The sequence below is a fragment of the Acomys russatus genome, chromosome 8 (genome assembly GCF_903995435.1).
Source record: "Acomys russatus chromosome 8, mAcoRus1.1, whole genome shotgun sequence".
NCBI classification, from domain to species: Eukaryota; Metazoa; Chordata; class Mammalia; order Rodentia; family Muridae; genus Acomys; species Acomys russatus.
The window spans coordinates 42,924,273-43,212,630 of NC_067144.1; the positions used below are offsets into that span (position 1 = coordinate 42,924,273).

General features: G+C 36.0%; 1 protein-coding gene and 1 non-coding gene across 2 annotated transcripts; one reads left to right on the top strand and one right to left on the bottom strand.

Annotated features, from left to right (window-relative positions):
- The first annotated feature begins 172,304 nt into the window (after positions 1–172,304).
- LOC127193465 (small nucleolar RNA SNORA48) lies at positions 172,305–172,448 on the top strand. Its single transcript, XR_007831119.1, has one exon. It is a non-coding gene; the product is annotated as a small nucleolar RNA SNORA48 (small nucleolar RNA).
- A 74,440-nt stretch (positions 172,449–246,888) lies between these two features.
- Positions 246,889–248,883, bottom strand: LOC127193130 (tetratricopeptide repeat protein 30A2-like). Its single transcript, XM_051150463.1, has one exon. It carries the CDS (start codon positions 248,881–248,883, stop codon positions 246,889–246,891), a length of 1,995 nt encoding a protein of 664 aa, XP_051006420.1.
- Between the last annotated feature and the right edge of the window lie 39,475 nt (positions 248,884–288,358).

Sequence of the window (288,358 nt, forward strand, 5' to 3'; positions counted from 1 at the left end):
GAACAGAAACAACAGAAAGCCTTAAAACTCATGGAACCTGAACAACTACTTACTCAATGACCACTGGGTGAGGGAGAAAGTAATAAAGAGTTTAAGACTCTCTAGAATTCAATGAAAATGAAGGCATAACATACCCAAACTTATGAGACATGACTAAAACAGCGCTAAATGGAAATTACATAATACTAAGTGCCTTCATAAAAAAAATTTAGTGAGATAACATACTAGCACACCTGAAAGATCTTGGACAAAAAGAAGCAACGACAGAAAAGAAGAATAGAAAGCAGGAAATAATAAAGCTCAGAGCTGGTATCAATGAATTAGAAAAAAAGAGATCATTACAAATAATAAAACAACTAAAAGTTGGATCATTGAGAAAATCAATAGCATAACCAAAGTAGCTAAAATGAAGAGAAAACAACCCAAATTAACAATAATAGTAATTAAAGTGGGGATATAAAAATAGACACCAGGGAAATCCAAAGAATCATTAGGTCTTACTTGAAAAATTATATTCCACAAAATTTAAAAATATATAACTTAAATGGATTATTTTCTTGTGAAATACCACTTATCAATGCTAAATTAAAATCAGAAAGGAATCTAAATATACCTACAAAACCTAAGGAAATAGAAACAATCATTAAATATCACCTATTCAAAAAAGGCAAGAAAGAAGAAAACAAAAAACAAAAAAACAAAAACATTTAAAGAAATGTTTAACATGGTTAATCATCTGGGAAATTCAAGTCAAAATGAGTCTGAGATTCCATCTTAAACCAATCAGAATGGGTAAGATATAAAACCACAAGCCGCAGCTCATGCTGTCAAGGATACGGAGCAAGGGGAACACTCCTCCATTGCATGAGGGAGGGCAAACTTGTACAACGACTTTAGAAATCAAATTGGTCACTCCTCAGAAGACTGAAAATAGTTGTACCTCAAGACTCTGCTATACCGCTCCTGAGTATATACACAAAAGATGTCCCACCATACAATAAGAATAATTGTTTAAATATATACATATATATATATATATATATATATATATATATATATATATATATATATATATATATGGAGAGGCCTGGGTAGAGAGATGGATAAACGGAGACTGGCTGAGAATGGGAACATGAGGGATCAAATTGGGGGAAGATAGAAGGAGAGAGGAATGGTAGCACAGTGGGGAGCATCTCTGGAATGAGCTAATAGCCTGGGACAATGAACCTATGGAAGTGATCCTATAGCTCACCATGACCAGGGAAGATTCCATAACTAGGAAGATTCTCAAAAAAGAATTTTCTTAGATCTGAGAAAAACAATTTACCATGTGTGTAGATTATGCAGTGAGAGAAATATATATATATATATATATATAATTTTAAGAGAAATACAAATCTATAGCTCAAAGAAGTATTTGGATGTGGGCATGGCCAGGTCAGCATGGCATTTTTGTCACCATCATGAAGATTTGAGTTTGGATCTATAGTATCCAAATAAAGAGCCAGATGGTTGGCAAACACTGGGGTGACAGAAACAAGTGCATGTCTGTGTCACATTAATAAGTAAATATAAAACAATTATTGAGCTCTAGGTTCAATAAGATAATCTGTCTGTAAAAAATTAATGCACAATATCATTAAGAAAGTCAGCCAGTGTTGACCTCCGGTTTTAGCATGCATGTGCATATGGTCCTACAAGCACCAATACAACAAATACATACATACATACATACATACATACATACATAAATATGTACATACATACACATGCTGACTAAATCATATAAGAAAATATGAGATCCAAGGTGGTGACGCCTAACACACACCTTGGTTGTTTAGCAGGATAGCAATGACTATTTAATAACCCAAAAACCGATCTGAGAACCATAAAATATCAACACTGGTGACCCACAAGTGAGACGGATCCAAATTTTATGGAGCATGGTTGTGTCTAGCCTCAGACCACCTGGAATAACCACAAAGCCTCCAGTCCTGACAATTACTGGCACATAGTCTCCAAAGGCTAGCACCATACACCCAGCTGGTAGGCAGCTCTGTGAACTCCCTAGTGCATAGAACTAGCTGGAGACTCCAGAGTCTGTGGGTCTTAGCACCGAGCAGACCCCATAGTCAGGATTACAAGCTTATCTGATCTCAGGTCACACAGAAAACCACACAGAGAGCTCCTGGGTTCCTAAGCAGCCACCTAGTGTCAGTGCACCCAGCACAAGCCGGGCTAGTGGGCAGCTAATGAACTTCTTAGTGCCCAGTGCTAGCACTGAGCAGACCCCATAGGTGGGATCACAAGTGGATCAGATCTCAAGTCGCCAAGAAAAAACACAGAAAGTTCCAAGGTCCAAACAGGCACTGGGCATACCTTCCAACCAGAGACATCACAATGGGAAGAGGTCAGCCTAAGAACCCAAGCGACAGTCCCCAGGACCATCTGATACCACCAGAAACAAAAACTAGCAATCCCATCACCACAACAAACCCTGGAGATATTATCTCAGCTGAAGCACAGGAGAGGATTTTAAATCTAAGGTTATGAAAATGATAGAGGCCTTAAAGGAAGAAACTAACCCCTCAAACTAGAACTGGAATACACAAAGAAAGAATTAAACAATTCAATTGAAGAAACTAAGTGAATAAAAGGTTTCGTGACCTAAAACAGGAGATCCAAGCTATGAAGGAAAGACAATCTGAGATAATCCAGGAAATGGAAACCTGAGAGAAGAGGACAGGATCTACAGACACAAGTATGACCAATAGAATTCAAGAGATGGAACAAAGAATATCAGAGATAGAAGATATTAATGAAGAAATGGATACAGCAATCAAAGAAAATGCTAAGTCTAAAAAGCTCTTGACACAGAACATCCAAGAAATCTGGGACACTAAGAAAAGACAAAACCTAAAAGTCATAGAAATAGAAGTAAAAGAAAAATCCCAACTGTAAGGATCAGAAAATATTTTCAACAAAATCATGGAAGAAAAATTCCCTAACCTAAAGAAAGAAATTCCCATAAATATACAAGAAGCCTAAAGAACACCAAGTGGAATGGGCCAGAAAAAAATTCTTCCACCACATAATAGTCAAAGCACTAAGCATACAGAACAAAGAAAGAATAGTAGAAGCTGTAAGAGAAAAAGGCCAAGTCACATATAAAGGCAAACCTATCAGAATTACACCTGACTTCTCAACAGAGACTAATGAAAGCCAGAGGGCCTGTATGGGAATAATGCAGACATTAAGAGACCACAGATGCCAACCCAGAATACCCAGCAAAGCTCTCAATCACTATAGATGGATAAAACATGATATTGCCTGACAAAATTAATTTCAAACTACCTAGCCACACACCAAGCTCTACAGAAGATATTAGAAGGAAAACTCCAAGCCAGGAAGGGTAATTTTACTCAGCAAAACAAAGGAAATGAATAACTCCAGACTCCCCAAAAAACAAACAAACAAAAAAAAAAAAAAGAAAGAAAGGAAGCTCACACACACACACACACACACACACACACACACACACACACACACGCTATCACTATCAACATCAAAATAATAAGAACCATTAACCATTGATCATAAATATCACTCAGCATCAATGGCCTCAACTCCCCCATGAAGAGACACAGGCTAAAGGAATGAATGCAAAAACAGGACCTATCACTCTGCTGCATACAAGAAACACACCTCAACAATAAAGATAAACATTACCTTAGAGTTATGGGCTGGAAAAAGTTATTCCAAACAAATGAACCAAAGAAACAAACTGGAGTATCCATTTTAGAATATAATAAAATAGACTTTTAACCAAAACTAATCAAAAGAGATGCCGAAGGACACTTCATATTCATCAAAAGAAAAATACACCAAGATGATGTCTCTGTTCTGAAGATCTGTCCTCCAAATACAGGAGCATGCACATTCATAAGAGAAACATTACTAAAGCTTAAATAGCACATTGAATCCCACACTTTAGTAGTGAGAGACTTCAACACCCCACTCTCACCAATAGATACATCATCGCATTAGTACTAAATGGAGAAACAATGAAACTAGTATATGTCTTGAAACAAATAAGCTTAACTGATATGTACAGAGCTTTTCAACCAAAGGCAAAAGAATTCACCTTTTCCTCAGCACCCTACCGAACCATCTCCAAAATCTACCATACAATTGGCCACAAAGCAAACCCCAACAAAAACAAAAAGTGTGAAATAATTCCTGGCATCCTACCATGAATTAAAGCTGGATCTCAATAACGACAAAAACCACAGAATGTCTACAAACTCATGGAAACTGAACAACTCCCTACTCAGTGATATCTGGGTAAGGAATGAAATAAAGAAAAGAAAAGAAAAATTTCTACAATTCAGTGAATCCAAAGGCACAACACATACCCAAAATATGGGACACAATGAAAGCAGTGTTAAAAAGAAAACTGATAGCACTAAGTGCCTTTATAAAGAAATATGAGAGATACCATATTACCAATTTAACAACACACCTGAAAGCTCTAGAAGAAAAAGAAGCACACTCACCGAAGAGGACCAGATAGTTTAGTCTTTCATTTAAGCTTAGTAGGTTAGGGGTTAAGATGTTTTTAGGTCATGATAGATGTTTTAAGTTAATAGAGATGAGGTATGATAGATATTGATTTTCATTCAGAAATTTACACCCAATAAGATAGGAAAGATGTTTATTTCAAGTATGCCAAACACAAATAGCCAAATCACTACAAATGTAACATTTATATAACTCCTGATTGTCTGTAGTTCTTCCTGCTGTATGTACTTTATTTTATTTATGTGTAACAATATAAATGTATATGTTTTAAAAGAAACATAATAAAATAAAAAGAAAATATAAAATTGTTAATAATATATCACATTAAAATACTTGAAATTATTATCTAAGAAAATATTATTTTCACAAAACAAAAAGAAACATAAAATAACTAGAAATTTTCATTAAAGTTATATACATTAAGAGATAAAAGATATACACACATCTTATATAGAACTGTTTAAAATAATTTTGTGAAAAAATAATAATTTTGTGATAAATAAGATTGTATAAAGACATTTTCAAGTAAAACATGTCTTGCATTTTTAACAAATTTCAATTTTTCTTTAAAGTAAAATACATAAATTTAAGAAGGAGAAGTGAAGTGTAGTTCACTACTCTTTCTTTGGGTTTGTTTTGTTGTTTTTAGTTAACCACTGTAATGAAAAATTTGATTTTATTAGGATCTCTACTGAGATTGCTAGTCATCAAATTCATGGATTTAGCATTTTTGTATTAGTAATCAGTAAACATATTTTATTATGACTTCATGTCCATTCACTTTCTAATGCCTCACATAGACTTAATTAAGAACTCATTGTTATTCTCTGCATTCTCATAACAAATAATGGAATGTTCTGTTATTATTAATCATTTCATACTGTTTTTAATTATCCTATATGGATGAACATTAACTAGAAATAACACTGTTATCATGACAATAATGTCAAGCGCTTATTGCTTCAGTAAGAATTGCATAAAAAAAGAAACCTCTGATTATTTTCTAATTAAACTCATGCCTTTTGTTAAGTAATGTAGGTTGTAATGTAATGTGACAAAAGTATTTTGTCACACATTACTGAAATGATTGAATATATTACAAATCTACAGGTAAAACAAACTATTATATTTTTTAAATCATACAATATAGTTTCAGTAGACATACATTTTTCTAAGCAACATAAATACTACTCTAATTTTCAAATATATAGGAAATTAGATATTTTATAGTGAAGTACTGAGTAAAACAATTCCCAATGTCTAGATCTATTCTCGGGCATGTTTTTGAATATGATAAAAAGCTCTGACTTTAGATACATGTTTCTAATTGTGAGTTTATTTGATGAGAAAGAAATATGAAGGGTTTTTTTTGTTTGTTTGTTTGTTTTTTTGCCAGAACAAAAATATACTGGTATGTCTGTAAGCCTAAATATTATAAATAACATTGCATTCTGGGTCCCCCCCCCAAAAAAACTTGGTTTTTTGAAAGTGATTTTCAAACAAGAATAACAAACATTCAAAGTAACTTTCATATGTAATTTTTAATTGTCCACACTTTTAAATGTTTTTGGACATATGTGTGTACTTCTTTTTAAATGTTTTTAATTAAAATGGAACTACATCACTCCCTTGCCATTCCTTACTCTAACACCTCCCTACTAAGCTAACTTAAACTTTCCCCATGCATCTAGTACTCTCCAATAAATGGCCTCTGTGATTTTATTGTATGTTTTACACACACGTGTGTGTGTGTGTGTGTGTGTGTGTGTGTGTGTGTGTGTGTGTGTGTGCCAGTTAACCATTTTGGCTACAATTGAAAACCATGCACACACATATGTGACATGCTATTATGATTATACGGTGTTGAATCAACTCACTATTCTAGAGTTCTTTGGCTATATCTCAAAATGTATTATTTGTCATAAAACCATTTTGGTATTTGTAATTGTTAAACATTATTAAAAGTAAATCTACCAAATAAATTTCATATGAATTCAGAGAGACTGAAGCAGTAAGCACAGGAACAGAATCAGTCTACACCAGGTCCTCTCTGAATATATTATGGCTTTTAGTTTAGGGTTTTTATGAGGTTCATAAATATGTGAGCAAGTGGTTCTCTGATTTTTGTGCATTCTCTTGGTATTTTTTCCTTCTCTTGGTTTCCCTTATTCAACTTTGATATGATATTTTCCATTTTATCACATTATACTTTATTTTATGAATTTTTGCTTAAAAATAAAATCTGTTTTAAATGTGAGATAATCTGAAAAACTTAAATATCTATAATTTTCTCCAAATGTGTATGAACTTGTAGTTTATTATATCAGTACTTTGGAGTCTGAAGAAGTAGCTCAAGCTTATATACATACAAATACACCCATATGTCTAAAGCATATGCTTAATATGGCTTATGGGGCAGGAAACAAATCACAGAGACTATTAGTCTTGAGGTAAGAGGGAAACTGAACAATCTCCAGATTGCTTTTATGTAGAATTTAAAACTAAATTAACAAAGTTAAGCCCAGAGTCAAGTTTTCTCAAAATTCTTTCCTTCAAACCCAGCAAGACATGAAGATCCTTCTACCTTCCAGAAACTGGGATCCTTACTGATGCACTCAAAAAAATGAAGCAAGTTGGAAAGGAGGAGGCTGAGACATTAAATAATCTTCACTTCTTCACATCCTGTTAGTCCCTTACTCTTAATTACAACTGGAAAGCAGAAGCAACCTAGCCTCACGACTTCACCACACAGATTAGCCTAGCGAAGAGTCACCCCTTAAAGACCAAGATATCAGGAAGACCCGAAAGTCTTATGTTTTATCCTAGGCGGACCCCAGAAGATAATTTACACTGTCTGGTAAGTGTAGGCATGAGGCTATTGTGTAGTTTAGAATCTGATTTCCTGTCTACCTTAGGAAAGTCTGACCTTCAGACTCTTGCTTGTTTTAAATAGGCACCTCTCTCTCTCTCTCTCTCTCTCTCTCTCTTCTCTCTTCCCTCTCCCTCTCTCTCTCTCTCTCTCTCTCTCTCTCCTCTCTCTCATCTCTCTCTCTCTCTCTCTCTCTCTCTCTCTCTCTCTCTCTCTCTCTCTCTCTCTCTCTCTCTCTCTGTCTCTGTCTCTGTCTCTCTGTCTCTCTCTTGATTTTGCTTTGCCTCTCTGGCGTTTGTATGCAACAGTTTTGTTCCTTATTTTATTTTGTTTTGGTTTTAGGCACCCAGTTGAAGGCCTTGGTGGGGGATTGGGGGGGGCAGTCGGTCTAGTCAGGAACCTGGGAGCTCCTGCCTTAGAAACTAAGGTTCCTCTCTTTTAAAACAGAACTAAGAAACTGCTCTGTAGTTTTATGTTTTACATAAATTCTTGATAGATTACTGAAAATCCTGCCCCTCACCGAGCACCAATTGTTGACATTTTATATATATAATATATATATATATATATATATATAATATATATATATATATATATATATATATATCAGTGTGTGTTTCTTTTAGTTTAATTTTTAACCCGGCTATCACACAGGTAATTGAGACTCTTTTCTACTACATAGCTTCACAACACAATCTGAGCAGTTTAAGTCTGTTCTTGACCCTTTATGCTATTCTGTCTTACCCCTAGCAAACATTCCAGGGATCCTTGGAGTTCGGTAGCTTTCCTCAATTCCAGCTCCTTCCTCCTCTTCCTTGGACCTCTGCTGGTGACCCACTCCTCTCTGGCTTCTCCCCATGACTCCTTCTCCCCTGACTGGCAGGGAGCCCAGCCCTATTCTCTCCCCTGCTTATTGTTTGGGGGAGGGGAGAAATGGAAGAGGAGGGGGACAATTTGAGAGCAGAGTTTACACAACATTAGCTAGGAAATCAGAATTAAACTACACTATAACCTTATGCCTACAGATAAATGTCAACCCAAACTGCTTTATTTAAATATATTCTAGTCTTCATTTTCATTACTCTTCCTATTTTGAGAGTGACAGAAGAGTAGCTAAATCATGCAATACAAATGATGATAAGGGATTGGAAACCATGCCATTATTTTTTGTTGATGGTTTTCTATTTGTTGTTGCATATTGAAGCAAGTATTCATCTACTGGAAGAGACATAACCTGGTGTTTGTGAGGTAGGCAGCCATCTATCTTAGCACACTTTACAGCACTTGCTACCATTTTGTAAGTAACTCCATATGGACTGAGACTGAAGGACTGAATCAATATGTCTTCTTCATGCAAAGCCCTGATTCATTGCAGTGTCTAATGCTGCAACTCGTTGCTACTGGATTTTAGAAAACATACTTGTTTTCCTCAATCACAGCAAAACCTTCAATTCGTTCTCTCCCTGAGGATAATGGGCTTCGTAGTTCAGTGTTGCCACATTAGAAAGCTGTTTTTAATCAGATATCTCCTTATGATCATAACAGAGTGTAAAGGGACTTTAAAGGTCATGTAATCTCACTTTTCACCACATTCTCACCATCCCCAAATGATAGTCATATATCTGGGCTCTGCTTCAGTAGTTCCAATGACAAGAAGCTGACTATTTGAGATGCAGCCTTTTCTATGCTTGGATAGTTTCATTGCTGGAAGTCCTTCCTTATGTTGAGTGGAAATTTATTAACTCTATTTTCCACATCTTGGTTCTAGTTCTTCTTCCATCTAGCACAATCAGTTTGATTTTATATCCTTTTATTAACCCTCTCTACTCCAATAATTTAATGATGGACATGGATAGAATTTTAAGCTTGTATTTTATAAGCATATAAAATCAATTTCCTGTGTTGTTTTTTGTATGAAGCAGTTGATTTATTTAGCCTGTAATTTTGATGGAAATCAAAATTTTAAATTGAACTATAATCTTAAAATCAAAGACCTATTCGAAAGTATTTACTAGTGTAGTGACTCTCCTTTGACTCCATGTCAGATACTACTTCAAAGTAGAAATTTCTGAGAAAACCAAGTTTCATTTATGTATAAGGGGCATTGTTCATGCATTTTTAAACTGAACTCAAACTTAAATAAGATACTTGAACGACATTTGTATTACTAATGATTCTTTTTTCCTATCTACATTTGAAAAGGAAAAACTGAACACAGTATAAAAGATGCCAAAAGTATAATGATTGTCTATTGATCACTTACTAAACATTTAATCTATGAACACAGATATTCACAATGCAGCTTATAGCAAGAGAACTGCCTCTTTTGGAACATCAACCTCCATGAGCCCATCATACACAATTCACTCTCCTGGCTCTAATGCATTTCATCTTCTAAGCTTTCCTCAAATATAGTTACCAATAGTCACACATTTTTGTATCTGACCAACTACTCCTACTATTGATTTAAGGATTTGTTCCCCACTATAAAATATATAATCTTAATAGACAGAGTTCTTATTTTTTAAATGGCACAGGATTCAACCTACACTATGAAAATACCTTCAACTACCAGGTTTAATCTTATACTTTATACTGCCTTCAAGCCTCCTTTTGTAAATGGCAATATCTTATGTATGTTTTCCAATAGCTCACACTCATGTAATGTTATGTTATTTCATTATTCACCTGAATTTCTGCATATATTCAGATTTGAGAAGTGGTTCTGATGTGTGTATGTGAATGTAATTAAAATAAGAATTACTATCAAAATCATACCCTCAAGTCTTTTAAAATATGTACTATTTCTTTAGCATTCATGTATATTCCATAGTTCTAAAGTTGTTAACAATATTTTTTCTGATTAATGGTCTTAAATAGAAATTTTCATAGAATGTCAAACAAAAAATACCAATCAATTCATGTATAACTGTAAGAAAGCAGTGTTATATGAATCACAGAAAATCAAATGGATTACTATTATAGGATATTTTGTGCACTAGTAAGTGAATCCAGTGAAATATATTTAAAGAATGTATTTAATGATGATAGGAATTATTGACCTTCACAAAACGTTCATTTTACTTTCACTCATTTGAATCTAGAATTAGAGCTTCTTGATAAAATACCAAAAAGCATAGACCAGTGATAATCATAATGGTAAAATAGCATAATAGATTCCTCATGATAAGCAATACTTACCATACATACAATATTTAGAGATCACTTCATATAGAGACCAGTATCAAAGTTACCTTGCAGTTCTTTCCTCAACTATGAGGTCTTAAAATTAATGTACCTTCCTCTACAATCACTCAAGCCGTATTGTGAAATGAGGTTTTGGATAAGAAGTGAAATTCCTCCCTTGGAACAGAGCAGCTGTTTACTCTAGGTGAGGTCAATATATTTATAGCCCTATTACATCATTGTCTATAGTGCTCTGAATGCTGCATCACATCCATGAGGTGCAAACAGCAGGATATTATTTATGCTGTACTATGACTTTGAAAGTGACACCAAAATCCTCTTAAAGTTATTATTTGGAAATGCAAATGTAAATTGTGTTCTGCTTTTATTCTGGCCACATTTATGTTATTGCCTGTTAAAGGAGAAAGAGATAATATCCTGTTTATATGAAATGTTATTTAAATTATTTTCTTGAATTTTGTAACATATAAACATGGTAAAGGAAAACTATACCTTTCTTTCAGGATTCTAGGTTGAGACTGATAGATTGTCATGTTTCAAAACATAATAAAGGTATGTGATTCCTTCTATCAAAAACTTAATTGAGGTTTGAGGAAAATGGCTCAATAATAAACCACTTGCTATTCAAGTGAACATAAAAGATTTTAAATCCCTAGCAACTACATTAAAAAGCCTGTGTGTGAAGAGTTGCCTGTTTCCCCAGCCATAGGTGAAGGAACATTAGAATAAGGTAGATCTCAGAAGCTTTCTGGGTAGCTAGTTTATCCAAAATTGTGAAGTTCTGATTCCGTGAAAGAAGGTGTCTCAAAATATTATTGATAACAATAGAAGATATTTACTAAATTTGACATCTTCAGAGTCAGGGGCATGCACAGAAAGCACATACATAGACACAAACACAGAAACCCAACACACACAACATGAGTGGCAGAGAGAAAGAGAGAGAGAGAAAGAGAGAGAGAGAGAGAGAGAGAGAGAGAGAGAGAGAAGGAGGGTCGGAAGGAGCGAGGGAGGGAGAGAGGGACAAAGAGAAAGAGAGAGAAGGAAGGAGAGAGAGAGAAGAACTGGAGAGCATGAGCATAACTAAGGGGTTAAAAGGAAGCAAGGATTCTAGAACCCTGTCTAGGATACATTCTTAAGGGAGACCTTTTGGGATTCTGGCCCCTGTGATCACTTAGCCAATTCTCAAAATCTTAAAATGCTTTCACTTTTCCCATGTCTGCATGCCACTGTTAATCTCCTGGTTTAACAACACTGTTGCAGGGAACAAGAGTAGATCCCAAGTTTGGTTACCTAAAACATCAAAAGCAACAATGGCGTTTCCTTGTGTCCCAGTGGACACTCACGCTACCATCCTCTTTCTCAGTGTACATGGCATGATGACTAAGCACAAGTAGGTTGGGGAGAAATGGAACAACTACTTATTGCACCACTGATTAGGACTATGCTTCTTGTTTTTCAATTTATTTTCTTCCTTCATTACTCTGCATTTGGCCTGCACCAGGGGTTCCTCTGCAGAGCTGAGAGAAGTGTGCAACTGGTGTTTTTCCTCACTATCATTCTTCCAGCTTTGTTTTCTTCTACTTTCCAGCTTAGGAAACATGACTTTTATTATTAATTTATCCTGCTTATATTTATTTTGAAAGTGGAAGCTATTGCTCAAATAATTTCATTGACTATCCTTTCTCTTGCTTTCATTTTTTTCTATTTGGGAAACTCAAAAGCTAAAGGGGCTTTAAGTGTCCTGTCTTTTCACTGTGAATTGACAGATGATAGCAATTTGATCCTTGTCTTCTTTGACATACAGCTAAATCCTGCTTCCATCTTATAAAAAAAAAGAATAAAAGTTGGCAATATGCCACAACTGGGGATATTGGGAAAACTTACAGAAATGGCTTATCCTGAGAGAAAATCTGTTACTCAATGTAATGTCTTACAGACTTACTTGGCAGAGTCAAGAACTTGCCTATATATGAAAATTTAGGTGGAGCAGAGGCTAAGTAAGGATTTCCACTTAAATTATTTAGGTAAATAAAACTGACTCTTATTCAATTGTGGTGTTTCTTACTTCTGACATTATAACAGCAAAACATGACCCAGCATCTCTTTAATGATCACATAATGAACTTTGCATTTTTACTTATGCTGGAGAAGCACAACAACAATGACAATTTATCTGTTTTTCATATTTTTTCGTATTTGCGAGAGTATAAAACTAGTAAACTTTATACTTTGTGTGTTTTATATATTATAGTCAATATATGAACTACAATCACAAATCTGATTTAAAATTTTAAATTATGCAAGTGTAATTTTTAATAATATTAATTTCAAGATCATAGTTTATTTTTTTCAGAAATATGTTCACCTATATATTTGCCACAAATCTAAATGATTTCTTTTTATTATTATTTTCTTTTATTGAAAATAGCTTTTCTGACAAAAACCAGGTTATCAGAATAAAAAACAAAAGAAAAAAATACCTCAAGAAAAGACACAAAATAGATACAGAAACAAAGATCCACTCATTTTCAGACTCAGGAAATCCAAAAAGTACAAAACCACAATCCATATTATCTAAGCAAAGATCTTATAGGCTAAATGGAAAGTAGAAATAAAATAAAATAAAATTTAGAATAAAAGACATGAGGAGAAAGCCTTGATTTGACATCATGAGACAAGCAACCTCCAATGATGTCATCGAGTTTATTTTCTGTTGTCCATCTACTGCTGGACATGCAGTCTACCCTTAAGAGTAGTTCTTTCCCCAGTGAGACTCCATCATAGAAAACTAATTTCTCATTTGCATGTGTTTATTAGTTGGAGACAGCTTCTATGTTAGGGGTGGGAACATAGGTCTATTTCTCCTTTCTGCTATAGGACCCTACCTGGTTCAGACCTCCTCAGACTCTGTGGATGCTGCTTCAGCCTCTGGGAATTCATACATGTATTGGTCCTCTTGTATTTATAAGCCCTTGTTTCTTTGATACACTTCATCCCCTCTGGCTTTTACATTCTTTCTGTATACTTATGTTAAATGATAAATATGTTTACCTAAAGCTCATTTCAAGAAAACAAGGTTACTGTATGAAATGCAAAAGACAGTTTAAATTAAATCTTAAACGATCTGATTGCTTTTGCTATTCACTGCTTTCAAACCTCTTGTGCATAATTCTCCCATTAAATTCAGTGAGGTAATGCTACTAGGAAGGATGTCAGGAATACAATGGGACAGGAAAACAATGTAGATGAAGGGATGGCAGCTCTTCAGAGACAGGGAGTAGCGTTGGCAAGAGTTTAATAGCTACATGAAAGTCCTCTGGAAAGTCCTAGGAAGTACAGAATATGAAAGGCAGAACTTTTTCTACTTTGTATTTTTTTTCTTTTTCTTTTTCTTTTTCTTTTTGTTTTTGTTTTTGTTTTTGTTTTTTGAGACAAGGTTTCTCTGTGTAGCCTTGGCTGTCCTGGATTAACTTTGTAGACCAGGCTGGCCTTGAATTTACAGCGATCCGCCTGCCTCTGCCTCCAGAGTGCTATTAAAGGCATGCGCCACCACTGCCCGGCTTCTACTCTGTATTTTTAAGGGACATGCAAAGACATTTTTGATGCTTGTTAATAAGGGAGTGATCCAAAGTGTTATACACAAATACAGTGAAATTTACAGCTATTTTAAAACAGTAATTTAAAGGCATACATGTTGATATCCAGAAATGTCTGTAAAATGTTCTTGAATCCAAAAAAACAAAATGCAGAAAGGAATGTTACATGATCAAAGGTTAAAAATGATCAGTGCAACCTACACAGTTCATACCTCCTTACTCATTTGTAATTCTGTTATTCGTCCTCTGAATCATCTTGTCACGACTTCATTACCTAGCTGTATGAGTTAAGCATCTACACTGATGTCCTAAATCTACCTGGAGACCTCCAGTGCTGCTGTTGCCTAGCCATCATATTTGTAATGGACACTTCAAGTTCTTCATACTTTGCTGTGGCCAGCAGAGGGGAAGGGAGAGGGCTGTGATCAGGATATAAAGCTAATAATTAATAAAAATAAAAAAGAAGATAATAAGAATTCTTCATACCAGCAGCTATCTGTACTCCAAAGTTTGTTCCCTAAATGTAGTGACAGAGTTAGCATTTCCTCTTATTATGACAATCAGCTTCTCTACACAGATGCCATTGCTAAGCATCACCCAGGAGTATGCTCCCTTCTCTGCTACTTAGCCTCCTAACCAATTTAGCAATTTATCAACTGTTACTAATTCTCTATTTAAATTCTTTCAGAACCAATCCATCCTCTCCTATTAGCACATTGCTACAATCTCATCACAGAGCTCAGTTATCTCTGTGTTGTTAGAAAAATAATATAATGGCCCTCAAAGCCTCTGCTTGTTTACCACTGATATTCTTTATTATCTATAAACTTTACAATAGACACCTGAACGTATTAATATTTTATTTGAATTAATGGAGTACACTTGATAGAATATGTAATACATTTTTTTAAAGAAAACATTTTATTTTTATTTTGTACCTATGTAAGTTTTCATAACATACTAAATTAAATTTCCTACATATAAATAAACAAACAGAATTGGCTCACATATATAGTTATAATCCTGACTTTATCAAATTTTACATCAATATTATTGTTTTCTTCTGATAATTATAATTCTAGATTCTATTTTTCACCCTACTTTTAAGCGTTTCAATATCCCCATTTAATGCTCTGAAGGAACAAAAGAGGTACCAATGTGTTCTTTTCTGAATCTGGTCATGTTTCTCAGAATATGAAAAATATGTTTTAGCAAACATAAAAATCAATTTTAAGAAAAAAATATTTTTATTGATATCTTAATACACATGTGTTCTCTTCGTTGTGAAGATGAACTCCTACATATATTTTTAAAAATTCCTGAGCAACCAGTGCTCAAGAAACATGTGTATAAATAATTATAATAAAATAACATCATGTTGAGTTGAGTAGTAGCTAGTATAAAGAAATAATGAAAAGAAAACATAATATAACATCAATAAGCATACTCAGATTTCTAATATATTTTGGAATATGGAGAGATTCCTGGTGTCAGTCTGCTTTTTAATATTTGCCACTATAAAAAGAATAGCTAAAGAATTTTGGACTTGTACTTAGGATGAAAATATAAAGCCCTTGGATAGCAATAAACAGTTAACTGAGTGATCAAAATATACTGAGTCATTTTGTGGTTGGACACCAGCTGTAAAAAATAACTATTTGAGTCACTGTTGAGGCAGCAAATATAATGTAACATCAGGGACAAGGTGACAGTTTGATGTGAAAAAAAAATCCATCAACCTACATGGTATATGTGACATTGATTCTATGGAGTGGCTCTAACCCATCCATCTAGTGGAAATTTTATGAACTCAGACAACCAATGCTTTCAACTTTATAGGTAGAATGGTACAGATGAAAAATATAGTTTGTATTTATTCAATCATGTATCAATCTTAAACTTCTATGATTAATTAATGTAACAAAGAAGTGCAATAAAATACCAATTATGTTCCTACTATTCTGAGGAAGAAACATCAGCTTTAGTATTTTTTCAAAGTAATACCAGGGCCACAGTATGAGACAAATACAGAAATCATTCATCACACAAAAGCATCATCTCTGTAAGATCTTTACTACATCTATTTCTCTACAATTTAAACTGCTGAACAGAGTTTTCATTTAAAGTTTCACTAATTTATTTTAAAAAACAATCTGTATTAATGGTGTAAATATGAGAGACATAATTGTATTTTCATGAGGCAGCTGGTCATTATAATAAAAGAGGGAAATCGTGATGTCTTCTGATTGGCAGAGCCTGGATACATTAACTTTAATAACATTCTGAAAGAATAATGCATACACTGCCATGATTGTTCTATGTCCTAGAGCCTAAAGTGCATGCTTAATATGTGTACATTCTTTCTTACACAAATATAATGTCAAAGAAAATAATAACTGGAGTCTTAGTATATTTAGATTAACTAAGGGGCTGGAATGATAGCTCAAATGGTGAAGAGTGATTGTTACTCTTGCAGAAAACCCAGATTCATTTACTACCATCTATATAATGGCTCATAGACATTTCTCACTTCAGTTTCAGAGATCCAATAATCTCTTTTAGAATTCACAGGTACCAGGCACATATCTGACACACACACATATGGGAATACACTCATACATGTACAATATGACTAAATATTTTTAAAAGATTAAATAAATGAGCATTTGTAAATGCTCACATATAGAATGATTAATATTTCTTTGTAGAAAATCAATACTTGTTCAAAATGGGAGATCTGAGAACTTGAGTGCAGGGTTGCCTGACTCTCTTTAGAGAAAAATAATTTTAAAATAGAGTAATTATTTCTTCTGAAAATTTGAATACTGAGTAACATTTGCCTAGAATGATAGGTGCATCACCATTTCAGCAACAAGGTAAGGTAACATTAGAAAAATGTCACTGAGACTTGTCATCTTCAATAAATAATCAGGAGAATTTGTGTAGCGTTGTTACTTGGGATTACAGATAACTCTCACTAAGATGAGGACTCACACAATACTGTGCACTAATGACTAGATACCGCACGCTTTAGTGTATAAACACATAGTTTTCTCTTCATGTCAATTACTCCCTCAAAAATACGGATGTTTCTTCATCATTTTATGCTACTTAAAATTGTTATAATGAATATAAAATTAATTTAACACACAAAAATCTATAAAGTGAGAAGAATATAAATGGATGTTATTATAAATGATTCATAAATATCTTGCAATGATATGACACTTATTACTGTAAAAAAGGGTATATGAAAGCATAGTCATAATCATTAACATGCATATATATGAAAAGAAAATATTCATCATGTCTATTCCTTGTATAAAGCCAAGTAGAAAAAACAAGATTATAATGAAAATTTTAGACCCCATGAATATCAAAAGTAAACCAGAGTAACATTAATAAGGGACAATTGGCACTACCATTTGGTAGTGAAATGCTGATATTTTTACTGTTGTGATATTAGTGCAATGTCACTGCAATAACTAATTATGAGTATGAACTCAATATCAATTTAAGGATTTTTGTTGTAACCGGGTTTAGGTAGGCTAAGTGATTTGAAATGTGACTATTTAAAATTTGTTGCAAATTTTTAAAAAAAGGAAAGAAAGAAAGAAAGAACCTAGGTCATAAAATGAAATGCTACTCAGTCTATTCTGAATGTACTAACCAAAACTTTATAAACAGAATAACTCACAAATTATAATGAGGCTAATTACACATATTATTATTGATAGGCAGAATTCTTTACCAGTTTGCAGTAACCATATTTGTCATAGCCATTCATTATTTCCAAAGAATAACATCGTATTAATGTTTCAGAAGTAAAACACAAAATTTTGGCATATAGGACCCCATGAGCCTTACCTTGGAGTTATGATCCTTCACATACTCAAAATTCAACTACACATCCTGCAATATTACATGTTTCATGACATCTGGACTTAGTCTATTGTGTTTACATTTCCCCATAGTCTTGGTAGAATGCTTCTAGTAAGTCACACTGTAGGACAATTCCTTGGCTTTTAGTTAAAGAAAGAAAGAAATGAGAAAAAAAAAGAAAGAAAGAAATGAAAACCTTATATCAACAGTTACTGACAATTCTTAAACACAGCACATTGTCTTTCAGGGAAATTCCTCGGATGCTCAGCAATGTTGGGTGGAAAGCTAAATAGAACATTTAGAAGTACATGCTTATGAGATTCTTCTTTTGAAACAATTTTCATTATGAAAATATAAAGACTTGTTCCATTTTCTTTAATTCTATTTAGGATATAAATTACCCCCACTTGTTTATATGACAATGATTTCTTTGTAATGCCAACTAAAAGCCTTCCTCTGAAGCATCTTTCTGTGCTCACCAAATTTTTCATATCCCAGGTCCATGAATTTGTTCATACACTGTGTTCAAGATCTATCTACATGTATCTTTTATTGGTCAAGATCTTACCCACTTCCTTCCTTTTCTTCTGATTTTGTTGTAAACACTGCCTTTATCTTTCTCTTTTTTTCAGTCTATGTGGTTTTTAGTATCATAATTTCAGCAGAACTCAAAAGTGGCTTAAGCTTCTAAAGTGTCAGAGTAATTTATTAAGACAAAACAGAATGAAAATAATTATAATAGTAGTCATACAAGTCCATGAACATGAGACTGTCTTTAAATCTTTTGCTGTCCTCTTCAATTTTTTTCTTTATTGTCTTAAAGATTTTAATATACTTAATGAAATAAATATCAAGAAAATTCCATAAACTAATCTTAACACCAACAAAGACAACATGCCCCTGGTTGTATGAACAACATCCAGGTTTTTTATACATAACAAACACTTAGTGATTTGATGTTCCTCTTAGAACTGCCTTCATTGTGTCACATAGATTAAGTTTCCATATTCTTTGAATTTTAAGACATTTTACATTTTCTTCTTGGTTCATGCTTTGGTATTCAGTAGTGAGTTGTTGAGCTTTCCTGAAGTTTTCTGGCTCTTGACTCACATATACCCAAATGAAAAATATACACAGAAAAGTATTCTGTCCTGTATATTGCAAATTTTAAGGCAAGGCTTTGGGGGTAAATAGAAACTTTTATGCACAAAATACTGTTTCGTAACTGGACATGAAAGGAGATTGACAATGTAGAGATTACAAATGTAATTACCAGATGTGATACAAAGATAAATTAAGTAAATATTACAGGTTATTTTTATATCAGGCAGAACACTTTTATTTAATTTTATAGAAATTTGGTACATAAATGATGTTTTAATGTAGAATACGCAGTGCATTTTGTGTGGAAAACAAGGCCTCTTATGTTAAAACACATATAAATTCTGATGGTATTATAGACATAATTTTATGGTTTTCTTAAACATAAGAGTTACTGATATACATTTTCTAGTTTGTAACTATAAATTATCAATCAAACACTATAATTCCATATTAAGAGCCTAACAAATAAGGTTTATTGTACATTAGAAAAAGTAAATATAAAAAAGCAAGCATATGCTATATATCTCCTGAGAAAAAGAAAATCACACCAATTCTTCAAACATAGATCTTTGAGTATTTTTTCAAAATATTTTTTAATTCATAGAATCTGCTTTCCTGTTAAATAACTTTGTTCTCACTTTTTCAGTAAAGGTGCTCTATGTAGTGCAGGACCAACAAAGCCTACCAATAAATTGTGACTTCAGATTGACCAACTTTATCTTTCCTTTGGATATTAATAAAAGGACAAACATAGTGATTCTGTTTTTCTTGTTTTCAGTAAGAGTAAAAATAGCCAAAGGGGAGAAAATTTACAAGAGGCACAAAAGTCAAAACATAATCCTGTTCTAAATTTGTGATGACCTGGTTGTAAAATCTGTAACTCAAGTCCCAGAAGAAGTGTCCAGGCAGTTTCTTATAAACCCTCATGCCTTGCATTCAGCATATCCAGTAAGCAAAACCAATAAAGGACGGGGGTTGTTTACTCAAGATCCCTTTGGCACTGTTTTTCAAATATTTTTGTGCATAAGAATTACCAAGAAAACTTCTTAAATGATCCATCTCTTTAATTTATGTTATACTTGTCATTGCTGTTGACCAAGACATGCATTTTAACAAGTTCCCTAGTGATTTTTATTTGATACCAGACCCAGTGTTAAGAAACACTCTAAGAGCCAAACAAGTAATCAGAACGTCAACCTGTTCTCCCACCTTTCCTTCTTTAAATTGCCTATGATATTGGATGCAAAACTATTCTGCAAATTCAGTGAAATTCTTGAAATTAGAGATAGTTGCAAACTATTTATAATATATTTCATACATTTTAGAACATTTAATGTATAAATTGCATGCTATAAGGAATTGGCAATACTTAAAAATTAAGTAGAAAAAACATAGCAATATATTCGGAAGGTTATATGAATATATCCCCCAATTTATTGATGTGTATGCATACTCATGTTTTTATGATGGTGTGAGGTCATATTATAATATCTCTATGGTGAGATTGAGGAGAGGATATGAGGTGAAAGCTATAACATTATTCTATATTATAAGGATTACTTAGTAGTTGGGATGTGATAATTGATACAGTAATTAGAAGGCTAATAAGTTATTAACAGGCAAGTAGTATAAAAAGAGTGGATACAGTGAAAATAAAAATGATTTATATACCAAGTGGGACAGAAGTCGATAACATAGGATACCTCAGATATTATGTTCCCTAAAAACAGTAGCTTGAATTTTATACTTCATGATTTTTAAAAATTTATGAAGTTTCCCTTTTAGTATTTTTAGATTGTGCTTGAATATGGGTTACTAGAGCTATAGCAAGTGAACCACATGTGAAGGGAATCTAATGTGTATGTGTGTTTGTGTGTGTGTGTGTGAGTGAGAGAGAGAGAGAGAGAGAGAGAGAGAGAGACAGACAGACAGACAGACAGACAGACAGACAGACACGGTGTGTTTGCATGTTCTTTTAGGGGGCCCATGTGTGCATATTCACATGAGGAGGCACAGGTAATAGGTGGATACTGTCCTCAAGTACTCTCCACCTCATTGAAACAAGGGTTTGCTTGTTAATGTAGATTATCCTTCAGTGAAGACAGTACATCAAATAATATACCGGGAAATGGACTGGACTTGATGGGTTAAAAAGAGGAGAACACATTAGTGTGGGTTGTGAAAGGGCACAGATGTAGGAGGAGTCTAGTTATGGATGAACATAGCCAAGATATAATGCAGAAAATTCTCAAATAACTAATAAATATTAAGAAACCAGGAAGAAAATTTTGAGTGATATATACGTTAAAAATTCCATTGTAATAAAAATGCATATGATTATTAGGCTTTAATTTTTGCCAACTAATAATTAGATCATGATGCTGCAATGATGGGTAGAACATAAATGATTGGAATGGTGGCTAGAGTAATAAATAAATATACACATACTTTGATCTCATTGACAAGACTTCTAAGAATAAACATGGAATGAAATAATATATTTCCATGAAATGATGGCATGAAAACTAGAAAGCCAAAAGCTAGACTGAAGCTAGCTAGGCCTTTGACTATACACACTAAACTCAGGATTGATGGACATAAAGAAATTGTACCCCTTGCATACTGTTGATGGAAATGCATAATAATCTGGCCACTGTGAAAAATAGTGCAAAGTTTCTTCAAATATTTACAAACACAATACAATATGTGTGCTGATAATTCTAGTGTTTGTTTAAAATGTAAGTAGAAAAATAATGTTTGCTATATAAATCAGTTATATGCAACCCAATTAAAGTAATTATTTTTCTCTAACGTTGAGTGTTATCAAATATGGCAAGAATTCTATGCAAAATGAAATGTATACATAGCTCCAAATTGATTTAAAAAATGATTATATGAGTTTAAATTCTCACCAGCAATAGACGAGTATAACAGTAATTTTTTTTTCCTCGTGGCTCAATTGTTGCCTGGGAGGCTTACTGCTTCCTTCTGCTAACCTAGGCTTAGTCCTGGAAGCTTCTAGCCTCTAAACAATCTAACCTAGACCTAGAGTGTTCTTCAATGTCTGAGACTTACTGCTTAAGATGCTCACCTTTAGTTGTTCTTTCTGAGTTCTGGGCTGGCTGGTTCAACGCAGCTGTTCTCGCTCAGACTTCTCCCAGCTGATTTATTTAATCTCCTGTCTCTCTCGGCCTGGTATTGCTCTGTTTGGCTTCAAACTAAGTCAGTAATCTGCTCTAATCTCCTGGCTTCTCATTTTCTCATTCATTTCATCTTTACCTGAGTTCTCTCTCTGCAACTCACCTCTCCATTACGTTAAAAATTGCCTCCTACCTCTGAAAAACTGCCTTTTAAGTAGCACTTAAGAGCCCTTCCCTTTCCATTCTCTTCTGGGGAATTTTGGGTGTAACCTATTCTATCAAATCTCTGATTTATCACCTTTTCTGGCACTCATATAAACATCACTTTCAAGAATGCGTGCTTCCTTCTACCAACTAACTTTACCTTTGGTTCGGATTAAAGGCATGTATCACCACATCTGGATATAAGCTTTTCTTTACCTTAGACTTGTTCTTTACCATGCTGGCCTGGAACTCAGATCTGTTAGCCTCTGTCTGCTGGATTAAAGGCATGTTTTTATTCCATCCAGATCACACAGACCTAGAAGATCTTTGAATGTGATTTCTTCCCCAAACAGCCATGTTCTGAATTAACAGTCTCCTAAAAAGGAATGTTCACCTTGACCAACATCCTCTCCAGCATGACCTGTCACTTGAGATTTTTATCTTAGCTATTCTTTTCATGTAAGATAGAATCTCAGAGCCACTGTGCTTTGCATGTCCCTGATGACTAAGGATGTTGAAGATTTTTTTAGTGCTTCTTGGTCATTACAGAGTCCTCTGTCGAGATTCTACTTCAAGACCCATTCCTGGGCATTAGCACAAAACATGCTCCACCATACCACAAAGACTCTTGCTCAACTATGTTCATTTCAGCTTTTCTCATAATAGCCAGAAACTGGAAACAACTGCAATTCCCTCAACAAAATAATAAGTAAAGAAAATGTGGTACATTTACACACTGGAATATTACTCAGCCCTAAAAACACTGACATCAAGAAATTTGTATTTCTGCTTCTGGGTTAACTCACTCATTATGATCATTTCTAGCTCGATCCATTTGTCAACAAATTTTGGGAATTCCTTGTTGTTAATAGCTTAGTAGTATCCATAGTGTATATGTACCCAGAAGCAGAAAGACTCAAATGGTATATACTCATTTATATCTGCATATTAGCCCAAGGGGCATGTCCCACGAAAGCCTTCACTTACCAGGAAACTGTGACAGAGGGAAGGACATCCTACTGGGACTCTAGATGAGAGAAGCATGGGAGAATATCAAAGTAGAAGGATCCAGAGGGTCCTAGAAACCTACAAGTAGAACATTATGATAGGCAGATTTGGGCCCAGGGGTCCCGCTCAAACTAAGGCACCAGCCAAGAACAATACAGGTGGTAAACTTTAAACCCCTTCCCAGATCTATCCAATGGTCAGATCATTCTCCACAGTTGAGTGGAGAGTGGGGTATGACTTCCACGCGTACTCTGGTGCCTCATATTTGACCATGTCCCCGGGAGGGGGAGACCTGGTGGCACTCAGAGGAATGATAGCAGGTTACCAAGAAGAGGCTTGATACTCTATGAGCATATACAGAGGGAGGAAATCTCCCTCAGGAACAGTCATAGAGGAGGGGAATAAGGGGAAAATGGGAGGGAGGGAAGAATGGGAGGAAACAAGGGATGGGATAACCATTGAGATGTAACAAGAATAAATTAATAAAAAATTTAAAAAAAAAAAGAAATTTGTAGGTAAATAGATGGAACTGAGAAAGATCATTCTGAGTGAGATAACTCAGTCCCAAAATTGCAAACATGATATGTATTCAAAAGTGGATATTAGCCAGAAAATACAGGACAAACTTATTACAATCCACAGATCCAGACACTATGTAACAAGGAAGTCATAAGGGGAGGGAATTGAATCTCAATGAGAAGGGAAAATAGAATTGACATTAGGGGTGGATGGAGAGAGAGGACTTGGTGGGCATGTGATGGGAGGACAGGGTGGAGCAAGTAGAGAGAGAGTATTGAGAGAGAGCTCTGGAATAGTAGGGTGGGTATCTCTGGGAAAAGCTAGAACCTAAGACAATGGATGCTCCCAAGGATCTATGAGGGTGACCTTAGCTAAGACTTCTAAAAATGGAGTATATACAGCCTGAACTGCCCATCTCCTGTAACCTGGAAAGATTTCCAATGGAGGGTTTAGGTCATCAACCAGCCCTAAAACTTTAGACCCACAATTTTTCCTGTCTGCAAGACATCCAGGGATAAATATGGAGCAGAAATAGAGGGAATAGCCAACTAATGACTGACCCAGCATGAGACCCATGCAATAAGAGAAATCCCATCCCTGTCACTATTAATGATATTCTACTATACTTACAGACAAGTTCCTAGCATAACAGTCATTGAGAAGCTTCACCCAAGAACTCATGGATACAGGCACAGAGAGCCACAGCCAAGCATTAGGCAGAGCTTTTGAAATCCTGTTTAAGAGTGGGAGGAAGGATTGAAGAAGCCAGAGACGTCAAGGACACCACAAGAAGACCTACAGAATCAACTAATCTGGGCTCATTAGCTCACAGAGAGTCTGAATTGCTTACCAGAGAGCATTCATGGCATGGATCTAACCCCTCTGCACATATGTAACTGTTGTACAGCGTGATGTTCATGTGAGAATCATAACAGCAGGAGCAAGGGCTATCACTGACTCTGTTGCATGCCTTTGGATCCATTTCCCTTAACGGGACTGCTTTGCCATCAATAAGAGATGGATGGATTGGGTCCCAGGGAGTTCTGCTCAAACTATTGCACTAACCAAGGACAATACAAATAGTAAACACTGAACCCCTACTCTAATCTAGCCAATGGACAAGACATTCTCCACAGTTAAGTGGATAATGGGGACTGACTCTTACATGAACTCTGGTTCTCCATATTTGACCACCTCCCTTTGGTGGGGAGACCTGATGACACTCAAAAAAAGAATAAGCATGATACCAGATGAGACTTGATAGCCTATGACTATATAGTGGGGGAGGAGGTCCCCCTCAGTGTTAGACCTAAAGGAGGGGAAAAGGGTAAAAGCAGGAGGGGGAAAGGAATGGGAGGATACAAGTGATGGGATAAAAATTGAGTTATAATCTGAAAAAGTTAATAAAATTAAAAATTAAAAAAATAAAACCACATAAAATCAAAAAATAAAAATAAAATAAAAGATGTGCCTAGTCTTACTTCAACTTGATATGCCAAGGTACCTTGATATCTCTTGGAGACCTCTCCTTTTTGAAGGAGAAAGGGAGGAGGAGTGAATAGGGGAAGGGAATGTGAGAGGTAGGGACTGGGAGGAGAGAGGAAGTAGAAGCTGCTATCAGGAAGTAAAGTAAGTAAATAAAAGAGTAAAAAGAAAATGTGTAAATATTGCTAATTCTAAATTAGTCTACTTTTCTGTCTTTGCATAAACTATATATAATATTCAAAACTATTAAAAACATTTGGTCGCTTTTCATTGTTTTCCTTCACTCAAATTGTTATTCAAATGTATAATTGTCTATTATTATTAAACAAGTAAGTATGCAATAAAAGAGAATACATTTGGTACTGAAAAGAATTTAAAGAATAATTATGGTGAAAGATTTATTTTTTGGCAGCAAAATATGAGGAACATCATAGATTCTAAACAATGTTCAAAAGATGTCAAAGAAAATATAGGTTTCTCATTACAAGTGTATTTTATAATACATATTATTCCTTTGAATCCTATAAAATCAGCATCAAACAAATGGAAATATATGTTATTTTAAAATAAATTAGGGAATTGGTAATTATTACATCCTTTAAAACACAAATGCATCATTTTATAGATTACCACTTTCGTGTTTTAGTCCTATTTTCAGTAAATACTTTTCCTATCTTGTTCACAAGGCACTATGGTCAAGTTATGAAAGGTGCACATTAATCTGTAGTGGAAACATGTATCAATATTATTTGAGTTGCTTTAAAAGCAAATAATTGGCTCATTTCATGGAGTTTCTCTTGTAAAACTGACCATTTCAAAATGTTCAGTCAACCTGGAAGCATTTAATACTATAATTTACAGTTATTCAGATTTAATCTTACAATCACAATATTCCATTAATGATAAATTTCCTATTATCCACTCTCTTGAGAAATGGCAAAATGGATTAGAGATGTCATAAAAATCTGCTATATATAACTACAAAATGGTTGGCATTATTCCTCTCACTGATTTTTCTTGAACACTCTAACCAAATAGAAGGTTATGTTAGCTCTTACTTTAAGTAATATCTATTTCTGTAACCTAAAACTTCTAATAGCATTCAGTAGAAGTGATGTATTAGCTCTGGATCTTAAGAAATCTGGGTATTTAGATTTTCACACAATTTTGTTTCTGTCTATCTAACAAGCTTAGAAGAAATCATAGAATAAGAATCATATATCTTGGGTAACCATATCCCTATGTCTGGTTACTAAAATCTCTAGAAACAGGAGGGAAACTACATTGGGAGAACTAAGGCCTGATACCTTGTCATCTAACTGAAGATCAATGACGGAATGGAACTGGCAATGTATGGTTTGTATTTACTGAATGTCTGCTTGACTGAAATTCAAAAATTGTATTTCAGTTGTAATTTGAAGCCATTAAACTGTCTTAGGGTTTGTAATGCAACCATAGCAAGCTGACTCAGCCCATTAGAAAGCTCTATAATCTCTGCCATGGTTCAGTCAGAGAACCATAAACCAATATAGATTCTGTGCCATGATCTACTTGCGGTAAAATTGCTAAGTGCGTGTAAGTTTGTCAGAGAATTATAAATGTGTTCACATACTTGAGAATACTCCTAATATTGGTACAATTTTAATGAAAAGCAAGAATATAGATAGTTGTATTGTTTTCCAAATTAGGTAGCAAAATATATGAAAAAAATATATTGACAGATCGCAGAATACTGTATATAATGAACATTTGTTGAAGTTTATTGGAGTTAATTTGAGCAGGAATAGAAATTAATTCAATAATGGACTACATATACTAGAAAACTATTACTATATCAAAAGTAGGTACAAACACAAAATTAGATATGTTATTGCTGTGTTTTAATACTTTTTACAATATGTACCATTTAAAAAACAAATCAAATTTTAATATTAAATTATCAATTTATTATTATTTTATGTTGATGGGAGTTTTGCCTGTGTATAAGCCTGTGTACCATAGACGTGCCTAGTGCCCATAAAATTCAAAGAGGTCTTCATATCTTCTGTAACTGAAGCTACAGGTAATTCCAAACCACATAGTATGTGCCAAGTACCTCTGTCCTTTAAAAGTGTAATTAGTGTTGTTAAGCATGGAGACAACATTCCAGGCTTCAAAAAGCAAACATTTATGTTTTTATCTAACATCAGCATTTTTATCTTCACTATTGATTTTCTAGCAGACAAATATGGTACTAAAATGGGAAAGTAATATTCATCTGGGTAGATAATATTTTAATAATTATTAATATGTTGTACTTATAATAAATATTAATGGTATATTATAAACAATATTATTATATGGAGTTTATGAGCATATGTATGCATGTGTTAAATCACACACATAACTACACATTCTATATGGATGCATATTATATACACAAATATTGCAAATGTTTTGTCATAGATGAAATACATATCTTAAGAGCACTATCTTTATTTTTTATTGAAAATGAAATCATTCATATCACATCTCATTTGCTATCCCAGCCCATGCATCCTCCCATTCCTCCCTCCATTCCACTTTCACCCCAATCCCCTTCCCTATGACTGAAGAACACCATCTTTAGCAGTGTGAAAAGCACACATTTTTTTGACAGAATTCCTATCTTCTAGAAAGGTGAAATAAAAAGTCTACTTTTAGAAGCCACAAAAGTTATAGTATTTGGCATAGGAAACAAAATGAGCAGACAAAGACAAGAAGTGAAATCATGCCTTCACAAAGCATGATGGGCACAATTGGAAAGGGAATTGCCTGTCTATGACATAGCATCAAAAGTGAACTCCATGAAGGCTAATATATAATATTATTCAGCACCCAAATGATAGATAAATCTAGTAATATGTTCTAGCTTTATAGCTACAGTGTTACATTTTTAGTATTGATATCCTCATATCTTTGGTATAAAAGATTTAAAATTTTGATTTTATCAACAGAATTTACTAAAATTATCCATGTTTACAAGATCAGAGGCATTTTTTGTTTCAATTCATCTCCCTTTCCAAGATTATTTTCATTCATTTTTTCAAAAAAAAAAACTTTAATTTATAAATAAGCGATAAGCATATTCAGAAATTATAAGAAAATCAGAATTTTTTCATAATTATTGTTTCTGAATAAGGTTACGTGGATTTCTGACTCCAACATGAGAACTTTTGATGTTGATGTTTCTTAAGTAGGTGATTTGGAATGCTATCAAATATGTGTAAGGCACAGAATGCCTGTGGCTTTCCTCACTATCTCGAGAATATTTAGGAAAAATCAAATCTTCAAGCCTCAGACATTTTTCTCAAAAAAACAAAACCAAAAAAAGCTTATGTGCTTTTTATAACCTTGAACATACTGGTCTTTGAATCAAGCATCTTCACTGAACTGTAAACTTGTAACTCCATGATCAAAGCAGTTCTAATAATAACAAAAGACCTTATGGTGCAGTTTGTACATTTGTACTCATGTGCCTTGAGTACCCTAGTTTTCTACTGAAGTTCTTCACCATCAATTGGGAGAGGTGATTTGGTTGCCCTATCATAATTATACTTAAGAGTATTTCATTGGCAGTTACATTAGACTAGTGCAAATACCATGTATGTGTCTTACTGTATGAATTAAGTGCTAGTTAGAGAAAGGTATTTGAAGACTATAACAAGGAAATAGAAAATGCATATTGATAGAAATCCTTATGCTCAACTGGTCTCCATTTAAAAAAATTCATAGCAATGTTCCAAGAATCACAAATTATAGGCTGCAAAATATTGAGACCTGATGCCACAGTTCTGTAGGACAGTGTTCTGTGACAAGAGCTTTTGACTAGACTAACTTTGATGAATCCTATGAATGCTGTTGACCCTGTATTTTCAAAACATGTTCTTCCTATGGCTTGGAGCTTGACAGTCTATCCGAGCAGACGAACAAGCTCCGGTGATGTATGGCCATTGCACTGGAATTGCAAGCATGCACCACTAAATCTGACTCATGTTTAACATGGGTTCTGGGAAATCAAACTCAGATTTTCCTATTGGCAAGGCAAGATATCCCCTTTACCTTCTCTAGTTAGTCTTCTGAGGAAACTTATTTTAAGTAACATATGATGTAATTAATAAAAATTGTGATGATAAAATGTTCAACAAAATACTGGGTACATAAATCAACATCTAAGTGTATGTGTCCATACATGGGTTTTTTTTTCCCCTCTATACTTTTGTAGCTGGATAGCATCAACTTCTGTAATGGCAATTTGTAGTATCAGAGTAAGCTGCTAAAAGAGCAGCCTAAGTATTCTCCTCAATTTCTGTCATTGCATGTTGCTAGATGCCTTTAATTGTGAAGGACAAATTGATAATAAAAAACGGCATTTGTTAAACAGTCTCTCCAACCTCAAAACATAAAGAGATAACAACCAACATTCACACACACACACACACACACACACACACACACACACACACACACACACACACAAAGAGACACATTTCAAAGCATAGCTATTTTTCTGTCCATTCACCTCTCTAACCCCAATTTTATTGAAACACAGAAGCTTCCTTTCTTATTCTTAAATGTCAGAGACCTTCTTTATTACATTAGAACAAGAATATAGATTGGATTTTTTCAGATATGTTAAAGGGCTGGACTTTTAACTCTCAGGGCACATTTTGAAATATAAAAATGCATTTAAAAATAAAATTTAGACTATTATCAATGAATTCAAAATTATGAAATTGCTACTGAACTCTAAAAAAGGAATGGAGTTAAAAGGAAGAGAATGGCCAAACACTGTCATAATGAGAAGAAGATGCAATCTGTATGAGTCAGGATAGTCCACTGGCCATCCACAGGAAGAATCTCATTTAATCAAAGGAATAGAAACCATATGCCAATCCATCACAAGGTATATTTTAGAATTGATTGAAAATTTCATAGAATTAAAAGTATCTTCAATATTTTAACAGATTTACAAGTGCTTTTGTTTTTTGACTATGTCACAAATGAGACTCTGACTTACCACAATTATAATGCATATGTTTATTTTAAACATAAAAATTGTATTAGAAAAATAGTCAATAGAGTAAAGCCATGTATACTGTTATATTGGAACTGAAATCAGATACAACAGAGAAAGAATACGATTTTGCTTTTTAGATTTTTTAACCTCTGTTTATTGTTTCTAGTTTCAAAATTATAGTAAAGGGGTCACTCCCAAGAGTTAATTATGGTAAAATTAAAATATTTTTAATATTTTCTGCAGAAAAATAGAAATAGTAAGGGAGATAGGGAGAATTGCAAAGAAGGAGTAGGGTGTTATGTTATCTTAAGGTGTGAAAAACAAATATATAGGGATTAAAATGTACTTAGTAGTTTACTTCTTAAGATATTAACAGAAGACCAAATTATTTCCGAAAAAAATTCAAATATCCCTTCCATTCATACACACTGTACCAGTGTTTAGCTAAACTTTCAGTACTTGCTTAATAACCATATTGATTGGCTGACTTAACAAAATTTTAAAAACTAGCAATAATAAGAAAAAGCCTATAAGAAAGGAGGTTTTATCATTTATTTTCTTATTGTTGAAACTTATCTTCCTAGAGGAATGAATGCCTCTGAGATTCTGAGAAGAATTTTGAAATAAAAATTCTACTCAGCTATCAAAAACAAGGAATTCCCAAAATTTGTGGATAAATGGATTGAGCTAGAAATGATCATAATGAGTGAGTTAACCCAGAAGCAGAAAGACTCAAATGGTATATACTCACTTATATCTGCATACTAGCCCAAGGGCCATGTCCCACGAAAGCCTTCACTTACCAGGAAACTGGGACAGAGGGGAGCACATCCTATTGGGACTCCAAATGAGAGAAGCATGGGAGAATAGCAAAGTAGAAGGATCCAGAGGGTCCTAGAAACCTACAAGTAGAACATTATGATAGGCAGATTTGGGCCCAGGGGTCCCGCTCAAACTAAGGCACCAGCCAAGGAAAATACAGGCGGTAAACTTTAAGCCCCTACCCAGATCTAGCCAATGGTCAGAACATTCTCCACAGTTGAGTGGAGAGTGGGATATGACTTTCTCACGTACTCTGGTGCCTCGTATTTGACCATGTCCCCTGGAGGAGACCTGGTGGCACTCAGAGAAAGGCAACAGGTTGCCAAGAAGAGACTTGATACCCTATGAGCATATACAGGGGGAAGTAATCCCCCTCAGGAACAGTCATAGGGGAGGGGAATAATGGGAAAATGGGAGGGAGGGAAGAATGGGAGGATGCAAGGGATGGGATAACCATTGAGATGTAACAAGAATAAATTAATTTAAAAAAATTTTAAAAAAGTTCCCAGGCTCTGTGTGATAACTGAAATTCTTTAGACAATTCAGTACATTTCAGGATAGGTGTGTGTGTGTGTGTGTGTGTGTGTGTGTGTGTGAGCGTAAGACAAAATGTCGGGGTTGATGTATTCTGTACAAATGGAGCTTAATTGCCTCATCTTCTAGCACTAAGCGCCTGCTGGATAATTTCTGCAGGTCTTCCTTTTTACTGTATTCAATGGCATGATCTTTGGGCTTTCTAGTCTACTTTTACTATCATTCATCTCTAGGAAAAGCTTGAAGTGACAGGAAAATCAGCTCTCCTCTGCTTTTCTCCATCGTTGTATTTACTGATTCACGGCTTTTCTTTCCATGCCATCCATCTATAGTCAAAGCAGAATTGAATGCCTCTCATCTTGCTCAGAACAGGGACTTTCCATCACATTGCCTCTGTATTTAGTGAATCCCACTAGGTCAGAATAAAGCAGGAAATTGATTTTTAAGATCTTGATGTTAACTCTCAGGATGCATGCCACATCATTCTCTCTCTCTCTCTCTCTCTCTCTCTCTCTCTCTCTCTCTCTCTCTCTCTCTCTCTCTCTCTCTCTCATCTCTCTCTCTCTCTCTCTCTCTCTCTCTCTCTCTCTCTCTCTCTCTCTCTCTCTCTCTCTCTCTCTCTCTCTCCTTTCTTTACTCTGTTTAGTCTTCTTTGCACCAATATTAGGATTTACTTGCTTTCTGCAGAATCTTTTCTGGAACTAACCTAGCTTTCCTGAGCTGCAGAGTGGGCTAAAAGCAGGAATAATGTCTTTCTTTGCATTTGTAACCTAATGACAAGCAAGGCAGAGTCTGCTTACCCCATTTAGACAGATCAATTCCCCTTGTGTAATTCTGAAATCATAAAGAGTGATCAACGAATATGGGGAACATATTGTGAGGCAGAGATCCGGTTCCCAAAGCCACTCCAACAACAAAATGAGCTTGTTTTCATTCCGACTCTGAGCCTTCCTAGGAAGGAGTTGGAACCGTCCAGATTGCTAGATGGTGTGACCAGGTAAGTTGTACTTTACTCATGATAATCAAGCAGTTAGGTAGGGCAAGCCTTCTCAATATTTACCACTTAGGCCTGGCCTGAGAAATGTCTGTAGAACCAGAGAATGTTAAGTATATAAAGTAAATATCGAATCAAACATTGATAATGATTCATAAATAAATTCATTTTAGAATACATATTTAGTATATGCATAGTTTTACTATGTATTAAAGGTATAAGCAAATATGTGTACAATGAGATGATATGCTTGCTTTTACATGATAAATAAATGCCACCTGAATATTTGATACTTCAAAATACAGAGACACTTTAATGTTTTTCAGGGTTGATCCATAATTTGATTATATAATAGCTGGTGGTGACCAGCCTGTTTCACATAAATACAGAATAAAAGTGGAAGAAATATGTTTGAGGTCATCTCCAAAATTGCAAAGCGTATCCTCATCCCACGCTAAAATTCATTTATTGGTACTTTTTTTTTCTATTTTGAAACAGCAACTTAAACTGCAATTTTTGAAATCCAACATTCTAACAATTCCATTTAAATATAGAGTACATTTGTATTTGCATGTGGATAGATGTTCTGTAACAGTCATCCCAGTCTGTAGTAAGTAAGGTTTGGTATTGTTTTATCAGTAGAGGCAAAAGCACCATTTCTCCCTCCGGCAGCAATTGTTCTTCATTTCAAGCCCATTGTCCTTCTTCTCTATGACTTCTACACTGATAGAATTAATTATGAAAATGAATTACTCTTCTTCCAGTTTTTTTCTTTATTTATTCTTGTTACATCTCAATGTTTATCTCATCCCTTGTATCCTCCCATTCCTCCCTCCCCCCACCCCCATTTTCCCATTATTCCCCTCCCCTATGACTGTTCCTGAGGGGGATTACCTCCCCCTGTATATGCTCATAGGGTATCAAGTCTCTTCTTGGCTACCTGCTGTCCTTCCTCTGAGTGCCACCAGGTCTCCCCCTCCAGGGGACATGGTCAAATGTGAGGCACCAGAGTATGTGAGAAAGTCATATCACACTCTCCACTCAACTGTGGAGAATATTCTGACCATTGGCTAGATCTGGGAAGGGGTTTAAAGTTTACCTCCTGTATTGTCCTTGGCTGGTGCCTTAGTTTGAGCGGGACCCCTGGGCCCACATCTGCCTATCATATTGTTCTACTTGTAGGTTTCTAGGACCCTCTGTATCCTTTTATTTTGCTATTCTCCCATGCGTCTCTCATTTAGAGTCCCAATAGGATGCCCTCCCCTCTGTCCCATTCTCAACAGAGGAGTATCAAATGGCTGAGAAACACTTAAAGAAATGCTCAACCTTCTTAGACATCAGGAAAATGCAAATCAAAACAACTCTGAGATTCCATCTTACACCCATCAGAATGGCTAAGATCAAAAACACAGTCTTCTTCCAGTTTTTATGACAAAGTTCTGTGTTTGAATATCTAATTTGTTGTTAGTAATTAGGGAATAATATAAATGTCTTTATCATTGTTTTGCTCTTATATTCCCAAAATTGATCCTAGTTTATTTCATTTGTATAATGAGAGTAACTGCCCTCATTTCTTGATAGCTATTCACATGTAAGTCAATATAAATTCATACAACATAGATACAAAGATATAAATGTACTACGTATATGTCACCACATTTCTTATCAAAATCATATTATTCTACATAAAAACACCTACTTAGAACTTAGAAGAACTCAAAACTATTGAATTATCAAATAAAATTATGAGCCAAACATCTCTGTAAGTGTGAAGCTTCTGTGTTAATTTGAAATATATGGACATTCTACAAAGCAGGAAAGCATCTGGGATATTAAAAAAATAGCTTCATAGAAGTGTTCTATATATGCCGAAATAGATGGGCTGACCAAGTGTGCTTATGTGAGGCTGTGTGAATTGATGTTATTTGTGCCCCCAGATACTTCTACATCAGACTTTAACTTCGTCAGACATTCAGGACTTGTGGTCAATGGATCTGGTATCTCTTATAGGCAGTTCCTAACAGAAAGCATTCTGTTAACAGCATTTAAGACATAAGTGCTCTATACTCTTAACAAATGCCAATTTTATGCTACAATTCCAACTGACAAAAGGAGGAGGTCTTCTCATCCGTCTTCTTTGCTTCCTTGGTAGAAAACCATGTGGAGGAAATAGTATTATGTGAGACAAGCTGCTATTACCCTCCATCATCACATTTGCAAAAACCTTACTCTAAACCATAAAAGTACATTTGCAAGAGCTTGATGGATTTACAGCTTCATTTGGACAGAAGACTTTTTTATTTATTTATTATCTTCACATCCTGGTCATAGTTTCATCCCTCCTCACCTCTCAGTCCCAACCTCCCTCCTTCTCCCTCATACCACTTCTCCTACTCCTCAGAAAAGGTGGAGCCCCCCTTCACATCCACCACAGATCATCAGTCATGTCAGGACTGAGTTTGTCTTCTTCCTTTGTGGCCTGGCAAGGCAGTGCCTCCAGGGAAAAGTGATCAAAAAAGTGTCAACAGAGCCCATGTTTGAAACAGGCCCCACTTTCCTTACTAGAGGTACCACATGAAGCCAGAGCTGCACAGACTCTATTTTTGTTGAGGGCCTAGGTCCAATTCATTCATGGTCCTTGGTTGGTTCTTCACTCTCAGCAGGCCTCTCTGAGCCCTGGTCTGTGGGTCTGCTAGGCTTCTTGTGAAGCTCATGTCACCTCCAAGACCTTTTGCCTTCCTCCCACTTTTCCACAAGGCTTCTTACATATTGCCCAATGTTAGTCTTAGCATCTATTTCAAGATGCTGCTGGATGGAGCCTTTCAGAGGACAATTTTTTCTTAATAGGTCAGGAGTTGAGCCAGGCATTGATTGGTAGGACCTTCCCTCAATCTCTACTCTATGTGCTCCATCTTTTTCCCTGCCCATCTAGTAGGCAGGTGAATTTGGGCTCGAAATTTTTGTCAGTGAGTTATTGTTCCCTCCTTCTACTAGAAGACCTGTGCAGTTAAAGGTTATCTTCAGTCTCTGTGGCCCCCTGGTACTAGATCTCTCTGCTAGAATTCCTCCTGTATCCTCCCAGGAGCCTACCCTGACTTAGGTCTCCAGCCTGTCACAGAGATGCCCCCTCCCACAGCTTCTCTTTGCTCTACAGGCCTTCTGTTCTCCTGCCCCTCCCCCTCACTCTCCACAGGTCTGCTCTCCACCCTCATATCTCTCTGTGCTGCCTGTTTTACCTTTTCCCTCTCTTCAAGCACTACCTACGTCTAATCTATTTCTCCTTCTTAATGAGATTTAAGCATCCTGTGTTGGATCTCGCTGTTGCTTAACTTCTTTAGGTCTGTGCATTGTAGTATGTTTATTCTGTAATAAAATCTGCTTATGAGTGAACACATACCATGTGTGACTCTCTGAGTTACTTCACTTAGAATGACCTTTTCTAGTTCCATCCATTTAACATGAAAAAAACCAGGAATGTGCTGCTGGAGAGACTAGGAGAGTGTTCATCTGAGGCTTCATGTTTTCAGTAAGACATAAAAAACCATGGATCTCCCACCTCATTATGTTTACATACAATCTTAACATTTTCCCCCAAGCAGCTTTCAAGGCCACTGCACTATATCCACAGGCTCAGATTCTCTCAAGTTTCTGTGGTACTAACCCTTAATAGACACTTCAGTTCACCGCATGAACTTTTGCTGATTCTAGTTTTCATACAACATGATACACTAATGAGTATTTTTGCTTTTTTCCAACTGGGTTTTAAATGAAGACAAGAAAACTTTTTATGTCATCAAAGAAAATAATTATCAAAACTGTTTATATGAACCTGATGTTCCTATTTAATGGATTTTCACCATGACAAAAGGTATCAATTTCCACATATAAAAAGTCAGAAATGTAAATATTATTTTTATTTTCTATATCTTGCTTGCATTTATGTTAACATCACCCTGAGTCTCAAGTCTTAAAGAAAAACTGAGGAATAGAATATTAGAAGGGTGTATGAAGCATGTTCAAGGGTGCCTAGAGGTTACATTGTGAAACAGAAAACACCCAAAGGGTTCCAGGAGCTGACAGAGATCAACGCCAAAACATGAATTAGTTTAAACTATACTTCGGATTTTGGTTCTGAATGTTAATCACTTTATCTTTTAACTTTGTGATTTGAAATAGTAGGATCCTGATACAAAAAGTGTAAGAGTTTTATAGCTTTTAAAAAACAAGATGTTATAGTATAGTCGTCTTTATAATACTGTAAATGGTATTAAAAACGATTATTGATGTTATTTGAGAAATCATCAAACAAGGAGTTGGATATAAAAGCAAGAAAATGTGAGTGTGAATGAGAGAACAATAGAGATTGTACTTAATCATAAGAAAATATTGGAGAACACAATAAGAAAGTATTTTCCTAAAAGAAAGTATTATTTTATAGTCAATATTATCTATAGTGATTCATGATTAGAAAAATTTTCCCTATTGGATTTTTGATGTTTCACAAGTTTTATAAAAATGTAGATCACTACTTGCTCTTTTACATATTAACATATTTGTTTCCACTCAAAAAAGAATATGGGGTTAATTTGGCAGCACATTAAAAATATATAACTAAATCAAATCAAATAATAATAACAGTCCAAACAAGAAGTGTATTAACCATGTAAAATGATATAACCACCTTATAATGTCAGGGAACTAAGAATTTTTATCAGTGTGAAATGAAGTTTATTCAGTGCGAAGCACAAGACATAATTTCAGTCATATATATGTGTGGATTCAGTTTTCAGTCATAATTTTAATAAGAATATATTTATTCTCCCAACATCATTTTTAGTACTTTTGGTATTCATCTGGTGGTTGTAGGTGCATAGATTATTTTCTGGATCTTGAGTTTATTTTGATTATTTCTATGACTGATCTCAGAAAAGGAAATCATTTTCTCTTTCCTTGGATTTCCAAGGTAATCTGAAAATTGAGCCCAAAATTGCTTACCAAAGCTCCAGCAATGTGAGGGCTGTGGTTTCGTATATGGATACTACAGTTTCTACAGGATCTGCCTTTTGCCAGTACTGCTATAAAAACAGTACATACCATACCATTTATTAGCTATAGAGTATCAAATTTCACAATGTAAATTGTGATTAAGCTATGTATGTCCAAAGAGTAGGGTTCTGTTCACTCTGAGAGAGGAAAGAAACCCTCCCTGGTGCCCATTGGTAATATTTTTTAGTTTATTTACCTATTTCAGGTAATTGGCGTTTCTTAATTATTTCATAAGTCTTAACCCAGCATGTTTCTCATCATATCTTTACTGTTATCATAAGAATGCACAATGAGTTTGCTTCGGTCATACTCTTCATATTTATAAAACTGTACAATTTCCAGGATTATGTTCATCTTTTCTTGATTTGTAAATGAATATTTAGGTCCACAAGATAAAGTTTTTTTTAACAATAAATAGAATGCACTATGCACAGAAAGGTGTAAATTTTCTTCATATCCACTGAAAGCATTGCTTTCAGATGAAATACATTTTATCTGAAACACACAGAATGTCATTTTCTTGTTGTTGTTCAGATCTTAACACAAGTGTGAATGAAAGCTTCCTCCTGTTCATATAATTTAATAAGTCAAACTGTCACATAAGGACTGTAAAATGCCAATTCTGGACAAATAAATATCAGAGGCTGTGGAATTTGTAATGTCAGGCCAATAGACTTAAGTTCTAACAATTTTTTTTCAGTTTTTATTTATTTATTTTTTATTAATTTATTCTTGTTACATCTCAATGGTTATCCCATCCCTTGTATCCTCCCATTCCTCCCCCCCCCCATTTTCCCATTATTCCCCTCCCCTATGACTGTTCCTGAGGGGGATTTCCTCCCCCTGTATATGCTCATAGGGTATCAAGTCTCTTCTTGGTAATCTGCTGTCCTTCCTCTGAGTGCCACCAGGTCTCCCCCTCCAGGTTTTAAACACCAACTCTTTGGTCTGGAATTTACATGTGAATATATTACAGAAGAGGTTAAATATATATTTTTAGTGTGAAAACCCATAAAACTTTTAGATTGATAAAACAATTTTAAAATCACTATGGTATCGTCTAATGTATAATAGTCAAAATTATTTGTGTTTCTCTATGTGCAATACCGCTGGTTTGTAAGATGCATAAACACACAATAACATTAAAATTTACAATATATAAACACACACACCCCCAGGGCATATGAGGAACATTTTTTAAATGCCACGTAAAATGTTTTTATTATTTAATTATTAGGTATATGACATTGTATTGAGTACAGCACCTCAGTTATCTCAGTACAGTAAATCTCTAAGACTAATGCCTGTTTAACAAATGAGGCAGCTGTTTACTGTTAATACTACCCAGAGTAAATGGTACAACTGAAAACTAAGCACTTTATTGCTTCAAAGTAAGATCTTATAAGAGCATTTCTTAAACTTCAGGCTCAATATTGTTTTATTATTAATTTCTACACAAAGATATCTTGAAGTCATTTATTTTGGTGTTGATATCCTGGTATTGCCCTCTGAGTTGAAAAACAATATTAGAGGAAACACGAGACTATGCCAACCCGATCAACAGTGTGGCAATAGTGTCTGCATTCAGCTAGGAAGATCTTTTTTTATATATTAATTTATTCATATTACATCTCGAGTATTAGCCCTTCCCTTGTTTCCTTCTATTCCTCCCTCCCTCCCCACTTCCCCCCTTCTCCCCTCCCCTATGTCTGTGATTGAGGGAGACCTCCTCCCCCTATATATGCTCTTAGAGTATCGAGTCATATGAGGAACATTTTATTCTGGTTTATTAAATAAAAAATACTTTTCTCAGACTTGAATAGTATGTTTTCATTTTTAGATTATATATATTAAGGAGTATGTAAAATTGGAGAAATGTTAATAATGTTTCCAGAAAAACAATCAATATAGTTAAATTGCAATGCCTTTAGCACTGATATGTACTGTTTTGTATTGTTGATTGTCATAAAGTTATTTTAATCTATGTTGTGAAAAATAACTTTGAAATTTAGCATTTTCACTGCTTATTCCAGGACCAAAGTCAAAGGAGACAATGAGCCTACACCTCCCTGAGTTACTTTCAAAGGCCTTATATTAAAAAAGTATGGGGAAAATCTCTTTTCTTCTCCTTTCCCACTTTGTTCCTATACTGGGACAAAGAACTTCATTCAAAGAAACCTACAGGGCACCAGATCTGATGAAAGCAAATCGATCCAGCTTTTCTTTTTTCCTCCAAATCCCATAAAGCATGAACTTGTTGTTAACAACATCATTATTTGGGGTCAGCTCTGTACAAATTTGAAGCTCATGTTGGGCCGAATATGACTTCAAATATAGAAATCATCTTTATTGCTTGTGCTTTAAAGAGAAGTGAGATCTTAAATTTTAAAGTCTCCCAAATATATGTTCAATACACCCTCTGTTGTTTTTACTTTGCCTTTGAGTAATAAAAAATAAATACTACAATTAACATCGAGCCAATAGTTATATGGAATAAAATAATCCTTTATATACTTTATGTTGTCATTAATTGTAAAAAAAAAAATGGGACAGGATCACTTATATCAAACATAATTACAGCAATTACTATCTGTGGCAATGATAAAACTAACAGCTACTAATAGACCCCAAATGGTTACTTCAGTATTTTTCTTATGGTAGAAGACTTGTAGCTATGGGCAAAGGTTAATTTATTTCTATTATCTCATTGATATAATTATATAACCAAATAAGTTAGATACTTTGGTATATTCTTTTTCCATTATGGATAAATACACACACACACACACACACACACACACACACACACACTTGTATATTTAACATAAATAAAATGACAGTCTTAGTGAATAACTTCAACAACTACCTACTGAAGACATAACATTAAGAGCTTAGGCAAGCCTCACTAGCATGTTCAGAATGAAGAAAAGAATGCTTTCTGAAGCAGATATAACATGTAAAAATAAATTTTTAATTCTATAGTTCAAAATTATCATAAAATAATTCTACCTTTTAATAGCTGAATAGAGATGACTTAAATGAAAAAAAAAAAAAACTCAAGAGTCATGAAAAGAAATACCCAAACTAAAAGACCAACATAAAGAACTATATTCACTCACTGAGAAAGGGAAGTCGAATGGACATCATGATGTACAGAGATACAGAACTGGGTGTGGGAGGATCTGGGGAGGGGAGCCAAGGGGGTCAGGTAAGGGAAGGACTGAGGGAGAGAGTACTGGGAAGGAGAGCTAGAATGGCTGGAAGAGCATCTCTTGGAAGAGCTAGATGCCTGGCAAAATGAAGGTTCCCAGGTATCTGTGAGGGTGACACAGCTAAGGCTTCTTCTACCAGTAGGGGATATGTAGCCTGAAATGACCATCTTTCATAACCAGAAGAAACTTCCAATGAAGGTATTGGGACACTAGCCTATAATTTATCCTGCCTGCAGGATGGTGGGCATGTGTAAGGGTGAAGCAGAGACTGAGCAAACGCCCAACCAATGACTGGCCCAGCTTGAGCCCCACACCATGGCACGGAGCCAACCCTGACACTATTAATCTGACTTACAGATGGGCATCGAACCATATATCTGGCATCTGGGAGTCTTTACTGATGGAAACAAATGCAGAGACCCACAGCCAAACTTAGGCAGAGTTTGGGGAATCCTGTGGAAGAGGGGGAGGGAGGATTAAAGGAGTCTGAAAGGTCAAGGACACCATGGGAAAATCTGAAGAAACAACTAACCTGGGCCCACGGGAGCCCTCAGAGAATGAACCGTCAAACAGAAATCATACTGGAATGAAATTGGACCCTCTACATATGTAAACAGTTGTGCAGATTGGCCTTCATGTGGGACTGCTTGTGGGGGTCAGGGAAGGGGCTGCCTCTAACTCTGATGCCTTCCTGTGAACTGGGCCTTATTTGGTCACAGTAGGAGAGAATGACCCTGATATTTCTGCAGCTTAATATGCTAAGATGGGTTGGTGTCCATGGGAGGTACCATGTTCTTGAGGAGTAGGGAAGGACTGGGAGAATGGGAGGGGTTGGGGTGAGAGGGAGGGACTGGGGGAAGATGAGGGAAGGGAGCCTACAATCAGGATATAAAGTAAATAAATACATTGATTAATTTTTAAAGGAGCTATATTCAAAGAAGAATATATATCCTTACATGTGGAACATTAGCAGAGGACTGATATTTTGATAATAAACGGTCCAGAAATGAAAGATACAAAGAGAAAGATAAATAAAATTCAACAAGCCATATACACTACATTTTTCTCTATGAAGTGATTCTTAAGGTAATTTCTAATAATGTTCATTTTGTACATTGTACATCATACAATAATTGAATAATAAATAAAACAAGAAGTACTGAATGAACAATAATCAGATGTATTAGCTACAAAAGATATTGCGGTTCCAAATTTAGATTCATGTTTATTTCTCTAACAGCAATGATTTTTGTTATGTTTAAGAAGGTTGACTTGGGGGACAAGTGAGTTTTAATATCAAAACAATGTCATGCTCTCTCAGACAGATTTACATACACGCTAAGAGATTATGCAAGTTAAAATATATGCCTCTAGTTTCAGCCTGAGAAAACCAAGGAAAGGAGAAAATTAGAAATAATTAGAAAATTAGAAATAATTCTTGACTAAATACAGAGTCTCTATCAGAACCACAAGCTCACGATCTTACCATGGATCAAATATTTTTCCTTGTTCTCCAGGAATTAGAGGGATATATGACTATACAAACAACCCATAGCTTTTGTTTAGGACATATCAAATAATGACCACAGTAGCTTCATCAACATAAATTTGGAAATAAACATCCATTGTTCCAAGCACAGTATAATGGTATTTGAAAGCAATGCATAACTAAAGCAAAATAGCATAATAGTAACCTGATACTTAAACTCAAAGTTCATTAGCTTGTACTGATCACAGTTCAACTTCAAACAGAGTATTTATAAAAACAAAATTCTATGTCTCACAAAACTTTAAAAGTTAGAAACTTTTTAATTACATCCCAAGAGAATGAAATTAATTCAGAACAAAAATTTCCAGGTGATTGGGTAATTCTATTGTTTCACAAACAATGATAGAGTGCCTTTAAATTTCATTTTACTTTTTGTTGATTAATGTAAACCTAATAAAAACTTCATTACACTTGAAGGTTATTAGTTTTCATATCCTTAGGAAGAATTTTATCATTACAGAAAAGACAAGTTTCATAACTTTTGCTAGAGTACATAAATAATTGATGCTTTATTATGTAAAATCCAAAGTCCCATGTCTAAAGACAGTATGAGGAAATGCTTTTGTGCACATACACTCTGATATTTTAAAGAGTTAAATTTTAATAGCTTTGGGTTACATTTTCAAGTTATTTCATCAAAATATAAAGGTTGACAATTTTGCTTCATCTTATCTTTCATCTGTTCATTGTTGTAATGCTCACAAATTTGAAATTATTTTTTCAATGGCACAATGAATGAATGATTTTGTCAAACATAAATTTAAATTTCTTTATGTAAAGGTATATTATACAGTTAATGAATGTATGATAAGTTGACTTACAGCAGTGTGTGTAATTACTTCAGTAACTGATGAGATTAAAGTCATGTTCTTTATGAAACATGTCTACAACATTTTAATTTGGTAATTGTTTTTAGGGATGGGACCACATAAACTTTTCCCCTTTCCACATTAACTTCTCCATTGATACTGCCATTTCTCCAGTCTTACTTATGTAGCCATTTCTAGGAAATACAGTTTTGCATTAGATGTTTTGGTATGATGACTCATATTTCCTCACCTCTCTTTCCAAGATGTTTCCTAAACAGTAGACAGTAAATATATTCGCTGGTGATACTCCCCCAGTGTCCCCTGATCTGTAGCTTGTATCTAGTTGTGGTTTTCTGTGATAGTCTACATGAGAGGCTTCTTCAATGACAGGTGATAGCTTTACTTCTCTGCAGGCATAAGAATAAGATTTAGAATATAATAAGAATTTACACTGATCTAACAAAGTGGCAGCAGTAGATTCTTCTGTCTAAGATCCTTGACCTCAGTAACTATAGGAAGCAGGATAGGTTTCAGTTTCCAGTAACAGGAATAAGTCCATTCTTTTTGACTGAGCCATAATTTCAATTAGATAGCTCACTGGTCATCCAATATAGAGTCAGCCTTTAAATCATTTAAGTACAACAAAATTGGGCTTGGCAAAAGATACATACACACATATGATCAAATAAAAGGATACTAAAAAGTGAGGGGGTCTTTGGTTGTGGATAGGAAGACAATAATTGGAGGATACTGGAGGGAAGAAAGAGAAAGAGGAAAATGGTGTAATTCTATTTCAATTAATAAGACACAGGGAAAATCCAAATTTCACATGCAGCTAAGACAATGACTCAATTAATATGGGACACTTTCATCTGTATTTACTAATAACCATTTCAGGGAGGTACATTTGCTTCCTTCATTCATCACAATTAGTCATTGAGTGTAAATAATTTGTTTACCATGATATGTGCTTCTTTATTAAAAGTCTGAAAAAGTATGCTGTAAGTTTCTGATTATAGCCTGGCTTGCTTGTGTTAATGGGTTGATGAATTCACTCTATTATAAGATTTGGCTATGCAATGCCTCACTTTTTTGAAGCAATACAACAGTGCTAAGTATGTCTCTTCTTGTTGAAAAAAATGAGCAGGCAACAAAATCTATCACATTATCACTTCACTGCACCTGCCTTAACATAACATGACTGGACAGAGGAACACATAGTCATGGACACTGAAGAGAAAAAAAAAGCACATTTTCAAATCATTGATTAAAGACAGTGATAATAGTATAGATTTTGGTACAATTCAGACATCTTCAAATCCAGCCATACAGAAAATCCTAGAAGAAAAGCTCCAACTCAAGGAGGTCAACTACACCCAAGAAAATACATGAAATAAATAATTTGCCAAAAACAAAACCAACACACATACACACACACACACACAAAAAAAAACATAATACCACCAACAATATCAAAATAACAGGAATCATTTGTCCTCAATATCTCTCAATATCAATAGACTCAATTCTCTAAAAAAGAAGAAGAAAAAGAAGACACAGGCTACCAGAATGGGTGTAAAAATATGATCATTCTGCTGCATACAAGAAACATACTCAGCAGAAAAGATATATATATAACCTCAGAGTAAAGTGCTGGAAAAAGACTTTCCAAGAAACAAGAGAAACAATAGAAAGCCTACAAACTCATGGAAACTGAATAACTCTCTACTCTATGACCATTGAGTCATGAAAGAAATAAGAAAGAGATTAAAGAATTTCTGGAATTCAAAAAACAAAGGCACAAAATATCTAAACTTATGAGATACAATGAAAGCAGTGCTAAAAGAAAAGTTCATAGCACTAAGTGCCTTTATAAGGAAACTAGAGAGATCCCTACTAACAACCTAATAGCATACCTGAAAGCTCTAGGACAAAAAGAAGAAAGCACACCCAAGATGAGTAGATGGCAGAGAATAACCAAATACAGGGCAGATATCAATGAATTATAAACAAATAAAACAATACAAAGAATCAAACAAAGAAAGAGGTGGTTCTTTATTAATATCAACAACCACATAAGGCAGGGCATAAATATGAGGAAAAAGTAATTATTAAAAAGAGGCATTATTTAAAAGTCTACAAGTATAAATCATAACACATTAAGCACAAAAGCAATTTGCTTAGTATGACAGCAAGGTTCCATAAACATATATTACATGTGGTGATTTGAATGAAAATGCCCCTCACTGGCTCATAGAAAGTAGGAGTTGTGACCTTCTTGGAGTATGTGTGGCCTTGTTGGAGGAAGTGAAGTGAGAATCATGTCATTCTCTCTTTCTGCTGCCTAACTATGAAGATGTGGAAATCTTGGCTTTCTTTTCAGTACCATGTCTTTTTGCACACTGCCAGACTTTTTTGCCATCAATATAATGGACTATATATCTGTAAGTGTGGGTGGCCTTGTTAGGGAAAGTGTGTTACTAGTGGTTGATTTTGAGGTTTCAGAAACTCAAGCCAGACCCAGTGGCTCACTGTCTCCTTATGGTGCCTGCCGATTCAGATATAGACCTCTTGGCTCTTCCTCCATCACCATGCCGTCGCGAATGTTGCTATGTTTTGTGTCATGATGATAACGGACTAAATCTCTGAACCAGAAGCCAGCTGTCATTAAGTACTTTTCTTTATAAAAGAATTGATATGTTCATGGTCTCTCTTCACCTCACTAGAAATCTTAAACAAGACACTATACTGCATTCTCACACTTTTTGACATGATAAACAGTGATTATTGAAAAATATTTGGGGGGGGGTGTTACATTACTCACCTCTTCATTTGGCTAGTAAAGAAGTGCACTTGGCTGTTTAAGACAGATTAAATACTTTTACTTTCTCTAATTTTTCTGTAGCGTTGATTTAAGATATGCCACTATGGATTAAAAGTCTAGAAAAATTAAAAATGATGCTTCTTTAAACAATTTTAAAACTCACTGGAATTAAGTAAAACATTTATTATAGTGTTAAGCATATGTTGGTATTAGAAATAACTTGAAATTTAATGTTAAATATAAAATGAAATCCCACTTCATTTATAACAACAATCCATATGTGTATCATGAAAATGATCTAAATAAATATTTTGTCAGATCTTATTTTAACCAAAATAGCTATAATATATTTAATTTCTCAAAACTCCATTAAACAAATTAGAAATCAATTGGATATATCTGAGCAGACAGTCTAGGTTTACTGCATGCATTATCCTTGCTTGGTGCAAATGTTTGTGCAGTCCAGGTCTAGATCAGTCATTCTTGATGGTCTCCTTGTGGGGCTCCTGAAATCTCTCAGTCCTTCCATCCCCCATTCTTCCATACCACTCTCAGTGCTCCACACAGAGTCCAGCAGCAAGTCCCAGCATGTGTCCTGATCCCCCACTGAGTGGAGTCTCTCAGAGGACATCTATGTTGGGCTAATATCCACTTATAAGTGAGTATATACCATGCATGTTTTTCTGGGTCTGGGTTACCTTACTCAGGATGATCATTTCTAGCTCCATTTGCCTGCAAATTTCAAGATTTCCTTGTTTTTAATAGCTAAAAAGTATTCCTTTGTGTAAATGTGCCACAGTTTCTTTATCCATTATTTGGCTGAGGGACATCTATGTTGTTTCCAGTTTCCGGCTGTTACAAATAAAGCTGCTAAAAACATAGTGAGCAAAAGCTCAGGTTATATGGTGGAGCATCTTTCAGGTATATGTCCAGGAGTGATATGGCTGAGTCTTGTAGTAGAACTATTCCAATTTTTTTTTTTTTGAGAAAGCACCAGATTGATTTCCAAAGTGTTTGTAGAAGTTTGTACTCCTACCAGTAAAGCACAAGTCTTCCCCTTTATCCACATTATCACTACCATGTGCTGTCACTTGAATTTTTGATCTTAGCTATTCTGGCATGTGTAAGACAGAATCTCAGATTTGTTTTGATTTGCATTTCCCTGCTAACTAAGGACATTGTGCATTTCTCAGCCATTTGATGTTCCTGTGTGGAAAATTCTCTATTTATCTCCATTTTTAAATTGGATTGTTTGGTTTGGTGGTGTTTAATTTCTTGAGTTCTTTTATATATTTTGGATATTAGCCACTTGTCAGATGTAGGGTTGGTGAAACTATTTTCCCAGTCTCTAGGCTGTCATTTTGTTCTGTTGACAGTGTCCTTTGCCTTACCGAAGCTTTTCAGTTTCATGAGGTCTCATTTGTTAATTGTTGATTTAAGAGCCTGAGAACAGGGACTGCCTCTGACATGAACTCTGGTGCCCCTGATCTGATGACTTCCCCTTGGTGGGGAGGCCAAGCAGGCATACAGCAGAAGGGATAGCAAGCTATCTAGATGAGACCCGATAGGTTGTAGTCATATGTTGAAGGAGGAGATTCCCTTCTGTCAGAGGTCTAGGAGAGGGAAATAGTGCAGAAGAGGAAGGAAGAGTGGAACAGGAAGATACAAGTCAGAGAATAACAATCAGAGTGTAATCTGAAAAAATTATAATAAATTAAAAAATTTAAATATTTTTAAAAAACAAATTAGAAATCTGAGGAAAACATTGAAATGTATCTGCAACAGATTTGCTTTCCACAAAGCCATAAAATTAATTAGTGATAAGATAAAATGCAATTTGCTACCCAGTAACTGTTAGATTGCGTAGGTATACACGAGCCTTTCATGGAAGTGTGTGTGTGTTTATATATTATATAATGTTGATATAATAAAAATGGACAAATATGTAGTCATACCTAATAAATGATGGGCAATTCTTCATAAATAAATTTGTGTATTTTTCTTTAATGATTTTAATGAGAGATTGCTTCTCACAATGATGATTTAAGTAACACTTGGAAGTTCAGTGCCATATCAAAAATAGCTTTGCTGATAGGCAGAAGTCAGATATCTCCAGAGGAATAAAACAATTTAAAGCCTTAGCAATTTAATTCCTTCCTAAATACATAAAAACGTTAGAAAAATACATAAAGTTTAGATCAAATCTCAAAACTGAAACAAGGAATAAATAAATTATCTGAGAAAATGAGTCCAGTTGCAGTCATACGGAGAGGAACACCATTAGAAGCTAGCCAAGAAGCCAACTCCCTAATTCCAGGCTTTTGTGCTTTCAGCAAAGTCACCCTAAGCTCAGAAGAAAGGATACTTGTCCTAGGAAATACAGGTCAGTTCCTAATGCTTTGGGCTTTGAATCTGAAAGAATGTGGAGGTGGAGATTTATGTCACAATTGAATGCACTAATCTTACAAGATGTATGTATCCCTTTGTCTCCTGTGAATCAGATACAGAGAACACATGATACTAACTACTGCAGCTTGACTGTCAGAGTGTGTTGGGCACCCAAGGTTGTCACTCCCTCAAAATAGCATAGCTGTCAAAACATGTTGCCTTCCTCTGTAATTACTGAGATGTCCTTTATAAACCACTTGAATGCCTAATGGTCAAATGAAAGTTTTACATCAAAGTACCTGAAGCAAAAAATGAATACCCAATAAAGTTAGATTTAAATTCCAAAAACTATGCTTAATAGGCAGAGAGCATCTTTTTGCATCACAATTAAGAAAGGGCTGCTTTGATAGAGGTAACCTTCAGTTTAAGTAAGCTCTACATTGCCTAGGTCTCAGAAAAACAAGGCACCTGATTCATGTAACTGCACTTATACTCAATTAAAATTTATTAGTTCAGTGTCTGGTTATTTAATCAAATATATATTCTGTCATTGAATATGAAATTTTACTTTCCTACCACAAATGTGTTATACTCTTATTTCAAAGTATACAAACATACAATGAAAATAAAAACACCTGTGATACGGCAGATGTTAACATTTTGTCTCACATCTTTCCAAGAGTTTTCCTGACGGGAACACGGTGCCTACTTTCCTGCATTCTGAGTACTTGATTATATCCTAAGTTATGCACTGTCACTTGTTTCTCAAAAACAAGTTTGTTGTGTTCATATGACAAATTATTGAAAACTAGATGTATAATTTCTTCTTAACTTTTCTGTAAGTAGAGATCTAAAGAAATACTGTGTGTATTTTCTGTTTTTATTTGATGGTTATACTAGTAATTACTGCACTGAACTTAAAGTCACAGCTTGGTAATAATATATAAGCTTGATGTATAAAATTTGAATCGTTATATTATCTGTATATCCCTTCTATATTAAAGAAATGAGAAAAATTTACTTTCCTCTCTCCTAGCTTTGGTGATAGAAGTAAGTTAATGAGAATTTTTATCCAGTCCTCATCTCAAATTTGGTTCCTTAAGGATAATGTATTATGTACATATACATATTTTAATATTTTCTATCCTTGAGTGAGATATTGATAATTAAGGTTGATAAAGTCTCCTACACTACTGTTATTTTTGTGCATTTATTGTGTTAACCATAAATATAGATAGATAGATAGATAGATAGATAGATAGATAGATAGGTAGATGATGTCTTAGACAATATTGATCATTTATTTTTTCATTCCAATTCTTTATTTGTTTCTGGAAATTTGATGTTCTGTTGATAGACATGTTAATCTTTAAACTTGTATCTGTTTATAATTCTTGAAATGTGTTTCCTGTTCTGGTCATAGTCCTTGTTCTGAAATTAGTTTTGTTTGACTACTGAAGTCTCATCTTCTGGTTGAGTAGTATTAGCTAGATGCTTTTTGGGAGATTATTTTACTTTTATGCAATTTCTGTTTTAATATTTTAACTGGATTTCTGAGAGGAAGTATGCAGTTGGGTCTTGCTGTTTTAAATCCAACTTGCTTAGTTTATCTATGCTTGGTGCTATTATTCATATGGCTATCTTGAAATGGGTCTCTTCCAAACAAACATAGAGAAAGATGATTCCACTAATAAAGAAATGAAGCTTCTGCCATCAGCACAAGTTAACACTACAACACTACAGAGACTGTGAATCTAGTTAGAAGCCAAACATTCTGCCTGAAAAAGTAGGATTGATCAGCAATTGTGTATTGCTGTTCTCATTAAATTACATGAGTGTTCAGAGACCAAAGCTTTCTCAGGAGACTATCAGGTTAAAGCTTTTCTTAATCATGGATCCTAAATCTCAAAAGCTTATTGTTTATTTGAGGGTGAAAATGTATCATGGGATCCAAGATGGCGGCGAGCAGTGTGGACCGCGTTTGGAGGCTCCAGTGAACAATTCAGGGAATTGCACAGATTTCTGAGCCAGGAACACCGAGGTCCGAACATCACGGCAGCGGGAGTGCTCCACGGTTCGGAGGGACCAGGGTGCGGAGGACCTGCGTGCCCCTGCACACGGGAGGAGCGTGGTTTTTCTCTGATCGGAGCGGCAGCGGTAGAGGCGGCAGCACCAGCGGCACCAGCAGCGGCGGCTGAGGTTTGCAGCTCATAGCCTTCCGGTGGAGGCGATTGGTGGGTGGCTGGTGGGAATTGCTGCGGGAGAGGGGACTCGGGGCAGGATTTGGGTCGCGTGGAGCCTTTGGACCCAGATTGGACTCGGCGGACAGTTCGGCCCCAGAGTCCCGGTATTGGCCCGGCCCAGCAAACAATTGCCTGAGGCACTAACTCAGCGTGGCCATAGCTCCCCTGCTGTGGCGCAGGCTTAGTTGAGCACGCTGCTCCACACTAGGCACTACCTCAGCTCAGTGGCAGCTCCCCTGCGGTGACACAGTCTGGGCGGAGCACTTGGTTTCACCACAGGCGCTAACTCAGAGCAGCCGCAGTTCTCCTGCTGTGGCGCAGGCTTGGTGACGTGCTCGGTTCCATCCTAGGCACCACCTCAGCTCAGCGGCAGCTCCCCTGCGGGGACACAGTCCGGGCGGAGCACTTGTTCCACCACTGGCGCTAACTCAGAGCAGCCACAGTTCTCCTGCTGTGGCGCAGGCTTGGTGACGTGCTCGGTTCCATCCTAGGCACCACCTCAGCTCAGCGGCAGCTCCCCTGCGGGGACACAGTCTGGGCGGAGCACTTGTCCCACCACTGGCGCTAACTCAGAGCAGCCAGCAGTTCTCCTGCTGTGGCGCAGGCTTGGTGACGTGCTCGGTTCCATCCTAGGCACCACCTCAGCTCAGCGGCAGCTCCCCTGCGGGGACACAGTCCGGGCGGAGCACTTGTTCCACCACTGGCGCTAACTCAGAGCAGCTGCAGTTCTCCTGCTGTGGCACAGGCTGGACAGAGCTCTCGGTTCCACCAGCTCTAAGACTCTGGTTGGACACAGTGTACAGTTTGAATCCAGAATTCCTGGCTGAGATTGGTGGTCAGTTCGGGCCCTGAGTCAATAACTGACCACAGCACGCACTTTGGGCCAAAAGGCCCTAGTGGAGCTGGTGCGTAGTCCCAGCCCAAAAATTCTGGCTGGGCCCTGTGTGCATTTTGGGCCCAAAATCCCTAGCTGAGCTTGGCAGACGGTTCTGGCCCTGAGAATCTAGCTGAGTTCTGCCCGTGGTTCGGTCCCAGTGCTCCTGGCTGGACTTGGCAGGGAACACAGAAGGCTGTGGATACCTTGGCCTGACCCAACGCTCATTCAGAGACCCAGAACAATTGCAGGATCCACAGCAGAGAGGGACTGAGGATCACTGGCTGTGAGAGACCAGAACAACAGGGCTAACCTCCTAACATCCACACCAGTGAAGCTTTGAGCTCGCAGCCTAGGGAAATCGTAAGAAAACAAGTGAATCTATCATCAGACACCCTCCATTCAACTCTGGAAGCTACCCAACAAAAACAAAGACGGCAAGATGTCTAAAGGACAACGAAAAAGCATACGCAAAAAAACCCAAAACAACATGGCTTCTCCAGTTTCCAGCTATCCAAAGAAAACCACCCAGAGAACTCAAATACAACGGAAATACAAGAAAATGACCTCAAATCCTTAGTAATGAGGATGATAATGGAGGAAACAAATAAAATTCGTAATCAAATGCAGGAAGACGCAGACAAACAGGTGAGAGACATAAAGAAGCACATAGAGTGGAACTGGAAAAATTGCAGGAAAATGCAAACAACCAGATGAAAGAAATAACTAAAACGGTTCAAGCTCTGAAGACCTATAAAGAGGCAATGGAAGAAACTCAGGAATATACAAAAAATCAGATGAAAGAAATCAAAAAATCAGTTCAAGATCTGAAAATGAAAATGGATTCAATGATAAACACACAGACAGAAGAAAAACGAGAACGTGAGACCTCAGAGAAGAAGGCGAGCAACACAGAGGTGAGCTTTTCTAACAGAATCCAAGAGATGGAAGAACGAATCTCAGGGCTAGAAGATACAATCACAGATATTGAATCAACCATTAAAGAAAATGCCAAATCTGGAAAACTCCTGACACAAAACATCCAAGAAATTAAGGACACCATGAAAAGAAGAAATTTGCGGATAATAGGCATTGAAGAAAGAGAAGACATCAGACTCCAGGGCCCAGAAACTATTCTCAACAAAATCATAGAAGAAAATTTCCCCAATCTAAAGAAAGAGATGCCTATAAACATACAAGAGGCCTACAGAACACCAAATAGAATTGACCAGAAAAGAAAAACTGCCCGCCACATAATAATCAAAACACAAAACTTGCAGAACAAAGAAAAATTTAAAAGCTGCAAGGGAAAAAGGGCCAAATAACATTTAATGTAAACCTATCAGAATTACACCTGACTTTCTCAGCAGAGACCATAAAAGCCAGAAGGTCCTGGACAGAGATCCTGCAAACCCTAAGAGAACACAGATGCCAGGCCAGACTACTTTACCCAGCAAAATTATCAATAACCATTGATGGAGAAAACAAAATATTCCATGACAAAAACAAATTCAAACAGTACCTATCCACAAACCCAGCTTTACAGAAGGTACTAGAAGGAAAACTCCATCCCAAAGGGTCAAGCTACAACCAAAACTACCCAGGAAATAGATAACTATCCCATGGCAAAAACACAACTACACAAACGCTCGACTGGAAACAACATCAAAATTAAGACTCTTAACAGTCACTGGTCATTAATATCTCTCAACATCAATGGCCTCAATTCTCCAATAAAAAGACACAGACTAACCGAATGGGTACATAAACAAGACCCAACATTCTTCTGCATCCAAGAAACACATCTCACCCATAATGAAAGGCATTACCTCAGGGTAAAGGTTGGAAAAAAATTCCAAGCAAATGGTCACAAGAAGCAAGCAGGTGTAGCCATTTAGTATCGAACAAAATAGACTTTCAACCAAAATTAATCAAAAGGATGAGGAAGGACACTTCATACTCATCAAAGGTAAAGTCAACCAAGATGACATCACAATTCTGAACATCTATGCTCCCAATACAAGGGCACCCACATATGTAAAAGATCTCCTAAAAAAGCTTAAACCACACATCGATCCCCACACAATAATAGTGGGAGACTTCAACACCCCACTCTCACTGAAGGATAAGTCATTGAAACAGAAACTAAGCCGAGAAATAACCATTAACCAATGCCATGGGTCAAATGGATCTAACAGATATCTATAGAACCTTTCACCCAAACAAGAAAGAATACACCTTCTTCTCTGCACCCCATGGAACCTTCTCCAAAATTGATCACATCGTAGGTCACAAAGCAAGCCTCAACAGATACAAGAGGATTGAAATAATACCTTGTATCCTATCAGATCACCATGCTCTTAGGCTGCAATTCAACAACAACAGAAATAACAAAAAGCCTACACGTTTGTGGAAACTAAACAACTCTCTGCTAAATGACACCTGGGTCAGGGAAGAAATTAAGAAAGAAATCAAGGAGTTTCTGAAATTCAATGAAAATGAAGAAACAACATACCCAAATTTGTGGGATACATTGAAAGCAGTGCTAAGAGGAAAATTCATAGCACTAAGTGTCTTTAAAAAGAAATTGGAAACATTGCACATAAGCATCTTAACAACACAACTGGAAGCCCTAGAAAAAAAGAAGCAGAAGAAACACCCAAGAGGAGTAGACGCCTGGAAATTATCAAACTCAGGGCTGAAATTAACCAAAATTAGAAACTATAGAAAACAGTCCAAAGAATCAACAAAACCAAAAGCTGGTTCTTTGAGAAAATCAACAAGAATAGACAGACCATTAGCCAAACTAAACTAAAAGGCAGAGAGACAGTATTGAATGAACAAACATCAGACATGAAAAGGGAGACATAACACAAACAGACACTGAAGAAATTCAAAAGAATCATAAGATCCTACTTTGAAGGCATTATCGCCACAAATTTGAAAATCTAAGGGAAATGGACGATTTTCTTGATCAAGTTCACTTGCCAAAGTTGAGTGAAGAACAGATAAACAAGTTAAATAGTCCCATTTCCCCCTACAGAAATAGAAGCAATCATCGATGGTCTCCCAACCAAAAAAGCCCAGGCCAGATGTTTTCAGTGCAGAATTCTACCAGACCTTTAAGGGCGAGCTAATACCGATACTCTTCAAGCTACTCCAAAAGATAGAATGGATGGAAAATTACCAAATTCATTCTATGAGGCCATAGTCTCATTGATACCTAAACCTCACAAAGACTCAACAAAGAAAGAGAATTCAGACCAATTTCTCTTATGAACATAGATGCAAAAATACTAAATAAAATACTTGCAAAACGAATACAGGAGCACATCAAAGATATCATTCATCATGACCAAGTAGGCTTCATTCCAGGCATGCAGGGATGGTTTAATATACGGAAATCCATCAATGTAATCCATCATATAAACAAACTGAAAATAAAAAACCACATGATTATCTCCTTGGATGCAGAGAAAGCATTTGATAAAATTCAACACCCATTCATGTTTAAAGTTTTAGAGAGATCGGGGATACAAGGCACTTTCCTCAACATAATAAGGCTATATACAGCAAGCCATAGCCAAAATCAAAGTAAATGGTGAGATACTCAAGGAAATTCCTCTCAAATCGGGAACAAGGCAAGGCTGCCCATCTCTCCATATCTCTCAATAGAGTACTCGAAGTTCTAGCCAGAGCAATAAGACAACAAAGGAGATCAAGGGGATCCAAATGGGAAAGGAGGAAGTCAAATTATCCCTCTTTGCAGATGATATGATAGTGTACATAAGTGACCCTCAAAACTCCCCAGAGAACTCCTAAAGCTGATAAACACCGTCAAGCAAATTGGCTGGATACAAAATGAACTCAAAAAAGTCTGTAGCCTTCCTATACACAAATGACAAGCTTCGCAGAGGAAAGAATTAGGAAATACCACACCCTTCACATTAGCCACAAGCAATATAAAATAATCTAGGAGTTACCCTAACTAAGCAAGTGAAGGACTTGTATGAAAAAAATTTCAAAACTCTGAAGAAAGAGATTGAAGATGACCTGAGAAGATGGCGTGATCTTCCTTGCTCATGGATCGGGAGAATTAACATAGTAAAAATGGCCATCCTACCAAAAGCAATCTACAGATTCAATGCAATCCCTATCAAATAACTACACAATTTTTTTAAAGACATTGAAGTTCACTTCTGAAACTTCATATGGAAAAACAAAAAACCCAGAATAGCTAAACAATCTTGTACAATAAAAGATGCTCCGGAGGAATCTCCATACCTGATCTCAAACTGTACTATAAAGCAATAGTACTTAAAACAGCATGGTACTGGACAAGCAACAGGCTGGTTGATCAGTGGAATCGAATCGAAGACCCAGATATGAATCACACACATATGGTCACTTGATTTTTGACAAAGAAGCCAAATCATTCAATGGAAAAAGGATAGCATCTTCAACAAATGGTGCTGGTCTAACTGGAGGTTCTATGTGTAAAAAAATGAAACTGGACCCATATTTGTCACCTTGCACAAAACTCAAATCCAAGTGGATTAAAGACCTCAACATAAAAACCAGAGACACTAACTCACTTAGAAGAAAAAGTGGGAAAGAGCCTGGAACATATTGGCACAGGAGACAACTTTCCTGAACAGAAACCAACGGCCCAGGCCTTAATGTCAACCATTAATAAATGGGACCTCATGAGGCTTGAGAAGCTTCTGTAAGGCAGGAGACACTGTCAAGAGAACAAGCGACAGCCTACAGACTGGGAAAAAATCTTCACCAACCCTACATCTGACAAGGTCTAATATCCAAACTATATAAAGAACTCAAGAAATTAAACACCACCAACCGAATAACCCAATAGAGAAATGGGGGCTTGGAACTAAACAGAGAATTCTTCAACAGAGGAGTATCAAATGGCTGAGAAACACTTAAAGAAATGCTCAACCTCCTTAGTCATCAGGGAAATGCAAATCAAAACAACTCTGAGATTCCATCTTACACCCATCAGAATGCTAAGATCAAAATTCAAGCGACACCACCATGCTGGCGAGGATGTGGGGAGAAGAGGAACACTTCTTCATTGCTGGTGGGAATGCAAACTATGTACAGCCACTTTGGAAATCTATCTGGTGCTATCTCAGAAAAATGGGAATAGGGCTTCCTCAAGACCCAGCTATTCCACTCCCTTGGAATATACCCAGAAGATGCTCCAGCACACAACAAGAAAATTTGCTCAACCATGTTATAGCAGCCTTATCATAATAGCCAGAACATGGAAACAGCCTAAGTGTCCCTCAGTAGAAGAGTGGATAAAGAAACTGTGGTACATATACACTATGGAATACTACTCAGCTATTAAAAACAAGGAATCCCGAAATTTGTGGATAAATGGATTGAGCTAGAAATGCTCATAATGAGTGAGTTAACCCAGAAGCAGAAAGAATCAAATGGTATATACTCACTTATATCTGCATACTAGCCCAAGGGGCATGTCCCACGAAAGCCTTCACTTACCAGGAAACTGGGACAGAGGGGAAGGCATCCTATTGGGACCTCTAACTGAGAGACGCATGGGGAGACCAGCAAAATAAAAGGATCCAGAGGGTCCTAGAAATCTACAAGTAGAACAATATGATAGGCAGATTTGGGCCCAGGGGTTCCCGCTCAAACTAAGGCACCAGCCAAGGACAATACAGGAGGTATAAACTTTAAACCCCTTCCCAGATCTAGCCAATGGTCAGAATATTCTCCACAGTTGAGTGGAGAGTGTGATAAGACTTTCTCACATACTCTGGTGCCTCACATTTGACCATGTCCCCTGGAGGGGAGACCTGGTGGCACTCAGAGGAAGGACAGCAAGTAGCCAAGAAGAGACTTGATACCCTATGAGAATATATAGGGGGACGTAATCCCCCTCAGGAACAGTCATAGTGGAGGGGAATAATGGGAAATGGGGGGGGGGGGGGGAGGAATGGGAGGATACAAGGGATGGGGATAAACATTGAGATGTAAACAAGAAAAATTAATAAAAAAAAAAAAAAAAAAAAGAGGCAAGGGGACAACAATGGAAGTAATGTAATAAATTACAACAATAAAATTTTTTAATTATACAAATAAAAAAAAAAAAAAAAAAAAAAAAAAAAAAAAAAAAAAAAAAAAAAAAAAAAAAAAAAAAAAAAAGAAAATGTATCATGGTTCTTTGGAACTAAAGTTTCAGTATAAGCCCGAACTAAATGTAATAGGGGATTAGTTCACACTGCCTTTCTCAGTATTCATTGTTGAAAGAAGCCAGTCATGCCCAGGATGCTAAGCATTTATGAAAGCAAGGCTGCCTTGGAGATTTGGGGTAATCCTCACTCAGTAAGAAGGCAGGCATTGCTGTCCTACAGAGCTGTTTTCTCCTAAGTAAAGATTCCAGGATAAACATAATTTTTCTAATTTGTTAAAAGGTGCTACCTTTCTACGCTCAAAGTAAAATATAATTAGGAATTCCCTTGGTAAAATAGCATCAGTAAACAAAAAAATCAGATGTAATATCTTGTATACATGGTCTTAAAGTAGTGAGAATTATGAGAAAGCTAAAGGGAATTTTCAATGTATTCCTATAGAATTCACCGTAATTAACAATAACATTAAAAAGTGTAATAATCAATTAAAATATCAATTCATATAGAAAATAAGGAAGTATGTAATGTTACTATTTAGTTGAAATTGATGTCACATAAATATGTAGCATCACATTAAGAGAAAGAAATTTTACCATGATTATTATATCATATCCGGTATCATTCCATGTTTCATAAATGAAATATTTTCCTTTTTATTTTTTATGCAGCAGGATTTTGGGTAAATTTGAGAATGTATCTTAGTAAAATTCATTATTAACTTAACTGGAAGAATAAATATGAAGATATGTGTTGGGAAAGAAAATACATGATGAAGAAAAAAGGCCTGGTTATGTAGAAAGTTCAGAGTTTGTACATCAGATGAAAAATATTCACCTAGCATTTTTATTAAGAAAAGAATTGCAATAGTCACTCTGAGGTAAAATAAATAAAGCACCTGAACTCTGAAAAGATGTTTCATTATATTAGTTAATACAGAAGTGATGCTTCACTTGACTGTTGATCTAAAATAGATTTTCTTACCCCTTCCCAAGAAAACAAAGCAAAACAAGAACACAGAAAAGAATTCTAAGAATGGCTGTGGTGGAACCAAGGTGACATTTATTAGATCAGAATCATGATTATGAGAGAGCTGTTCAATGTAGATTATTTTTAGAATGCTGTATGCATAAAGGTATGGAGAATTTGATTCAGAGTCTTCAATTGGACATACATTGTAGTAGGCTTGCTCTGCACACTACTAAAGGGAAACTACACGGGCTGTGCATTTTGAGAATTGTTGCAACATCTCTTAGTGGTTGGATAAGACCTTAGAAAGGGCTTCTCAATATAAAGTATTGAGGCCATTTTTCTCACCAGCTCTTCCTTTCCAGAAATTACCACGTCACTGTATAAGAGACACTTGAAGCTCCTCTCCATTTACAACACATGTTACTCTGTACTCCTTTCTCCATGTGATCTCCGTTCATTTCCTAAGGTTTAAAGCTTTGATTTGCAAAATGCTGGGTTCACATGTAGAAAGTTATCTCATCTTTTTATGGCAGTTTTCTTAAATATAGTTTAGCCACTTTATGAGGTTTAGTTAATAGTTTCGTCTTTCATACTGTACATATATTCACAAATTTCTTCAATATTTGCAGAACAAAAAGAACCAATAATAATTCCAAAATGGTTTCAGAGATAATTTCTGTAACATTACTTATGGGAAACCTCTTTTCTATATTTACTTCTTTTCTTTATTTTTCCAGATATCAAGTGACACTGTCCTCAGGCTGCTCAGTAGACAACAATTTTCAAGGCTGTCTGTCAGTGGCCTTGTCAAAACCCAGTATATACTACAACTCTATGAGGGTTGATTTTCCCTATAATTGATGTCATGAACTAACCAGGACGCTACCACTATATGTATAAGTTGGTGGATATCTTCCTGGATATTACTGTATAATATTGCTATAAAATACTTTTAAATTGGAATAAATTTCCCTCAAAATTGTTAGTATCTTCAGGGTAGGGATTCTTTTACAGAATTTCTGAGCTCATTTGGCTCTTCAAGATATAAAAGCAGTTCCAGCAATGTATTTTCTGCTTTTAGAAGGCACATTAGCCTACTGCATGTCCGATTTTTATCTGAATAAAGATACTTATAGATTAAAATACACAGCATACTATTATATTTTTACTAAATATTGAAGCTTTGTCTTGCCGTTATTTTTTAAATATGTTTGAATACTATTTTCACAGAATTCTCATATTAGATATCAAGTAATCTGTGGATGACTTAAAATTCATAAGGGAATATCTTCAGTTTTATTTGCAAATGATGTGTGTGTGTGTGTGTGCGTGCGTGCGTGCGTGTGTGTGTGTGTGTGTGTGTGTGTGTGTGTATGTGTGTTAGAGATCAAAGTCAAGCCATGTAAATTGTGGACAAGTAAAAGTTGAGCTATCGAGCTAATCCTCAGCCTCTGAAATTTTGAGGCAATGTCACATTGGCCTCAAACTGATCAACCTTGCCCTCATTTAGGCTGGATGTAGTGATAGGATTAAAAGTATATATTTACTGTCATGGCATATTATGACATGACGTGAGTATCCACACATTTCAGCATTCATGGAGGTCCTATAATTAACTCACAGTAGAGAGAGAAAAATTGCTACACTTATATGAGATTAGTGCTTGAGAGTTCTAGCAATGCACTTGTCTTTAAATTGTAGCTAGCTGTTAAAGCAACAGTTATATAAATCGAAAGGATAGAAAAACTACACCGCTATCTTAGTTAGAATTCTTATTGCTGTGAAGAGACATGATCAGAGCAACTCTTACAAGGGAAGGCTTTCAATTGAGGCTGGGTTACAATTCCAGAGAATTTGTCCATTAGAATCATGGCAAGAAACATAACAGCATGCAGGCAGGCTTGGTGCTGGAGGAGAATCCAAGAAATCTGCATCAGGATCAGCAGATGTCAGGAAGAATGAGTGATCCACTGGGCCTGGATTCAGCTTCTGAAAACTCCAAGCCCATCCTTAGTGACACATTTCCTTCAACAAGGCCACTCACACTTACCTCAACAAGGACATACCTCCTAATAGTGATGCTCCCTAGTGACCACGCGTTCAAACATATAAGCTTATAGCAACAGTGTTGCCTAGTATATGCCAGCCTGACACACAAGCAAGAGTTATCTGAAAGAAAGGAATCTTAATTGAGAAAATGCCTTCATATGATTTGGTTATAAGACAGTTTTTAAATTATTGATTGATTTGGGAGGGCCCAGCCCATTATGGCTGGTCCTAGGCTCTATAAGAAAGCAGACTGAGCAAGTCATGGGAAGCAAACCAGCAAGCAGCATGCAGCCATGGCCACTGCATTAGATCCAGCCTCTGGGAACCTGTCTTGTTTTAATTCCTGTCCTGAATTCCTTTGGTGATGAACAGAAACATGGAAGTGTAAACTGAATAAATAATTTCCTTACCAACTTGCTTTTTGGTCATGCTATTCTGTTGCAGCACTAGAAACACTAAGACAGGGGCCCATTTCTATTCCAACCATCGCATTTTACTCCCCAGCTCCACAAGCTTATGGCCATATCATAATATAAAGATGCACTCAACCCAACTTCAAAAGTCCCCATAGTCTATTAAAGTCTCAGCATTGTTTACTGGTCCTACGCTCAGTGTCTTTTCTAAAATTTATGCAATCTCTTAACTACAACCTTTGAAATCTAAATGAACAAGCAGATCACATCCTTCTCACATAGAATGACACAGGATATGCATATCATCCTAAAAGGAGGAAAATAAAGGCAGCATAGCAAGGAAAGGCTAGACCAAAGCAAGACTGATAACTAGCTGGGAAAACTTCAAACTCTGCATCGCCAGGTCTGACGTCAAAGCATTCTCTGGAGCTCCAACTTTTTTCATCTTTGTTGACTGCAACACACTTCTTTCAAAGGTACCTAGAGTCTATTAAAGTCTCAGCACTATTTACCAGTCACAAGTTCAAAGACGTTTCTTAAACTCTGCAACCCCTTCACTGTAAGCCCCTTTAACATTTAATGAAAAATCAGATCACATTCCAGCCTTGTTGACTACAATGCACTTCTTTCTTTTGGGCTGGTTTCATTCCCTGTTAGTGCCTTTCCCTGGCAGGTATCCCACAACTCAGGCATTTCTAATGTCCAGTGAAATCCAGGCTTCACCTTCATAGCTTCATGCAATGGCTTCTCTGGGCCTCCATGCAAGGACACCCCTGATATATGCATGGACCCAGAAGCTTTCATTAGTCATGGAAGGAGAGTTCACTATCACCTTTTTATGTCCTAGACTATGAAGCTAGAACCATGTGGGTGAAGCATCCAAGTGCTACTGCTTGTTGGGGATGGAACACGCCTGCCTACCCCCCACTCAACCCTACCCCCTGTTCATTTACACTACATCAGTTTCCAGGTTTTTTGATAATTTTTTCACTTCCTAAGCTTGGCTGTTCTGGAGCCTACTCTGGAGACCAGACTGACCTTGAACTCAGAGATCTACCTCTGGCTTTCCCTCCCCCCCTTTTCAGAGATTAAAGGCATGTGACACCCCTCCAGGGCCCAAGCTTTTCTTTAATTCTTTCTAACCTTTCTTTCACTTCTTTTCACAAATTGGAAGCTTACCTGAGTGGAGTCTTAAGCTTAGGTGTCTTAAGCTTTATTTCAGTCGGATATAGACTTTTAAAATAAAATTTTCTCTGCTGTTCCTTTTCTCCTCAAACTGTAGATTGTGTATTACTTCTTCCTCAGCTTTCTCCTTTGCATTATAGATCTGAATAAGACTGGCCACTAATAACCACAGCATGGTCAATACTAGTCTCTTTTGAAATCTTCTCTGTCAATGCCATTAATGCAAACCTCTTCAACTTAGCAGATTTTTCAGACAAGGGCAAAAGTAGCCACTTCCTTCACACAAAATATCAAAAGAATGGTCTCTAAGATACACACTAATATTCTTTTCTCTGGATCCTCTTGAGCCAGGCTGTCATAATCTACTTTGCTCTCTGCAATATATTGTCTCCTTGCTTCTACTACTTTGACCCATTAAGCTGCATTTAAAGTGTTCAACTGTTTTCCTAATACAAAGTCCCAAATCCACATTTTGCCAAACTAAAGCACCGTCATGCCTATCAAAACAATACCTGATTTCTGGTACCAACTTCTGTCTTAGTTAGGGATACTATCGATATGAAGAGACACCATGGTCATAGCAGCTATTTTAAAGGAAAACACTTAACTGGTGCTCATTCACAGCTTCCTTGGTTTAGTCCATTATCATCATGGCAGGGGACATGGCACCATACAGGCAGACATACTGCAGAAGAAGGAGCCAAGACTCTAAACCTGCATCAGCAGGCATCCAGAAAAGAGAGTGAGCCATTAGGCTTGGCTTGTGTTTCTGAAAGCTCAGAGCCCATCCCCCATGACACGGTTCTTAAGGTCAAGTATTCAAGCGTTTGAGCCTATAGGAGCCATTCTTATTTAATCTACCATAACCACTGCCATTGGTAAAACCTGAAGAAACTCAGCTGATTAATAAATAATATTATATAGCAAATGTTATATTGTATAGAAGATACTGATCAGTATAAAACCATTAAAAAGTCTGAATTCATGTTATAAATATAATAGCATAATAAGTATAACGTTGCAAGTATTTGTAAAATCAGTTTCTATTTACCTGTCCCCTAATCCATCATCGTCACATAACCATAAATTTTGAACAGAACAAACTGGAATGGAGGAATTACAAACAAAATGAATTATGTGCTTAGCTGTGTATGACAGGTGGCTCTTTAGCACAGATAATCAAATCTGCCTCCAAAACCAGCCCAAATTAGTTGTAGTATCCAGTGGTGTCTATACTATAAGTCCTCTGTTAATCATCATTTTAAGGTTGCAAAGGAATAGAACTAAAAAGAAAATATTACAAGAGGCAAACAGATGGAATACTTTACAGTGGCTGTTACAAATGCTCAATGGCCAAGCAGGAAACTGAGTAACAGATATTGATATTATGGTTCATAACAATAGCGAAAGTACAGTTATGTAGTACCAATGAAATGATTTTATGATTGGGGTCACCACAAAATGGGGTACTGTATTAAAGGGTTACAGCATTAGGAAAACTGAGAACCACTGATTTTTTCACCTTTTGGTTTGACAACTTAATTGGAACAGAGGACAAAACAGAAAGTGTGTCATAAGATGGGAATTTTTAAAAATGTAACTGCACAGAAGTAATACAGTGATGCTTGAATTGGGGGGTGGCCACATTTGAATGGGGAGGTGGCCATCTTTTAGTTTCTGGAATGGAAATTTGCTGCTTACATGATTATCTTCAAATATTTGATGCATCATCTTAAAAGAAATATGCAGTATTTCTAATTATGGTCTTTTAAAATATAAATTAATATTTTATTAATTTATTCATATTACATCTCAAGTATTATCCCATCCCTTGTATCCTCCCATCCCTCCTCCCTCCCATTTTCCCCTTACTCCCCTCCCCTATGACTGTGACTGAGGGGGACCTCCTCCCATTGTATATGTTCATAGAGTATCAAGTCTCTTCTTAGTAGCCTGCTATCCTTCCTCTGAGTGTCACTAGGCCTCCCCATCCAGGGTTTCTTGTCTTAAATTATGATAACAGGAAAGAAAGACTAAAGTAAGACAGAGGCCATCTTTATTAACAGCGGGAACCTTTAAAAAGAAGTTACTAAGAAACCATAACATAGAAATACATAAAGTCAGAAGGGATATGTGATATGTGATGAGGAGAGACTCCTGGGGGAAGTTGACATGGAAGCAAAGAGTTAATATGATTCAGATTTTATATATGTATGAAATTTTCAGAGAACAAATGAACTTTAAAGAAAATGAAACTTTACAATACTTAAGTAATCTATTAGTAGTGAATGAAGGGAGAGAGGTTTGCTGATCATTTACATTGGACATGAAAGTGTTCAAGTTAAATAGTTGTAGCATTATAATAACAGCTCTACAATAGCAATGGTAAGTAAGAACAATGTAATTTATTTGAAAAAGAAAGTAAAATTCTTGCTATCTGTCATACCATTTGATAACAGGTGTAACCTCTCCTTTTTCTTTAAAATTGTCTTTGTCTTTTCATTTAAATATTTGTGTGTGTGTGTGTGTGTGCATGTATGCGTGTGAGTGTGTGTGTGTGTGTGTGTGTGTGAGTGTGTGTGTGTATGTGTCTGTGTGTATTACATGTGTGTGTGCAGGTACACAGGATACAGAAGTCAGACAGCTACATCAGGTCTACATCAGTTCCCTTCCACTAACACTTATTGCTACCTTATATCTTGAGATATTTTTGTCAGTCCTAGTTGCTTTTCTATATTGTGATGAAACACCATGATAAAAGCAAATTATAAAAGAAAGCATTTGTCACTGATAGTTTACTGTTGGCAGCACAGCAGAAGGCAGGCATGCATGGATTTGGAGTGGTAGATGGACGTTTACATGATTCATAAGCGTGGGGAAGTAAGAGAGCTGGAAGTGTTTGGGTTCTTGAAATCTCAAAGTCAACAACCCCCTGAGATACATTACCTGCTACGAGGTCACACATAATCCTTACCAAATGGTTCTATCAACTGGAGACCATGAATGAGCTTGATTAAGACCACCACAGAAACACTGAACTTAGAACTCATGGTTTAAGCTGGTCTATCTATCAATTGAATGAGTGCCCAGTACTGGGGTTACAGTCATAGACCACAAGCTCAGTTTTTGTACATACGTGCTGGGCATACAAACTCAGATCCACGTGCTTTTGTAGAAGGACATCATCTATTTAGCCATCTACTCAACCCCTTTTGGTCATAAACAAATAAATTACACATTGTGTCCTCTGTGTTCCCCACAGAAGGACTGTTCATGAAGAACTGTGTATGGAAGCATGTTTCAGCCAATCTATAGAACTGTGTTTAAAAAGAATATTTATGTACATAGAATAAGCAGAAACAATACCCTTATAGGAAATTATAAATAATATTTCTGAAAATAATAGTATTTTCTTAAATTGAGTGTTATTTATCAACATATGATGTAACATGTGTGTATACATCATATACATTTATATGATGATGAATGTCAATTATATATAAAATAAATATTAAAATACTTCAAATGTTTTTATATAAACAGAACTTCAATCAACTTTACTTTTGCCTGTTGAAGTAGATATTGCAACAGCTCCAAAATTTAGTTTTCAAGCATTATTTTTACCATATTATAAAAAAAGTTAAGTGTGTTACTCCATTTTGTTTCTTGGATGAAGTAATGAAGTAAATACATGCCTATAAATACATCACTTGCAAACTAGAAGCAGGATGACTGGGAGTTCAGGATCATCTTTGGCTATATATTGTTTGGGAGGCCAGCCTGGGTTATGAATGTAAAGATACTCGTAATGTACATGATTTGTCATGTAAACATGCAAGAATTAATTTCTTGTGTATTTGTGGTTTGGGTTGTCAGTATTTCCAATTTAAATTTAAAGAAATTAAACTCCACCACACAACAAAGACATTGCTCAACTATGTTCATAGCAGCTTTATCCATAATAGCCAGAATCTGGAAACAGTCTAGATGTCCCTCAACCGAAGAATGGATAAAGAAGCTGTGGTCCACTTATACAATTGAATACTACTCAGCTATTAAAAACAAGGAAATCATGCAATTATCAGGCAAATGGATGGAACTAGAAAAGATTATCTTGAAGTAATCCAGACCCAGAAAGACATGCATGGTATTTACTTGCTTATAGGTGGATAGTAGCCCAACATAGATGTCTACCTAGCAGAGGCTCTAGACAGGTGCTGGGATTTGTAGCTAGACTCTAGGCAGAGTGCTGAGAGTTATATGTAGGAGTGGGGGGATGGAAGGACCCAGAGAGTTCAGGAGCTCCACAGGGAGACCATCAAGGCCTGCATTCTGGACCCATGGGGACCTCCACAAACTGATGATCCACCAAGGACAATGCATGCAGAGAACATAGACTCTCTGTTCAGCTGAAGCCTGTAGAAAGCTCATTCTCCATGTGAAGGGGAGGGGGAGGGAGCAGAGAGCTAGGACTGCCTCTGACATGATCTCTAGTGCCAGTGATGTGATCACTTTCCCCTTGGTGGGAAAGCTTTGAGGGTACACAGAGAAAGGGGATGCCTGCTATGCTAGTGAGACCGTATAGGATGTGGTCAGACAGTGAGCAACCAACCCACCCCCGCCCCGCACCCTATGTCAGAGATCTAGGGGGAGGGGAATAGGGCAGAAGAGGGAGGGAAGAAATGGAAAGATATGATCAAGGGCATAACAATCACATGTAAAGTGAGGACATTATAATATTAATATATTTTTTTAAAGGAGAGAAGAAAATTAAACTAAATGAATCCACAATAATAGTCATTGTTATAATTTCTATTTTCTAAGGAAATTATTACAATGCCTTATAATTTTTTTGGTGCTACTTTTATATATTTAGCTATATATACATAAGAATAAAACTGGATTCACAGTACCTTGTGAGTAGGGAGCGTATATTAAATGCTAGTAATATGTATACTCTTCTGTCATGCTTCCCACCATGATAATCATGGAACCCAGTCCCCGACAAGCTCCTAATAATCTATGTATTCTATAAGGTGTGATGGTTCTGGTACTTTATTACAACAATAGAGAACTCACTAAAAGACCACCCTACAGGAAAACTTATTAAGTCATGGGATGATTTAGGTAGAGACAAATCCTAGAAGCATCTCCTACATATAAGGCAAGGACACTTCCTGCTGCCAGTATTCCTATTGGCTCTGCCTTGTAGAAAGAATCTGCCTTCCTTGCACACACACAGTGTACATTTCTTTCCTGTCACTCTAACATCTTCGGTTATCTCCACAGACCATCTTCTCCACTCTCAAACTTCAGTAATCAGGTGTAGAAGGAGTTGTATGTCTTGAGCCCTGTCACTCCTTTTCCTATTATTTGAAATTTTCACATAACCAAATAATTTACTTTTGTTTGTATATGTGTATACATGTCTGCATGTGCACATGAAAATATGGATTAAGTTTTATTATCATTCCCAGATTCTCTCTGGTTTGCTGGTTAGGGCATGATCGTCATTAGTATGTCAAGTAGGGTAGACTGGCTGGCCAGTGAACCCCAGAGATCTACCTGTCTCTGATTCCCTAGAACTAGAATTGCAATTTAATTCTCTATGCCCAGCTTCTTACAAAGGGTTTAGAGATTTATTGTAGTCCTCATAGTTTCATGTGAACACTTTACCAGCTGAGCTATTGCCCCAGCCCTATAACAGCAATTCGCGTGTCACCTTGTGTGTGTGTTCTTATTCATTTCATATAACAGCAAATGAGATGCTTATTGAAAGTATGTACAGATAAGTGGTCAATATTGTTTTGCTTTAGCAAATCTTCATTTCTATACATATCCATTCCACCAGCACAGTACTTTTTCATGTTCATCATCAATACCCCTAGAGTTAACTGATTAATTCAAACAAAGTGCCCTTTACATTGTTGTTTTGGTAATTTTGAGAGTGGATCCCTGGTTCTCATGAAAGTTAGGCAAGCACTGTCCGTAAGCAATTCCTATTTCTCCACAATGTGCTCTGGCTGCTATAGAAACGATAGTAACGTTAGTTTCCTAATAAATTAATGACTAATTGCTACACTCACAGCCTCCATTCCCCATCTACTATTAATATGATCATGTTTTTTAAAACATGTATCTAACTGTGTGAATCACCCACTAAAATATTTTGAGTTTTTTCCTGTTCCTTAAAATCAAAATGAGTTTTTTTGATTGTCTTTAAATTCTTGTTTCAAAAATGTTTTTGCTCTAACATTTGTTTTAAGTAAACTGGCAATAAAATTTAGTTATGTTAGAGAGGTAACTCAGTAATGTATAAATAACTATTCAATGTAAATCAGTTAACACATGATGTAATATCATGTTTTACTAAAAGTATATGAGGTTTATTATATTAGAATACATGGAAAGTACTAGGTCTGTGACTTAAAAGAGTGTCAGAGAGGGAAATCCTAGGAAAGAGAGAAAGAAGAAACACCTTTTTAAAAATAAATTTTATAAAAAATATTTCTGAAGGGTATGAAGAGATGGCTCAGTGGTTAAGAGCACTGCCTGCTCTTCCAAAGGACCCAGGTTCAATTCCCAGCACCCAGATGGCAGCTCACAACTGTCTATAACTCCAAGATCTGACACCCACACACCAGTGCACATAAGTTAAAATTAAATAAAATATTTAAAAATGCAACTCCACACTTATAAAAAAATTTCAGAATTTATATGTCAGAGAGCCACTGTGTACAGCCTGAAGTATGAGATTTACTTGTTAGAAGAACTCAAATAAGTTTTAAAGGAAAGATGCTTTCCCACACAGCTTAGTAGACAAAATAACAATACACAATTTTTCTCAGAAAATTATACTCAACTCAGCAAACATGGCCTATATAATGTGTGATATTAAATATGCATTGATTCCCAATGTGAATCTCCTCTAAAAATAACATTGTAAAGAAATAAAATGACAGAGGATCTAAAACAAAGAAACGTGTCCCACCTCAAGCACCAAATAATACTTCCAACCCATTTTCATTTGCTAAAATTAGCTGAAAGTTACGTCATAGGCTGGAGAACGGATGTATCTTGAGATCATCAAAATAAGGATCTGAAACCAGAATTAGAAAAAAAAGTGAAATAGCACAGGGTTTCTTTGTTTTGTGGGCTCTACTTTCTAATAGAGAGATAAAGTCATAAGAAGGTGTGTATGTGTCTCTGTGTGTGTGTGTGTGTGTGTGTATGCAGATAGAGAAACAAGAATTAACTAGAGGAAGAGAAAAAAAGAGAAATATCAGCAAGTATGGAGGCGAGAAGGAGACAATTTCTCAATTTTTTTTCAAAAAGAGAAAAGGTAGGTATTTGTCACTACATAAAATTACTTAGGAACATGGACACTCTGTTAACTATTTGTTTCAAATCAAATATATATTGTGTATAGCGTGCCCTTCCTAATACCTTGACCTTAAGCTATTTTTTATACATTTTAGAAATTCTAGATCTGTTCTTAAACAAGAAGCTGATTTTAATCTAACATTTGCAGAAGAAACATTAAAAAAATAATCCTTGGCTTATACAAATTTTAAGTAGAAATAGCTAATATATGGTATTCTCCAACCTTTGCCTTTTTTTAAAATCCATTTTATATACCTCTGTGGTAAGAGAAAGAAAAGGAATGACAAATGAAGGGAAGAAAGTTTGTAATGGATATTATTAATAAAATAAAGGAGACTAAGGTGCACGACCTAGCATGAGACTCCACAAGGGAATGGACGATGTGGATACATAAGTTTCTCAGTATTTGATTCCCTTATTTCATTGCTGTGACCATGTCCCCGACAAGCAGCAACTAAGGGTAGGAGGTACTTAGATTATCTCACTTGTTGAGGGAATTGCCTCCCAGCAGACATCCCAGTGTTCTGTCTCTTACAGCTTTTTTTCCTCTCTTTCTGCAATTTTCCCCAAGGCTTAGTTAGGTATAGATGTTTCAAGTGGGGCTAGGGACCCTTTAGTCCTTATTCTCTGCACTTTGGCCAACTGTGATATCTGCTGAAAAGAGAAGCTTCTTTGGTGAAGGTGATAGCTACAGTTATTTATGGTATAAGGATAAGTGTTTAGAAATGAAGTTATAAATTATATATTAGAAATGTGTGTGTGTGTGTGTGTGTGTGTGTGTGCCTGCGCACGCACATGAACAGGTATGCGTATCTGTATGTACATGACTGTAGTAGGTTTTGACTCTAGATTCTGTGACTTCTCTGGTCATAAGTAATTGGCTAGCTTTTTACAGTACCAGAAAGCAATTCCCTCTTATTAAATGGACCTTAATCCAATCAAATCTCTTAGTTACACTCAAGTTACAAGTGCCACCATTTTTAATGTGTTTCTCACTTGTCAAAATATTTGAGTGTTATAATCTATATTTTTCATTTTTACACTAGTCCCACAACTTTAATCTATTGCCTAGTTATCAGACAGGCTATCAAAATGAGTCAACTTGAATGCATTACTACAAAACTCAGAGACCTCAATAATGTGTTAGTGCTGCATTAAAGACGGAAACCAAAGCCCTTGCCCTTGGTGACATTTGGCCAAGAGAGAGAACAGATTTGAATTTTTTTTTATTATTAATTTCTTCTTGTTACATCTCAATGGTTATTCCATCCCTTGTGTCCTCCCATTCTTCCCTCCCTCCCCCTTTCCCCTTATTCCCCTCCCCTATGACTGTTCCTGAGGGGGATTACTTCCCCCTGTATATGCTCATAGGGTATCAAGTCTCTTCTCGGGAACCTGCTGTCCTTCCTCTGAGTGCCACCAGGTCTCCCCCTCCATGGCATGGTCAAATGTCGAAAACCCAGATATGAATCCACACACATATGGTCACTTGATTTTTGATAAAGAAGCCAAATCCTTTCAATGGAAAAAGGATAGCATCTTCAACAAATGGTGCTGGTCTAACAGATTTGAATTCTTTATTTCACTTTTCCTGTGTCTTTTGTCAGTCATGCACTCTGGTGCATGGGTCTAAATCATTGCCTGCCTGAATACTGTCTTAGGAATCTGACCAGTGCCTATGTCCATATATCTGTGTGTGTGTGACTCTATCAAGGGGTATTTCACTTTCTGTAATTCAACAGCACAAAAAGTATCAAATGTGGAAGAGGTGATAGATATTCTACAGAATTATACAGACGATGAAGTAACTGGTTCCAACTGACTCCAACTAACCCACATAACAAACAATATTATAAACATCATTTTATACCAATCAATATTTTTAAGCTTTGTCCAACATTGATGGTGGATATTTATCTAATAAAGATTCTTTCAGCCTATTTTCTATTTCCAAAAATTATTATCATAATATATACACACGCCTTATTCTTGGATCAAGGGTTGGGAAGAGCAAACTATTTTTACAAACACATTTACAGCTATATTTTAGCTTAGGTCATAAAAGCTGATTACGTGGGAAATCCAAAGTAAGCAAGTGTGGTTATTACATTGTTTTCTTAAATGCAGGTTAAACAAACTGACTTGAGTACATGGTGGGATAGCAGTTCTAAATCTTAAGTAGTATTAGGATGGATTATTAACTCTGGATGTGAGGTTCTGCAAAAGATCTTGTCTCTTAGCATGTAGAGACACATTTATCATAGTGCCTTGTCATCATGGTCTATGTGTTTTTAACATAAAATAGTTTTGTTGTGGAGTAACTATATTTTAGACCTGGGTTGACTCAGTAAAATGTCATATCTCAAGTCACTCTAAAAGTTCACAACCTTTCAACCTATGCTGGTTCATTGGTATTACAGAGATTTATATATTTAGCTCAATTAAGTATTTCTTCATTTGTCTAATAAAAATCAAAGAAATATATTTCTGTTTCAACTGGATTCCAATTACAGTTATAGACCAGTGACAATGCTGGATGAAAATCATAGCTAAAACAGGGAGTCAAACCACTTGATCCTTATTTTACCTATTAAGTTTTTAGATTGTGCTACAAATTCAGCCACACTAGCCTAACATTCCCTAAAACAATGGTTGCCCTGAAGTACATAACTTTTTAAATGCATATCTTAGTACCAAGAAAAACAGAAGACCAACTCTCTGCCTTTTACTTATGCTTAAGATGAACCATATCTAGATACTGCTAACCCTCCCTCTCAAGTCTACACGGGGGAACATCACTAGCATCCTCAGTGTTGAATAGACTCAAGTATTATATGGTTTACATAAACAATTTACCTCAGTAAATTATGGTCACTGCATTTTTAAAGAATTAATTATGTTCTCTCAAATCCTCTGCTTATGTATCTGACATGGAAATAGACATTGTTTCCATAATGAATCTGGTAACAATGACAAAAAGAAACTCATCTTCAGGATCATGTACTTCTGAACAGTTTGAAGAAAAAAATGTAGTGATTGTCTAATTTACATCTTTGTTGTCCCAAATCTCATAGGAACTCATGCATTTTAAGACCTCATTTTCACATGCAAATGTAGTTGTTTCTAAAAAGAAAAGTGTTTAATTGACATTAAATGTGAAGCTATCAACCAGTTCTCCAAGGTAGAAAGTAGTAGTGATAAATATTTATTGTTAAGTGTCACTTTCAATTTTTGTGAATGGAAATTAAAAAAGAAGAGAAAAGGTTCTGTAAAAGCTACTAGTGAAGCAGAGACTTTATATCTAATTTTGGGATTCTTTCCAATTCATTTTGCTGAAGAAAATACCTTTTATGTATGCTGAAATAATATAATGTCAGTGTATATATGAGAGAAAACTGATCATCTGTATTTTCAATTCGTGAGATAATGGAGACAATATCTACTTAAATGACTTCTCAAATGTTTGTGACAACCCAGTATTATACAGGTAACTTTGAAGGAAGTTTTTGATTAGTAATAATTGGTTGCTGAGATAGCAAGAATAGCATGTATCAGAGGTCACTGCAACAGTAAATTCCAACTAAGAAAATTAAACACATCAAAGCATCTGCCCACACAATTTACTACCTGTCAATTTAGATAGAAGAAAGTTTCTTGCACATATTCCTATAAAATGGGCTGGCTATAGCTTACTTTTATCTAATACATTAGGTTTAGTCTTGAAAGTACAGAATATTACACTTCTTTAATCCTCATAACAACAATACGGAAAAGCAATCTGAAAAAATACAAAGTTTAAGTGTGTGTTGTTTTGTGCACAAATGTCTTCCTGTATCTGTTTATTAATAATTGGCAAATTCTGCTTTCAAATGTGCCTCCTCATTTCCCCAATATACCTATTGAATATTGTTCAGTTTTCATTTTCTGCATAATTTTTTGTTGCATTGTTTTGTATCCAGTTATTTTGACCATGAAAAGCCAACTTTGATTATCATCTAACTACTTTAGCCATTACAATTCAGCTCCTAAGTATACTTATATTAGGGAATTTATTCTGTTACCTAATGACAAACATGACAGCATTGAACTGGAACCGGAGGCCTGTTAAGAGCAGATACAGCTCTCCCCAAAGGATGAAAGAATACAGAGCAAAGGAAGGAGCTTGATTCTGCAAACTCCTCCTGCCTTGCAGGTTGTCCCAGCTCTGCAGGAGCATAGGCTAAAGCTCTGTCACTCACTAAAGGCTAGGCTTATTAGCAGTCACACATCAGCAGCTGTGATCTTTAGTCAAAATGTCTGCCTCGAATATAATCTGACACCAGCTTTCTGCAGGGTCTTTTCAAATGCACTGTCAGTGCTAAGTTTTTCTGATGCCAAATCATATTCACTTTAGATTTATTTGTAAGCCAGACAACCTGGACTACAGTAAAGGCAGACTAGAAATCTCGTGAATAAGTGGCTGTAAGGTGCATTTGGAAAACCCAATAGTACTATCTATGTATCTATCCATCTATCTATTTATCATTCACTCATTCTTTCTTGTTCTCTGTCTCCATGTTTCTCTCTGTCTGTCCCTCTTTGTGTGTTTGTCTCTCCCTCTCTCTCCCTACCTTCCTTTTCATGTTTGGTAATCTTATTAACTTGTTTGGCAATTTGCAACAGCTATGTGCCTAGGAAGAAGACATTCTAGAATACCTCAACATGAGTTACAAGTCATTGTAGGGCATGAAGGAATTAGAAAGAGAGCAAGAGCACATGTTTACTTTAGAGAGATAGAGAGACTTTAATGTTGATATATGGCTCAGGAAAATAAACCAATAAATCTAATAGTCAAGTAAGATCCTAGACTGAGTCTGATTGATCATTCTGTGAATCAGAGCCCTGAAAAAGTTGAGTGACTTTACCCAAAGGGCAGGGGGTAGGTTTATTCTCTTTTATGCTTTTTTTTCTATTTTCTTCTTTCATACCAGTCTCAATGAAAATCACTTCTGTGCTGCAATGTGGAGTTTCATCTGATATCTATATAGAGATTCTCTAAGATATGATGTTGTCATTATAAAAAAGACTAGTCATAATAAAACCTGAAGTACTCCTTCAAAAATTTTTTTTTTTTTTTTTTTTTTCTTCTCCTTTTTTTTTTTTTTTTTTTTTTTTTTTTTTGTTTGTTTGTTTTTTTATTAATTTATTCTTGTTACATCTCAATGTTTATCCCATCCCTTGTATCCTCCCATTCCTCCCCCCCCCCATTTTCCCATTATTCCCCTCCCCTATGACTGTTCCTGAGGGGGATTACATATTGAAAAAAATCTCCCTCATGTGAATAGAATTTGTTCCTGAGTAAAAATTTAAATTAAACAAAAATCTTTCAAGGTACAAAAACTGAAAAGAAAAGGACATTGACAGTGATATTTGGAAGTTTATATTTCCAATATTATCTTTTCATTTGAAGATATGTTAAGCCTTGCCATTTAAAATATTGAATTATATAGATATTCTTCATGAAATATTAGTTAAAATGTGTGAATAAAACCCAATAAATAATTTAAGTTTCATTGTAATTCTTTACATTTTCTTCTAAATGTTAAAAAACTGATAAACAATAAACAAAAGATCAGTCACTTGAAAATGTGATCACAAATTTTCAGCAAAGGAATTTGGGGTGGGGGGAAATGAGTAAAACTTGTAAATTCAATCAAAGGATGAAATAAGGATAGCTAAAACAATTCAATTATTAATCATGTAAAATATTATGTCTGACCATATTAGTTATTTTTACTATATTGAAATACCTAAAGTTAGCTGGGCACAGTGGCACATGCCTATAATCCCAGCAGTCAGGGAGGCAGAGGCAGGGGAACCTCTTTGAGTTTGAAGCCAACCTTTCTACAAAGAGGGTATAGAACAGCCAAGGCTACACAGAGAAATCTTGTCTCAAAAACCAGAGAGAGAGAGGGAGAGAGACAGAGACAGACAGACAGACAGAAGACAGACAGACCTAAAGTTAGGTTCTGCATAATGAAGAGGTTTATCTAGTTCACAATTTCAGCAGTTCAAGGCCAAGACCAGGCACACTCAACAGCACAAACTCTCTAATTTCACACAGAGAGAGGAAGCAAATGGCAGGGCAGGAAGTCAAACACTGAGGAGGGTATTTTTCATAACAACATATTCTCATACATACTAAGGATCTCTAGTAACTACTTGGTGTTCTCCTAAGGATAGCACTTCCACTGACTGGTACTGTCTACCCCAGGTCCACTTATAGTTTCTTCTAGCCTTCCCATCCATACAATGGATAGCAAGCATTCATCCCAGGAGACCTTAGGGAACATACAAACCAGAACACATATAGACTTATGCATTAGAGAAAATTATTTCTATTACCACTGAAAATAATTTGAGAGGGAAGAGAAAGTGGAAATATGTTTGTAAATGCTGCGAAGATGAAACTGAAGAGTAATATATACTGTGCATCCAAGCTGAGAATGAATATGTACATTAGTGTCTTCACACTGATGTCTATGTTCTCAGTGACCTTCACACAGCAACCTCTGTTCCCTCCAAATGTATCAAGTCTTATAATGCTGAAATAAGACTGAGTAATTTCACAAAACTACAATACCCATGAGGCTTCTCTCCTAGAGTGTATGAGCAATAAATGATGTGCAAGAGGATATTCCTTTGTGGGGTTGCCTGAAAGTAGGACATAAAACTCCACAGATGTAGTTTTATGAGAATCACTCTGGGTGGGGTCAGCCTTTCAGTTTGAACCATGTTCCTTCCTCTAAAATACTTCTGTAAGGAAAGTTAATGAATTAATTGCGTCACCATACCATCTTTCTTAGAATTGTTCATTTGGTCTGTGGCCAAAGCTCAATCTGCTGTAAATAGATGCGTATATACATCCTGCAAGGAAATGGCACAAAACAGAGGATTTCAGAATGTGGATTCACACTTACCCATTACTATCACAGAAACCTACTTCTTCTAAAAGTCACGTTTGGCGATGTCAAGCAACATCCAAGTCCTATCACCAGAACTTTCATCATGAAAATTTGTGTTACAGAAGTTATATGTCACTTTGATAAAGAGATTACACCCACCAAGTGGTTGATGAGAGCAAATACAGAAACTTACAGGCAGTCATTACGCAGGAAAAGAGATCTTGGAACACTCACCTCTAAATGGGATGTCTGCATGAAATCCCTCCACTCAGAACTCAGGGCCTCACAGAAAGGGATATGGAAAGAGTGTAAGAGCCAGCAGAAGTGGAGAATAAATCCCTCTAAATCAACTGAGCATGGTTCCTATGAACTCAAGGAGACTAAAGCAGCAAGCACAGGGCCTGCACAGGTTGGTACCAGCTCCTCTGCATATATATATATATATATATATATATATATATATATATATATATATATATATATATATATATATATATATATATAATAGCTTTCAGTTTAGTCTTCTTATGGAACTGCTGAGTGTGTGGATGAGTGGATCTCTGATTCTAGTGCCTTTTCTTGGGCTCTTTTTTTTTCTGTTAGTTTTGCCTTGTCCAATTTTGATTTGACAGGGTGGGGTTTGTTCTGACTTACTATACTTTATTTTATTATGTTTTGTTGTTATCGCTAAAATTCTGTTCTTTTATAATGAGAAATAGAAATGGAGTGGATCTGGATGATGTAGGAATTGGGGAGGAAATTGGGAGGTGTAGAGTACGGTAAAAGTGCAATCAGAAAAGATTGAATGAGAAAAGACTATCTCTAATCAGAGGAGAAATAATAATGAAAGTAGAATTTACAAATTATCTTTATGCATCTACCGCACTTAATCAAGATGGGGAAAATCAAGTCAGAAGAATGAGGAACATTTTGGAAGGACAGCCCCTCATTCCAATTTTTTTTTTAAGGTGAAGAACTTTATATGCATGCACATGCATGTTTGTATTCATGAGTTTATGTTACAGATATAATATATCTAATTTTTTTTAAATAAATGTAATTTCATTTGCAAAGCTGAAAATAGAAAGAAAATAGGATCTCTGGTTGTAGATATGGCTCATCACTTTTAAAAGCTGGCTGTTCTTCCATAGGAGTTGTGTTCAATTTGTGTCATCCATATCGATAATTCCAGTCTCTGGTGATCTGAAGTTCTCTCCTGGGCCCCAACCATGTAGCACATAGTACACAGTCTACATACAGGAAAAACACCCATCTACATGAAATAAATGAATAAATATCTAATTTTAAAATGTAAAAGATAAATATGGAAAGAAAGAATACAATGTTATTAACAATTATTCTAAGATCTATTAAAATATATAAGGTGTAAACTATGACTATTGTGAAATAAAAATTCTTAAATAGTTTATGTTACTTGCATGCACTTACTGAATTATGAAGGTATACAGCTGAGAGCTGGACTCATTTGTCTGGCCTCAGAACAAATTATTTTCTAGCAATAATAATGCAATAACCCCACAAAATTAAACACCTAGATAACACACCATTTCCCTCGTGTGTAATGGTAAATCAAAATCGGGAAAGACGTAACACACCATTTTTAAAATGTGTAAAGCACAGGCTCTTGGAAACAGAGGATACACAGACACTGTCCACATCACTGTTTAAACGTATAAAAGAAGATGATTTGAAAATACATCAATAAGTCAATTCTGCTTGTAGACACCTATATGACCAGCACTGTTCTTGAATTCTAAGAGAAACAGGCACTTGGCACAGGTCAATCTTCTCAGTAAGTGCATTAAACCCATGAGGCACCTAGATAAAAAGAATAGAGCAAAGAGCATTAGGGGGCTATATGTCCAGTACAAAGCTTAATGTCTATGTGAAAATATGTAAATTATATCATGCGATTCTTAGAGAACAGTATTTATGACATCATAACATCTAAAAATTACTTCTATTCTTTAAATCAACACATAGTTAAGGGGCTGGAGAGATGGCTCAGAGGGTAAGAGCACTGGCTGTCCTTCCAAAGGTTCTGAGTTCAATTCCCAGCAACCACATGGTGGCTCACAACCATCTATAATGAGATCTGGTGCCCTCTTCTGGTATGTAAGTGTACGTGCAGGCAGAACACTGTATACATGATAAAAAATAACTCTTTAAAAAGAACACATAGTTAGGTACATAATTTGTAGTTTAATCAAAGTATGGTAGAAAAATACTCACATTACCACCACAATTGAGAGTATTTTTTAAAAAAGATTTGTTTTCATCTAGAAATCTAGACAACCACCTTCATTGAGAAGACAATTATGATGGTTCTGTATCTCGTGTCACTCACTTTAGTGATTGTCTCTTAACTGCTCTAGAAAATAAACAAGCAAGATTTTAAACTGGAAACAAACATTTGGCAAAGGTTCCACAAAACATGATTTCCCATCTCAGCAAAATACAGGGGTAGATATGTGTATTTTTCACAAAACAGAAAATAGATACATAATACATAGTTTTTACTTCAAAGCAAGAAAAAGCTTTCTTTTCAAATTAACCTAATTTGTCTGTAAACACTGAGCTCATCTTCCTCCTGCCTTCTATCGCAGTTGCCAATCATCCAGGGGCTTTACTCTTATCTCCAAACCTCCTAGTATACAGGCTTTAAATCCTTCTCAGGCTCAAATTCTTTAATATGGTTTTGCACAGGCATTGGCAAGAGGAAGGGAAGCTGTGAGAATTGCAGAAGGATAGAGAACAGATAAAAGCTATAGAATACAGGCCAAACGCTGTAAGCTACAGGAGCTAGGGACTTTAGGAATGGGAGTGAGGACCTCAGCCTGGCTTATGCACTATTTTATACAGAACAAGATTCTGGCATTCATATTGCTTCCTCGCAGTACGAAATTATGACATATTTGTACAGTTTTGTATTTTGGATTTTGGTGTCAACTATTCTTAAATGATTTCCTATTCATGTTTGATGAACACAGAAGCGATGTTCTGGGATGCAAAGGAAGAAAAATGGATAGCGAATGTGGGAATGCATTCAATTCAGACACACCCTGATGGTCTTACCACCAATCCTGACCTTAAGACTCATTGGATTTTATTTCTTCAGAGAAATAAAATATTTCTAATAAAATATTCTAATTGAACTAAAAACTTTTCTTGGCTTTATCAATAAGTCACTTCAAATTCGCTTCATAAGACAGCAGAATATAGACAAGTAAATAGATTGGTAATTATCTCCAGATTTATCTGTTCATGCTGCTCTATTGATGGTAGATATCAACATCTATCACCAAGCTTCAAGCTCCAAAAGAAGCCTGCAATTAGTACAGTAGGTATGAGGGAAATTAACAAAAGAAAATGTAGCCAGATTTTTCACTGGTTTCTATGAAGATTCTTCTGGTGATTTTTTTTTTAAAACCAATTGTCATGATCAGGCTTTGACACTAGAAGGAATATTTTCTTAATGCACTCTAACCCTCGTGAACAGACATGTTCAACACTAAGAAAAGACATACAGGTGTACTTGGCTAAAGTTTTCGTGATTTCTCCAACAATAAATTTATTAGTTATCAGACTGCTTCATTTCACAATTTCACCAAACTTGGCATTAGATTTTAAGAGTTTGATAATTTATTTTATTATGTAGAAAGTCTTTGTATTTCCCACAAATCACTTTTTTCCTAAATGATCTTTGTGATATATTTTTAATAACCTCTCATTACACTTTTCATGGAAATTCCCATCATTATACATTATGTATTATACATTTCTACTGCACAGTTTCTTAAGTAACAAAATAAATCAATTCTGACTGAAATGTTTTACAGATTCAGTTCTCACAATTACTCTTATAAATCATAAACATAATAGTCCCAATATTAAAATATGCTTCCCAAACTTTGATTCTTTAGAAAACATAATGCTACCTTAACTTTAATCATAAATAATAAATTGGGGCTGAATTTTCATCTAAAATACTAACAGAAAACATCTAAACTAATTCAAAAGGCATTAAACATACCATATTTTATGTACCAGTCAGAGAATATAAAGATTACTCCTTAATGTTAAAGAACAAGTTTAGTAATTACAATATGCAATAGCATATTTATAACATTTAAAAATAGATATTAACTATTATTGATATTGTTAGGTAATGGTTTAATAAATTAATGAATAGCCACCAGAGATATATTTAGGCCAAAAAAATCTCTCCTGAAAAACTTACAAAGTATATTACAACACGCATTAAAAATATCTATACTTATTTATTTAATCTACTTTAATAGCTGTAAAATATATATGCTTAGAGAAACTTTAACAATATATTAAACAAGACATTTATGATGGTGGAAAGGCACTGTATTCCATGTGTAAATACAAATTTGCTCATTTTAAGTTTTTCCTGTTTTTAACAACCAAGCTTAGTTACAAAAATATCAGTTTCTTTACTGATTTTTCATATGTGAATTTCATTATAATTTGATCATATTTGTAACTGAAGCTACTAAGAGATTTTTTTAGTACCATTGTGAGAGGTAGAAGTAACTGCTGTCACTTTATACATACATGCATATATATATATATATATATATATATATATATATATATATATATATATATATGTATGTATTCATGTTACATTCTATAGGATGGGTTATAAATATTATTGCATTACTATGAGGTAACATTTCTATGAGAGATTAATATTAAATCACCTTCTTTTTTCTTTTGAACTTGAACTCCATTTCATGAATTCCAATGTTTCATGCCATGTAACCAGTGACAGAAAGGATCATGCACTACTAGTCTTATACAGTATTGTGTGTCCCTTTGTCTACAACTTCACAGCATGCTCCCGCATTTGTGATCACAAGCTTTCATTATTGGGTAGTCATATCATACAATATGATCAATTAAATGTAACATTAGACAAGGCACTCAGGCCATTCTTAAAATAAACAACAGGCCCTTAACCTAGAGAGGACCAGTAACTATGACATGAGCATAATGCAGAAATTGACCACCAACAATCACAATCATTACAGCTCCTTGAAATAGCACTGAAAGAATCATTTAAAAGTATTACTAGTTACCATTTGCAGACATATTTTAAGGAATTCCTAAATATAACACTCCTTACATGGGGTAGTACCACAGAAGTACCACAGAAATTTCCTTTACTGGTAGGTAACAAAAGTGAAAATAAAAAGGCCCTGTCACACATCTTGCCCCAACCCCTTTTCAATTTTAGGCTTTGTTGTTCTAGCAAATGGAACATAGAAACTCATTCCAAATAGTGGGGCTTAAATCAAATATGGCTCCTATTTTGCCCTGTGAAATTGAATATTTTAATTACCCTGTCAAGGTTTCTGTCATCTCAGAAACAAATTAATAAAAGATACACATGTCATCAGTAGTTACAGGTCTGGAGTAAAATTTCCCCCAATGCACTGTCAGAGAAAATATGGCTGTGACAATAACTTGCTTTGGCACTTCTGACTTCTAAAACTATGGAACAACAAACTTCTTAGTTTTAAGCAAACAGAATGGGACACTTATACCAAAATTTAATAGGTCATTTTAAAATAAGTATTTTCAAAATTCTCATTGTTATAATAGCTTATAATAGTTTACTTTCTATATAGCTGTGACACGTTTATTATTTTCCTCAAGGTATTTATTGGTGTTCTCTTGGAAGCATCAAACACTTAAATGTGCCTCTATATTGTCTAGCAGCTATCTCTAAAATAGCAACCAGGCTTGGAAGGGATGAGTTGGGGGAACTAAGAATGAACTCCCATGGCAATTGTTGTTTACGCTATTGCCAGAACCCAAGTTCCTGAGAAATCCAGCCGTGTTCCAGTGATGGTCATAAAAATGAACATTTTTATAAGTAATTGATGATTTCTTTCGACCTCATCATTATCCAACTGTATAAAGAACAGATCATCTGGGAGGGTGTAGTGACTTACCCTGGATCAAACACAGGCAACCTAGCTCATTAGTCTCTCTTGAATGAGGAAAATGATTCTCATATATACAACACTGAGACTAATTACTGATTCTGCCTCCAGAATTATTTCATTGAAAAGCAGTCCCGGAAGCCAAGTTTTGTTGTCATATCTTTGCTAATCCCATTAAATAAAGAAAACGTCAAGGAGAGCTAGCACTATGGGGGAACCTGCAGTAGGAAGAAAAATGTCTTGCTTAAACAATGCAGTTGTCAAAACCATAGAATGTTTGTGCATAACATGTGGCAAAGAAGAAACAAATGGATCTTTAGTATAACTAAAATTATAATCCAGGAGTATAGAAAACATTCTGGTAGAACAACTTAATCATAGATTTTATGTAAAAAGGGAGGCAGCCATGTGTCCGAGTGTGCAGGAGGAAGACAACCTAACTGGCCTTCCCATTTGTAAAGGAGAAACATTGATTGCATCATGATTTACCTAACTCACACTCCAAAGAACTTCTGACCTCCAGTAGACGAACCCAGTGTCTGTTGCTTTTAGTCACCCTGTATGTGCTAATTTGTTACAAGTATTTTTAGCAAACCAATATTCAAGCTTATAACCTCCAGGAAAAAAATGTACTAATGTCAAACAACTTCTTCCTAAAAACTCTTATTTATCTTATCTATTTATTGAGTAAAATCTAATTCTGGTAAAGTTATCTTTACCTTCAGTTATCCAAATTGCAGAAAGAACAATTCATATGGAGTGATTAACCTGTTTCCCTTTTTGGTAACTGTATTACTATCCTATTTATGAAGTGATATAATTGTATCTAAAGTGAATCAAAACATAATATTGAAATATGATATCTTCATATGGTATACATGCTCTTCATGACATGTAGAGGAATTTTCATCCAGAAACGTGGCTGCTGTGACAAAGGAACACTTCCAAAGACCTATGTCTATGTGATCTGGCTGCAATGCAGATGTGGCACACACACACACACACACACACACACACACACACACACACACATCTTTAGTCCCTTTGGTTGGAATGCAGACATGCCTTTAGAATACACCTTTAATCCCAAACAATGAAGGTAAATTGGTTTGTAGAAGGAAGCACTGATATTTGAAAGTGATGTCTAATTGAGGGGCAGACAAAGTGACAAATGAGAGAAGATCTGACAGAATGAGCCATGAGTAGGAGATACCCAACCCTCATCAGAACAGACAGGATAAAGAGGACTTAGGTCAGCAGGACAGAGGGAAGGAGGGGGAGGCAGTTTTACTAGGACAGGTTACAAAGAGAGAACATGCTGGACACAGGCGAAGACAGAATGAACCAGAGAATGAGAAGGAGCCCGAAAATTAGAACATATTGTCAGAGTTAGTATGAGGCAAAGCAGAGCAATTCACTCAGAAGTCAAGAGAAGCCAGTTTAAATCAGTTAGTTTAGAGAGCAGTTCTGAGCCAGACAGTTGAGTTGAACCAGCCAGACTGAATTCATAAAAAGGTAGAAAAGGAAGGCTTATTCAGCAGTATGTCTCAGAGGCTAAGAACACTCAAGGCCTAGACTAGATTGTATAGACGCCGGAAGCTTTCAGGACTAGGCCTAGGTTAACAGACTGAGGCAGCAAGCCTCTGAGATGACAATTAAATCAGGAAAACAAAAGTTACTTTTACAATGACATTTCATCTTTTCCCTGGCTTAGATATATGTGAATAATAATGGAATATGAAATGAGGTTGAAATAAGAATGAGAATAGTGCTTCTTTTTCCTTAACACCAACTGCCACATCTTTAGGCATTATCTGCTATTGCTTCTATGTATGCTAAGAAGTGAGGGCATCAGGATGATGCTACAACCAGTTAAAGAGAGTGCTCTGACTTATATGCCTTGATATTCAATTCAATGCTTATAAATTTTTCTCTAATTATTTGAGCTATTTTAGAGAGTATGAACATGGTTTATAAGAAAGTTTCTTACTTTCATATCAGAAAGGCCTAGGACTTCAAAACAAAATGTACCTCTAGGCTATAATGATGGAAATGCATTTTACACAATTCCCAAAATGGAAAATGTTTTCCAGTATATTTCAACTAACTCAGTTCAGCACTTAGATACAGCTCTTCCCTTTGAGCATTTAGTTAGAACATTTCTGTGATTCTTTCCTATTGTGGTGAGACGGAAATACAGGGACTGAAGACCAGGATGCATGTTGGACATGACCAGGATATAATCCCTTTGGACACAACAGCAGTGCTTTAACAAAGAAATTCCAGTCAGAAGGAAAGAAAATCTGGCTGATATCCACACATAAACACCTGAGCACTATATAATCACCACTTAGCTAGACTAAGGAGAAGAGGAGAAAAAGAAGAGAAAAAATATGAATAGGGAGTTTCAGAAAGAAGTACTGTTGTGAGGTATTGATCAGAGAAGACTACTCAGAGGCAGGTTGAAAACAATGATAGAATGTCTTTAGTCATCAGCCATCAACTACACTGGGTTTTTTGGGTTGGGGTGGTGTCTGAAGACTTTCTCAGGATGACTTTCTAAGCGTAAAAGTACATCCTGGGTTGACACATCTCAGAAAGAATGATTAGCCAGAATTAGAATTAAGGACCAAAACAAAAGAATAGTACAATTAGGGACACTCCCAGGACTATGGAATTATATGGATTATGAATAAGGCTGCTATGAACATGGTTGAGCATATGTCCTTGTTGTGTGATGGAGCATTTTCTGGATATGTTCATAGCAGCCTTATTTATAAAAGCCAGAACCTGGAAAGAGCTTAAATGTCCCTCAGTTGAAGACTGGATAAACAAACTGTGGTACATTTACACTATGGAATACTATTCAGCTATTAAAAACAAGGGAATCCCAAAATTTCTGGACAAATGGATGGAACTAGAAATTATAATACTGAGTGAATCAACCCAGAAGCAGAAAGACTCACATGATATATACTCACTTATAATTGGGCACTAGCCCAAGATGCATGTTCCACAAAAGTCTTCACTCACCAGGAGATAGGGATAGATGTAAGGACATCCTACTGGGACTTTAGGTAAGAGAAATATAGAGGATGGGGAAATAGAAGGACCTAGAGGGTCCTAGAAAACTACAAGAAGACCATTGTGATCGGTAGATTGGGACCCAGGGGGTTCTGCTCTAACTATTGCACTAACCAAGGACAATATAAGTAGTAATCATCAAATCCCTACTCAGATCTAGCCAATGGGCAGGACATTCTCCACAGTTATGTGGGGAGCGAGAATGAACTCTGGTGCCCCATATTTGACCACCTCCCCTTGGTGGGGAGGCCTGATGGCATTCAAAGAAAGAATAAGCAGCCTACCAAGATAAAACTTGGTAGCCTATGACCATATAGTGGGGGAGGAGGTCCCCCTCATTCTTAGACCTAAGGGAGGAGAATAGGGTGAAAGCAGAAAGGAGGGAGGAATGAAAGGATATAAATGATGGGATAACAATTGAGTTGTAATCTGAATAAATTAATTTTAAAAATGTTGCAGGAATTATATGGATTATATGGATTAGATCTTCATTCTCATTTGCGCAAATGCTGCTGCCTGTGCCCTGGGTTCCAAGGCCTGAATTTTCATCATGGTGTCAGTTGTGCTAAGGTCTGAAGATTTACTGAAGCCTGGAGGGCTATTTAACATTAGTTCTAGAAAGGCCTGTAGTTGGTACTTGAGGCCAGAAATGGCAAAAGGGAGTTCTGCTTTCTTATTCCTTGTTATGTCTTCTAAATGCACACTCTTGCCTGGATTTAACATGGGAAAGTGTGACTAAAATTAAATGGGAGCCTGGGCTTTGTCAGGTACTCTGTCAGGAAGCTGGGTCCCTATTGAGCAAGTAACCAGAAATGCACGCTCTAGGCAGAAAAGGGTGAAGTGCAGGGTCAAAAGAGCTCAGGGCTCCAAAACCCAAGTCAGGTAGCAGGAAGGCCAGGAATGACTTGGGCAAGTCAGTGGCTGCTTTGTGAGAAGCCAGTGACAGAGGCTCACTTGGAGTTCCAAAACTGAGAAAAGTAGTGGCTTCAGCCTGGCTTTTTGAGGTGGGAAGATAACTGGCTACTTCAAGCACAGCCAGCCACTTGCTCCCACAACTAGGCACTATGTATGCAGTCTGGTGCTAGAAATAAGGCAGCAGTGATCTCGGCTGAGTGATCCTGGTGAATGGCAGAAGCTTGAAGCAGCCAGCTGCAGGTGTCTCCCTGACCAGAAGTCAAGCTTAGGATGCAGTGGTGAATTCTTCCAGCAGGAAGGGAAGCCTGTCCTTCCTCAGAAAGAACTCCAGGTATGGATAAAGGCTCTTGGCTCAAAGCTAAGGTCTCATTAGCATAGGGAGGGGTGTTTCCAGGAATTTGCTAGGTGTTTGCTGAACAGGTTCTACAGATAGAAAGGGAATTGAGCCTATTTTTCCCTAAAGACTACATGACATTTCTCAGGAAGAGTATGTGAGGATTTGGCTCTCCAGATCAGGCAGAGTTGAGGGAGCCCTACTGACAAAGCAGGTCATTTGGTACCAAGATCAGGAGCTATCAAGTAATGTCAGCGTTTGATATTAACAGCAGGATCCCACAAACTTGACTGATTACCTCTCCCTGTCTCAAAATTATAGGTCCTATAAACCGCCTGAGACAGCATCCAGTCGAATCTCATTTGCTGGGACCAGCTTCTGAGGCATAGCAGTTCAGATCTCTTTGTGAACTTAAATCCTTCACTATGAATTTAGAAATTCCTTTCTTAAAGAATCTGGCCTGCCTATGAAATTATTATTATTATTATTATTATTATTATTATTATTATTTTAGTTCTGAAGACAACCAACTTGAAAGTCACTAGCTTAGAGTGGTTTTACTACAGGACCCCATATCTTAGCACAGCTAACTCCTTGATGGAAATACAATTCAGGCCATAAAACTCAGCATGTGCACAGTTCCACTGGCCAAAACAAAACAAAGACGTAATTCATCAAAGTCTATAGTTTTGGAAAGGCACCTAAATGTACTAATCTTGCTTTTTGGCTTTTGAATTTCCAAATCTGGCAATCTGTTCTTGTTAACTGAAGTACGTCAACTCATAATATGGTTTGGGAGCATACAAGCTCACCCTAAGAAAGGCTCAGGGGTGCACTACGACCCTGAACACCCAGTGTGTTCTATTTGCTTATACCATGTCCAAGCAGTTTTCTCTGTTGCATCCCCCAAATTTGTTTATCGTTATTAATACATTTCTGACATCTGTTCTCAGATGTCAAAACTCCTCAGTAATTCTCACTGACACTAACTTTTCCTTTGACAAAAGGGACCATGAAGTCCCTGATTGATCTGAACTTTGCTGCTCTTGAGAGGAAACCTATCCAATGTAGAAATCATGGCCAACTCTGCAAACAACACAGAATAAGCTCCTAGACAAAATTGTCTGCTACTGTTCTTGGACCCACCCTTCAGCCCCTGACATTCAGAAGTCTTCCATTTTTTTTATTAATTTATTCATATTACATCTCGATTGTTAGCCCTTCCCCTGTTTCCTCCCATTCTTCCCTCCCTCCCATTTCTCCCCTTCTCCCCTCCCCTATGTCTGTGACCGAGGGAGACCTCCTCCCCCTATATATGCTCTCAGAATATCAAGTCTCTTCTTGGTAACTAGCTATACTTCCTCTGAGTGCCACCAGGTCTTCCCATCTGGGGACATGGTCAGAAAAGGGGCACCAGAGTTCATGTGAGAGTCAGATCTCACTTTCCCCTCAACGGTGGAGAGTATCATGTTCGTCGGCTAGGTCTTGGTAGGGGTTCGAAGCTTACTGCCTATATTCTTAATAAACTATTTTCTGCCTTATTAGCCCTCTCCATTATCAGCAACTCAATCTTGAGATGAGAAAGAAGAAGGCACAGGTGGTAGGTACGTTGATAACCATTATTGAATCAACAGTAGATTTTAGTGAGCCCACTTTCTCAAGTTTTTCTTCAGTAATAACTACCCTTTCTGCACATTGTGTTGAATTTGATGATTTTTTTCTTGTGAGTAACATTTTTAAAAGGATTAACAAAATAATTTTACTTCTCTTTCTGATGAAAATATAACCAGGGAAACAGGAATTAAAAAACCTTTCCACAGGTTATTAGAACAACTGCATGGTATATGTTCCAGGGGAATAACCCAAGGCTACCAAACAACAACCACCCAACCCACTAATGGAAATGAAGACCTGTATGAACAGACAACTCATGTTCACTAAGCCCGTGAAATCTGTGAGCTACAAACCAAAGATCAGTTCATATTTTATAATTGTTCCTGGATTTAAAGTCTATGCATACCCTGGTGTATAATCTCAATTCTCTGGAGGCTGAGCAAAAGGATATAGAATTGGAAATCAATCTGTTCTACAAATCATGTTCCAGGGTTGCCTAAATTACTTATGAAAATCATGACATATGATAATAAGGGAATAAATAGATAAATAATTACATTTCTGATTATCTTAGTGGGAAAAGATGAGCTGTGATATATTCTCTGACAGTGGGCATGAGAACACTTGAGATTGAGGCCAGAGGATTATATGGTCCAGGAAAGCTTGAAAACCGTAAAATTTTTGTCTTATAAAAATAAAGTTAAGGAAAATAGAAAAGCAAATCAAGTAAACGAATATAAAGAATTGTCTGTGGAAGGACAAGATGACTCATCTTTGGCATGCCTTATTCGTCCTCTTTTATTAATTTCTTTAAATGATGCTCAGATGAAAATGCTCTAGTGTTAGTGGACAGATGTTCATGTAAAAATGCTACCTTTTAATCAAGAAAATAAAGTGTTTTCCTCTGAATAGTTGTAGTCTTTTTTAAAAATCATTTTATTGATTCTTTGTTTCACACTATGTACCCAAGTCTCACTCATCTCCATATCCCCTGCATTCACCTTCAGACATTGTAACCTTCCTCTGTCAAAAAATAAAAGATAAACAAACAAAGCAAAACAAAACAAAGCACATAAAACATCTCATCATGGAATCCACGGTGTGTCACAGTGTGCCCCACAGTGTGGTGGTTTGAAAAGGTATGGCTCTATAGACATGTATTTGAATGCTTCACTCATAATGAGTGGCACTTATAGGAAGTGTGGCATTTTTGGAATAGATGTGACCTTGTTGGAGGAAGTGATTTACTGTGAAGGCAGGTTTGGAGGTTCTTATTTGCTCAAGCTACACCCAGTGTAACACACAGTTTCTCTTTTTGGCCTGTGGATCAAGATGTAGAACTCTCAGCTCCTTCTCCAGCACCATATCTGCCTGTATACTGCCATGCCTCCCACCATAATGATAATGGACTAAAAGACTGAACCTGTAAGCCAACCTCAATTATATGTTTTCTTTTATAAGACATCTCTTGATAATGATGTCTCTTCATAGCAATAAAATCCTAACTAAGGCACACTGTATTCCCCTCTATCCATATATCTTCAATTGTAAATGTTCACTGCAATGAGTCATTGGTTTAGTTCTAGGTATCTCACTTTTGTGACGCCATCAATAGTAGAACCTCACCAGGACTCCTCCTAGTGATCCTCTTCTTGTCCTGTGTCATGGATACCCTGCAGCTTTGGATAATCAGGACTGGACTTTCCACATACCCCAATATTTTGCTGATGATATATATGTTGGGATGGGCCAACTCAAATTCTTGGATCTGGGCCTAGGTGGTAGCTGAGCTAATAAGCTCCACTTGTTTGCCATTATTCACACCACCAGGGTGAGTTTTCCAACACTGCTCCAGCTATGTCACCCAAAGTTACCTTCTGTAGAAGTGAGGATCAGTTCTCTCAATCCCATGATCTTGGATCCAGCTCACTCATACCCCTGCCTTCAGAGCCAGTTCTACTGGGTTGCTCCAGCAAGGGCCATGCCTACTCTCCCAAGTGCTGCAGCCTGTGTGGAAAAGGGCCAGACAGCCTGCTCTCCTAACCCTGGGATTAGGTCTCCTGACTTCTGCAGGTGGTAGGTGGGGAGATAGATGGAAGAAAACATTACTTCTGCACCCATGACACACTTCATGGTGGATGGGTGGAGGGGCCAGCTCTCGTTCACTCTTATCCTAGAGTCTGACTCACCTGTGCTCCCTCCATTAAGGCCAGTTTTACCGTGCTGCCTAGTTGAGGTGTAGGATCTTCCCTCCAGAATGCTACGGCCAGTGTGGGACAGAGACAGCTCTCCTACTGTCAGGACCTAGAGCTAGCTTTCCAGACTTCCACATTTGGCATGGGATGAAGAAGGAGGGAATAACTTCCATGCCTCACCACCTCAAGATAAACAAGTGACAGGGTTCGCTCTCTTAAGCTCACGCCCTCAAGGCCAACTCACATGCACTCAACCACAAGGACCTACTCCAAGCTTCCCTTCCAGGTGAGGTGCAAGGTCTGCTCTCCCAAGTGCTGCTCTTGGTAAGAGTTGGGTCCAACTCCCCAGAGTACCACAGCTAGTGAGGGGTGAGGCCAGTTTCACACAGTGCCTGGATATTCATGTGGTCCCAGGCTGCTGGCCAGACCAGATCTCTAGTGGTAATATGAGCTGTGGACATCAACACCTACCCTTGCCATTGCATAGCCATGGCCCCATATAGTTGCACATTTTAGTGTCTCCCACTGCAGGCACGACACACAGTGGGCTGCCTTCTCATGAATTCTTTTTTCTGTGCCTCATGGTGTGCCTGCAAAATTGTCTTTAGCTGTCTATAGCTGACCCTGTGGTATGGTGTTTCTCAAGTCTACGGACATCTTCGCCCTTTCTCACCAAGCATTGTGTGGCAGGAGGCAGGCCTTCTGACACCTGTGCTGTCTCTCAGTGTCTTCCTCCCCCCTGCATATGTAGTCTCTTCTGATCTTTTAAATAGCATAAAATTGTGATCAAGAGAGAAAGTAAGATGAAGATTGAAATACAGATGATCTATAATCATAGGGCAAGGTGATCTTGGAGATGGGGCAGTGAGCATCAATAAGAACTAGAAACGCATTATTTATATGATTATTTATACTTATATGATGGCTAATATTCATTATATTCAAAATAGAAAATAATTTTTATCATCTTTTCATCTCTTAAAAACTATTGTTTGTCCATGATCTTCATGTCATTCAACAGTTTGTGACCTAAGAACTTTCCAGAATTTTTCTGCTGGAACACATTTTAATTAATCTATTTTGTCAAATCAAGTACAGTTATGTCTTTGTTCTTGTACTTGATTTAATCACTGAGGAAGTAGACAAACAATATCTGGTGTGAAAATGACATGCTAAGCAAACAGAAAGAATGGTTAGTCATGGGGAACTCATAGCCAATGTTACCGTCTATTTTATTTTAAATGTTCCTTGCTGCTTTTAAAATATTAGATCTTATTATAAAAGTTATACTAGATATTTAATAACAGATATATATGTGTCTGTATGTGTATGTGTGTGTGTGTGTGTGTGTGTCTATGTGTGTGTAATGGATTTTTAAAAAGAACAAATCTAAGTAATATAAATGCCTTCTAAAAACACAAAATTTGTAACATTTAATTTCTTCTTTTCTAGTAAATACTCAGTGCTACTGCTACATGGAAAATATTAGCTATGTTTTCTTAGAGCCAAATATTTGAAGCATGGAAAGCTTAAGTGTCTAAAATGAGTGGGGCCTCTGCAATACCTAAGCTTGTGAACTTGACTACATCTGAAATCACTAAAACCAAAGCAGCTGGAACACTTGCTAGGAATTATCTTTATCAGATCATTTGAGGTTAGAGGAGCTACTTTAATTCTGGATAATTAAGGTTGGAAGGCCCACGCTAAATCTAGCCTATACCTTCTTATGTACAACAACATACACGATAATGTACATAAGAGAAAGCTGCAAAGGACTCAGTGCTCCATAATTAAATATGAGCCTCTAAGGAATGAAATGTGACTCATTATGTTTAATTTCTACCCACTCTTTTTTATATTTCCTTAATCTCAGAGTGGTGTTTATGTATCACTCAGTAAGAGTTGGTGGTAGAAGCTGGAATAATTGAACATCCCAAATGAGACATTTAAGGAAAACTTGAATATTTACTCAATTTAATGTATGCTTAAATTTAAATATATCTGCTATCAACTCATTACTTAGTAGGTCCCTAAATACATAAGCTTAAAAACACATAAAATATCTTTAAAAATATATAAAGTTATCTCACAAGGCACATGCTCATAAGCCATGTAAATACACAAATGATGAAAGACCTAAGAAGTTTTCCTCAGAAATAAACTATTTCATAAATAAATGAATGCCTGATTCAAAAGATAAGTACACGACCAACCCTTTCCACTGTAGCATTGGTATCAAAAAGTTTTAGACCTGAAAAAGAAAAAAAAACAAACAAACTTAAATCTAGGACATGCTCGCTTTACAAGTAAATATGGATTCTGTCTGAAATAGTAAATTTTCATTAATAACTTACAAAAATAGCATTTTATTAATTAATTCAGAATTTTATAAAATGCTTTTTCATCATGTTAGTTCTGCACTCATCACTCCAAGCTCCTCCGATACCCTGCTACCTCTCAACTATCTCATAAATCTGTCTTTAAAAAAATAATAATAAATCACCAAGTGCAAAATATGATGTCCATATATACCAAAGGTGTGTATGGTCCTACCAGGGCCCTCAAAAAAAAAAAACCTGACTGTCCCTGATCCAGAAGTCATCAATTACCATCAGCTCCTCAGTTAGGACCAAGGGCTATTGCTATTGAGGCTCTCCATTTTCCGTGGAAAATGCTAACTGGCTTACTGTTTTCCACCAGTTCCCTCTGACCTCTGTCTCATATTATTCCCATTCATAGAAAATTATATATATGATCGCCATATTCTCTTATGACCAATTTCAAAGCAATGACTCTGAGAAACTTAGGATCATATTCATGTCTTGTGTAATTAACCAAAAAGTTTTTAAAGTTTTGAATCTTGAAAGAATAATTTAAAAGTTTTCTAAAGTAAAATTGTAAGAAAGGTCAAGGTCACAAACAGGAAGAATACTGTATCAGAAGTAGCCAAGTAAAATAAATATTAAAATAAATATTAAGGATCTTATGGGCAGTGATGTTACTTTAGAAGAAAAATACTACTTTTTAATATGAAGCAATATTGGTAGATTCTGGCTCCACACTATTATCTTAAGTGAGTTTTGATTTATAATTCAACACAAATTATTTTAAATAATCTCACCTTCATTGCTTTCTAATCATGGGCTTTTAGCATATGTATTTCTATTTTGTCTATAGTTACACACCCATGCTACATCTAGTCCTAAACAGCTAACAATGTTTAAGTAAAATCTGGCTCTTAAAAAGCAATAGGCTCTATTACAGTCATCTGGAATACCAAATAGTTTGTCTGAAGAATACTAGATGTTCTTAGTAGCAGTCAGTCAGGTCTCTCTCAATATCTCTCATGTGCTTTCTCAGCCTACATTCATCCCTGGAGCAAGTTATAGAAAGTAATAAACAGTAAAACACATCTTCCTTGAGGAAGGTCTTACAAACACAACTTCCTTCCTTCTGGGCAGCCATAAAGACTATACTGCTTTTCCTTGCCCAGCTGAACCACCTTTGGATGTGAGAACTTGTAATAATGAAGTTATCTGGCCCAACCTTGTCTAACAGTAAGTCCCATACTCCAGACCTAGAAAAAAAATCTGCTTTACCCCTAGAGGAAAAAAAGCTACAATGGAGAGCTGAAGAAGAACCTGAAAATATAGCCTTTGCAAATCCTCCAAATTCAGGTCATACACTGGTTGTCCAGTCCTCAACAATGCAATTCTGCTGTTCTTATCAATATTAAGCATAAAATATACAACTTAACTCTTATTTTTCAGGCTTTATTCTGAAAGATTCTGTAACATGTAAAATAATTAATTTTCTTTGATTCTTGCTAAGCTCTCTTTGCTGTCCATGTGTCAGCCCTTATAATAGGGACCACTTGCCACCTCTGTACATATCACAAACACGTACATCATTACTTCATGGTCTGGAAGAGGAGAGAGTGAAGGTGGTCTATTCTCTCCGTTAAGGCACACATCTTAGAATAGGATGCATCTGTGACTTACATCTGTTGGTACAAAATACTCCCCAGTGTAGTGCATTGTTTCAGTGAGTGCTGTGCGTTTAATTATGTTTATGATGTTGTGTGTATGAGAAACTATACAATGATAGTCGATCTTTCTAATAGATAATGAGCAAAATATTTGCCCCAAATATAATGATAAAAATTTACATACAATAAATAGTATGATTCAACTACATTCTCTGTGGCGGTAAATATGTTTTACTTGGACTTCTCAAGGAGAGAAAGTGGCAAGTTATAAAAAATAAATTAATGTGTATGTGCTTTAATAAATTCTTAATTTTCAGAATATAATTACATAATTTTCCCTTTACTTCCTGAAAATTCTCCCTTAAATTCCTACTTTGCTCTCTTTCAAATTCATGGCAGCTTTTCTCTTTGTTACACACACACACACACACACACACACACATACACGTACACACACACATATGTATACAGTGTGTATATGTGTGTGTGTGTTCATAAATTTCATATCAGTTTCCCTTCCCTATTTTTCCTCCAAAGCCTCCCAGCTACCCTACCGAATACATCTTTTAGGACCCTGCACTTTCAACTTGATAGCATTGTTTACTTTGACTATTATTGTTACATACATAAATATGTATTATGTATTCATATATTCATGCATATGCCCAAACATATATAATACAACCTGCTGAATCCACTTTTGTTTCTTGTGTGTATATGGTATCAGGGCTGATGACTCTGCAATGACAACCAACATTGGAGCTCAGAGCTGGAAGAGGCTAATTCTCCTTGAAGGGTGCTAGTTGCCAATAGCTTGTTATCAAGACGTGAGACCCAAGGAAATTTTCCTTTGCTTTATTAGCAAAGGATATTGCCATTGTTCAGGATTTGTTTTGGCAGCCGTTATAGGAGACACTGTATCACAATGTCTTGATAGTCTGGGTCTTACATTCTTTTTGCCACCTTTTCGATGACATGTCCCTGAGCCATATATGCAGGAGATGTGATATAGATGTATTCACTAAAGCTGGGCTCCCCATGATCTCCTGATCTCTGCATTATGTTCAACTGTGGTAGTCTATAATGGTCTCTATTTATTGTAACGAGAAACTTCTTTGATGATGGGTGACAGCTACACTTATCTGAAGATGGGTGGGTTTCTTCTTGTTGAGTGGGGTGAAAGTTCAATTAGACAGCTCTTGCTTGCCATGAATATGTAAGTGCCATTATTTGTAACTTTATGGTAATTAACATGGTTCATAGGCTTTGTAGACAGTTTAATTGCTTCCCTCCCTTGGCAGCTTGCATGATCTCCTAGCCCATTCTTTTGTTGAACTCATAAGACGAATTGAAGAAAGGAGGTTTTCAGCTAAGATCCAGCTAGAATCATCTGAGTCCTGTGTAGTCAATATGTGGTGTTTTCAGTGACAGAGATTCACTCTTAATCCCGGAGAGGCACTCAAGGACTACATAAGCAATCTATACTCTTTTGGGAGTCATGTAAACAAACATCATCTGAAAGGAGGTTTCTAGTGTTGTTAATGCCTTGTACTAGGGTTTTTGTAAGTCTAGTGGTCTTGTGGAGAGAATTGTCAAACCATGCGTCTGAGTTTCTCATGTGCCTGAATGAAATCATAATAATAATAACAACAAAACTATCAGTATAAACTGGGCGGTCATGGCACACGCCTTTAATCCCAGCACTTGGGAGGCAGAGGCAGGCAGATCACTGTGAGTTTGAGGCCAGCCTGGTCTACAAAGCAAGTCCAGGACAGTCAAGAATTCACAGAGAAACCCTGTCTCGAAAAACCAAAAAACAAACAAACAAAAAACTATCTGTATATATTTGTGTGTCTTTTAGATAAGGAATAAATGTATGTATTTCATTTAATATATTGATATATAGTGTATAACTTAAGTAAACACAAAATAATATTATTTCTTGAGGCTTTATCAAATAACCTTGGTATTATTTGTTCCTGGTCTCGTCTTCTTCCACTGTATCTAGTGCATTCCCTCTTCCCCATCTTGAATCTCCCCCCACCCCCGCCACCACGCACCAATTTTTCTCCTTACCATTTTTCATCACCTGTACCTTGTTCTTTTTATCCCAATCTCCTCCACATGCATCTATGGTCCTGTTGTACTTTCCTGGTTTCTGTGGTTACTTCATGTTGCACACTCACATCTGAGGATTTAGAGCACAGAACTGCAAATGAGAGAGCTCATGTGCTGTTTGTATTTCTGGACTGGGTCTGACTTACTCCACTTAATGCAGTCACTTCTAGGTCTGTCCATTCTGGAAATTTCATGATGTCATTTTCTCTTATAGCTGAGTAACATCTCAGCTCAGTATATGTTCTCTATTTTCACTACCTTGCCTGTTGTGAGTAGGGAAGCTTTGAAAACGGCTGAGCAAGTATCTATGGAGAAGGCTGTTGAGTTCTTTGGTCATATACCAAGGAATGAAAAGGCTGGGTGATATGAGAAATTTACATTAAGGTTGTTTTTGATTTTTGTTTTTGCTTTGTTTTGTTTGAGGATTCCCCTGTTGATTTCTCGAGTTGTAACAGTAATTTGCATTACCACCAACAATGGATGAGGGTTCCTCTTTCTTTCTAACCTCACCAGCATTTGTTTTCAGTTGTTTTGTTGATATTAGCTATTCTGAAAGAGGTGAGATGACGTTTCCAAGATGTTTTAAATTGGATGTTCTTAATTGCTAAGGATGAAGTACTGGATTTGGTATGTTACATTGAGAACTCTATATCTATATCCTTAGCCTACTTTAGACTGAAATCTTTGTTTCCTTGGCTCTTTGTCTTTTGAGGTTTTGTAGCTTGTAAATGTTAACACCTGACATTCTGTCAGATGTATGTCTGGCAAAGATTTATTCCTATTTAGTGGATTTATTCTTGATTGTTTCTTTAGCAATAGAAAAGCTTTTTAGTTTTATAAGGTTCCACTTTTTACTTATTAGCTTTACTCCCTTTACAAATGTAGTTTTGTTCAGAAAGTGCCTTCTTGTATCTCTATACCTTGTTCAGTACTTTTTTAAGACTTGTAATTACTTATTTTAAAATATCATCACATTACAATACATGTACCAATCAGTGACCAACCTGATAGTTATTCATATAAAATCTACTTTTTTGCTTCCTAAACATTCTCCTTTTACTACCAGAAACGAACATGGTTGTAATTTATTTGATAACTATTTTTATTTTCTTTAAAAAATACTAAGTTCACTTATGATTTACTTTTTGGAGGCACTTAGCTATTCAGGTGGCCAAACCCTTCTCTGAGGGTTAATGTTCATAATACCTTCATGGCTGATTAAGAAAATCATCTCATGGAGTCCTCTCTGAATAGCATTACATAAAAAAGTTAAACTAGAATGTCTTCCTTTTTCACCATCTAACAGGATCATAAACTTCAGGCTTCCTTGAAAAACTGCTGGATGTGCTGGATAGAATCTATCAAGGTAACAAACAGCAGCTCTATAAACTCGGGGCCATTGGAAGCTTAACTAGCTTGGGCTCTGAAAACTCCCATGTCCAAAGGCAGTGTCCATTTGAGGGAGAGAAAGCAAGTCACACAATATGAGCACCTCATTTTATTTGTACCTCAAATAATATATTGTGAGGTAATATAAGAGCTGCTGATCTACCAGTGATGAACTTATCTAGAAAAAGTGGAATAAAAATGAAATAGTGGGCAAAGTATCACCACAAATGTATTATTTATTTAAAACTGATCTTTAAAGAAAGCATGGAATTATAAATATGCTATATTCTGGATCTCACTCTACATACAGATGTATAATAAACAACAACAAACCAATATACTTGTTTTTCTGGGATTTAAGCCTTGGTTTTGTTCTAAATAAATTAGGAAATCAATTAATAATTGATGGGGAATTTATACTGTTCTGAGAGAAGAAATATTTTGGTACACTCTTCTGTATCTTTTCTATTGCAAGAGGCATTTCTCTGTTTGAATAACAAAGACTTAATGTCTTAGACTTAAAATCCATGCAAACTGTAAGAAAGTCTGCCAATAAGCCATGTTTCTGGTAAGAACAATAGCAAAAAAAAAAAAAAAAAAGCCTTATGTTTCTACCACTGTACAAGATATAATTTCTGATAATAGGAATCAATAGAAAGGCTAAGTTAAATAGATGTATTTCTACAAGTGTAAGTATAGTCAAGAAAAATGAAAACATCCATTTTTGAAACATAATAGATGGGTGAGGGAAGGGAAGAAAGGACTCTGAACTTAATGACACAACTGCATTTAGATTGTTTCAAAATCGCTAGCTACTGTCCAATAGCCATACCATTACATACTTTCACTTATCTGTGGCTTGGCAACTTTTAAATATTTAGCCTGATAAAAGAAAACTTCCTTTGTAGATTTGTATCTGGAACTATTTTGGGGGGGTTATTGTATAATTTAATGTAACAACTTCACATTCCTTTCTGAATTTAATACTTTTAGTCTTCCTTTATTGTTTTAGTACATGTTACTCAGTTTTGTCGTATTTAAATTTAAAATCTAACTTTGCTCTATTATTTTATATGATATGTACACCTTTCTGCTGTGTAGGTTGCAGTAAGCTTCTTTCATTCTTTATTTTCTTTTTATTTCCTTAATTCTTTTGTTTTGCTTTATTTTTTGTTTATTTGTTTGGTTTGGGTTTTTTCTTTTTTCTTTTTTCTCTGTGTTTTTTTTTTTTTTTTATTATGATAGTGGGTTAGATATTACCACCACTCATTATGATAATTTCTAGATCAATCCATTTGTCCACAAATTTCGGGAATTCCTCGTTTTTAATAGCTGAGTAGTATTCCATCGTGTAAATATACTACAGTTTCTTAGTCCATTCTTCTACTGAGGGACACTTAGGCTGTTTCCATGTTCTGGCTATTATGTATAGAGCAGCTATGAACATGGTTGAGCATATGTCCCTGTTATATGGTAGGGCATTTTCTGGGTATATTCCAAGGAGTGGGATGGCTGGGTCTTGAGGAAGCCCTATTCCCATTTTTCTGAGAAAGCACCAGATAGCTTTCCAAAGTGGTTGTACTAGTTTGCATTCCCACCAGCAATGAAGGAGTGTTCCTCTCTCTCCACATCCTCGCCAACATGTGGTGTCATTTGAGTTTTTGTCATAATGAGTGAGTTCACCCAGAAGCAAAAAGAGACAAACGGTATATACTCACTTATATCAAAACACTAGTCCAAGGGATATGTACCATGAAAATCTTTACTTACCAAGAAAGTGAGTCAGAGGAGAGGATATCTGATTGAGACTTTAGGCAAGAGTAGCATGGAAGAAAGAGAAAATAGTAGGACCCACAGGGTCCTGGAAACCTACAAGAAGAACTTTATGACAGGCAGATCTGGATTCTGGGGACCTCCTCAAACTAAGGCACCAGCCAAGGAGAATATAGGCAGTAAGCTTCGAACCCCTACCAGGACCTAGCCGATGAACATGATATTCTCCACCGTTGAGTGGAGAGTGAGATCTGACTCTCACACGAACTCTGGTGCCCCTTTTCTGACCATGTCCCCCGGATGGGGAGATCTGGTGGCACTCAAAGGAAGGATAGCTAATTACCAAGAAGAGACTTGATATTCTGAGAGCATATATAGGGGGAGGAGGTCTCCCTCAGTTACAGACATAGAGGAGGGGAGAAGGGGAAAAATGGGAGGGAGGGAAGAATGGGAGGAAACAAGGGAAAGACTAACAATCTAGATGTAATATGAATAAATTAATAAAAAATAAAATTTGAAATACAAAAAAAAGATATTACCACCATAATAATAATTATAGGTTTGGATAATAAACATTATTACATATTTTATATTTACTATAGCAATACACAGAATAACATACCCACCTTTCTTTTTCTAATATATTTTACTAATTTATTCACAAACTCTGGTGTCCCATATTTGGCCATGTCCCCTGGATAGGGAGGCCTGGTGGCACTCAGAGGAAGGACAGCAGGTTACCAAGAAGAGACTTGATACCCTATGAGCATATACAGGGGGAGGAAATCCCCCTCAGTCACAGTCATAGGGGAGGGGAGTAAGGGGAAATAGGAGGGAGGGAGGAAGGGGAGGATACAAGGGATGGTTTGAGGTTTTTAAAGACAGAATTTCTCTGTGTAACCCTGGATATACTGGAATAGTTTTCTAGTCTAAGCTGACCTTGAACTCACAGAGATCTACCTGCCTCTGCCTCCCTGCTCCACAGTACTCAGCCTGCTCCACAGTACTCAGCTTCTGTTTTTAATTTGTAAGATTACATTACTTTTTTAAAAACCAATTTAAAGATGTCTTTACTTACAAGATACAAATGTTTCATATTTAACAAGAAATAAAGGTCTTAATTTACAATGTTTTCAATTATCTGCCTTTATGACTAAATATACAGGTGTTACCCTACACACACACTGTGTCCATTCATACCACCTGGAATTGGGATGTTTATTTTTTTCACAGTACAGTCAACTATAAAATTATGATACTCCCTTTCAAACTCAGTCAACAGCCAAATGAAAATCAAGATAATACATTTTTTAAAATGAATACTTTTAACTGTCTCTTAAAATAAGAAATACCAGTCTGGTTTTATATATGAATGATCTTAATGGACCTTTTGTTTATCAGTGTTTGTAGATTCAAATATTTTTTTTATTTATTCACTTTACATCCCAGTTACAGCCTCCTCCCTCATTTTAGTTTTATCCTTTCTCAAGTCTCTGATGGGTTTAAAGAGCAGATAGTTTAGTCTTTCAATTAAGCTTAGTAGGTTAGGGGTTAAGATGTTTTTAGATCAAGATAAATGTTTTAGGTTAAGAAAGATGAGATATGATAGATATTAATCTCCATTCAAAAATTTAGACCCAACAAGATAGGAAAGATGTTTACTTTAAAATTGCCAAATACAAATGGCCAAATCATTATGAATGTAACATTTATGTAATTCCTGTTTGTCTCATGGTTCTTCCTGCTGTACGTAGTTTTTTACTCATGTGTAATAATATAAATGTATATGTAAAAAAAAGAAACATAAATTTTTAAAAAGAATCAAATATTTCTTTGATCATTACCTTTGTAGTGTCTTCTAAATTCTGGCATATTCTGTTAATTTCTATTTTGTATTTTTTAATTTTCTTTGTGAATTCTTTTTAACTTTAAGAATGTTTTACTTAAATTCCACGTATTTATAGGATTTCTATCTCTATTTCAGTGATTGTTGTCTAACTTTATCAGATTGTATTTGTAGATGATATATTGGGAATTGATTATCTAATGTGAATAAGGATATATATAATTTCTAAACATTTTGTAATTCATCTTAGGCATGATAAGTGCTACCATTAAAAAATATACTATCTGATCTAAAGACTTGTGATTCATTTCATTGTTTAGGAGTGCAATGCTATGTTTCTGTTATAGTTATGTGGGTTTTGTTTGGGTTGGGTTGGGTTGGGGTTTTTTTGGTTTTGGTTTCTTTTTTTTAGACAAGATTTTCTGTGTAACAGCCCTGGATGTCTTAGAACTCACTTTTTGGATCATGCTAGCCTTGAACTCACAGAGATCTGCCTGCCTGTGCCTCCAGAGTGCTGGCATTAATGGTGTGAGCCAGCACTTGCCAGATTGGAATATGTTGTATAGTATTATTCAAGTACTGTACGTGTTTAAATACATTCTCTCTGGCTGTTATATCCATTCATAATAAGTTCAGAAATGTGAAGTCATTTGTTGTAAACTGTCTATTCCATTCTTCACTTTTGTTGGCTTCATATCAACTCATGCCCTTTAATTAAGTGTGACAATATAAGTACTATATCTTGTCATATTAAGCTTTATTAATATTTATTATACACTTTGTCAATTTAAACTTCAGCGAGGTAAAATCTGCTAATTGTTAAATTTGGATTAGTTTCAATTTTGTTATGCTGTACTCTTTGCTTGCAATATATTTTCAGTCTTTTAATTAATCTGTGTCTTGGAAAGCAAATGGCATATCTTATACACAGCATATAGTTGGAGTGAATATTTTTTCTTTCTTCTACTCTCATATATTACATTTTGACCACAGTTTTCCTCCCACTCTCTTTCCAGTCCCTACCCACTACATGCCCTTTCCCTAGGATCCACTTCTCCTCCATTAGTCTTCTGCCAGCCTCCTTTTTGGTTTAGAGTTTAAGCTATTTCCATTTTGTATTACTCTGTTCAAGCTGACTATATTCCTGGTGACTAAACCTTAGAAATGTATGCTTTAACATGCTGGAGTCAGAAAAGTGACAGAACTCCTAGAGTCCCTTATTTGGTTTACAAATAGTCACTGTCCCCCCTTTTTTGTAGTCTCTATCAGAGAGAGAGAGAGAGAGAGAGAGAGAGAGAGAGAGAGAGAGAGAGAGAGAGAGAGAGAGAGAGAGGAGAGAGAGAGGAGGAGGAGAGGAGAGAGAGGAGAGAGAGAGAGAGAGAGAGAGAGGAGAGACAAACAGAGACAGACCATGGCCCATTCTTAAAATGTGAATTCCATTCTCTACACATTTTCATTTTCAATACCCATTTGTCAGTTGATAAATATCTAGTCTTTCTCAATTTTCTGTATTGTGTTAGTGTTAATAAAATTTTTAAAAATATGGGTGAGATTGTACTTCTAGAGGAGGACATGGAATCCTTTAGATACCTGCTCAGGAATTTTTAACTTTTTGAGCAACTGCCGTATTGATTCCCATAGCTTCTGCTCTGGTTAACGTTCCCAATAGCAGTGTTCCCTTGGTCCCACATAGACACTAGCATTTTTTGTTATTTGCTTGTTCTTTATTGATCATATTTTGATTTTTATTTACTTCATCTAAAGTACACAGAGGGCTGGAAATGTAATATCCAACACTACACATACAAACTTGGAAAATATTGTAACTATTAGGATAAAGAGAGACCAGCTTGGGTTCCTTTATTTAATTTTTGTTGCCTTCTATTATCTTATTTTCACACACACACACACACACACACACACACACACACACACACACACACACACACACACAAATATGCTAGAGGTCCTAGGTCAGGCAGTGTTCCAATGACCTATCTCCATTCCACTTTGGAAATCCCTTAGCATTGCAGTCAGCAAACGACAAACTGATAAAAGAAACACTGACCTCAGCACCTGGATCAGTATGTTGAGGGCACTGAATCTAAGTAAATACAAAAGGAAAGAATTTGATCCAGAGTTCCTATATTTTACAACATGCTTGGCACGTAAGTAGGTCCAAAAATTTAAGGTGATTACAATTATTTCTTAGTATTGGGAGAAGGCTTGCTCTAGGATTCACATTGTCCTTAGGATCTGAGGATGCTAAAGTTTCTAAGTATATAAGATGCTATTTGCATACCACCTGCGAACATCCTTTCACATGTTAAAGTAGTCTGTGTTCATCTAATAATAAAGTTATTTTAAATTCCGCGTGAAGTATTGTTACATTCCATTGTTTAAAACAAAATGACAAGGTATATATGTTTATATGTATGTGTATATATGTATGTATATATATATGTATGTTTGTATACTGTGTGTATGAGTGTATGTATTTTAAAACTGTGTACTTTTTATCCAGCATTGTTTCAATATGAGGGTGTATGATCCAGAGAATATGAAGAACTTTCTCCGACTACTTTATTTATTTTAATGTCTTACTTTACTGTCTTCCTATCCTTCATTCCCACATTACCATCATTATTTGTTTTACTTTATTAAGTGAAAGACTGAATTATTTAATTTCCTTTTAGATATATTCTTTGACTATTATTTTCTTCATAGTTCTCACAAGATTATAAGTAATACCAGAGACATATCTACCTCATTAATTTGAACTCATCTATCTTAACCTAAGTACTATCTGAAACAGACATTTTACCAGCTCCATCTCTTTGTTTTTCTTTGTTGGTAACACAAGTACAAAAATAATACTGGTGATTTAAATATGCTGGCACTAAATTCAGCAAGAAATGGGAGTTTGCAATATTACAGGACTAAAAAAAGGCTTCCAACTCTTGTCTACAAAGGTATTTCAACACATATATAAATTTTATCTCCCACTTATTATTTCACTATTTACCTTTCAGATATTTACCTAGTTGCGTTCTCATCAGAGGCTCCACTGAAGAAAGGCCTGCTTCTCACTCCTTAAGTGGTTGGCAGAATTCACACTTTTGTTGGTATAGGACCTCATGTATCCTTAAATTTGAGTCCTACTCCACAGAAAGGTAATCAAGCCTTATACTAAAAGCCTGAGAAGCACCAATGGCTAATGAAATCAAAGGTCCTTGGAGAAACCTGATACTGTTGTTCTGCTGAATGGACCTAGTGTGGAAGTGACTTCAAAAAAGACTTGATACCCTATGAGCATACACAGGGGGAGGAAGTCCTCCTCAGTCACAGTCATAGGGGAGGGGAGTAAGGGGAAAGTGGGAGGGAGGGAGGAATGGGAGGATACAAGGGATGGGATAATTATTGAAATGTAATATGAATAAATTAATAAAATATTAAAATATAATAAATAAATAAATAAATATTTATGTTTACACATAGATCAGTGATGCTTTCAGAATTGGTCAGAGAAATTATTTAATGAATAGATAGCACAGAATACAAAGATTCATAACTGGTCCCAGTAATGACAGTAAGTGCCAATAGGTTACAAATCTTTAATCCTGATATCTATATCACTGTATCACTCCCTGAAAGGCTCGGAGTAGAGAAAGATGTCATCCAATTACTGCTGCTACTAACTTACTGGTTAGAAAGCACTTAAAGTTTCTCTCTGTACCCACAGGCAAGGCAAGGCATTGTGAAAGGACATAGAACACCCCTGAATTCTCTGTAAACCACATATTAGATCATCCTTTAACTGTATCAATCACTAAATAATATCTACAATGTATATATTTTGAATTGTGATTTTAACTACTTCTATCAATATGGTAAAGATGTGCAAAAGTAATGCTGTTTGCTCTAGATTAAGTATGTGGAAGACTAAACTTGAGCAAACAGCTACAAGAAAAACAGCCACTACTACACCTTGAATGATTTGATTTGATATTACAGATTTTCAAGATGGATTAGAAATCAAGTGACATACTTACATCACATTTTTAATGAGGTTAGATCTCAATTCATGATCGTGTTAGCTTTACACTAAAATGATAAGTCTATTCCATCTGTACCTTTGACTACAGAATTAAAAGTCAGACATGTTTTTAGAAATATTCATGTCAGCAGAACAAAAATCTTGCTGGAAAGGTTTTTAAGTTTTCTCTTTACTTTGGTTTGGTTTTTGTAAGGAGTTTGTATTCCTTATGTGTTATCTTTCCTAACTTTTCCACCAGGCCTTTAATGGTATTTTCCTGCTTGAAACAGAAGTTCCCTAATTTAGGTCTGTTAGTACAAGGTAATAGGAAAAAAAAATCACTTGTTTTACTTACAAAACCATTTTCCTTTCCTGCTATTTGTGCAATAAATGATAGTTTTACATATAAAAAAAACATACAAGAATCCCAAGTGCTGTTTTTATAGAAAATTACTTTTCAATAAATTAAAATAACTCAAGAGACAATAGTCTTTATATTTATACAAAACAATTGGTTACTTTCATTTAATTTTTTATCACATTATATCATTTGATGGTAATAAATCAATTATAAAGTTATAACTCCTAAGTACCAAAATTAAGGTATGTCTAAGAATATCTGAAAAAAACCTATTTCTTAAAATGAGTTATCTCAAGGTACTAGTCATTTTATGAGTATCTCACTTAAAAATGAACTTGGTATGAGAAAAAATTGTCCTGTTATATGTTACACAAATACAACCTGAATTTTGGGCTAAACCAGAGTTTTCTTCAATAACCTAAAAGAAATATTCAATTTTCTAATCAGTGGTTTAATATATTTCTTCAAAGAAGTGGAAATTAAGTTTATAAATATATTACCAATATTTGGTGTGTATGCATGTATATTCATGGTTTGGTGGGTGCAAATGTGTGTGCTGATACACAAATAGGTTTTTGCACATGCATGTAAAGGCAAGATACCTAGCCTTAGGAGCCATGCACTTGATTTTAGAAACAACATTTCTCATTTGAACCTGGAGCTCCCAGATTAGACTACAGTTTCTTGTTTGAGATGCCCAAGAACCCTCTTGTCTCTCTCTCCCCAGGGCAGGGAGAGGAAGTGTGTGCCAAGCTAGACATGGTGGTGCACGTCTTTAATCCCAGCACTTGGGAGGCAGAGGCAGGCAGATTGCTGTGAGTTAGAGGCCAGCCTGGTCTACAAAGCAAGTCTAGGACAGCCAAGGCTACACAGAGAATTCCTGTCTTGAAAAACAAAACAAAACAAAAAATGTGAGCCATTACTCTTGAATTGTTACATAGGTTGTTATGCAGGTGAAAGAAAATTGCTTGTTTAGCAGGCATCTTACTGACAGCTATCTCCAAGACCCAAATATGATATCTTGTACCATTGTTAAAACTAATCTAAACTTTAGTTTGAAATGTGTTATCTGAAAGAATGTTGGTTCCTTTTGAATTTTGTTAATTGTTTGAAGATATGATGAAAACCTTTGTTATTTTCTTTGGCTCTTTAGTATCCAGTTACTAAGATTTGCCCTCTGTCTCTCCCTCCCTCCCTCCCTCCCTCTCTCTCTCTCTCTCTCTCTCTCTCTCTCTCTCTCTCTCTCTCTCTCTCTCTCTCTCTCTCTCCCTCTCTCTCTCCCTCTCTCCATCTCTTCCTACCTCTTATGCTATTTTTCTTCTTTTTCGTTTGTATCCCTATTAACAAATTTAAAAGTTTCACTAAGTCTAATCACAGTGCTTTTATCAGTAGATGTTCCAGCAAGATTCAGGTCACAGATACAGATCACTTATCTGATGGTTCTTCGGGATTCTTGTTTTCAGTGCTGGCTGGTTCCTGAGCTATTTTTTTCTTTCAAACCTTCCAATGTCCCTTCCCCTTCTCCAAGCCTACCTTGTACTCTGCTACTGTGTGCCAAACTGATGAACTCTTTTTGATTATTATTATTACAGGCACACACACACACACACAGTTGTAAATGTTTATACAACTATCTTCGTCTATTTAGTGTATATGATTTCTGGCTGACCATTTTGTACTAGATAACTAACTAATGAAAGGGGTCATGCTGAAATAAGTCTAATTCTTCCCCTCACAGCAGTCATTTGTGGCCTATAGCTCTTTATCTAGGAGTGAAACTCTATGAGATTTCTCCCATCCTCACTATCACGTCTATTGAAAGTGCTATCGTTCGTGTCCTATTTAGACAATCACGTTGTTGAGGTGTCCTGGGTATTGCTTCCTTGTCATTTTTAGGAGACAGAATCCCTCAGCAGTATTCCTGGTCCTCAAGCTCTTAGGATCTTTCTGCCTTCTCATCTGTAATGTTCCCAGAGGCTTTGGTGTATGGATTTATGAGGCAGATATAGACCTTTGATGTAGGCTGCATGTAACTCATTGATCTTTGCATTATTACTTGTAGTTTTTTGTAATGGTCTTGACATGCTGTATGGACATGCTTCCTTGATAAAAGATGAAATCTACACTTATCTGTGAGTATAAGTTTTGGAAGGAAGTCAGAAATTTAATTTTTGTAGTAAAGTGATGGTGACACAGTCTTTTCTGAGATCCATTATATCACTAGCCTTGGGTATTGAGCTAGGACTCTAGTAGCAGGAATAATTTCCCTCCGATTGAGTGGTCCTAAATTCAATTGTAAAGGAGTTGAGTACTGCCATGTTATTAGTGAAACTGTTGTAATCTTTGGGATATCTTGCCTGGCTTTCATTACTATACAAAAATGGTGTCACATCTGGAAAAGAGCTTTGATTGTTTCCATCCTTTTCTAAATTAAATAGTACTTTCTGGTACTATGGAAGCCACATTGCAGGAAGGCTTTCAGGACACCTAATATTTTCTGAGCCTTGTATATGAAGTATGTGGTATCTTTAGCAGTAGTAACTTACCCTCAACAGAAAGGTATATACAGAATACTTCACCAAAAAATAAAAGAATATACATTCTACCCAACAATCCACAGAAGCACATCATGTGACACAAACTGTTCAAACTGTCAAAAACATTAAAATTGTTCCATGTATCTTTACTGAGCACTTTACAAGACAATTTAAAATCAACAGCAAACAACTCTCTAGTGAGTTCACAAACTCATGGGGGTTAAAGAGCTCATTACTGAATGGAAAATGAATCAAAGAAGAAATTAAGAACAAAATCAATATAGTCCTGGAAATGGAATGAAAATGTGACAGAGCAAACCTCTGGGACACATTAAAAGCAGACCTAATAGGAAAATTAATAGCTCTCATATCTTATATTCAGAAAAATCACAAGACCACAAATAAAGAACTTCATGATGCAACTCAAGAATTTTAAGACAAACAAAGAAAGCTCAAACCCAATATATGGCAAGAAATAATAAAAATGTAAATTATTGGAATAGAAGTTAAAAAAACTTAACAAATATAAGAATTGATTCCTTAAGAAGTAACAAGATCAACAGAAACCTGGACCTATTAGCCAAAAATTAATTCATCAAAGACATGACCTTATTTAGTAAAATCATAGGTGGGCTTAGTGGCACATGCCATTAACCCCATCACTCAGGAGAGTGAGGAAGGCCAATCTTCCGAGTTCAAGTTCAGCCTGGTCTACAAAGCAAGTCCAGGACAGACAGGGCTCTGTTACATGGAGAAATCCTATTCTGAGAATCAAGAAAAAACTAGAATCAAGAAAATATTAGAACAGATATCAATTAAACAAAAAATATTTCAAGATGATACCTTAAAAACCTGCATGTTGAATTGAAAAATTCAAATTGATGAATTTCTAGACTTATCCAAATGACCTGCTTTACTTTGAATTTCTATTGCTGTGATAAAACATCATAACCAAAATCAACTTAGTGAATAATGGCTGGTTTCATCTTACAGCTTGTGGACCATCATCCAAGCAAGTTAGGGCAGAAACTCAAAGCCAGAAACTAGAAGTAACTTATGCACAGGCCATGAAGAAATGCTGCTTATGGCCTTGCTCTCCATGACTTGCTCATCCTGCTTTTTTCTACAGCCTAGGACAAGCTGCCTAGAAGAAGTAGTGCCTGTAATGGCTTGGGTTCTACCACATCACTCAAAAAAATATATCACAGGCTTGCCACTGGGCAGTTTGTTGGGAGGAATTTTCTCAACGAAGGTTCCTTCTTTTCAAATGAACCTAGCTTGTGTAAAGTTGCCATAAAATTAGCTAATGTACCAGAAATGTAAAACCTAGAAGAGAACAACAAATGAGGAGAATAGAAAGTGCCAGAAAGCCTTTTTAACAAAAACAACCCTGACCCAGGTGATTTCAGCATAGAATTTTGAAAAAAGAACAATCAGTCTTAAATTAATAAAAATAGACACAGAAGGTTTGCTCCCAAACTCATTCTATGAAGATAGTATTGATCTAATACCTAAACCAGGAAAGTGTACAACAGAAAAATGTGACTATAGACCAATATCTCTCATAAACAAAATGCAAAAATCCTCAACAACAACAAAAACAACAATCAAATACAGGCACATATCAAGAAAATAATACACAATCATCTAGTTGGATTTATCCCAGAAATACAGAAATGGTTCAAGATATGAAAAGCAATTGATGAAATAAATCATATAAATGGTCTAATAGAAGAAACATGGGATTATCTCAATGGATGCAGAAAAAAGCTTTTGGCACATTTCAACATTCTTTCATGATAAAAAGTCCTAGAGTAGGACAGGAGGGACTATATCTCAACATAATAAAAGCTATATATGGCAAACTAATGGCTAACATTATATAGAAAGGAGAAAAACTTAAAGTAACACTATTAAAAACAAGAATAAAATACGACTGTACACAATAGCCAGTCCTTTTCAGTACTGTGCTCAAGACAGCAGCTGGATCCTCAAGGCAAGAAGATGAAATTAAAGTTCTACAAGTAAGAAATCAAGAAGTCATATTATCCATATCTTTAAAGTAAAATATTCAACATTCTATGAAACATGGAGGGAAGTAACTACATTTCTTCTTTATTCTTATAAGATCTCTTATAACATCAAGCTCCTTCTACTATGCCCATTTTATAGGCTTCCAGCAAAGTGTGTGGCCCAGACTAAAGGTACATCATGCCATTTTAAAAGCTCAGAAGATTTAGAGTGAAATATATTTTCCAAGATGGCATGGTGGCTCACTCCGGTAATCCCAGAACTCAGAGAGGCAGAGGCAGAAGGATCTCTATGAGTTTGAGGCCAGCCCGGTCTACATAGCAAGCCTACAACAGCCAAAGCTATGCAGAGAAACCCTGTCTGGAAAAATCAAGAACCAAAACCGAAATAAAGCAAATATTTTCCAAAACACTGTTCAATTCAATCTATACCTTTACTCTGAAAATGTTCATTCATGTTTTCTTAAGGAGGACCTGCTTACAAGGTGAAATTAATCCTCATCTACCAACAGAAACAAGGATGGGCTTGAGAGCATAGAAGGCAGACACTGGCAACATGACCTCCAGGAGGATTCACCAAGTACGAAGTGAGGTCCAACTTCAGAAACTAATTACATGAGTGATATGAAATTATTGAAAACTCGAAGATGTGGAACTACAAATGCAGTGATTTTAAGTAATATGTTTTAGCTCTTGTTCTAAACTCCCACTTATAATTTATTTAAATTTCTATGTAAATTATGGTTGTTATGAATCTGAAGGTCATGCAAAGACTTACCATGATCATGAATCAATTTTAACAAATAAGAGTTTTTATTAAATGCTGGAGCCACGTCTCCACCTGGGATTGAGGATTCTCAAAATGCAACCCCTATCCATATTTGCCCTGGTATTAAAAGAAGGAAACAGAAGAGAATACCAGCACATGTCTGGATCCTGCACTGGGTGGAGTCTCTCAGAGGACACCTATGTTGGGCTAATATCCACTTATAAGTGATTATATACCAGGGATTTGCTGCTGGACTCCGCCAAGTGGAGCACCGAGGGTGGTATGGAAGAATGGGGGGATGGAAGAATCCAGAGGGTTCAGGATCCCACAAGGAGACCATCAAGGCTGGCATATCTGGACCCAGGGGTGCCAGCACAATCTATTGCACCATCCAAAGGCAATGGATACAGTAAACCTTCACCCCCTGTTCAGGTATAGCTCATTCTCCATGCTTGAGGGAGAGCGGGTACTGCCTCTGACAGGAACTCTGGTGTCATGGATTTGATCACTTCCCCTTGATGGGAAAACCAAACATCCCACAGAGGAAGAGGAAGCAGGCTATCCTGATGAGACTTGATATGCAGTGGCCATATGATGGTGGAAGAGATCCCCTTCTGTAAGATGTCTAGGAGAGAGGAATAGGTCAGATGAGGGAGGGAGGATGGATGTGAGAAGTTACAAATGAGAGGATAACATTCAGGATGTAATCTGAAAAAATTATAATAAATCAATTTTTTAAAAAAGAAAGAAATGCAAAAGTTATGGCTTTTGGGGGGAAGGGGTGAATTAGCTCAAATCCTGTAATGCATGACTTTTACAATAGTCATCTTGTTGATTCCTCAGTCAACTCCTGCAAGCAAACACTGTTTTAATTTTTATTTATTATACTTTATGCATATTATCCCAGGATTTTTTTCTTCTCACTTCCATGTCCCCATCCCCATCATCTCTGCCTCTCCAACCCTATTCCCCACCTCTGACAGAAGTGCCCTCCTCCCCCACTATCTGAACACAGACTATCAGACCTCATTCAAATAGCATGCACCCTTTCCTGTGTGCTCCCATAGCAGTTTTATGTGTAGTACCCAGAGTCTGGAAACAATCTATATGTCCCTCAATGGAAGAATGGATAAAGAAACTATGGTACATTTACACAATGGATTTCTACTCAGCTATTAAAAACAGGGAATCTTGAAATTTGTAGGCAAATGGATGGAACTAGAAAAGATTATCCTGAGTGAGTTAACCCAGACCCAGAAAAATATGCATGATATATGCTCACTTGCATGCAGATATTAGCCTAACAAAAATGTCCTCTGAGAGAATCTACCCAGTGGGGGATCTGGACAGAAGGTGGGACTCACAGTTGGAATCTGGGCATTGAGAGTTGTATAGATGAGTTGGGGGGGGTGGAAGGCCAGAATTATTTAGGAGCCCCACAGGGAGACCATCAAGGTAGGTGGATCTGGATCCAGGGGACGGCTGCACAAAATGATGCACCAACCAAGGACAGTGCATGCAGAGGACCTAGACCACCTGTTCAGATATAGCCAATGAACAGTTCATTCTCCAAGGTTGTGTGTGTGGTGGGAGAGGGGGGACCAGGGACTGCCTCTGACATGAACTCTGGTGCCAGCAAACACTTTTTATAGAAGCAAAACTGGTGGTTAGTTCCCAGCACCCACTGTTTGGCAAGAATGGGGATTAAACTTACCATGAGCAAGTTTTTAAAAATTCACTCTTACATAACACATCCCTACAAAAGCTTTCTTGTAATTTCTCTCTGAAAGGATTTGAGGATGTCATTTATTATTGGTGCAGAAAGCAAAAAAAAAATTGTATTTGTTGATGAAAATGTTAAAGGTAAAACTGAATTTCAGCTACTTTATGTGATTCAAGCGGATGGTTAACTATTCTAATTATTTACACATGCTGCATAAAAAGAGAGCAAGAGCCTAAAACAAGAAGAAAACATGATATTAAAGTAAAACTATAAAATTTCTTTAAGCCAAAATAAAAATGGGACCTTAGTAAAGATGCTTTCTCAAATATCACTATATCTCATTTACAAAGGGTCTACAAAAAAAATCTCTACATAAAAAGGAGGTTTATCTCTGCATAAATTAAACCACAACACAACTTTAATTAAGTGGAACCTTCTTAGAGATCCCTGTAATTTATAGAATTTGTGTAGGCTAAGATCTTCATCACTTTTTCAAAAATGAAACAAAACAAAAAACTTATTAAGAAGTACTTTGCCTGTTAATTGGTGAAAGATTGGGGCTTAAGCCATGTCTCTTCATTTGTAGAAAAGGTTGACATAATTCAGGCAGCTCAGAAGACACAGAGTATGAAAAATGCACTGCTGGAGAGAGAATTGGCTTTACTTTTAGGATTAAATGTTTATTAGGGAAATGAGTAAATTAATACATTTATAAGGGTGTAATGCATTTATCTTTTCAACCAGTTTGTTTTCCACTACACTATTTGAAATGATTGACTAGAAGCTGATTATTTACTATCCTTTCTGGTGATAGCAGTTGATAAAATAGACATAATTTTCACACCCTATGCTGTAGTCACTGATATAATGAATTGAACACTGAAATCTGTTTGTAAAACTGGAAAAGGTAAAAAATCAAATGCACTCTAAAACTACTATGTTCCTCTTGTTAGTTATTTTAAACAAATGCACTTGAATTATTTTTCACAGCAGTAATCAAAACACCCACTGTCCTCCCCCACTATTTCCCCCTGATAACCTGTTAAAATAACACTGTCTACAATTATGGCATCATTTGTTATGCATGGTATGATAGGAGGCAAATACAAAGAGCTACCATCATTACTTTTGTCCTTTGTTCTTTGGGGCCAGAATATTGCATACTTCTTTACTTTGACATTTATGGCTTTTAGATTGGTAATGGACTGGTTTGTATGGCTCATTATCCTGAATGATGATAATATTAGAGTGTGGAGCATCTATGTTTTCTTTTAAGAATGGTAGAGGCGCCATACAATTTAGCAAAGGTTATTACTAAACAATTACTGAGAATACAATTCATGTCTAATAGCACATCCAGTCCTAAAAAAGGATACCTACTACACTGTGTAAGATACTGGACTAGGCAACGTTCAAATCCTTATTTTGTTGCTAATGTATAAAAGTTTATTCTGGTAGAATCATAAATGAAAATTATATGAAGTAACGACTTTAATGATGGCTAAATGAAAATTAAATTATTGAAGATTTGAAATTGTATTGATTCATAAACATGTATACAGTAGTAAACTTTATTATCTTAAGCCCAAATTACTCTATTCTATGTTAATTCTACATTAATTAACAATGCTAATTTTCTAATTGTCCATGTGATAATATCCGGGTACTCAATGATAAAGTACAAGAGCCAAACATTACAAAGAAACAAATGAGAACAAAGAAAATAATACTTTAAGCAGAAAGGTAAAAAACAAAATTAACAATTAAAAAGTAATCTCTTGAAAAATAATATAGTCCTGGCAAATAATTTCTAGAGAAAATTATAAAAAATAATATTTGGACACTTAAACTTCAATAATAGGAATTCAGAGAAACACCAGGGAGAAAAGTAATAGGCATTAAATTATTGGCATATTGTCAAGGGTTTATTATGGAACTAGGTACCTGATAGTAGCCATCTTTTCATAAGGGATGTTGTCTATGTAGTCTCTATGTTTTTTCTATGTAGTGTACATATTGACTAGAATGTTGTCTATATGTAGTCTAACAATATCTCCAAAGAAGCATGAGTAAATTAGAGAAAAGTGTCATTCCATATGAGGAAACAAGTGAGGCCCAATTTTATTTAAGAACTAGAGCTTTGGGGCCAAAGTAATCGGCTCCCACAAGAAAGTGTGAATAAGAAAAGCTAAGTATATAATATTTCATATTCTGATATAAGTAATTTAATTATCTTTATAAAAACCAGAAAAGTATACATAAAAATATATGACAATGTATTGATGATTTTTAGAATTTATATTAGTATTTTAGGTAACTGATAAATATTCTCTTTGTGTCTCTCTCTTCAAAAGTATGCACTTATGCTCTGGTGCCACTTATTTTTAATTCTGAATATCTTTCTTGTCTCAAGGCTTAACTCTCATGCTTAAGCCTTTTGTGAAATAGCTTTATTAACACCTCTATCCAAAATGATTTCTTGTCAATATTTGTTCTGGAATGTAGTATTATTTAAGTTGCTTTTGTTGAAATAGAAATCTCTCTTATATTCAGCTAGGCAACTTGCTGTGTATAATAATGTTATAAATTGACTTACTAACATCTGAGAGAACTGTAAAATAAAAGAGTGAAAAAAACAAAATCATTTATTTGAGTTCAACACATGCATACTGAGTGTTGACAATATGCCAAGCATCATGACTACTGCCAGTATTAGTTTTCACTTGAGATATTTAACTATATGTGTTATGAATGTCATGTTTTGTGTTTCAAGTATAATGTGCAATTATTTATGCAAAAGTATTTCTTTTTTAATATTTTGAGTAGGTATTTTCAACTTCTATTTGAAATGCTGATTTTTGATCCACTTTATTTGGCAATGTTTTATAATGGTTAAGACTCAAGGTACAAAAATATAAGTGTAAGGGACATTTTTTTTAACATGACTTAATTACTATTGAGCAAATATTTAAGAATCAATAACAAAAGAAGTGGAGTATAAGTCATATGCCATATGGGTAACACTGTGCTGTCCTGTTCCCTGTGTGTTCAGCCAATGTAAACAGTAAACATTCTTCATGACATGACTACACAGTGGGTGCCCAGTGAAACATTATCTTAATGAATAGAACAATATGATAGGCAGATTTGGGCCCAGGGGTCCCGCTCAAACTAAGGCACCAGCCAAGGACAATACAGGCAGTAAACTTTAAACCCCTTCCCAGATCTAGCCAATGGTCAGAATATTCTCCACAGTTGAGTGGAGAGTGTGATATGACTTTCTCACGTACTCTGGTGCCTCACATTTGACCATGTCCCCTGGAGGGGGAGACCTGGTGGCACTCAGAGGAAGGACAGCAAGTAGCCAAGAAGAGACTTGATACCCTATGAGAATATACAGGGGGACGTAATCCCCCTCAGGAACAGTCATAGGGGAGGGGAATAATGGGAAAATGGGGGGGGGGAGGAATGGGAGGATACAAGGGATGGGATAAACATTGAGATGTAACAAGAATAAATTAATAAAAAAAATACTCTGAATTGAAATTTATGATGATTTTGCAGATAGTTACAATTCTTTGCAGTGTTTGAAAATTTTCAAGTGTCCAGAATTATGTTTGATGCACTTGTTTAAAATATCAAATAATTAATAGACAAAATTAAAGAAAGGATGCATATCTTATGACATGCAGATAATTTTATTTATTTGTACACGTATTTGTAGCATGCATAAAATGAGGAGATGTGTTAAATCATTTTTCAAAGGAGTTAAAACATAATGGACTTTCTTATGTTATCAATTACTTCATAGTAAATTATCCTAAATTTTTGTCTTTATTACATGGTTCCCTTGAGTCATAAATCTGAACATAATTTCAAATAGGTATAGAGGAATACAACAACATGTCTGCCCTGGCAAGGGATCACATCCAATTACCTCCCAGGTCTATGTGGTCAGGCTGAAAGACAAACATGCTCTGTATTACATTATTATCTGGCGGGAGCACAAAAATGCCCTTATAACATACTTTCAATCCCAAATAATAAAGATAAGGTTGCTTTATAAAAGCAGCCATATTTGAAAATGACTTCTCAAGTCTCTGATGGAGTTGATGACCAGATAGTTTAGTATTACAATTAAGCTTACTTGTTTAGTAGTTAAGATGTTTTTTATGTCTATATATATATTTTTTTAAGCTAATAAAGATGATAGATATTGATCTACATACAGAATTTTAGATGCACCAAGATAAAAGATGTTTTCTTCAAGGTTGCCAAATACAAATAGCCAAAACACTATGAATGTAACATTAATATAATTCCTGATTTTTTAGGTTCTTCTTGCTATATGTAGTGTATTTTATGTATGTATAATAATATTAATGTATATGTAAAAATAAAAAATACTAAAAGATACAAAAATAAAAAATAAGAAGTGACATCTAATTGATGGACAGAGAAAGTAAGTAATCAGAGAATGATTTGACAGAATGAATAAGAGATAGGATATGCCCAACTTAGTACAGGGGAGTAAAGAGGGGCTACTTAAAAGCAGCACAGTGAGAAAAGAAAAGGTATTTTTACCGAGAGATTAATGCCAGGACAATTTTTATAGGGACAGGTTGCTAAGAGAACAAGATAGACACAAGTGAAGACAGAACGAGCCAGAGAATCAGAAAGAGCCAGAAGATTAAAACATGATGCAAGAATTAGTTTGAGGCCAGGCAGAGCAATACAGTCAGAAGCCAAGAGAAATCAGTTTGAATCAGTCAGCTTAGAGAGGGCAGGCAGCTGAGTTGAAGCAGCAGCATTGGTTTAGAGAGAGCTAGAAAGGCTTGAGATCGCTGTCATTTCATCCCCTCATCTATGGAAATAAAACCAACATTTACAAATAGTCATAGCTTTAGGGCTTCTCATAAGGTGGTATTCAATCTTTCTGCCAGGATGGGATTTCATCAGAATTTCCCATGGAAAAATAGCCTCTCGTTTCATTGGCATGACCACTGGTCAGCTTCACTTCATATTTATGGGTTCAAATGTTTCATTTATTTCCAGATATGCCTGGGATATAAAATAATCAAACATGGTTTGATGCATTCGAGCTGAAGAAAGACAAAGCAGAAAAAAGGGAGGATCTCAAGATGTAAATAAAATTTCTTGTTGCCGGTATTTCAGTCAGCTTTTTATCACTGTAACTGAACAGGTCAGTTGGGATATTTTCAAGAGATGAGATTTATTTAATTCACAGTTTTGTGGGTTTGAGGACACAGTATTAGCACTTGCTCATTCTGGTGAGGAAATTTCACCTATGTGACACTATGAGCATGGCAATGGCACTAGGTACTGTATCAAGTTAGTACATGTCAGTAGAGGAAGCAGGTATGGAACACATACCTTCTTGGATATTTTTTTAAAGCTCACTCTGAGAAAAACCCAACTCAGAAAAAGAACATCTGGCATGGTACCTACCATGACCTAAGGAATTAATTTGGGGTCCTATCTCTTTAAGTGTCCCTCATTTTTCGTAATACTGCCTCTAACACAAAGACACTTTAACAGCCAGCTACAGCTCATTGGAAACACTGGAAAATGGACCTGAGAACAAATTCTTCAAAGGATTATATAACAAAAATAATAAGAGTAAGGAAGTTTCCATATCTAGAGAGCACATTTTAAGCACTCATTTTCACCTACAGTAAGCTTTGAAGATAAAGACTCATTTTTCTGGATGCTGTGTCTGCCTAATGTTGACCTGTTTGCTTGTTCTTACAATTGCTCTCCAGTGATAACTTTTCAGTTTCTCTCAGCAACAAAAGTCAACCTTTTATATGCTTTGTGATGTAGTTTTGCTCTGTTTAAACTGTTCTATTTTGTTCACTTTAATAGGAAGTGTGAGCTTTTATGCTTCAAGATAAGATAGTGATCTGAAGGGAAAAGCATTTAAATCTCAGAGCACCTTACTAGCAATCCATCATGTCTGCTTGAAGAAAGAAGTGATGCTATTCATTATATCATTTAAACTTCTTCTCTTCTTTGGCATTTACATCTAGCTATTGTCCTTTAAAAGGGCTCATACTTATCATGGATAAAGTGATATTAATTGGTAGTATAGTTTAGATTTTTTAATTTCATTATATTAAAGGCTTAATCCCCATGATACTATTATTGGAAACTTCAGTTGTTAAAAAGGTAGACTGGCCATTAAGGAATCATGCCCTTAAACCAGGATGTTGATGACCTGAACTCTTCTTTTCCAAGTCTCTGTTCTTTGTCCATAAATGGAGAGGTTTTGTTAACCATGACTTATCTACCATGAAGTAATACCCTGAGGAAACCAGTGAATGAAACTGACTAAGGACCAAGACTTCTATGTTAGATGAAACAAAACTTTTCTCTAACTAGATAATAATGTGAAATAGATTTTTTGCAATAACAGAAAGATGCTTAATACAACCTCGGAGAAGAACTAGCACAACGGTGCTTTGCAGGCATGCAAAAAGGGGCAAGATAGAGGCCTTAACAAAAGGTAACGGTCAAATGTGAGGCACCAGAGTACGTGAGAAAGTCGTATCACACTCTCCACTCAACTGTGGAGAATATTCTGACCATTGGCTAGATCTGGGAAGGGGTTTAAAGTTTACCTCCTGTATTGTCCTTGGCTGGTGCCTTAGTTTGAGCGGGACACACAGAGTAAGGAGAAGCAGGCTATCCTGATGAGAACTGACAGGCTGTGGCCATATGGTGGGGGAGGTGGTCCACTTCTGTGAGAGGTCTAGGAGAGGGGAATAGGGTGTAAGAGAGAGGGAGGGTGGGAACAGGAAGTTACCAGCAAGGGGATAACAATTGGGGTGTAATCTGAATAAATTCTAATAAATTAAACTTTTTAAAAAGGTAAAAAAAAAAAAAAAAAAAAAAAAAAAGTAACGGAATGCTGTGGAAATAAAATAAAAGAATGTGAGTAGATGGCCAACAAGAGTTCAGTAAAAAGCCTTGGAGGTCAGACAGTGTGACAGGTCAAGGAAAATTAGAGCAAGTCTAACCTTAGTAATAACCCCAAGAAAATATAGATCCCAACAACATGTACCATCCACTAGGAGACTCTGCAGGCAACATATAAAGCCAGGCCAAGGAAATAACTATATGTGCTATCACCAGCAAAGCCATAGAGGTGAGGTCATATATATTTGCAGGTTCAGTTCTAGGTGGGTGGAATTGGGAGGATTAAAAGTTCAGCTGCATTCTACATTTAAAGCCAGCTTGGACTACTTGAGACCATATCTTATGGAACAAAACAAAAACAACAGCAAACAGTTAAGTTAAAATAGTTAAGCTGTCTTTTTAATTCCATTGACAATCAGGGCAGTGAGATGTAGACATGACAAGTTAATGAATACATATATTCATAGGAACCATTTAGTAAAAATTATCTTTTTTTTCTGTTTTGTTTCCACACTGGAAGTTTTATAACTGTTTCTCTCCTTTTTTTTTTTTCCTGCTTAACATTATATCCAACTATTCTATTATTTTATTATATTGTTACATAATCAGCATAAAATAACATATGACTTAAGACTAGCTGTGGGAGCCCACAGTCTACTTTCTACTATACTTTGGATATTTATATAGCAGCACAGGTAATTCATGTTTGTATAACTGGGATTTCCTTAATCCCTCATTATTTCTTTTCTGATTCAGCATATACATTCCATGCCTGACTCACTATTGAGTGGAATTATAAAATTTGTATTTGGGGTTATGGATGTTGTTTATGTTAAAATTGTCATGAACCTCTTGGAGACAGAATGGAATTCTCTAACTTGAACCATATAGATGCTTGTGTTAAAGGAACAGTGCCCAGAAAGGCATCACTGGCAAGAAGTGGAACCATGCAACTGAGGGATTAGGAGACCTCACCTGTTTTTCTCTTTCTTTAGTCTTTCGCCATGAGTTAAGCAAGCAAACAAACAAATACCAACATGAAACATTACCTCACCTAAAGCTCTGGAGTCAGCTGGTCCTGGACTAAGAGCTCTGACCTTTACCATTTAGAGGTTGGTTATTTCAGGGTTTTGTCTGAGTAATAGAGAACTTACTAAAAGACAAGCAGATAAAGAACTTTAAAAAAATAGGAACTATTTGAAATTTCCTAATTCATAAGTGAGCAGAGATTGTCCTGCCTCTGCCTCCCAAGTGCTGGGATTACTAACATGTGCCATTGCATCTTGCTATTTATTTCTGCCGTCACACTGAAAATCATTTTCTTTATTTTTAGTTATAAATCTGCTCCATTTAAATCATATGTTTATGTGAACACATACATACACACATATATGAGCTAAATACACATGTGTAACATATGTGTAATATCTAAAATACCTTATTAATGAAAGCTAAAAATACTGAAAATCATGGAACATGTGAAACAGCTACAGACCCTGTACATGATAAGGTCACAAATGTCTCATTTTTAAATATATTTATTTGTTCTGTCTGCTGCAACAGTCATCAAATTCCTTCAAATTTTAACAAACTTACTACTCAGATTTCCAAATATTCCTTCTTGTCTATAGAAAATAAAGGCAACAAAAAGTTTCCAAAGGCATCCTTGCCATGCCTAATTTCATGATTCCTATTCATACATAGAGCTGCTCCAGTATGCTCCTTTCCCCGATGTCCCGGCTTACCCTCTTCCATCATAACATCTTCATCTCTTCACATACAATTGATCTGCCTATTTTTTGGCACTCTTTATAACTCAAATTAAGTATCTGAATTTAGAAGGTTTCCTTATTGTCATTTCTTACATTCCCTATCTTTTTTTCATTTCTCTTAAGATAAAATCCAAACTAATCCATTGCAATTATAGAAGGAAATTTATCTGTTTATTTTCTTCCTTGAACACTTCCTTCAACAGTCACTGATACAGACCATGGCATTAGTTTTCAGTCAAAACTTTTATCACAGTATCTGGTTCATCTAATTATCTGAGACTTAAGTAATGAACTAGCAATGAAAGAGTATTCCCATGAATAAATGATGAGTAAAAAACGATAATACATATACTTTATAATTCACAGATAGACAATAATCATTGATTGACAGCGTCTAAAAATAAACTTCATGGCATTAATTAAGATTTTATCTATAATTGTAATTTATTTTATTATCTTTTTCTCTTTCAAAGTGTTTCATTGTAAGAGGTTGAGTATGCATCAATGCAAATAGGTTAATATACCTTTAGTGATATGTGAGCACATCCATTTAAATTAAATTATAGGAAATAAAAATGAGCTATGCATTTGCACGGCATCAGAAAATCTGCTTTAATATGGATGTTAAATGTTTTGGGTTTCAAAATATACTTCGTTTTTCTTAGTTTTTCTCCTAGAAATGTGGTTACTTTGGATATTTATTTAATTTCATTTATATAGTTTTCCTCTTATGACTAAACATTTTTAATGAAAATTTCTGGTATCTATTTTTAATATTGATTCTACATTTTAAAAATTAAAACACTGCTGCACCTTCTCTCTGTTACTCATTGATAGAGTGCCTTGTGATAAACACATGTGAATTGTCTACATTTTTCTCAGAAATATAAACAACACTATAAATGCCATATCATCATATAATAACAATGGGAAGGTTTTTTGAAGTTCTGCACAAAACTCAACTTCAAGTGGATCAAAGAACTCTACATAAGGCCAGATACATTAAGTCTACTAGGAGAGAAAGTGGAGAACTGCCTTGAAATCACTGGCACAGGAGGCAACTCCCTGAATGGAACACCAACAGCCCAGGCTCTAAAATCAACAATTAGTACATGGCACCTCTTCAAACTGAAAAGCTTCTGCGAAGCCAAGAACACTGTCACTAGAATGAAATGGAAGTCTACAGATTAGGAGATTTTCATCAATCCTACATCTGACAAATGTCTAATATCTAAAATATATAAAGAATTCAAACATCAAATATCACCAAACAAAATGACTCAATTAAAAATTAGGACATGGAGCTAAACAGAGAATTTTCAATAGAAGAATTGTGAAAAGCCAGGGTGCATGAAAAGAAATGTTCAACATCCTTAGTCATCAAGGAAATGCAAATCCAAAGGACTTGGAGAGTCTACCTTTCACCCATCAGAATGGCTAAGATCAAAAACTCAAGTGACACCACATGCTGGCGAGGATGTGGGGAGAGAGGAACACTCCTTCATTGCTGGTGGGAATGCAAACTAGTACAGCCACTTTGGAAATCTATCTGGTGCTATCTCAGAAAAATGGGAATAGGGCTTCCTCAAGACCCAGCTATTCCACTCCTAGGTATATATCCAAAAGTAGCTCCACCGTACAAGAAGTACACTTGCCCAACTATGTTCAAGCAGCTTTATTCATAATAACCAGAATCTTGAAACAACCTAGATGTCCCACAACTGAAGAATGGATAAAGAAACTGTAGTACATTTACACAATGGAGTACTACTCACCTATTAAAAACAAACGAAGACAAAAAAAGAAAGAAAGAACGAAGGAAAGACAGAAGAAAGGAAGAAAGAAAGAAAGAAAAGAAAGAGAAAGAAAGAAAGAAATTTGCAGGCAAATGGATGGAACTAGAAAAGGTCATCCTGAGTGAGGTAACCCAGACACAGGAAGACACACATGGTATGTACTCAATTATAAGTGAATTTTAGGCATGTAGTAGTGGATAACCATACTACAATGCACAGACCCAAAGAAGGTAAGTCACAAGGAGGACCCAGAAGATGGTGTTTAAATCTCACTAGGAAGGGGAAAGTGAATGACAGAGATACTGATAGAAGAGAGATAACAAGGTAGGAGAGGGAAAACAGAGAGATTTGGTGGGAGAGAGCAGAGATGGGGAGGAGGAAGGACAAAAGACCTGTAGAGACAAGAGAAACTGTGGGCAGGACATCTCTATGACAAACTGGAAATGTAAGTCATTTTCGGCTCCCAGGGAATATGAGAAGGACTCCAGCAGAGGCACTTAGTAGCATGGGCCATAGAGATTGAAGAGGACACCTTCTAACTAGACAAGTCTCCTAGTAGAGAAAAGGGAACACCAATCCACCCACAAAATCTTTGACCCAAATTTCACCCTGCCTACAAGACATGCAGGAATAAATATAGATCAGACATAGATGAGATTTAGGGAATGTCCAACCAATGCCCAACACAACCCAAGAACCACGCCATGGGAAGGAAACAACCCCTGACATTATTAATGATACTTTGTTATGCCTAAAAATAGGAGTCAAGCCTCTCTCAGGGGCTCCAACTATCAGCACCTCAAAACAGATGCTGAGACTCAGAGCCAAACATTGAACTATGAATAAGGAGCCTTATGGAAAAGTGAGGGGAAGGAGAAAAGGACTTGGATATGACAGGAGCTTTACAAGAATACCAAGAGAACCAACTAACCAGGGCCCAGAAGGGCCTGGTGAGACCGAAGCTCCAACCAAGGACCTTGCATGAACTAGACCTATGCCTCCTACAAAATGTAGCTGGTTACCAAATCAAGATTCATGTGGCTCTCCTAGTAAGGGGAATTGGGTCTATTCTTGACATGGACTCTCTTGACAGCTTTTTAATCACTGCCCGCTAGCAGGACTGCCTTCTCAGGCCACAAGGGAAGAGAACACACTCAGTCCTCATAGGACTTGATGAGCGGGGGTGGATGTGAAGAGGGGCTCCTCTTTTCTGAGGAATAGGACAGGGAGATGTGGGAGAGGGATGGAGGGTGGGACTAAAATGGGAGTAGGGATGGGGCTATGACTGGTTTGTAAAGTGAATGAATGAGTAATTTTTTTTATTTTAAAAGTTGAAATCATATGAGATGTTTTTTCATCATAAATTAATACTATATTTTTGTACTTAGAAAGTGACTGATAAGCTAAAATTCTTATTATTTCTCATTATATACTTCTCTAGGTTAAAAGTCTTATTATTTCTCATTATATAATTCTCCACCAGAGGTTGCATGATATTGCATGCTGTTGTATAAATTTGAACTATTTTAAATACAACAACTACACCCTAAAGGGCCTTCTTTATTTTTCTATAATGGGTGAGTTCTCATTAAATGAGTATGAGGAATCTCCTTCTGCTAAGCCTTGTCTTCACATAATTTTGTCAGAATGCATCTGACGACACAGTCCTTCTTGATGGACCCTGTTACTTGTTCTAAACTGAGTAGCAGATTAGAAGAATCGTCTTTACAAATTGTAAGTAGAACTCAGGATTCACTCTATAATAAGAAGTGTTGAAGCACAAGGTCCCTTGGAAGATGAGAACTATATATATATATATATTTGGAAGGACCTGAAAATTTATTATTATAAATAAGGTGCTTGTAAAAATATAAAGTGTTGTCACTCACATTGAATGAAAGTAAATAAGTAATAGTACTTTCATTTTAATAATATTTTTCAATAAGACAACTTGAAATCATATTTTGACTAAGTATTTCAATACATTACTAAATTGATATCAACCAATAATAATGATAAATGGAATAAATAGAACATAATAATAAATGTCTGTTCCCACAAACATTTTGGAATTAATAATAAATTCATACGATAAATGTGATGGGATTTCTTATATATTTTATTGGGTTAAAATAAACATTACTAAAATGAGCATTATTGATTTTCATAATTAACATTGATGTCCCTGCCATAGTCATGTCATTTAAGTAATATTTCTATGTTCTTACCATAGCTCAGAAATAATGATAGAAATTTGCCTATACTGCTTCACTTGAGAAGAGAAAAACCCCCTGAGAGAGAGCTAAGTGGAACTGGGTATGTAACAGAACTATAACAAATTTTTTAATTTTATTAATTTATTCATATTACATCTTGATTGTTAGCCCTTCCCCTGTTTCCTCCCATTCTTCCCTCCCTCTCACTTTCCCCCTTCTCCCCTCCCCTATGTCTGTGATTGAGGGAGACCTCCTCCCCCTATATATGCTCTTAGAATATCGAGTCTCTTCTTGGTAACTTGCTATCCTTCCTCTGAGTGTCACCAAGCCTACCCATCCAGGGAACGTGGTCAGAAAAGGGGCACCAGAGTTCCTGTGAGAGTCAGATCTCACTCTCCACTCAATGATGGATAATATCATGTTCGTCAGCTAGATCTTGGTAGGGGTTCGAAGCTTACTGCCTATATTCTCCTTGGCTGGTGCCTTAGTTTGAGGAGGACCCCAGGACCCAGATCTGCCTGTCATAAAGTTCTTCTTTGAGGTTTCCAGAACCCTGTGGGTCCTACTATTTCCCCATTCTTCCATGCTACTCTCGCCTAAAGTCTCAATAGGATGTCCTCTCCTCTGATCCACTTTCTTGGTAAGTAAAGTTTTTCATGGTATGTATCCCTTGGACTAGTGTTTTTATATAAGTGAGTGTATATCGTTTGTCTCTTTTTGCTTCTGGGTGAACACACTCATTATGATAATTTCTAGAGCAATCCATTTGTCCACAAATTTTGAGAATTCCTTGTTTTTAATAGCTGAGTAGTATTCCATAGTGTAAATGTACCACAGTTTCTTAGTCCATTCTTCTACTTAGAGACACTTAGGCTGTTTCCATGTTCTGGCTATTATGTATAAAGCAGCTATGAACATGGTTGAGCATATATCCCTGTTGTGTGGTAGGGCATTTTCTGGGTATATTCCAAGGAGTGGGATAGCTGGGTCTCGAGGAAGCCCTATTCCCAGTTTTCTGAGAAAGCGTCAGATAGCTTTCCAAAGTGGTTGTACAAGTTTGCATTCCCACCAGCATGAAGGAGTGTTCCTCTTTCTCCACATCCTCGCTAACATGTGGTGTCATTTGAGTTTTTGGTCTTAGCCATTCTGATGGGTGTAAGTTGGAATCTCAGTGTTGTTTTGATTTGCATTTCTCTCCGATGACTAACGAGGACGAGCATTTCTTTAAGTGTTTCTCAGCCATTTGGTATTCCTCCGTTGAGAATTCTCTGTTAAGTTCCAAGCCCCATTTTGCAATTGGGTTGTTTGGTTTTGTGGTGTTTAATTTCTTGAGTTCTTTATATATTTTGGATATTAAACCTTTGTCAAATGAAGGGTTAGTGAAGATCTTTTCCCAGCCTGTAGGCTGTCACTTTGTTCTACTGACAGTGTCTCTTGCCTTACAGAAGCTTCTCAGCCTCATGAAGTCCCATTTATTAATTGTTGACATTAAGGCCTGGGCTGTTGGTGTACTGTTCAGGAAGTTGTTTCCTGTGCCTATGTGTCCCAGGCTCTTCCCCACTTTTTCCTCTAACTGAATTAATGTCTCTGGTTTTAAGTTGAGGTCTTTAATCCACTTGGACTTGAGTTTTGTGCATGGTGACAAATAAGGGTCTAATTTCATTTTTCTACATGTAGACATCCAGTTAGACCAGCACCATTTGTTGAAGATGCTATCATTTTTCCATTGAATAGATTTGGCTTCTTTGTCAAAAATCAAGTCAGCAAATGTGTGTGGATTCATCTCTGGGTCTTCAATTCGATTCCATTGATCCACCAACCTATTACTTTGCCAGTACCATACTGTTTTATTGCTGTTGCTCTGTAGTACAGCTTGAGATCAGGTATGGAGATACCTCTGGAGGATCTTTTATTGTATAGGATTATTTTTGCTATTCTGGATTTTTTATTTCTCCATAGGAATTTGAGAATTGATATCTCAATATCTTCAAAGTATTTTGTAGGTATTTTGATAGGGATTGCGTTGAATCTATAAATTGCTTTTGGTAAGATGGCCATTTTTACTATGTTGATTCTCCCGATCCACGAACATCTTCTGATGTCATCTTCAATGTCTTTCTTCAGAGGTTTGAATTTTTTTTCGAATAAGTCCTTCACTTGCTTAGTTAGAGTTACTCCTAGATATTTTATATTGTTTGTGGCTATCGTGAAGGGAGTAGTTTTCCTAAATTCTTCCTCTGCCTGTTTGTCATTTGTATACAGGAAAGCTACTGACTTTTTTGAGTTTATTTTGTATCCTGCCAATTTGCTGAAGGTGTTATCAGCTGTAGGAGTTCTCTGGTAGAATTTTGGGGATCACTTATATACACTATCATATCATCTGCAAATAGGGATAATTTGACTTCTTTCTTTCCCATTTGGATCCCCTTGATCTCCTTTTGCTGTCTTATTGCTCTGGCTAGAACTTCAAGAACTATATTGAAGAGATATGGGGACAGAGGGCAGCCTTGTCTGGTTCCCGATTTTAGAGGGATTTCCTTGAGTATCTCTCCATTTAATTTAATGTTGGCTGTTGGTTTGCTGTATATAGCCTTTATTATGTTTAGATAAGTGCCTTGTATTCCCGATGTCTCCAGAACTTTAAACATAAATGGGTGTTGGATTTTGTCAAATGATCATGTGGGTTTTCTCTTTCAGTTTGTTTATATGATGGATTACATTGATGGATTTCCGTATGTTAAACCATCCCTTAAATTTTCGAATTTTGTGACATAAATGCCTTTAAAGTAGGTTCTTACGATTCTTTGTATTTCTTCGGTGTCTGTTGTTATGTCTCCCTTTTCATTTCTGATTTTGTTAATTTGGATAGTGTTTCTCAGTCTCTATAACAAATTTGTAGTAAAGCTTTTTCATAAGATGGGAATCTTTGAATGTAGAAAATGTCTTCTGAGTCTTCTGGGTTACTTGAGAGCATAGTCAAAAATATTTCTTTATTGGTGTATTTTACTGATTTTCAGTTCAATTTTGAAATCAGAGAAAAATTAATGCATAACCAGTATGCCAATTAATTACAAATAGATTATTTCAGGTTTATTAAAATTGAACTTTAAATATGGACAATTTAAGTAATAAAATGCACAGGGACTTCACCCAAGCCACTGGAATCCTTAAGAAAAACAATTGATTCTTCAAGTAAGATTCCCAGTAGGCCCTTTGTTCTTATTTTACCAGTAGCTCTTCTCATTTTCAGTCCTGTTGGTCTACTAGACATGGAGATATATCCTTAACTTGATAAACTCTCTCTCTCTCTCTCTCTCTCTCTCTCTCTCTCTCTCTCTCTCTCTCTCTCTCTCTCTCTCAAAAAGACAATATATAGCTGAGTCAGATTATGTTCTCAGCACACCTAGACTGGAAGAGTCTATAAGAAATAACAGAAAAATTATGGCAGTGATTACTTTTAGATGGTTTATGTTTTTCTTCATTTCATCTGTACTTTTAAACTTTTGTTATATGCCTGATAAGTGTTCCAACATTTAAAAATGGGATTTCTGGTGCCTAATATTTGACCATGTCCCCTGGAGGGGGAGACCTGGTGGCACTCAGAGGAAGGATAGCAAGGTTATCAAGAAGAGACTTGATACCCTATGAGCATATACAGGGGGAGGAAATCCCCCTCAGGAACAGTCATAGGGGAGGGGAATAAGGGGAAAATGGGAGGGAGGGAAGAATAGGAGCATACAAGGGATGGGATAACCATTGAGATGTAACAAGAAAAAATTAATAAAAATATTTTTAAAATGGGATTTCTTGCAAGGATATTTCAGTCTTCTTTTATTTTATTATGGTAGGCTTTATATTGCAACTCGCTGAACATACAGTTTTACAATTAAATTAAATAGCAGAATATGATATAAGACAGGAATTCAATTGAAATATAGCTGATTTTTTTATTATTCTCTTTATTGGTTTCCTAAAGCCTGAAATGTGTATTTTTTTATTCCTTTTGTTGTCACTGGTCACATTAAAGATTTTAATTGAATTTTTTAAAGTTTTATTTTAGAATCTTCAAACACATTAGTAATATAATATATTAATATATATACTGACTATACCGAACAGATTCAGTGCTAATGTAAGCTACAGTCAGAAGGTAGTTTCAATTATAATTATATTATAAATATTAACTACAAATTAAATTCATTTAACATAATTATTCATCGTATTACAAACTACACATGACATTGAATCAGATCTCATATAAGACTAGAAACTACTGTCTACTGAGAGACTTTGCATGCTATTAGATAATGCAGTCATTGAGTTCTGTCATAGAGTTACCTAAGAAGTGATGGCCAGTCATAAAAAAATTATATAACCATAAAAATAATTACTGCAAAGGAAAGAATTAATTTTTTTTAAAAGAACAGCATGAATAGATGGGCTATGTGGTACCTGTATACCTACAAAGGGCTTGTTAACCTTAGGATTTTAAGAGATAGGCTAGGGAACTAGGGGAAAAGCACACACTACTGTCATGTTAAAGGAACTTAGCAATAAAATCACTTCTAATGACATTCTTCTACATTCATAGGTCACTGTGTTCCTCAGCCATCATCAGAGAAGCTTCCTCCTGCAGTAGTTGAGAACAAATATATAGATCTACAGGCAGAAAATGAGAAACCTTGAAATACTCAGTCCTAAATAGATGTCTCCATCCATTCCCTCCACTCACAGGTCAAAAAATCCTCTGGAAGAAGCAGAGAAACTATAAGAGCCAGAGAGGATGGAAGACACATAAATCTCTAAACATGGAAAGATGGATGCATGCATCTACTGATAGAATTTATGGCAAGATGTGCATGTCCTGGACAACTTTGGGCCTGAGAGTGAAAGTGGACACAAGACGACATCCCTGACCCAGAAGCTAAACTCTATTGATAACCACACTCTTAAGTAAAGAATAATTTTGTTCTATGGAGTCTCCTTGGGTATAAACCACCCATAATGCCCATGCCCAGCAAGAAATGGCCCACTCAACTGAATTCAGTGGCGTTTAGGAAGTTTCGCTTTCAGCTTTGTCTCACAATACTTGATCTTCATTTTATTCTTTTAATTTCTTATCTCACATGTATTTTGATTATATGTCATGGTTTCAAATTTTACATTTTAAGGGATTTCTGCATGTTCTAATATGTGTCTCTACGATTATAAAAGCAATTGGAGATATGGATTTGGTTTTATGGATGTGAGGAGCTGAGTGAGAAGAACCACAATCAGAGTATATTATATTAAGAAAATTCAATAAAACAAATAAAAGAAAATGGAGCAATTTGTACTTCAAAAACATAAAATTTTTATATTTGTTATTTATGGTACAGAGAATAAAAAACACAATTCATTTTTTAAAGGAGCAGAGCGTTCCCACAAATTTCAACTTTCTCTGTAGTTTCAATTTTTCAGCATTTGTTAACCGGGAAAAATAAGATAAAGCACCTTAATTTTGTTCTATATCCATTTGCATTACATGTTAAATACACTGATGCGTGACTGTATATTCAGTCATATTCATCTAGAAAACAACAGGAAGAATTAGATAACCACTGACACAGTGAGGTGACAGAATGAAAGTATTTGTATCATAGAAACCAAAAGAGGTAAGGGAAGCTACCAGTAAAAAATAATAAATAATCTCCCAAGTGAAAAATATCCAAACAGATGGGGAATTTTCTATACGAGAAGGCAGAACATATAAAAATGTATTTGTCCATTTTCCAAATCTATGTATATATCATAGATGTTACATACATTTTTAAATTGATAGCACAAAAGTCCCCTATTTCTCCCTTCTTTGATTATTTCATTTCTCTATGAGTCTCTCAAATACAAATAAAAATCAAGTCCCATAACAGTACCACAAAATCCCTTGTTACTACAAATCACAATGCAGAGATAAAATATCATTTCAAATTAGATTCTTATGAAAAATTTTCTGAGTTTTGTAAAGAAAAGTTACTTTTCTTCATAGCTGTAATCTCAGTTACATGAAGCTAATTCTCAACGTAATTTCCGTCCTTGACAAATGTAGAAAACAGTCAAGTTACAAGAAAGAGCTATAGAAAATGTGTACAGATGGATATTACAGTATATTTTTCCCCTTACACAGTGGCATAGTTTTCAACACATTTAAAATAAATGAGCTACTCACTATATCCACAATTCATTTTAATCATGATCTTAAAATATGTGCCTTTTAAAATTTCATTTAACTGCAGAATAATATCTCTGCCATCACTTCTACATCTTAGACTTGAGTCATCTAAGGATACAATATTTAACTTTACATAAATTCAACTTTTATTTTGAGAATATCAAACATTAATACAGTGTACTTCACCATCTTTTCCCCCTTCTTCCAAATTGCACTTGCTGGTTTTGTGTGTCAACACAAAAGTTAGAATCATCAGAGAGGAAGGAGGCTCAGTTGAGAAAATGGCTACATGAGATCCAGCAGTCAGGCATTTTGTCAGTTAGTGATAAACCCACCAACATTTGAAGAACTCCCTACCCAAGGACCGATACTTGACTGAGATGATCCGCAATAGGGGATGCCATACCTGGATTGGTGGTCTTGGGTTCTATTGTTATGGGTTCAGGAATAGTCACACACTGACCACTTGGCACCAGACTCAGACTGATGGAAGTGTTTTGCACTCTGAACAAAGACTGACCAGTAAAGGGCACAATCCAGACTCATGATCCAAACTGTGATGCTGGTACATTTCTAAGGCAGTTCTTTTTTCAGATAGGAAAAATATTAACTAAGTAACATCCAGGTAACCAAGTGAGAAGAAAGGTGGGGGGCAAGGATTACATCATTTTTAGTAGCTAAACATAATCAATTTTGTTTTGAGTACATAGCTAGACAAAGCATTTTATACTGATAGGCTAGGATATAAGCTTGGGGACTTTCCAGTTCCCCACCATTCAAGGACAAATCAACATGGCAAGGTATTGTGCTTTTCTTTAAGTGGAACATACACCATTAATTTAACAGAACATACGATATTGAACTATAAGTAAAAGGCAGGTAGAGCCTGAAAACCTGAACTTAATTTCACCTTATGATCGAAATGGATACTTAAAAACAAAATGGCTTCTGTCATACTAAAGACAAAGCAGGTGCTAACAGAAGTGTTAAAGTTTTAAACAGATTACAGCACTATAAGAAAGGAGGTTGAGCAAGCCATGGGAAGCAAGCAGCACCTTCCATGGCATTTGCGCCAGATACTGCCTATAGGATCCATCCCTACTTGATTTCCTGTCCTGGCATCCTCCACTGATGGACTATGATCTGGAAGTATAAGCTGAATAAACCCTTTCCTCCTCAGCTTGCCTTTTGATCATGGAATTTTGTTGCAGCAATAGAAACCCCAAGACACTCTTTGGCTTGTTGGTTGGTTGGTTAGTTGGTTGGTTGGTTGGTTGGTTGGTTGGTTGGTTGGTTGGATGGATGGTTTTTTGTGTTGTCTTTGCTATCCTGGACACAATTTGTAGATCAGGCTGGGCCCAGACTCAGAGATCCAACTGCTTTTTCCTTCCTGAGTGTTGAGAATAAAAGCTTTGTACCATCATGCCAGGTTAATTAAGACACTGTTATAAAGAGCATTTTGATTTAACAGAACAAGTTGAGAAAGAAAAAAACACATTATGTATAGTAATGGATTAAAGGAGCACCAGGAAGTGGAACAAAGCTAAATCCTGTGTTAGGAGATAAACAGATTAAAGATATTAAATGGAATTAAGGGAGTGATGATGTCAGGCAAAAGCCTACCCAGCTAAACCTCCACATTGTGAAAAAGAAATAAAGAAAAACCAATTTTGGTGGTACACACTTTTAATCCCAGCACTCAGAAATCAGAGGCATGAAGATCTTTGAGTTCAAGAACAGGCTGAAAAGCAAGATCTAGGCCAGCCAAGCTCAGGCAGTGAAGGAAATCATCTAAAACAGAAAGCTGATGAAGATACACTAGAACGCGGGGACCATGTTCTAGTCTCAGGAAGCAGCACACTTTGCAGCTTTGGCTGCATGGTTCTGTCTTTAGAGTCAATAATAGAAAGAAGTAGTTATGTAATCTCCTTCCATGACTGAGGAGACTCGTTGAGCCCAGGGATGTGGTAGGTGTGTCCCCACATGGAAGCCTAGAAAGAAGGGGTTATGCAATCTCACTCCCATGACTGAGCAAAGTCACTGAGGTCAGGCATGCGGTAGGTGTGTCCCTGCATGGAGGCACAGAGAAGTCATTGTGTGAAGCTGGGAAGGTGAAGCCTAGACTGCCTTGGAGATCCAATGAAGGTAGAGATGCCACAACCTTGGCATACCTGCCAAGGAAAGCTGCTAACAAGGAGTGGAACTGGCCCAAGAGAACAAAGTGTATTGCAGTCGACACAGCTGAAAGGAGTTGGAGATCTGACACAGAGATGCAGAGTTTGGAGGTTGCCCAGCTGGTTTTGTTCTTGCTTTGGTCCATTTCCTCACTATGCTGCCTCTCCTCCTTTTTGGAATGGGGATGTGTATTCTGGGCCATTATATGTAGGAAGTGTGCTTTTTTATTTTGATTTTAGAGGGATTACAGTGAAAATGTTGAATGAATCTCAGGGGAGACTTTGAACTTTGGACTTTTAAACTTTGTGGAAGCTGTAATAGACTTTTGAAGTTGGACTACATGCATTGGGCATTATGTTATGGCTACAAGCCCCTGGGAGCCAGGGAGTGGAAGGATGTGGTTAGAATAAGTATGGCACCCCGTAGACTCATACGTTATGGCCTTGTTGGAGTACATGTGACCTTGATGAAGGAAGTGTGTCAAGGTGGAGGGAATGTTTTTCAGTTATATGTGCTTAAATTATAGTCACTGTGACACACTATCACATCCTTGCTGCCTACAGATCAAGATGTAGAACTCTCATCTCATTCTCCAGCACCATGTCTGCCTGGACACTGTCATGTTTCCTACCATGATGATAATGGACTAAATGTCTGAAACTGTAAGCCAGCCTCAACTAAATGTTTTCCTTTATAAGAGATGTCAGGGTCATGGTGTCTCTTTACAGGAATGTAATCCTAATTAAGACACCAGCTCAAACTCTCCCTTGAGTTCTTAACCATATTCCCCTCTCCTCCCTCTCCAGTCCATGTATTCTCTCTTGATAGATAGATAGACAGATAGACAGATAGATAGATAGATAGATAGATAGATAGATAGATAGATAGATAGATAGATAGAGGAGATAGTGGTAGATAGATTTTTTTCACATTTCTTATATGGTATCCCTAGGGCTTGTGTATAGGAGTTTTACTGTAGATATCATATTTGGAGAGTGACCACAGTCACTATCTTCAAGGTGATGACTTGTTCTCTGTCATGGCCTTGTTAATTACAAAAGGAAGCTTGGTTTTTCCCAGTGCTGGTGCTTTGCTGATTACTTGAGTTCCAGTTCCTAGGTGGTCAATTATTCTTTTAAAAAAATGTACCACAACACTTCCAAGATGGTGGTGGCCAGAGTGTACTGTAGCCAAGTGGCAAAAGCCCAGAGACTGAGGTTAAGGTGATATCCTAACAGCTTACCCCCAAACACCAGGTTCCCCAGAAGGGATGGAACATCCCGGAAGCATGCAGTTGCAGGCTCCCCACAGTTGTCTCCTGGGACCAGGAGCCACACAAGATCCCATGGCATACCATTTGATGTTCCCTAACAAAATCCTCAAGGCTGTGTGGAAGAGAAGATACAGAGATTCTGAGAGACAGAAGGGATGGTTTTCACCTAAGAATCAGTGTTCTTGACACAGCTGGGCTGACATATAAATTTAAGGTTACGGTGGCAGCATGCTAAAGGCCTTCATAGGTTCAAGGAAGATGGCATTCTATAGCTCAGAGCAGGAATAGATATGAGCTCACACCACTAAGAACCTATCTCCAATTAACATCCACTTAAAAAGGACCAACTATTGTTTTATAATTGAATCTCACTAGGTATCCTAACTACACCTAAGGATAGCCTCCATACTTACCAATAGGTGGCCAATGCAAAATGAACGTAATGGTGTTTTTGTGACATTTTGATTCACACTGCTTCTGAGGGGAGCATTTGCCTCACTGTTTGTTTTTGTTTGTTTTGTTTTGTTTTAAATTATGGCTTTCAACTTTGTTTTTATGAGCTTGAGTTCGGGATATTTTTTATGATTTTCTTTTTTGTTTCATTCTGTTTTATACGGGTTAATATCCATTTGATTTTTAAAGGTAGACAGAAAGGCTTGGAATTTGTTGGATGAGAAGGTGGAAAGGATCTGAGAGAATTTGGCATAAAGGAAATCATAATCAGAATGAATTTTATAAAAATTTAATTTTCAATAATATATAAACACATATGATAGATGTATATTAAAATATATTCATGTATTTTAAATTCAAAGAAATTTAGGGTAAGCATGTAAGTGGTTTGTTTAAAGTGAACCTATATAGTTTCTGGCACTTGCCGATTTTGTTTTAAATTAGTTTGAATCAGACAAAAATTAATAATTAGAGAAACAAATGTCTCATTAAAGTTAAATTTGACATTCTTTATTTTGCAGGGTATAATCAAGCTTATTTCTTGAAAATTTTTGTGCTGCATTTCAGATTTATCAGGCATTCAATGTGTAACAAAAAGCATTCTAAAAGTAATTATAAGTTAATGCAGTTCCTCTGAAGTCAGGAAATTTAGACTAATTTTAGAACAATTAGTAGCTATCATAAAATGTGCACAGTAAAATTAATAATTAATCTACTTTAAGCATTATGCTATTCTCTATTAAGGCCTTTTGACCCTTTCCAGAGTAAAATCAACAAAAATGAACACTTATATCTTTGCTCCCTCAGGCAGGCATGGCTCGTGCTAAGTGTGCAGACAGCTCTCAGACTGTTCAGATGCCCTGTCCTGGCTGTCTGCCTTCTCTACTTAAGGCACTCACCTACTTGTGCTATGTTTTCAACACGTCAAATGTGATGCTCCTGGGGAGCCACTGTCTTCATTCTTTCCTCTGCCCAGCACAGTCTTCTCCATGTCACCCGCATGATTTATAGCTGTGTACTATAAACCATGATACTATTGCCAAGGTCTTCATGATGTAACTCTTCAAAGCTGCTTTCCTTTGCATTGCTTATGTTCATTATAGTTTAACACAACCACTGTATGGTTTGTTTACCTATTCAGACCAGGCTTTGCTCAGCTACAGTTGGTAACCTTACAACATGAGGAATATTTACTGCTGGGTTGCTTATTCATCCAAAGATCCTGGAACACTGTATGTCATGGAGACACTCAATGTGCCTTTGCTGAATAAGTAGGTAAAAGATAAATGGATAAGCAAACGAAGCCTTGCTTGTTTCTACTATTTCACGAGATTATCAAAAGTACATGACAATGCTGGTTGAAATATTTTTATCAAAATACTGAAAAACAGGAAAATGTTTTAAAGTAGTTTACTGATTTTTAATATTTTTCTATTATTTACATATTGTCCAAAAAATCAGGTATTACGTATCATAGTGCAAAAATATTACCTATCCCATTGATTCACTAGAATTTGATATTTGTTTCCCACCTTGGTTGCCACTTGCTTGGCATTTTCTGGGTGAGATCAGGGCTGCTACAAAATTGCCAATTTAAATGAATCTTAACACTGTAGTAATTTATAAATGTTTTACAAATGCTAATTTGGTCTTACTTACTTTACCAAACTATAATCAAAAGCACCATAATTTAACTGATCACTATCCTGACTTAAGAAATTATGTAAAATGGTAGAAAATGAATCAAAATAGCTTTATTTTTGGTGGCTTAAAATCTTATTTTTATATACTTTTGTGCTATTTATGTGTATATACTATTCAATAATTCTGGCACAACTTTTGTGCTATTTATGTGTATATACTATTCAATAATTCTGGCATAATGCATACTCAAAATTTGATGATTTAATATAATAATAACAACACCATGTAGAAATATAAAAAATCAAGTAAGACTATTTTCTCTTCATTTCCAATTCCCTTTTAAGTTCCTATTAAATAAGACTCAGAAGATATCAAGAAAGTATGCTCTCTGTGGTGCTGAAATGCAAACATCAGTGAATATACAATACAAATTTTCTATGGATTAAAACCTTTGATGGTATATGAGTTAATGAATCAGAGCATTGAAATTGAAGTTCTACCACAGTGTTTAACAATGAAGAGAAGAAACAGTAGACAAAATACATGTGATCTGACTAGGACCATTTCATCAGGACTATAAACAAAGTTTCAAGTGTCTATTCCTCAATAGAAGAGAGATTAAGGTGTAACTCTTGTCTTATGCACTTTTTATTTTCTGAATATAAAGCAGTAAATTCTAGTGAGGTATTAATAAAATGACTGATTATCTTATAAGTTTATCCTACCACTATATGTTTCTTACCCATCACAAATAAGAGAAGTGCATTTGCGACTTCACTACCAGACATCAATTTAAGCTACTACTTTAAATGATAAAATTAATCTCAATTCATTATAAATGGAGGTTTAATTCAGAAGCACTATTACCTGCTATATTAGTTGAATTCTGTGCAATTAATACTCTTTCTTTAAAATTGTCAGCTATACTTATATTTAGAGTGCTTGTTAATATTGTAGGTTTAAATATATTCTCCAATCTATCTATTTAACAAAATAAATTTCTATTTTTCTGTTTCTTGTTGTTATTGAAAACAATACTTTATATTTCACTGAGCATGTTTCTAGAATTATTTACATATCTGCATTTAAAATGCTTTTCTTCTATTTCCCTCCACCCTGAGAATAGGCTTTATATTTCCCTCTTGTAGCATAGCTATCTAATTTACATTGTAATGATTCTAATATCTTTATCAAGTTAATATTTATTCTAAAATTTTAAAAAAGAGAGAATTTTTATTGGCAGCTCTTAGTGTGAGTATGCATTGCTAAGAAAAAAGAACTCTTTAAAAACTATCACTATTGTGGAATATAGAAAACTGAGTAAAGAATCACAATCCATATGATTTCCTGATTATTTTCAGTTGTTAAAGTGTTGCCTGTATACCAGCTTGTGATCTATCCAATCAAGCTCATTTTCTTCTTTCCAAATAACATCTTGAGTTTCCACTGAAAAAAAATGTGTCAAGATACTCTCCTGTGTTTGTTTTTAAGGAGGTACTTCCTTACTTAATCATTATCTGGCCCTCATTTCTGTTAACCTTCAGTTTCCTTTCCAGTGTATGGATTTGAAATGCCATAAATACTCCCCAAAAATTAGAGTATATAAGGGAAGATAAATGAAAGAAATCACATAATGCTACCTGCTAGAAAAAGTAGTGTCATTTTTGGAAAAATGAATAGCATGATTCAAAAAAATCAAATGAATATCTACTAATAATATTTCACAGTTAGAGAATTATTATTATTAAAATTTGTGAGTTTTACATTTTTACTACCTTAGGATTTTCAATAATGCTGTGTCTGTTATTTAGCCGAAGATTGTCAGAATTACATTTTGTTGAGAAAGCCTTCCACTCCTCTCAAACTCTCGCTCACATTACCCCTCTCTCCAAGGTCCACTACTCTTCAGTTTCTTTTGAGAAATGGTCAGGCTTCTCAGGGATATCAAACACTGCAAGGCAAGATACAACAAGACTAGGCAAAATGCCTCATGTGGAGGATGGACAAGGCAATCCAATAGGAGAAAAAGGGTCCTAAGAGAGGCAAAAGAATCAGAGACACCCGCACTCCTACTGTTAGTAGTCCCATAGAAACTCCAAGCTAACAACCATAATGTATATGCAAAGCAGTGCAGGCCTATGGAGGTTCTGTGATTGTTGTCTCAGTCTCTGTGAGCCCCTATGGGCCCTGCTTAGTTGACTCTGTAGGATGTATTCTCCTTGTATCCTCAAACACTCTGGCTCCCATAATCATAAAAGGTAATGAATTTCATTTTCAGTAGCAACAAATGTTTTCTCTCTTCTACTTTTGATCATCTTAGAATTTCTGCCTTCAGAGGCTCAGTATTTTCTGACTCCCTCCACCCAGATCAAACTTCAGTCTTCCATAAATTAAACAGTTTTCCCTTTATGTTCTTTGTTTTCTAGAGAACTTGTAAGACAATTAAACATAAGGAGAATAGGAAGTAGGCTATCAAAAAAATTTTTAAACCCCAAATAATGGAGTCAATTATTAAGGTCAAAGAAACCATTGTTGACATTTCTAAAACAAAGAATGGCTGATCTCTACTGATCCTAACCCCATTCTCCAGAATACACACACACACACACACACACACACACACACACACACATACACACACAAACCAACAACAACAAAAAAAAAACCCTTTAACCTTAGAGGAGTAGTTAGAGAAGAATTGTGTCAGAAGGACATAAAGTTGCCAGGTGAGTTCTCTGGACTCTTATTGGACAGGGCCATCCCCATGCTTCCAGGCTTAGTTCTGCTCATGGCCCTTCTAAACTCCCTTTCTTGATGAATTCTCACAGAAACAAGCCTACACATGATTTAAGATTTTTCAGAACAGTGAAGGCCCCCAAAACCTTTTTTATTTCTTTCAATATTCAACTGATACATTTCTCCTTAGAAACCTTGAAATAAATATACCTTACAAAGAGAAACACATTCACATGATTAAGGGATTCTTAATACTTGCAATAGCTGTTGCAGTTATAACTGGCTCACTGCCTAACCAACTATCCCAAGGGCCCTAATGGACAGCTCCCCTAAGCATTCAGTCTTGTCTCTTCCCTGCAGATGACATTAATGCCAGTGCAGTATCTCACAGGAGAATAATTAAGTATAATTCTTTAAGCAAACACAAACATGTGAGTGAGAGGTAGACATAAGATCATTTACAAGTAAAATAAATCTGTCTACCACTTGCTTGATGTCACTTTCAGGGATAGTGACAACAATGCCATTATCTTAAAGATGACTTATTCTAGGCATTGTGTCATTATGTAAAAGAGATGGCATCTTCCCTGAACTGCATGTCTGATAGGTGTAGATAGTTTTCAGCAGGCAAATTTTACAATATTTTTCAGAAGGTCTGCATAAAAAGGGCTTGTGCATCTTAGCCACTATAACAAGGCATTTGCTGAATCCTTAATCTTCCTCCTCTGTTACTTTGTGCATTTATTTATTTATCTATTTATTTATTTATATTTTTGCCAAAGAAAGTCCCAGGTAACCAATAAAGTGAATATTATTGTTGATATTAATATAATTATTATCACTTTGATGATTTTATTCTTTCTGTAAGTTGTTGAACTTGATCATTTGTTAGCCTGTATTTTTTTTAGTAAATATCATTTCAGACATCATAGAGCTGAATAAGTTCAGTGTGACTAGAGTGCAGCATTTAAAGTTTCTTAACCTAAGACTGAATAAAACAGCAGCACCTCTCTTCATACAAGAGAAATTTTATGGAAATTCAGTATTGCACATATGCCTTAAGAGTCTTTTTAAAAAGTAATTTATTTCTCAGTAACTTCCCTCTGCGTTGTTGGTTTTGGACTTATTCTGCTCAAGTTTAAATTAGTATGCTGTTAATGAAATGAAAACTTGCCAAAATGGGTTATTTGGGGTATTATTGCACAACATGGTTTAGGTCTGCAGATAGAGTGAGCTTCACAACAATGCATATTTCCATAAAAAGGAACTGAAAGAAATGAATTGTACATTTGAAAAGGAAACGTTTCCAATTGCATAGAAGTCAAATCTCACATAAGGAGCAGGGCAAATGGAAGAGCCCTAATAGTAGCAAAAAGTGCTTTTTACAAAAACTCCTGTGACTTAGGCTGTATTTAGAACAAGAGGAGGAAGGTAATTATGATTTTTCTAGATGCATTAAGATTCACTAACATGTTCCCAATTCTTCATTAGTGACATGTATTATTCTAAAATTTTTATAACTTATTTAATTTTAAATGGTAAGCACTCTTAGTAAGAAACTAATGCAATGAGCAGTAATAAACTGCTAAAAAATATTGCTTATTTAACCATATTTGGAATATTACATTCAGTTTCAGAATAACATTAGGAGAAGTACCTAACAGAAATTAGTTATATATAGAGAGATGTGAGAACAGGATAACTAGGCATTCACAAATAAGACCCCCTTGTGTTTCCTAATTTTTTATGTCCTGCTTTCCTTGCTAAATGGAGAGTTCATGAGCATAGGGAAAAACTGTCCAGTGTAGAATTGTATCTCCATCCTCATATCTCTCTGTGTTTCCTCTCCTAACTTGTTCCCTCTCTTCAACCACTACCTATGTCATTCTATTTCTTCTTTCAAGTGAGGTTTAAATATCCTCCCTTGCGTCCTCCTTGTTGCTTATCTTCTTTGGGTCTGTGCATTATAGTATGTTTATCATGTACTATACGGGTAAAATCCACTTATAATTGAGTACGTACCATGTGTGTCTTTCTGGATCTAGGTTACCTCACTTAAGAGAACCTTTTTTAGTTCCATCCATTTATCTGCAAATTTCAGGATTTCTTTGTTTTAATAGCTGAGTAGTATTCCATTGTGCAAATGTACCACAGTTTTTTTTTATCCATTCTTTGGTTGATGAAATCAAGGTTGTTTCCAATTTTTGGTTATTATGAATAAAGCTGCTATAAACATAGTTGAGCAAGTGTCCTTGTAGTATGGTGGAGCATCTTTTGAGTATATACCCAGGAGCGATAATAGCTGGGTCTTGAGACCTGGGGAGAGTAGAGACAGGAGGATGAAAGGACTGTAGAGAAAAGTGAAAATGCAGGCAAGGGCATATCTGTGACAACCTGGAGATCTACGTCAGGATAGGCTCCCAGAGGGATATGAGAGGGACTCTAGCCGAGACTCCTACTAGCAGCAGCCATAGATATTGAAGAGTATGCACTCTAACTAGACATCTCCTGGTAGAGGGAGGGGTACATCGACCTACCCACCAATATTTGACTCAAAATTTATCCTACCTACAAGACAGTATTAATTATACTCTGCTATGCTTGCAGACAGGACCTTAGCAGAGTTGTCCTCTGAGAGGCTATTCCCAACAGTGCTTCAAAACAGATGCTGATATTTGCACTCAAATGTTGGTCAAAGCATAAGGAATATAGTGGGAAAGTGAGGAGAATGAGAAAAGGACCTGGAAGTAACAGGAACTTCACAAGAAGACCAATAGAGCCATGTGACCAGGACCCAGAGGGGCCTGCTAAGACTGAGGCACCAACCAGAGATCTTGGAAAAACTGGACAAAGGCCCCTCACAAAGGTCCAGCTGATGCAACTTGATGAGCTGGTGTGAGTAGGAGGGTGTGGGACGTGGGACTGGGAGGTGAAGATTCTGAAATGAGGCTACCACCAGGAAGTAAAGTGAATGAATGAATGAATAAATTGTGGTTTTGGACTGAGAAATGGTAGATAAAAGCTTGCTGTAAAAAAGCATAAAGTAATGAGTTTATATCTTTAGCATAACTAACAATAAATCTCTGCACCCGGCCAGGCATGGTGGTGCATGCCTGTAATATCAGCACTTAAGGGTATAGCCAAGCATATGTCTGCAAGTTCAAGGTCAACCTGGTCTACAAAGTGACTCCAAGACAGCCAAGGCTACACAGAGAAACCCTGTCTTGAAAAATCAAAAACCAACAAAACAAAAACAAAAAACTAGATATCCTGATGTACGTTTTTTTATCCCACAGCCTGGGCTTGGTGGCCATCAAAGACAGGCAGATCCAACAGATAAAGGCCAAACATGTCTAACACCAATGGTGACCTCCAGGTTCAGTTATAGATCTTGGATTTAAAAACGAAGACACCACACACACACAAATGCACACGCACACACACACACACACACACACACACTCACACATCAGTGAATGCAATAGTACACAGGGCTAACATAGATACACACCCTTCACACAAATACAAAGACTTAATCTCATGTAATAAACACAGTTCTGCATAAAATAATCATTTATTTTCTGATAGATAAAGATAAATTTTCTTGGAAAGACAGTATTTTAGAATGTAAATTTCCTGAAACTAATTTAAGTAATGTTCTGTAGCAGATTAGAGTTACTTTACAACCAAATCAAGGGTGCTAATCTAATTTAAATAACAATACTAATAGTCATTTCTGCTTCAATATAGAGTACTTAGAAAAACAAATTTCTATTCAAGGTAATAGGACATGCTACTGTTATGATTTTGGTCTGAAGGATAAAATCTGGTTCAAGCTTTCAATTCTCAAATGTAGACTACAAGGTAACACCAGAAAGCTTCCATAATTTCTAGGAAGAGTATGGGGACTTTGATTTATTATTACTTTTACATTGCTTACCAAATATTAAGGGAACAATAAAAACAAAGTTGATCAAGTTTCACGACCCATCCAATAGAGTCTGTGTGACAAATGTTACTGCACAACCCAAGGCAATGACCTCTGCCCAGAGAAAGCCTCCTGGAACGGGTCTGATATTCCGGCCAGGGGTAACTGATTGCAGCATCCTTTTTTTTTTTTTCTTACTAATTTGAATTGGAATATTCTGTCTTGTTATTTTTCTTCTAGCCTATTTTCATATCAGAACTTTTCAAACATGACTATGTTGCTATGAAATGCCCTAACTTGGGACTGCAACCAAAGACCATTCAGGCCCAGAGTTTACTACCCAGCTCCACTCCCCTTGTTAAAACAAACATGGCTAAGAATTAATCATCAGTTAATAGTTTATATTATGACTTACAAATAAGGTGTTTAAGACACCTCCAGATAGTGACACTCAGATAAAAAGAAGAACTAAGAATAAACTGTCTTGACACACAGATGTTTGGCATAATGAGAGAACATTGACCTTTGATAAAGAGGGCACATGCTTATTGATACCAATCTAATGACTTAAGAATGGTGACTCAAGATTGATGACAACATTAATACTTTGCATCCTGTATTTTGAACTGCATGAAAAAATGTAACCACAAAACACTTTCCATTACAAAAAAAATGCATATAAAAATCTAGCTTGCTTGCCTGCAAAATAAACTCAGATTCACACACTCCCCTGGGTTTGTCTCTGTTTGCCCCTCACCTATCTTTGTCCACCGATGCTTCAAAAACTCTTGTTCCCAAGGACCTATACCTGAGACAGTCTGTGGCAATCAAGGGAAACAGGTCATTCCAAAATGAGGATTAAATGACTGTCTTATATTTTTAAAATAATATTTAAATATTATAAAGCATAGTTCTTGAACTATTATCCTGAGTACAAATACCATCTAAAACTGTATATTCTATTTAGTGACAAAATTGTAAATTATTTTTTTTTTTTTTTTAATTTTTTTTTTTTTTTTTTTTTATTAATTTATTCTTGTTACATCTCAATGTTTATCCCATCCCTTGTATCCTCCCATTCCTTCCCCCCCCCCCCATTTTCCCATTATTCCCCTCCCCTATGACTGTTCCTGAGGGGGATTACGTCCCCTATATTCTCATAGGGTATCAAGTCTCTTCTGGCTACTTGCTGTCCTTCCTCTGAGTGCCACCAGGTCTCCCCCTCCAGGGGACATGGTCAAATGTGAGGCACCAGAGTATGTGAGAAAGTCGTATCACACTCTCCACTCAACTGTGGAGAATATTCTGACCATTGGCTAGATCTGGGAAGGGGTTTAAAGTTTACCTCCTGTATTGTCCTTGGCTGGTGCCTTAGTTTGAGCGGGACCCCTGGGCCCAAATCTGCCTATCATATTGTTCTACTTGTAGATTTCTAGGACCCTCTGGATCCTTTTATTTTGCTGTTCTCCCATGCGTCTCTCATTTAGAGTCCCAATAGGATGCCTTCCCCTCTGTCCCAGTTTCCTGGTAAGTGAAGGCTTTCGTGGGACATGCCCCTTGGGCTAGTATGCAGATATAAGTGAGTATATACCATTTGATTCTTTCTGCTTCTGGGTTAACTCACTCATTATGATCATTAAAATGTGCTAAGTTATATAGAAAATGCAAGTTCTAAAATATAATATAAAATATACATTTTATTCTCCAGAAAAACAATTCATAAACAAATCCATATAAAGCAGTAGAGATTAATGATGTATTTCAAATATTTATTAGGTTTAAATGTTTTAATTATGTGACTAGATACATATCTGAGTACTTGCATGTGAGTATTAGAACCTGTGAAAGCCAGAAGAGGGTGTTAAAGTTCTTGATGCTGGAGTTAAAAGAGATGATAAAGTACATCATGTGTTGATGGAAACCACATGAGGTACCTTGGCTGTATCAGTGACTATTCCTAACCATTAACCTGTCTCTCCATCCTGTTTATTTTTTCAATGCATTGGTTGATTGATTGATTGATGATCGATGTATGTGGAGAACATATGAGCCTCCATCAATGTGAGAAAGTCAAAGAACACCTTTTGGAACTGTTTCGCTCTTTCTACCAGGTAAAGCCTGGGGATCAAACTCAACCTATTTTGCTTGGCAGAAAACTGAGACATCTCATAGTTCCTCAGTATACTTCAAAAACAATGTATAGCTTAGACATTACCTTTTAAATGTCTACTCTTTCCTAAAATTAGTTGAAATTAAAGACAAAAAGGAAAATAGGCATTGTTGGAAACTGGTAACATTCCTTGGTAGGCAATGTTTCATTTTATGAAAAAAAGTGGGTGTTTTATAAAATAATTTACAGACAATATTTGATGGAAAGATCAAACTTTAAAAAACATAACTATTCTTTAAGTATTTAAGTAGGTAATTTAGTTATGTAAACTTTGAGCATTTAATATAATACCCCAGTTCCTTCAGGATTATTCATGAAATACTGTAAACTGCATAGTTTAAAACCAATAGAAATGTGTTTGTCATGAATTTGGGTCTGAAAAATGTCCAGTGCAAGTAGCAAAGAAATTTTATCTAGAATGACTCATGATTCATTCAATTATTTTGAAATTAAATTCATGTCTTTCCAGAAATAGCCTAGTGCAGTTAGTGTAAAAACAAGAAGGTGAATAAGGATGATGAACATCCATCTTGGAGAAGGATCTAGAAGACATGCTTGCGACCACACCTTTTGAGTGCCATGAAATATATGTGGTGTCTTTGAACCATTTAAAAATTAAATAGAAGTAACATTTCCATCACAAAGCAGGAAGCAGTTTTCATATTGGCTCTGCTGTGCCTATGTGAACCTATGAAACCGTGGAAATGTTTGCTGTTTCAGCTGCTCAGTCTGTGACACTTTGTTTTAAAGCATAAAATGCTATAGACATCAGTGCAAGTATATAGTGTTATTTGGGGGGGCATTTCCTGTTCACAAGGCTGTAGGTCAATTGTTCAGGTGCCAGCAGAGTGTGGACAGACTGTCTTCAGGCTGTGTGTATAAGACTCCTCTGACTGGCTCATCACATTACTGACTGAATTTAGCTGGAGTCAATCAAATAGGTCATGCGGGACTGCCATCAGAACTTCACTCTCTTCATGACATCAGAATGAACAAAAACACCTTTTCTCCTCTGATTAGTTCCTGGGCTTGTGCACCTATAAGCCTGATGGTGCATAGTGTATCTTTCTTTCTGGACTTTTATCTCTTTCTGTATAGGCTTTCCACATGGACATCCTCATTATACTGTATACCAATGGTAGTTAAATATTTTCCATAGCAGTTAAATTAATCCAGAACAAGCTTTCTAAGTTATCTGAGTCCAAACTGAGAAACAAGTAATAATTTGAAGCAAGAATTTCTCGATTACCCTTCCTCTGGATTCTATGGGTGAGACATGGAGGCTTCAAGAAAAACAACACAACACATTTCAGGCACCATTAACCGAGGAGTAAATAGGTACTATACATAAAAACAACAGAGATAAATAAAGCATAAGAAACTATTGAGTTTTTAAAAGTTTATTTATTTATTTATTCACTTTCCATCCTGGTCATAGCCCCATCCATCCTCACCTCTCAGTTCCACCATCCCTCCTTATCCACCGTCTTCTTCCCTTTTCCTCAGAAAAGAGGAGCCTCTTTCACATTCACCCCAGATCAAATCACATCAAGGCTGAGCATGTCCTCTTCCCCCATGGCCTGCCAGAGGGATGTAATTGAAAATTTGGCTTGAGAGCTTGTGTCAGAGACAAGCCCTGTACCTTTTAGCAGGGGACACACACGAAGCCAGAGGTGCCCATAAGCTACATCTTTGGAGGGAGCCTAGGTCCAGTCTATACAAGGTCCTTGGTTGGTGCTTTAGACTCAGCATGCCCCTCTGGGCCCTGGTTAACTGGCTCTGTTGGCCTTCTTTTGAAGTTCCTATCACCTCAAGGTCCTTTTCTCTATCTCCTCACTTTTCCACAAGGCTCCCTACACCTTGTCCAGTGATTGCCTGTGAGTCTCAGCATCTGTTTCAAGGAGTTGCTGGGTGGAGCCTCAGAGGACAACTCTGCTAGGCTCCTGTCTGCAAGCACAGCCTAATATTGTTAATAGTGTCAAGGGTTAGTTCTCTTCCACGGGGAGGGTCTGGAGTTGGGCCTATATCAGCTCAATCTTTATCCCTGGACATCTTGCAGGCAGAGTGAATTTTGAATCAAAATTTTTGAGTGGGTTGGTATTCCCTTCACTCTACTAGAAGAATTGACTAGTTAGAAGGTGTCCTCTTCAGTCCCATGGGCCCTGCTCATAGGAATCTTCCTAGAGTACTTCTCACATCCCCCCAGGAGCCTACCCTGATATATGTCTTCAGTCTTCAGCTTAGAAATGCCCCTGCTCATGGTTTCTCTTTTCTCTACAGCCTTTTTCTCCTCCTACCCATGGGTCTACCCAAGTCAGATCTCCACCATCATATCTCTCTGTGTTTCCTCTTCTACTTCAACCTTCTCTTCAACCAGTACCTCTATCTATTTTATTTCTTCTAGGAGCAATCACATGCTGTATTGAAAAAAAAAAAGCAAGTGAGCTTCCTAGAGAAAGCCTACTCATTTTTGCAAGTACAATTGACAAATGGGTGTTATCTCTGGTTTTGGGAAAGCCACAGTGATTTTGCCTCACAACTGCTTATTGTTGCTATATTGCCTACCATGCTTGCCCCCTTATTCCTGGCATAATACAGTTGAGCACAAGTAGTCCTTCATTGCCTATAGCCTAATATTATTGTTCCACAGGTGAAACTCTCTGTGTTGGGCAGATATTCCAAGGATGATTTTACAGTTGCTCATAATGGTTCCTGAATTGATTTTGGTGACTTTAAAACCAACCTACAATACAGCAAAAACTATTAGGAGCTCTGTGAACCTCCATGTGAATTACACCAAGAAGGAAAACAAGATTGAAACAAATTAATAATCAAGGAGATACATTCATTCTAGGTTTAGTCCAAGGATAAGACTCAGGTGTACACTACAATAAGAAAGACCATATAAATATAGAAACAAAGAATAAATGGTTATCTATACAAGACAAGACAGACATCTGTTTCTTATATAAACCTTGGCATAAAAACTCTTGCTTTGAACATATAACAAGAAAAATATAAAACTTCTGCTTTGAACTCATTATGAGTACATAGATAAAACCACTGCTTTAAGCTTATATTGAACAAAAGTATCGAGTTAGATTTAGTTCTAATGAAAAAAACTAAGAATCAATAGTCCTAATGTAACTCCCTTTTTGTGTAACGATTGTATCTATTTTTAAATGAGGCAACTTTTTCATAGATATTGTAAAAACCCGAGACAGAAATAAAGTTGTGGTTGGTTGATTGGAGTTTCCTCCCATTCGCCATCTACCAAATATGTTTCTGTCTGATTTTCTGTCTTTATGTATATTTATGAATGATCTGTGGGAGCTCCCTATTTCTGTGAATGTATGGTTTTCTTCCTTTCTTTTCACAGCAACCAGCATCCATAAATAGCAAGGCAATGAAACTGAGAGTTTACAAAAGTTAGTTTCTGAATAGCAAGGGTGCCAGCCTGAGTGTTTAAGAGGTAAAGCATGGATAAAAGAGAGTTTCTGGATATGACCAGTGGCCCCAACTGCAAATATTAGAGTTTAAATACAGAGAGAAAAGCTATAAGTAACCCAGTTCTTAACCCAAATAGGCATACAGGAAAAAATTTTGGACCTTCTTTCTCACTGACTGATGTCACACCTCAGCCACTCCTGAAAGTTGTAGATGAAAAAGTCATGTTTTGTTTTATTTTTTTTTAATGTATTTCCCCTTCTGAGTGATATTTAAGAATCCTCCCTTTGATCTTCCTGTTTATTTATCTTCTTTGAGTCTGTGCCGTCCAGTATATTTAACATGTATTTTTTGATTAAAGTCCACTTATAGGTAAGTACATACCATGCGTGTCTTTCTGGGTCTAGGTTACCTCACTCAGGCTAATATTTTCTAGTTCCATCCATTTGCCTGTAAATTTCATGATTTCTTTGTTTTTAATAGCTGAGTAGTATTCCATTATGTAAATGTACCACAGTTTCTTTATCTATTCTTTGACTGAGGGCATCTAGGTTATTTCCATCTTCTGGCAATTATGAATAAAGCTGCTTTGAATATAGTTGAACAAGTGTTGGGGCATGCTGCCTTTTTGAGCACAGGTGTTCACTTCAGCAATCAGACCTTGGATCCCTCCTGCTACCCCTGGGACAACTACTAGATACACAGGTCAGCACCCTAACAACACAAGTCTTTACTGGTCCCACTGCTGAGACCAGCTGAACCATATGGTATACAGCGCCCACCCTGGTCTCCAAACTACTGTAAGGCTGTCCAACATCCTGAGGAAGCCACTAGGGAAACCAACCAACATTCAACTTAAAGCCTTTTCCCTGCGTGCTCTCGGCCTGCCTGTCTCAACTAGAACAAGGCTGGCAGAAATGAGCAAGACTTGGGCTCTGACCCACATATGTCAACCCAAGGAATCCTGTGTGGCTTAGAGCCCTCTCCATCGTACCAACAGCACCCAAACTGCCTGAATCAGAGTTCACCAGGCCTGTTATCACCTCAGACAGATGGCTAGATGAAGAATAAGCACATAAGCAACAAATCCTAGGGCCATATGTCACCACTCCAAACCAATTATCCTACCACAGCAGACCCTGAAGCACAAGAAAATGATCTTAAATCTGAGGATATGAAAATAATAGAGGCCTTAAAGCAGGAAAATAAATCCCTCTAAGAAAAGAAGGAAAATATATTCAAACAGATGAAGTAATTGAATAAATTCTTTAAAGAATTACAGGAAGATACCATCAAATGGGAGAAAGAAATGAATAAAGTTGTTCAAGATCTGAAAATGGAATTAGAGAAGCAATAAATAAAACACAATCTGAGTTTTTCTTTCTTTTTTTTTTTTTTTTTTGAAATACCTTAAGTGATTGATTCAAGAATGGACATTAAAACTGGTGTCTGTGAGTTAAGCTTGAGACACGACCAAAACAAAGAATAAACAGCAACTTGCATATTATATTGCAAATACCTTCCTTATACTTATATTTATGTTATAAAAGGGCATGTAATATTATTAGTATGGTGAAAGTCATTTACTTATAACCCTTTAAATTAGAGGCAGAGTTTATATTAGAACATTTCTTCTAATAAAATCATCTGTAAGCAATGTATTGACTTGCTGAAGACAGGTTTAATATCACATGTGAAATTGCGAAACTTACTGAAGTCTTCACTTTAGATCAGTGTTGATAAAAGGGCTTTGTGGTTTTTTCCTTGGATTCACCAGTTCCTAGAAGTTACTACAACTGCCAAATGAGTGGCATCTCACAGCTGCTGTGGAGCATCTACTTGAAACAAGGAATGGACAGGTTGGCAGAGAAGTCATCTTGTGAGAGAAACTTGAGGAAGTAATTACTAAGAGAGGCCCTACTGGATGGAGGAAGCATGAAATCAAGGAATCCAGAAAAGCCATTGCTTATCTCTTTAAGAATGTCAGTTCTTCTGTGTGGCATAAAGCAGTCAAAAAGTACAGTTATAAACCTCTGTAGATGTTTGTTAACCAATATTGCCAAAGCTCCTTGCAATGCGTTGATGGGCTGCCTCACTCAGCTTCTCTTAATGACCATTATTCCTCCTTGTTTAAATCTATATGCATCTTGTATTTTCAGAAACAATGTTATTTTAAACTGTTTCTTTCATATTCAAATGACATATGTCAAGTTTAAGTGTAAATTCTGCTCACTATATATAAACACATACATACTGAACTCCATAACCAAATAGGATACATTTCCCAAATAAAGAAAATGTGCTGTGGTGAAGGGATACAAGAAATGTTCTAAAATGAACTGTGTGATAATATTGAAAAACACGGGATGGAAAAATAATGGGTATTAAAGTCCAAATATAAAAGTGGGTCTTTACCTATAAAAGACTATACAAATGTATCTCAATTTACTAAAACCAACAAGGCATTGATTGTATTATTGTGATGCTTTTGAAAAGAAGATCCTTGCCTATTTAAAAGTTAGTTGATATCAAACATTCCTCAGTCCTTCTGATGCTGACAGCTTTTAAAAAAAAATGACTCATAGCCCTTTCTTTTTCCAAAAATGTTGAATTAATCTCATAAGTCAATATAATAGAAATGCTTAACTCATTGACAATATTTTAGGGGTTTTTATTTTTATGTGTGAAAGGAGAGAGGGTGTATAAATGAAAGCAAAGTACGTGAAAGTACCCATAGAGACCAGAAGAGGGCTTCAAACCCCTAAGTGTATGTGGGAGTACCCATGTACGACAGAAGAGGGCATTGTCTTCCTAGCTGGAGTTATAAGCACTTGTGACCTACTTGATGTCTGTGCTGAGAACCACTTTTGATGTCCTTGGGAAGGACAGCAAGCATTCTTAAAAGCTGAGCTGTTTTTCTGGCCCAAAAGTCAGCATGTTCGTGTGATTTTCATTATAAGAAGTATGGTTTTAGTTATTTTATTTTGTTTTTGTGGTGACTAAATTATCACTTGTTAGAAATATTATTTAAGATAGAGAAAAAAAGACACTAAAAGACATTTGCAAAGTTATCTTAATAAATAATCCTTGATGAATAGTATATTACTTTTATAACCGTTGGCCAAATTATTTCTCAGCACTTATGATTATATTTTATGGGCAAATTTATTTTAAAATAAAGTTTAAAAATATATATATATTATTTCTAAATAAGTTCTATATTTTACCTGATACATAAGACATGCAGTTGCTTTATGCAAGATTCAATAAAGAAATAGTTAGGGAATAACACCTCTGTCTTTGGGTAAATGTGAGATTCACCTTTTCTGTTTAACATTCCAGACACTCTATCCCCATGTAGTTTATTTTAACACATACAAAGGTATTATCAAGGCATGAAGAGTAAAATGTAATATCCACTGACTCTGTGAAATGTCAGCAGCACAGGTTTAGTCTGAGACCTTCAAATCAAATGATAAATGTGTACCTTTGTCAAATTGTTATGGATTATGGTCAAGTTCTCTCTGGTCATTTCTTTAAAAGTCAAGTTTCCTTTTAGAATGAGAGGTTAAAGAATCATCTTCCTGTTTGAGTGATTTTATGAAAAGACTATTTTTAAGGTCAAAACCAACTACAGTTTTTTGCTTCCTAAAAGAACAAGCTATAAAATTCTCAAGTTGGTCTTATCTACCCTTAAAAGAATATAGCAACTTACATAATTAGGGATAAAAATATTATTTGGTAATTAAAAAAATAAGTAGGAAATACAAACTTATAATGTCTCAGGTACATTGATTCCTAAAATACAATTAAATGGATCTATAACAATTATTCTTTCAATAAAGACATGTATGTCAGATAATCTTAGGTGAGCCATAGCAGAAGATTATTCCTTATAACTAAAACAATGTTGTCCTTTGCACTGATAAAATTTCCAAATGTTTTGCTGATAGGGTATTTTTTTAATATTTGAAGTCACAAGAAAGAGTAGCAAACAGAAATCAAAAAAGAAAAGAGAAAATGAGGTTTTAAAAAATTGTACATTACACCAACAAAATTTTGGAAGTGGTAATATTAAAATCCAGCACTATTTGTCTCACCTTTCTATTTTTCTACATCAAAGCACCATCAGCTATAACTTTTTTCTTCATTTACTGAAGATGAATACCGACATTGTGGAACCATTGCTAAGATTGGGACTGATGATTGAAATGAAAAATCCCTGTTTTGAGGGTGAAAGAAGAATGTTCTTGGCGGTCTGAAATAAATTATTTGCTGGGACTCTGTGTACATGGGCACACACAATAGACAGAAAAGCCTGCCAGGCTCATATATCTGAGGGAACAAAAGGAGACCAAGCACCTTGGGAAAAGCAGCTCCCACCAAACAAAGAATGAATAATCTCTCTCCGTTTGGAAAAGACATGCAATGTGCATATCAGTAGCATGGCATACAACATGCACATGAAGATCTTCTGCTAGCTTAGATGCCATTTTGCTTGTCCATGTATGCTACTATGTTTGAGACATTTGCTAAAATTAAAATTACAAGATTACTATATCATTTCAACCTCCTGTATAGGATTGAAATATCTACAATAATAAATAATGTGTTGCTGCCCTCCAACCTGAGACACTGAAAGATTTGACTATTCTTGATTCAGTTCCTAGGACACATACCATGGAAATCATAGTCTCTCCATAAAAAGGTATAAAACAGACTTATCATGAAGTTTGGGTTTTGGGAAAGTAAAGTACAAGCTGGTGTGGATGAGTCAGCAAGCAGGGATACTTGCAGAGTTCTCTATCTTAACATATCTCAGTACTTGTTCTGATCTTGTTTCTAATGGGTCTGTTAAGTAGTAAACCTCTTCTTGGCTTATCCTTGGTGGTTTGGATGAGTCTGTTAAGTTTTTCCACTCTTCTTAGATTTTAAAATTTAATGTTACAAGTGTTTAAAGTATTCACCTAAGATATTCTAAATTTCTTTGATATCTGAATGTTCCACCATTTTTCTCAATTCTGTTAATTTGGGTGATCACTTTCTTTTGATTTATTGGACCAATAATCTATTGATCTCTTTTATCTTCTCAACAAAACAAAACAACAAAAGAAAAAAACCTAGCTCTTATCTTTCTTGATGCTTATATTCTTTCTTTACTGCTGTTTCATTAATTTTTATTTTGATTTCTTCATAGATATGCTCTATTTAATTATAATTTTACTTTTAAGTTTCTGTATATGTATATATTGTATGTTTATGATATAATTACGCTATAATCACTACCCTTTCCTTTATCTAATCCCCTTTGCTTTCAGAAAACTTAACACATACTGGATTAAAGTTTGGTTTGCTCTTGATTTGCAATTCCTTGATTTGTGAGAGATTGAATTAATTAGAATAGGCTGATGCCTAGTAAAAGTAATGACTAATATAGATGAATAGCACAAACTGCCCTCCAGTTTAGAATAGAGGGAGGCTGCTATGCCTCTTGTATCTTCGAGCTACTTATGTGTGTCTGTAAACCATCAGTTTACAAAACATTCATTCTTCCTCTGTCGAGAATTCCCTATTTAGTCTGGTACCCATTTTTAATGGGATAATTTGGTTTGGTAGTGTTTAATTTCTTGACTTCTTTATATATTTTGGATACTAGCCCTTTGCCGAATGTAGAGTTGGTAAAGATCTTTACCCAGTCAGTGGGCTGTCGTTTCATTCTGTTAACAGTATACTTTACCTTACAGAAGCTGTTCAGTTTCATGAGGTCCTACTTATTAATTGTTGATTTTAGAACGTGAGCTATAGATGTTCTGTTCAAGAAGTTATCTCCTGTACCAATGAGTTCAAGGCATTTCCTCAGTTTTCTTCCATCAGATTTAGTGTGTCTGGCATTATGTCAAGGTCTTTAGCCCACTTGGATTTTAGTTTTGTGCAGGATGATAAATATGGGCCTCTTTGCATTTTTCTACATGTAGACATCAAGTTAGACCAGGGCCATTTGTTGAAGATGTATGGCTTTGGCTTCTATGTCAAAACTTAAGTGCTCATAGGAGTGTAGAAAGGGTCTTCGATTCGATTCCATTGATCATCCAGTATATTTTTATTTCAGTCCCAGGCCATTTTTATTACAGAAACATTTAAAGAAATGCACAATGTCCTTTGATATCAGGGAAATGCAAATCTAAAATGACTCTGAGATTCCAGCTTACACCTTCCAGAATGGCTAAGATCAAAAATTCAAGTGATAGCACATTCTGGAGAAGATGTGGAGAAAGGGGAACACTCCTCCATTGCTGGTGAGAGTGCAAACTTTTACAACGACTTTGGAAATTAGTCTGGCACTTTCTCAGAAAATTAGGAATAGTGCAATCTCAAGAACCAGCTATACCACTACTGGGCATATATGCAAAAGATGCTCCACCATACAAAAGGACATTTGCTCAACTATATTCATAACAGCTTTTTTGGTAATAGCCAGAATCTGGAAACAACCTAGATGTCCCTTACAAGAAGAATAGCAAAATAAAAGGATACAGAGGGTCCTAGAAACCTACAAGTAGGACAATATGATAGGCAGATTTGGGCCCAGGGGTTCTGCTCAAACTAAGGCACCAGCCAAGGACAATACAGGAGGTAAACTTTAAACCCCTTCCCAGATCTAGCCAATGGTCAGAATATTCTCCACAGTTGAGTGGAGAGTGTGATATGACTTTCTCACGTACTCTGGTGCCTCACATTTGACCATGTCCCCTGGAGGGGGAGACCTGGTGGCACTCAGAGGAAGGACAGCAGGTTGCCAAGAAGAGACTTGATACCCTATGAGAATATACAGGGGAAGGTAATCCCCTTCAGTCACAGTCATAGAGGAGGGGAATAATGGGAAAATGGGGGGGGGAGGAATGGAAGGATACAAGGGATGGGATAAACATTGAGATGTAACAAGAATAAATTAATAAAAAGAAAAAAAAAGAAGAATAGATTAAGAAACTGATACGTTTACACAGTGGAATACTATTCAACTGCTAAAAACAATGAAACCTTGACATTTCCAGGCAAATGGATGGAACTATAAAAGATCATCTAGAGTGAGGTAACCCAGACTCAGAAAGACACACATGTTATATACTCATAAGTAGATTTTAGGCCAACATAGATGTTCTATGAGAGACTCTACCCAGTGGGTGATTAGGACAGATGCTGGGACTCACAACCAGACTCTGAGCAGAGTGCTGAGAGTGGTATCAAAGAGTAGGAGGTATGGAAGGTCCCAGAGGGTTCAGGAGCCCCACAAGGAGACCAGCAATGCTGATTGATATGGATCCATGGGGACCTATGCAAACTTTTGCACTAACCAAGGACAACACATGCAGTGAACCTAGATACCCTGTTCAAATATAGCCAACGAACAATTCATTCCACAGTTGTGGGGGAGGCAGGGACTGCCTTTGACATGAACTCTGGTGCCCCCAATTTGATAACTTCCTCTTGGTGGAGAGGCCCTGTGGCCACACAGAAGGAGGCGATACAGGCTATCCAGATGAGATTTGATAGGCTGTGGTCATAAGGTGGGGGAGGAGGGCCCCTTCTGTCAGAGGTCTAGGGGAGGGGAATAGGGAGAAAGATGGAGGGAGGGTGGGAAAGGGAAGATACAAGCAAGCAGATAACAATCAGGATGTAATATGAATAAATTATAATAAATTAAAAAATCCATTCTTGCTTGTCTGTTTTCTGACTATGGTATTTATTGTCATTTGTAGTACGCAATGAAAGAAAGAAGTAGTAGGGTTTCTTTATCCTTATTCTGTAATATTCCTCCTGTATCACTTCTAAACATGTGACCATTTGACTATTCCTATCTCTCTTAAAAGATACTTAGTTGATGGCTTCATGGTGATTAAGAGTCTTCTAATAGCTCTTTATTTGTGATGGATTCGACAGTATAATATTCACCTGTGTCAGGTTTTAGCCATGCCAGAAGACTGGCATGTTTTATGTGGATGTGACAACTTTTCTTACTGCTCTGTTATAAATTCTTGTGGGAATGTGTGGAAATGATATAGGTGGAAATAATACAGTCAACATTTGAATAGAATAGCTACATTTGAGAGGCATAGAAAACAATTTACAAAAAAACACATGAGTCGAAAATATGGTATCATATCTTCCAACTTTTGTTGTTTTGGTGATGAAAGAACATATCCCCTTTTACCCAACCTTTATCTCTATGCATAAAAAACATGTTTGTGTTTGACATTAATGAATCACAGGAAAAATCTCAAATAAAATTGTTGAAATGGTTGGAGTTGGGCACAACAATTTTATGTTACAGTGTGTTTAGTAGAGTCCCTTTCAGTATTAATCAGGACAGGGAACGGCAGTTGAAAGTGAGTCCATTTAATTTAAGTAAAGTTGCCATGAATCTAGGGTCTCATGGTCATATCAGCAGTGCTCTCTTTATCTCACAATAAAATATCAGAAATTCGCCAAGGATGGCATATAGTAATTTTAAAAAAGTAACCCTCCAAGTAATTTAGCCTTAACCAGAGAGGGTAGCAACTATAAACTATATAGTCTTCACATACATTAAACAGAAATGAAAAAAAAAAACAAGTTACTCTTCTCTATCTAATATTTTGAGTTGCCATTGACAAATTTATATATATATTCATATGAATATATCTGTCCTGGGCTTTTGAAGTCTACATTAAATTTTCAAGCAAATCTTTAAATTGATGAAGATCCTGGAAACAATATATTCTTGGCTTTATATACTCATCAAGGGATACCCACCTAGAAGGCAAAGTGCTAGAAGTAATTCATGTGGAGTCACCTAATTACAAGGGAAAATAGAAAGGGAACTTTAAAGCTGGGGTTCAAAAAAACCAAAAGGAAATATTTGTGACTATCCATGTTTAGCGATCTAGAAATAAAGCACTTCTTCATCAAATTATAGGTTCAAATAAAAAGATTGAGAGAAAAAGGATGGATGATGAATATGCAATCCCTTCTACAATTGGTAAGCAAAAGTCTATTCTCCATACAACTAACTCTAATATTGTCATTCACACAAGGAACTGCTTTCTTATTTCCCTAGACATTTGCATCTATAGTAAATTATTTTCTGCCTGCCTAAATTCAATCCATCATTTAAAATCTACCTCAGCTAACATTTACTCAATATAGTTTTCTCTTCTTCATGGTCTTCTTTTCTGGTTCACTTTGCATTTTGCTTATGCTTTGGCTGTCTTAGACATCTAATTCTGTACCATTTTAGAGTGAATATTTCTGCTTTCTATTTCATCTTTGGAACACAAGTTGCTTCTCATTGACTTAATTTTAAACATTCTTCTGCACATGCTCGCTACAGAGGCTCTGTTGCCTGTTTGCAGGATTTGGATCTTGGAAGGTAACAGAGGTTCAGTGGTTCAGTTCATAAGTAACTGAATCTTATAAAATTTAATACAGAGTTTGGAATGTTTGATGTAAATACATTTGTATGAAAATTAGATTTGCAATGTTCTCTGACTATCAGTTACTGTGGGTATTAGGAAAACTTCTTACTTTTTATTGAAAGCAGACTGTTTTGTGAGATTTGAGGGACCAACACATGGTAGAGCCTAGGCTTTTGGCCCCTTGCTATCTTTCTGTGACTAATAAAATTATGTCACTTATGCCTGTGTAAGTTATGTCTCATTGGCGTCATATGAGGTGATAACTAGGGCACCATGAAACAGCTTCACAGTATCTATTGACATTTGCATAAAATAAATTCTCCCTGTCTGCATGAAGATAAAATTTCTGGAAAATTGAATTGTGTGTTTGAGTCCAATTTAGGAACAATTGCTTCAGAATGCCAAAATAAGCATTATTCTTGGAAAAATATTTAGAGATAATCAGGTGAGGAGGCCATCATATAGTGGGAACAAACAAGAAATATGAAGTAAAAATGAAGCTCTTTTCTGAAGATATTGGATGTGTGAACTAATGGCAGCACCTAGGAGGATAATGGCCAATCACACATTTAAACTAACCCCATTCTTTCCATGATTTTGAAGACAGAGTCTTTCTATGTAGTTCAAGTCAGCCCCCAATTCATAGCAATTCTCCTGCCTCAGCCACCAGAGTACAAGTGTGTGCCACCAGGACTGGATTGCTTATTTTTTTTTTCTGTTTCCTCATGAGCATTGAATTGACAGGACAGATAAACTCATGATCTGTAATTTCCAGTGTTCCAGACCACAACAAAAAACCCAGAGGATGATCTTTCTAAGACCAGATCTCCAATTTCCAAGCTGGAGACAAAGTTCTCTGCACTAGAACTTGGCTTTGGAAATCATTAAGTCATTCTTTAGATGCAAAATTTTGTACTACATCTGAGCTTAGTCAGGAGTTTCTTCAGGAGTTATCTAATCCCTATCAGCTGGATACAGATGCTCTGTTGATGAAGTACTTGTTTTATATGGTGGCATAGGGCAATTTGGTCCTCTGGTGACATAAATGACTTTTAAAGGTAGAGCCATCTTTTCTAATAACTAAATAGTACACTTACTATGTGTACACAAATTTCACAAATTAAACCTTTACATTATTATTTTTAGGAGAAAGAAAAGCAAACTATTAAAAATATTGACACAAACCATGCCTTTTATTTTTATCATTATTATTGTTTTCTTTCATCTCCTCCCTAAAAAGCTTGGCATGTGGGCTTGCAGTGATAGAACTAACAAAGCTTCTTTCTTACCTAGGACTTAAATAGTGCTCTATATCTTGAAGATGTTTAGTATTCTAAATAGCAGCCAGTGCTGGCTGTCAATGCCAACTTCCAAGCTCGGCTCCTTTATTGCCCTGCTTAGCACTTGATTTCTCTGCTTGCAGCTCAGTGCCCAGCATTTGTTTCTTTCTTTTAATAGCTGTGTGAATTACATATGCACACCATGGGACCTGTTAGCAACAGGCCTATTTTGTAAGAACAATGGCATAAATAAATTTACTTTGAGTTCTTTATAGCCCACACAGTGTGTGGGCTTCATATTGATGCATGAGGGAAAATCACAAACAGACATGCCTTTTGAATTTGGTGTCATGAAAGGTGAAGACTGGCTTGGTGGGTGTTATGGAGTAGGTGGGGAAAGGCAGGATCTGAGAAAAGAGAGGCTCTTCAAAGCTAGGATGTAGAAGGGATCATGAATTGGGGTAATGCCACAATATCAGGCTAAACGAGAGTGATGGTGAGACTTTAAAGACAGAAAAGTACTGAAAAGATGAGTTGACCCAGAAAATATTGACTCTAGCCCTTGAGACCACATTTCCATTAAGACTAAAAGAAACAGAACAAAGACAGAGACTATACAGTCAGATATCCCTCCTTTCATTACTTAAGGAAAGATCGATGTGTTACAAACAGCAAAGATATTTGCAATAGGGACATCAATAATTTTAGCAACAGGGGATTTAAGTGCATGCAAGTACACAGAGTGACAAAGTTTCATAATTTTCCAGGAAGAAGCATTGCTTCGGCAAGGCAGATCATTTTGATAGATTTGTGCCGTGTTTCTTTACATACAAACATCATTGAAGTGTTATTGTTACAGTGAGCTGAGCCTGGAAGTGCAGCATCATTTAACATATAATGAAATGTCTCTCTACACTCCATGATTACTTTTCAATGATTTTTCCATGGGATATTGCATGCAGAAGTATGTTTCTGGGAGAAATTACTAATATGACCATTCCCTTTCAGTCTACAGCTCTTTTATCTGAAGACCCCTGAGAATTTATGCTAGGGATAATTTTTACTGAATTTTAAGAAAGAATTATAGAGGTAGAATAAAGCCCAGAATCATCTTTGCATACTAGTTCTTTGGTTTTATTTCACAGAAGTCTCCTATACATTTCCATAATCTATTAAAGGTTTAACTATATATACATCCTAAACAAAAGGCATTCATTGTATACTTATTGCCTAGGAATTAAATAGCGCTTTATACCCTAAGCAATTTAGGGAGGAGATGAAAGAAAGCATAATAATAATAATAATAATAATAATAATAATAATAATAATAATAATAATAATGATAATAATGATGATGATGAATAATATAAAAGGCATGGTTTGTGCTCATATTTTTGACATTTTGCTTTTTCCTTCTAAAATGTAAAAGTAATGGTTTAATTACTGATAAAAGGTAAGGGATAGTGCAAAGGAAAAGAAGTAGTCATGCCTATTTTGAGTTGGACTCTAAGGGAAAAAAAATGGTTCACCAGGATGGGGGGCTTCTGAAAAGATAAGCACCTTAAATCATTAAAAGTATAATTATACCCCTATCTTCTTAGTATCCCCTATCTTCAGGTAAATCAGCTATTTAAGGAGTGGTCTCCTACCTAAGTGATTGACACTTACAAGGTAGTGTAGCTAATAAAAAAGATGGTAATATTATATACATTAATCTTTGAAGTAGATCAGATTGTCCAGTCTCTTCACAAGGACTGCAGTAGATTCCATTCTTTTTTATAATATTTTTTATTTTTTACTACATTTATATTATATATATATTATTATGTATTATGTATGTATATTATGTATTATTACAAAATCATAAAATAAACTGCATACAGCAAGAAGAACCACTAAACACTCAGGAAGTATATTAATGTTACCTTCATAGTGTTTTGCCTATTTGTATTTGGCAGCCTTGAAGAAAACTTTTTCCTATCTTGGTGAGTCTAAAATTCTGGATGTTTATCAATATCTATCATATCTCATCTCTATCAACTTAAAACATTTATCTAGACCTAAAACATCTTAACCCCCAAACAACTAAGCTTAATTGTGAAACTAAACTATCTGGTCTTCAACACCATCAGAGACTTGAGAAGGAATAAAATTAATTACCTGAGTAGACAGCAAATGAAGGTAAGCAGCTTCCAAATTGAAAACAATGACAGATAATTTGCATTCTTTTGATCAGGAGGAAGTAGGCTTCTGTATATGAACACTAGCAAAGCCCTGAAACCCCATCTTTTTCTATGGTAATTTCACTCTCAAGTAGGTAATTGTGATACTTTCTTTTCGCCATTAAGGTAAGGTTCATGCAGGTAGCAGTAATCAAATCCAACTACAACAAAGGATCCATGTTCCTCCATGACTGATAATGCCTGATCTAGCATCCTAGAAATGAGATCTCAGTTTTAGTCACTATAGAAACTTTGTAAGTGCTCCCATATTTCTCCCTCCCCATTGAGATGAGATAGAAGGCCCAGATAGCTCTAAAATTAAGTATTTTCCTTCTATCACATGAGAAGGCTTAGTGAACTAAAGTTACCACTTTTCCTTCTTATACAAGCAGCATGGACCAGGCTGTATCTGGAGTGTTCCTTCAGCACTTACTCTCAAAGCCCGTTCTGCTGAGGTATAAAGTACTAAGATGATGGTGTGCTGACGCATGCTTTTCCTTATCCTAATTTACTCCTGGTAGAAGTGTTTACCCACTTCTGCTGTGAGAATCTACGGAAGCTGATGAGTTAAAACTCACACAGTGTAAACCTTTCCATAGCTGTGAGGTCTGTTCCTATTTACCATTAAGATCTATCTACAGAGAACATCCGGGTCCTCCCTAAGCATGCAGGCAGGTTTACCTCTTTTTACACTACTAATCACAGTTTTTTTTCCTGTTGTTTATCTTGTTGAAGTCAGGTTATGCACAACCCTGTTACATGGCCCTTGGGAAACTGCATTTTGCAAGTAGCTTTTCATTGCAGTTTAAAGATGGAGGATGGTTTTAGTAGGTATGTTAAAAGCGATACTCCTCTGAGTGCCACCAGGCCTCCTGATAGTAGGTTACCAAGAAGACACTTGATACCCTATGAGCATATACAGGCGAAGGAGGTCCCCCTCAGTCACAGTCATAGGGGAGGGGAGTAAGGGGAAAATGGGAGGGAGAGAGGAATAGGAGGGTTCAAGGGATGGGATAACAATTGAGATGTAATATGAATAAATTAATAAAATATATTTTTTAAAAAGCAATATTCCTCATCCAACAAAACCCTTGCAGTACAGACTGATATGGGGCTATTTATCATGTGATAGGGAGTGCTACCCTATAAATGTATCAGAGTAAATTGAGACTGCAAGGGCACATGAAGAGACTAAAATCCCATAAAAATATATGATTTAATATTAGTAAGATTAGAATAAGTTACCCTGAGATCACCTCAACTAAATCACCAAGAAAAGTAGAATTATCAGAAAAAGTGTTGCTCCTGAAACCACTGTACTTTGTGAAATTATTATCATCTGGTAAATTCTCACACTTCAAACACACACACACACACACACACACACACACACACACACACTCATTCATCTGTGTTCTAGCATACTGTGTATCTGAAATAAGTTATGATTCTCTGTATTTTCCTGGCTGACTATCCAATTTCAACGCGTAAGTTTTCTGTAGCTTTTTTTTTTTTTTTTTTTTTTTTTTTTTTTTTTTTTTTTTATAGTTTCTTTAAGTCTGATCAGCTTTTTCCTTGTTCGGACAAATAGACAACTGCCAAGCCTTTAAGCAGGCTGGACAGGAGACTGCTGTGAGAGCACTTTCAGTTCTTTTATGCGATGCTCCCCAGAGCTGTTATTACATAGCTTTAGGAAAGATTTTCCCCATGATTTCTGATCTCTATTTTGCTGCTCAAAGAGAATAGTTTCTGCTATGATTGAGACAATTACTGAGTTGAGTCAATACTGCCCTCACATCTCAGAAAAGTTGCAAATTTTCACAAATAAAATAGATCAAGCATAAAACGTAATCAAGAAATGGATCATTTGATCCCTCCAGCTAGTTACAACAGAACAACAACATGAACACGGTGTTGGGGTGTAAAGAATGGTTCCCAACGTCTGTCATTGATAACTCTTCGTATTTCACATAGAATGAAAACGCTGTGGTATATTAACTGGTATCAGAAAGTGAAAACCTTCCTCTAAGTATTTTCTATTTTTCAAATGACACATAGAAATCAATCAATCAATCAGTCACAGTCTTTTACAGCTAAGCACTTAATTTCTGAATTAAAATCTGTCTTTTTCATTTGGCATGGTGGTTCATGCCTGAGGTAGGACAACTATCTTGTGGTTGAGACAGCCCAGAGTAGAAAGCTTACATCAGGTCATCCAGAGTAATGTAGCAAGACATTACCTCAAGAAGGAAGAACAAGCTTACGGCCTGTATTATCCTTGGCTGGTGCCAAAGTTTGAGCGGGACCCCTGGGCCCAAATCTGCCTATCATAATGTTCTTCTTGTAGGTGTCAAACCCCTACCCAGATCTAGCCAATGGACAGGACATTCTCCCCCTTGAGTGGCAAGTGGGGTCTGACTTTCACACATACTCTGGTGCCTCATATTTGACCACGACCCCTGGATGGGGAGACCTGGTGGCACTCAGAGGAAGGATAGCAGGCTACCAAGAAGAGACTTGATACCCTATGAGCATATATAGGGGGAGGAAGTCCCCTCAGTCACAGTCATAGGGGAGGGGAGTAGTGAAACATGGGAGGGAGGGAGGATTGGGAGGATACAAGGGATGGGATAACCATTGAGATGTAACAAGAATAAATTAATAAAAAAAAAAAAACAAACAAGAAAACAAGAAAACAAGAAGAAGAAGAAGAAAGAAGAAGAAGAAGAAAAAGAAGAAGAAGAAGAAGAAGAAGAAGAAGAAGAAGAAGAAGAAGAAGAAGAAGAAGAAGAACAAGCATTATCTTTAGGAAGCAAGGGTTGGGTTTATTCATGTGTTTCATGCCATACATCCAATGGAATGTGTTTTAAAAATATAGAATGTTATCACCACAGGTTATGCTGATTACTAAAGATTAAAATTAATATTGAAAAACTTAAGTTCAGGGCCTACATGGTCTGCACCAAGCCCTCTGTGTTAAGTTAGGGCTCCCAGTTTAGTCTTTTATGTGTAAACAGGTGGGTCTCTGAATCATGTAACATGTCTGGGACTCTTTTACTACTTGGTTTGTTTGTCTAACTTCAATGTGATAGATTTTGTTTTATCTTATTATGTTTTATTTTGTTATGGTTTGTAAAAAGTGATTGAATGAACGAACATATAATGAGCTCCACAGATTTTTTTAAAACCTTCTTTTATTTCACTTATAGTTTAGTGTTTTTATTTTCTTTGGGGTCTGATTTTAGTTTGTTCTCTTGGTTTTAGTGAGAGTTTTGTCATTGCATTGGGTTTTTGTATGATTTTTTTATAAAGTATTGAAATTTGGGTGGGTAGGACTGGGAAGAGGATCTGGAAGAATGTGGGGAAGGGGAAGAATTTGATTAAATTATATGTAAATTTAAAATTGTTTAAGTAATAAAAATAAAAATATAATTGCAATATAAGAAAAAGAAATGCAAGAATAAAAACAATTTTTTGCTTATGTAAAAAAATAATAGGACTTCTTTTCATGACAAAGAAAATTATGTTTGACACTTATACCTCATGAGATAACTTTTTAGAATTTTATTTATAGTACACTTCATGAAACAGTTTGGATTCAGGTTTGTGAAGGAGTTGACAAACGTATTAAATGACAGGTCATGGTTTCTGCCCTAGCTGTGGACAAGAAGCCAGCAGAGCTCAAGCCATCTCAGTAAGCAATGAGTAATAGCAACTATAAAGAGTGTCCTTTGGGGGAATTAACCTAAACAATAGGCACTGGTTAATGGAAAAAACTAAGGAGATCTGTGCTTAATGAAAAGCGATATTAGTACTTCCTGATACCTACGTTCCAACAGCTTTATAATAATCCACAATTTTAAAACATTATATAAGTCATGTAACAAAATAAATGAGATTACTGCTATGTACAGAAAACACACACACATGCGCATACACAAGAATGCACACACCGTAAACACATATTTCTGTTCACACTGCCTTTCTTCCCATTTAGAGTAAATCATAGCGAAGTCAATAAAAACAAACAACAGCCTGTATACTTAGTTGTAGCCATGCATGAGCAAAACTCAAAGATGCACATATTACCAATATCCAATTGGTTTTTGGTGAGGATATAAATACCACCTATCTACTCTGTTCAATACATTGACACAAATTGTGTATGGTGATTTAGAGCTGGTATAGTTAACAAATGAGATTTTGATATTTTAGTTTCATTAATATAAAGTTAAACATTATATTCACACGTGGATAGGTGGTATGCACTGTCAACCAGGAATGCTTATTTGACATGGTTCTCCTCTACTATGCAGTTCCAGTAGTATGTGACTATGGCTTCACCACAGATTAGTCCAGAGATATTAATACACATAAACTCTTTAGCATCACGTTGATGACTTTAGTGTTAATCTATGGTTAAACAATAGCTACAGCTCATGTGTAGATTCAAAACCATTTCTTATTTTTTTTAGTACAGGTAAAAAGAAATCTTTTAAACTGGAGTTTATTCAAGGATTTGCACTAACAGGTTCAAAATGGTCTCAAAGGAGGTATCCATCCCAATCAGTGATTTTTAAAATGCATTCAGTAAGACACCAGACCCACAGGATGCTAGTAAAAGTTTTGTTTTCAAATTAATCTGAGCTATTCAGGTGTAAACCACATCCAATAACTTTCTTTATTGCAGGATTTCTCAGAGAGTTTAAATGCTAATGCTTGGGGAATTTTTAAGCAGCATATAATGTATACTGATGCTGTTTTCTCTGTGCGACGTATTTGGTCATGAATTACTGAGGGGCCCTGTTCTAGAGAAGTGTTTTGCCCAGGATAGCTAAGCGAACAGAGGTATTGACAATGTGGCCTGTAAAGTAAAGAAATTCCCTTGTCACCAACTTAAGTTTCATGTTACTAAGGGAGCTGAGGACTTTCCTCAGTATACTTGTGCTAGTTTGTTTTCAACTGATTTCCTCACTGGACTTTCTTTACTATTCAGATTCTGGGTTTTAAATTAGGTCTGTAGAGTAATACTGCACAAACTCTAATACCTCTATCATTTTCAAGAACCAAGAGGGACATGAAATTTTGCCCTCCTGGCAAGCTAACAAGGTAGCCTGTCACAGTGTCATACCTGTAGACAGAAGACAGAGTATGGACAAGTAATAGCACAGCAGGCATCATTAACTTGGTGCTCATATCAGTTCCCTCTGACCAAAAACCCTGAAGTAACCATGCAGAGAGACTTAGTAAATGCTGCGCTCTCAGGGGACAACAGCACAGTTAAGATCCAGAGCTTAGAGAGCCATCCATTTTGGAACAGTAGTTGACATATCTGGTTAAGGTATGGCTTTTAAAGAAGTATTATCTTTATCATGCTATTACAAGACAGACCTACCTATTCCCTGGAAAACAGAACTATTTCATATAAATAACTTTGAACAAAGTCCTGAACAAAGCCAAAACTATTATCAATGCTTTTAAATATGCTTAGATATTGAAAAAGTTATATAGTGTTATGCTTCAATCTGATTCAGTACTTATACCACCAAGGTTCAATTTGAATAAAAATAGAAGACAGAAAATATATGTTTTCCCTTACAGAACACTAAATTTCTTTCTCACAAAGAATGGTTTTATATGACTCCTAATTCACTGAATTTGAACAAGCATGTTTAATTGAACTCCTAGAAAATGATAAAAATAGGGATGAAGAGGAGGTGGCTCTCTGGTATGTATCTCTTAAGGAGAATGTTTTAAGGGTGGGAAGAGATAGTAATTTTAAACAAATCTGTTTCATGATCATTATTTTCCTAGAAAAATGTCATTTTTGATAAATGTGATATATTTGGTCAGTGACACTAGAGAATGAGAGGGTGGCAATTTTTCTAAAGTACTGTCAACAATTTTTTAGACAGGAATATTATAACCTTAGTATTGAGAAATTTTAGCATAATAAAACAATTCCTTATCTTCATTGTTCCAACATACTAGATATCTCCCACACTACAGATTGATATCTGCTGAGTTAAGGAAACAATCAGTCTCCAGGTTTTTATTGTGCCAAGTAGGGAGTTATCTACTTCCTCACTCCCCATCATTCTCTTCCAAAAGGGGATGTCACTTTCTATTTGGTTTGCTTTGGGTTTGTTTCTGCTTATTGATTTTGTTTTTTATTAGTAATAAAAAACATACAGTAAAAACAGTGATGAAGCAATCTGGAAAGCCGTATCTAAAAGTTACATTCAAAATGTTTAGCTCACTCATATATGGCAACCTTGAAGAAAGTACTGTCTAGCCTGTCTAAGTCTAAAGTCTTGTCCCTAAATCACTCTTTATCTTATCTTGTATTTATCAACTTAAAAAATTGTTCTAGACCTTAAAACTCTTTCTTGAATCCTAAACAGCTTAAGCCTAACTGTGAAATTATAACTATATAGTCTTCAGCTCCATGAGAGACTAAGTAGGAAATGTAGGCAAGCAGCTTCCAAAACTAAGAGATGAAAGAGACAGTTTACTGCCTAGCCAGTCACACAACCACTCCCATAAATTTGGAGCATCATCTTCACCTTTCTGACCCAGTATATCTGGCAGACATGATTTTGAAGCAAGAAATATGAATAACTTGCTTACCCTATCATGGCAGAGCTTGGCAGTCAATTCAGCCTGCATCCAAGTCTTGGCCATTTTGGATAGCATATTGTCTGTAGACAGAAACGAGGTATTTCTGTCCAGTGGCTAGTGTTCCTTTAATGAAGCTGTCTTCAAAAGGAGATTTTTTCATCTTCTTTGACTTGATGTCCTGGGGTAGGTTGGCATGAGGGGAGGTGGACCCTTTTCTTAGAAGAACAGGAGAGGAAAAAAGAGGAAGAGGATAGGAGGGGAGTAGGGAGGGGCTGAGGGGATTTAGATGCAAAATGAAAAATAAAAACAATATAATAAAAAACAAAAGGGAATATAGTACTATCATATAGAAAACATATAGAGATAATAGAAGAAAAAGATAGATTATTGAATCAGCTCTTCAACTATAAAAATATCATTCTCAAATATTTGTTTTAATTCATTAGAAATCAATTAAGAATATTATCATAGAAATAATGTTATTTTTGAAATATTGATATAGAATTTTGCATATTGAATCAAATTTAAGGTTATTTTTGATACACGTATGTATGTATGTTTTTACTATGGTAAGAGGTATTGGAACTCTAAAACTCATTTACAAGTAATGGTTAATTAATCAGATAATATATGTATGTACATAAAACCTTAAATGTGTTTAAATGTTCTAGGCCTAAAGAATATAACTCAGCTTAACAAATAAATAAATACACAATAAATAAAGTTCATGCTATTAATTTATTATTTGAACATTTAATAGGTGTTCAATGGTCTCTGATTACATTCACCCCCTCATTTCTCACTCCAATTTCCACAAACTCTACTAATATACTCCCTACACAACTTAATTCATATATATATATAATTCATATATATATATATGTGAATATATTTGGTATTATTCATATGTATATTGGTTGGAGTTATCATAATCTGCCTACAAGTGGCCATAGATATGCAGTTTATCCAGCAAGATTCATTAAAGTGCTGTTTTCTTTTTCCAATGGGTACTTTGTCATCTTTTTTAAAAATCAGGAAGTTGTATTGTTTGAACTTATATGTGGGTCATCTAGTATTTCTGGTTTTGTTTTGTTTGTTGTTTGTTTGGTTTCTTCCTTTGTTTTGAAAATTACATGACATTCTATTACTATTGCTCTATTGTATAGTTTGTAATAAGCATCGTTCTTTTTTGCCAAGGGTTGCTTTGTTTATAAAGAGTTTTTGTGTTTCTATGTAAACTTAAGATAGGCTTTTTATATTTCTGCAGGGGAAATCACATGAATTTGGTCACAAGTACATTCAATCCATAGATTGCTTTTTGTAAAATGGTAATTTTACAAGTTTTGTTCTCCTGACCCATAAGCATTGGAGGCTATTTCATCTGTAAAGTCTTCCTTGATTTCTTTCCTCAGAATTTAATTTTTTTATTCTGAAAGTTATTTACTTCCTTGGTAACCGTAACACAAGCTGTGTGTGTGTGTGTGTGTGTGTGTGTGTGTGTGTGTGTGTGTGTGTGCGTGATTAGGTTATTATTACTAGAAATGACTTCAATGTTCTTTAATTTTTATACAATGTTCCTATTAAGTTTTGCAATCAGAATAATTCTTACTTTCATAGAAAGCTTATAGAAATATTTTTTATTTTCTCTATGCTGAACAAAACATGAGAAGCAATCATTTAAGCTCTTCTTTAAAGGTTTGTTAGAATCTGAAAAACCGATGTGAATTTTATTATTTTATTAATACATAAACCCCTGGATCCTCACTAGCAGTCCTAGGAGCACACAGGAGAATTAGGTTAAAGTATTCTTGGACAACCAGAAAAACATAAACTATGCTCTCATTTTTTCTATCTGCTGGTGTGTAAGTTATTATTTAAGTGAGACAATGAAACTTTTTCTCACAATATTTTGAATTCTTTAATTTTATTATTAATATTAGTAATAGCATTATCATCTCTATCATTATTATTACTATTATGAATTTTGTCTTTTAATTATTTCTAGTGTGGTTCCTTATATCCAATTTCAACATTTGGGCACTTAAAAAAAATCTTTCTTTCTTTCTTAAATATATTGTATGATTTCAAGAATGTGAATTTAAATCTAAATTCTAAGCTGGAACCATAGCTGTTTATTTTATAGCCATATTGAAAAACAACTGTAAGACTTATGCAATAGAACATGAAGAAAGATGGCCATTAAAAGATTATCAGATTCCCTTAGCAAAGGGACACCTCGTTGGTGGTATTGTTCTTATATCAGTCAGGGGCAGAGCAGATGGCAGTTCTTTGTTCATCCTAGATTGATACCCAGCTTGGTGGAGAAAGCTGTTTTATGCCTAGGACTCATAAAAATCAAATCAAATTAAATTCAGGCAGCACAGCGAGACAGAAGGAAGACAGACAGAGATCTGTGGACCATGATGCATAGGTGGGATATAGACACCCACTTTCAGCCATGCCATGCAGCATAGATGGAGGATGTCACCCAATGGCCCACCAGCCATGTGCCCAGCCTACAGCAGGAGCTCATTATCTGCCCTCAGGTGGTGAAGGAGGGGAGTGCCTTCTGCCCTCCCACCCCTCAACACCTGTAGTAGGTGAGACAATGGGTCTCAGTGTCATGAGAGCAGGTGAGCTGTCCCTGCCCACTTGCCTGCTACAACACTCTAATGAGCTCTGCACTTTACCAGGGCAGCACCATAGTGCTGGCCTTGGTCCAGGGGAGTGAGTGAGCCAGCCCTGGGGACACAGCATTGGAGAACTGGCCTCACCATTTCTCTGCTTTGATGTGGCCTGTGCTGGAAAGAGATGATCTTTTCTCCTTCAGCACCTCACTACCTGAGACAGTCAGGAGTGCTAACTCCAAGATCCTAAAAGCAGGTAAGGTGGCCCTGTCCCTCACAGGCTGTAATATTTGGGAGAGCAATCTCTATACCTCATCAGGAAAGCACAGTAGAGCTGTCCCTGGTGGATGGGGCATAGGTGAACTGGCCCCACCCCCACGACTTATCTGGTTTGAGGTGCATGAATGTGAAGATGATGCACTCCTACTCCCTTTACTTCCACCCCTGACCAACTGCAGTAGCCAGGCGAGCTGGCCCTAAAGTCATGAGAGTGGGAGAGCACTCAGGAGAGTGGGCCTTACACCTCAAGTGGGCAGCACAGTGGAGCTGGCCCTGGTGGTGAAAGCACCAGTAAGAACCTAGGGTGTGAGAGCAGGGGAGATGGCCTAGCCCCACACAGCCTGAAGCACTTGAGAGAGTAGGGGCCCACATCTTGACTGGGATGCACAGTGAAGCTGGCTCTGAAGGCATTGGTGCAGGTGAGCTAGCTCCGAGGGTATGAGAATGGGAGAGTTAACCCTGCCTACTGCAGATAGTGGCATTGCGTGGCCTAGGCTGAGAAGTGCCAGAGAGATTGTCCTGGTGATGAAGATGTGGGTGATCTGGCATGCTGACCAGCTTGCCTGCCACCCAGGCCCAGATCTATGGCTCTGAGTTGACCCAACACAAAATCTATATCATCTGTGAATGGTTAGGACATGTGAAGGGGCCAGTCCTGCTGATCCAGGGATGCAGAATTTCCATGACACAGGGCAGCAACTGGGTGACCAAGAGGAATTCTGGCCAGATATTGATGGTGTAAAAGAAGGGAGAGATCTTGAGCCACACTGATGATATGCAAATGAAGATTGACAGGGGAAGACAGAGAGATGTACTGTGGGACAAACTGAGACATACTATAGCTTCCACATAAGATGCTTTTTAATGCTTTGCTTTTTTTGATGGTTCTTTGTTTGTTTTTTTATTTCTGTGTTTTACTTTGGGAGGAATTTGCAAGAGATATGAGGGAACTGGAAGATGAGTGGGACAGAGTGCATGATACGAAACTCATAAGGAATCGATAAAACATTTTCAAAATAACAGAGATATATGTGAATTGTAATCTTGAAATATTTTTAGTTATACATGTAAAGAGTCTGGAGTTGTTTTTTTTAATTTAACTTATTTTACTTTTTATTTTTTTTATTTATATATATGAGTGTTTTCTTACAGTATGTATATGTAACACATGTGTGACTGGTGCCTGCAAATGTGAGGAGAGAGTATTGGCTCCTCTGTAACTGATGTTACAGATTGTTGTAAGTCACTTTACGGATGCTAGAAACCAACACTGGGTCCTTTACAAGAGCAGCAAGTGCTCTTAACCACTAATCCATTTCTCATCTCCAACCAACCCTGTTTAAAAAATTTTTTTTAAATGTGTTCACACTGGGCACTCTAGGTTGCCCTTTTATAGATAAAGTTACTGAAGCTCAAAAGAGATAAATGACAGTCACTTGTGCCAAGTATTACATGCACAGTATTGTATTTAATCTCTATAATAATCTCATTAGAGAATTATCTCAATTTGCAGACGGAAGATGTCTTATAGAAACTAAATAACCAGCTAAGTGTTTCACACAGCTGGTGGTTGGAAGTACTGAGATTTGAACACTGGCCTCCCTTCTTCTTCCCCGGGCATGTCATAATAACCCATTCCAGCAGAGAAAAATGGAAGTACGAACTATACTGACAGGGCATCATTGCTCAGCCATCATGTCATTGGCTATATCTGAGAAATGGGGCCAAGTCCACCCAAAAGCTCTAAACAGTGTGTGTTTAGCCATGCTTCTTTCTCTGAGCAAAACAGTCATCCAAAAATAGAATGACAAAGTTTTCTGAATGAAGATGGCACATTAAAAAGAATGCTGGGAGGCCTGAAGGCTGTGTGTTTGACTAGTTTGAAGACTCTAAGTGGAAAGCAGTACAACTAAAACAAAGAACTAGCATCCACAAATGAGGCTTCTGTTAGACTCCAGGTACCAGCTGTGACCAAAGCAAGTACACAGGACCCAGAGGTAGTCTCTCCAATTCTAAACAGGAGTTGGTACTTAGGGCAAAGTCTTGGCACCTTGATAGAGAAAGCATGGGAGACGTAGGTAGTGGGGACAAAGGGTGTTTTCAGGAGGTTGCAATTCTTATGTACATGTATGACAAACCTAAAGAGCTCTAGACACCTGGGGGAGAGTTAGGGAAAGAGGGGCTGTTAAGCATACAGCCCCAGAAAGAGTGAAGTGCTTAAGTTGGTGTGTTTAGGGAAGACAAAAATTTTCCCTGCTCTTCCCACAGGGTAGATATACAAGATGCTCCATGATTGTTCTGAAAATTAAGGGACAATTTGGAGAACTGTGTTGTGTGGCCTAGGAAAGTGACTCTTTGCATCAAAGATATGTTATTGAGAAAAGGCCTAAAGTCAGACACTGTTGAGCGCTTTAATTTTAAACTACCAATGCAAGGCAGAGTTTCCGGTAGGAAGGTGGTCAGAGAAGGTGGCTTACAAATAACAACACAAATTTTGATATGACCTCAAAGGAGGTGCCCTAGTTAGGGTTCCTATTGCTGTGAGAAGGCACCATGACTAAGGCAACTCTTCTAAAGGAAAATGTTTAATTGGGGCTGGCTTACACTTTCAGAGGTTTAGTCCAATATTGTCACTGCAGGAAGCACAGCAGCATGCAGGCAAGTATGGTGATAGTGAAGGATCTAGAGCTCTATATCTTGATCCATAGGCAACAGAAGACTGCCACACTGGGCTTCTTTTAAGTATATGAGACCTCAAACTACAATTCCACAGTGACACACTTCCTCCACCAAAGCCACACCTCCCAATAGTACCACTCCCTACTGCTAAACATTCACAGACATGTTTCTGGGGGCCATTCTTAATCAAATCACTACAAGAGATATGTCCAAGCTATAGTTAGACATCGTTATCTAGAGTCTTCAACCCAAGCACTAATCATTTACACAATCCCTGGATGCATTTCCTATGTTGACACGTTTAGAAATATTAGTAATCTCACATTAGATGTCTGAGAAATGAGGCAGGAGCTATTTTTATAAGACCAAAAGAATAGAAGTGTCAAAAGTTTTAAGACCCTGTAGTCAATACTGGATATGATATTGTTTCTTTGAAAATGGAGGAAAAATAAAAGTGGGTATCACTCTCCGAAACTTTAAGAATGTTACTTGAATATTTCTATTTCATGACAAAACTGAACAGACCATAAAACAACAACTTAAACTTCTTCAAGATCAACTATACAATCTAGCAAGTCAAAGCCATCATGAAGGCAGAATAATATAATGTGAAGTACATAACATGCAACCAATAACTTGAGGTTTTTCTGATAGAACACAAAAAAGGAAAGGAGGAAAAGTCTGTGTTTATATTGAATTAATCACAATAATTATTTTTCTGTCTTATTATAGCTCAAATGTCATTTCACAGAATATCACATGGATTTGTTTTAATGATGGCATCATGCTGATTTATCAATGTGAATAAGGGATAGTTTTGTGAGGATGGCTTTGCTAAATGTGCTCTGTAGAGTTCACATGAATAACCGTGCTACTCTGGATAAATAATTCAGAGTTCCATTTGCCATAGGAATATCAACACATGCTACAAAACAAACATCAAATTGCTTAACCTTGTACTCTTTCTACTAACAGAAGCTCAGTGCTAAGGACTCCAAAGTTTAAAGACAGCAGATGTCCCACTGAGGAGCACTGTTCTGGCCAAACACAGATTGCTATATTGCTATAAGCACTACCAATACGTATATGGTTGGGTACGAAAGAGGTCCTGGATTCATCTTTCCGTGCTGCTGCTGCAAAAAGAGTTCTGCTTCTCAGGCTACAGGTTCCAACAACACATATTGTGTTGTATATTTCAGTGGTGAAAACAAATGCATTGGACCCCTGTCAAAAACTTCAGTGGAGGAAAAAAAAATACAAACACAGCATCTGGGTTTTGGAACTAAGCCAATGTCATCTGTAGCAGAGAATGGCAGTTTTCAAAAAAGAGCCACTGGCATGTAGCTGGGTTCCAGTAAAAAACAAATGTGTGAACTTATTTTATAATGAATGACGTGTGGAAGGAGCTGTGATATAGCAATTTCCTCAAAATCCAAACATTCCACTATGAAGGGATGCTCATTTGGATTCTATCACTTCTAAAGTCTGGATGAATTAAATAAAAGTGTCATTAAGACACAAGCTGTTCTAAAAAGAGGTGCATGAAGATTCAGAAATTTCTAAATGGGAAAAATACTTAAAATTCAAAAAATAACAAAACCAAACAAACAACCCAGAAGTCTCAGGAAGTCCTTAAAACTTATTAAATATATAAGGTTCTTTACTCTCAAACAACATATCAGCAGTAAGGATTCATAAGAAGATGAACACTTGACAATCTGCCTGCAATTGGTGTATTGACCACCAGTGTTTCAGTATTTTTAAGCTTTCACTCATGCAGGGATAGCCTTCTAAGATGTACTTGCCTTTGAAACATTCCTGCTTCTGTAACTAACTCCTCACCTATGCTCTTGTAATTAATCCTAATAAATGCACTGGTCCACTAAGTTAGATTTTGTTGATATTCTTACTTTGATCTGTCACTGATTTCACATAAAGGGTGAATGTAACAGTGTGTTGTATCGCCATAGAAAAGGGGTCATATTATAGGATGGTAATGTTTAATATTTTATTGACCACCAACATTAAATCTTGATAGGAGCTTGATAGTATAGCTATAGTTAAAGGATCACCCCCCCAAGTTAATACATCACTGTATTACAAAAACAATATCATCATCCAGTTAAAAAATGCAGGAACTCTGTTTTAACCATCTTACACTTTTGGTTGTGAGCCTAGCCTTTAGCAACTGAGACATTTCTCCATACTAGAGTCACTGTCCTAAGGAACTTGGATTATGTTTCTACTGTGAAGTAAACTACTAGAAGCCATAAAAGTAATACTTAAGGAGAATCAAAATTGTCAGTTTATACTGACTTCACATTGCTGTTCTAAGACCAAGGAGATCAGAAAAAAAGTGTCCAACCAATGCACAAAATAATTATTCTATGTCTTAGTTACAGTTTTATTGCTGTCAAGACATACCATGGCCATGGCAACTCTTATAAAATAAAACATTTATTTGGGTCTCACTTACAGTTTCAGAAGATAAGTCCATTGTCATGATGAGAAGTATGGTGGTGTGGAGGCAGAAATGGTTCTGGAGAAGAAGCTGAGAGTTCTTCATCTGGATCTCGGGGCAGCAGGAAGACAATGAGACATACTGGGCTTGACTAGACCATCTGAAATTCCAAAGAAAGCCCACAGTGATACACCTCCTCCAACAAGGCCATACCTCCTAAAATAGTGCAACTCCTTATAGGCTTATAGGGCCATTTTTAATCTAATTACCATATTTCTCTAACCTAAGTGTCACTGTGTGTGTGTGTGTGTGTGTGTGTGTGTGTCCCAACTATTGATCACTGTCAGACAGAGCAATTAACCAAACAAATTCTTAAAAACAATTTTACTTGCTGTGCATGGTAGTGTATGTCTGAAAAACAAAACAAAACAAAACAAAACAACAACAACAAAGGATGAAATAGGAAAGCCAGAAGGACCACTCTCTTCTCTCACTTTTGAAAGGGTTGCAAAGTTGGCTTTGCAACTATACAGATTATGAGTGAAGATACATGCCTTTGGGAAGTGAGTGAACAGTGCTAGAGAGAGGAGAACAAAAGGATTCAGACCTGGTGACTGAAAGTGGGAGCTTCCAGCATGATGAAAGATGAAAGCAAAATATGATAGAAGGCAAACCATGCCCAAAGACCCTGGCTTGGGGAGAGAGCTAGGAGGAGGATACCATGCCAGGAAACATGGTTAAAGAAAAACAATGTTTCCACAGAAAGGGTTAATCTTGAGCTAAATGTGCCAGAGGAGTGACCTGGTATTAAGCAGTCACTGTTGGTTTTCTCACTAATTGTGTCACACATGCCTAATGGTGCTGACCATGGTTGTGATGAGATAACATCTCATCCAGTAGAAATGATAGATCTCAGGTGTTTTAAAGAGGCCGCTGTTTCTTACAGAATAAATCCCCCCTTTTGTTAGACAAATATTAATTAACTGGGGTACACAGATAGAATTATTCCAGAAGATTGGAAAGGCTTGATGACAGCTGTGCTTGAGGCTAGTCAGCACTTACAATGTTTAACACAGGGAGGGAAGGAAGTTGTAAATATATAACAACACAACAGGGCAAGGGGAATAAGTATTGTTCAAGATCAGATGTTTGGTGAAGGGAGGTATTTTGCCTTACAAGAACAAATTTGATTTGATGATGCCATTATAGAACAATGTTGCATCGTGGCTTTAAGAGCTTGGGACAAGATTGAGAAGCCTGGGAAAAGATCCTCCTCATTTATTAAGATGATAGAAGGTTCTAGAGAAGCATTCACAGATTTCTTGCAGAGATTGGTTTTAGCTAAAAACAAAGCTGTGTCAGACATGAAGTCAGACAGCTTTTGATAGAGACCTTGGCATATTAGAATGTGAATATTGAATGTAAGAAAGAAATTAGACCATTAAAGTCAGAAGCAGCACCAATGGTGAGTGAATAAGAGACACTACTGATATGAGCTCTCATGAACATCCTGCCAATATCACAGAACAAACTACAGTGAGAGGTCTGAGACATATCAAAATACCCAGTGCTTTAATTGCAGTGAATTTGGCAATTGACAAAGAAATTGTAATGTTAAAATTGGAAGTCAAAATCACAGATGTGTTAATTCTAAAGAATAATGTACTTTTTTTCTATTTCTGAGAAGTGAACAAGACATTTCTGGCAGTTAGGGAACACCTATGCTTGTCAAGGTTTGTAGACACAGTGGTAAAGGGCTTCACTGGACTGAGTACAAGGCCGGGGAGGGCATACAAGGTCATCTCTTGCCATTGCTGTCAGGAAATGACCTGAGGAGACCACTAGCTGGAGACTCAGCATCAGAAACAAAAAATAAAAAACAAAAACAAAACAAAACAAACAAACAATAACTGAGTCATTTCCCTCTGATCAACTAGGAGGTAAGAAGCAGGCAGAGAAATGACAACCAAGTATTGCTGCTCTCATACACACTATTGAAGTCAGTGTGGCTTTAGATTTGGCCACAGATAAACCTATTGTCCTTTCCCCTAAAATTAAATGATACAAAATAATCATTGGTGTTTATAGCATTTTGCCTTCAGGGACAGTAGAAATGATCTGGGGAGAAAATAGATTAACTTCCCAAGGATTAGTTATGCATCCAGGTATTATACATGGGAATTTCAAGGAAGAATTTAAATAATGGAATATGAAGAGAGAGGGAGAAGGGGGGTGCAAATAAACACAGGGGATAAAATTGCTCAGATGTTACTTTTTCCCTACATTAAAGGCAAAGCCACTCTACTAGAAAATATGGGGATTTGGCAGTACTGAAAAACATGTGTTCTGGAAAATAGTTGCTAATGATCAGAGACCAAAATTAAAATTGCAAGTGAATGGTTTTTATATAAAAGGTTTGTTGGATAGAAGAGCTGACTATCATTTCCCCAAAATTCTGAAATCCAGAATGGCCACTTCAGAAGTTTTACACACATTTTATATGAATTGGTAAGTTATCTTAAATAAAACAAAGTGTACGATGTGACCAGAATGTTGAACAGAGAAGTTGAGACCTATTGTGGCTGACATACACATAAATTTATAAGGAAAGCTATTTTATAACAATGGAGTACTAAAATTAATATTCCTTCAATCCCATAGATTAAATTAGGGGAAAATTGTAGCTGCAACTGAAGAAGGTATTGATATGTGTCATAAAAAAGCAATCACAAGCTGTTTCCATCGTTCAAACAGAGAATATCATAGGGATTGAGTTTTCAAATATATCAGGGGAACACACTGATGAAATGCCAACAGTCATTCCTTAATATAGTTGACTGACAAGCCTGTGCTGCTAGAGCAGCAGCCCTTAATTAAGAAAAACTCACACGCATTTGACCAGCTAGTATGTTGAGCAGATGGGGACTCAACATAAAGAGGAGTCAGCTAGCCCATGGAATTATGCTGTGTTGTTTAAAAAAAAAAGAAATTATGAAAAAGGAGAATATCAACAGATTTAAGAACAATGAACAGAGTAATACAACCAATGGTTCCTTTAAATATGAAATTCCTTTACCTTCTTTATCATCTAAGTCATGGCCTATGTTAGCAATTGATTTTTTAAGATTTCTTTTCACAACCCCTTTGCATGAGAATGATGGAAAAGAGTTTGCTTTCTCAAACCTACTTGTAACAACAGTGATTCAGTAAAATAATATCATTGAAAAGTGCTTTCACAGGGAATGATAAATAGTCAAATTTTATGTGAATATTTTATTCAAAAACAGCTATAAATAATTCATAGGCAATTTCCTCAATCTATTATGTGTCAATACATGGATGATATTTTATTGTCTGATTATAATGCAGATACTTTAGAGACAATGTTTAAGAAAACACCAAAAAGTGTGCTATTCTGGGGGTTCCAGATTGATCCTGAAAGATAAGAGATTCTACTAAACTATTTTGGTTATAAAATAAGTCAACTAAGAAATTCAACCACAAAAAGTACAGACCCATAGACATAATGATTTTCAAAAGTTAATGGGAGATATTAATTGGCTGCAGCCTAGAATTGGATTAACTACTCATGTGTTAAATAATTTGTTTCAAATGTTACAAGGAGATTCTCACTTAAAAAGTTCAACTGAAAAATGGATAAAGAAACTGTAGTTCATTTACACAATGGAATATTGTTCAGCTATTGGGACACCATGAAATTTGCAGGCAAATGGATGGAACAAAGAAAAAATCATCCTGAGTGACACAACCCAGACTCAGAAAGACACATATGGTATGTACTCATAAGTGGATTTTAGCCATATACTACAAGATAATACTACAGTTCACAGACCCAAAGAAGATAAGTAACAATAAGGATCCAAGGGAAGGTGCTTAACAGATTTAAGAGCAGTGAATAGAGTAATACAACCAATGGGTCACTCAGAACGGGGAAGTAGAATAGACAGCAGAAGCAGTTGAAGAGAGAGAACAGGGTAGAAGATGGAACATGGTGAAAAATGAGAGTGAAGATCAGTCTTGAGGAAAGTAGGGGTGGAAGGTAGAGGGCTTCCAAAGATAAGAGAAACTGTGGGTGGGAGCATCTCTGTGATGAGCTGGAGACAAATAACAGGCTAGGCTCCTGGGAGTATAGGGTGACTCTAGCTGAGAGTCCTAGTAGCAGGAGTCGTGGAGACTGATGAGGCTACCTTCTAACTAGACAGGACTCTTAGTAGAGGAAAGGGAAGACCAACCCACCCACAAAAACTTTTATCTAAAAGTTACCCTGCCTACAAGATGTGCAGATATAAAAATAGAACAGATGTTGAGAGAATGTCCAACCAATGCCTGGCCCAACCTGAGACCCACCCCATGGGAGAGCTCCAATCCCTGACACTTAGTGATACTCTGCTATGCTTATAAATGGGAGATTAGCATAGATGTCCTCTGGGAGGTGCCACATAGCAGTTAATTGAAACAGATGCTGAGACTCACAGTCAAACATTGGGTGGAGTGCTGTGAGTCTTGTAGAGGATTGGATGGAAGGATAGAAGGAATTGCAGGGGACAGGAGCTTCACAAGTAGACCAACAGAACCAACTACCAGAGGCCAGGAGACTGAAGCACCAACCAAGGACCATAGATCCTTTACAAAGTTGTAGCAGAAAGGTAGCTCAGGCTTCATGTGGATCTACTAGTAAGGGAAGCAGGGGATATCTCTGATAGGATTATGTTACCTGCTTTTGGATCACTTCTCCTTGGCTGGGCTGCATTGCCAAGCCATAAAAGAAGAGGATGCATACAGACTTAATGTCACTTGATATGCTAGGATGGGTTGGTGGGGGTCTCCTTTTCTGTGTAGGAGAGGGGACATATGGGGAAGAGGGAAGGAGTGTGGAACAGGGAAGAGAGGAGGAGAGGAGGGAGGGGGCTATGATCAGGATGTAAAGTGAGTAAATAAATAAATATACACATATAAGAGAAATCCTTATTAAAAACCATTCAAGATGGTTAACAGCTTAAGCAGCAAGAGCTAACTCTGGTAGAACAAAGATTTCAAGATGTATATGTGGATTGAATTGATCCTAAATGTGATTGTGTTTTGATTATTTTACCTTGAAATCATTTTTCCACTGGGCACATTAGGCAAATATAAGATAGTATTATAGAATCAATTTTCTTTGAACATAAAGTTTTATTTACTTTAAAGATATACATAGTAAAGGTTTCTAAATTAATCATAAAATGTAGAATAAGACTACATTAATTGCCAGGAGCAGGCCTGGTTGAAATTGTAGTGCCTCTTACTAATCCTGATATTATGTCATTGTGAGTAATCAATGAAGATTGGCAAAAAGCTGGTAGTACCTGTTTGGAAAAATAAAAATAAAAAATGTCCTAAAAGCAAGGCTCTGCTGTTTCTGAAAATATACAATTGGATTCTTCCACATATTGTAAAGGGAACACCAATTCCTGAAGCTCCTACAATGTATACTGATGCAAATAGGTTGGGAATGGCAGCAATAATCCAGACAAAATAAGCAAAGTGAGTAGTCCAAGGGGAATATACTTCAGTTAAAAAATGAGAATTGCATGCAATCCTTGTGGTATTATTAGATTTTACTTTATATCATATTACATTATTTTACTTTTATTTATTTTATTTTTAATTTGTTCACTTTAGATCCTGATTGTAGCCCTTCCCTCATCCCCCTCCCCCTTCCCCTAGTCATCAGAAAAAGGAATCTTTCCTCCCCTATCATCTGACTTCAGCCTATCAAGTCTCATCCTTAGTTGGTGTTTCAGTCTCTGCAGCAGCCTCCCCTGCCCAGATTTGTTGGCTCCCTTGGTCTCCTTGTGGAGCTCCAGGTCCCCCTATTCCACAACTCTTCCATAAGTCTCCCTGTGCTACAATGGAATCGAGTCAAAAACCCAGGAATAAACCCAAACACCTATAGACACTTGATTTTTGACAAAGAAGCCAAATCCATACAATGGGGAAGAATATTGTCATCAACAAATTGTACTGGTATAACTGGATATCTACATGTAGGAAAATGCAAAAAGATCGATATTTATCACCTGCATAAAGCTAAAGTCCAAGTGGATTAAGGATTTCAACATAGAACCAGACACACTAAATATGTTAGAAAAACTGTGGGGAGGAGCCTGGATCTCATTGGTATAGGAGGCAATTTCCTGAACAGAATGGCAAAAGCTCAGACTCTAAAATTAACAATTAATAAATGGGGTTGGAGAGATGACTCAGGTATTAAGAGCTCTAGCTGCTCTTCCAGAGGTCCTGAGTTCAATTCCCAGCAACCACATTGTGGCTGAAATCCATCAATAATGAGAAATGGTATCTCCTTCTGGTGTGCAAGCATACATCCAGACAGAACACTGTATATGAAATAATTAAATAAATCTTTTAAAAAACAATTAACAAATGGGACCTCATGAACTGAAAAGCTTCTGTAAGGTGAAGGACACTTATAGACTACAGACTGGGGAAAGATCTTCACCAATCCTACATATGACAAAGGACTAATATCCAAAATATATAAAGAACTCAAGAAATTAAATACCACCAAACCAAATAATACCATTAAAATGCGGTATAGAACTAAACAGTGGGTTCTCAACCGAGGAATATCGAATGGCCAAGGGAAACATTCAAAGAAATGTTCAGTGTCCCTAGCAATCAGGGAAATGCAAGTCAAAATGACTCTGAGATTCCATCTTATACTTATAAAAATGGCTAATATTAAAAACTCAAGTACCAGTGCATGCTGGCAGGGATGTAGAGAAAGGGGAACACTCTTCCATTTATTGTAGGAGTGCAAACTTGTATAAGCACTTTGGAAATCAATCTGGTGCTTTCTCAGAATATTGGGAATACTTCTACCTCAAGACTGTGCTATACCACTCTTGGGCATATACCTGAAAGATGTGCCACCATAGGACAGTGACATTTTCTCAACTATGCTCATAGTAGTTTATTTGTAATGGTTAGATTTTCTTGAATCTCTTAATATAATTACTGACTCTCCATATACATAAAGAATTGTTTTGTATATAAAAGCTGATGAATTTATTCCTTATAATTCAAAATTAAGTTGAATATTCAACTCCAACAGGCAATCAGAAAAACTATCCATTTTACACTCCTTATATTTGTCTCATATAGGTTTGCCAGGTCCATTGGCACAAGGAAATGAGTTTACCAATTATTAATAGGAAATATGTAGGAGGATTCAATTTTTCATGAAAAAATCATATTAGCAGTAAAGGTGTAAAGAAAAAAATTTCCACTACTTGGCAGTAACCCAAAGAAATTATAAGAAAGTGTTCTACTTGTTATCTGTGTAACCCAATTTCATTACACACTGGATATAAACCTAAAGGTAGCAAAAGAAATGAACTCTGGGGGCTTGGGGATTTCACTCAGTGGTAGAGTGCCTAGTAAGCGCAAGGCCCTGCGTTTGGTCCTCTGCTCTGAAAAAAAATAACAAAAAATAAATGAGCTCTGGCAGATATATATGTTTCAGGTTGTAGAATTTGGAAAACTAAAGCTAGAACAATATACCATTAATGCATATTCAGTTTCAATGGGCAACTGCTTTGAGTTCTGAAAAAGCTGATTCTGTAATGACACATTTATTGGACAAAATACCTGCGCAAATTAGAACTGGTAATGCTCTCACATATGTATCCAGTAAGATGACACAATTCTTTTCATATTATATTATAAAGTACATTATTGATATACCACACAAACCTACAGGACAAGCAATTGTAGAAGATCTAATCACACTTTTAAAAATATGTCCTTAAGCAAAAAGAAAGCGTAAAGACTCACACATACCCAAAACAGACAAAATAACTGTTTTTTAACTTTAAATTTTCTTAATTTTAATGAAAAACAGCAGCAGCTAAGAGACATCGGGTTGTAGAAAAACTGTACAATTAGATCAGCCTATATAACATACGAATACAGTAATATTAGACTGGATACCTGCAATAGTTTTGTGTTGGGGATGCAGTTTTGTTTACGTTTCTACAGGGAATAAAAAATATGATTACTATCAAACTTATAAATATTAGATTTGACCAGGGAAGGCATGCTAAAACATGAATGTATTTGCATAGACAATGCCATTTTTTTTGTCTACCTGGTCCTTATGACTTATTATTACAACCTATTCCTTTATATAGCATTGATGATTTATATTACAGATTTAATGGAGTCCAAATGGACCTACGAGGTTGATAGATGCCTTTTACCTGCTCAGACATAGAACAGAAAATCATCTTCAGCTGCTTTGTATACATCACACAAAAATGTACCTACACTACCTTTAAAAGTTTGTGTGTTTTCAAAGCAGAAAGAACAGACACCAATGAAGACAAAATAGGTGAACCAGCATCACAGTGTGCCTTAGTTACTGTTTCCTCAAGAATCTGCCTTCAGGTCTACTTCAAAATGGCTAATTCAGATGGTCCAGCCCCACAGACTTTCAGCAAGAACTTCAGTTAACCCCTGCAATTTCCTATCCTACAGAGACTGAACAGCAAAAGATACAATTAGCCCTCCAAGGACTTGGTAAATATCCCAATTTTCTTAGGGTCTCCAAAAAAGATGCCTTTGCCCCCCATACAGCAGCAGGAAGCAATTTTAAGAACATGACCCCCCAATTCCCAAGAGGTGAGGTAGGCGGTTTTTGGGCTTTCAAGGGATTATGGATATTTGTCATATGAGGGGTTGGTTGAAAGATTTTATTGGGCATGGTTACGGATGAAACAAAGTAAAGGAGGTTAGAATCAAAGATTTCATTCTCTATTTTCCTTTCTGCTCTCTGTTTTATCTCACTTATCTAGTGTTAGGAGGAAGAAGGGAGAAAGGGGATTAAGAAAGGGGGATATAGGGATGATAGAAGGTTGATTAATTTATCTCCCAAGAAATTAAAAAGACTCAAATAATTTTTACATTGGTGTGGATTATTATGTACTGACAGAATTTTAAGGTTATTTTGTTCAACTCTTGTCTAATGTATTGTGCATATGCAACTCATTTTAGAATTTAATCTCAAGTTTTAATCTTTTATTAATTTATTCATATTACATCTCAATGGTTATCCCATCCCTTGTACCCTCCCATTCCTCCCTCCCTCCCATTTTCCCCTTACTCCCCTCCCCTATGACTGTGACTGAGAGGGACTTCCTCCCACTGTATATGCTCATAGGGTATCAAATCTCTTCTTGGTAGCCAGCTATCCTTCCTCTGAGTGCCACCAGGCCTCCTCATCCAGGGGACATGGTCAAATATGGGGCACCAGAGTTTATGTGAAAGTCAGTCCTCGCTCTCCACTCAACTGTGGAGAATGTCCTGTCCATTGGCTAGATGTGGATAAGGGTTCAAAGTTTACTGCATGTATTGTCCTTGGCTGGTGCCATAGTTTGAGCAGAACCCTTGGGCCCAGATCTGCCCATTCAAGTTCTAATCTTATGAAAGGAATCATTGAAAACTGTTTAAGGATAATTAGAAATACAAATTACTAGTTAGTCACCTATGAACAATCTTACTTATAGTCTTCTTAGGTATGTGTTTGGTTAATTACAGAAATAAGATTTATTTAGCTTCCTGTGTATGTTTTCTAAGTTAAGTACATAATAAACACCTAAAAATAAGTAATGTTTGTCTATTCATATATACTATAGATAGATGAATGGTCTTCAAACACCTCAGAGATCTACAGAATATGGCATTTAAGATGTTTTAATAATAAAACTTTTCTAACAGAGAAAGATATCTGCTCATGGCAGCACCCCCAATCTAGATCTAGGAAGATGATGGGCACCAAAGAACCTCCACTTGGAGTTTGCTTGAAACATGGCAAAGCTAGCCACTAGGCAAAATCTTCTCTTACATCGACAGCTGACAGCATGCTGTTCAAAATGTGGACAAGCAGGACACCGGAAAATCATCTGCCCAACTTTGTAGAGATAAGGTAGGCAAGTCATTCAAAATCCCTGTTTTGTAGATAAGTCTATCAGATATTCTGGTCCTGAAGGCCAAAGACTGGATGCCCCAAAGTTACAGACAGCCATCACTCTATCTCATTTCTATGGTTTTAGAAGATGCTTGCATTTTACTCTCTGTTTACTGTTTACATATTTATCCTTTTACAGCCTATGATACGACTCAAGACTAGACAGTTATAGTCTTAAGGTTTTCTTATTAGTAGTAAAAACATAAAAGCTTAAGTTGTTTAAGATCTTAAAAGTGTTTTAAAGTCTAAAAAGATGTTTTAGGTTGATAATTACAAGATATAAGAAAGTGATTTGGGTACAGAATTTTGGTCTAACCAAGATACAAGAGGTATCTTGTAATTTCTCCATGGTTGTCAAATACATATGGACTGAACATTATAAATATAATTCCTACTTGATAGTTCTCATAATTGTTCTTACTATATATAGTTTATTAACGTTAGGAAAAACCATTTTGTAATTAAAAAAAAGGAAGAATATAGTGAGAGGTTTGGTTTATTTAAAAACAGAGTTATGTTATGTGAATGTGTTTTTTATTTAATCCAAGGTATGGAATAAGAGGCTGATTCCTCTCTCAGAAAGGCAGATACATTTGGATCTCTGTAAGTTTTATATCATCCTGGTCTACAAGAATAGTACAGGACAGCCAAAGCTACACAGAGAAACCCTGTCTCATAAACAAACAAACAAACAAACAAACGATGCTGCTTCATAGCAGATCATTATGATTTGCTTGTGCACTAGTAGGGGGTGATTTTTGCCAGCTACAGATAGTTTATTTCTGAGTACTTAGGAGAGTATGTAAATGAGAGAGCCCTGAGAGTACCTTCAGCTGCTCCTCTGCTGCTGGTACTTCCTGTTGTTGGTTCATACTGCTGCATTTGCTATGAATGGATTGGTGAATTGCTGGATTGCTGGATTGCTGGGTTGCAGGTGCCAGGGTAGCTGGATATTCTGATGAAGAGATTAGACTTGCACCTAGGAAACAAGCAAACCTGATCTGTAGGAAGTAGTTTAAAGAGCTCTATGTCACCTGTCCCCTCTAACCATCTTGTTTTACCTACCTAGTATTGTGGGAGTTGAAAGGGAATAAGGTGGATAAGGGTGGTAGACTCAAGAAATCAAATAAAATAGCTAAAAATGCCTATACTAGACTATCAGAGGCTTCCTAGTCTATGTTCCAAAGTCTCATAGTTACTCCTTCTCAAACACCTTTGATCTTGTCAACATTTTCCATTAAATCCTTCATAAACTTTGATTACTTCTATCATCTACTTTCCTGAGAAGCTACCTTCCTTCAACTATCCAAAGTTCATCTATACTCTGCCATAATTTTGGTTTTTCACAAGATTATCATAAAAATAATTTCTAAAAACATCAATATGAAACAATGAAAGAGAAATGGCAATTAACATGTTTTATATTTGTAGGTGAAAAATATATTTCTATAAAGAAATGTTAGTACATTAAGAGGTACATATTGGGGCTGGAGAAATTACTTGGAAGGCAAGGTAGAATACTGCTCTTTTAGAGGAACCAAGTTTACTTTACAGCTTCCACAGCAAGTAATATATAACCACCCATAACTTCAACTCCATGGTTTCCAATAGGTCTGGCCCCTAGAGGTGCCTGTGTTGTGTGCATACACACACTCCAATGTGTAGAGATATGTACACATGTACAGAATTGAAAATTAAAATTATTGTAAGAATAAGTGCTTATAAGTAAGAGATATAATAAAATAAGGAATGTTGGTCAATATTGTAGGGAATTGCCATTTTCTAAAACATAGAATAAAAATAACTAAGAGACAAAACAGGAGCTTGAGATGTGGTAGCATAGCTAAGAACACACAGTCTTTTTGTAGTGGGTACAAGTTCATTTCCCATTGCCAGTAGTTGATGACGCAAAGCCACCTGTAAAAACAGCTTCAAGGAATTCAATGTCTCTAACCTCCACAAGTACATGGTTTCCTGTGGATGCACACACAAATATTCATAGACAAAATTAAAAAGGATGAATAAAAAAATAAAATCATATGACACCTAAAAAGTTATGGAGGTAAATAAACATTTGGATCATAGAAAATAAGAAAGAAATATACTCTGCTTGATTTCAACATTCCTAATTATAATTAATGTTTTTCATATACTTGTATATAAATTAATTTAAAATTATTATTTCTAAACAGTGAGTCCTTAAGGATGAATAATTTACAATAGAAACTGTCTCTTAAATGTGCTATGGACAAGTGCTAATTTTTCACATGAAAAAAAATAAGTCTCTTGTTTCTTTCTACAATTATGGTGAGAGTATAATTTATAATACTCTTCTAAGTACATATTCATGGAAATATGCCCTTTATAATTTTGTTAGACATTTTATTGCCATATTTCTAGTGGTATTTATCATTTCATGGACAATTGCCAGTTACAAAGCTTAAACATTAACATTTTAATTCATCTGCTGTCTTTATCAGAAATCGCTATGCACAAAATAAGTTCTCTAGCTAATCTTCTTTTGAGCAACAATAAATTTAAACAAGTAACTCTTCTTTATGGTACAGCCTCATCTTGAAAATGGAAATTCAGCACTTGCATATTCCAATGAAAAAATTTAATTTGGGAAAGTACAGTTGTAGACATTGATATTATCCTAAGTAAATTAAATCATATTTCAAGCACATGTTTAGTCAAATTGTACCTAGGGTACTTAACAGTTTGTCTCTTGTCACAATATCCAGTATGAGGATAAAGTTCCAAAAGTGAATGTAAAATCACATGTTCTTTTTAATCTCATTCTCTAGTGTGTGAGTCTGTATGTGTGTGTGTGATAATACCTAGCACAGCTTTCTAGATTTTGACAATTTCTACATTACAAGTGTAGATTTTAAGAAATAGAAAACTTATGGATGAATTGCTCTTCTCCTTTTGTTTCCTTTTACCTTTCACTGGAACCATTTAATAAAAACCAAAGGACCAAAACAACAGGGCAGAAACATTATAATATTCAGAGGTAGTGGATGTCTGCAACAAAATAGTACTTTTTTCAGACATGACATTGTCAATTCACACATGACCTCACAGACACTATGACTGAAAGCCTAGGTTCTGCTCCAGATCAAGCTGACCAAATTTCCACTCTGGCTAGGAAAAGTGTCTTGTAAATTCCATCCCTATCTGAGGAAATACTGGTAGCTGGTACTTATGAAGATGAACGTATCAAATTCCTTCAGAGGTGTAGCAGCTGAGAGATTATAACTCATGGTCCAGTATATGGATCTGTACCTGTGCATATACAGGAAGCACTAAGTGGAATCAATGATGGTTATTAAAACAAAGAGCACGTGAATCAGGGAGGGAAATTTATTGGGAGAGAAACTCAGTCAATCAAAGGGAAGATAGGCAGCACTTTAAAAGAGAGGAATTGGAGGGAAGGAGATAATGGATTTAATCAAACTATATCATAAGGCTGCATGAAATTCCTAAACAATTAAAAATAATCAAATGAGAGAAAAGACAACTATTCACACTCATTGTACTACAGTGGAAGCAGAAAATAATTGAAAACATAAATATTTTGTGTAGATAAATGGTGGAATACTTTTCTTCTTTTGAAGAAAATAGAAGACATTATCTTTGAGTGTCTTTTTTAAATAAAACTTTTTAAATTACAGAAGCAAGGAAGAGCATACCAGTTCTTACATGGCCTGCTCTTTGACTGATAACAATATTTAAATAGACACAACATTTATCTATTCTAATATTGCATATACATGAAAGGCTAAAGTGAACTCACAGTGCCTGGACAGCTCTATAGTAACATGTCCCCTAACTTGACATAAGAGTATGTTATAATTGAGAGTTGTGAAATTCTTGCTTATGATAAGTCTTGGCATAATTGTATCAAAAGAATTTGATTGGATTTCTTTTCTTAGAGTTCATACAATAACTTTGGGTGTCTTTAAGTTCTGTAGTTCTTTAATCATTGGAAGTAGTATTTAGTTCATAATGATTATTTCAGCAAAATCCACCTGATTTGACCGAAAGTGGTCAGGATGCTACTATTATTAATTTATAGAATATATACTACATATTTTACCACAAAGCTTTAGGAAGACATTTTCCTAATCAATCACAATATTGAGAGGTTTATAAAGAAGTGACAAAAGGGATTAGTTTGTGCATAGCAAGTTTTCCACATGTTATACTTAAAATAAATAGTAGTACTACTTGGTTATAAAAGGAAAGAGAAAAGGAGAGAGGAAATAGAGAAGCAAAGGACGAAGAGTAGGAAGAGAAAAAGGAAGGAAGGAGAGAGAGGTGGAGGGAGAACACAAAAAGATAGGTGAAGAAAAATGGGTGAAGAAGGGAAGGAAGGGAAAGAATTAAAGTACCATAATTGCCAATATGTAAAAGAGCTAAGCATTCAAAAGTTAGTTTCTTAGAAAATGTTATGCATGTGAAATATAATGTCGTTCCAGAGAGGAATGCACATTCTGCATGCCTTACTTCATCATTTTAGTGAGCTAACACTCCAGCCATCTCAAAGACTCAAATGTGTCAATAGGTTTTGTTGACAGAGGAACAAACACTAGGAAATATTTTCTAATAGAAGAGTTATCAACAACTAAATTAAAACATTGTCAGTTATATTTTAGCCCCATTTTTATCAGTATGTGCTGTCTTATTTTAGTCTTCACACAACTCCATAATCAGGGTACTGACATCCTATTAATTTGGGAATGAGAAATCTGTACTACAATCAATTTCCATTTTGAATTGAGGGCCAGCTAGAGGGGACTATGACATCCTAAGACTAAAACAGAACCAGGTCAAAAGCCACTCCATTGTCCTGCCTATCTTCCTTTTGATTTATTGATATTATTCATTAACTAGATAACTAAATCACAGGAAAGTAAATTGACTAATATGGATCTTGTAAAATGACATGATACCTCCTACCCATCAGTTTTGACATTGGATGTAGGCTAAAAAGCTTTCTGTCTTTTTGGATGGTAGATGCTGTAGACCATGACATACAATTTTCATAGAGCTTCTTCCTCAAAAAGCCAATAAAACTTCCAATTTACTCCTGACAGTACGTTCCTCACTTGGGGTGGGGTTACAGGGTGTTGAGACAGGGTTTCTCTGTGTGGCTTGGCTGTCCTGGAATTACTTTGTAGACCAGGCTAGCTTCAAAGTAATAGCAATTCACCTGCCTCTGCCTCCAGAAGCAGAAAAAAATTCATTATTTTAAAAAGCATATTATTTTATACTTTTACAAGGATGAAGAAATGACTGAATTGAATTTGTTCACATGAAGGGAGAGCCTTAGTATTTCCATGTTCATAATTGGAACAAACTACATACATATTTACAATAAAAAACCCATCCATGTTCTAAATATTAACATCAACATTCAATACTCAATAACCATTCTCTACTAAAAAAATACAGTAGGGGTATGTCTTGAGCATTCAGCATTTGTAGATCAAAAACTTTTTAATTTTCAGAATGCAAGTCACTGGGAGTAAAGTCAAATGTTAACCCAAATGACAATCGCACAACAAACACCTGTTCCTCCTCTGGATCTCACAATCTTTCTGCCCCAGCCTTTCTTCTGAAGTGACCCTTGAGTCTTAGCTGCAGGAGGTGTGCTGTAGATGTGTCAGCTGGGAGTAGGCTTCACAACTCTGCAGTTTGGACAGACGTAGTTTTCTGTAAGGCTCCTTCATGAAGAGTGAGGATTAGTATGTATCTGTGAGTAGAAGGGTAAATATTTAGGGATTATGATGGTTTACTAAAGCTGTAGATACAGGTTTTCCTTCAAGTCCCATGACTCCGTATGTCAAGGTTTTTCCAAGAATCAGCGCTACATATTCATGAGCATGAAAAGAATGCAGAACATGTTGGTGGAATTATAGACATGATTGAGAGACCAAGAAAAAGGCAGTAGAAATGGGATATTGAGTAGACCAACTATCCTTGTTTGATTTGCTTTATTCTGTTTGAGATGTGATTAAGAAGCACAGACTATGAGCATATACAGGAGGAGGAAGTCCCCCTCAGTCACAGTCATAGGAGAAGGGAGTAAGGGAAAATGGGAGGGAAAAAGGAATGGGAGGATACAAGGGATGGTTTAGGAATTGAGATGTAATATGAATAAATTAATAAAATATATTTAAAAAAGAAGCACAGACTTCTCTAGGTAGCCTAGGTTTGTCCCCAACTTACAATATTCCTACATCAGCCACCGCAGTGAAGGATTGCAAGCATGCACCATCACACTGGGCTTTTACTATTTTCTTTCAAGAATAATAACTTGTCAGAGGCAGCAGTCCTAATTTCCAAAATCAGGCTTTGAAAACAATGTGCATCTTTAAAGGTTCCGCTGTCAAATATCATACTAAAAAAAAAACCTCAATTAATGCATTTCCTCTTGTTTTAGAGGATCTCTTCTCAGCAATTAGTCTGTATATATTATGTCAAATTTTCTCAGAAGTTAAAAATGTAATACTGCTATGTGGTCAATCTACAGTCCCTCAGAGAGAATTGCACATTTTATAGGTTTTGTTCTTTGAGCTGGCTACATTGTATGTGGTTGCTAATATCCACTTTTTAAATTTTTCTTCCTAATATGCTGCAAATCTCTTAGACATCAGAGTTATTTGTATTTCTAGTAACTATCTGAGTGGAAGCGCCTTTCTAAATCCTTTTTTGTTTTACTATTAAAAACATCCTTGGGTGAACTAGGATGAATTCTTCATCATGTCTAAAAGATTAATTTTTATTTGCCATGTAGTTTTAGTCCCAGTGTAGGAACAAGTTTAGATTTTCATGAAGACATCAAAACAGACCCTTAAACATTGAACACCACCTTAGTTCTCACCACCGAAACTCATAACACTTTTCATGCACTCTTAGTGGCTAGGTTTAGATAGCATTCTCTTGTGCCATGTAATTCTCTGCAGCCTTGGTTTGCTTTCCAAAACAACTTCTAATTTCCATTTCAGTCTACTTTCATTTCCTTATACAGTCGTAGAACAAAAAAGAAAATTGTAACATTATTCAGATGGCCTTGAAATTTTCAGCCCATGTCCATGAGATCACCAATAATTTTGACTTTGCTTCTCATTTCAGAGTCAACCAAGCACAAGTATTTGCTAAGTTGTGTTTTTAATGCATGTGCCTGTCTGTTTGTCTGTCTGTAAGTATTTTGTGTGGTATGTGTGTGGCTTATGCCTGTGATACATATCCTAGAGTGTATGTGTAAGCACGCTCATATGCATGTATACAACAAGCCAAAGAAACACACTAGGTGTCTTCTACTGTTGTTTTCTCCTTTATTTTCTTGAGACAGGGCATCAGGGTCTCTCATTTGAACCAGAATCTTGCCCTTTAAGCTAATCTGGCAGGTTAAAGAGTTTTGGAGTTCTGCTTTTTTCTATATTCAACCCCAGCATTACAGCAACACACAGCCATACCCAGGTTTTTATGTGGGTGATGGAAATTGGAACTCAGGTCCTTATGCTTTCAAACAACAGTTTCTTACCTGCTTAGCCATCACCCCAGCCCTTTAAATTATATTTTATTATATTTTCATATAACCTCCCAGATTTCCAGAGTATATAATGACATGAATGCCTATGCCAGTATGAATATACATAAATATGTATCTCAAACTCTTATCTCATCACAACTTAATTAGAACCATTCATCAATCCCTTTCTTTCACTTCAGCATTCCTGAATAGCAATGTGACACTTTTCTAATACAGAGAGTCCTTCTGGTATATTCTTTACCAATATCATGTAAGAAATATTTGGATCTTTCATAGAAATCTCATTCATGAAATTGTACAAAATCTCATTCTATGCCTCACGACAGCTAAGGTTGGGAAATATATCCATATGTAAGTTTGTGGAAGTATAGCTGACAAAATGGTGAATGGTGCCAATAACAAACAGTAAGGCCATTTAAGAACAATACCAAGTTTCAAAGGACTCATATTTGAAGAACTCATACTTTTTCTTAATAGAGGATCCAAGTTAAGAACTCATACATTTTTTTTTAATGGGGATCCAAGTGTGGTCCCAACATCTATGTCAGGTTCATTTCTAATTGTATGTCTAGCACCAGAGACAGGCTGGTGCCCTGTTCTGGCCTGAACAGGTACTTACACACAGAAAATACATTTACACAAAAATATACACATAATTAAAAAGAAGATAAATTTTAATGACTCCAAAACTTACAGAATCATGTACTCATTTCAGTTACTTCTTTTGTTTACTTACGTCTACATGTCAAGCTCCAAAGGAATTGCTTGGGATCCACATAGGAAAGACAACAACAACAGCAGCAGCAGCAACAACAACAACAATAACACAGCTTGTACCTTCTACTGTCCAATTTACATTATAATATATCTTCCATTTGGGGAAGAGGGTAAGAGAAAGACAGAAGGCACTGTCTGGTAGCAATTCAAAATTCACAGTGACCATTTTATTTAGGGGTGGAGAATTGTTTTTTTCTATGTCCTTTTCATAAGCCTCGCTTATCCCAATTCTATAGTCCCTGATAAATTTCCCTTTATCATTTTCCTCCATTATGCATAAAGTCCTGTGGATTAAAAGACACACATCTGTCTGTACTGAGTAGCTTTATCAGTCCATTTTCTGCTTATGTACCTTTTAAAACAAAATTTGAAATATTTTAATTTAAAAAATTAAAAATTTCTTGTTAGATACTTTTAGTATTTAGTTTACTATTTCTCTTCTGTGCCAGAACGCAAATTCTTCACCTCACATCCTTAACCCATATCTGAGGCTCTAAACCCTGACCATGCCATTGCTGTGATTGAGATATATTTTAATCTATTTTCTATGAGACATTTTAACTAATTAAAGGTTTTCTTTACTTGGCCAAGCTCTTAATTGGATCTTAAATCTGAGACACTTTAGTCCATTCAGAGATTATAATGACAGTTGTGATAACTATCCCTTAAATTTACTCTTGCCAATCAAAGCCCTTTTTTATTTTTCTACATTGATGCTGATGGCCAGAGAAATATCTGATTTTCCAATCTTGGAAACCGCCAAATGTCTATGCTGTTTTCCACACTTTTTATTATTTCTAAACTATTTTTTGTAAACTCTTCACAGGATAACTTCAAACCACAGTCAATAGAGATCAATAAATACAACTTGTGTTTATTTGCTAGTTAATTCTCTACAAGTTCATTAAGTATGTGCCTGGTCATCCATGTTACTCTAAGGTCTTTCCACATATTACTTTGCCAATGGATAGCATGAACTATTAATATTAAGGCTCAAATTTTTCACACTCTTTCTGCCTACTCCATTTTCCAGATTTTACAATTTTTAATGTGTGTGTCAATTGTGGTATATATGTCTACACAATGATTTATCTAGGCCATGTTAGCATAAAAGCATCCAAATATTTATAATCATAATGGGAAAAAACATAACATATATATTGCTAATGCATACTTGCCTACATGTCTGAAAGACACTCCTGGGAAGTTGGTGTGCATGTAAAAACTTAGTGTTACAGTAGATATACAATGGGAAAAATGGGAAAGAAAAGTCATCCTTATAAGCTTGTACTAATAAGTGATATATAGAATTTTCTTTACATTCTACTAAATAAAGTACATAGCACAGTCTCACCAAATTATGAAACCAGGAAAAATGCAATGCTAGTGTATATTTGGAAGAAGAACCTTTAAAAGTGCTGGCAGCACTAATGAATTCAACTGTACCACAGGAACCAGCAAGCTATGATCTATCCCACTGAGGCTGTTCTTTGGTTGCTGTGACCTTGTGACTGAACTCCGAAATGTTAAGTCTCCTTCCTACCAGGAACCTGTTCCTGAGCAGTTACAATCATAAGGGACAAAGAATTAAATAAGTCTAATATATCCATTAGAATGGGGTTATTTACTTCAATTCTGTACTCAAATTTTCACAAGAACAATCTTATTTGGTACAGTTGGATGGGCAATTTGAAATTTTATTTATAAGAAATTCTAGTAAATAAAAGTTTACAGCTTTCTGGTATTTGTAATACAGGAGTACAAAGAGCTTTTCCTAGAACTGCCATCAGTGCTGGCATGAGCCCTCACAGTCCATGGTCTCTGCCCCCTAGCTCCAAACATTTCATAATGCTGTGCATCTGTATTCTGCCTGATAGAGAACTGTGTCAATCAGATGGCCCTACAGCTGTGACAAAAACTGAGAAAGAAAATATTGATTTTGGCCCATAGATTTAGAGATTGCAAACCAAAGTCTCCAATTTCTCTGTTGACTCTAGACAGGTAAAAGTTGGTATGGAATTGAAAATCTAGCACACAGACCTGAATTTCACATCATACTTTCAAAAATAAAAATAATTTCAAATTTTGTTGTGAAAAAAATGACAAAATGAAATATTGTAAAAGATTATTTAAAAAGAAAGTGAGGTCATGTTTATGCATAATATTATCTATTTCATGAGCATTCAATGAATGTTTAACATAAGATAGAGTCATGTGTTCATTTATCATATTATTTATGAAGACTGGATTTAAAAAGGAGACTGTAATTCTCAATTTCTGCTTCTAGTTTCTCCTCATCACCTTTTTCCTTTTCATATATTCCACCATTTATCCAAGCTCAGTGAATCAATTGGATATGATTGTATTCAGTTTTTTTAATTGAAAGTATATAACGTTTATCTGTATTTTCATCCCTTTCTTATTTCTCTCCATACCTAAAATTTTATTTTCTTACAATGAGATCTATTACAAAGGCCAGTAATCAGGATCCAAAGTCATATACCCACACACAATTTAGTATCAAATAACATATATATTTCATTTCAACCTAAATATCATATATGTCATGTGTATATATATATATATATGCCATTTGAAACTAAACATCATATATACATGTATCTGTACATGCATATATGTGTGTGTGTGTCATTCAAAGCTAAATATCATCTCTGTGAACCTTAAAACCTATTTTATCAGTGGATTCTGCTTTCAGAATAAAACCTGAAGACTTACAGAAAACTCCACTTCTAATAATGGCCAATGAGCAAAAAGAATACAAAGAGATAAACTAATAAATTGTTGAAATTTTCATTTGTTTAGCTCTACTGCTATAAATATATTGTAGGCCAGTAAAATATTTCAACACAAAGCTTTAGACAGGTTATTTGGTCATGAGGAAGAGGTGCAGCAGAATTGGGTTAGTAATCTTATATGATTTTATCTTGACCTAATTTAGTTTCTTTGTGTTATGTTTGAAGATACAAGAGGAATCCGACCATTGGCTAGATCTGGGAAGCGGTTCCCAGATCTAGCCAATGGTCAGAACAGTCGTCACACTTGAGTGGAGAGTGGGATATGACTTTCTCACGTACTCTGGTGCCTCACATTTGACCATGTCCCCTGGAGGGGGAGACCTGGTGGCACTCAGAGGAAGGACAGCAGGTAGCCAAGAAGAGACTTGATACCCTATGAGACTATATAGGGGGAGGTAATCCCCCTCAGGAACAGTCATAGGGGAGGGGAATAATGGGAAAATGGGGGGGGGGAGGAATGGGAGGATACAAGGGATGGGATAAACATTGAGATGTAACAAGAATAAATTAGTAAAAAATAAAAGAAAAAAAAAAAAAAAAAAAGAGGAATCCGGTAGTATGCAATCCAGAAGCCAGCCTTTACCAGGATCAAGGCTCACTGCTGTCCTGTCCTTGAACTTCAGCATCAGAAGAAAAATGCTTTGTGATCTGTAAAGCACTCAGACTATAGTAATCTCCATTAACAGATCAAACCAAATGAAAGGTCATAGTCCTTCTCTTTAGTGCTAAGCCTCAGCATCTATGTAAATGCTGATTATAGTACCACTTCTGTGTAAATGATATTTGGATTTGATGGGTATAAGCTGTTCCACGGAAATGAAAGAAAACTTTCTTAACAGCTCTTCTGCCTTGCATGTTGCAAAAGCAGGGTTTGCAACATATAAAACTGGACCAAATCTATTTTTTTCCTCTATCGCTTACTAAAATTCATTCTGTGAAACAGGTTATTATTTATCTAAATGAAATGTAAGGAACACTTCACATCACTTTTTAGCCAGTCTTAAATAATAATGTGATCTTTAATTTCCTCAAGTCATGCTACCTTATTTTAGTAATCAAATTATACAATCACATGCAACACTCCAAAAGCCATATACATGTTAATATCTTCCCTTTCATGGAGTCTGACAGAGCTTGAATACAAAACCCCTTTCCTCACCATCACTACATGACTACTAAGCTGCTTTATCCTTTCTTTGCCATTTTGTGCTTTGTAATTTGGGGTAAAAGATAAGTGATTACAAAATGATATTTTATAATGGTTTAACTTAATATTTCTTTATCTCGACTATAGGGTATTCCTGGTTCCCCTAAACTTTTATAAAATTCAGGCTTAAATGCCTACTTTCATAATTCTAAAGATAAGTTTATTACTTTTCCATTACCAGGTGTCTTTAACATACAATTCCCAAAGTCAGACTTTTGCCCTAGCTGAACAGCATGACTCACCCACTCAGTGTCCTATCCCTGTGGGCTGTTGTACAGAGACATTCCTTTAGGAGTTTATTGTTTTTCCAATTAGAGCTCTGTGTCAGGTGCATTTTCATATGGCACAAGGACTGTTTCCCAAATACTTCATCCCTGGACTATCTGTGAAAGGGGAAGATTCGTTTCTTTAAGAGGTTCTGGAAGAGATGAGTACTGGGAAAAAATAAGCATGCTGTTTTCCCCAGTGTGTAAGCACAGCAGCCAGAGGCATATTTTCCCACCTTTATAATTTAATCTGTTCATATTTCCCAACAGTATTTAAAATAAAGGAAGTCTAGGACAAGACAAGACTCTTTAAGTGTCAGCTTTTTTACTTCCACCACCACTCTGTTTAAATAAAGATAAAAACGCTCACACACATTAGACAAGGCAAGACAGGAAGAAACAATGAAAAAAAAATTCAAATGTCTGTCCTCAAAGATCCTGGAGGAGTCACCTCAGGCTTGAGCTCCTGAAGTCCCTCGCAGAGCATCCTGCCCTCTGTCTAACTGTGGGGGTTGTCATAAGTTTATCCCCTTAAAATTACCATAGTTTTAATATCTATAACCACAGTTAGACTTCACCTTGTGCGTGTTTATAGACTTTATTTGTGATAAAGTCACATTCTATAAATCTTTCATCACCCTGAAACTTCTAATCAGTTATTCATCAATGGATATGATGGAACTAATTCTTCACACTCGAGATACTGATTCTTCCATATACTCAGAGTTTAACTCAGCAAGATTAGACCGGAGCACATCAGTGAAAGCAATACAGTGAACATTCCGGACAAATGCAGTATTATCGAATGAAATTTCATATGCCAAACAATTATGTTATTTGTAAAACATCTATGTATTAAGAAGAAACTGTTTATATGTTCAATATTAAAAGACCACCTACAACAGGCCAAGTTATAGTGCATAAAGAAATAGGAGCTAATGCCTAAATGATAATTAATTTTACTTTCTTTCAATAATAAAGATGTATATGAAGCAAGAATAAATTGCTCAAACAAGAAATTTAATTACTGGGCCATTTTCATATAAGCATGAATTGCTACCATATTCTACATAGAAAACACAATTTATGGACCAGTTGTTGTACCTAAACATGGTGCAGGGACATGGATCTAGGGAATATGCCAGTAATTCAACAAAATTTTACTTTTTAAACCTACCCCACAAAATAGTATTTAATGTGTTCATAGAATCAAGTGTGTAATTAATATAAAATCATTCATGTACCCTCTATGTCCTTCTAGGAAATCTTAAATAATTATTTTTAGGACTCTGGGCTCCATAACCCAGTATGTGTAGTTACCTGGCATTCACATTTAGAAGTAAATGGTCTACAGCTTCTATTCACTTCCTGAGAACCACATGAAGGTAGCGAGGCAATCCAGCCCTTCATTGTCTCAGGAAAACATCCTGAAGTACAATTAACAATATTAAGATCAAGACATATTATGTTTTGAACTAAATGCAACTTTTTCTAATATTTAAATCATCATTAAAACCCCGTATCTTTAAAGAAAAAATAATAAAGTACAATTGAGGTCATTTTCACACTAGAAGATATATGTAAGTTGTTTCTGATAGCAATTTTATTTTTAAAATATGATCAGTGTTCTGTTAATGAGAAAATATGTACCTTAAATTCTTTGCTAGATTTCAAGTTTTTCCTTCCAAATACTTTGCAATATAAGATAATGCCAATTATTTCAATTTATTCTGATTTTAGAAATAAATTGAATCCTAGGGAGGGAAACCATTTACCTGATCACTGGAAATACTTATCTAGCATTTAGAAATCACATACTGCCTTGAGAAAACATGAGTAAATAACTCACATGTAAAAATTTTAAACATATTCCTTTATGATGCTAATATTACCATCTTTAACATTTTATAGTTCCAGCAACAGCCTAATCGTTCATGTTTGTCATGGAAGCTGACTAGGATCTCTCCAGTCAACATTAACTAGAGTCAGTATTAGGGGACTGTGATCCTGAACTTTCATTTCAGAAAAAGCTTGACTGAGGAATGACTCATCTGGCTACTGATGAAGCCCCATATTTTCAGGATACACCAGCGTCCAGTGTGCAGTCAAACTGGGGATGAGGACACAATACGAATTAAAGATGAGAACATGATATGAATTAAGGAGACAATCTAAATATACATAGTATGTAATAAACAAGAGAGGACAAAGGAAGGAAAACAGAAATCAAGTTGCCTGGAAACAATCAATTCCCATTTTGATAAAACATAGAGTCTAGGAGAGTAATTAGCATCAAGGCCAGATCAATTTTCCTCCACACAGTATTTCATTAGATTGCTACATGACAGCATACTAATTAAAACTGATCAGTCTAATTAGAATCCCATTATCAGGAACGGTAATGGCATCAAATGTTCTAACATAGAAGTAGTGGTGGCTGTAGATGCCTTTTTATTTAATTTGTTTTTTTAATTTTATTAAGAGTAAACAACATGCATGAGGAAGAATGTCCAAGAAAGTTGAGAGACAAGAGAAGCCAAATTCCCAGGATTCTAATATCCAAAAACATCAAACACAAACAGAGAAAAAGAGAAACAAAGTATAGTGTATCCAAGCATTCTAGCAATCACAAAAACTTAGCACATGAATTCCAAAAGCAAGAGCATCGCAAGTTTCAGTTTACCCTTGCGTACAAAGGCACTCCAGGTCAAGAAAAAGAAAAGCCAGAAAGGTCTCAAAACTTATCATTTTAAAAGTTCAGGATTAAATAAGCTCATAATATGTAGATGCATAAGATAAAAATAAATTGTAGTGTAATAATAAAATAACTCACTTGATTTTGGTCTATTGTAAAAAATGAAAGGGAGAAATTAGAGAATCTGTAATATTTTAATATTTCTAATGATGTAACTAGACTTCTACAGAGATGGAATCAAACTCCAATTGTGAATATATTGTTCAAAGTGTATTGGTTTTTTTTTTTAACAATGCACACTTTCTCCTTTCCCCATAAATATTAGAAAACACAAGCTCTGTTAACAGAAAATGCTTAGTGCTCATTGCAGAGATATTATCTGTCATTTGATGAACCTTTGTCCAGTGATAGAGACACAATCTTTTTCTGTTTTACTTCATATAAGATAAAGATTTCTGGGGGGAAATGTCAAGATACATTATTCTTGCCTAGACTCTACTTCACTGATGCCTGGCAAGCTTTGGTGGTCTTCAGTCTCCAGAAGCCTTATAAGGCTAAACCTAAGTCTTTTCCATATATTCCTATTGGCTGGACTTAGTAAAGCTCTGTGCTATTGCCCAAGTTAGAGGCATAGCCAAATGCTATAAAATGTTTCCTGTCCCTGCTTCACTAGAACTCATGGTACCCCTTTCTGCTCATTTCTCTTTAAATATGCAGAGTACCTAGAATGCCTCGGCATGAGCATTTAAAAATATCATAACGATTGCGATAACTACAAGATCAAAATGTGCATATGATGCCCTGTGTTACATTTCCACTCTCCTTTTCTCAAAAAGCCTCAGTTCTTGTTGAAAACTTTAAGTTCCAGTCTACCAGTTTGTCTATTCAACTTGAAAACTTCAGCCTACAACCACTCATATCTTATTCTCATTTTCAGACTGGATTTTCAATATTGAAGAAGTGGTAACACATTAAGATTCATCCTAATAAGTTGTGTGCCTCCCATACTCATTAATTATTCAACTTATAGGTATAATTAATAAAATCTCCTTTCTTGTCTTCTGTAAAAAGTAATAAAGAATCTTTTTTTAATTAATTTATTCTTGTTACATCTCAATGTTTATCCCATCCCTTGTATCCTCCCATTCCTCCCCCCCCCCATTTTTTCATTATCCCCTCCCCTATGACTGTTCCTGAGGGGGATTACGTCCCCCTGTATATTCTCATAGGGTATCAAGTCTCTTCTTGGCTACTTGCTGTCCTTCCTCTGAGTGCCACCAGGTCTCCCCCTCCAGGGGACATGGTCAAATGTGAGGCACCAGAGTATGTGAGAAAGTCGTATCACACTCTCCACTCAACTGTGGAGAATATTCTGACCATTGGCTAGATCTGGGAAGGGGTTTAAAGTTTACCTCCTGTATTGTCCTTGGCTGGTGCCTTAGTTTGAGCGGGACCCCTGGGCCCAAATCTGCCTATCTTAATACAGGAGTTAGATACTGTATATATTAGAGAAATGCCTATTTCTTGGAGAAATCTTTTCAACATGTACAGTATATGAATAATCTCAGATGTTTCACCAAATCACAAGATTGATTTGGAGTGTGTGTGTGTGTGTGTGTGTGTGTGTGTGTGTGTGTGTGTGCACATGCGCATGCGTTTAATAGGACATTCTAGCTAAATTAAATACAATCTTCCAAAAAAAATGCCTGTATACAACATAGGTTTGCTAGTTTCTCAGGTGAGGTCACATGAGGAAAACTAAAGGAAAGATATTCTAATTTGTTTCCACACACCCTGTCTTGCTGCAGCAGTATTCTTATCTTCAACTTGCGATTTGCCAGTGTGGCACATAATGAACCATAAAGGAGAAGAGCTAGGACTGACAGATTTTCATAGGTTGGCCTCCTTGGCATAGCATACCACAGTCTGTCCCACAGTTAATGAACAAAAGCTTGAATCATACTCTGATCTAACTTCAAGGAAGCTAACAAGTGCCCTTCCAAATTGTCTACAATACAGTGGGAAGAACTACAAAATTCCCAACCACATTATACCATTAAGGTTACCAAAAACAAATTGACATTTTCGCTTTTGTAGAAAACACCCTCTTTCTCAGCTCAGAACAGGCACTCCTGAATTCCTTCTGGCCTTGCAATTCAGTTAGATTAGAAATTTTGACGTCTCAATGCTCAGTCATACCTTTTGGGAACCCAAGAGGGTGCTCTCAGTGAAGTTTCCAGAGCTCTAAAAGGTTTTGTCATATGCTTGCCTCACAACTTCACAGTAAAAACTCAATGCTGAGCTATAAGAGATGCTGTTGGGTGGCTCTGAGACATATACTGAGTCCACACCTTGCTTTTACAACTTAATTTTCTGGACCATATCTGGATGCAAGAAAGATCTTTTAAAGTTATACAATTCAAAGGCATTTAGATTCTAAGTTCAGAGAATCTTGATCAATACGTTCTTAAACATTTTATAAACTTCTGATATATTTGATTCTATTCATTTCATACAAGAACATACTAAAAGGTCCTTTTCGGATAAATTGTCAAATTTTGCTTGTTTTGTCTCATTTCCTTAGACTTCTTTCTCACTTTATATTAAGTTTTTAGTTACAAACATGAGAAAGCCAACTTGTCTCTTATCTTCATCTTGAGGCTCAAATTTGATTTTCAATAGTATAAAGGCTTCCCCTATTATTATTATCTATAAACAATTGGCTACTTAAGCCATTGACTGACTTTTCAATAACTAGTCAAGGCCAGAAATTGCTTTTCTTCCCTTGAATCTATGATTGTAAGGCATCTAATTCCTAAATTTGTTATTTAACTATTGAGATCAGCAAATAAAATAATTCCTAATGGCATTCTATTATATTCATACATTACTGCTTACCTCAAGCCTCATCAGAGACACTTCCTCTGGCGCCATATTGGGACAAATAAAGAGACCCACAGCAAGACAATAGAGAGGGAGGGACTATGCAATACTCAGCCCTGTCAAGGATCAAAGAGCACTGAAGAAAAAAATATTTTTATGCAATTCTTCGAGGTAATGTAAGAATGATTTTTATTTGATATTGACATAGATAAAATATTTCAATTGTCCTTGGCATTTGGAACACCTCATAGTCCTGAATTCCTGAATGTGTATACTCAGACAATATCTTTAGATAGTTTAAATTTTACATGACTAATAAATATGTGTTTTCTTCATGATAAATCCTAGTCTTCCACAAGGAAACATGACACAAAAAATCGTATAACTGACACATGGGAAGTTTATTTATAAAGGGTGAAGTGCAGATTCAGATGAAATAGTAAATTTCAAAACCAGTTCTAACATTTCTCATTCCCCTAACAGCTTCAATTTCTATATAGAAAAGGTTATTTTGTATACATAAATTTATCACAAAGGAAATTCTTAAAAATCAATTTAAGAGTGACTTCTAAAGATTTCAACTAAAGCTTTGTGCATTACTATTCTTGAAAAAAGGAAATATGACTGTAAAACATTTCAACAAAGGGAAAGCAAATGTTGTAACATATGTGGTCCTTGAAGGAAATCACTATGATTTCAATCCATGGTTTGATAGCTGAAAACATCTTTTATCCACTAGATATTCCAAGTGTATATGATAAAATTAAACCATATACATATATATATATATATTGCACTCAGACTATATAAAATGTTAGTGATGAGAAGTTGTATCTTCTCAAAGCCTTAAAACTTTTTTATGATCATTATTCATGTGTCAGAAATTCTGCTTGGATCTACTTATGAATAGGTAGTGCTGAACCAATCTAGCATCAGTTTTCACTACAACAATTTCTTCTAGAGCAACCCCTTATTTATTTCCTAAATTATTTATATTTTTATATATGGAACTGTATTTTGTGTTTTATTGGAATAACAAAGAATTGAGTCTAGGAACTTTATAAAGAAAAGAAATGTACTTAGTTCCTAGTTCTGCATGTCAGAAATTATGAAACCAGCCTATAGTGAGGCCTTCCAAAGGAACTCTAAATCTTACTCAGTTCGCTTCCCACCAGACCACACCCAATGATTAGATAGCCTCCTTTCCTGTTAGTTGCCAGCTACGCTCCAACCTAACTACATTTTCTTTCCTCTTACTTTAAGTTATTGTAAAACAATTCTTCCATTGTTAAAATTCTCCCTAGGGATTTTAAATAGTTCAAAACTTAACTACAGTACCTAATTTGTGGAAAATCACAGGACTATGTTAATATTTGGTGGGCATAATAGAAGGAATGGACAAATGAATGAATTTTATGCCGCATACACATAAAATACACATATATGTATACATACATACACAATGTTTGAGTTACTGTAATCTAAATATCTTTATATTTTGAGGAATACGTGTAACTCAATCTTATGGGAAGATATGATAATTCTTTGCATGAATATTCTAATCTAAAGCTTCAGTATTTGTGATTTCATTTAATATTGATTTGACTTTCTTTTTCCTCTCAAGTGGCCGTAAGCTAAGAAAGCCGCTTCTTCATACACTCTCTCCAGGAAGGGAATACCAGATTCCAAACAAGAAACCCAATCACTAAGAATTCCCTGTCCCTATGAACACTAGATTCAGTAGATGTTTCCAATGTGATTCAAGGAGGTAAGAAAAGTTACAAAGCACATGGGGGTTTGCAGGTATGGAGAAAGACACTCAGGCAGTGTGACTGCAGTGTGGAGCCCAGTCAAATGTGGAGCATGGAAATTGTTAAGGATACATACTCACCCTACTTCTTCGTGGGAAAGTTGGGGATTGTGTGCCTAAAGCTTTCAAAGGGGAGAAAGGAACAGGATACTGACAACTGATATAAGTGATTATCACCGTTTTCATGTTGGAGTTTGGGCTAGTAAAATGAAAGATAAGTAGCCTATCTCACGGCATCGACCAGGAGACTTACATAGACCAAAGAAGATAAACTACTGCTTCATTTCTTATCGTTTACCAGATCTAAGATGACACGAAGTCAACAATGCTGTTCAAGAATTTTATGATACTCATGGTAAATTCCAATTGGTTCTCACTCTATTAAAATACTCCTCTCCTTAACAACTAATAAAAGTCAACAACTCATGCTTATGTTTTAAGGAGAGATCTAAGTTTGTCAAACACTATAATTGTGGTATGAAAAATTGCTATGGGAATTGGTTACAGGAATTATTTTTCTATACACATTATAATTATTGCGCAATATTACTTTCTTCTTTTCCTCCCTTGACCAGTTATTTCAGCAGAAGCTGAAGATGAGAATACTCAAATATCAGTTCCTCTGAAAGCCACTTCCTCCTTTCTACTTTCAACTTTCCTCAATCTCCCACTAGTAACTTGATAGCGTCCTTATGCCAGAATGACTTCCATATGTTAATGGAGACAAATAATGTTTTACAAATATTACTTCCACCACATAAAAAATAGGCTATCAGCATGCCTAGCATGATTCACTATTTCCAGATACCTATTCACAAAGGAAGCTGGGTTGCTGCCATAAAATGGACCTTGAAGTAGGGACATACTACTTAAGTCTGACAATAAAAGCAGCTCCAAATATATCAATGTGAATAATTTATTGTGTGTTGAATTGCTTTTTGAACTTTAAATGAAGTATCACTTGCATTAAAGAAAACACAAAATTATGTTTGGTTCTGCAACAGTGTATAAAGTGAAGACACTCGTGCACACGGCCACCTCTCTGGAAGCAGAGCACTAGTACTTGCCTCATATTCTAATCACTGTTCCTTACCTAAGTTAACCAATGCCATCTATTATCATGAATTAGTTTGGCTTGCTAAGAATATAGATTTTGAGTGTATATTCTTTGTGTATTAGGTCAATAATATTTTGTTCCATTCATTCAAATCCTTGCTACATTAATGTTTATTAACAGCATTCTTCTGCCTTTTTCTTTAGTATTTGGAGTGCTACTCACTATATTGCTTATGAAGTCTTGGCTATCCTCATTTATGTCAGCTGTAAACTGTTTTATCAACACTACTGTATGTTATATGAATCCATATAACATGCTAGTTTGCTCTGTATCATTAAGGAGAAAATTTCTGATGATGTATTATGCTGTTCAAAGTGGCTTGTCTCAGACAACAGTGAAGTACACAGAGTGAGCTCTTTATCACTTTCTCTATTCCATTTTCAAATCTATCTGAGTCTCTTGAGTTGACACAGCTTGAGTATGACCCAAGGCCAAATAGGCTCTTTTCCAGACACTGGCAGAAGAAGTTTAGTTTTAAAGCAGAAGCAGAATTATCTCCAGGTGGCAGGGCATAGAGGCAGCACTTAATAAGCCTTCTTCCAAAGTAATTTGACATTTTGTCAGAATGCAGAGTCCAACAATGAGCACAGAGATTATAAAAAAGCAAAAATCAAAGATATTTTGCATTTTCAATAAGAGAAAAAGAAAATAAAGTAACTTTCTAAATCATTTGAGCCCCAAGGCCAAGCTCAGGATGGAAACTTGAAAAGGGCACTTCATTTTCTTCACAATGGTTAAAGGCACATTGACTGATGACTAATCTACCCCAATCAAAGCGATTACCCCATGAATAAACAGCTGTCACTGAACAGAGCCTCCAATATCCTCACACAGAAGCCTGAACACCTTCTAAGGAACTCCACTTCTAAAACGATTGCGTTGTTCAATTCTTACTACAAATGCAGTGAAACAGTTTGAAATACCAAGAAAATTACTCAGACATTAGAAGCTGTTGAGTTGTTGGCATGCAATAACCATTTTTGTTCAGTGTTGTCCACATTTTTCAGGACCACAATAAAACACATAGTACAACAGGATTTCCCTGGGGCAAGCCAGCTAGCTAAACAAACTTGTAAGCCCGGGTTCAGCAAGATGTGCTATCTCAGTAAATAAAGTAGAAGGTACCCAATGTCAACCTATGACCTTAACACACACACACACACATACACACACACACATACACGTACACACACACACACACACACACACACACACACACACACACACTTTGTGTAATAAGTCCAGAAAAGTTTATTTCATTCATTCATTCCTTTGCTGATGTCATGGTTGCCCTCAATGTTGTTCTGCATTTCCTTTACTGTTTGCAACACTATTCACTCTACTGCTGCTGGAGCTCTTGTTGTCATCATACATATTTGGGAACGGTGTTTTTCATGAACACTCTTGTGTGTTGTATGAATATATACAACATTTCGCTTTTATTTCTAATCGCCTGACTCTTTTCAACAAATGCTAAATATACATTGATGATAAGAATAGTGTGACTATTATCTGAAAGTCCTGGTTAATGGTTTAAATAAGATTTCAAAAGCCCACTCCAGGCTCAATCTCCCTTTCTTTTCATGCCTGCTACCTGCAGGTCAGGATGGAAAGCTGTCAGCTACTTCTCCAGCACCATGTCTGCCTGCTGTCTACCTGTCTGCCATCTTGATGATAATGGACTAACACTCTTAAACTGTTCACAAGTCCTCCAGTAAACAGTTTTTTCCATAGGCGTTGCCTTTGGCATGATGTCCCTTCACAGCAATTGGACAATAAATACAAAAGTTGTTAAGATGTTTTATACTTTATAACAATTATGTCTTTATTTGTGTGTATAGGTGTGTGTGCATATGTGTGTGTGCATGTGTATGTATGTATGCATGCCATACTATATGTGTGAGAGGTCATAGAACAATTTATTGAAGTCAGTTCTGTCCTTATATCCTATGTTCCCAACGATCAAATCATGAAACCTTAGAGCCAGACACTTCTACCCATCAAGCCACCTTGCCAGCATCTTAATTTTAGAAAAATAAAATTCCTCCTGCAGAAGAACTAAATTGAATCATTATGTTAGAATTTAATCACTCAGGTCCCTGTTTTTTTTTTTTTTCATTTCTAAGAACAAGTGGATATTTTAATTCATTATGAGTAACATTTTTATCACCTAACAAAATCAGGTTTTCATTTCTATGTAGCAAACATATGTGCATTTATAAAAATGTATTTTTGCTGGCATACTGTTCTGAGTAAAATAAAAACCAGTATTATATGAATAAAGATATTTTAAATGAAGGGATGAAGAAGTTGTCATAAACATAAAAGAGTTCATCACGAACAATAATTTTATCTTACAAGTTGAGGCCACGCAATTAGTTAAAAATAAAAGACTCTATAAAGTCAGAAAAACAGAAAATGCCAGATACACATATAGGAGAGAGAGAGAGACAGAGACAGAGAGACAGAGACAGAGACAGACAGACAGACAGACAGGCAGACAGACAGACAGACTTATTTCTCTTAGCAATGGCTTGGAAATAAAGCTTTTTCTTTCATATTTATGATAAAACTGACATTATTTTGACAAAAATAGGAATTTCAATTAACAAAGAAGGAATGGAAACAGCAAGTTCTGAAACAAATAGCAAGCTATTTTTTTCTTCTAAAGTTCAAGAGAAGTCAGCCAAAACCAGCACTGGAGAAAATCACCTATTAATGTCATTACCCCTCATATACCAAAGTCTCAAAGTCTCATCTGTTATAGATGACGATTCTGGTACTGAAGGAGAGCAGTGTGGTAGCAGTGTTATGCTTAGTATGTTTGTAGAAGAGACCTCTGTAAAACTAAATAAATAAACACAAGGAATCAAAATTGTTCTCTGGTGAAAGTTAAAGAACAAAATGTCTCTCCTGCAGTGAAGCAATCCCTCTGGGTAACAGAAATTCCTACAGCAGAGAAGACAAATTATAATGACATTTCATAGCATATAGAGGGGGCTTCCTCTAAGATGTAAGATTTTTACAAATCCTTTAGAAAATCCATTGAAAAGGTCAACGTGTTGTAATACAGTAGTTTTTAGCTGTAGCACAGAGACAGCGGGTGTACTATAATCAGTCACAAAGATGTGTTACAAGTAATTTGTTACAAATAATGTATAAGTTACTGCCATTTGGAAATGGTTCACCTTTTATGAATTACCATGTAGTCAAAGTTCTCCCTATGAACATTACTCTCACATCTCAAAACGTGGTTTAGAGAAGGATTGAGTCATCTGTGGGAACTGGGTCATCATAAGTGATAATGGAGAAGAGACATAAAGAGCCAAAACACTCCAGCACCTCTGAATAAAGTACATTAATTAGGAGACTGTCTGACACCTGGAGGCCAGCAGGTCTGGTGAGATGCTGACCCAGATGTGCTTCACTGGGGATCAGCACTGAGCTATCAGCAGAAGTTGAGCAGGCCCCAGTGGCTACAAAGGAAGTTCCACCATTGTTGCCTGATGCCTGCCTTCCAGCAATAGTTACCCCCAGAATAAACGGAGTCTCAGATCATAGTGGAGGAATGGTGAGCAAGAGACTGAGCACACCTCACAAGTCATTCACCAGAGGGAGAAAATAATAGTTAATTATCCTTTGTGTGAGGGCATGACTCCTAGGTTCATGTGCTGGAGGCTAGGATCTCAGCTAGGGTAGGATACTTTGAGGAATACCCTGTGCTTGATGGTCAAGTTCCTTATCAGGAAAAGGTCAGGCTTGTAATCTTTCCAAAGGGCTATGTGACTGTGACACTTCTTACAAGATCTGGGGTTACCAGACCAAGTGGAGTAAGAATGACACGTAGGAAAGGAAGTGTGCCTTCATAGACCAAGTGCAAAATGGCTATCCGCAGAAGTCAGACTTCAACCCTATGCAGCAGAGTTCCACATTTTTAGATGAACTATAAACACAAAAGAAGAGGAAAACTTTGCAATGTATAAAAATTGATCAAAATTCTATTAAAATGTGCTAGTATATTTATACTGTATTGATAATTCATTAACTTATGGCTATAATTAATTAATCATTTCAACTATTTTGCCAAATATTCTAAGTTCTATCTTGTTCCAATTTAAAATTGGATTACTGAAAATGTCAGGGGCTTCATGTTGTTTAATGTTACAGACTCCACATGAAATAAACAGAAAGGAAACCAAAAATAGTACTTGGAGAAATTACATATAAGCAGTCACAACTAAATAAAACAAAAGTTGTCAACAAAGTAGTTCAGTGAGTCACAAAATACAACTCTGAACAAAAAACTACTACCAGGATAAAACTTGTGTGCTTTCGTTGTCTGTTTAGCAGGAGGCAGAGAAAAGAAATGGTGAGTATGACAGGAGATGTGGCAAACAGACAGCAGAATTCCCTGACATTCATTAGAGCTGACTGTACACACCCAAGTAACAGCATTCCTAAAGAAATACCTCAAGCCAGACGCAAACCCATCAGAAGCTGAGAACAAAACTAGAGGATATCAGGCCACGAAACCCTAATTCTGCTTAAAACCAGAATCCAGTGGGAAAGTCTTCCTGACAGAACCCCAACTGGGAAGAAAGTTCTGAAAATAAATGTTACTGTTAATAAAACCAAGAATAAGTGGATCTTTAATATTAGAGAATAGATAAGTGGCCATATGAAGATAGTGGTTTGTTTTGGGGTTTTGTTTGTCTGTTAGTTTGTTTTAAGTAAATTAAAGTGTTTTAAAACAGATTGTATTGGTGGCTTGGCATATATGTAATTATAGTAAAAAGAATGTTGTTGCAACTCAAGTGGTTAGGATGCCTTGGGCGTGAATGGTAGGAAACCCCAGAATTTTTAAGAAAAAATCAGTAGTAGGATAAAATCATCTGAAATGGTGATTGGTCGGGCGATAATCATTATGTAAAAAAATTACAAAATCAGAGAACATTATTCAAATTCAGACACTAAAAGCAGAAGTCTTTAATTGGGTTTATTTACTAAAGTAAAATGTATAAGTAAAGTAGTTAAAGCTACATATTCAAAGAGTATAATAGTTTTTCTGAAAATAATTAATGTATAGATATTTGTATTCTCTGGGGAATGAAATGCTGAGTTACAGATCAAGACATCAAGCGGTATCCTCTAGCCTTCACCTGCACCCACACCCACAGCTGATCAAATATACCATACATATATGCTTAAAATATAAAAAACTACCATACCTTTTAGCTTTCAAGACATTTAGGGATTCTAACATAAGAAACAATATGTCTATTTTGACCTCGGGGCCCCAGAATATTTCATTTCTGCCATGATATTTTCAACTTAGTAAAAATGACTATGAGATATTTCACACGAAGAATTACTTTTTGACTAAAGTACATGTAAATCACACACACACACACACACACACACACACACACACACACACACACACACACACACACCCTTATTATTTCACTTGAGCATGTTTCTGTGTGTTTTTTTTTTCCAAGTTCTGTTAGGCATCATAGAGCAAAGGCAATCTAAGTCAAGAAGCAGGAATACTAGTACTGATGAAGGGAGATCTGTCCTGGGAATGCAGCAGTCTTCTCTAATTAGAAGTGACTGTTCTCACAGGTCGCATCTCCTTTTGTGAGCTCTTGTATCCTATTTATTCAACATGAAAACTGAGGTGTCTCCAAACAGTTCAAGCCTTCAATTGACATTATCACACAGAAAATATCTCATGGGTGTTCTCCATTTTCCCAAATCAATAAAATAGATCAATACCAAAATAAGCTTAATCATCTGCATCAGCTGAGGGACATGAAATATCCTAAGCAAGGGGGCGGGAAATCAAGCAATCATGCAGTTAAATAGGGGGAAATGGGATGATTGAGTGTACTAGTAGTTCCAAATTCTAGTAAGAAATAAATAAGGAAAATTCAAATAGATTTGTTCGCAATATTAACTGTGCTGCTGGCGGTTGGAAAAGAAAACTCACACATGCTGGGCAAGGACTAAACCACTGAGGTAAACTTTTATCCTGAATAATTAAACATTCAAATAGTTGTTCCCATATGAAATCCCAAAGCTCATATGATGGTCTCTGTTCTAGATTTCTCTTTACTCACTTCTAATACCTGCAACTCTTCTCTGCCTGGTTTTGTTGTGCCTCTGCCTCTCGTGGCACACATCACTCATTTCTCTTTATCCTCCTATACAGCAGTTTCTGAATCTGTTTGCCCTAAAATAAGGAAATTGGAAACTGGGGATTTGATGCTCCAGTTAATTATGTCTCTGAGAGGCAGACTTTTGAAAGTATCACTGCATCACTTAAAGACTACTTTCTCTGAAACCACTTATCTGAAACACTACCTGAATCACACTTGTGAAATTATTTTCCTTACCCCGCCGCCCTTCCCCACTAATTTCTCTTGAAATCGGGGTTTTTTTCCCCAAATGAGTCAAGATTTGGAGACTTAAATTATGTAAAGTCTTGCATAATTTTATAGAATATTGAGACATTAAAAGGAGCAATAGAGAGTAAGAGAATTACTGAATGCACAGGTTGATGTGTCTTCTATAGCAATTATTTAGGGAGGATGCACTAGCTAAAGTTTTGATGCATCACCTAGATCTTTCTCACAGAATCAAATATCTGATGCCTTCCTTCAGTTTCCAGGAAGTTCTTTACTTAGGAGTGCTTTTTCTGATGATGGATGAAAGTATTACAGGCCTCTTCTCAGTTCATGATAATTCTTAATGGCCATTTGGCCTCAGAGAGATTAGCTGTTACTGTGGGAACATTATTACATTTCAACATCAGTCTTTTCCTGCCAGATCTGTCTTACTTACCATGTCCAGGCATTCCTGTTGAAAGTAATTACAATATGTCATATGCATATTGTATCCTATGAAGCAGAGAATAGACCATTTGGAAACAGGTGTTATGTCTATACTTCATCATAGTAGAGAAAACTTACAAGCCTATGGAATAGTAAAGCTGTAAGCAGAAAAATTCCCTAGGTCTTTTTTTTCCAATTTATTTTATTGAGAATTTCACAAATCTGTATTGTATTTGTATCATTTTCATCCCTCACTATATCCCTTCTATTTCATTTTATATACTTCCACTCCCTCTCATTACCTCCTCTTTTAAAACTATTATTCTTACACAAGCACACACACACACACACACACACACATTGTTGATTTCACTTAATGTTGCAGACACATAGATGTGTATAAAGATGGCCACTTGAGATTGGATAGCATATTAGTGACTTGTTCCTGAGGAAATTTGATTCTCCACCTCTCAACAGGCATTGAGTGTCTATAACTCTTCATCTAGAAATGAGACCTTTTCTATTCCTGACTCACTCTAACTATAAATGTAATTATTTATCCATTTGTGTATGTTTTATTTACATGTATTTTATTCAAACTGCATATTTATTTATACTCAAGATGAGTGCTGATATTACCCCTCACCAATGAACCATTTTTCTCAGCAGTGGAGCTTACTGTTCAGTAATTATTTAAACGATGATTCTCTTAGATAGTAAATAATAAATAGGCCTTTTATCATAAGATGGAGATGTCACACCTGGGACTAGAAAAGAACAAGTTCAGGAGCCTCCTAGAATGTGAGTGAGAAGATAGCCTAGAACCTATGACATCATCATACGTCACAACACACATCCTTCAGCTTCTATTATGATCATACTCCTTGGAAAGGGAAATCCCTATAGACTAATTGATATCCATCAAAATGATGATTTTTTTCACAGAATATTAAGTTCATATAACAGAATTTTGACTTGAAGCAAATGTATCACTTACAAAAATATCTAAGTAAATTTTTATTCCAATTTGATATTTACTTTTCTAATTATTTTTGCATATACATTTATATTATTACACATATATGCAATAAACTACCTACATCAAGAAAAAAGCATGTAACAATCAGGAATTATATAAATGTTACATTCATAATGTTTTGGCTATTTGTATTTGGCAACCTTTAAGAAAACATCTTTCCTATCTTGGTGTGTCTAAAAGTCTGACTGTAAATCAATATACCAGAAAGATACTCCACCATACAACAAGGCAATTTGCTCAACTATGTTCATAGCAGCTTTATTCGTAATAGCCAGAATCTGGAAACAACCTAGATGTTCCTCAACCAAAGAATGGATGAAGAAACTGTGATACATTTACACAAAGGAATACTACTCAGCTATTAAAAACAAGGAAATCTTTAAATTCACAGGCAATTGGATAGAACTAGAAAAGATCATCCTGAGTGAGGTAACCCAGACCCAGAAAGACACGCATAGCATATACTCACTCATAAGCAGATATTAGCCACATAATACAGGATAACCACATTACAATACAGAGACTGATGCACCAACCAAGGGCCATTTATTATGTGGATCTAGTCCCTCTGCTCAGCTGAGGTAGATAGGCAACACAGTCTCCTCGTGCATCCTGTTTTAATATTTAAATTATGATAGAACTTGTCTTCATTATTATGTATTCCAGGAGGCTTAAGCTGTTGTAGGTAGGCAATACTAAATGGGAGAAATACTAATAAAATTTAGCCATGGGCTTATTTTTTGGAACTATAAAATTGGTGGGAGTTTTGTTTCATTCTTCAGTGTATATTGGTGAATTTTGTAGCTTTTAGATGTGAGTTTGAATTCTAGATATTTTCTTCACTTGCTCATTTTAACTTAGACAAACTAAAACATCTTATGCCCTCATTTCCCTCTTACATAAAATGAAGTATGATTCTCTTCTCTGTGTAAGCCCTCTAGCCTCTTTTTTTCATTAATTATTAGTGAGTACATATCTATTCGTAAATATAATGTGATTGGTACTTATAATAGTATTTGTATATACATTTTCAGTGATGATTGTTTCATATTGGATAACCAGCTGATGTGCTCTTCCCTGGGGAAGACTACTTCTTCTGCCCCAACCATTCCTCAAATGCCTGCAGTTCTTAGTGTAGAGTTGAGGCCTATAAGCCTTTACCTTGCATTGACTTTAAAGAAAATGCAATGTCTTCAGTTTGTGAGTTAAAGTTGTAAAAATAAATTTGAATTGACACTTTAGCACTATTTGATTAGCATTTCACGGCCCAGTATGTTTGTGTGTTTCGGAAGACACACAACTAAACTGTCTCTGAGACACCTGATAATATATATTGTCAGTGAAAGTGAAATCAGAGTCAAGTCAAGGGAAACAGAAATGTTAGCTTGTTGAAAGGAGAAAAAGTATATCTACATGAATATATATATATATATATATATATATATATACATACATATACATATATAGATATATTCAACTGCAAACTTTTAATCCTCAAAGATGTTATTGAGAGAATATCCTCAACATAACTAAATAACCAGGATCTTATAGTAAGACTATAAAAAGGGAAACATCCAACCCCTGTTTTCTGGATATGATAAGGATTAAGTAAAGGAAGGGAATAAAGAAACTGGGAATATGTTTTTAAGCTTGTTGATTTCCAAAAATCTCTAACATCGCATAATTTACTGAAATAAAAAATTCAAAGATTGATACTAAACATCTATAGTTTAATACACTTTAACTATGATATTGAATTTCAGACACTCTTAGATGTAAAGATCTAAGGAAATTTGTTCATTACTATTGACAATGAGTGTGTTGTTTTTAATTAATTGGTTCAATAAGTCTTTATATATTTATTGGACAGTCCAGATACAAAGTAAGCTATAATTTTTATTGCTCTTGACTGCAATGCAAACTGCTACTGTGTTTAGGGTTTTAACTCTACTATATTTAAAGAAAGAACATGTCAACAAGAATGTGAAATAATTAATAATTGGAACAAAAATATATGTAGGAAAGACAGAAAGTCACATAAACAACTAGTAAAAGTATTAGCTATTTTTCTGTTGCTGTGATAAAACACCATGAACAAAAGCACCTTGGGTAAGAGTTTCCTTGGCCTTATAGCCCCAGAGTGTAAGAGTCCATCATAGCAAGGATACAGAGGATGCCAGAAGGAGCAGAAAGTCTAAAGCTCACATCCTTTCCTACAAACACAAAGCAGAGATAGAAAACTGACACAGAAAAAAAAGAAAGAAATAAGTGAGTATATACCATTTGATTCTTTCTGCTTCTGGGTTAACTCACTCATTATGATCATTTCTAGCTCAATCCATTTATCCACAAATTTCGGGAATTCCTTGTTTTTAATAGCTGAGTAGTATTCCATAGTGTATATGTACCACAGTTTCTTTATCCACTCTTCTACTGAGGGACACTTAGGCTGTTTCCATGTTCTGGCTATTATGGTATATACTCACTTATATCTGCATACTAGCCCAAGGGGCATGTCCCACGAAAGCCTTCACTTACCAGGAAACTGGGACAGAGGGGAAGGCATCCTATTGGGACTCTAAATGAGAGACGCATGGGAGAACAGCAAAATAAAAGGATACAGAGGGTCCTAGAAATCTACAAGTAGAACAATATGATAGGCAGATTTGGGCCCAGGGGTCCCGCTCAAACTAAGGCACCAGCCAAGGACAATACAGGAGGTAAACTTTAAACCCCTTCCCAGATCTAGCCAATGGTCAGAATATTCTCCACAGTTGAGTGGAGAGTGTGATACGACTTTCTCACGTACTCTGGTGCCTCACATTTGACCATGTCCCCTGGAGGGGGAGACCTGGTGGCACTCAGAGGAAGGACAGCAAGTAGCCAAGAAGAGACTTGATACCCTATGAGAATATATAGGGGGACGTAATCCCCCTCAGGAACAGTCATAGGGGAGGGGAATAATGGGAAAATGGGGGGGGGGGAGGAATGGGAGGATACAAGGGATGGGATAAACATTGAGATGTAACAAGAATAAATTAATAAAAAAATAAAAAATAAACAAAAAAAAAACAAAAAAAAAAGAAAGAAAGAAAAAAGAAAACTGACACAGTGTGAGGCTGTATACTCTCAAAGCCTTACTCAAGTGTCATATTTTTTATATTAAAGCCATTTCTCATAAACCTCCCAAAACAGCACCACCAAAGGGAAAACTGAGTGTTCGTATGCTTAAGCCGATGGGAGACATTTTTTGTTCAAACCTCATTAGCTCTCCCTAGTCACTTTGCAGTACTATTAAGAAAAGAATGTTGTCTTAGTTAGGGTTTCTATTTCTACAACAAAACACTATGACCAAAAAGCAAGTTGGGGTGGATAGGCATATTTGACTTACGCTTCCAGATCATCGTCCATCATTGGAGGAAATCAGGACAGGAACTCAAGCAGGTCCGGAACCTGAAGGCAGGAGCTGACACAGAAGCTATAAGGAGGGTGCTGCTTACTGGCTTGTTTCCCATGGCTTGCTCATCCTGCTTTCTTATATAGCCCAGGGAAGGCACCGCCCACAATGGGCTGAACCCTCCCCCATTGAACACTAGTTGAGAAAATGTGCTACAGCTGGATCTCATGGAAGCATTTTCTCAGCTGAGGGTCCTTCCTCTCTGATGACTCTAACTTGTGTCTGCTAGACAGAAAAAGCAGCCAGTAGAGGCGAATGCTAGTCTCTGCTCTAATATTTTCAATGTCTATCTTCACACAAAAAATGTATTAGACTGCCTTACCTAGACATAATTAAATTGCTTTTGAATATAATTACTAAAGCATTCGTATGTATTGCCTGTCACTCAATCGTGTGTTAAAGATTTTGTTTTGTCATGAAGACTTTTCCTGAATGGTATCTGTGTCCTTACAGGAATCTATCCTAACACCCACAAGGCTTATCTTTCTTTTCACTGTAAGTGAATCATTTTAAAGAAAGCTCCATCCATGAACCATTAAGTGGTTCTTCAATAGAAAACAAAACATCAGGTGCTTTGACCTTGGAATTGTCAAGCTCTGGAACTGTGCCTGATAGACTTATACCATTAGTAAGTTTCAAAGTTCATAGCAATTGTCTTAGTAGCCCAAATGTATATAGGCCAGTATAAAGGAGATATCTTGAATTTTTTTATAAATGCAAGCCTGTGAGACTCACACAATCATAGCTTTGGATTCCAGGTATGGTAGTATGTACCTGTGATACAAGCAATCATGACACTAAGGCAGGTAGATCTCACTTAAAGTTCAGCTTTAGATACACAACAAGTCCTTGTATCAAAAAAAGAAGTGATGAAGATAGATGTTGATAATGATGAGATATGATAGGTATTGATTTACATTCAGAATTTTACAGGCATCAAGATAGAAAAGATGTTTTCTTCAAGGCTGTCAAATACAAATAGCCAAAACATTAACAATTTAACATTTATATAATTCCTGATTGCTTTATGGTTGGTTCTTCTTGCTGTAGGTAGTTTATCATCTATATGTGTAATAATATAAATGTATATGTAAAAACTTTAAAAATGAATTAAGAATAGAGAAAAAAGAACAATAAAGGCATTATTACATAAAAAAAATGTATCTCAATGGTAAAACAATTGCCTTCCACACTCATGACCCTGATTTTCATTCTTACTACTTCAAAAAATAAAACTAGAAGATAAGAACAACCAATGGATGACTGTTTAAATTAGAGTCACATGGTGGGATCTGGAGCTAAGTGTCAAGAAGCTGGAACTATCTTTTTTTTTTACATAATTTCTTTTTTTATATATTTTATTAATTTATTCACATTACATCTCAGTTGTTATCCCATCCTTTGTATTGTATCCCCCCATTCTTTCCTCCCTCCCATTTCCCCTTACTCCCCTCCCTTATGACTGTGACTGAGGGGGTTCTCCTCCCCCTGTATATGCTCATGGGGTATCAAGTCTTTTCTATCTTTTTAATTGAAAAGTAATAGCAAATATTTATGTGATACACTGTGAAGTTTGAACTCATGTGGGCACAGTACAATAATCAAAGAGTGCTAGTTAATATCAGTCAATATGGTCCACATTTATTTCTCTCTTTTTTTTTTTTTTGTCTCTATCATCTTTTCATCTTATGTTTTAGATTGTAGTCTTATTATAATGTTTATTCCAAGCCCTAAGATAAAACCAACCAACCAATAAACAAACAAAAGCTAATTATTTTCAGTACGTGGTACAAAACCATGCCTTTGAATATGATAGGTAAATGTTCTGCCTCTGAGGTTTTTTTTTTTTAAGTTTGAGAATTTTTAAAAACGTAGTTTACATTCAGAGAACGAACATATTGGGTTAGTCACAGCATACAAAGTACGTTGCAATTAAAAAGGTAAGAAGTCTGGGTGTAAGGGGGCCAGCAGAAAGAAGGGACTGAAAGGTATTTTAATGTAAAAGGCTTAAAGATGGCTTAGCAGTTAAGAGTGTTTGTTGCTTTTCCAGAGGACCAGGGTTCAATTCCTAGCACCCATGTGGCAACGCAAAATCTTCTGTAACTCCGGTTACAGGCAATACAATGTTCTTTTCTGGGCTCCATGTGTACCAGGATAATGTAGAGCACAGATACACATGGATACAAAACACTCATACATGTAAAAACTGAAAAATAAGTACTCTAATATATAATCAAATGACTATGAAAGTGACTGTTTTCTGATAAATGAGGCTGATATAGGAATGGAGGAGACAAAGAAATTAGTTCATTTTCGCTGATATTTCAGGTCATTGTAACTTTTGTAAGACAACTTGGCAAGGTAAAATACAATGGCAAAATTTACAAATACAAAAAGAATTTCAAATGATGTAATATTATATAGAATAATTTATTTGGATGAGAGTAGAAATATGGGAATTAAAGTTTACTGGGTGATTTTAGTACAGAATTAAAAAAAAAAAAAAAAAAAAAGAAACTTTCATGGGGAAAGATTTTTTTAACCAATATCTCAACAGAGGTTTTCACATCAAAATGGACACTCATCTGGTTCAACCATCATCTGCAGCCCTGTATTACTTTCAAGGCCCAGACTGCACACCTTCCATCACCACTCAATATTTGTTCTCTAATTTCTTTCTTCCATGAGAAAAGACATTTGTCTATTAATTGCATAGATGTTCTAAGGAAATAAAAGTTAACTATCACAGAAAAAAAAACCTTTCAGAGCTTTTTTCATCATAAGGCAGCATGTTTGTGATTAAAAAAATGAAGAGCACTCTTTACAATGCATGATGAAAGGCTTGGACACACCTCAACATTTCATCCCTAACACTCTAGGAGTTGAATAATGCTACAGTTATATACCTCAGACAGTGGAAAGTCAGCCCAGACTGAGTATCAACAAAATAATAGTCTTGTCTGAAGGAAAATCACAACCTATAGGTGCTGAGTTGTTTCATCTGTTAAAGGCTATTTGATTTATAATCTATAAAACTCCAAATTATCAAATATTAAGAAACTGACAATTTTGTCCAATAAGTTTTGTAAGCTAATATGTGAGCCATGCTCAATTTACTGTACTGCTTTTATCGATAATGTATCTGAATTTGAAAATACTTTTGTTCAAAACTATACTGCCCCCTTTAATAAGGATGTCTGTATGGAATGCATCACCCTCTGAAAAAGTTAATATAACCACATCAGAGAGAGCAGTCCTGATTCTGTACTGACGAAGCCTGGGGAGAAACCTTTGAAAGACAAAGGCTGTAACATGCTAGTGAAACTTTTGGCAGCCATTATGAGCTTCAAGCTGTGCAGTGATGCATTCAGCAGTTGAATGGACACTACATGAAAGTATTGAAAAGATTTGTAGGTGACAGCTGCCATCTCATCCATCAGTCATTGCCGACATACATAGAAGTGTACATTTACTTTTCCATATGGAAGCAGTGGCTTGCCTGGGAAATGAACTTTGGGCAACATTTCAGAACACCAAAGAACAACAGCAAACAAGGACACATGTTCCTTATTTTCCTACAAGTCAGACCTCTGTGTGTCACTACAGTTTGCGTGTACAAACTCCTTCTGTGACATTATGCATAGCAGTGATTATAGTTTTACTTGGTATGCGAGAATGCAAGCTGTCAGTATTTACTTCTGCTGGCTATATATAATGCTAGAGAGAGAACAAATATTCTGAGAAATCAGTATTTTTTAACTAGGGACAAAGATAGAACTTGGTAAATAGTTAAAAGTTCAAATAGATTCTAAGTAGTTATGTGTGGGATGCAGCTGGCTGAAGGTTCTGGGCTAAGAGTGGCAATAAAATATCACAAAGATATCTGTTAATAGAAGCACATTTTTTCACTTTCTTTTTGTCATTTGGTATTTTCTGTAAATATTCAATACACAGCTTTCTCAAAAGGATTATGTACATAATATTTTATAACACACCAAGAGTTGTTCTGAACTAGGCTATCATTTTTCCATTGAGTTAGTTATGACTATGCCTCATTTCATAGATCTGTAATGTTTTCAATCTGGCAATAATGCTTAATATTACACAAGAAAATTGACTCAAAAATTAAAACATATAAAGAATTTTAAATAGATGCATAATACTGTTGAGTTTAATACAATTGGAAACAATTAAAGAACTTTGCTTTTACCTAAATTTTAGTTAGTAAAATTATGCAGTCAGTTAATTTATTTTCAGCAGCTGATTGACCAGGATTCTTGAACAAAATCATTTGAAACTTCAGGCAATTAACAGGAACTGAGTGAACCCAGATACATAATCTTAAAAGTTTCGTCTGCTAATCACATAGAAACTTATTGGAAGAAATTGAAATAATGGAGTCTTAAATGCAACTGCATTTTTTATTAATCAACATAAAATTGAAGACCTGAATTAAAATTCTGAGAACATTCAAAAATGTGAAAATCTGCAGTTGTAGAGACTCAATGAACATTAAAGAATAAAGCTTGACTGTCTAGCTCCAGCACATGGATGGATGCTAATGTTGTTGACTGTGGAAATAACTGGGTGAAAGTTTCCTTGTAATTTAAAGAACAATGCCTCAGCATGAATGTCATAAAAGAAATCCCTGATGTTACTCAAAAGTTGAATATGTAGATTGTAAGCTCTGACAGGATATCAGGTCTAGAGATAGGTGTCTTAATATCACACCACAAAAAAATAGGCAAACCAGCCAGTGGGCAAAATGTTCTCATTTCTGCCACAGACAGAATTCTGCCTAAAAATAGGCACACTTAGATGCAGGCAGAGTCAACAGCCAAACTCTGCAAAGACAGGGTAAGCAAGTCCTCAATAGTTCCTGCCTTGCAAATATGTCTGGCAGAGATATTGGGCTAGAAGGCTGAAGATGATGCTCCAACGTTACAAAGAATGTTGGGTGACGATTCAGATAGTAAACTGTCTCAGTCATTTTTTCATTTTGGAAGTTGCTAAGCTGTTCTTCCAGTTCACTCAGGTAATTATGTTTTATCCCTTCTCAAGCCTCTGATGAGGTTAAAGACTAAATAGTGTAGTGTTAAAATTAACCTTAGTAGGTTAAGGGTTAAGATGTTTTTAGATCAAGATAGATGTTTTAAGTTAAAAGAGATGAGATATGATAGGTATTAATCTCCATTCAGAAATTTAGACCCAACAAAATAGAAAGATGTTTACTTCAAGTTTGCTAAATACAAATAGACATATCACTAGGAATAGAACATTTATATAAATCCTGATTGTCTCGTGGTTCTTCCTGCTGTATGTAGTTTATTTTCCTCATGTGTAATAATATCAATGTGTGCATTATAAAGAAAAGAAAAGACACAGTCTATAAAGTTAAAACATTGGTAAGAGGTTTGTCATATGAATCAATTTCCCAACTTAAAATGAGTGACCCAAATAAAGTTTGCTTGTTTAAATTTTGTTTTGCTGAATAGGTACAGTATACAAAGATGGGTCAAATGTGAGTACTATATGACATCATTATTATGTGTGCTATACATATGATAGTTAACTGAGTAGTAAGGCCTTAATGTGAATGTAAAATTAAAACACTGTTACTGTCCTGCAGCATGCAGTTATTTCTGCAAGGTAAACAGATGCAAATGTAAATTTTAAAAAAATAGGTATTTTACTGTCACCATATATGTCCAACTAAATAACATGTTGTAATATAGTAAGAAAAAATAAAAAGTTGGAGCTTATCGAATAACTCATTTAAACAGTTCGGTACAAAAACTTAAGAGGTTTGATACAAATAGCAAGGAACTCCTGATAAATAGTGAGAGAGAGAAAATGAAACAGAAATCTCAGTTAGAAGCCAATAGAAATGTATCACAGATGTAACTGGGTGGAGTAGGAAAAAAAATAGTGTCAGGCACTCTCATTTTCTCTGACCTTCTCCAGAGTGATGGGAATCATGAAGTGGATGGGACAAAGCAACCTTTGTCTCATTTGAATATGTGTGACTAAATAGAAATCTTATGTGACCACAAATAAAAGACATGTGTTTGCATGTCAGTGTTTGCATTTTCAATCTCCATTTTATTACCAAGCCATCTCCTAGCTCTTAAGTATTGAAGAACTCAGGAATGACAGAGAAACTTGTTATGCGTGGCTTGATACCTGGTAAACACAGAACTGTATTCACAGGTCTAAAATTTATAACTTGGATGTCATAATCACCTAATTATTATTCAGTGATTCTCAACACTAGCCAAATTAAAGTTATGAAGTAGCATTGAAATAATCCTATGGTGGGGGGAAGGGGGAGCATCACCACAACATGAGGAACTGTATGAAAAGGTTGGAACGTTAGGAAAGGTGAGAACGATTGTTATATTTGAGCCAGTTTATTGGGCATGCAGATGAGGCCAATTGCAATATGTTGGACAAAAATACATGTAGGAAGTGGTGCTGAGAATATGTCACATTTAATGGTAGTGGTTTTGAATAAAAGATATCACTGCATTAACTAATGAGGTGGGGTTGATGAGATTTGATGGCTTGCTAGTGTTGCTATTTATTGCAAAAAGAGGAGTATATGCTTAAAGCTTTAGGGTGGATCCAGAAAAAAGAGGTACAGTTCAGAGCATGGTTGATGAAGGTCCCATGAAGTGGTGACAGGGCATATATTTTCAATTCCAGGCTTTCATGCAAGCTTCTGAGTGAAAGAGCCAGCAAGGAAGGATACGTGTGCATTTGGTAAGCCTGAGGCATGCAGAAGCAAATAAGGTATGGCCATTACTTGAAGAAGCTACACCTGGTGGTTAAAGGAGGTACAAACTAACCAAGTAACCAAGCATACTGCATGAGGCTGGGGCAGCGTGAAACACCAGGATGTTCTCCACCAAAGCTTCTGCTTGCATGTCAGAGTCCTCATCTATTCCCATATGAAATGTAGAAGCCTACAGAATAGTTTTCTGATGTATCCAAATGTAAAGGAAGCAAACACTCAAGAATCAACTCACATGAAGCACTGTCCGGCAAAATTAGAAGTCACTTAAGATGGCTTCTTGGTTACGTTGGCCTAAATATCATATGCCTTTGAAAACTACCTTGTAACTAAATGATATGAGCATTTGTAGTCTTGAAATTTTTCTTGGATTGGAAATTTCCATATTTTGTGCGATTTCTGTCTAAGATATCTAGACATAAGAGGAAAGTTGGCTTGCAAGTGTTTTGGATTTTAAAAGTATCTTCATAAAAGCTACAATGTATAGAATCAAGGCATTTTTCTGGCAAAGCCTGAGTGTTTATTACAGCTAGCCGTGCGTATACATATGACAGCTGTGTGTAGGAAGTCTTAAAAAAATAAACCATATTTAACTTGAATGTACGATGAATTCAGGCCAGATTCACTCATTGCTGAGGAGCTATCTAGTAAATGTTTTACTTTAATTCTTTCACTTTCTTTTTCTGTGCTCTGGACAGAGGCGCAAGCATGAAAGCAGAGTTTGGTAATGATACCTTCTCAGGTGAGCTGCTGACTTCCTAAAGCACAATGAATGGAGTGGTGTGTGGAATATGGAGATGGGCTTGCAGAGTTTACAGTTTGTCGCTACTACTAAATAACCATGTGCCCCCCCATTAGTTCTTTAAATTCCTTCTTTACTCTTGAGCCACCTAAAATTCAGTGAAGACATGGTGTGTGATTGATTGGCAATATCTTTTGACTGTTCATGAACAAATCTGGGAAGCATTGATAACTATTCCTTGCACATGGGATAACGACAGCACGTATGTGAACTACTATGGCAGCTTATCTGGCAAGGTAGTTGCAACAATCAAATGAGACATTTATGTACGGAGCAAATCCTAGAGACACATTCCAACAGTTAACTGAGATTCGCCTAACTGTAAGGCTCCCAATTCATGAAGCTAAAAGTAACTCATGCTGCTAGCTCTTATAATGGCAAGCCTTGAAATATCTGTGGGCTTTTGGTTTCATGCACATTTCATTTTTTACATTATGATAAGCATGCCCATAATAATAGCCAGAAAGCAAGACCTGATAAACCAGCAAATCAAGAATTATTATGATTAAATTAACTATATAGAATTCCTTAAGCAGTAAATTAGCTGTTAATTAATAATTCACTTGACCTTTTTGAAACAGATGATGCTTCCTTATTGCTGAATAGCATGAGAGAGAAGGGCCAAACTTCAGTATCTGCACCAGGTGGCAAGTACCCTAATGACTAATTGTCACTTTTAGTTTGTTTGAAAAGAAAATGTTTCCCTCTGCCAGTATTATTATCCAAGCTTGAAATTACTTTAAGAAAATAGCTTTATATTTGATGCAAACTAAATCATTTTTACTTTATTTTTGAGATAAAAATAATTATATTCTAACATTTCTGCCTTGCTTTTCTTCCCTCTGAACTTCTCATTCTTTCAAATTCATCTCCTTTTTTCAATAATTGTTAGTGCATGCATATTTTTACTGACAACTAGGAACCAGCAGGCAAGCTGTAAGGGCTTCTATATGAAGTATCACCCAATGGGAATAAAGTTTCAGGTTTGAAAATATTTTAGGCATTCTGTATAAAATGTGTGTCCATTCATATAGGGTTTTTATGGTTATTATGAATTGCTGAAAACAATGCCTAGAACAGTTAAATAATTTAATTTCAACACAACTATTTAATTATTATTTTTAATGAACATATTTTCTGTTACTGATTAAATGTTCCTAATGCCAGTTATATGACATTTTCTATAGGAGGGAAGAGGAGACTTCTGAGACCCAGAGAGTAAAAGAAAGTTCACATGCCTGGCTGGGAGAACAGAAATTAGGATAGGACCCCTGCCCAGCAGAATACAAAAGACGAAACAAGTACCAGGAGAAGAGACTCTAACTAGCAAAACTGCAGAGAGAAGAGTTTCAGATAGTTGAACTGCCTGCAGCTGTGTAGGGGAACTCAGAGTTGCAGCTTTTGTGAATAGTCGCCCACGTTACATAGAATTTTTTCAGTGCTATAGCTGCTTTTGAGCCATTCCTGATTCCACAACTATCTTTCACCAATTGTCTCTTTAGTAATCTGAATAAGAAGTCATTGGTTCTACTAGATGGGCCTTGGCACAATCATTCCTTTGTCTGCTGTGGTTTCCCTTTCTAGGATGATTGACATATGTATTGCCCCTCCACAGGAAGTACATCCCATAATGACTGAAGTAAGACCATTCTCCATTTCTTCAACTAAATGAATTGAAAGTGCTTTCATGTAACAAATTTTAATAAAGCCTAAGCAAATTTCTTTTGTTCATGACAAAAGCAGTAGTAGCACATAACAGTAAAATATCTGTTTAGTTTTGTTTGGGTTTTTTGTTTTGTTTTGTTTTTTGAGACAAGGTTTCTTGTGTAGCCTTGGCTGTTCCGGACTCGCACTGTAGACAGATTGGCCTCAAACTCACAGAGATCCACCTGCCTCTGCCTCCCGAGTGCTGGGATTAAAGTTGTGTCCCAGGACCACCCGGCTCTTGACTACTCTTAAAGCCTAACAGAAAATAAAAATTAATATAAACACTTGTTATACTGCATCAGAGAATAGAACAAAAACAACAACAAAAACAAACAATAAAGAAAATAAGAGATGCAGATTTAATCCATAATTGGGCAAATTCATGGTTATAGAAGCCACCAGTACAGAAGACAGACTATGTTCTTCCTATGAGCACAGTTCCGTCCCTGAGATGTGTACCTTTTCATCATCTACCCTGAAACATTTCATTTCCATTTGTTTTCCACTTCAAAGCTTGGTGAGAAAGTCCCCATGAAAACAAATGTGGATGTCACCTACACACATCTGTTCTTCAGGTTATTAACATTGCAATTTAAAAGAATGTGGGAATTCCTGTCTAAAAAAACAAAACCAAGTAGTTGAGATAATTTAAAGTAGAAGAGGAATAATATTTATGAAGTTCCTTTGCCATTTGATCCAGAGGTTCTACACACAATCCCTCTTGAGTCGTAAGAGAAGGTAGCATCTTAAGTAATTTGTAGGTCACATTTTAGATGTAAAAATGGCAAGAGATCTAAGATAGCTTCAAGACAACTCTCTCTATGTGTGTATATATATGTATATATATACATATATAAATTCCTATTTACATTGAAGGAGTGTGAATTGAAAGTAAACCCACACACTTGCCAGACAAATTCTATACCAATGGAGCTATATCTTCACATCTACTCTAATTAATAAAGAAAATATTACTATTGTTAAAGTACAGTAGCAAATAAAAGACACAAGCCTCAAAAAGGAGCCAAGATAATCCCCAGGTGGGGGAAATACTAGAAAAGTACAGTAGATAAATAAAATCTAAGTTAAAATTCCAACCATAAAATGAAGCTTGAAAGCAGAGACTCAAAGGGGAATCTCTACACATAGTGATAGTACAGTTAGATCTGGAATGTTCTCCAAAGGTTCAGTGTTAAAGCTCTGCTGGTGAAGCTTCTGTGATGTAGGGCGATTTTTTAGAAGTTGATGCCTAGACAGAGATGGCTGGCCCTTGGATTATGTCTTTGAAGGGAGTATTGAATCTCCAGTCTTGCCCCCTGTATTTTGGGCTACCTGGATTCTATGAAGTAAGAAGAATTGCATTGACCCTTGCTATTCACCATGAGGAATACTATTGGACCACAGTGATGTAAACAAGCTATCATGGAACTAAATACCATCTGTACATACAAATATATTTTCCCTTTTATGATCTCTCTCTCTCTCTCTCTCTCTCAATATTTTGTCATTTGAACCATTAAATTTGTTAGTCATGGAAGCCAGAATAGAGTACATACACGCAAAACCTTTTATTCAGCCTCAAAATGGACTGCATTTTAAGAACTGAACGGACTTTAAAGATGTTATATGAACGGTAATAAGCCAGACAACAGAGGGCAAAGTCATTGCACAGATAAGGATATCCTACATTAGTGAATAAAGAAAGATAGGAAGCCAGAGAGGGAACTATGAACATAGAGAAAGAGGAGACAGGAAAGAGGGAACATAAAGAAAAAGGAATGTGAGGGAGGAATGGACAAGAAGGGAGGGAGATGAGAGAAAGGGAGGTAAGATAAGGGAAAGAGAATAAGAGGAAGGAAGCGAGAGTAGAGGGAGAAGAGAGGAAGAAGCAAAGTGGAGAGTGGAGAAAGAGAATACTTTAAGGTACTTGCCAAGGCCAGGGGTAAACAAGAATAAAAAATTGTAGCTTAATATATATAAAGTTTCTGTGAGGAAAATGAAAATTTTGGAGACAGATAATGGTAATGAGTGCTCGACATTGAAAGTATACTTAACATTTCTGAATTGAACACATAGATGATTAAAATAGAAATTTTAAGAAATAAATATCTCACCAATAAGTCACAGAAACGGGGTAGGGCTGCGAAATGACGTTGTATAGAATAAAATGGGATGGCCTGGGAATAACAGCATACTCTAGATTGTTCTCAGATATATGATCATGCTGCCTTCACTGTCCCAGGGCTGGTTTACAAATTCACATCACGAAATCCGGTAAAAAATGAGCTGCAGTCAAGTGCAGGACTATATGAAAGAACTTCTTCGGCGTAAGGATGCCTTGATTCAGTAGAAATTGTGTTTCATGCTCTTTAAATAAACTCAAAACAAAACAATAATGATGGTAAACTTTTAAAAATATGTATGTGGGAAGCATTTGCGAGGTTTGGATTCATAGCATATTTATAAACATAGACAGAAGAAAATGACATGATGAAAGTCACCAGATGTGAATCAGTCTGAGATTTGAACTGAAAATTTGTGGTTATCTCCCAGAAGAAGATGAGGTTCCCTGGCTGACATGAGGATTAGTTTTCCACAAAGAAATAAAAGAAAATATTGCAAGGAGATTTGAACTCTATCAAGAAGCTAGAGATTGTTAGAAGAAGTGAAAAAAGTCTCTAGTCCTAACACTTGGAAAGTTGAGTCAAAGAATCAGAAATTTAAGGTTATCTTTGGTTAAAGGGAGAATTCCAGGCTAGCCTAGGATAGATGAGAACCTGTTTACATGTATGTGTGTGTGTTTATATATGATATATTTATATATATTATAATTTTAATTTTATATAAAATACCATTACTTGTGGATTTTTCATACATAGTCACATTATTTCCCTTTCTTTCTCCCTGTACAACTTGTTGACAATCCACCAATAACTGAAACTTTTTCTCATTTCTTTAATTTCTGACTTCTTATAACTTATACCATGTCTATCCTACCACATAGTCTGTTTTTACTGTGCTAGTTTTTAAGGATACTCTAGATTATATGCTTACCTTGGAAGATTTGGAGACACAGACACTAGATGTGAGAAAGAAAGGGAGAGAGAGAGATTGTGACATTTGTCTTTCGGTGTCTAGTACTACACTGAATATAATATGTTCTACTTCTGTCCATTTACATAAAAATTTCATGATTTCATTCTTAAAAGATAAGTATTATTCCATTGTACATATATTCATTTTCCTTATACATAAATCAGTTGAAGGACATTCATGTTTCCATTTCCTATATATTGCAAATAATGTGGGAATAAAGATGGTTCAACCCTGATTCTTAAGTCAATTCAATCAGCATTTTTACATGGACTAGGAATGAGTTCATGAGCTCCCCTACCCTCTACTGAAAAGTAGACTGGACACTATCATTTCTGGGAGGAGAGGAGTTAGTTTAAAGGTAAGGAGTCAAGTAAATTGGCCACATCGCAATGGATGGCACTGTACTTCTTTATTCAGCAGTATGATGGCAAGAAATACTGAATTGAGGACTTATTGAAAAGGGAGTGAAATGCATTGATCAACAGTGGAGTTAAGCAGGAGTATGGGGTAGGTCTGGAAGGGATTAGGGGCATGAATAGGGTGTTGAATATAATCAAATATATTGTACAATTTTTAAAGAATTGATTAAAGAAAGGTTTATAAGAAAATATTGTTTAAGAAAATTTCATATATTTCAATGTAAACACTAGAAATTGAACTGTTGATTTGTGAAAAGGAAACAAGTTCTATCACGGCAGTGGACACACATGTTTTTTATTACTTGCAGATGTATTTTAGTGATTTAAACAGAACTAACTGGCTTAAGATATATTTAATTCACCATATTGGAGTAACAAGAATCCTTAAGCATACAAATTTCCCAACATGGCACCAACTTGAAAAGATCACATAGTTTAAAAAATATAATAATGTATGCGAGGTTTTGTATTCACCAAGACATATTGATAGTTTTACTAGTGATGTTGCAACTTCCTAATGTGAAGATAATGATTAGCCTTTATTGGAGTTTGCCAAACTGTAACGGAGTTTCACCTTTACAATCCCTCTGAGACTTTTCCTTTTTTCTGTTCTGATTTCTGATAGGAACCCCCCACTGGGGGGATATCCTAGCTTTGCTTCTATGTTGGAATATGATTTATAGCTTTACAGTTTCACCATTCTGTTACAAGCTTTTACTTTCTTCAATGAACTAGAAATTACTGGCTCCTTCTGCTTAACAAGGAGTGGGGAAAGGAGGCTGATAGTCTCTTTGTAATCTAATCCTTTGCCAGTAGCCACATTCTGCTTCTTGGCCACAATTAATGTTCTGTGTCTTCTTGCCATAGGAGGTTTATCATTAACGCCACTGAAAGACGTGAACAACTTCCTAATGATGTTATAATTGTAAAAGGATGTCTAAATAAAGAAAGCGATGACTATTGGGGAGATATTTCCAATAATATTAAATTCACTATTGTTCATGTAGTATTAAAGGCATCTTCACTTTCAACTACATTGTGCATATTGTTTTTGATAAATTTAGTTTCTAGGATTTTACTGACTCACCATTCATTCAATAACCTCCATTGGATAGGCCATGAGAAAAGAAACATGAAGAAGTACTCTTTTTTTGCTGAATAATTGGTTCTAATAAGAGTAAATAATTGTAGAGAAGGGAAAATTAATTATGCCTGGGGTGGAATGAGATCATTCTTGAAGAAAACAGCAATTAAGCTGAATGTAGAATGAAAGACAAATTGACATTTAGTAAGAATTTATAAGTAGAGTGAAGACAAAAGTTTGTAGTACATATGGAACAAGAAGATGGAAAGAAAAGTCATGAGGAAGTGAAGTGCTGTTGAACAATTGAAAGTGGACTGCTAATGTGAGGCACCAGAGTACATGAGAAAGTCATATCCCACTCTCCACTCAACTGTGGAGAATGTTCTGACCATTGGCTAGATCTGGGTAGGGGTTTAAAGTTTACCGCCTGTATTGTCCTTGGCTGGTGCCTTAGTTTGAGCAGGACCCCTGGGCCCGAATCTGCCTATCATAATGTTCTACTTGTAGGTTTCTAGGAGACCTGGTGGCACTCAGAGGAAGGACAGCAGGTTACCAAGAAGAGACTTGATACCCTATGAGCATATACAGAGGGAGGAAATCCCCTTCAGGAACAATCATAGGGGAGGGGAATAAGGGGAAAATGGGAGGGAGGGAAGAATGGGAGGATACAAGGGATGGGATAACCATTGAAATGTAACAAGAATAAATTAATTAAAAAAAAAGAAGAAAGAAAGAAAGTGGACTGCTAAGAACTCTAGCTTTTGTTATATAAGCTATGGGAGGATCTTGGTTTTTTGTTTTTTGTTTTTTGTTTTTTTTTAATGTGATTTTGTTACGAATATGGAGAATGGATAACAGTAACGAGAAAGCAAAAATCAGAAGGTTAAGACAACAAAATATAATGTTATAAGTGATAAATTAATATTCTAAATTGAAGAAAGGAAATTTGAAATATGGGCTAAGATTTGTTATTGATAACTTTTTCAATACTATATTTTCCTGCTCTCTTTCTAGCTCTCAGAACATCCTTACAATTTGATCATTATATTAATTTGCTTCAGAAAATAGAACCAGGAGAGAGAGAGAGAGAGAGAGAGAGAGAGAGAGAGAGAGAGAGAGAGAGAAGGAGAGAGAGAGAGAGAGAGAGAGGAGAGAGAACATGCCCATGTGCATATGAATATATGAGATACTGGCTCAAATGATACAGAAGTCCATGAGATGCTACCTCTATTGTCGTGATGAAGGAAAACTGGACATTTAATTTAAAATCTTGTGATTGAAGCCAATGATTGCAGGTACCATAAACGATAAAATTGATACCACCTCTCAATAGCTTATCTGGTCCATAGTATATGAACCTTGTTGTATGATATTCAGCACATAGAACAATGCCATTACATTGGAAAGATCATTTACTTTATTCAGTCTGTAATTTCAAATGCTACTCTGTTCCAGAATCATACTAACAAACACAACTGGAGTTATATTTTGGTGGGTAACCCATGTTTGTGCATTCCATTGCTGTGGCCCCCTGTTGTATTAATTGTCATCTAGGACATTAAGGTAGTTCAATGGGAAAGCTTATATTTAATATGCACACAGGCCTGAAAGCAATTTCATAAGCAATAATAATTGTTACATTAATAACTAAGGTTTCCAAAACTTTCAAGCACTTACTGAAATATACAACAGATTTTGAGCATGATAAAAATAAGTTAAAAATCTCTGTAAAAGTAAAACTACATAATAACTCTTGGGCATTTAAAAATTTTACTTTAGGCCGGGCGGTGGTGGTGCACGCCTTTAATCCCAGCATTCGGGAGGCAGAGGCAGGCGGGTCGCTGTGAGTTCGAGGCCAGCCTGGTCTACAAAGTGAGTCCAGGATGGCCAAGGCTACACAGAGAAACCCTGTCTCAAAAAAACAAAATAAATAAATAAATAAATAAATAAATAAAGATAAAAATTGTACTTTAAATCAACCAATAAGTAAGAGGAAACAGCCATCAAGACAACTTACTGTTGAATCAAAAGTCTTAAATAAATTGTAAAACAATTAATGTAAGACATAATTTTGTCTCACTGTTCAAAAAGATCAATCTTAAGTACAATTAAGTGTTATTTGTATACAATTAAATTGCAACCTATTTTTAAAATTTTGTGATCTCAAATACAAATTTCTTTTTTAAATTTCCTTTTTTATTATATATATTTTCACTTTACATATACATTTATATTATAACACATATATACAATAAAATGCCTATAGCAAGAAAACCATGACACAATCAGTAATTATATAACTGCTACATTTTTAGTGTTTTGGCTATTTGTATTTGACAGCCTTAAAGAAAACATCTTTCCTCTTGGTGAGTCCAAAATTCTGAATGTAAATCAATATCTATCATATCTCATCATTATCAACTTAAAACATCTATTTAGGCCTAAAAACATCTCAATCCCTAAACAAATAAGCTTCATTGCAAAACTAAGCTATCTGGTCTTCAACCTCATCAGAGACATGAGAAGAAACAGACTTGATTATCTGAGTATTCTGAGAGTTCAGGTTAGTAGCTCTCCATATGAGAAGATGACAGATATAGTTTGGTACCTGAACCAAACTCTCTATAACATTGGAGCATCATCTTCACACTTCTAGCCCAATGTATCTGACATATTTGTGAGGCAGGAACTATTAAGGACTTGCTAATAAAGCATAGAAACTATAAATCTTATATGTTCAACTATATTACTCTCTAAGAAACTAATGAAAAGCCACTAAAACAGAATAAAGGATTAAAAATTAAATTGCAAGTATAACTGATAGTGCACTTCCATTTAAGGTACATAAAGAAACCTTGAAATCCAGAAGAAACAAATTCCAACTATAAACTAAAGAATGGAGATAGACAAAGACAACCAGGAAAAAATAAAAAACAAGAGAGTAAAGCTCATTCTTTTCGCAGTCAGAACCACATAAATCAAAGCTTGAAAATGACAATATTTTATCACATAAGACATCCAAAAATTATTTTAGAACTTGTCTATGTTAAATATATTTTCAACAGTACAGTCATGGTCTGGGTGTAAATATTACAACCTTTTATAAGTAATCATAATAATTTATCTAATCGATTTAAAATTATACCTACCATAAAACTAAATAACTCCATCCTTTTTTTTAAAATGTATTCTTCTCTCATACCATACATCCTGACCACATTATTCATCTTCCTTTCCTTCCTCCCAGTGCCCCAACTCCCATCTCCTCCAGATGCACTGCTACTTCATAAAAGAACAGGACTCCCAGTGATAGAAAGCAAAAATGGCATAACAAAATGCAATAAGGCTAGGCATGAGTCCTCATATCAAGGCTAGACAAGGCAATCCAGTAGAAGAAGGGTTCCAAGAAGATGAAAGAGTCAGAGACACCTCCATGCCCATTGTTATGAGTCCCACAAAAACTCCAAGTTAAACTACAACAGCATGCATGCAAAAGGCTTGGTACAGACCCATGCAGGAGTGTGACTGTTGCTTCAGTCTCTATGAAACCACCATGAGCCCTACTAGTTGATTCTGTGGGTTGGGTCACGTTTTCCTAATATCCTCCTCACCTCTAGCTTCCACAGTCCTCCCTCCCCTCTGCTGCCAGAATTTATAAGCTCTGACTAATGCTTTGCTTGGGTCTCTCTAACTACTCGAATCAGCTGCCAAGGAAGCCTCTCTGATGATGTTTGGGCTAGTCATTGATCCTATGAGTATAGCGAAATGTCATTATGAACATTGCATTGTTTTGCTGTTGTTGTTGTTGTTGTTGTTGTTGTTGTTGTTGTTTTATTCAATAATGTCTGATTCTACCCTAGGTCTCTGAGCCATCCAGCTCAGACCCTGTCCATTTGGTGTTGTAGCATAGGCTTCCTCTCCTGGCACAGATCTCAAGTTAGACCAGTTATTGGTTGGCAACTCCCACAAACTCTGAGTCACCATTCCTAGAGCTTGGAGTATATCTTGCAGAGAGAACAGGTTGTCATATTAGATTTTGTGTCTTGGTTTGTGTCCCAGTCCCATTACTAGGAGCCTAGCCTGGTCAAAGAATATGGCTGGTTCAGACTCCATATCCTCTATTACTATTTCATTTGCAATGGTATTATAATAGTCTCTATTAGTTTATAAAAATTGCTACATACCAGTTTTCCAGTCTGAGGGAACACTGTACATTTGGCCTAAAATATTTATAAGCTCATTATCTATAATATGAAATAATAATAAAAAAACAAGCTATACATTTAATGTGACTGGGGAAAAAACTAAATGTAAAGCAAGTTATAGAAAAGTATGTAATGTTTATAAAATTTAAATACTTAGAAACATAAAGAACTCATAATTTACCTTTTAAGATAAATACATATGCAATTTTTTAACTATACAAAGCAAAGATAAAAGAAATTTTTTAAATGACAATAAAACATCATTGAAAAGGAACAGCAAATTGTGTTTAGTTATTGACAGTTTTCTCAAGTTAGAAAGTAGTTTGGTAAAAGTTAAGTTCAAAGCGCTTTCAACATGTTTGTATAGTGTGCATATTATGGAAAAGCAAAATACTTAAAATATCTTTCTACAGTGAATTACTAAGATTATTTAGGTAACATGCATTATCAGTAAGTAAACAGGTAAATAAAATATTTTCATAAGATATTGTTTTGGACAATCATTATAAACATTCCTAGGCAAGGCAAAACCATATAGAATTAAAGGCATATATTTCATAGTTATATAAAATAGTATTTTATATGGTTCTGGTGGTATAAAAGTATTTGTTAATAACAGTTTCATGTATTTAGTGTTTATAATGTTGTTCATAAGACATCAATGAGTACTTTTGCCTGAGTAATAAATTGCGTTTTAACACATTTGTATACTGTTAGCATTAAAACAATAATTTATAATTATAATCAATAAAAGTCTTAATTTTGACTCTATGCATTTTTATTGTCTTACACAAGCACACACACACACCAAATGTGTAACTCAGAAAGAAGATGATCTTAGTCAGTTCATCAACTTCATAATGAAGGCCATATAGTTTTTGTTTGGTATATCTGAGTAGGAATCCAAGCTCTACAAAGTAGTTACATGATTATAAATAATGCATTTAAAGTATTGTAACTTTCATAGTATGGTCTCCCAGATTTTCACATCTATGACCAAGGGAGTAGTCATACATCAAGTATCGCCTTGTAGGAAAGTGAAAATAAAGTATACAAGACTTAAGACTTGAAAGTGACATCACTGCAGAATGAAATCATTTCTTTCATAATTCTAGTTGCTAAGATGAACTTAAATATTGGAGTATATAAATATGTACATGAACTTGTATATGTAAGACCGAATCAACACTCTGCAGTGATATAGAAGATATCCATCATTTGTCCAAAACCAGTGGTCAAATCAAGTCATTAATGAAACATCTGCAAGCATTATATATATATATATCTTTAAATATCTGCAGCATAGTCTAAATCTTTGGTCATATTTGTCATCACAAAGTCCATTATCTGGACTATTAAATATGTATTTGATGTAATTCACCAAACTAGTCAGGTGTGTTTCAGGATATAGCATAGTTTTATATATTATTGCATTATTACCATCATTTTTCTCATCCTTCTATGAACCAGAGAAAATTGACCTAGACAATTACTCACTGAAAAGTCTTTCTTATAACTTATTACTATTTTATTATATTTATTGTGTAGCAGTCTGGGAATGTAAGCCCATGGGTGCCATTGCACTTGTGTTGTGATCAGAGGATAAAATTTGCAGAACCCTGGTCTATCCCTCCATAGTTGGGTCCCAGGTATCAACTCAGATCACTGTCATGTTTTGTGGTAGTGCTGTACCAAATGAGCCATCCTGCGGGCCCTAGTATCTATCAATCTTAATGTCACATTATCAATACTAGGATAGAAAAAAATAATGGCCAGCCATGCCACAATAATAGAGGGGAAAAGTGAAAGAAGAGAAGAGAAATGAAATAGAAGCCAATAGAAAAATAAAAAGAAAAATCTTACCAATGAGCCAGCTTTGAAAACATAGCTTCAGTTTTTAAATTAGCTTTTGAATCTCTATAACAAACATATTCATAAGACTTCTTAGTCTACATTCAAATATATGTACTTCCCCTTCAATTTAATAGAAAGCAATCACATAAGTTAAGTAGAAAAGCCATGCTAGAATGGAGGAAAGCATTGCAAATCCATGTGAACATTAACAGGTTCTTAATTTTCTGAGCCTAAGGCTCTAAACTAATTAAGTTGGACATGAAGTGCAGAAAGGCAGAAGAACATCTTAGTTTCCCTATGCTGTTGGCATTAAGAATTGAACATTTAATTGCACACAAATTTCATTGGAGGATTTTTTTTCTTTGAGGTAGCCATATGTCTCCTCTAACAATGTCTTCAGAGTGAATATTGTAATCATACACTCTCCCAATTGAAAAACACTGAGAAATGATGAATTTAAGAAAGAGTACAACTCCACCTGCCAAGAACATAGTCTGTGATGAGTGAGTTAGCATTGAATATTTTGTCGTAAGTTGAATAATTGATGCAATCTATATGAGTCAAATGATGAAATGGCAGGTAAGTACCATTATTACTACCAAGAGCTTAATGTTTATAAAAATTATCAAGCATACAAAAAGAACTATAGGCAACTGAGGTAACCTGGGAACCAGAGGTGTGGTGTTCCCCAGGGAAGACTGCACCAATTGATTGGCTATCCTGTGACAAATGATCAGCCCTAAAACCATAAATACAAGTAACATTATATGGACTGAATTGGTTATATTTATAAATATACACATGTTGCGCTATGTAAAGTGTGTGTGTGTGTGTGTGTGTGTGTGTGTGTGTTTGTGTGTGTATGCTTGCAATAATGTTAGTAAAGAAAGAGACCATATATTGGAAAGAGAGTATGAGAGGGTTTGTGGATGGATTAGGAAGGAGGAATGGAAGAGTAAATGTTATGATTAAATTAATCAGAAAATAAAAGTTATAATCAGAAAAGCAGAAAGAAATTTAAAAGTTTGAAGCTCTTCACTTACAGAAAGCAAACTAACAGACCATGAAGGAATATCTTTGTAAAGTATATGTGTGTGATGAACATCAGGTTAAAAAGTCAGCTGGTAAGTCTCAGGTTGATGTAATTTTTCATATTACTAATTTCTACTCACTTTCAGGAGATCTGTAATTTGTAATTCGTAATTTATATTCATGCATGATATGATAAGACATTTGAAACACCCAAACCCTACATTCATGATGAGAAAGTCTGCTTTTCCCTGCTTAGATATTGACCCATCTATCTCATACAGAATCCCTTTGGCCTTGCTTAGTGGGAAAGGAGCTGGTGGTTGTAGTGCTCTTATGTGAGATTACACTAGAGATTACCTATATGTTGATCTTACGTGACAAAACATGACTCTTTTCACACAAAACGGTTATAAAAAGAGTTATAAAATTTCAAGTAATAGACAGGTACCGAAAATGAAGATGTTTGAAATCCCTTCCACTCTTACAGTTACACAGTGCTATCTATTCAAGATTACATTAAATAAACCAGTTACTCTGGATTTTATATAATAAATGTGACTTTAAAGGTTGAATGTCAACTCTTGGAAGAGACTCAACCACTTACTCAATGGCAGAAAATAAATAACTAATCTCTCTTTCAGTTGAACTTCATTCAGTAGGTAATGGATTTGAGACAGTAATTGAAGAGAGAGCTATATTTAAACAATAAGAATAAATTATATATGGTACAAATAAGCTAACTACAGTAAAGTATCTTGCATACTATTCAAAAGACTGATTCAAAAAATCTTAAGTATAAAGTTATAAAGTTGCCTATTAATTATTCTTTATTTTAGTTACCTGTGATTTTAGCAACTAGGCATAACAAATATCAAAATAAATATTAAAAATATCAAGAGGTTAAGAAAAACTATGATTACATATTCAACTTAATATTAGAAAGAAAAGATTCAATGTATTAAATTTTGAAAGATATTATGTATACAAATTTGAGTAGAATTCTTCATATACTTGATCCAGTGTTATATGGAAATATAATTAGGAGACGTAAACGAAAACAATATGAAGAAAATTCTAGCTAGTTTGTGGAAAACTAAAATAATCTGAAGTAAAGCGTATTGCATAGACATTGATAATTTAACTGGAAAATCACAGATAATAAATGATAGAACTAATATAATATTTCTAGTGATAGGTGCATAACAGAACACCATGATGTTTGAAATCACTTTTATTCTTACAATTATACAGTGTTGAATATTCAAGATTACATTAAATCCGCCTGTTGCCCTGGATTACATAACACTTTTGGGGGTAGTACCCAATCTTCATCATTGTTTTTCCCAAAACTAATCTCACAAAAATGAGCTATGGTCAAAGGTCCTAATTGGAAAGCATGACAGTAAATCATAAACTGAATAGTAACCTGAAAAAGAGAGGGCATACAGTGACTGAAGGTAAGGAGGTTAGCTTTTGATATCTTGTGCTTGAGTGGCTTCATTACCCAGTGATATCCATTGGCCTGAAGCTAGCCAATTTTGCTTTTTCAATTGCATAGCAAAATTTACTTCCACAGTACTTATTTAAAAATTGTATTTGCCTCTTCAGTCATCATGTGGAAAGTGACATTCAAGAGCAGGCATGTTTGTAAAATCAGAGCATGACAAATTGGATAACAGCTTTAGATCTCACACAGCTTTTAAAGAACAGATAACCAGGTATATTAAGCAACTTTCATTTGAAAATTAATTACTATGGTGAGTTCTTTATAATGTGTATAATTTATCATTAACACACCAATACTTCTCATGTTATGATAAAATAAGTCTATATCTGTGACAACAAATATACTACCAAAAATCAAATTATACCTCTCATTCAACACTCTACTAATATAATACTGAAGATCTCAATATATGGCAATACATGGATAGCTAGAAGAGTCTCATTTCATCTGTCCACATGATAGTTTTACGTTTCCCTTGGGAACATTTAAGTGTCGTGATTTAATTCAGCCATAAGTAAGAAAATGACCCTAGTGGCCAAGAAACAGTGCTTGAGTTGGAAATTCAGTACATGAAGTTAAGAATTTGAAAGGTATGCACATGTGTACATGGTCAAAAGCGAAAGAGTATATATAGCTCAGTTTGTAAAGAGCTTGCTGCACAATCACGAAGAGCGGAGTTTAATTCTCCATCATTCATGAAAAGAAAGCCGGAATAGGTATCGCTGTGTAGATGTATGGAAAATATCAATTTTAATGAATGCACATTTTTTCAAGATGTCTAACACTATAACCTTATAAAATTCTTAAACAAAAGCTTTTATATCAAGGCCTCTCATTGTGTCAGGGTAAGAATCCTGAGGTAAAAACTGGTGTAAACAATGTCTGAAAGCTAAAGCCCATATGTACCACTTGCTGTTGAAATTTTGAAAGGAATGGTAAAATTACACTGTATAGATATATACTGCGATGGAAATCTTGTCATAAATGGAGACTTAAGATTGTTTGACATTTGGATAGGCATTTTACCTTCACTAGAATTCCAAAATAAATCTGTTTAATAAGATATTGCCATTCATAAAGCGTACAGACATCCTCAATGTATCTCTAGTATGTTTTACATTCTAAACAAAGTATAGATTATCTTCAGGTTGTCAGTATCTTGTCATTTGTATAAATAAGCAATCATTTAAAACAATCAAGATTTTTGCTAGAATTAATCAAACATGAAATATTTATTAATGAAGCTAGATACCTAAGATAGTAGTACATTATACTGATTCTTGAAGACTTTCTGTACTTAATGGCAGGCAAATGAAAGTACTTGTATCATGGAGTTCATATTTAAATTAATCTTGGTCATTCGGACTGGGATAAGATGAAATCTCAAGGGAATTCTAATCTGCATTTCTTATATTTTTGTTTGTGATTCTGGCCTTTAACAGCTGAGCCATTTCTCCAGCCCCTACTTTGAATTTTTTTGTTGGCTAAGGATGGTGAATACTTTAAGTATGTCTCAGCCATTTGTGTTTCATCTTATAAAAAGTCTCTGTTTTGTTCCTTTCTCTATTTTTTTTAAGTAATTGCCAGAATGTGCAGAAAAGAGAACACTAAAACTATTAACCTGAGTCAGTTATTTTTGCACAAGACATTTCAGCCTTTTAACATTTGATTGAATACAGTATGTATGTATGTCATAGTGATCAACAACATTATAGAATGAAGTTTCGAAACCACACAACAAATAAGCTATACATTTTTCTTAAAATCCTTGTTTTTTTAGGCTAAGATCATTCTTTCTTTTAGAATACTTGCATATTCTCTCTCTTCTTTTCTTTCCTGGAATCCAAAATGTGACCCTCGAACATACATTTGTTGAAGGTATGACTTTGATTTTTACTTAGTGAACACTTTATGAAATTATAAACCAGCTTCCTTCTGTTATTTGTAGCCTGTAGTTATGTTCTAATCAAGAGTAGGTTTCCATACTGCCTACTAACCTCATGTTAGCCTACATGTTTTGCATTCACAAGGACAACTGTACTTAATGCAAATAATGATGACAAAATGTGGGGAAAATATTGGCAGGTCTTTTTGTCTTGAACAAAAAAGATATATTTACTTACTATATTAGGAAGACTCAATAGTTTGGGAACTATGAATGGAAAAACTTACCGAAGAGCTCACAGAGTGCAAAGGTTAAATTTTCATGCAGTGATATGTGCTTGTTCACACTGAGGTAATTTTATCATTTATTCCTCTTTGCTTATCATATGTATTCACCCATTCCCATAATACCAGCATGCAAGATCCATTTTTAGCTTCTCAGTAAACAGTGTGGACCATTCCTCATTTCTTCACCTGTATTTAAATTACACTGTTTACCTTCTGGACAAAAGAAATTTTTCTTACCTAGTGTTTTGTCAAGAAAATTCCTGTGATGAATCAGGAATTAGTTCGAGTGACAAGCTGACAATTATGTAGTCCTTGTTCAGGAATGTCATGTTTATTATCTGAGTAAGTCATAATAAATTTGAACTATCCTTCTACCCTCCTCCCATCATGTGACAAATGTTCAGTAGAGATAATCACTAACCATTGCATAGCCAGTGGCATGTAATTAAAATGGCATCATAGAAATAGGATGTGATAGTGTGGATTCCCATCAGAGAATACTATCTTGTAAAATTTTGCAAGGCACATATTGTTTGATTTGTTTTAAATTTTAATCAAACATGATAGATCCAATGTTTATGAAAGAATTCAGCTACCTGTTAAAATATTTAAAGTAAGTGGATTTCCTGTATGTATTTTGTTCTGCATTAAATACATAAAACATTTATTGAAATTTTACTCAATATTTACACTATTTACAAAAGCATGGCCCTAACATGCTATCAGTGATAATTATGTTTAGAAATAAAAACTTTGGGTTTTTTTTTTACGTTTATTTGCTCTTGGTGAAGGAAGTGTGTTTATGCTATTGCACGTGTATGCAAAACAGAGGACAACTAGCTAGGTAGAGTCAGGCATTGCCTATCAAGTGGCTACTTAGGATTGAATTTCAGGAAACACCATTGAAAACTCCTGGGTAGTCTCTCAATCCTTAAATGGATTTTAAATTTTTATTTGTTACCTTTAGTTTTTATGAGAACTTTTAGCATTCTTGAATATTATTTATTTTAAAAACAATCTTTGAAAAATGTGTAAGATGTAACGTGTCTCTGATTTCAACAATTCATTGTCTCTTGAAGACTCCAAAGGAAACAAAAATGAATGGATGCTTATTAGTCACTTTATATATTTATAATGGTTAAGAATTAGGTTTATTGGGCAGCAAAATCTATAAAGAGGACTAAGCCAGCCTTCTGCTTCTCTTTGCTGATGGAGAGATGGGTTGCTGTGGTCCGGCAACTGGGTCTACCAGGCCATCATAACAGGACTGTGTACCAGTGACTAACTAATGCTAAATCCCCTTGACAGCTCAAAGCCGAAGCACGAAGTGCTGCTGAGCATTTCTGTCTATGCAGAGATGAAATTGCAGCAACTGTGGACTGTGCCTATCTATAAGAAAAAGCACAAGAGCCTGTATCACTCTGTGGCTGTCTGGGTAGAAAAGCTGTCACAGTTTCAAGTATACAGAGTCAAAGAAGAAACAAATGTGTGCAGAAAAATACAGAAAAAGAGTGAAATATACATTTTAAAAAGCGTTTCTAATGACATTTCTAGAAGTTACTACATATTCCACCCTATGATCTCATAAATCAGAGCTTTCAACTGCCTGGATTCGTAGGTGACTGTGTTCTTCCCAGTGTGCATCCTCTCTTGCTCCAATGGCTGTTCCAGAACAGCAGGGATATTCCTGCCAAAAATTTCACAGTGCTCTAGGAACTGGACACACTCTTGAATAACACTGTCCCTCAGCATGATGGTGTGCTTTGACATGTTTTCTAGCAAGGACAGGAAGCATCTTTTGGCGTAATACCACGTGTCAGTTCCTAGCTTTTTATGGTAAGGCTCCAGGCTTTTGATAACCCGAGAGATGCCAAAGTCATAGTTTCCTTTGGCGCAGTAAAGGGTTCCTATCACCAAATTCACAATGCAAAGGTGGTAGATTTTCTTGTCCGGGTCGCCATAGGAAAGCTGTTCTTCTTCCTTTTCAATCTTCCTCATCAACTCCTCGGCTTCCTCGTTCTGACTTGTCATGATGTAGGAGACACAGAGGTTGGCTAACACAATGGCGCTGACACTCAGGATGTTATCGTAGTTCTTCTTGACGATGGGCTCGTAGAAGCCAATGGCCTCTTTGTATTTGTTTTCCTGCATGAAGAGCACGTGGGCCACATTCAGCTTCCACACATCATGGTCATTGCAGAATTCCACAGACTTCCGGAAGATCTTCTCCACCATTGGATAATTTTCAAGATTCCAGTAGATTTTCGCCTGGGCCATCAGTACAGGGATGTACTTCTCCAGAGTTTCGTCATATTCGTTCACGGCCTTTAGGACAACTTCGTCATCCCTGTTATGCCTTGCATCTTGAACTTGCTTGGTGAGCCTCCGGAGCTGCTCAGTGAGCATGCCAGCCAGCCCGTCAAGCTTAATGAAAGCCTCTTCGGGGGCTGTCTGGCAAGTGATCATGGCGTCCAAGAAGTCATAGAGATAGGGTGTGAGGAACTTGTAAGTCAAGTGGGCGTTTTCTGCTAGGACATCAGCTGCCAGGTCAAAATATTCATATTTACAGTAGAGCAGTAACAGGTTGCCGAAGGTCTCTGGGGGGAAGGGGTTCTGTTGGAGTAGAAACTGGAGCTTCTCAAAGCCCTCCGTAGGTCTAGCATCCATGTTCATCAGCGCCTGGTTGTGCAGGGTCACGGGGTCTAGCTCTTCCTCTGCTCTGGGTGGCATGTCAGTGAGGGCTTCCTGAGCCGCCTCATAGTTTCTGAGCTGGTACTCTATGGCTGCCTTGAGGTTGAAGGCTTCAACTAGAGCAGTCTGGTGAAGGACCACAGTGTTGCCAACACTGCGAACGTCAATGCCTTCGGTGGTCATGCCCACGCCTAATTCGGGGTGTTGACGGATGCCACGCTCAACGATATTGGCGATATGCTTCAGGGCAGGGGCATAGTGCCTGTTGCTGTAACAAGCTAAGGCCAGGTTGTACGATACATCAGGCTGGTAGCCAGATGCCTGCAGGGCCACTAAGAACTTGGAACAGGCAGCTTCATATAGTCCTTCCTTGTAGAGCAGACAACCCATGTTGACCAAACCATCTGGGTCATTCTCTCCGCCACTGTCTTCTCCAGCTTCGCCATTCAGCAGCTGCTCCACCAAGCTCCTGGCTCCTGGCAGGTCGCCCTCGCTGTACTTGATAGCGGCCTGGAGACGAAGGACACGAGTTTGATAGGTGGGGCTGTCCAGGAGGAAGGAGACCCGGGTGGCCTCTGCATACAGGCAGGCCTTGTACAGGGCCTGGGCCTGGTACAGGCGGTACTGCTCAAGTTCAGGGTGCATCTGGCTCAGTTGCTCATAGCACTCTGCAGCGAGCTCGAACTCCTGCAAGTGGTAGTAGCAGTAAGCCAGCAGCGACAGCCCTGCACGGCTCCGCGGGCTCCTCTGCAGCTCAGCTCCCAGCACCTGCACCACCTCTGAGTAGCGGGCATCACGGATGAGCCTGTACACTACTGCTGTGAACTCACCATCTGGGATCTGGGAGCTGCTCAGCCCAGCCATAGCTGTCAAGACTGTTGCGTGTTCTTGTTCCCAGGGCAACCAGCCAACGGAAACGGAAGTCTGACGACGGGTCATAACGTATACCAGAAGTTGGTTTGTAAGAGCATAAACTCCCAGTCTTAGAAAGGAATGAGTTGGACTGTTTCCATCCAGCACTTACGGGAACCAAAAAGTTCCTGAACATCAGGTAGCATTTAAACATTTCTGTTTCTTTTAAATATGAAATCATCGCATCTTTTGTGAACAGGTCAAATAATAACGTAAAAAAAAAAAATTAGGAACTGGAGAGATGGCATAGTGTTAAGAGCACCATCTGCTCTTCTAAAAGTCCCGAGTTCGATTCCCAGCAACCACATGGTGGCTCACGACCATCTGTAATGAAATTCAGTGTTTTCCTCTGGCTGACAGGCGCACATGCGGGCAGAATACTATATAAATAATAAATATATCTTTTTTTTTTTAAAAAAAAGTCACCTTGGCTCAGTATAATATTCTAGTATCCAAACATTAAAAAACAAAAACAAAAAAACTTTACAGTTAAATTTTCTGACACACCTGCTAGTATTTCTCTACCTAAAGAGATCATTGTGTGAGTATATATTAATATCTATATACACCCTACCTTGTATCGCTTCACAACTGTAAACATATAAGTGGTTTCTTCCTTCTGGAAAAAAGAAAAAGGATTTAATTATAGCAACAAGGTACTAGAAAGTTGTTGCATTATGAGACATCGTGGGGTTTGTGGGTTAAAAACTTTCAAAGCCTAATTTTTTGGTGTTTCTCCAAGACAGACTGACAGTTATTAAGAACAAAAGCCCATGTGGAAAAACAAAGTTAAAGTCCTTTGTGTGTGTAGGAAATGCAGGGCATGAGGACGATGGGTAGCACACATCATGGCTTCCCCCCAAGAGCTAACTGTGGCCATGCTGACTGTGTCCCCCCAAAGAGCTGACTGTGGCCATGCAATTGGTAAAATGATTTTTTGAAAAGTCTCAGATGGTTTTTAAATCATTCTAAATTACATAAATATAATTTCATCATTAATATTCATACACCATTAATGTTAGAAGGGACTTTGATAATGTCAAAGATAGAATAAAATGTTTTTCCCTTTCCCAAAATAGTATAAGAAACCCCAGCATTAATATCTTATTTTCTATTTGCTACACACATATAGTAATTGAATACTGAACTTTAAATTTACTTACATTATCAATCACTGCTAAAAGTCCATTGTAAACAGTAAAAACAATATCATATTTATCAATTGCTTATCTTCAAACCATAGCACTATACTTTTATTTAGGGACAAAATTTCACACTGAAATTTTCACAGTCTAAGAAAAAACCCACTAACAACATGACTAACTTTTATAAACATCTCTTCCTTCTTAAAAAAAAGCAAAAGTAAAAACCCGAAGAACAGCTACAAAAATGTTTAAATCTCCAACAATATCAGTGCTTTTGGTGGTCATGCCCACACCTAGTTCTGGGTGCTGACGGATGCTATGCTCAATGATGTCTGTGGTAGGCTTCAGAGCAAGGGCATACTCCTGACAGCTGTAATAGGCCAAAGCCAAGTAGTAGGAAAGGTCAGGCTGGTAGCCAGAAGCCTTCAGGGCCGCTAAGAACGTGAAAGAGGCAGCTTCGTAGTGTTCCTTCTTGTAGAGCAGACAACCCAGGTTGACCAGACTATCTGGGTCATCCTCCCCTCCACTGTCCTCCACACCTTCCCCACTCAGCAGCTGCTCCCCGAGGTTCCTGGCTCCCGGCTCCTGGTAGGTTGCCCTCGCTGTACTTGATAGCAGCCTGGACACGAGTTTGACTGTCCAGGAGGAAGGAGATCCCGGTGGCCTCTGCATGCAGGCATGCCTTGTACGTCACCTTGTACTGCTTGAGTTCAGGGTGCGTCTGGCTCAATTACTCATAGCACTCTGCAGCAAGCTCGAACTCCTGCAGGTGGTAATAGCAGTAGGCCAGCAGTGACGAGCCTCCTGAGCTTCCTCTGCAGCTCAGCTCCCAGCAGCTGCACCACCTCTGTGAGGTGTCAGTCATGGATGTATACCACCACCATGAACCCAATGCTGGGGATTTCAGAGCTGTTTTGCCAGGCCGTAGCCACCAAAACTGTAGGGCATGCTTGTTTCCAAGGCAACTAGATAACCAACTGCACTTTATATCTTAATGTCTGACAAAAGTAAGAAGTATCCATGTAAATTACCACATAATAATGTTGTTGGGAATAAGTTTTAAGTAGAGCTAAAATGTTAACTTTTAAAAAGCATTATACTTCCAAAATATCAGAATTATCCTCTCTCACTATAATCTGAGCCTCTTATTCCAACTGTAGCTCTGGTCACTTTTAGCTGAATGAAAATTTTCCTTTGTTTTACCTATCAACTCAAAACATTCACAATGTTTATTCTTGTATATAGATACCAATAACAAGATTTAAAAGATCCAGTAGGACCTAGACAATCTTGGGTCAAAAGCGAAAGCAAGGCTAGAAGACACTGATGGCCCACTCAACTCTACCATGCAGTGTCAATGGCAATGGCAGCGTCTTCCTAAGAAGCAAACACAAAATTACTTCTCTATCCTGCCAGAAATATTTTCAATGCTATCAAGCTGTTTTAGTTAGGACTATGGCTAATATTACTTTGGATGTCTCAAAATAGCTTTGAGAGAATGACTTTTGAATCCTTTCTCAGTTAAAATCAACATATTTTGGCAGTTTAAAATACAGCATTTTGTTCCCTATTCACTATGAACCAAATGCAAGCTACTCTTACTGGAAATCAGCAAAATCATGATTCTTAACATGAAAGGTTAAAAAAAATGTTGTTTCTTTAGATCACTGAGCTTACGTTGTTTAAGTGCATACTAAGAGCAGAAAATAGCCACGAACGGTGGCTCATGGCTACAATCCTATCACTTGGGAGGCCAAGGAAGAAGTTTGAGACCAAGACTACATATAAAGGTACAGACCAGCCTCAGCAATGTCAGGAGACTTTGTCTCAAGAAACTTTTTAAAAATAATATCAATAATGACTTTTAATACCATGCTCACTTCGGATTTCCAGCCAGTCATATACAAATGGAAGCACCTTATTGAAAGTGTGGGACATATGCTGCATCTATTGAGAGACGCTGAGGACACCTGAGCTATGGCAGCTGGCCTGCCAGATTCAGTCAAGACCTCTTCTCACCTATGTAAAAAACTAGTGGTCCCTGAAACTCTACCTCTCCCAGTGAGATTCACTTAAGATGCAAGCATATCTAATGTCTTTCTATATTTCATCACTGTCAAGAACAACAATAACAACAACCACAACACTATTAATAATTGATACAAAAAGATGATTTGAAAAAATCACATAAAGATACATAGATGTAAGCATATATGCATATAAAATATTTAAAATATATACTCTGGCTTTTTCTAGGTTCTTCACATTTTAATTTTAAAATATAGTAGAAATGTACAGTCTAAATCACTGGCAATATGGAAACAGGGTAATTTACACATCTCTAAGAAAGAAGAAAGGTGTAAGAGGGGATATAGAAAAGAGGGAAAGGTGTCCTAGTCCCCTTTTCTATTTCTGTGATAAATCACTGAGAAGAGCAACAGGGGGAGGAAACAGTTTGTTTATCTTATAGATAATAAGCAAGGGGTACACAGATAAGAACACAAGGCTTGAACCTAAAGTCAGAAATCATAACGGAGCAATGAATACTGTCCTTCTTCCCCTGGCTTGCTTAGCTATCATCTTTATACAGCCCAGAATCTACTCCTCATCTCAAGGCCCTAATTGTTACTCAGAAATAAGGTTAAGTTTTAGTTCAATGGTATTAAATTTTGTATATTGATGCAAATCATGCTCATGTCAAAAACTAGTCTAATTTTATCACAAGAATATATACTCTAGGTCTAATAGATAGTTATTATTCTATAGACATATGAGGTAAAATAGTTAAATAAGGTCTTCAGAAACCTCAGAGACCTATGGAATAGGACATTTAAATATGTTCTATTATTCTAAAGTTTCTTTGACAACAAGACAAGTTAACTCGTGGCAACATCCATCCTGCCTAAAAGAATAAGATGAGCATCAAAACCTCCTTATGGAGTTAGCTTCAAATGTGGCAAACAAGCCTCTGGGAAAAATGTCCTCATTTCTGCCACAGACAGAATTCTGCCTAAAAATGGACAAGTTTAGATGCAGGTAGAGTCGATGACCAAATTCTGCCAAGAATAGGTAGTCAAGTCCTCAATAGTTCCTGCCTCACAAATATGTCTGTCAGATATATTGAGCCAGAAGGCTAAAGATGATGTTCCAACATTATAGAGTGTTGGGGGACTGTTCAGGCAGTAAACTGTCTCAGTCAGTTATTCATTTTGGAAGCTGCTAACCTGCACTCCAGGTTCACTCAGGTATTTAAGTTTTATCCTTTCTCAAATCTCTGATGGATTTGAAGACCAGATAGATTACTCTTTCAACTAAGCTTAGTATGTTAGGGGTTAAGATGTTTTTCATCAAGATAGATGTTTTAGGTTAATAGAGATGAGATATGACAGATACTAATCTCCATTCAGAAATTTAGACCCAACAAGATAGTAAAGATGTTTACTTCATGTTTGCCAAATACAAATAGCCAAATCACTATGAATGGAACATTTATATAATTCTTGATTGTCTCATGGTTCTTCCTACTTTATGTAGTTTATTTTACTCAGGTATAATAATATAAATTTATATGTTAAAAATAAATATAATGAAAAAATTGCAAAAAAGATTATATGAAAAATGGGATAATAAATCAGGAGATACTGTGTGAGAAACATTGTAGGTACCAGAATCGCACCAAACTGCTACAGGAGAGCATAGAAATGCATATTAACACAGAACATAGAAACTGGACTCACAAATACATTTGTATATTCTCAGGGGTTTTGTGTCTTTGCACCTCAAATGATCTTCTGTCTTAGAAAATAGAGATTGTCAGAAGCCCTTCAAATTGACCAAAATTACAGCCAGACATAGTCAGATGCCAGATTCCTGACTACTGAGTCAGTGTAGCTCCACATGAGATTCTCAGAGGATTTCCAGACATCCATTTGTTATTCTCAGAGTATGCCCACAGTATAGCAGGTGTGGTCTTTTTTTTTTTTTTTTTTTTTTTTTTTTCATTTTTTCTGTATTACAAAGTCTTTTTATCATTCATCCTGAAAATCCTAATAAAATCCTGGGTTTCTTTAGTGCATCCATTTTCATCTAAAACTAAGATAGGTTTAAAGCAGTGACCAGCACTACTCTACTTAGTGCATAAGGAGCTTAGAATGTATTTCAGGTGGCCATGTCTGAAACCTTACTTTCTACTTACTGTGCGCCAAAATACTACATCTACATTGCTAGACACACTGGTGATAAGACTTCCTCTGATGATTATTCCCTAAATACATTGCCCAGTGGACTACACTTTGCCTGTATAAACAGTTTCTTTAGGGTTCTTGGCAAGACCCAAAGGAAGAGGCAGACAGTTGCCTTTGTCTCAAAAACTGTGGTCCTATGAAGGCAATTTCTATAGCTATTCACACTGCTAGACATAGGTAGACAAAGACAGAGGAACTGGGCATATCAAGGATCATTTCTGATTTAAAAAAATATATCCTCTGTGATTCATACACCTGCTTGGCCAAACAAATTTCTATTCAAAATTCAAAGAAATGAATTCATAGCACTTGGAAGAAAGCCTCTGAAGGCTGTTTAGCTAATTTCCCAAGATAATAGCAGGCATTGTATCATCCTTCTCTTGGTCCTTAACACATAGAGCCATGAAACGTGTTTTTAGGTTTAGAGTGGTTTTTTTTTTATAGAAAAGAAGGTTAAATGAACAGTTACTGTCTTATTTTGCTGAAAGGAGAAAATGATCCAGGCTTTTAATTTTCTTTCATGAATTGAAAGTATTTCAAAATACAAAATACTTCGTAGGATAATAGAACGGAAATGAACAGAGGACTTAAACTGCCATTTCATTTTGTGTTGACATATCCACAATAGAACATGGCAGTCAGTATATCTTACAATGGTAAAACAGAAAGAATACAGTGGTAATGAGCAGTGCTTAACACACTCTGTCTCATTTTTCAAAACATAAATGTCCTGTCGAATGAGTTCAAAGAAATGAAATTTTGTAAAAAGGAAGATGGAAGAGGAAAAACTGGGCATAAACTGTGACCCTTTCACGTTTCAATAGCTGTTAGGAAGATGGAACCAAAGAGGGAAAAATAAATCTGAAGCAAATTTGTTGAAAAGAGATCTGTCTATGAATAAAAAAAATATTTGAACAAGTATTGCATTATAGAGTATCTGGATAGTAATTACTTACAATCACACTTAAAACACACATAAGAGGGAAAATTTAATAATGAATAAGAAAACTGAAAGAGAGTACATAACTGGGGAAACTGATTCAGCATGAGATTTTTCTTTCATATAGTATGCATAGCCTAAATCCCAAAGCATCCAGGTACTAATTTTTAAACCAGGTATTTTTGTATTTTCCTTAGGTATTAAAGTCTATGTTTAATCATTTTCTATGCAGAAGACCTCTAAGTTTTCAGGATCTCAATCAGCAACTTCTATACCTCATCAAGGTTCTTTCCTTATCGCTGGTTAACTTATAAATGTTGGTTTAATGAAAATAAGGAACTGCAGTGGGGGGATGGTTATGAGGCTCTTGCTGTCAAATGTGCTTCCTATGACAATCTGAACCTAACTAGAGGTTGATTTGAATGCATTTGAAAATAAAAGTTCTACTCACACAGTGTTAGCGCATGTTAATTATCACTCCAAATATCATAAAGAAAAAAAATATCTCTTGAGGAAATAACAGTTCTGGTAGGAAAGAAAAGAATGACTTGTCAAAATTGAAGTTACTGGGTTTCTAAAAGGAAGGAATCAGGTTCTGTGTGCAACACAGTGTAACTTAGAACTAGGAAGAAACTGAAGAAAATAACCATTTAAATTCTACTTAAGAAAGATTCTAATCCAAGATGCCAATCTATCCATGGCAACTCTTCTGTTCTACAAGCTACTAAATGTTTACACATAGGTTTTCAGTTGGGGAATCAAAAATTAATGCTGATTAAAACTCAGTTTTCCATTCAACACACAGACACACACACACACACACACACACACACACACACACACACCACAAATAATCATGATTTTGTTTATTTAAAACTCTTTGCTAAAATACATTTGAATATTAAATCATAGTGAAATCTGTTCAGCACTAAAAATTTGTATGGGGTAAGTACTTTCATGATTCTATTCATTAATGAATTATGTGCTTCTTCCTCTTGACTACAGATCATCATCACATTCACAGAAAAGAAATAACTTTATAAGAAAAATAAGTCAATTATTTTATAGCTCATATATGGGAACTGATGACAAAAAAGAGAATAACCCCAAAATCATAAGTATTTATATCAGATACTGTGACATCAAGCATGTAATAAGAAAGTGCTTTTAATTTTAACTAAAATAATTCTGAAAATTACTACCCTTCAAAAATTTGAAGAGATAGATTAAAATTCATTAAATAAAGTTTATTTTCTGTTACTCAATTCAATTATAAAATAACAGTTCTAACAATGTCATCTAACAATCATTCCATTTTTTTAAATTATTCACACAGAAAACAAAATGGCAAGACTGAGCAACTTCTGATTTAGCTGGTCAACATATCAAGAACAAATATACCATCTACTACTTCCCCTTTTGTCTCCATCAATCTAGTATTATGTTATTAAATAACCTGTCTTAGAGAAATCATGTTCTCTCTGTTTTCATAGTTTAAACAACCTGAAAAACCACCCTAGAACACTGAGTGATCTAAAAATGCTATTCGGACATCAGTTTTTGATGAGAATAGTGAAACTGTGATGTCACTCAGAAAAAATAACTCATTGACTAGTATGTTCTATTTCAAGATTCAATTTTGACCTCACCAATGAATACTTGTTTGATTTTTGCTAGTGTTTTAGAAAGGGTTTCTTTTTAAGAACCAATAAACTGAAGGCAAAAGATCTACGGTGACATTTGGGCACCTGTGTAAAGGCAGAAGCTATCCTAATACTAGCACAATGCTCAAAATCGTTCTCAGAGGCAAGAGCAAACCTATAATTTTTGCAACTGCTTGCTGTTGGATTTGGCAGCACACTGAAGAAATAATATAGGTGGCATCATTTTTACCGTAGTTGAACACAATGCACATTGCACGTCACCAGAGGGAATGTGGAGTTGAACATTTTGTTGTGTGTATTCCCCCTTGCATCTTTGCTCCTATTTCCTTGTTGTCATGTTGCCTCTTGTAGAAAGAGCAGCCCTCATTATAGATAAGAATGAGGTTATGTAGGTGGCTTTGTTCTCTTTATACATGCCACAGTTTCCATGGGTTTTTTTTTTCTGGAAAATTGTTTTTCAATTCTGTGGTATACACATCTTCTCAATTGGACAATGGAGACATATCTTGAAAATAAACTTCCTTAACCATAGATACTTGGCAAGTTTTTATTACAAAAAAAATTGAACAAACAACAACAACAAAACGTCCAAGCTTATTAGCTTACAGAAAATACTGTCAGTGTAAAAGGGAAAAAAGCAAAATACAAACATGGGGTTTGCATTTGAAAACATCTAAAGATCACAGAAAGATAAATCTATACATTCCTTTGTTTATAAAATATTCAATGCAAAGAATTGTACAAGTGTATCAAAGAAAATACTTGTACAGGTGTAGAAAATCAACAAAGATGTCAACATCTCTAGAATAACTTGTGTTATGAAATCCATAATCTTCCAACCATGTATTATCTTGTTTACTTATTTTTTATTATTTCTTTCTATTTCATTTCATCTAGATGAATAAGAAAAATAAATATTACAGTAATAGTTACTATGTGTTATAATAGATACAATCTACAGATATTTATCTTAGGTTCCTCCATATTTTAGACACTGAAAATTTAATAAAATGGCTAACTTAGTTCATTTGTAGAGGTCCCAGGTAAGGTGGCTGCAACTGGTGATCACATTCATGTTGTGAGAGTACCCAAATGACAGACAGTATAACATAGGAAGAGGTAGGTGGTATATCTGTTCTTCTGATGTCTCTACCTTCAGTAATAAAGTCAGTATCAGTCATGGAGGTTCTACCTTCTGCATCTTATCCAATTTTAGCAATCTCCCAAAGACCCCCTCCTCAATGAAGAACAGAGAGATGAAGTTCCTATTCCTTTCAGAACTCATAGTAAGATTCAAATTGTATCAGATACATGCTTTATGGTCCCACTCAAACTATATTCAAAGAACAGCACTGACTGTGTTCCGATAGTGTTATTTTCCTTTTTTATTATTATTAATTTATTCTTGTTACATCTCAATGGTTATCCCATCCCTTGTATCCTCCCATTCTTCCCTCCCTCCCCTTTTACCCTTATTCCCCTCCCCTATGACTGTTCCTGAGGGGGACTTCCTCCCTCTGTATATGCTCATAGGGTATCAAGTCTCTTCTTGGCAACCTGCTGTCCTTCCTCTGAATGCCACCAGGTCTCCCCCTCCAGGGGACATGGTCAAATGTGAGGCACCAGAGTACGTGAGAAAGTCATATCCCACTCTCCACTCAACTGTGGAGAATGTTCTGACCATTGTCTAGATCTGGGTAGGGGTTTAAAGTTCATTTAGAAATATGCATTAAGTAAAGCAGTCATTTAATACAGTTTTATTATTTAACATGCATCCTACATGTATATAATGTCTCTTATTTAGAACTACCCTTCAGTTCACCTTCAGATTTCTCCCAGATTCTTTGATCACTTCTTTCCCCCACCTGATGTCTTCTCTTATCTATTTTTATTCATTTGCTTTATCAAGAAAAGAGTTTGGGTTTTTTAAATTTTTCTTCTTTTTAATATTCAGAGGGAGTGTCATAATTCCTGAAATGGCAGAGAGCAGACAGCTAGAGCATGAGGCTATGAAATCACACTTAACAACACAAAGAAAGCAAAGGGTATTTTTTTAGCCCACTGAGTCCAGTTAGTATAACCCAGGTGAACATGGGTATGGATTCACTTACTGGGATATGAAGAAGCTACTAGTGTCTACATCCTCAAAGGAGAGTCGCTCTCCACTCTCCAGTAGCCGTCAACTTCCAATAAATTCTTAGGTATGGGTTGGAAGTAAAACAACCCTCTCGAATCCAAGAAGAAATTATCCATAATTATTTATTTTACTCTTATAATTACATGATTTACCTCTTCACTTTCCTCCCTCCAAATCCTCCTATATACCTCCTTACTCTTTTTCAAATTTATGACCTCTTTTGCATTAATTGTTATATATATATATACACACACATTTTCCTAAATTACAACCTGCTCAGTCTGTATAATGTCATTTAAATGTGTGTTTTCAGTGCTGACTATTTGGTATAAGTTAACCAATTGGTGTGGTCTTCCATAAAAATGACTATTTACCAAGCTCTCAGCATTGCTTAACTGCCTATAGGTATTTGTGTATATTTGAGGTCTCCTGGGCTGTACCCCATCACATTACCAAGCAGGGAATTTTAATTGGCTTGATGTTGAACAGATGTTGTGCATGTAATGTGATAGTCATCTCATGTCCAATGGATAGCATTTCTCAGCATTTCTTCTCATCCTCCGGCTGTTAAATTCTTTCACTCTCTTTTCATGATGTTCTCTCAACCTTGCCAGGTAAAGATTTATATAATTGTCCCAACAATGGTTAAGTCCTCAAACTCACTTATTTTCAGCATTTTGAAAGGTAATACATCATTGTGTTAAGTGTTACCGACTTCAATAAGAAGTTTCTTTTATGAACATTAGGAGCAACACAAACCTGCAAAATTCAATTTTTTTCTCTACAGCTGAGTATACTCCATTGTATCTGTGCCACATTTTCATTATCCTACCATTGATCGACAACTATGTTGATGTGATTTTCTAAGTTGTGAATTGAGCCTTAATGAATTAGGTGGGAATGAATCTATACAGTAAGATATAGTCTTTTGATAACATGCCCAATAGTAGCCTATCAGATCATATAACAAATGATTCTAGGGTTTCCTATAATGATTATATGGTGTTTTCCTCATTTTTAAAATATTTCCACACCAAGTTCCAATGTGGCTGCCACAGTTTACACTCCCAGCAACAGCATGTAAGTGTTCTCTTTTCTGCATAGTAAGACCAGAGTTTGTTATCATGTATATTCTGAATGATGGCCATTCAAATTGAATGATGGGGAATCTTACAATAGTTTAAATCTGCATTCTCCTGAAAACTCAATGTATTGAACACTTTTGTTAGTGTTTAGTAGCCATTTATACTTCTTTGCAAACTTTCCGTTCTCTTCTGTAAACAACCTTATAATTGTATGTTTTGTTTTCATGGCGATTAGTATTATTTTATGTGCTCGCATTTATATTCCACATAGCTTTCAACAAAGTAATACAAATGATATCTCTTTCTGATAGGGCTATGCATATCAGTGCCTGCTTAGCATGCAGAAGACTTAAGTTTCAGCACTCACCATTACTATTACAACCCCAATAACCTCAGAAAAGATAGTTTATATCCGTTAAATTTTCTTAGCTGTTTAACAACTCCATCATAAATCATCTTTATGTAAATCCCAGACTAAGTCTAAAATGAAGAGTCAGATAAGTTCTCACTGGGTGAAACCTCCTAAATGTCTAGGAGATGGCAGCAAAGGGCCATTTGAATGCAACAGAAAAAGTATCAAACTGGAAAGGAACAGAAGAGTACAAATAACAGAAACAAAGGGGAGATTCTGACCTCTCTTGTCTTATGAGCAGGATTCAAAAAATTTTAATAAACAATATCTAAGATTTGTAAAAAACTAAGGGGCTTATTCAGAACTTTGCCATGAGTTTCTATGGAGATAGGGAATATAAAAACGATAATTCAACTATGGTCATAGCAGCTTTATTCATAATAACCAGAAATTGGAAACAACCAAGATGTCCCTCAACCAAAGAATGGATAAATAAAATGTGGAATATTTGTAGGCAAATGGGTGGAACTAGAAAAGGAAGTAACTCAGTTCCATAAAGGCATGCATAGTATGTACTCATTTATAAGTGGGTGTTAGCCATAATGTACAGGATTACAATGCTACAATAACATACCCAAAGAAGCCAAGGAAGGCCCAAGGAAGGATGTATGAATCACACTCAGAAAAAGAAATAAAATAGACATCTGAAGTAGACAGAGAAAGGCAGATGTGTGAGATAAAGGGTGAGGAGAGTAACAGAAGCAGGGATGAAGTATGGGGTGGGGGGGACCAGGAAAGAGAACAGAAATTGGTGAGGGAGCATCTATGGGAGAGTGGAAATGCCCAAGAGTCTATGGGGATGACCCTAGCTGAGATCTCTAACAGTAGGGTATATAGAGCCTGAAGTCGCCACCTCCTGTAGCCAGATGGAACTTCCAGTGGAGGGAGGGGGACACCAGCCCACTCATAAAACCTTCAACCCAAAATTTGTCCTGCCTACAAATGTAAGGATAGAGATGAGGCAGAGATTGAGGAAATGACAAATCAGTGCCTAGCCCAACTTGAGAATCACTCAATGGAAGAGAGCCAACTCCTGACACTATTAATGATACTCTCCTATGCTTGCAGACAAGAACCTAGCATAACTCTCTTCTGAGAGGCTTCATCCAGCAGCCAATGGAAACAGATGCACAGCCAAACAATAGTCCTATCTCAGGAGTTCTGTCTAAGAGTAGGAGAAAGGATTGAGGGAGCCAGAGGGGTCAAGGACAAGAAAACCTACAGAGTAAGCTAACCTGGGCTCATGAAGGTTTATAGAGACTGAGCCACCAAGATGGACGTAGGCTTCCTATAGACACTTAGCAGTTATGCAGATTGTTCTTCATGTGTGTCACCTACAGTGGGAGTAAGGGCTATCTCTGATTCTGTTGCCTGCCTTTGGATGCCTTTTCCCCTAGCTGGGCTGCCTTGTCTGGTCTCAGTGAGAAAAGATGCACTTAGTATTGCTGTGACTTCAGCTGCCAGTATGAGTTGGTTTGCCTTAGGACCCTCCCTTTCTCTAAGAAAAAGATGGATGACTCAGGGGGAGGGGATTTGAATGCAGGATTGGGAAGAGATGGGGGAGGGGGCTGGAATTAGGCTGTAAAGTGATTAAATAAATAAATTTTTATAAGATGATAACTCAATTAGGTGATGTCACTTCAAAGGCTTCTACCAAAAAGAACTTGATTAATCTCATCCTAACAAATGGCAAAAATTAATCTTTCTATATTTCCCTTCACTCATTCTTTGTATTTTAAAAATATGGCTCAACAAATAGTGTTTCTGGACTTTGATGTTATTGGTGTTACGCTAATGCCTTTATCATATATCAGTGCTTAGCTGACATAGCCACATTCAGTATACTAGCTCTCTGCACACTATAACCCCATTAGGCCGTATTATATTTTTTTCAGTAAGAAACAAATCTTCATAACCACTATTTAAACTTACTTACACATTCAATTTTAATTATAAATATTAAATTTCAAATAGTCGATGAATGAAAATCATTGGTTAAAACAATTTCTAAAGTGGCTTCTGTAAATTTCAACAATCTTTAAATTCATAGAGAACTTTTAGGTTTTGACTTAAATTATCATCACATCAATTATTTGAATCTTCTATATTATATTAAATTGTATCCAAATTCTACAATAGTATTGAAAGAGATACAAATTTTTTAAACTAGAAAATAATTTAAATTATCTCTAAACCATTACCTGAGATAAGTAAAACCTTAAACAACAGCAGCAACAACAATAACTGTATAAATTGAAGAAATTTTTGAATAGACAAAAATTGAAGTGGCCTCCCCTGAAAAAAATCAAGTAACAGAAATATCAGTAGTAGCACAGCCATAAGGACTTATGTCATTGAGAAAACTGAACTCTGATATCACACATTAACTACTGCAGTTACTTTCAGAACACATATATAGGATTTAGTTGCTGGTTCCTGAAAATTCTGTTGGAAAGATCCAATACTGTCCTTTCCTTTGGAGAAATGCATAACATGAAGTCTCTAGGACTCAAGTCATATTTTACAGTATGCAAGGTAAAGACGCGCATGGTATATACTCACTTATAAGTGGATATTAGCCCAACATAGATGTCCTCTAAGAGCTCCACTCAGAAGGGGATCAGAAGAGATGCTAGGACTGACTGTGGTATGGAAAAAATGGTATGGATGGAAGGACGCAGTGGGTTCAGGAGCCCCACAAGGAGACCATCTAGAAAAGAAGATCTGGACCCAGGGAGGCTGCACACACTGTTTTACCAACCAAAGACAATGCATGCAGTAAACCTAGACCCCATCCCTGTTCAGATCTAGCCAATGGACAGTTCATTCTCCATGGTTATGGGGAGACTAGGGACTGCCTCTCACATGAACTCTGGTGTCCCCAATATGATCACTTCCCCTTGGTGGGGAGCCCTGGAGGCACACTGAGAAAGGGGATGCAGGCTATCCTGATGAGACCTGATAGGCTGTGGTCATTTGGTGGGGGAAGGAGGTCTCCTTCTGTCAGAGGTCTAGGGGAAAGAAATAGAACACAAAAAGGAGGGAGGGTGGAAATAGGAAGATACAAGTGAGAGGATAACAATCAGAATGTAATATGACTTAATTATAATTTAAAAAAATATTTCATTCATCTCAGGAGGTGAGGTACAGATATAGGAATCCTGGTTGTTTTGGTTTTTTTTGTTTTGTTTTGTTTTTTGTTTGTTTGTTTTTCTTATGTCAGTGATATAAAACTTTGAACAATAAGGTTTTTAATTTTTAAATTCATAATTTCAAATCTCATAATTCCAAATCAATACATGCCTTCTATTTTTGGTAAGAAAACAATAAGTGTGAGTAATGATCTACAGATCTTTCCATGTGAACGATCTGTAACAGATGTTTCAAAGCTTTAGGTGAGCTGAATTCAATACATTGCCTTTAATGCTGAATGGGGTAAAACAAAACAATATAAGAACCAAATAAATCCATTGTTATAAATTAATTTGAGTTAAAGGATATTATGGGTGTATAGCAAGTAAAAGAAGAGTTCTGGGTAATTATTAAAATCAGCAATACAGTCTGAAAGTTAAGTAAAAAGAGTCTTATTCTTATTAAAGCAGAAAATAAATGTATGAAATCAGACTATAAACTGTAAAAGTTAAACAGATTGGATATTATTATGTTTTATCTCCCATCAATACATGGTAAAAATGTCTTTCAATAATTTAAATTTTCTACTGCTTTCTAGTGCAATTTATAGGAGAGCGGATAAGCCTTGTATTACTCCACATGGTGTTACATAACTTGTGCCATTCTCCCAATTAAAGAAAAATGCCCAGCTAACTGTAAGGTTTCTTTGTGTTGCATTGATTTGATCCAGAAAAATTAGTGGCAGTAGTGTACTAATATGCCCAGAAAACACAGGAAACCTAAGTAATTTTTTTCTCATATCCAGACTCCTTTAATGCTTATAAGATCTTATCTTATGTTTTTCTTAGTAATAAACTTGATTACATTAAGTTTACTCATAGTTACCATCTCCTGTAATATTTTGGATTGATTTCTTAGGTCTGCCTTGCCAATCTCATCTTTTCTCAGTTAATTGGAACTGTTACACTAAAGTTCATTTATCATCAACTTAAATAAAAAATGAAAGTGCAAGGCAAATGAGAAAAGAAATGGGATAATAAAATGTTGTGTGTGAATGGATTGATGTAAGATAAGCTATTTCTTAATGAGAAATGGAAATGTATACAAGCATGAAGAAAAAAGGATAAAGAAAGAAAGGAAGAGAGGGATAGAGGAACAAAAGGAGGGAGGGAGAGAGACAGAGAGGAAAGAAATAGAAAGAGAGAGAGAGAGAGAGAGAGGGGGGGGGGGGGGCTTAAATAACTTGAATCAGAAATATCAAGGCAGCAAAGATATAGCTCCTTCAATCATTAAGATTTTGTTGATGTTGATATTTTCATTTTTAAGATGTCTACAATCTATTAGAGTGGAGATGAGGCAATCTTATAAGTTTTTGTTTGAGAACATTCTTCTATATAATACCTAACCTCCCAATATCAGCATAATTTTTCTAATCTAGCTCTCTGTCTAAATGGCATTCTAGAATTGCAAGACCAGGTGAAAATGTTTCAGTGCACAGTTCACAATGCCACTCTAAATATCCCCTTTCCCATATTTAGTAAAAAGCATGGCCTTCAAGGATCACAGACACAGCAAATTTCTTGATAATTATACAATTGCCATGTTCACATTAAATAAAATATCTTTATACATTTAACATCTTTATAATAGTGAAAATAATGTTTCAGTATGTGTTTTTCACAAATGTGTGTCATAGTAAGTAAGCAGTCCCCTCATATTTACTGTAGTGAGAATTTTTTCTAATAGGAAGTCTCCACTGGAACATTTATTCTGAGTCTATCCCTAATAAATCATCAACTGTGTGCAAGATACTAAAAGGAACTCATTCCTGTGAGTCAGGAGATGATTGCTTCAGGGGATTCAGGGTCAAAGATGCCTCACAGGACAAGTTGAAGTTGTTTTAGACATGTTCTGTAGTCTAACACTCTCTTCTACTGTGCTTTCTCTTTCTTGACGGCCAGATGTGCATTCTGCTGGTTCTAATCATCACCTACCACCTTCTCTAGCACAAGTTCCAGTTTTATTTAGAGTTATTTTCCTCACATGATTAACAGATGGATAACATTATTTCTACCTCTACTTCTCAGAGACACAAAAGCCATGATAGAAATAGCATACAAGCAAGAGACAATGTGGACTTAGCACTAGTTAATTTACCGTGCTCTCTGCAGAAAGGACAGCTAGCTCACTGGTACTCCATGCCTTGAGCAAGACAAAAATCAAAGGCTTCAGTTATATTTCATATGAAAATGTCCTAATAGAAGGGAGTGTAAAACTCAAGAAGAATCATACTAGGTGCAATAATGTAGGAACTTAGAAACATAGGGAAACGAACATGATTTCACTACATTTGACTATTGGTAATTTGTATTCATGGTGCACAGAGAAAGAAACAATGAGAAATTTCAGTCAAGCTGCATATATGTGTATATATTCATAAATGTGTGTGAATGACATTTAAAAAGCTTAAAAAGATACAGAAATAGAAGAAGCTCATATCTAAACTGAGACATGAGGTAAGTATGAATCTGGGGACGTTGGTTCAGTTTACTGAGTATAGACAGACTGCTGGGACTGACAGAAATTATCCACTATTTCAGAGTAAAAAAAAAAAACTAATATTTTAATACATTGAAAAAACTTCAGATGCATCTGCCCAAAAAGGTAACAAGAATACTCCTGAAAAACTTTCTCACAGCATTCATTAAAGTGATTATTCAGGCTTAGATGAAAGGAAGCTCAGCTTTGCTGAGGTCAGCAGGATTTCTAGGATGAGCCAGAGCCAATAGAAGAAATGGGGACTGTAGGGCTGCCCTCATTTTCATGCACAAGTGGATTGGAGCAGGAGTTACAGAGAAAAGAAGACACTAAATCCTGCAAAGAATGACAAAGCAAAAAAGATACTCAAGGAATTTGATCCACAAGAAATATGTTCAACATGGACAAAGATCCAGCACATGTGCTGAAAACAATCAGTATAAAACTATAAGAAAAACGAAAAAAAGAATGAATTAAAGTGGTGCCAGTGTAAAGTTATTAGCTATGCTAATTTTCCAAACTTAGCTAGATTGTATATCTAGAAGCCATTGGTTGAAGGGGTGCAATTTTTAGACACTTGAAGACTGCCAAAAGCACGATCTGTAATGTTTTTTCTTTGTCACTTATTCAGCTTGAATGAATTGTAAATGGGGGAATACATAGATGTTCCAAGCACTGTGGAAAGAAGTATCACATTGACTTATAGTGACTTAAAGCATCATCAGGCAACATATTAGAATCAAGACTAAAGATGGGCACCAGACAACAAAATAAGGATAGGAAGAAAGTAAGTCTTGCAATAAATAAGCTGAACAAAAAAAATTGTGGGCATATTAAGCGGGCAACCATTTTCTGGGGGTGGGAAACAGGCAAGCATTCATTGCAAAGTGTCTGAATGAAAGCTTCAGGATAATGAAATCAACTCTCTTTTGACTGTACCTATGGTTTCATGAGCACATGTCCCTGTTGAAAAGTCTGGCCCCCTCAATGGATTTATCCATTTTTAGATTCATAATTCAGATCGCTGTAAACATTTAGAGGTAGAATATACTAAAAAAAAAAGTGGGTTTTGTGGACATGACCTTGGGAATCAAACATTGTCTTCAACCCCATTTTTTTTCCTCCCCTTACCTCTTGATAGCCATGAGCGAAGCTGATTTGCTTCACTGTGTGACAGACCCATGATAATACAGCCAGATTAGCATGACCTGAAACCTTGGGAACCATGGAGCTACTTAAGCTTTCTTCCTCTAAGGCTTCCCTCGGGTGTTTTGGCCCAGTGATAGAAAGCTGACTGATATATAAACACTCTAGAATGAGCTTTCTCATGTTGAAGATAGTCTGACGTGTGCAATGCCACAGGCAGAAATCTCAAACTCTTCTGCTGCTAGGCTATTTAGTTTCACCAGGGATCTTCAAGGAAAAATATGTTTTCACTACTCTAGTCTCCTGTTGAGTGACTAGAATTAGGGTTAAAGAGAAAAAATGTCCTTCTGCTCAGAATTATTTTGTATTTCTAAATTCCTAGTTGCAAAAGGGCACTTATTAACATAAATTAATATATGCAAACCCTCCTACTGAACAAATGTAAGCAATTTTGTTGCACCTGAAACTACCACCATTAAACAAATCAGTTCACTAAAAGTAAACAAACAGTTTAATTTTTACTGAGATAGAAGAAAGGAAGAGCCATGAAAAAGATGATCACATTAATGTAGAAAAGACATTTGCTCAGACAGAAAGTGTGTAAGTCTACAAAGTAATACAGACTTTTGACATTTCTTGGATGAGTTTGGACCTAAAGCTTGTAAAGTTCAAGGAAAGAATTTAGTCTATACACTGCAGTGTTTAGAATTCTGTGACTCTATAAGCCTCACCAAAGAACTGAATGTAAAGAGAGAAGGCTGGTCAACATGCATATGCCAATCATTCCAAGTGTGCTTTTCCCAAAATAACTTGTTAAAAAATACAATGAACTTGCATAACAAAGATGTTTTAACTATATGCTTTCTGTACTGAAACAACAAAACTCCACAAAGTAGGGGCTAGGGGAGGCATTCACTGTTTTATCAAACAAGATATAATTAAATCCATGACATCTGTGCAGAGGAAGAGACTTCACAGTTTAGATTTAACATCGAAGCTGTTCTCTTTTTTTTCCAAAATTGGAGAGCTATAAAAACCTTCCCACCATATAGCTTAGCTCAGCAGGAGACAAGCACTTATCTCAGAGGAGAAAAATAAGGCATGAGGCCAGAAGCCAGAATTTTATAGACATCACACTTTGGATTGGATTAAAGCAAATCTATTTAGACAGATTCAGATGTGCATATAAATACTGGAAACTTGTAAAAATTACTTCTAATGATTCCATGAATTCCCTGTCATTAATATTAAGGACAGTGATGAAAATACATAGAAACACTGAAGCTCAAGCAGAAAGTAATAGTAAGAAGGAAAAAGAGATTTCACTGACTAGAGTAACCTGTCAGAAAAGCAACTATAGTAGCAAATAGTTTTACAATGAAGCTTGGTTGGTGATGGGTTAAGATGTTTTTAGGTCTAGATAGATGTTTTAAGTTAATAATGATGAGATATGATAGATAGTGATTTACATTCAGAATTTTAGACTCACTAAGGTAGGAAAAATGTTTTCTTCAAGGTTGCCAAAACAAATAGCCAAAACACTATGAATGTAACATTTATTTAATTCTTGATTGTTTCATGGCTCTTCTTGCTGTATGTAGTTTATGGTATATATGTGTAACAATACAAATGTATATGTAAAAAATTAATAAAAAAAAAGAAAAGATCTCAAATTCTACAGGACCACACAAGGTTAATATATGAAAAAGTCCTTTAAATTGCTACATAGGATGAATAATAACTTATTCCATGTATTATAGGGAGGGAAACTATGACTCAAATCCCATCAGGTATTTTAATTTTACATTATTGCATAAGTTTCTGTTAATATTTGATAACTTTCATCACATGCCAAATACATCACGATACTTTGTATTATGTAGATTCCATTATTATTATCTTTACTTTCTGTTTACCTTAAGATGGCCAAATTAGAGCTATACAAACCATTATCAACAATTGGTTATGTAGTAGAGCAATACAAACTACTATCAACAATTGGTTTTGCAGAAGGAACATGACAAATTGCATTTGAAATCCTAGTTTCAGCACGGGAAGAGAGGGAGGTTTGAATTTTACCAGTATTACAGTAGGTCACATGCACATTGTAAACTTTAAATACTTTGGATACAAATTGTACTTACAAAAATGAAATTTTGTCTTAAAATCATTAATATTTTGTAATGAAGTTGATTACATCTCATCTTTTATTATAGACACTTTTATATTTTATTTCTCTCTATAAAGAAGAATAGTATCTATATCAACAGGCATGATATACATTGGGGATCTAAAATGCACACTCACGGAAAAGAAAATACAATTGACTTAGGGCAGGACACAATAAGTCTCCTTATATTGGTGATTATTCACCATTTAGCTGTGGGCAAGCTATATAATCTACTTATAAATTTTTGACTTCAGTTGAGTCATGTGAAAGAATTTTGTTTTGAGCTGAATTATGTGCTTGTAAATTACAAATTCAGAAGTCTTAAAACTTAGGAATGCTAAAGGCAATATTATCTGGATAAAGAGTATTTACAAAAGCAACCAAGTTAAATAAGTTCATTACAACATGGAGTAATGGAGGTGACTGGCTTTTTCTTTTTTTTTCTTTTTTTTTTTTTTTCTTTTTTTTGGGGGGGGGGTAAAAGAAAACTGAGGCACAGAAACATACTGAGAGACATGGTGAAGAGGGAGGCCAGCAAACACTAAGCCAAAGAGAAAAATAGAACAGAACAAGAAAAATAACCATGAGGACACAATTATTTGTAGGCTTTGAACTTTTTCTTTTTTTAAATGTATTTTATTAATTCATTCATATTACATCTCAATTGTTATCCCATCCCTTGTATCCTCCCATTCCTCCCTCCCTCCCATTTTCCCCTTACTCTCCTCCTCTGTGACTGTGACTGAGGTGGACCTCCTCCTTCTGTATGTGCTCATAGGGTATCAAGTCTCTTCTTGGTAGCCTGCTATCCTTCTTTTGAGTGCCACCAGGCCTCCCCATCCAGGGGACTTGGTCAAATATGGGGCACCAGAGTTCATGTGAAAGTCAGACCCCACTTTCCACTCAATTATGGAGAATGTCCTGTCCATTGGCTAGATCTGAGTAGGGGTTCGAAGTTTACTGCACAACGTATTGTCCTTGGCTGGTGCCATAGTTTGAGCAGGAACCCTGGGCACAGATCTGCCCATCATAATGTTCTACTTGTAGGTTTCTAGGACACTCTGGATCCTTCTATTTCCCCATTCTCCCATGCTTCTCTTACCTAGGGTCCCAGGATGTCCTCCCCTCTGTCCCACTTTCCTGGTAAGTAAAGACTTTCATGGGAACCTTGGGCTAGTGAACATTTTCAAACCTAATTTATTTGGGGTTCTTTAATGCTTACACCTCCCTTCCAACCCACCTATCCTAGAGAGAAGAGAAAAGAGGTTAATGGGAACAGGAGAAATAAATCTTTTTAGACTGAGTTCCTTGGAGCAATTTCACTGGTGTAGTCGGCAGGATTCCAATAGACCAGTTAAAGAGCAAACCAGCAATTCTGCGAAGGTGACTTCTGCAGCCACTGGAACCCAGAGTACAGCCAGAGCCCAGAGCAAGGAGCTGGAACCTGGAGCAGCAACCAGACTGGAGCCTCGAAACATTCACTGGAGTGGTTCTCTCTAGGAGAGTCTTGAAGTGGAGTGATGAACAGCCAAGACCAAAAGTCCCACATCTTGTTTTGGGCATATATATAGTCTCTCAGAGTCTGTACTAGGATGCTTATCATTTGGCAAAAACCATGCCCACACAAGAGGCCATTCCTCTTCCAGTGGACAAACATCACCTGTTCTTTTACAAGTCTGCTTTCTGTGAAAAAAACACTGCACACACTCACACAACTCTGTTCCACATCCCATATTTGGAATCAAAATAAAAACATGTTTACATCCACTACAATTATTTTAGACTTTAATCTTCTAGAATTATATATCTTTTTAAAAATGAGCCACATAATGTATAATTTCTTGTCATAGAAATACTGTAGTCTTGAAAATAGAGTGATTTTTTTTAAAATGTATTTTTAACATTGTATTATTTGGCAGTTTGCCTTAATTATTGGTGGAGTAGAGGTCAGCAAATTTATACTCCTGAAAAGAGACTAACATTAGGGTTTATGGGTCATGACGTTTCTGTTGAATATTCTTTTTAAATATATTTTAAATGAAAATAAATGAACAGTGTCAACTTGCAAGTTGCAGACCGGCTTGTTGTAAGTGATTTGGAGAAAATCCCACATCACGGTAAGTTTACAGGATCTTGCTTTGCATACCCCAAAATGCCACAAAAATGACACTACAAACAATGAGGTCAACTCCCATGCACAATCTTCTGTTATTTTAATTGTTTAATTGTTTTGTTATCTTAAATTGCTATTTTTCAACGAATTCCCTTTCCTTCACCATGTACCCACAAACACACAAACGATAACCAAGCTTGTATACTGTTCCCCCACCTTTTATAAACCATAAAGCAACATTTTAGGTTTTCAGCATCAGGCTCTAATTTCAAATGGCAGCACTGAGAAGCGGAACTCTAAACACGTCCACAGGAACACAGGACCTTAGTTGTTCATCTTCTGAGCTCAATGATTTAACAAATCGAGTGTAAACATTGCATTAGACATTGCCCTCGTCTAGTTATTCATATTGATTCTTCCGTGATGTCAAAACGTACTTTGGGTAAGAAATTGTGATTAATACAGCCTGTAAAAGATTTTACAGACCAAAGCACCAAAGAATATATAGTCCAATAAGCACAGGCTAGGCAGTTTGCTTGCTAATCACAAAATCGAAGTCGTTGCTAAATGCCAGTATGTATGTGGTGGAGTTATAATTGCAGCCCGAGTACTCAGTGTTGTTCTGAGGAAATCAGTTTATTAGGTTTGTGAAATGATAAACAGCTCTCTGCTCTACTACAGTGACTAACCTTTATTCTTTATAGATCCATCTCTAGGCATTATAAATAAATAAATAAGTAAAAAAAAAAAAAAAAAACACCATCCTGCTGAATGCAGAAATACTTCAAATTTAATTCTAACCCAGCTTCGATAGTGATGATGAAAACAGAGATTTATAGTTGGCATATGAGTAAACTAGCACAACAGTGTTTTCAGCCAGAAGATATTTCCTCCTTTATCTGTGAACATCTTGTCTTATTTCCTTCCAATTACATTTTTTTTTCTTTCATGAACAGGAAATGTGTCATTTCTATCATTCTCCTGCTGGTGGCCTTCTGGAAGATGATTGAATTACCCAATCTTTGGAAGAAGCAAGCTGTTTTATGTCTTGATTGCCATGGATTTTGTGGATTCTGTTGCCCTGGGGTCTCTCTCAGGTTATTACAGATGCTAAGCTACTTCACTGAGTAATGTTCTCCTGAAGAAAATGAATGAATGAAAATTCTAGAAACGTGTAGTTCTCCCAAGCACAAAATCATCCCCTAGTGAGTTTTTCCTGGCTTTTAATGAATGATGAAACTTGTGAGAAATAAATTCTTGGTGTTTGAAACTAATCAGGAAAATACCTTCATCAGGTCTGTTATATCTCAAGCTGCAGACTTGTCACTCCAATACCACATTTGCCCAGATCTGATATATATACACAAATGTCACATGCTAGCTTTCTAGTCCTGAGTAGCAAATTGCCATAATTTAATGACTTTAAACAAAACCTAGCATTTCTTAGGATCATAAGTCTGGGTGCAGCTTTACTGGGTACCTGGATGAAGGTTCCCAAGATTGAAATCCTGGTGTGAGACAGGCTGTCCACACTTGTGAAAGTCTTCTACAATGGTAAGAGGACTTCTGTCTCTTTTTTTTTTTTTTCTGCAGACATGACAGGGAATTTCTGTTCTTCCCTATTTATGGCCTTCAGACTGTACCTAATTCCTACAGGGTGCCTTACAGGCCCATGTCCTGTGGATCTTACCATCACACCTGTTTTTTTTGTTTGTTTGTTTGTTTGTTTTGGTTTTTTTTCTTTCAGGTCCATAGCAGTATCTTTCCATAATGTATAAATTTAAATTTTATTCTAGAGCTCTAAACCTAGAACCCCAAATGTTGTACTATTCCCAAGTGTTTTAACTATTCTTCCACATCTTTTTTGTGGTTATTAGTTTTATATGCACAGCTGATTTTGAAAATGGTGAGGGTTAGGGTTATATGTGTGGAAACAATTTAAATAAAATAAATCGCAGTGAGAGGAAAGTTTTCTCCAGCTAAGAATAAAATAAGATGAGAGAGAAAGAGAGATCTGATTGGAAGAACAATAAAGAGATGCTATGCTCTCTTGGTGCGTTAAGATGGATTGGGCCATGACAAAGAGTGAGAGCCTTCATCAACAAAAGGAACTCACAAATCACTTAGCAGAGAAAAGTAATCCAAATCTGAGAAACCTAAGAACCTGAGCAGCAGCCACAATGATCTCAGAAGTGCATTCTTCCTGGTAAATATGTAAGTTGTCACAAAGCAACAGAAAAAAATAGTATATGTATCCAAGGATGCTAAAGCCTATTGTCTTTTCAATGTTTACACATTACATGAAACACAACCAAAGAAGAAATTTCTCCAATGACTTAGTGAACACTGGGGATCATCTTAGGATTCTACCAACTAGAGATCTAGTATCTTTATTTTATGCCTTTAAAATGGCTTTTGTAAGGACTAACATGAGTACCATGTTTGGGGAAAAGAGCATTGTGAAATTATGAGCTGACATATTGAGAAAGACTAAAAATTACTTTATAGGCAATCAGTAATTCAAGCTACAAATCTAAGTCAAAGTAAAGATGCTTGCAATTTGTACACTAAAGAATGGAAAATAACAAAGTAGCTAAACTAGTCAGGATTTATTGTTTTCCAGGCAGCAGCTGCTATGTGTGTGTTGACTGTAGAAAAGTATGTATGTATGTATGTATGTATGTATGTATGTATGTTGCAGAACAAGACTATGAATTATTGATTGTAAATTGAAGTTTGAAAAGGATTAATATTTGCCAATACTCATAAGTTGACTCATTTATAAGATAAAAATAAGATCATATATATATATATATATATATATATATATATATATATATATATGTCATATACAAAATGCAATTAGGGTGAATGTGTGTGTGTGTGTGTGTGTGTGTGTGTGTGTGTGTGTGTGTGTGTGTGTGTTGAGCAGAGCCAGCTATCAAATCCTTATAGAAAATCAGCACCATCTTTGGCCCTAGAGGCACAGAGATAAAATCCACTTAGGGCCTTTCCTTTCAGATTCTTTTAACCAATTTCTGTTTTCCTGGTTAATCAAAGGTGACTTACAGTGGTGACACTGTCCACCTTAAACAAATTTTGTTACCAGAAACACATCCCTAAATCCAAACCTAATTTTTAATTCCACTTCTTTTGCTTTTTAACTCAAGATCCTATATATTTTCCAATCAGAGATAACCTGTTTTCCGAATTTTACTAAGCTTTATAGTGTGTTCTAGAAAAACTAATGCTCCAATTAAAATGCCAATGTCTTAACCTTTGTGACTATGTGGCATTAATTCTTGTAACTTGTTAACAAGTCTTCTTTGATGGTGTTGCCTCTTCTCCTGTGTCAATATGTTTCAGATATATTTGAATTGATATGTCAATCTCTGTATCATTCTTATAACCATCTTTAAAAACTTCCATAGTCGCCTTTACAGTGAGTTCCCCAGAGTATGGAGACTGAAGGAAAAGTAAGCCACCTGTCTCAGAAGAAAATCCACAGTGTGCACTCCTGAGGAACACTCAAAGGTAACTTCTGATCCCCACACATAGATATGTATGTACATACACAAGTATACACTTACATACTAGAACACCTCAATTCTCTTAAAGCCAATATATCCAAAACCGCATTATCTACTTCAATGCTAATTTTATCTCTTTTCCTTTCTCAGTTATTAGTGGTATCATCTGCGTACTTTCTTAACAAAGAATCCAGCATTAGCAATGTTTATACTATTCGCACTTCCAGTCAGTCACACCTCTTGCTTTGTTTATATGTTTTTTTCTTTTTTTTTTTATTAATTTATTCTTGTTACATCTCAATGTTTATCCCATCCCTTGTATCCTCCCATCCCTCCCCCCCCCATTTTCCCATTATTCCCCTCTCCTATGACTGTTCCTGAGGGGGATCACCTCCCCCTATATATTCTCATAGGGTATCAAGTCTCTTCTTGGCAACCTGCTGTCCTTCCTCTGAGTGCCACTTTATATGTTTTTGCTCATAACATTTTCCAATCTTTAGTAATTTATGAACTCAAATCAATTACTTAAACTTCATATGCTGCAAGCATTATTCTATATATGCAGGACAAATCTGTGATCATAGAAACTTCACGGCTTCTGTTTCATGGAGCTCAGAGTCGAGTGCAGAATAAGATGTAAATGACTTATTGTCCAGTTGCATCAGTGACGTCACTATAGTCTGTTACTAACGACCACATCCACAGGTCTCCCAACCTTTCATCTTATTCATTCTTGTAGCAGTAACTCAATTCCTACCAGATGATCGTTCTAAAATAAATCTAATTATCTCATTTCTCAGTTTAAATTCCATCCTTCATTCAGTAAGAATATATATATATTGTTCAATAAATATTACAAGGTTTTATATGCTCTGCTTATCTCTCTACTACTTTTTAAAGTAAATATTTAATTTGAATGATGGAAGATGCTGTCTGTTTTGTGTGTGAGTTCACCAAGCTGCTCTGACTTGCAGTCGGCACTCCTATTAGTCCATTACTGGTTACATCCTGTCCACATCATCCTCCAGACACGTTTTCCCACTCTACATCTGACTCGCTTATATCCTTAAAATTTCAGACTTGGACTAGTATCAGGTTATTCTCCTTGGTTTTGATTTTTTAATGGTATTTAAATGCAAAACTCCATTATGTGTGGTACTATGTAATATATTTCAGCACAATGCTTTAATATATTAGTAATAGATATTACATATTGTCATATATGTGTATACACACAAAAATACATCCACATACCATGTCCCCTGGAGGGGGAGACCTGGTGGCACTCAGAGGAAGGACAGCAAGTAGCCAAGAAGAGACTTGATACCCTATGAGAATATATAGGGGGACGTAATCCCCCTCAGGAACAGTCATAGGGGAGGGGAATAATGGGAAAATGGGGGGGGGGGGAATGGGAGGATACAAGGGATGGGATAAACATTGAGATGTAACAAGAATAAATTAATAAAATGAAAAAAAAGAAAAAAAAAGTACAAAAATAAATAAATAAATAAATAAAATATCCTTGAGGTTAAAGGAAGCAAAACATTTCATTCTGTATTTTTGAAATTTAGAATAACTGATCATTACCTAGAGTCACTGTTGTGTAAATGGCATATGTAAACTTCTTACTCCTAGTGGTCTACAGCATTCTGCCTATGAATCAACTTTTGTATGTTCTTCGGTAACTGTCATTCTCCTGTATTTTTTTCTTATGTGCTGTGCAAAGGCATCTATTTTCTATCATAATAATAACAATTATTTCAATTGTGAATACCTATTTAGTTTTGTGTTTAATTCAGCAGACTGGAACAAATTTAGAACAAAATTGTCTGTGCTGTGTTTTCATTAGTATTTTCCATAGTGTATGGAAAATGATGAATTTATTAAATACTTTGAATAAATTAAAGCTGAAACAAAGGGGGAAAAGCCTTTATAATAGACAAAAATCAGTACTATTGATGGTCCAATGAGTATCTAGGTCTTCACATAATTTTGAGCAAGTCATGTATTCCTGGCACATAGGACACATTTACTAAATATGTATCAGATGGAGGAGCAGAAAATCACAGTTACAATGAGGCCTTTGATAAACATTGTGTCATAATTGAACCCGTGACTCCATACGTCCTCCTTTTCTCCCTCCTTCTTTCTTTATTGTGTGTCTTATTTTCTTTCCTTTTATTGCAGTACAACAAAGTAAGAAGAAATATTTGTTTATTATGACTATAAATCTCTGACTCTAACACCAAAGTGCCTTTAATTTCCTAAGTATTTAGTCTGAGCACTATAAATAGAAGGTAATACTACTAAACACTGACTGTGTTCCAGACTCTTTTTTTTTTTTATGTTCTTACATGAACACGAACACTTATTGCTCATAACTCTCCTTCATCCTGAGGTAACATTAGAGTGGAGAAAAGAATATCTCAGTTTCTGTTTTTCCAATTACATACTTACTTCATTGATAGACACATGCCTTTTGTCCTAAGTATAGCTTATTGAACTCTGAATGCTCAGTAGCTGTTCTAGCTCAAATTTTCAAAGTCCTTCCCCAATGTTCACCAAAAGAAAGAAGTTAGGACTGTCACAGAAATAACCCACTGCCCTTGTATTAATGTGTCTTAGGGTTTCTATTGCTATGATGAAACACCATAACAAAACAATTTAAGGAGAAGTGGGTTTACCTGGCTTATATTTCCACATCGCTGTTCTTCACTGAAGGAAGTTATTACAGAAATTCAAACAGGAAAGAACCTGGGAAGAAGCTGATACAGAGTCAGTGGAGGGATGCTGTTTAGTGGCTTGTTCATCATTGTTTGCTCAGATTGCTTTCTCATAGAACCCAGGACCACCAGCCCAAGATATACCACCCACAGTAGGGTAGGCCCTCTTACATCAGTGACTAATTAAGGCAATCCCTTACAGCTTTGTCTACAGACCAACCTTATGGAGGGATTTTCTCACCTGAAGCTTTCTCCTATCTAATGGTTCAAGATCTTGTCAAGTTGGCATAAAATGAGTCAACACACTCTTGAAATGTCTTCTGCTGCTCCTTTTCTTAATACATAGTCAATTTTTTTTCTGTGTAGATTCCATCTTTCTTTTTTTTAATTTTTTATTAATTTATTCTTGTTACATCTCAATGGTTATCCCATCCCTTGTATCCTCCCATTCTTCCCTTCCTCCATTTTCCCCTTATTCCCCTCCCCCATGTCTGTTCCTGAGGGGGATTACCTCCCCCTGTATATGCTCATAGGGTATAAAGTTTCTTCTTGGTAACCTGCTATCCTTCCTCTGAGTGCCACCAGGTCACCCCCTCCAGCGGACATGGTCAAATATGAGGCACTAAAATATCTTTCATCATTTCATCTTATATAGCTCAAAGAATGAAAATTAACTTCTAACATATTATTTTATAAATTACACAAAGATTTTTGATGATTCAGGAGTTCTATGTACTGGAATAACAATCTTTCAGCCTCCATTGCTTTGAGAATTACAGAAGGCAAATAAAAACCTTAGACTATACTATTATATCACAATGATAATTTGCTTGTAATAATGGTAATAAAGTCTCAAAAATGTGAAGTACATAGAGTCCTGTTTCATTGAATCAGTTATGCTGTCTGAGCATTGATAACTCAATTCATAGCCAATTTTGTACTTTAGCTTTTATTTTGTCTATTTTTCAAATAATACATGTGTTCCTAATCTTATAAGTAATCAAAAAGTATTTTTGGCATTTTATGTAACAGCTATTATTTTCACCCAGTACTCATGAATGTAACTGCATGACAGCAGACAGACATCTATGTGCAAGAACAGTGGTTTATACATCCTTGTACTTTACAATGTCTGGTAACAATGTTTTCTTAAAGATATGAAGTTAAAAGACCAACACTTAGTTCATATTTAAAGAACTAAATTTTTACTATAAAAAGGTAAGAGTCTTTTGGAAATGTATAATTTCCCTCATATTCTTAAATGACATTGTTCACAATGGGTTATTGTGTAGCTATTTCCTCAGACTGAATATTCCCTTCTTAGTGGAAGAGGGGGTCAAATTACACAAAGACTTTAAAGAAACATAAAAGGTTCAAGGAGCTCAGAAAGCTCAGTGCATAAGACCTCTTTCTGAGCATAAAACCTTTGGGAGGCATCTCTTTCTAATTCCTCTTCTTGTTTCCTTACTTGACTCACGAAGGCCACTTGATTGAGAAAGCCCACAGTGGAGTTCCATAAGTCCAGTACTGTACAAGTATTTGGTCCAGCCCTAGTAAAAACTATACTCATCTGCAAAATCTATCAATGGACTTCTTCCAACTTCCTGTCCTAGAGATGTGAGCTCCTAGTGTAAAAGCACTGAACACAGCTCACACTTCTCCATGGAGCTTTGGGGAAGAGTCCAGACATGAAATTTTAGCTTTTAGACTATGTTTAGTACTTGTCTTCACCAACACACTTCTTGTTTATAGTGGAACATAAACAATGAGACCCTGCCATCCAGGAATTCAGATGCCTTATCTAAACCGTCAACATGCTATGGGACTTAGTGAAGTACATGTTACCATCCTACAGAATGAGGAGTATGGGTTTTAAATTTTACCTGCACATGTTCAGAAGCCTTTCAACATATCTCTCCTAATACAAATGAAATTCAATCTGCAGATTCTCGTGCCAAAACATTCTGGTACTATCAGTGCTTATTTCCTGGCTCTGGTGAAGATACTGTGCATATTTCACACTTCTACAAAACCTGTTCCCACTGCTATAATCTCTACCATCAATTGCACTCACCTTCTGAGATCTAGAAAATTCATTAACTTTTATGATCTTGATACCCAATACAGTCATATATGATATCAGAGATGAAGTCACAGAGACAATTTTTGTATACTAGCCACAAAAATACCAAATGGCTCCCAGTAGCTCTAAGAATTTCAATAATATCTAAGTGAATACAGGTGAACATTCCAAAGAATGATATGGTATTTGAGGGTATGAATCAGTGGATTAAGTGCTTGCTGAACCAATATGCAGATTTGGTTCAAATTCCCACAGCCCATGTAAAGCCAAGAACACCAGCATGAACCTTTAATCCCAGTGCTCTAATAGTAATATGGGAAACAGAGAAAGGAGAATACTTAGAAATTTGAAGACTAACTAGCCTGTCATGTACAATTTTAAAAACTGAAGAAGAAACTGAGTTTCAAAAAAAAGGTTGAAGCAAAGTATAACACCCAAAACTATCCTCTGACCTCCACACATGTACAGTGCCATATAGGCATCTGCAGTGACACAAATCTTCACACACAGACATCTATGACCCAAGTGCAAGGGCACCCACATTTGTAAAAGAAACACTGATAAAGCTTAAACCACACATTTATCTATATAGATTAATAGTGGGAGACTTCAATATACCACCTGCCAAAGGACAGTTCAACAAAACAAAACTAAAAGGTGAAATAATTACATTAACAGATGCCATGAATCAAATGGACCAAAGAGACTTCTACAGAATCTTTTACCCAAACACAAAAGAATATACCTTCTTTTCAGCAATTCAGGGAACCATCTCCAAAATTGACAATATAGCCATTTGTAAAGTAATCCTCAATGGATACAAGAAGAATGAAATAAAACCTTGTATCTTCTCAGACCACCATGTGCTAAAGCTGGACCTCAACAACAACAGAAATAACAAAAATCCTACACATGCATGAAAACTGAAAAACTCTGTGATCAACAACAACTGGATCAGGGAAGATATAAAATAAGAAATGAGGGACTTCCTAAACTTAAATGAAAATTAATACACAATATACCCAAACTTATGGGATCCAAAGAAAGCAGTGCTAAGAGGAAAGTAATTATTAAGTACCTTCATAAAGAAATTGAAGACCTAACATACAAGCACCTTAAAGACACATCAGAAGGCCTTGGGAAAAAAAGAAGCAGACACACCCAAGAGGAGTAGGCAGCTGGAGGTAATCAAACTCAGGGCTGAATTCAATGAATTATAAACAAAAAGAACAAGTAAAAGAATTTTAAAAACAAACAAACAAACCAAATACCAAGAGGTGATTCTTTGAGAAAATCAACAAGATAGACAAACCCTTGGCCAAAGTAACCAAAATCATGAATGAAAAGTGGAACATAACAACAGACACAGAGGAAATCTAAATAGTTATTAGGTCTTACTTAAATAAACCATATGCCACAAAATTTGAAAATCTAGATGAAATGGACAACTTTCTTGATAGATTCTACTTACCAAATTTGAATCATGATTAGGTAAACAAATAGTCTTATATCCCGCAAGGAAATAGAATTATCAAATCTCCTAACCAAAAACAAACAAAAAATAAAAAAACAAAAAAGCAAACAAAACAAAACAACAACAACAATAACACAAAAACTCAGGGCCAAATGGATTCAGCTCTGAATTCTACCAGACCTTTAAACAAGAGTTATTATGTGTACTCTTCAAACTATTCCACAAAATAGAAAAAACATGCAGCATTACAAAACTCCTTCTATGAGGCCACAGTCACCTTGATACCTAATCCACACAAAAACCCAACAAAGAAAAAGGATTTCAAACCAACTCCCCTTATTACTATTGATCCAAAAATGCTCAATAAAATATTTGCAAACTAAATCCAAGAACACATCAAAAATATCCTCCACCATGACGAATTTGGCTTCATCCTAGACATGTAGGCGTGGTTGAAAATACAGAAATCCATCAATGTAATCCACCACATAAACAAACTGAAAGAAAAAACTCACATGATCTTCTCCTTAGATGCCAAAAAAAGTATTTGACAAAATCCAACACTCCTCTACCTGTTAAAATCTTGGAGAGATCAGGGATATTAAGCACATACCTAAACATAGTAAGGGCAGTTTATAGAAAGCCTGTAGCCAACATCAAACTTGATGGAGAGAAACTTAAAGCAATACACTGAAATGAGGACATGACAAGGCTGTACACTTGCTCCATATCTCTACAATATAGTACTTGAAGTCCTAGATAGAGCAATAAGACAATTAAAAGAAATCAAGGGGATACAAACTGGAAAGGAAGTAGTCAAAGTATCAATATTTGCAGATGATATGATGGTACGTAGAAATAACCCGCCAAAATCTACCAGATAACGCCTATGGCTGTTAAGCACTTTCAAAAAACAGCTGGATACAAAATTAACTAAAAAAAAAAACAAAAAAACCAAAAAAAAAACCTAGAAGCAATGGCCCTCCTATATACCAAGACAAATGTTCTGAGAAAGGTTTTAGGGAAATCATATCTTTCAAAATATCCACAAAAACATAAAGCATCTCAGGGTAATCCTAACCAAGCAAGTGAAAGACTTGCATGAAAAAAAACTTCTAGTATCTGAAGAAAGAAATTGAAGACATATACATTAATAACATTACACATAAATAAAAATGAAGAACCAAGAAGCAATCAGGGATTATATGAATGTTACATTCATGGTGTTTTGGCTGTTTGTATTTGGAAACCTTGTAGAAAACACCTTTTCTATCTTGGTGAATCTAAAATTCTGAATGAGAATCAATATCTATCATATCTCATCTCTGCCTATTTACAACATCTATCTAGACCTAAAAACATCTTAAGCCCTAAACAACTAGGCTAATTGTAAGACTAAACTATCTGGTCTTCAACCCCATCAGAGACTTGAGAAGGAATGAAACTAAATTTCTTGAGTGAAATGGAAGTGATGGGTGGCAGCTTCCAAATTCAGAAAAAAAAAATGGCAGAGACAGTTTGCTACCTGAACAGTCACCCAAAACTCTTTATTATGTTGGAGCATCATCTCCAGTCTTCTGGCCCAATATAGCTGACAAACATATTTGTGAGGTAGGAACTATTGAGGACCAGCTTACTACCCTGTCTTGCCAGAGTTTGGCCATCAACTCTGGCTGCATCCAGGCTTGCTCATTTTTAGGAAGCATTCTGTCCATGGAAGAAATGAGGAAATTTTGCCCAATGGCTGGTTTGTCACATTTGAAGCTATCTCCATAAGAAGGTTCTTTGATGCTCATCATCTTCTTGAGGTAGGCTAGGTGTTGGCAAGAGTTAACCTGTCTTGTCAAAGAATCTTTAAAATATTAATATATGTCTCTGAGGCTTTGAATACTATATCTAACTATTTTACCTTATCTATCTATAGGATCATATCTATCTGTTAAACCTAGGATGTATATTCTTGTGTTAAAATTATGCCAAAAATAAAATAAAACCTCTAAAAGAAAAAGAGAAAAAATGTGAGAATATATTTACTTGTAGACTTTCACAAGTCTAGATAGAAAATTAGACCTTAGTAAATTGTAAAGAAAAAAAGGAAATTGAAGAAGATGCCAGAAGATGGAAAGATCTTCCATGCTCATGGTTAGGCAGCATTAACATAGTAAAAATGGCCATTTTACCAAAAGCAATGTACAAATTCAATGTAATTCCCATCAAAATGTAAACTTCATTCTTACAGACCTTCAAAGAACAATTCTCAACTTCATATGGAAAAATAAAAATCCTGAATATCTAAGAAAATCATGTACAATATAAGATTATCTTGAGTTATCTCCATCCCTGATCTCAAGCTGTACTGTAGAGCAACAATAATAACAATTATGTGGTCATAACACAGAAACGGACTGGTTGATCAAAGGAATCAAATTGAAAACCCAGAAATAAAAGTACATACCTATGGACACTTGATCTTTGACAAAGAAATCAAAGCTATGCAATGAAAAAAAGAGCATCTTCAACAAATGGTGCTGGTCTAACTGTATGTCTAAATGCATAAAAATGCAAGTAGATCCATATTTATCACTTTGCCTAGAACTCAAGCCCAAGTGGATCAAGGACCTTAACATGAAAACATAAACACTAACACTATTAGAAAAGAAAGTGGGAGTCAGCCTTGAGCTCATTGGCAAAGGCGCCAAATTCCTGAACAGAACACCAACAGCTCAGGCCGTAAGCTCAACAATAATAAATTGGACCTCATAAAACTGAAAAGCTTCTGTACAGTAGAGGACACTGTCAATAGAACAAAACAACAACCTACAGATTGGGAAAAGATCTTCACAAACCCTACCTTTGACAAAGGGCTCATATCCAAAATATGTAAAGAACTCAAAAAGTTAAACACAAATAATCCAATTAAAGTCAAGTACAGAGCTATATAAAATTTTCAACAGAGGAATCTCGAATGGCTGAGAAGAACTTAAATGTCTCTAGTCATAGAGGAAATACACATCAAAAGGACTCTGAGATTTCATCTTACCCATGTCAGAGTGACTAAGATAAAAAACCCAAGTGATTGCACAAGCTGGAGAGAATGTGGATAAAGGGGGCCATTCGCCATTATTGATGGGAATGCAAACTTGTATAACCACTCTGGGATTCAATCTACCTTACATATCTTATAAAAACTAATCAAAATTGATTCCAAAAGTAAACATAAAATGCAGAATCGTAGAAATTGTAGAACATTATGTATTTGAAAACGTGGGGGATTTTGGTAAAATGATAATTTTTCTCAGTCCAACACTAAATAATCTAGTCAGAAAACTAGTATGGATATGTAGGCCTTGACTAAAATTAAAAGATTCACCAAGAAAATTAACACAAGTGAAAAAAACGTCTGGGAGAAAAATCTTCACAAAATACATATCTCTTAAAGCACTGGTGTTGAAAATACAGAAACAAGCCTTGAAATTATTCTATTAGAAGATAATTTGGTTTTACAAAAGGATGAGAGTTTCCTTTTAAAAGATTTAATAAATAACTCACTGAGGATATATGGTAATCCATACAAACAAAGATGCTCAGTGTCATTTCATCAAGAAATTGTATTCAAATAACACAGTGATCTATCATTGTACATCTATAAAGAATAACCAAAGCCTTCCCTAACACAATAAAATCAAAACAAGTGTTTTTCAGGAATTGAGGTAGTGGATTATATACTAGGAATGTTACAGTGGGTATATAGATACTTTTTATTGTCCAAATTAGTATTTATTTTCTTGTTTAATTTAAAATTTTTACTTGCTTTATATCTGAAATGTAGCCCCCTCTCTCATTTTCTCTCAGTCGTACTTTCCATGCCTTCTACCCCTGTTCCCCTCCCCTAGTCCTCCTAGAGAGGGAGTCCTTCTCCCTTACCAACTGACACCAGACTGTAAAGTCTCCTCAGGACAACTTGTGTCCTCTTCCTCTGTGGCATGGTAAGACATCCTGCCAGAGGGAAGTGATCAAAGCACAGGCATCAAAGTCCACTCATCCATGGGACTCCCTGCACTCTGCCCAAAGTTTGACTGTAAAACTCAGGTTCTGCTTTGATCTCCTGCTGGGTAGACTCTCTCAGAGGACAGCTATGGCAAGTTCCCATCCTCCTCCCTCTTGTCATCTGCTTCCAGTGTCTATTCTATTTGCCCTTCTGAATGAGAATTAAGCCTCCTCCCTAGAGATCTCCTTGTTTTGTAGCTTCTTTAGGTCTGTGGATTGTACTATGGTTATCCTGTACTATATGGCTAATATCCACTTATAAGTGAGTACATATCGTGCATGTCCTTCTGGGTCTGGGTTACTTCACTGGATTATCTATTCCAGCTCCATCTATTTGTCTGACATTTTCATTATGTCCTTGTTTTTGATAGCTGAGTGGTATTCCATTGTGTAGATGTACCAGTTTCTTTCTCCTTTATTCTGTTAAGGGTCATCTGGGTTGTTTCCAGTTTCTGGTTATTATGAATAAAGCCACCTTGAACATAGTTGAGCAAATATCCTGGTATGGTGGAGCATCTTTTGGATATATGGCCAGGAGTATTTTAGCTGGGTCTAGATAAAGCTATTCCCAATTTTGTGAGAAAGTGCCAGATTGATTTCCACAGTGGTTATAAAAGTTTGCATTCCCAGCAGCAATGAAGGAGTGTTCCCTTTTCTCGACGTCCTCACAGGCATTTGCATTTTTCTACATGTAGACATCCAGTTAAACTAGAAGCACCATTTGTTGAAGTGCTGTTTTTTTTTTCCATTGTATGATTTTGGCGTTTTTTTTTTTATTTCACAAATCAGGTGTCTGTGGGGGTATGAGTTTAGTTCTGGGTCTTCAATTTGATCCTATGGATAGTCCAGTCTGTTTCTATATCAGTACCATGCAGTTTTTATTTCTATTGTTCTATAGTACAGCCTGAAATCAGGGATCATTCTTTTATTGTATAGGACTCTGAAAATCTATCTGGCACTTTCTCAGCAAATTGAGAGTGGCTCAACCTCAAGACCTAGCTATACCACTTCTGGGCATATAACCCAAAAATGTTCCACCATACAACAAGAATATTTTATCAACTATGGTCTTGGCTGCTTTATTCATAATAGCCAGAAACTAAAAACAACCCAGATGTGCCTCAACAAAAGAATGGATGAAGAAACTGTGGGACATTTACACAATGGATTGCTAGTCAGCTATTATGCAATTTACAGGCAAATGGATGGGACTAGAAAAGATCACCCTGAGTGAGTTAACACGGACCCAGAAAAGCATAAATGGTATGTACTCACTTATAAGGTGATTTTACCATATAGTACAGGATAACCATGCTACAATTAACAGACCCAAAGAAGACAAGTAAGAAGGACTCACTGCATGATGCTTAAATCTCACTCAGAAGTGGAAAAGAATATACAGTGGAACTGGTGAAAGAGAGGGAACAGTGTGAGAGTGATAGCACAGAGGGAAATGAGGCTTGATAGAAGACCTGGGTGGAGTGGGAGCAGGAGGACAGAGGACTGACAGAGAGAAGAGAAACCTTGGGTCAGGGATTCTTTGTGACAATCTGGAGACCTAAGACAGTGTAGGTTCCTGTGATGCTATTAGGGTGATTCTAGCTGATACTCTTAGCAGTAGAGGTTATGGAGACTGAAGAGGCCACTCTCTAACTAGACAGGACTCCTAGTGGAATGAGGGGATCACCAACCCACACAAAAACTTAGACTCATAATTTGTCCTGCCTAGCAGACATGCAAGGACAAAAGTAAAGTGGGGTTGAGCAATGTCCAACCAATGTCTGGCCCAATCTGAGATGTACCCCATGGGAGACAGCTAACCCTCTGACAATATTAATTATACTTTGGATACTCTGCTATGCTTGCAGAAGGGAGCTCTAGCTTAGCTCTCCTCTGAGTGGCTCCACTCACAGCTGATGAGAACAGATGCAGAGCCCCACAGTCAAACACTGAGTGGAGCATAGAGAGTTTAGGGGAAGACTTGGTGGGGAAGGATGGAAATATTCAGAGATGAAAGGAGCTCCACAAGAAATCAGAGCCAACTAAGCAGGGCCCATGGGGTCCTTTGGAGACTGAAGCTCTAACCAATGATCATGCATGGGCTGTACCTTGCACTCCTACACAGATGTAGTCAAAGGGCAGATAGGTCATCATATGTGGGCCGACTCAGACATGGAATCTGTTGCCTGATTTTCGATCACTTTCCCTGAAGAGTCTACTTTGCCAGACCACAGATGAAGATGACCCTCTCAGTCCTAAAGCAATATGCTGAGGTGTGTTGGTGGGGGGGTCTACCTTTCTATGAAGTGTAAAGGAAGAGAGATAGGGGAAACAGAAAAGGAGGATGGGGCCGGGAGGAAAGGAACAAGAAGTCTATAACTCAGATATAAAGTGAATAATTAGTAAAAAAATTTTAAAAAGAAAAAGGTTTATAATGTCTCTATACTACATGTAGTATTTTTTATAGAAGTACTTGCTAAAAGTAGAAAACTACCTTAGTAGCATAGGATTGTCTTTTTGGTCAAGAAAAATAAACACTTACAGTTCTGTTTATGTGCTATGTTTTGTTTATATATTTTATTTTCCACCAATTGGCATGAACTTCATTTTTGTACCATAGAGTTCTGGTGATGAAACTGGATCTTCTGTCTTTCTATATAAACTTTGGAATGAGTCTACCAATATAAATGAGGTCATTTTTCTGCGTCTTTGATTGGAATTGCTAGATGCATAGCTGAAATTTTAAAGAGCTGGTATCTTGGAAATGTTGATGCATGTTTCAACACTGAATGATTTCAGGCAGCAGCTCAAACTTCTCCACTTTGTAAAAACTACAGAGAA

Bases quoted from the DNA above. Each gene is read 5' to 3' on its own strand.
- LOC127193130 (XM_051150463.1), bottom strand. From the start codon at position 248,883: ATGGCTGGGCTGAGCAGCTCCCAGATCCCAGATGGTGAGTTCACAGCA.